General features: G+C 40.8%; 2 protein-coding genes across 9 annotated transcripts; one reads left to right on the top strand and one right to left on the bottom strand.

Moving 5' to 3' along the window:
* Window positions 1-294: 294 nt before the first annotated feature.
* On the bottom strand, window positions 295-88,787 carry sclt1 (sodium channel and clathrin linker 1). Of its 3 annotated transcripts, XM_063046663.1 has the most exons (23): window positions 88,648-88,787; window positions 83,033-83,140; window positions 82,678-82,772; window positions 79,232-79,299; window positions 78,641-78,693; window positions 78,041-78,113; window positions 77,891-77,946; window positions 77,022-77,157; window positions 75,775-75,897; window positions 75,509-75,574; window positions 68,461-68,531; window positions 66,603-66,693; window positions 58,989-59,080; window positions 46,914-47,091; window positions 36,180-36,278; window positions 34,153-34,224; window positions 32,627-32,701; window positions 27,872-28,017; window positions 23,285-23,477; window positions 19,239-19,435; window positions 17,904-17,982; window positions 14,413-14,508; window positions 295-1,465 (listed from the first exon to the last, which is right to left on the bottom strand). In XM_063046663.1, the coding sequence occupies exons 3-23, from the start codon at window positions 82,712-82,714 to the stop codon at window positions 1,394-1,396; spliced, it is 2,073 nt and encodes a 690-aa protein (XP_062902733.1). In that variant the 5' UTR covers window positions 82,715-82,772; window positions 83,033-83,140; window positions 88,648-88,787; the 3' UTR covers window positions 295-1,393. The 3 variants fall into 3 exon arrangements, with proteins under 3 accessions (XP_062902733.1, XP_062902734.1, XP_062902735.1); XM_063046664.1 differs by lacking the exon at window positions 17,904-17,982; XM_063046665.1 differs by lacking the exons at window positions 295-1,465; window positions 17,904-17,982 and having other exon boundaries at window positions 14,413-14,512.
* On the top strand, window positions 88,652-139,623 carry c4h4orf33 (chromosome 4 C4orf33 homolog). 6 transcript variants are annotated; one of them, XR_010017741.1, is made up of 8 exons: window positions 114,294-114,417; window positions 115,102-115,282; window positions 120,483-120,543; window positions 122,998-123,049; window positions 131,720-131,919; window positions 133,946-134,050; window positions 138,322-138,413; window positions 139,194-139,623. XR_010017741.1 is itself a non-coding variant. In XM_063046670.1 (7 exons), coding segments are annotated over exons 2-7 (600 nt in total). In that variant the 5' UTR covers window positions 88,652-88,714; the 3' UTR covers window positions 139,195-139,623. The 6 variants fall into 6 exon arrangements, 4 of the variants coding, with proteins under 4 accessions (XP_062902740.1, XP_062902738.1, XP_062902739.1 ...); XM_063046670.1 differs by lacking the exons at window positions 114,294-114,417; window positions 138,322-138,413 and adding an exon at window positions 88,652-88,714; XM_063046668.1 differs by lacking the exons at window positions 114,294-114,417; window positions 138,322-138,413 and adding an exon at window positions 88,873-89,006.
* Window positions 139,624-243,793: the final 104,170 nt, after the last annotated feature.

The following is a 243,793-nucleotide window of genomic DNA, read 5'->3' as shown; positions in this document are numbered from 1 at the left end:
AATTGCACTAATTACTTTCCAAGGGTCTACAACTAAAAATACAATTTGTTCCTGATCTCAAAGGTTTAAACAATGTCCTTTTATGGTGGGATTGTTGGGGGGAGGGGTTTGGCTGGAAAAATAGAACCAAAAAGGAAACCGTGCTGCACACAACCACCTGGCTGCTTTTTACAAAGCATTGACTTAAATTCATGGGACAAACATAGCAGTAGGCAACATTTCTATTTTCAGATATTTCAACTTGAGAATTACAATACAATTGTAAATGGTTCTAGTTTGACAGGTTCAGGACTGGCCATTAACAACTTGTCCAGTATTTTTTAAAACTATCTTTCAAATTTTTATATCATTACAGTTCTTAAAAACAAACTATACTTTCATTTGCAAATTGTTTCAATTGGGAGCCCATAGAGTAATAATGAAGAAAAACTGCATCATTTTAACCTGCAGACATTCTATTTAATTGTCATGGCCAACAATAGCATAAGCCAAGATGTTTGTGATAAAATACAAATGTTTGTAGAAATATTGATTTATTCTGTATAGCAGCATATACATATGAGAGAGGGAAAAAAAAAGGGAAATGGGCCAAGATAGGCCTTCCAAAACAACACAGGAAAGTGAGCATTTGCAAGTATCTTCTCCCAAAAAAAAATATTCAATATTGTGAATGTATTCCACTGTTGGAAAAAAAAATCTTCAGTTCCCAGGGAAGTCATTCAGCCCATGCTGTCCAAAAATGAATTATTTAGGGTAATTCCAGTTTTCAGCTTTTGATCCACAGCCTTGAGTTGCATTCTTGGTGGTCATCCAGATTCTTAGTTAAGAGTTTTCGGTCTCCACTACCTTTTCTAATGACTACTTATTTCAATTGGATGTGAAATATTTCCACACCACCTGTCCAACCTTTCCACAAATTCACAGGAATTGAGTCAGTAACTTTGAATTTTACTTTGTAGTTTTGGAAAAGGGTGAATTAGAATTTCTAGATGATCACATTATACGGAGTTGAAACCTCAATTTCTTTTAAAGCTTTAAGAAAAAATGTGACAATTCTGAAGGATTAACAAGTCACTACTTGTCTCAAGTCAAGTCACACATGTTCTTGTGACTTGTAATAAACACCTAACCAAACTGCAACACTGGCAGAACCCCATTAGATTTTGCAATTTTATGAACTTTAAAAAAAAATCCATCTGTAAATTAGATAGAAAGACCAGTTCATTTAACAATGTCAATTCATATTAACAGCTTTGATCAAGATTTTATGTAAATATCTTACAACATTTAAATTCAGTTAATGGCTTGGAATGCAGACCTGGATTTTTGGTTGTTTCCACAACTGACATTATTGCACAGGTTGAAAGTCTAATTGTTTTGGAAGAGGAAGTATTCAGTGATCTAAAATGCTCTCCAGATCAAAGAGTGTGTCAGCTTTTCTTCTTTGTGATGTGACTGTGCTGAGCTGTTGTAAAACAAAATTCAAAGTCATAATCATTCTATGAGCTATTCACAATCACCAGAGAGACAGAAGGAGTTTTACTGAGGTTCTGCCAAGATAATCTTGTTTGATTGTCATTCACTATACATGAATACAGCCAAATGAAACAGTTACTCTGCGGCCAAAGTACAAACACAGTACCAAGAGTCTCACACAGCACAATCTTGTACATGTTTGCTATCTTATCAGCAAAATGCAGTCACTCAAAAATATAGTCCAAGATCCAATACTCACTATAAATTTAATCCAAATTTGATTAAAAATGTTGAATTCTGGGTGAGGTATGAATTACTTTTTGACGATGAGGCAGAATTGACAGAGTGGCACTATAGAACCCTTGTAAAACAAAACATCAGGGAGTTTTCCCTTGATCCTCGTCATCTAATACACTAAGCTACATTTACTACAAAGAGGAGGATGGCCATTGTTGGAGATCAAAGATCATTGATATTTCTTGGAACAGCTTCATAAATTCAAATAATTATAGCCATTTTATCAATTAACTTCTTTCTAATTATAAGTAGAATTGTCCACTGAAAGACTGCACAGTAATCCATTTCAATGCTATTCCCTCATCTGTTGTAATGGAATTTTTTCTTCCCACAATGTTCAGTAGCACTACCAGTACTAAACTACCAATATTCTGGGGATTATCAGCAAACCACAAGCTTAATTGGAACAGATATAAAAGTGCTGGAGCTACCAGCATAGAGAAGTCTCTTTGTTATTAACCACTTTAAACATACGGTTCCCTCCACTACCAATGAACTCTGGCTACATTATGTATCATTTACAGGATGTACTGTACCTGCCTGGTCCTGGATAATGTAACATTACACAGCAAGAGGGTCAACACATTTGCACTGAGAGAAGCTACATTTCAAGAATACTTTTTGTATTTGTTGAGATTCTCTAGATTTGTATTATAATATATTCAGTAATTATCACAATCATTATGTAAATAAAACTGCAAATTGTTGCTAAATGCCAGTAGACCTTAGCTGTTGTCGTGAGCTGGAAAATGTAACTTCATATCAAGATGTTTAAGTTCTATGCTACTCACCCAAGGAACAGAAATATGGATCAGTAAGCAGGGCCTTGGAGAGCTCTGGCTGCGGCTAGTACTAGTGACATTAGACATGGAATTTAGGGAATAGCACAAGAGGAACAAGTCTGGATTCTACGGACAATGGGACAGTTCAAGTACAGGTGGTATTTGCGGAGGATGGGTAGGTTGCCTTTCAACACAGAAGGGACCAAAAGTCTTATTCAAAACATTGTTTTTTGTGATATTAATGCACATCATCTTATTTGAATTTGTAATACAATTACATTGTGCTTCAAAGCTTTAAATTAATGGTCCTTTAATGACAAACACAAAGTGAGTAATAAAATAACTTAAGAATTGACCATTAGGTTGTGAATTTATAAAAGTTCAAATGATTCCTTGAAGTATAAAACATTAATGGTTATTCGCAATATGTAACTTATTGAAACAACAGTTAATAAATTATTGTCTTACAACTCTATTAAAATCAACCAATTATAGCCAAGATACAATTGTTATGGAATCAGTAATGGCAATTTTAAATTGAACAATTTAGTATGGAATCAATTAAATTTTACCCAAATCTATTAATTGGATTGAAATTTGCAGCCTGCATTCATATACAATTAGTCTATCTATTTTAAAATGAAGATAAACATACTTAGATTATGTGACATGTTATAGAACTCCTCTGGTAGCTTTCATGATCCAGTGCTCAGTCATTTGATGAACAGCTATAATTACTGAATTGCTGGATGTGGCAAATTTAATGGCTATTTTAAATTCATTCCCATCATGTGGGCATCATTGATAAATGCTACATTTGATGTCCATTCTGAATTACCCTCAAGTTCAGTGGCTTGCTGGACTGCTTTAGACAGTAGTTAAGAATCAACCACTACATTATTTACTTTCATATTTTTTTTATTGTAAACGCTGATTTCCTTCCCTATATGACACAATGCACTGGGTGCACTTTTACAATAATGTATTCATTATTTTGGTCACTATTATTGATTGCAGCTTTATATTTCAAAAATAGTAGTATTTGTTAACAAAAGAAAGCATATAGTATAGTCCATGCGGTTCTGCTACAATGCAATAGTTACGTTCCTTGGTAACCCCATGTCATAGAAAGTCATGTTATAGCACAACTAGCTGCAGTTGTCTTTAAAGCAGAGGTTTACACAGGTTCTCCCAATCATGATCAAACTATAACCAATGGTGACTGTAATACAGTGTTCCCTAATTAAATCACATTATAACTGATTGGTGTTATGGAAAGGGGTTTCAGCACAACTACTTCCATTTACTTAAATTAATGGTTTGCGATTTAGTTATCACCACACTCAGTGGCCACTTTATTACAAATATCTAATCAGCCAATCATGTGGCTGCAATTCAATGCACAAAAGCATGTAGACATGATAAACAGGTTCAGTTGCTGCTCAGGCCAAACATCAGGGTGCAGAAGAAATGTGCTCCAATTGAGTATGACTGTGGAAAGGGGTCAGACAGGCTGGTTTGCGCATCTTATAAAATGCTGATCTCCTGGGATAATCATGCACAACGGTCTCTGGAGTTCACAACAAATGGCACAAAGAACAAAAACATCCTTTGAGTGGGAATTTTGTGTGTGAAAGAGGTCAGAGGAGAATGGCCAGACTGGTTCAAGATGACAGGAAGGTGATAATAACTCAAATGACCACACATTACAACAGTGGTGCAGAAGAGCATCTCTGAAAGCACAACATGTCCAACCTTGAAGTGGATGGGCTATTGAAGCAGATGACCACAAACACACCTCCTGTACCCAATGAAGTGGCCACTAAACGTATACTGCCAAAAATATAGTCTAAAATTCAGGGGTTCCTAACCTGGGTCCATGGACCCCTCCGTTATAGTTGGAGTCTATCACATACAAAAGGCTGGGAACCCTTGGTCTAAATAGTGCAAGGTTGAATGGAATCTTCGTATCTAATTTTTAAACATTGGAAAGGAAATTGTTCTCAACTATCACTGCTATTACTAAACAGATACATTCCTTTATTCTTATTCCTTTTTTGTTTGTTCTTTTTCATTAATATAATAAATCAGTTATAATTTATGAGTTTAAAATCAGTTCTTCCTCCCAATCCAGACTATTAGCATTGAAATATAGTCAGGTACCAATGTACAAGGAAAAGTGCACCAGTTAATTGACCATTAGAAACCAGAGTTGATATTTCTCCCCTTATTTCTATGTAACCCTGAAATTTATTCCTTCTCATCTGCTCATCAACATCTACTTGATTATTTTTGTTACTTTCACCACTTAGCTACACAAAATGGTAGGTGGCAAAGGTAGTACAGGGCTACGGTAGGAAACTTTTGTCACATGGTGTGAGCAGAATTATCTGCAGCTTAATGTGAAAAAGACTAAGGAGCTGGTGGTAGACCTGAGGAGAGCTAAGGTACCGGTGACCCCTGTTTCCATCCAGGGGGTCAGTGTGGACATGGTGGAGGATTACAAATACCTGGGGATACGAATTGACAATAAACTGGACTGGTCAAAGAACACTGAGGCTGTCTACAAGAAGGGTCAGAGCCGTCTCTATTTCCTGAGGAGACTGAGGTCCTTTAACATCTGCCGGACGATGCTGAGGATGTTCTACGAGTCTGTGGTGGCCAGTGCTATCATGTTTGCTGTTGTGTGCTGGGGCAGCAGGCTGAGAGTAGCAGACACCAACAGAATCAACAAACTCATTCGTAAGGCCAGTGATGTTCTGGGGATGGAACTGGACTCTCTGACGGTGATGTCTGAAAAGAGGACGCTGTCCAAGTTGCTTGCCATCTTGGACAATGTCTCCCATCCACTACAAAATGTACTGGGTGGGCACAGGAGTACATTCAGCCAGAGACTCATTCCACCGAGATGCAACACAGAGCATCATAGGAAGTCATTCCTGCCTGTGGCCATCAAACTTTACAACTCCTCCCTTGGAGGGTCAGACACCCTGAGCCAATAGGCTGGTCCTGGACTTATTTCCTGGCGTAATTTACATATTACTGTTTAACTATTTACGGTTTTATTACTATTTATTATTTATGGTGCAACTGTAACAAAAACCAATTTCCCCCAGGATCAATAAAGTATGACTATGACTATATCATGGAATATGGAATCAAACAGAAACATGTTTATGGGGAGAAAAGACAAAGTCCACAGATAGCACCGCAGACTGGAATTGAAGCCAAGTCACTGGAGATGTGAAGCAGCAGCACTAACTGCTGTACCACCATACTGTCCTAAGGGAAACTTCTTCAGACTGTGATTAAAAACTTGTTTAAACAATTCATTTTTCCCCTTCCTTTTGAAATGATCAGGTAAAGTTCCTACAAGGATCAAACTTAAATAATTAGGCAATATATAACACCCCCCCCCCCACTACTACAGACAATAATGTCCTGTCCAACCATTTTTCTAATGCAAAACAAGCATAGAGTAACAAGGCTAAAATTCATATTTTAACTATACCAAGGGAATAAAGTACTAGATTATGTGACATTATAGATGAAAGCTGGGCCTAACATAGGGTATTAAATATTATATCTATTCACATCCATATATAAGTATAAAATGGGTGCCATGTTAGCATTGGTTCTTTTGCCACCTGCCTTCATCTTACATCCTCGACATGTTGTCCCTTGCAGCTGAAACAACTTTTTCTCTGTCTATATTCTTAAAGATTTTAAGTATGTTAGATCTCCTCCCAGCTACCTTTGTGGCAAAAACAATCACAGGAATGAGCATCATTAGAATCATTCTGGTAGATTTCTTCCACACATTTTCCAAAGCCATTACGCCGTTCCTAAAATGTGCTTGATACTGATGACAATATTATGGATGAGTCAGTGTTTTAAGTGTTTATCTTAATTTGTCTGTTGTACCCCTTGCCTCCACAATTAGATTCTACATTTTGTTTTAAAAGTACAAACGTTTGTAATTTCGCTTTATCCTGTTCACAAACCTGCAGAATATTTCTTGTATTTTATTTTATATTTGCTGTCAGATTTTCATGTGTGGTCTTGCCTCAAAACATTGGCAATTTCTTTCCCATCACAGATGCTACTGAGTTCCTCCAGCAGATGATTTACTCCAGATTTCAGCATCTGCAGTGTGTTGTCTTTGGTTAATCTTCAGGGCAGGGGTTCCTAACCTTTTATGCCATGGACCACTACCATTAACCAAGGACTCTGTGAGCCCCAGGTTGTGAATGCCTGCTTTAAGAAATCCAGCACTACGATAGTTTTCCAACTGTCACCTGCTCATTCTCCTAATCTGCCCAAGTCCTTCTGCAGACTCCTGCTTCCTCAACACTACCTGTCCCTTCACCTATCTTTCGCAAATCTATCACATCCACAAACTTAGTTACAAAGCCATCAATTCCATCATCCAGATCTTTAAAATAAACTGTGAAAAATAGTGGACCCAACACCAACCCATTTGGAACACAACTAGTCACTGGTAGTCAACCAGAAAAGGCCCCATTTATTCCCATTCTTTGCCTCTGTCAGTCAGCTAATTTTTTGTGCATGTTAGTATGTTTCCTGTAACACCATGAACTCTTGTGTAGCAGCCTCATGTGTGGCACCTTATCAAATGCCTTCTGAAAATCTAAGTAATCATTTCTCTATCCTGCTTGTTATTTCCTGAAAGAATTCTAAAAGGTTAATCAGGCAAGATTTCCCCTTAAGGAAACCATGGTGATTTTGGCCTATTTTATTGTGTGTCTCTAAGTAACCCAAAACCACATCCTAAATGATGGACTCTAACCACATAAGTTAACTGGCCGATAATTTTCAGTTGTTTGCTTCCCTCCCTTCTTGAAGAGTAGAGTGACATTTGCAATTCTCCAGCCCTAAAGATTCTTTAAAGATCATTACTAATGCCTCCACAATCTCTTCATCTATCTTTTTCTGAACCCCGGGGTGTATTCCATCTGTCCATGTGACTGATCTGTCTTCAGATCTTTTAGCTTCCTAGGAATCTTAGTAATAGTGACTACACTCACTTCTGCACCCTAACACTCAAATGTCTGGTAAACTCTGGTGTCTTTCACAGTAAAGATTGGCACAAAATACTTAATCAGTTTGTTCGCCATTTCTTTGTTCCCCATTACTACCTCTCCATTGTCATCTTCCAACAGTCTAGAACATAGAAATCAATAGCACATTACAGGCCCTTTAGTCCACAATGTTGTTCTGACCATGTAACCTACTCTAGAAACAGGAAAACAGAAGGCTATGCAGTAGGGAAATTCTAGGCTAAGCTCTCTATACCTATCTAAGACCCTATTGTATCCACCTCTATAACCATCACTGGCAGTGGATTTTACACAACCACCACTATGTTAAAAACTTACCTCTGACATTCCCCCGTACCTGCTTCCAAGCACCTTAAAACTATGCCCCTTCGTGTTAGCCATTTCAGTCCGGGGAAAAAGCCTCTGGCCATCCACACGGTCAATGCCTCTAATCATCTTATACACTTCTATCAGGTCATCTCTCATCCTCTGTCACTCCAAGGAGAAAAGGTCAAATTCACGCAACCTATTCTCATAAGGCATGCTCTCTAATCCAGGCAACATCCTTGTAAATCTCCTCTGCACTCTCTCAATGGTATCCACATCCTTCCTGTAGTAAGGTGACCAGAACTGAGCAGAGTCCGGAGCACTTTTGCTTTACTTTCACTCATTATATATCTGGGAAATAAAAACTTTGGTATCTTTTTAAAGTTAGCCACCTTCATATTTCATCTTTTCTCTCATGATTGTTTCTTTAGTTGTTGCTGTTTTTTTTAAAGCATACCAATCCTATAACTTCTCACTAATTTTGCTATAGTGTATGCCTTATTTATGCTGTCTTTGAATTGCCTCATCTTCCCTTTGGAATGCTTCTTTCTTGGGATGAACTGATCCTGTGCTTTCCAAATTACTCCTAAAAACCTCCAGACATTGTTTCTCTGTTGTCATTCGGGCTAGTATCCCCTTTCCATCAACTTTGGCCAGCTCCTTTCTCACACCTCTATGTTTCCCCTTACTCAATGGTAATACTGATACATCCAATTTTAGCTTCTCCCTCTCAAACTGCAAGGTGAATTCTATCATATTATGATCACTGCTCCAAAGTGTTTGTTTACTTTAAACTCCCTCATCAAATCTGATTCATTGCACAACCCCAAAACCAAAACTGCCTTTTCCCTAGTGGGCTCAACTACAAGCTTCTCTGAAAATTTATCTCATAGGCATGCTACAAATTATTTCTCTTGGGATCTGGCATTGACCTGATTTTCCTAATTTACATAAGAAAACCCCCATGACCATCATAACATTACACTTTTTACATGTCCTTTTTAACTCCCTTTGTAATTAGTACTTCATGTCCTGGCTACTGTTTGGAGACCTGTATACAACTCCCATCAGGGTCTTTTTATCTTTGCAATTCCTTAAATCTTTGGTCAAGGTGGAACTCTTTAATTTTAACATTCTGTCGTGTGGAGGATGTGTCTTATTCTGCCTGTCATGTTTGGTTAGTTTAGAAACTGCAGATGCTTCTCCCATTGGTTAGCTGCCTGGTGTCTGGTTTCAAATATCCTGGATATACAGAAGAGCACCTGTGAGAGGTTCTCACTCTCTTCCTTTGTGTAAGGCAAGAGGTGCACATGACCATTGAGAAGATATGCACACTTTTAGCTAAGTATGTTGACTATTCAGCTTTGTAGTTTCTGTAACTTCAGGAACTTGAATGTTTGGTCAAATTTTTACTGTTTGTAAATAAATGATTAATATATTTATTCGCAGTCACTGTTTTCTGTCTCACTCACCAGACCCGTGAACCTGATTCAATATTACATTTTGGCGCAGTGAGTAAGCAGCATCTGGTCTTTTGAACAGAAATGTATTTCTTTAAAAGGTTATTTGTAAGAGTGGATCCTCTGTTTGAGAGATGCAGAGTGCCAGAGTGGACTGATAATAGTGAGGGCTTTGGAAGTCTCTATAACCTACTGATAGGTATTGGAATGCCAGTAGATTGGTCAGACCAGTTAGATTTTGCCAGTGTTGAAATAGGACACCACATTGTCTCCATACTTAGATTGTTGGGTTTTCCCAGGATAAAGGATAGCCAGCGGAATGCTTTCTGGCTGTTTGCAGCCATTGTAAGACATCAGTATAAAACAACAGCAAGTCCCAAGAATGAATTTTACAATCTGTCAGTGCTGTATTATTCTGAGAGAATCGCTATTGATGCCTCAGGATAGGGCTGCTAAGTTGAGAGATAAGAATATAGACATAGCACGCCAGTTAATGAAGCTACAGCACTTAGATGCTGGTTGGCAGCCCAACCCTTTTAAGGTTTGAGCCACGATGAGGCAGGGCGATGATCCTACTGTGGGGCTGGTGGATGGGGAGGCCTGGCTAGATAATGAAAATGAGGGAGAGAAGGGAGCATGGACCCTTTGGTTTATCCCTCAAAATGAATGCCCTCTCCCCAGTGTACCTGAAACAGTATGGGCCAACATGGGGGGGCACTGGCCTACGGCTTCTTCCTCTCAGGAGGGGGAGGGAGAGGATCAGAAATGGATGGTACAATGGATACCTTTGAGACGAGAGAGGTCAGGGAGTTCTCCACTATGAAATTAGTGAGTTTAAGGGATAGGTACAGATGAAAGTCTGGGCAGTCTTTGGCTGAATGGTTATTGAGGATATGGGATGAGGGCAGGTACCGGAGTGAGCCTATCTAACACAGAGATGGGTACTTTAGGAAGCCTATCGTCCCAATATGTGATCAATAATGCTCTGAGAATGCTGCTTGCTTCCTCTGAGCATAATGCATCACTACAGGTTCGTATAATAGCTGCGGTTAAAGTTAAGTATAATTCTCTTACCGAATGGAATTTAAAATTCCAAGTAGAATGGAGCACAGTGGGGGGGGGGGTACTAGTTCTATACCAACAAACACGAGGAAATCTGCAGATGTGTGAAACCTGAGTGTGACTTCATCTTGACAGTAGAGGAGGCCGTATACAGACATATCAGAATGGGAATGGGACATGGAATCAAAATGTGTGGCCACTGACACTCAGGTTGGAGGAACGACACCTTATATTCTGTCTGGGTAGCCTCCAACCTGATGGCATGAACATTGACTTCTCTAACTTCCATTAATGCCCCACCTCCCCTTTGTACCCCATCTGTTATTTATCTTTTATTATATATATTTTTTCTCTCTCTCCTTTTTCTCCCTCTGTCCTTCTCACTATACTCCCTGCCCATCCTCCGGGCTTCCTCCCTCTCCCTTTCTTTCTCCCTAGGCCTCCTGTCCGTCCCATTATCCTCTCATATCCCTTTTGCCAATCAACTTTCCAGCTCTTAGCTCCATCCCTTCCCCCCCTCCTGTCTTCTATCATTTCAGATCTCCCCCTCCCCATCCCACTTTCAACGTTCTACACCGGTTGGCTTATTGTAGAATTATACCACGATAGTGTAGCCCACCAGAGGATATTGAATTAACTTCAGGAATGATAGGACACATGGTTTCCATGGTGGTTTTTCCCAATAAAAGAGGCAGTGTTGTCTTTAATAGCAGCAGCTGTTGGTCATCCTAAAGTACAGTGAATCAATTATTACAAGGTTTGGAGTATGTAAAAGATGATGCACATAGAAGTACACAAGTTGGATAACTAGACAAAGAGTGGGGGATCCTGGATATCCTGTAAATAATTTTTTTTATATATATTGGTTAATGCCAGGAGCAGGTAAATGAGGTTCCCACCCCCACCCTCCATGCAATGTGGAGGAATAACTGTCCAGGGTAGCAAAAGAGGGAGACTGTTGAAGGGAGAGCGTTATTGTTCAAGCCCTCTACAGACAAGGGCTCTTTTTGTCCTCTGCCAGATTCCTCGCATTCCAGTCAGGACTTCCTACAAAGGGCCATGGTTAATGCAGGGGGATCTGGGGGGGGGGGGGTGTGGTGGTGTTTAACAACTCATTGTTGTAGGGAGAGTGTCATCCATCTTCCCTGTAAATAGAGTGTGAATGATTTGAATGCGAAAATGTGAGGTGTGGCCACACGCATCAGTTTGCGTGAAAGAGAAAAAAGACTTCGTCTTTAAGAGACTGTCAATGTGTTGGTCCCTTCCCAGTTGCTTTTTCCTAATCAGTTGTTCTCTGATAAGTGTGCTTTCTCAGTGAGAAATTAATTGTTTTAAACTTTATTTCCATACCAAGTTTTAATGAAGAGGACTACAACCTGGGCTTTGTGTTCTGAATCTGCTATTTTGTTTCTTGAGTTTGTTTAGTCTCTTACTTTGTTTCTTGTTTTTTAAATCTGTTACACATTTACTGTGTCTTAATCTTTTACTTTGTTATGTGTTTCCCCATGCAACTGGTTTTAGGGATGATTTATTTCATATCGGCCATATGAAATTTAAGTTTCGGGGTAGAAACTTGGGCAACTTTATTCCATCTTTGCGATGCCCACATTTGGGGAGCAATTCTAGTAGTTCTGTTGTTTATGTGTTTTCTGAATATCCAGTGACTAATCATGAGTGAGTGCATTTGTATTTCCTTGCATTACAAAATGGCTAAGTGGTGGCTGTTGACTTGTGATGGGAGATCCTGTGATACATTCCTGGGGATGGCACTTGAATTTGCACACTGGACCAACGGGTCAGATTACTGAATTTGTACGAGGACTCCTTACTACTCCACAGAAGGGATGCCACTGATACTGATCCCCTTGACGACAGAAAAGACTGCTGGGGGGAATTATCTGGCTTCTTGGCTTTTGGCATTCTGTTTTGGGGGGACTGGGAGGGATAGTCTACTCCAGCCAACCTCAACCCCAAGTATGGTTCTTGAGCCTTAATAACACTGGTGGAGCGAGTGCTTTAAGGGCTGTTATTTCCCTACATATCATTTGTTGAATTGAAAGGTCCTGACTCTTAGTGATTTCCCCACAGAGTGTTGGCGTAGGTGGTACGTTGAGTACATGTACAAGGTGCAAGGTGGATGGCAAGTGTGAGCAGGAACAGTATATTGGAACAGCTGTGTCTATGCCAAATAGTGCTGTGAAGGTGGGTTCTTGTTGGGTGCTGAATGGCACTTACTGGACTTGCCGTTCCTAAGCCTACCCATGGTTCCCACAGGGTGGTGCAGTTGACATATCATGCTGTTTATATGCCACCCCAGTCCTCTCGGAAGAGCACCTTGTCCTTGCTGGTTGGTAAGAGGGCTATTATAAAGGAAGGAAGATTTTGAATGATAGCCTTTCTCAGCATGGTATAGCCAGACAGTGCTGGGAACTGATTTCGATGGCCTTAGATTACCTGCTCACCAAGGAAAGTTGCACTTAGTCAAGAATGCTGCACTTACATTCCTGATAGGTCAGGTAACATCACTTACTTGGTTGATCACATCTGAGAGTCAGTGTATAAGATTATGTGGAAGGACCAGCTCATTAGCTATTACACACCAGGATGGTGCTGGTGGCCTTTTGGGGCACAGGAAGGTTGGTGGATTATTGTAGTATACTGGGAGGTGTTTATTGGGTTTAGAGTACTGGGTATTGTACTCTTGGGTTTTATAAGTGACTCTGGGAGTTTGTGAGAGTCAAACTTGTTTGAGGGTAGGATTATCCCATTCACAGCTTTCGAGGGGTGGAGTGTCCTGTGCAGCGCGCAGCTTATTCTGCCTCTCAAAACTTGCTTTGTTGTGATTAGTTAGTTTAGAAACTGCAGCTGCTTTTCCTCAATGGTTAGCTGCCTGATGTCCGGTTTCAAATATCTTGGATATATAGAAGAGCACCTGTGGGAGGTTCTCACTCTCTTCCTTTGAGGCAAGAGGTGCACATGACCATTGGGAAGATGTGCTCTGTGCATGCTTTTAGCTATGTATATTTGTTGAATATTCCGCTTTGTAGTTTCTATAACTTGGAGAACATGAATGTTGGGTCGAATTTTTACTGTTTTTGTAAATATATGATTAATATATTTATTCGCAGTCAGTGATTTCTGTCTCACTTGCTAGACCCATGAATCTGATTCAACGTTACACTTTCTCTGCTATGGGAATGCATTAACATCATAGCTGAAATACTATTACTAATGACCTCCCATTGTTCAATTGCAGTTTTCCCAGGCAAGCTTTGACCCAGCCATATCTGTTTCATCCTATTCAAAGTGGTCTTCCTTCAATTGACGATTTTTACTTTGGAGTGCTCCATTTCATTTTCCATTGATATGATATTTTGATCACTATTTTCTAGATGTTCCCCATTGATCTTTGCTTCACCTGGCCTTGCTCATTTCTGAGGACCAACCTCAGCATCGCTAAGTCCTTCATTAGGCCAGAAACACACTGCACTAAACACAGTTAAGGTCTTCCATCTCTTTGCTTTAATATCATTTCCAAATCAGACTACATAGATGTTTCTAATGAATTTTCAAATTCTCACTACAGCTTTTGCACATCACTGAAATTCTCCTGCAAACATACACATCAATATCTTTCCTATTAAGTGGCAGTTTACAATCGGTATAATTGTATGTCCATTGTTTCTTAAAACTAAGAGGTAATTTACATCATTGATTATTCCATGACATTCACTCTCCCTTTTCCACTGCAATATTCTCTTTAATCACTTATGAGGTGTACACAAGAAATTTGTGAGATCATTTGAAATCAAACATCAAGCTTATAGTGCGCATTATTTTATAGCTCGACTCTGTACTTAACGGCACAAAAAGAAAGACATCCTTCACTTCAAAGTTAAAATAATCATACAGTTGTTAAGCAGCTTGTCTGACTATGCATCCATTTACCTTTTGGGAGGCTGTAGCTGCTCTGTGCTCTGAGTGAGTCAGCCGCCTTTGAAGTCTGTTAATTTTTTCCTGATTTTCCGACAGCTGTTTCTCATACTACCTCAAATAAAAAATGGAAATATGTAAAAGACGAATTCATAGAAAAGACATGAACTTTTCTGATATTCTGGATTTAACATTTTCATACATTAAAACAAATTTGTGGTTAATCTAAGGTTATTCTGTGTCAAAAATAAATGGAAAACATAATTGATCCCAGCAACACACATCAAAGTTGCTGGTGAACGCAGCAGGCCAGGCAGCATCTCTAGGAAGAGGTACAGTCGACGTTTCAGGCCGAGACCCTTCGTCAGGACTAACTGAAGGAAGAGTTAGTAAGAGATTTGAAAGTGCGAGGGGGAGGGGGAGATACAAAATGATAGGAGAAGACAGGAGGGGGAGAGATGGAGCCAAGAGCTGGGCAGGTGATTGGCAAAGGGGATACGAGAGAATCATGGGACAGGAGGTCTGGGGAGAAAGACAAGGGGGGGTGACCCAGAGGATGGGCAAGAGGTATATTCAGAGGGACAGAGAGAGAAAAAGGAGAGTGAGAGAAAGAATGTGTGTATAAAAATAAATAACGGATGGGGTATGAGGGGGAGGTGGGGCATTAGCGGAAGTTAGAGAAGTCGATGTTCATGCCATCAGGTTGGAGGCTGTGAGTCGGCTGGGGTGATATACTGCGTCCGGTGCTCCGATGTGGCCTTCTATACATTGGCGAGACCCGACGCAGACTGGGAGACCGCTTTGCTGAACATCTTCGCTCTGTCCGCCAGAGAAAGCAGGATCTCCCAGTGGCCACACATTTTAATTCCACATCCCATTCCCATTCTAACATGTCTATCCACGGCCTCCTCTACTGTAAAGATGAAGCCACACTCAGGTTGGAGGAACAACACCTTATATTCCGTCTGGGTAGCCTCCAACCTGATGGCATGAACATCGACTTCTCTAACTTCCGCTAAGGCCCCACCTCCCCCTCGTACCCCATCTGTTACTTATTTTTATACACACATTCTTTCTCTCACTCTCCTTTTTCTCCCTCTGTCCCTCTGAATATACCCCCCGCCCATCCTCTGGGTCCCCCCCCCCACCTCCTTGTCTTTCTTCCCGGACCTCCTGTCCCATGATCCTTTCATATCCCCTTTGCCAATCACCTGCCCAGCTCTTGGCTCCATCCCTCCCCCTCCTGACTTCTCCTATCATTTTGGATCTCTCCCTCCCCCTCCAACTTTCAAATCTCTTACTAACTCTTCCTTCAGTTAGTCCTCACGAAGGGTCTCGGCCTTAAACGTCGACTGTACCTCTTCCTAGAGATGCTGCCTGGCCTGCTGCGTTCACCAGCAACTTTGATGTGTGTTGCTTGAAACTCCAGCATCTGCAGAATTCCTGTTGATTGATCCCAGCAAGAAATTATTATAGAAAAACATAGTAGTCCAGAAATGATATGTCAAAGTACCCTTCATTATTTTAGTGTTAAAAAAACAGCAACTAGTGGTGAAAGAAAAGGATGAGTGTGGAGTTCCAATATAAGTTATTGGATGATTTTTTTCTACACTATCATTAGCAATGTTGGAACTCAATATATCTGCTCCTCAAGACTGTTAATAAAATTTAATGAAATTCATGTTTATTGCTTTAATACCAATAAAACAAGCCATGGCCATTTTGAGCCAATGATTCACATCATATAGTTTTTTTTTTAAAACGGTAAGGATTTATTTCCACATGTGCCACAGTGCCCTGGTGGTTCAGAAATGGAATTAAATTATTATTTTTTAAAGAGTTGGCTAATTTATTTTTTCTCTCCTATCTCCCCCACCCCTTTTCTCTCCCTCAGTCTCATCCCATTATTGTCTCTATCTATTTATTGTTCTTTCCTCTCAATGATTCAGGAGGGAGGGTATTTGTTCTAATTTTACTTGACCCATCACGTCATCAATTTTGTGTCCTACAGCTGAATGAAAAAATTAATCCATACCTAATAGTGAGATAAAAGATTCAATTCTTGACAATTACTGTAAGGTTCACTACTCCAAAACTTTGGGCTAACGTATTTTCTATAGAGAAAGATCATTAACTTTTTCACGTGGTGCTATACTCAGTAATTCCCTTCCATTCATCATTACGTTCCATGTCGGATGACATGGGCGATTACGGCCTTTGACCACGATTGTTCTCGGCAAATTTTTCTACAAAAGTCATTTGCTATTACCTTCTTTTGGCAGTGTCTTTACCAAACAGGTGACCCTAGCCACTTTCAATACTCTTCAGAGATGAAGTGGTTGAATAATCAAGGATTTGTGATGTGTACCAGTGGCTCATGACCATCCACCATCCACTCCCATGGCTTCATGCAAACCTTAATCCGGGGGGTGGGGGGGCACTAAGCAGATGTATACCTTGTCTGAGGGTGACTTGCAGGCAAGGGGAGGGAAGGAGTGCCTTACATCTCTTATGGTAGAAACGCATCTCCACCCTGCCACTCTTGGATTAGAATTGTAATATGATTTCTCAGAAACAGATGAACTGATGGCAAGTGTATAAATTTAAATGATGTTCAGCAAATATAATTATGTACCAAGCAAAACTAAAATTTGAAGTTCTAATTACAGGCTGGAAGTACTCCTAAAACAATCTTTTAACTTTCCCAGCTCATATATTTATTTATCCTTTCCATCTGTCAGAATAGCAAAATTAGCATTCCCACCCAAAACTATGAGAATTTATTGGAATTTTGAAAATGATTCCAAATAACGACAACTGGAGTTAAAATTCCATCAAAACAATCAACATTTTCTATCATTTGAAGGGGAATATAAAGACTGCATATTTTGAGTCAAAAATTTGTTATAAATTATTCAGTGTTGATCCACTAGGTTTAAGAATTAACTGAAAAATATCCACTCTTCTGCACAAGGAGATGGATTGATTTAAAAACTCTCAGCAGATTTGGAGACACAAGTTGCTTAAAGTCAAAGTCATACCATGTGAAAATGTTTAAATCCCAAATTATACCAGCAGGTTCATATTTAAGTATCAAAGCATTATAGACATCAGACTAGTGAACTATCAATCACGTAATCTCTACCATGTGTATAGATAATTTGAAAATTACAGCTTTATTTTCAGATGTTTTCAACTGTGAACAATCAGTATTAATTGTCTTCTGCTTCAATTTGCAAATACTACTACTACTAATAATAATAATAAGTATTATGATACAAAAGGACAATTCACATGGCAACATGTAAACATTTATTGATGCAGGCTTTAATTGTTCCTAGGTTTTTCAATTAAATCTTATTCAAAAATACTAAAGCTTTCATATTCAGAAGATATTAAACTACGTGGGTACCAGATTGGAAAAAATGCTAATTTCCAACTCTTAAAGTAGAATGCAAGATAAATCTGTTCCGGACTAGGATTATGACCGAGATCAACTATCTCACCTCTGCCATTTTCTCATGCATGACATCTAGCTGGGAACCCAAATCTTGGGAATGCTGTTTCTGTCGACTAAGTTCAGTCCTGTCAGCAAAGTGGAAGAAAGAATGAAGTACTTAATTTGGGATTTACTTACCTCAGAAGTTAATATTCCCAACATGAGCAGACTACAATTTAGGGTTGAGATGAATATTGCCTCAGTACTTCAAAAGAGTTGAATATAATCAGACAAAAGAAATATGGAATGCTGAATTTCAGCATATGCAATTCATCAACAAAATTTGGATTTACTTTATTTTACCCAAGATTAGAGGCCACCAGTTTTCTGAGAATGTAAAACTCAAGAGAGGTGTTCAAATATTTTTTGAACAGTTTCATACAGTAATGGAAATTATGTTTTCCAATACAGTCCCATTGTAAAAATTCAATGATTTCTAAACTCAATGCAGGCTCAATTTAGGAGAGTATTTGGAGAAAGAAACATGTGTGTGAGTTCTACTTAGAGGCAAAATCTGAGCTGGTAGTTACTCAAATTCACATTTGGTAAATCCTTTGACTGCATGCAACAAAATCTCTCAGAGGCTGGCAGGGGCCAGTTGTTGTGCAACATTATGGTCATACACTAAGCAAAATCATAATTGGACTTGGTTACAAAATAATTAATATTATTGAGTTCAAACAATGCAAAAGATCATTCGTAAGCTTTTAGAAAAAACACAATGGAAAGACATGTTAGTAAAGTGGGTAGATAGCAAATCTAGTTCAAAGCAATATGCAGAAAATTTGGGAAAGGAAAATCAGAATGAACTGAAAAATAAAATTGTACAATCAGAAAGACATGATTTTTTTGTATAAAAGTGAAAGTGTTGATGCCAAGGCTACTTTACAAATGATTTAAAGTTTTGTATGTAAGGGGATAGCACTTAGGTAAACAAGAAAACAGAATCATAGAAATATTATAGCAGAGGAGACAGCTATTATTGGCATCAAACCCATCTTGTTTCATGTAATCAGTTACATGTGGTAACTTAAAACTCAAATGAATTTTGCCCTTTGTAAAATTTTCATAAACTGAGTTAAAGTGATGTATCAGCTGGTCTAGCAGCATTGCTGGGATGAAAGGAATCATCAGCGATCCCCAAAAGTCAACATTTCTTTTCCTCCCACAGATGCTGCTGGACCTGCTGAGTTCTCTTGCAGACTGCTTGTTGCCCCAAGTTCTTGCAGTCTCTTGCATCTCTCTTTATGGTAACACGTCCAGTTTTAACATCATTAAAGTAAACTAATTTGTACCCTCTCCTCTTAATCCTTAAAGACCTAACACAGTAGAATTTACTCACTTCAGATTGTTTTGTTTAACTTCAAAGGCTTCAGTTAGTTTCCTCGCTTCATCTCTCCACCGACTTGTTGCTTTCTGCTGCGCTGCTAATAAGCGTTTCAGTTCAGTGTTTGAATTCCGATTAGTCTCCTCTAGTTCCTGTAGCTGAATTTCAAATCCACGTTCCTTCACAGAGCATTCATGTTCTAAAGTTGCTACCTACATGAAACAAAACTTGTGGAGTGTCAAAAAGCTTTGAACAAATTCATTTTGTATGTTGATACATTTTAAAATTTTAAAGGTCTAAGGGTAAGTGTAGGTACATGGGAGAATTGGGAGAATATGTGACAGGCAAAAACTGGCTGACAAGTGGGATTGCTTTGTGAGCCAACACAGGTTCTACAGACAAGTCTCTGAGTTGAATTGGACAAAAGCTCTATATTTTCCATATTTCTTTGTTATAAAGAAATAAGGAAAATATAGAGCTTTTGCCCAATTCAACTCAGAGACTGGATTTCACACTAACAGCAATTTGTCATACCATGATCACATCTGTGTATTCAAAAATATTTCAATCAAGACCAACAGCAAAGAATTTAGACAGGCTCTCAATGATGGGTGGCAAGCAGATGGAATATTAATTACTGGTGAAAATTTTGGCAAACATAAATTTGCTATACACCTTAGCCATTCAAGATTCTTTCTCCCTCTCCACCACCACATTACTGGTACACAGGCAGAAACTAAACTTCATCTCATCTCTTTTTTTTAAATGAAAGATGTTAGCTGATTGTATAAAGAAACAAAAGATGCATGAATTATTAAATAATTTGCAAGCTTACAAGCACATAAAAATGCATATGCCTATTTGAATATATGGTAAAGACTTTTCAATTTTGTGTTCTTCTGCCTTAATTATGTTATTCTATGATATCCGTTATTCTAATACAAATGTGGCTCCCCCCCCATTTTTTCTTTTATGTAAGCAACTCTATACATTAGCCCAGTTGAAGCTTCCCAAGTTTAGATATTTCTAGACTAATCTGTGTGCCTTTAGTACTTCAAAATAGAGTGCCTATAAAAAGTATTCACCCTCAGAAGTTTTCATGTTTATCGTTTTACAACATTGAACCATAGTGGATTTAATTCGGCTTTGTTGACACAGATCAACAGAAAAAGACTTTTTGGGTCAAAGTGAAAACAGATCTTTACAAAGTGATCTAAATTAATTACAAATATAAAACACAAAATAATTGATTGCACAAGTATTCACCCTCTTCAAGTCAGTATTTAGTAGATGTACCTTAGGCAGCAATTATAGCCTTGAGTTTGTGAGGATAAGTCTCTATCAGCTTTGCACATCTGGACACTTCAATTTTTCCTCATTCTAACTTACAAAACTGCTCAAGCTCTGTCAGATTGTATGGTGAACTGCCCTTTCCAAGTTTGGCCACAACATTCTCAATTGGATTGAGATCTGAACTCTGACTTAGCCACTCCAGGTCATTAACTTCTTTGTTTCTAAGCCATTCCTGCGTAGCTCTGGCTTTACACTTGGAGTCTTGCTGGAAAACAAACCTCCCAAATTGCAGTTCTCTTGCAGACTTTCTTCCAGGATTTCCCTGTATTTTGGTGCATTCATTTTACCCTCTATTTTCACAAGCCTCCCAGGGCCCGCTGTAGTGAAGCAACCCCAAAGCATGATGCAGCTACCACCATGCTTCACGATACAGATGGTGTGTTTTAGATGATGTGCAGTATTTGGCTTACACCATGCACAGCGTTCAGTCCGATGGCCAATAAGCTCAATTTTGGTTTCATTAGACCATAGAACCTTCTTCAGCTGACTTCAGTGTCTCCCACATGCCTTCCGGAAAATTCTAGCTGAGATTCCATGTGAGTTTTTTTTCCCCAACAGTGGCTCTCTCTTTGCCATTCTTCCATAAAGCTGTGACTGGTGAATCACCTGGTCAACAGTTGTTGTATGTGCAGTCTCTCCCATCTCAGCCACTGAAGCTTGTAACTCCTCCAGAGTTGTCATAGGTCTCTTGGTGGCCTCCCTCATTAGTTCCCTTCTTGCATGGTCACTCAGTTTTTGAACACAGCCTGCTCTAGGCAGATTTACAGCAGTGCCATGTTCCTTCCATTTCTTGATGATCGACTTAACTGTACTCCAAGGGATATTCAATGACTTGAAAATTTTCTTGTATTGATCTCCTGACCTGTACTTTCAATAACCTTTTCGTGGAGTTGCTTGGAGTGTTCTTGTGTCTTCATGGTGTAGTTTTCGCCAAGATACTGACTCACCAGTAGTTGGATTTTCCAGATACAGGTGTATTTTTACTATAATCAGTTGAAACATCTTGACTGTACACAGGTCTCCAAAAACAGATCTCTACCTAACTATTACGTGACTTCTAAAACCAATTAGCTGCACTGATCAAAAAGGTGCAACAGCGCCTTTATTTCCTGCGGAGCATGAAGAAAACTCACCTCTGTCCCAGGATACTGACGGACTTTTACCACTGTACCATTGAGAGCATACTCACCAACTGCATCTCAGTGTGGTATGGCAATTGTCCCATATCGGACCGCAAAGCACTCCAGCGTGTGGTGAAAACTGTCCAGCGGATTATCGGCACCCAATTGCCCACCATTGAGAACATCTACTATAAACACTGCCTGGGCAGGGTGAAAAGCATTATCAGGGATGCATCTCACCCTAAGCATGGAGTTTTTACTCTGCTCCCATCCGGTAGGCACTACAGGAGCCTCCACTCCCGCACCAGCAGGCACAGGAAGAGCTTCTTCCCTGAGGTTGTGACACTGCTGAACCTCTCATCACAGAGCTAAGCAGTATTGCATTCGTATTGTACTGTGTCAGTACTTTTATATTTGTGTGCTGTAACACTTCTTTATTCGCAGTTATTTTGTAAATAACACCATTCTTTGCATTTCTGGTCAGATGCTAAATGCATTTCATTGGCTTTGTATCCGTACTCAGAACAATGACAATAAAGCTGAATCTAATCTAATCTAGTGATGATTTGGTGTGTCATTTTAAAAGAGGGTGAATATTTAAGCAATCAATTATTTTGAGTTTTATATTTGTAATAATTTAGATCACTTTGTAGAGATCTGTTTTTACTTTGACACAAAAAGTCTTTTTCTGTTGATCTGTGTCAAAAGCCAAATTAAATCCACTGTGATTTAATGTTGTAAAACAATAAAACATGAAGACTTCCGGGGTGTGGGGGGGGGGTGCGGTGAACAATTTTTATAGGCACTGTAGTTCACTTTCAAATGAAGAATGCTCCAAAGAGCATCCTCCATTTTCAATTCTCCCCTATTATTAATACACCAGCTAATTTCCATGGAACACAATTTTAGTTATGTACATTGGTTTCGATTTGAACAATTCAAAACTCAGCTTCGTGTCCAGCTTACACCCATGTCCTTGAATCTTGATGATCTTGGAATGGTTATCTAATTTTGTTTACATGGTGCAATGGTATTTTCTACCATTCACTGGTCTGGTATCCCAAGGTCATGATCCAATCAAATTTCTGATCAACGATCAAATCATGGAAGCTGAGAAATTTTAAATTCCGGTAATTAAATAAAATCCAGATTAAAAAAAAACATTAATCTTTGTGACAGTAGCTATGAAATTACTGGATAAATGCCCATGAGAGAATGAAGTCTATCACTTTTAGCTGGCTGGTCTATTCTATACACAACTCCCCATTTATCAATATAGTTGACACAGCCTTAGAGTAGGGGTAATTAAATGTCAGGATTACTTGGTATATCTAAACCTAAAGGAATTCAAGTCAGATTTCCTTACCCCGATGTTCAAAGCATGTGGTTGTTCAGCTAAGAACTGAGCAATAGGGAGATCATCATCTCCAGCTCGTCTCTAACACTTGGTCAATCAACATTTCATCTAATTTGCTACATTGTACTAAAATACAAGTCCTATACATTTTCCCCAATATCTAGTGAAGGATCTACATATAGATTTGACCCTTCACCACCTAAAACATTTTTTGTGTCCTTTTCACTTACCTGTTTTTTCGCTTTCCTTTGAATGTCCAGACTAACTTTCTTCAATTCTTCCATTTCTTTACGAAGTTGCTCATTTTCTCTCTGCAGCCTCAACCGTTCTTCACTGACTGTATCACAATCTCCACGAATATTTTCCAGACTGCTCTGCAGTTTCTGGGCCATTTCTTTGCAGCGAAACATCTCTTCCTCATGACTATAAAGTGAGCACAACTAGGTAGAATATTCTTTTCATCTCACTGAGGCACGACAGTAATTTTTCATTTACTGTTCCAACTGTAATAGCCTATCTCATCCGAACAATTTGGCTTTAGTCTATATCATTTAGCAGGCTGTGTACTTTACTTGAAAACTAGCTATGACATTGGAGAAACCACTTACAATTCTGGCATTTTGTACATGTAACAACTACCTAGAGTGGAAGTCGGTTTCTAAATGTTATTGAAGATTTTCTGAAATATTCAATCTTGCATAGAGCATGTAACCATGACGACAAATTTCAAAACAATTAAGTCAACTAAGAACAAGTGCAAACACACATGAAATGCTGGAACTCAGCAAATCGGGCAGCATACATGGAAATGAATAAACAGGTGACGTTTCTGGCCAAGCCCCCTTAACAGGAATGGAAGGAGAAAGATGGCAGAATAATGTGGGGGGTAGGGGAAGGAGGACAAGCTAGAAAGTGATAGGTGAAAACGGGGTGGGGGGGGGAAAATAAATGAAGGAAGTTGGCAGGTGATAAGACTTTATAAAAATAGTCGCAGACAAGTGTGTCCACACAAAATCATTCAGAGTCTTCCTCAACCAGAACTTGTGGATGAACCATTAGATCCTCAATCTGCTGAGGGCAAGATCAGAGGCATTCAAGTCTGGCGACCATTAAAGTTACAAGAGGTCCAGGTACGATCTCTTGAAAGCCATCTCACGGGTGAAGTGACGATTCCCGACTGAACTTGAATCAATGAAGGATACTCGACAGCTGCAGCAGGGCTTGAATGCTATCAACTCTTACAAAGTGAAATCAAGAGACATAGGTGACAACAAGGCTTTGCTTCCAGGTGAGCTCAGTAGTTTCTATGCTCGCTTTGACTGTCAAACAACGGAGGGTGGAGCTTAGGATGTTGGCTTCTAAAGGCAACTCCTTTGCTTGCATCTTCAGAAACAGCTCTATTTCTATCTTTAATATCTTTATTTTTCCTTTTCAGGGTTCTTTTGAAGACCCTGACCTGGAGTTACAGACTGATTTTGGTTCTTTGCAGGAATGGGACCTGCTCTCAGGGCCTCATGACTGGTTGCTTTTTGATATGCCAAGGATGCGGCCTGAAAGACTAGCGCGCCTTTAGGGTGCCTGATTTTTGTGGCTCTGGAGGCGGGCGGATTCGAGGTCGGTGCTGTCACACAAAACTGGTGCATTGTGGGAGTACACGGAAAATTGAAAGCAGCGAGCTGGCTGCATGCCCAGAGACCTGAGATCTTTGAGCAGAGTTCGGAAAAAGTAATGTAACAGACTTTTAACACCATAAGTTAGCGAGTTATTTTGCTATGTCTCCCCTCTCACTGTGAAATGAGGACACCACTTTTTCCCTTATTAGGGAGAGAGAGAGCCTGTGGTATGTCGAATTACCGGGTGAACAAGTAGTCTTTGTGTACTGCAAGTCTGTGTCTTTACTGATGCTTTGCTGCACACTTGAGCGCTCAGTGGAGGGTGCAGATGCTTTTTTGCTGGAAGGGGGGTCATTGCTTTGCTGCTGTTTATGCGTGGGTGGGGGAGCTGAGGGGGCTTCGGGGTTCTAACATTTAACTGTCATTCATTCTTTGGGGCACTCCTCTGTTTTCATAGATGTTTGCAAAGTAAAAGAATTTCAGGATGTATATTGTATACATTTCTCTGGCATTAAATGTACCTACCCTATTGAAAACATACAGGAACCATCACAAACTCCCACAGCCTGCAATGAATCTGTGATTTCAGTCTCTAAGGCTGACATGAGAGCATCCTTCAGGAGGGTGAACCAATGAAAACATCAGGTCCAGTTGGAATACCTGGCTAAGTACTGAAGAACTGTGCTCATCAACTGGCTGCAGTACTTACTGAGATCTTTAACCCCTCGATTGGCAGTCTAAGGCATCCACCTGCTTCAAGCAAGCCTCAATTTTACTGGTTCCTCAGAAGAACATGGTAACCTGTTTCAAATACTATCATCCAGTAGCATTTACATCCATGGTGATGAAATGTTTTATCAACAACCTCTCAAAACACATCAACTCCTGTCTGAGAAGTAAGTTGGACCTTCTGGCACAACAGGTCCACAGCAGATGCCCTTTCATTGGTTTTTCACTCAACAAGATGAATGCCTTAACCACTTGGCCATGTGCCTAGAACATAAGACTGAAACTGAAAATCTGCCATAACAACAACCTCTTAATGTCAGGATGAGCAAGGAGCTGATTATTGAGTACAGGAGGAGGAAACTGGAGGTCCAGGAGCCAGACCTCATCAGGGGATCAGAGGTGGAGAAGATCAGCAACTTTGAATTCCTCAGTGTTATCAATTCCAGAGGACCTGTACTGGGCCCAGCACACAAGCACATCAGCAACTCTACTTCCTTCGCAGTTTGAGAAGAGTTGGCATGACATCTAAAACTTCTGACAAACTTCTATAGACGTGTGGTGGAGAGTATATTGAGTGGTTGCATCACAGCCCGGCATGGAAACACCAATACCTTTCAATGAAAAATCCTACAAGTAGTGGATACGGTCCAGTCAATTTCGGGTAAACCCCCACCCCCTCCCCACCATCGAGCACATATACATGGAATGTTGTGGCAGGAAAGCAGCATCTATCATCAGGACTCTCCCACTACCAAGTCATGCCCTCTTCCAACTGTTGCCATCAGGAAGGTGGTACAGGAGCCTCAGGGCTCATATGACCAGGTATAGGAACAGTAATTGCTTCTCAACCAGTAGATGACCCTAACAAATTTGCAGGTGAAATGCTCCTTACTTGGAAAGAAAGTTCGGGGCCCTGATTAGAGGTGAGGGAGGATGTAAATGGACTGGTGTAGCACTTCTGCCAGATGGAGGAGGTTGGTGGTGGAGGGGAATTGATCAGGTAAACTGTCAAGAATGTAGTGGAGAGCTTTAATGCCTTCATGGTAGGGGATAGAAGCATATGGGGACTGGACATCCCTGGTGAAAAAGGTGGCAATCAGGGCCAGAGAATTGAAAGTTGTTGAGGAGATTGAGAAGATGTAAAGTATCGTAGACATAGGTGGGACTGAACCAAGGGGAATAAAATGGAGTCAAGGTATGTGGACATGTGTTCAGTGGGGCAAGAGCAGGCAGAAACAATGCGCCATTCCAACTAAACACGCTATGAATATCAATTCAAATAGCTCAATACTATACAGGCACTGTGACAAAATAAAGAAAACCAAAAATACAAGTGCTGGAAATTTGAAATAAAAATAAATAAATTTGAACATGTTGTAAATACATAGCTGGTCAGGCAGCACCTACAGAAGGAGAAACAGTGGAAATGTTTCAGATTGAAGACACTTCATTAGAACTCTTTGCCACTCTAACAATCAGCTTTCAACCTGAAATATTACCAATTATTTCTCTTTTCAATTAAGCATGATATGTTGCATGCTTCAAACATTTTGTTTTTATAATTGGATGGATGGCAGGGAGAGATGTTAAAATCTTGTTTAGCTTTGCTATTTATTAGGGAGCTATAACAAGCCTGACATTGGATGGTGACATGAGTAACAAGTGCATTTAAAATAGAACGGAATATATTAAATAAATGAAATCAAACTCAAAGAGGAAGAAACTCTTGTTTAGGTAAATTGTATCCATACATTTAAAAATAATTAGGAAAACATCACTACACCTAATTATTATCTATTTCAAAAAGGCAAAATGTCAGGGAACTGGTGGATATTCCTTCTCCTGAACTGATTTTCTCCCTCACCCTTTCCATTCTCATTCATCTAATTCCACTTACATTTCATTCAGATGTAATGATATCAGATCTTCATCACACTCTCTCAACCTGTACCACCACTGTGTTGCTCAGTCCACCCTACCACAGGTATTTTCGTTTTTCTTTCCTTTCCTTCCCCTCTCTGTAATTTAAAGCATTTTTAGGTCTTTTTAGTTCTGATCTACAGACAATCTAAAATAGTTAGATTATCTCTTTCTCCAAATCTCTGGCATTTTCTGTTCTAATTTCATTATTTCCAGCATCAGCATTGTGTTAATTTCTTCTGGCCTCTATATGGAAAGGCAGGTTTAGGTAATGGTTCTAAGATATTCTCAATTATGTCATGATGAGGCACGAGAATAACTAAATCCAAGCAAGTCCTTGTTATCCAAGGCTGCTTATGCCATAGCAGCTTTAACAGGGCATTGACAAAGATTAAAAAGCTCTCAGAAATGCTGCTGGGATATTCTCATGCAATGCCAATTCACTGTTAATGCTACCACTTTACATTTTGAAATTGGTAAACAAATATCACAGACTTGAGGAACACAATGCTGGAAGACAAGAAAACAAAACAAACACTGTAACATAGTCCTTACTTCATCTCAAGTTTTCTAATTTTATTTTGAGCTGCTTGTAGACTAATCTGGAGGTAATCTTTTGAACGTTCTGCATTCAAACATCGTTGGTGTAGTTCATCAATTTTTCTGCGATCTTCTTCATTGTTGGCACCATTTCGATATATCTGAAACAGAGCTTTTGACGTTAGAGTTTCAATCAGCTGTTAAACAGGATTTTAAAAGAGAGAGAGAAGACTCAAAATGAATATGTTAAGTGGTTAAGATAAAAAGGTGTTTAAATGTCAGTACTGATTGTCAATTACTTGGGCATAATCATTATTTAAGAAAACTATTCAGTTATATTTCAGATACATTCAACATTCTATAAGAGAAAGCTAAAAACAGCAAATAAGCATCTGCATTCAGAGAATGAAAGTTACTAGGCCAGATTTTGCTGAAATGCTACATTGAATCTTCTGTCTGCATACAGAATGCACATCTTGCGTACAGCCTTCCTGGACACACTGAACTCTCACTTCCAAAACTCTACTTAACATTTTGACAGGCAGCAAGTATCCTACGTCTTGGCAGCTGCAAAAACTGTCTTTAAGTATACCCAAGTAACTCATGGCATTGAGATCAATTAGAAATATGGTAATTATTACACATTATATAAACAAATAACATTTATCTTCCAAGTTAACCAGCCTTCTAATTTACATTGTATTACAATTCCTTATCTGTCACTAGGTCAGTGTCTTGGAATTTTCCTACTTAACCCTCTTGAAGGAACTCAGAAGCACTCCAACCCCTTTCACAGAAAGCAGCCATAAACATAGCTCTGCCAACATTGACCACATCACCCACCCACAAAACAAATAACTACAGGGTAGGCTTTGTTTAAAGAATTCTTACTTCTGAATGTTCTGGTTTTTAGTCATTCTTGTATGACTTGCTGGTTTTAATTTCTCAGCATGTAACTCTAAACTACAATAATTTAATTTTCTGATATCTTAGAATCAATTTATAAAATAACAAAAGTGCTTTTCATTCACTCTTTAGCACACTCCAACCATGAAAATTCCATAGGTTATATTTATACTCTATATATGTAAGAACTTAACGATGTCCATGGCAAGTTTAATGCATTCTCTATTAATTCCTGAGCATCCAAAAATATGGGCTTTTGACTAGCTTTAAACAAACTTACATGACTTCATTGGAAATTTGCTTGAAAGAAATTGGATGTGGTACTTTCTATTTATACAGTACATGAATAAATTCTAACTAGATGGGTGAAAACAAGAAATTAAAATTGTGGATACAGCACATTAAGTCTGAGAAGGTAGCACAAAACTAGTCTGTAGTCATTCAAATATAAAAGCTGATACATGGACACTCTGTTCCTTGCTTTTTTAAAGTTTTAAATGTTGGCATTATTGGTAAAATAAATAACAATGAAGACTTTCATAGCTTCTGAAGCCTAGCAGCACACTTATACTTTATATTCTGTAGAAGACAAGAGAACTGATTTTTAAGATGTAATGTTGTGCAACTTATGAGAGAAAAAACACCCAACTTATTTATTGTCATTCCATTTCTTACAATTACCACACTAATTATTCAAGCCTCAAGTGTTTTACTGCTTAAGTCAAATTTTCATGCTCACAGTTTACAAAACAAGATCAGTCAAGCAGGTGGGCAGCATAGAAGAATGCTAAGGGACAAAAAGAATTGGCAAAGGTATTTTGTATGAAAATGCAGAACTAAAGAGATTAAAGGCTAACTGTAAGAAATCTCATAGTAATTATGGCACATGCTGATCAAGCTGTGGCCGGCAGCCAGACATCTTAAAACAAGAGCTAGAAATCCATAAAATAATAGTTTAAAGAGTCATGGTCTTCACTCAAAACTGTAAGACAATCACTGATACTGAATTGTTTTACTATTTTTTTTAAAAGAGTGTCACTTGGCCTGATGTTGCTTACTCTCTGGTTCTCTGCCCAAGTGTCAATGTGCCTCACCAATCACTGGTATTTTTTTCTACCTCCAGTCCATTCACAATATGTAACACAACAGATTGAAAGCAATTGGCCCGAAATGTTGGCTTTATTTTGCTCTCCATAGTTCCATAGAGACTGCCTGACCCATCATTGCTAGCGTTTTCTGTTTCATCTCAAATATCTGAACTATTTACCTGATCTTATCCAAATGGGAGAAATATAACAATGTCAGTTAAAATAGTTAGACCAGGTATCCAGAGGCTTCGCTCATTACAGCCGGGGACTTTAACCAGGCCAACCTCAGAAAGGCGCTGCCAAAGTTATACCAACATGTCTCCTGCCCCACTAGAGGCCCGAATATACTTGACCACTGCTACACAGCAGTCAAGGATGCCTACCGTTCCGTCCCACGACCTCACTTCCGAAAACCGGACCATCAGGCCGTACTCCTCCTAGCTTACAAACAGAAAATGAAGCGGGAGGTCACGGTGTCAAAAGTAGTGTCGCGTTGGACGGAGGAAACGGATGAGGTCCTCCGTGACTGCTTTGAATCGGTGGACTGGTTAGTATTCAAGGACTCGGCAGCTAACCTCGATGAGTATGCCTCAGCTGTCACAGACTTTATTTGGAAATGCAGGGAGGACTGTGTGTCTCACAAGACGATCCGGATATTCCCTAACTGGAAACCTTGGATGAATTATGAGGTCAAGTCCCTTTTAAAGGCTAGAGCTGTGGCTTTTAGGTCCAGGGATAGCAGTCGCTACACGGAATCCAGGCGTGAACTCCGGAAAGCCATTAAGGGCGCCAAGAGGCAATATCGAGCCAAGTTGGAAGCCCAGGCTAACCAAAGGGATGCCAGTAGACTATGGCAGGGTCTAAATGAGATCATTGGGCACAAAGAAAAGGCTGGGAATATCAATAACTGTGGCGCCTCTCTTCCTGATGAACTTAATGTATTCTACGCAAGATTCGAACAGAACAGGAGCGTCCTGCTCCCTCCGGATGAACTGGACCTGGTGGCATCGAGATTCATTGTCACCGAGCAGGGCGTGAGAAGGGTCCCTGAAGATTAATCCAAGGAAGGCGACCAGCCCAGATGGCATCCCGGAAGGGGTTCTCCGGGCCTGTGCAAGCGAGCTAGCTGGAGTGTTTGCTGACATCTTCAACTGCTCCTTGCTTCAGTCTAAGATCCCCTCGTGTTTTAAGAAGGCAATGATAATCCCAGTGCTGAAGAAGAGCAAAGTGGCATGCCTGAATGACTATCGACCTGTGGCTCTGACATCAATTGCTATGAGGTGCTTCGAGAGATTGGTTATGGCACACATCAACCACAGCCTACCGGTCAACCTCGATGCTTTGCAATTCACCTACCGGAGCAACAGGTCAATGGCAGATGCCATCTCTTTGGCCCTACATTCCTCCTTAGAACACCTGGAGAATAAAGACACATACGTAAGGCTCCTTTTCATTGACTACAGCTCTGCCTTTAATACCATCATTCCAAATAAACTGATTCCTAAGCTCCGGAACCTGGGCCTTAGCACTCAGATCTGCAGCTGGATTTTCAACTTCCTCACAGACAGGACCCAGGCTGTAAAAATAGGGGACAAGCTCTCCTCTACAATCACTCTGAGCACCGGTGCCCCACTTGGCTGTGTACTCAGCCCCCTGCTGTACTCACTGTAAACCCATGATTGTGTAGCCAAGCTTCCATCAAACTCATGGGGGTTTGCTGATGACACAACAATTGTAGGCCGTATCTCGGGTAATGATGAGTTTGAGTACAGAGAGGAAATTAAGAACCTGGTGGCATGGTGCAAAGACAATAACCTATCCCTCAACATCAGCAAGACGAAGGAATTGGTTGTTGACTTCAGAAGGAGTAGCGGACTGCACGACCCCATTTACATCAGTGGTGCGCAAGTGAAACAGGTCAAAAGCTTTAAGTTCCTCAGGGTCAATGTCACAAATGACCTGACTTGGTCCAACCAAACAGAGTTCACGGCCAAGAAGACCCACCAGCGCCTTTACTTCCTGAGAAAACGAAAGGTATTTGGCCTGTCCTCTAAAACCCTCACTAATTTTTATAGATGCACCGTAGAAAGCATTCTTCTAGGGTGCATCTCAACCTGGTATGGAAGTTGTCCGGTCCAAGACCGAAAGAAGCTGCAGAAGATTGTGAACACGGCGCAGCACATCACACAAACCAATCTTCTGTCCGTGGACTCACTTTACATCACACGCTGTCGGAGCAGTGCTGCTAGGATAATTAAGGACACAACCCACCCAGCCAACACACTTTTCATCCCTCTTCCCTCTGGGAAAAGGTTCAGGAGCTTGAAGACTCGTAGGGCCAGATTTGAGAACAGCTTCTTTCCAACTGTGATAAGATTGCTGAACGGATCCTGACCCAGATCTGGGCCGTACCCTCCAAATATCCGGACCTGCCTCTCGGTTTTTTTACTTTCCATTTTTCTATTTTCTATTTATGATTTCTGATTTAAATTTTTAATATTTACTAATTTTTACTATTTTTAATATTTAATATTTGTAATCCAGGGAGTGGGAAGCGCAGAATCAAATATCGCTGTGATGATTGTACGTTCTAGTACCAATTGTTTGGCGACAATAAAGTATAAAGTAGAAGTGATATTCAAAGTGTGCAGGACTTGCAATTTCTATTGTAACTAAGTATCATACAATGCAGAAAGAAAATTAGGTTGGAGAGGAAAGCAATGGATGTTTGCACAAGTTAAGAATTTATTCAATAAAACTGTCATTTTTTTTTTACCTTTTCAAGTTCTTCTTCTACAGCTCGCTTCTCTCTTCTGGCTCGTTCAATCTGACCTTGTTTATCTTCACAATTCTATCAGACGGATGCATATCATAAAAGTTGGTAAAGAATTTAAACCTACCATTTTAGAGAAGCTTCAGATGCTGAAAAACTAAAATAAACATAGAAAATGTTGGAAATTTTTGATAGGTCGGGCAGCATCTACGGAGAGATGAACAGAATTAACTTTTTCAGTTGATAAACCAAAGAGTTCTAATAAAAGGTCATCAACCCAAAAACTCGGTTCTTTTCTTCTGGTTAACCAACTGAATATTTCCAGCATTTTCTGCTTTTATTTCAGAAGAGTGTCTGTTTGTGATAGTGATTCATTTTAATTGAGGCATCTCCATATCATTCAACACCAAAAGCAATAAAGGCTTTTGCAATGTGTATTTATTTTGTCTGCACTGGTCATTCGTAGTGTTTAACATTAACAATTTCTCAAATTAAGCGATATATAACATTGACAAATAAACCTCAGTGATTGGAATGTCTAACCATGTTTTTAAAAAAGGCTTGAACTTGATAATTGGCTAAAAAGTTATTTTGTATTTATTTTCATTAAAGTACTAAATAGTTTCCTATAATAAAATCGGAAAAGCAGTTTGAAATAGTCCAAGTGCTGCCTCGTAGATTGCGCAACTCTTAAAGATATAGTTTTATTTCCCAAGCACAATGTACCTTGACATACTAAAAACAAGTACATATTGAACTAAGTCTCCAAATACTCTCTGCAGTGGATACAAAATATACTAAAAGTTATTGCCAAAGATCAGGAGTATCCTGATGCAGGGTTCTGATCTGAAAAAAAATGATAATCCCTCTCCTCCCACAGATGCTGCTTGATCTGCTGAATTTCTCCAGCATTGGCAATCTGTCACAAGGGACACTACCTCACTGAATATTTATCCCTTCAATAACACCATTAAATCAACAATATTAAAACAGACTACCTGATCATTACCACATTATTTGATGTGGGAGCTTGCTGTGTACAAACTGGCTGCTGACTTAGCTATTTTACAACAATAAGTACATTTCATTTGCTATGAATTCATTTCTGATGTACTAAAATGGACAGGAATATTGCTTGGAAAATAAGGGTTTAATTTTGGAAATTATCTCTCAGTGACTCTGTAGTTGCTTACCTATCTGCATAAGCATTAATAAACTTGTATGTATTTATATTCAAAACATCACCTCCATTTAGGCAAATTTGCCCCAAGTTTTCATTTATACCTTTCTTAATAGTGAACTTATCTATTTGTGTTTTTAATGACCAACAGGCTATACTTCATCCTGTGTACTTCAATGCAACTTGCCTTTGCCCTCATTATGAATCCACATTTGCTTTCAACTTCAACTGAAGAACATTTATGAATAAGATAAATAAGCAAGTATTTCAATTCTGGATCATGTTCAGCTGCCTTCACCACATTTTACTGTTATAAAGTTGACACGTTCAGTTTGGATGTCACACTTACTATTTGCATATCAGATAATTCCTCAGTTAAACGAGAAATCCTTAGATTACTTTGTTTCCTGACACTTTCAACCTGCAACAAAAACAAAATTGAGAATGTTATTGCATATTCTTTGTACATTTTACTTCAATGTAAGTTTTAAAAAATGGTTTGGTTCATTTTAAAGCACCTACAACAAATATATTAAACAATACAGTCTGTCCCAGGGCAATGAGTAGGTTCCATTTTAACTCCAGAAATATACAAAACCTACTATTCCTCCACAATATTATAATGAATACATCAAAAGCACATGAGACTGATAAGAAAGAACAACTACTAAAAGTGGGGAGAGAAAACTAGTTCTACCATTTGCAGGAATGAATGCATGTATGCATGTTGTACTTTTAAATTCAATAATATAGGAACTCATTCATATTAGAGATGTATATTACTTATGCATTCTTAACTGAGGGATGGTTTGTAGATCACTTCCCAATACACTACTCTACAAAAATGTCATTTGCTTTGAATTCAAATTAAATAAAGTTCAAGTTTATTGTCATCTGCTTGTACATGTATACAGCCAAACAAAATATTCCTCCAGACCACAGTGCACCCACACATGTATCACACAACACATAAACCAAAACATACTATAAATAAGTTAAAATATAAATCAAAATGCATTTAGTAAAGCGTAGCTCAGGTAAAGAGTAAACAGCTCACTGTCCTAGTGAGGAGACCTCAGTGGCAGCAGTGTATTCATTAGTTTCACAGCCTGAGGGAAGAAGCTGTTACCCAGTCTGGCAGTCCGAGTCCTGATGCTTCTGTACCTCTTTCGTAACTGTAGTGTGTCAAAGAGATTGTGGCATAAGTGGTAGGGATCCTCAACAATGCTCTGGTCCCTTCGTCTGCAATGCTCCTGGTAAATGTCACAAATAGGGGGTAGGGAGATCCCTATGAAACACTCGGTGGTTTTTTTCACTATCCTCTGTCTACAGGGTCAACGTCAATTAAATTAGAACTATTAGTTCATGGATAATAGCGTAATATGGCAATTATTACCAAATTTTAAAATTAATATCCACAACGTGCAGGACCCTTGCATGTCCAACAAAGTGAAATTACGCTGAAGAACCATGCTAACTCATAAATGTTTTAAAAAAATGTTTTTAAGTTTTCTAACTGAATTTTGACAAATAATATATACTCCAGCATTAAAGAAAGCAATAGGATTGTTCTGAAAATGGCTCATTTCCTCTTTTAAAACTAACTGATCTGTAGCAGTGTCAGCCAATTAATGAGCCAATTTCATGCTCTTCATTGCAATTAGATTCAATTGAGTGTTGGTCATCAGTCTTTACCTAACTAATTACACACAAGGCATACCTGTATAGTTTCAATTGACTCTTGGTTACAGTTCTTAGATACTCAGAGTGGATCAGTCGACTAAATTTGAAATGATTGTTGTACCATAAGAAACAGACCTTGCTCACTGACTAAGTGACTGCTGATCAGGCTGATTAATGCTCTGTTCATTTGCCTCCTCATAGATCTGGGCATAATCAAAACAAGTTAGCCATTCAGACATGGTGTGGTCAGTTTTGTAGAACTGGAATTGCTTTCGACAAAGGAAATTCTGAACCAGTAACATACAAATAAAATACAGATCTGCCAAAGTTAATAGTTTATGGGATAAATTCAAAAGGTTTGAATTTCCTCATCTTAAGGAATCATTCCTTTGATTTCACTCACAACTGAACAGAAATTTTGTGGACATTCAAAGCTTTGATTTTTCTCTCAGTCAGACTGATTATCCATGGTTATTCTCAATGTCTTCCAACATGATTAAACAAACTTTTGACAATGCTTTGAAGCTGCAAGACTTAAAGTAATAGCAAACTGAAACCTTAAGTTACCGAAGTGCTTATATGTTTTATATTTTCTACTTGTTTTAAATTATTGATACCATATTGAACATTAAGTTAGGGCCATGTGTTCAACCATCAGAATTAAATAAATGTAGAAAAATCATCTGACTTAACCTCCTTTCTGATTTGAGCAGCAGCTTCTTGAACAAGCTGAACCATGGCTTCTTTCACTTTTACCACTTCTTCATCCTTTTGTTTTTCACGTAGTAATATCTGAATGGTTTGCAAAAATTTGAAAATAAATGAGTATCTTGGTGATTTTGTTTCTTTTATTTTTTACCATTTGTATTTTAATTTCACACGTCATATTTAAGGAGCAGTTATATCTAATAAGATGACCCCAAAGTGAGTGATCAACAAACTTATCCCAAAGTGTAATTCAAAATGAACAAAGACTTATAGATATGAAATATCTTCCACCTTCAAAGAATGGGGATTCTTTCTACAATTGATGCTGCCCTCACCCACATCTCCTCCATTTCCCAGACACTGGTCCTCACTCCATCTTCCCACAGCTGTAACAAGGGTAGAGTTCCCCTTGTCCTTACCTACCACCATATGAGCCTCTGCATCTAGCGCCTCACTCTCTGTAACTGTTGCTACGTTCAATGGGATCATACTACTAAACAGATCTCACCCTGATCCCACTACCACTCTCCACGGGAATCACCATCTCCGTGACTCATTTCTCCTGCCTCACTAATCTCCCTCCTAACACTTATCTCTTCAAGTGGTACACATACTGCACCTCCTCCTTCAATAGCATTCAGGGCTCCAAACAATTCTTCCAGGTAAGGAACACTTCATCTGCAAGTCTATCGGTGTTACGTGCTGTATTTGGTGTTCCCGGTGTAGCCTTCTCTATATCAATGAAAATTGGCATAGATTAGGGGACCACTTTGTTGAGCACCTTCACTCCATCACAACAGGCAGAATTTCCTACTCTAATATTTTAGTCCACGGCCTTCTCTACTGCCACAATGAGGGAGGAGAAACACCTCATGTTTTGTTTTTGTGTAGCCTCCAACCTGATGGCATAAGCATTCATTTTGCCAACTTCCTGCAATTTCACCCTCCTCCTCTCTTTTCCCATTCCTTACTCTGGCCCCTTCTTTCCCCTTCTCTGCTCCTCAACTCCCTCTGGTGCCTTTCCTTCCCTTTCTCTCATGGTCCATTCTCCTTTCCACTCAGATGCCTTCTTCTTCAGACCTTTACCTTTCCTAAAAGCTTCCATCTTCTCACTTCATCCCTTTCTCCCATCCACATTCCCACTCACCTGGTTTCACCTACTACCTGGCAAGCTTATATTCCTTCCCCTCCCCCAACAACTTCTTCTGGCTTCTTCCTTTCCTGTCCTGATGAGGGGTCTTGGCCTGAAATGTCAACTGTTTATTTCTCTCCATAGATACTGCCTGACCTGTTGAGTTTTTTGTGTGTTACTCTGGATTTCTAGCATCTGCAACATGCTTAAAGCTTAAAGAAATGATAGAAATGTAGCACATAACAAAAATACAGTAGTCCTTATTAGCTACCTGCACCTATTCAACTTAAAAATAGCTAATTATATCATTATTGAACATTGTTGAAGCATGTTGTAGCATCTTGTTGCAATCAACCAGGAAATCAAGCAGGTAAAACCTATGGCAGTTCATCAGTGGTGCGCAGTCAACTTATGGACAGAGTTATTCAAGCTGAACTCAATGAGATAACATATCTACTGTAAAACTCTAAAAATGTGTAGCAAATTCAAGTGAGAGATCAAGATAAATTTACCCCAAAATCAATCTATTTGTAGACATGTCAGTATGATATCAGCTCTGATTACAGAGCTTTTGAAGCTACTAGGTGGCTGTCAGTACATCTAAAGTATGGTTAAAAGAGTATTAATAAATCTAGTAATTAATTTAAAAAACTACGCTCAAGGAAGTATAATAATTTTTCTCATCAATGATATATACTTAAATATTAGTAAAATATGTACTAAATGCATGACTTCTATTGCCTACCATTACTCTGGGATGAATTACTCCTTCATCTATCAATGTTTTGATACAAATGGTCACCCCATCCTTACCATTTTCTAGCTGGGTAAGCCTGCCTTCACTCCTTTCCTTACCCATTTTCCAAGTCATCTCCAAAATACTTTTGCATTGTAGTTGTTTAAGGGCCCATTTGTGACTCCCTGCAACTATCTCATTCAAAGACTGCACTTCCATTACTACGACAAAAAAAAAGTACTTCCATGTATTCACTGATAACACTCACCTGTATTTCAATATCTTCTGAATCATTCTTCCTCTCCACTGCCTCAATGATCATGCTGCTTGTTCAGAAGCTGAAACGTCCCCCAATTAAATACTTGAACTTGAGCGTAGTCCCCACAAACTGTGTGCCATAAACATTTCTCTCTCTTGCTGTATTCTTAGTGAAATACAAGATCTGCCAAACATTCACCAGCTATATCATCTACATCAGCCCACCACTTCAACGATCCTCTGCCAGCCTTAGTTCATCTCTTATTGAAACCATCCTGCAAGCAAAATACAACTGGATGGAACCAGTGCACCCCTGCCTACCTTTTTACATGGTGCCCCAGCTAGTGTGGGCTGGTCTTACTCAACCTGCATAAAGTCTCTTCCACGTTTCCCCACTCCTGTATTCATTAAAATACATAGTCATACAGAATTGATTCAACAAATTTAAACAAAACCTCAAATCCTTACTGGCTGCATCACTGTCTGGTATGCACAGGATCAAAGTAAGTTGCAGACAGTTGTAAATTTCATCAGCTCCATCATGGGTACCAGCTTCTGTAATATCCAAGACATCTTCAAGAAGCAGTGCCTCAGGAAGGTGGATTAAAGTCTGTCACGAGCCTCGTGGCCCATCTGACCAGTGCTTACGCCGGCTTCCGTGGCATGAAGCGACTGAGAGTATGAGACTCCCCACCCCACTGGATAGGACGCCAGTCTATCGCGAGGTTAACCCCCAGCATTTTTGCCAGTACCCATTCTCGGCTGGGTAGACTGGAGTATTGTGTAGTTAAGTGCCTTGCTCAAGAACTCGCTGCCTCGGCCGAGGCTCGAACCCACGACCTTCAGATCGCTAGTCCAACGCCCTAACCACTTGGCCACGCACCACACTCAGGAAGGTGGCGTCCACCATTAAGGACCTCCCACCACCCAGGACATGCCCTCTTCTCATTGTTACCATCAGGAGGGAGCAACAGAAACCTGAAGGCACACAGTCAGAGATTCAGGAACACCTTCTTCTCCTCTGCCATCCAATTTCTAAATGGACATTGAACCCATGAACACTATTTCACTACTTTTTAAAAAAAAATTATTTGGCCTCTTCTTTACTGTTGCATTTCTTACTCTGCCATTCTGGTTACACTTTCAGACATCCAATTCCAAAAATGGGGAAATATCTGTCCAAAACTATCTACCTCTACTTTCAACGCTCCTTAAAACATACATTTGACTGTACTGCCTTAATTTCATATGGAAAGTATTAAGCTTTATTATACTCTTATCTAGAAATATCTAGATACGTTTTTAAACTGCATGAAATATAGAAAACATATAAAAAATGTTACCATCTTTGTGATATTGTTTGTCCAACAGTTAAGAACATAGAACAGTACATCACAATACAGGCCTTCAGCCAATGATGTGCTGACTTTTTAATCTACGCTAAGATCAATCTCCCCTCACACATAGCCCTCCATTTTTCTTTCATCCATGTGCCCATCTAAAAGGTGCTGCAACTTTTCAAAGGCCTCCTAAAAAACAAAGTACACAATATCCATTGTCTATGCTTTGTCTACCCTGCTTACTTCTTCAAACAATTCCAATAGATTTGTCAGGTAAGAGATTCCCTTAGGGAAACCATGCTGACGTTGGCTTATTTTATCATGTACCTTCAAGTACCCTGAGACCTCATCCTTAACAATCGACTCCAACATCTTCCAAAACATGGAGGTTAGGCCAACTGGCTTAAAACTTCCTTTCTGCCTCCTCCGTTCTTGAAAAGTGGGGTGACATTTGGAACGTTCCATTCCTCTGGAACCATGCCAGAATCCAGTGATTTTAGAAACCACAATCTCTTTACATGCTTCTTTCAGAACCTTGGGTGTAGTCCGTCTGGTCCAGATAACTTATCTACCTTGAGATGTTTTAGCTTCCCTAATAATAGCAATTGCACTCATCTCTGCCACCCGACACGCTCAAATTTCTGACTTACTGCTCATATCTTGCAGTGAGGATGGATGTAAAAATACTTTAGTTTGTCCACCATTTGTTTGTCCCCATTCTATGTCTATGTCTCTTCAGAATCATTTTCCAATGGTCCGATATCTACTCTTGCCTCTCTTTTATTCTTAATATATCTGAAAAAAAATGTATAGTCTTTGACATTATTGCCTAGCTTACCTTCATATATCATCTTTTTCCTCCTTATGGCTCTTTTTGTTCCATAGAAACCATAGGAAAAACTACAGCACAGAAACAGGCCTTTTGGCCCTTCTTGGCTGTACCGAACCATTTTCTGCCTAGTCCCACTGACCTGCACACGAACCATATTCCTCCATACATCTCCCATCCATGTATCTGTCCAATTTATTCTTAAATGTTAAAAAAGAACCCGCATTTACCACCTCGTCTGGCAGCTCATTCCATACTCCCACCACTCTCTGTGTGAAGCCCCCCCCCAATGTTCCTTTTAAACTTTTCCCCCCTCACTCTTAACCCATGTCCTCTGTTTTTTTCTCCCCTTGCCTCAGTGGAAAAAGCCTGCTTGCATTCACTCTATCTATACCCATATAATGTTATATACCTCTATCAAATCTCCCCTCATTCTTCTACGCTCCAGGGAATAAAGTCCTAACCTATTCAACCTTTCTCTGTAACTGAGTTTCTCAAGTCCCGGGAACATCCTTGTAAACCTTCTCTGCACTCTTCAAAACCTTATTAATATCCTTCCTGTAATTTAGTGACCAAAACTGAACACAATACTCCAGATTCGGCCTCACCAATGCCTTATACAACCTCATCATAACATTCCAGCTCTTAATACTTTGATTAATAAAGTCAATGTACCAAAAGCTCTCTTTACAACCCTATCTATCTGTGACGACACTTTTAGGGAATTTTGTATCTGTATTCCCAGATCCCTCTGTTCCACTGCACTCCTCAGTGCCTTACCATTTACCCTGTATGTTCTACCTTGGTTTGTCCTTCCAAAGTGCAATACCTCACACTTGTCAGTATTAAACGCCATCTGCCATTTTTCAGCCCATTTTTCCAGCTGGTCCAAGTCCCTCTGCAGGCTTTGAAAACCTTCCTCACTGTCTACTACACCTCCAATCTTTGTATCAACAGCAAATTTGCTGATCCAATTTACCACATTATCATCGAGATCATTGATATAGATGACAAATAACAATGGACCCAGCACTGATCCCTGTGGCACACCACGAGTCAAAGGCCTCCACTCTGACAAGCAATTCTCTACTACCACTCTTTGGCTTCTTCCACTGAGCCAATGTCTAATCCAATTTACCACCTCTCCATGTATACCTAGTGACTGAATTTTCCTAACTAACCTCCCATGCGGGACCTTGTCAAAGGCCTTACTGAAATCCATGTGGACAACATCCACTGCCTTCCCTTCATCCACTTTCCTGGTAGCCTCCTCGAAAAACTCCAATAGATTGGTCAAACATGACCTACCACGCACAAACTCGTGTTGACTCTCCCTAATAAGTCCCTGCCTATCCAAATGCTTGTAGATTCTCTCTCTTAGTACTCCCTCCAATAACTTACCCACTAGTCTCCTTCAAGGTCCGAGGGAACACCCTGTCAGGTCCTGGGGATTTATCCACTTTAATTTTCCTCAGGATAGCAAGCACCTCCTCCTTTTCAATCTGTACAGTTTCCATGATCTCACTACTTGTTTCCCTTAATTCCATAGACTTCATGCCAGTTTCCTTAGTAAATACAGATGCAAAAAACCCATTTAAGATCTCCCCCATTTCTTTCGGTTCCGCACATAGCCAACCACTCTGATCTTCAAAAGGACCAATTTTATCCCTTACAATCCTTTTACTCTTAATATACCTGTAAAAGCTCTTTGGATATCCTTCACTTTGTTCCCTTTTGTTGGTTTTTACAAACTTAATTTTTGTTCTATTATATGCCCTCCTTTGCTTTTATGTTGTTTTTGACTTCCCTTTTCAGCCACGGTTGCATTATCCTGCCTTTAAAATACTATTTCTTCTTTGGGAAATATCTATCCTGCGTCTTCCCAATCTCTCCCAGAAGCTCCAGCCATTGCTGTTCTGTCATCATCCCTGCTTGCGTCCTATTCCAATCAACCAATGCCTCTTTCATGGCTCCATAATTCCCTTTACTCCACTGTTATAATGATAGATCTGACTTTAGCTTTTACCTCTGAAATTGCAGGGACATATTATATTATGATCACTGTCTTCTAAGGGATCCTTTAACTTTAGCTCCCTAAGCAAATCAGGTGCATTATATAATACCCAATCCAGTAATGCCTTTCCCTTAGTAGGTTCAACCACAAGCTGCTCTGAAAAGCCATCTCATAAGCATTCTACAAATTCACTCTCTTGGGATCCAGCAGCAATCTAATTTTCCCAATCTGCCTGTATATTGAAATCCCCCATGTCAATTACAATATTTCCCTTTTGACATTTGTTTTCTATCTCCCATTGTAAATTGTAGCCCACGTCCTGGCTACTATTCGGAGGACTCTAACAACATCCACCAGGGTCTTTTTACCCACCAGGATTCTACATCTTTTAGACCATAAGACCATAAGACAAAGGAGCAGAAGTAGGCCATTCGGCCCATCGAGTCTGCTCTGCCATTTTATCATGAGCTGATCCATTTTCTCCTATTTAGTCCCACTCCCCCACCTTCTCACCATAACCTTTGATGCCCTGGCTACTCAGATACCTATCAATCTCTGCCTTAAATACACCCAATGACTTGGCCTCCACTGCTGCCCGTGGCAACAAATTCCACAGATTCACCACCCTCTGACCAAAAAAATTTCTTCGCATTTCTGTTCTGAAAGGGCGCCCTTCAATCCTTAAGTCATGCCCTCTCGTACTAGACTCCTCCATCATGGGAAACAACTTTGCCACATCCACTCTGTTCATGCCTTTTAACATTCGAAATGTTTCTATGAGGTCTCCCCTCATTCTTCTAAACTCCAAGGAATACAGTCCAAGAGCGGACAAACGTTCCTCATATGTTAACCCTCTCATTCCCGGAATCATTCTAGTGAATCTTCTCTGTACCCTCTCCAAAATCAGCACATCCTTTCTTAAATAAGGAGACCAAAACTGCCCACAGTACTCCAAGTGAGGTCTCACCAGCGCCTTATAGAGCCTCAACATCACATCCCTGCTCCTATACTCTACTCCTCTAGAAATGAATGACAACATTGCATTTGCCTTCTTCACTACTGACTCAACCTGGAGGTTAACTTTAAGGGTATCCTGTACGACGACTCCCAAGTCCCGTTGCATCTCAGAACTTTGAATTCTTTCCCCATTTAAATAATTGTCTGCCCATTTATTTTTTCTGCCAAAGTGCATAACCATACACTTTCCAACATTGTACTTCATTTGCCACTTCTTTGCCCATTCTTCCAATCTATCCAAGTCTCTCTGCAGACTCTCCATTTCCTCAGCACTACCGGCCCCTCCACCTATCTTCGTATCGTCGGCAAACTTAGCCACAAAGCCATCTATTCCATAATCTAAATCGTTGATGTACAATGTAAAAAGAAGCAGCCCCAACACTGATCCCTGCGGAACACCACTGCTAACCGGCAGCCAACCAGAATAGGATCCCTTTATTCCCACTCTCTGTTTCCTGCCAATCAGCCAACGCTCTATCCACGTATGTAACTTTCCCGTAATTCCATGGGTTCTTATCTTGTTAAGTAGCCTCATGTGTGGCACCTTGTCAAAGGCCTTCTGAAAATCTAAATATACAACATCCACTGCATCTCCCTTGTCTAGCCTACGTGTAATTTCCTCAAAAAATTGTAATAGGTTTGTCAGGCAGGATTTTCCTTTAAGGAATCCGTGCTGAGTTCTGCTTAATTTTAATTCCATGTCACCTCTTTCTAAGGATTTGCATACCTGCCTGTCTTCTCAATACAAAGTGTATCCTTGGACGTTAAGCTCTCAACTATGATCTTCTTTTAACCACGACTCAGTGACGCCCACGTCATACCTGCCAATTTCTAACTGCACGACAAGAAAATCTACCTTATTCTGTGTACTGCAAACATTCAGATATAATACCTTCAGTCCTGTATTTGACACCCTTCTCAATTTTGTGGCTATGTTCCATTGCAACTCATCTCACTGACTGCAATTTTGCCCCATCATCTGCCTGTCCTTGACAGCCTCATTGCACGTTGCATCTATCTTCCTACCAATTGCCCATCCTTAGCCGGTTCACTCTAATTCCCATGCCACTGCCAAGTTAGTTTAAAACTTCCCCAAAAGCTCTAGCAAACCTGCCCACAAGGATATTGGTCCTTCTTGTGTTCAGATGTAATTTGTCCATTTTGTACAGGTCATATCATCCCCAGAAGAAATGCTAATGATCCAGAAATCTAAAGCCCTATCTCCTGCACCAGTTCCTCAGGCATACATTAATCTTCCAATGCATCCTACTCTAACCCTCACTGGCATCTGGCACATGCAGCAATCCAGTAATTAATAGTCTGGAAGCCCTGCTTCTCAGCTTTCTACCCAACTCCCTAAATTTTCTTTTCTGGACCTCCTCCCTTTTTCTACCTATGCCACTGGTGCAAATATGTATCAAGAGTTCTGGCTGCTCACCCTCCTCTTTAGAATGCCGTGGACCCGATCCGAGACATTCCTGACCCTGGCTCCTTGGAGGCAACATACCATTCAGTAGAATGTGTTCAAAGATTCGGGAAAAATTATCAAAATAAGTATATGTCACCAAATACTCCCCTGAGATTCATTTTCATTCAGGCATTCAGTAAAACAAATAAATACTATAGAATCAATGAAAAACTACACATAAAGACTGCTGAGCAACACGTGCAAAAGACAAACTGAGCTAATAGAAAATAGTAATAATATAATTAAAATAAATAAGTAAACAAATAATACTGAGAACATGCATTGTAGAGTTCTTGAAAGTGAATCCACAGGTTACGGTCAGTGATCAGTTCAGTATTGTGGTAAGTAAAGTTATCCACTCTGATTCAGGAGCCTATTGGTTGAAGGGTAATAACTGTTTCTGAACCTGGTGGCCTGGGACCAAGGACCCAAGGCTCCTGCTCCTGCTTCCTGATGAAAGCTGAAGAATAGATGCAGGGGGCTGGGTTTCAAATTTGTGGATCATTGGGATCTTTTCTGAGGAAGGGAGTAGATACACCTGAACTTGAGGGGGACCAATATCCTTGAGGGCAGGTGTGCTAATGCTGGAAAGGGTTTAAACCAGGGGGTTGGGAGCCAGAGTGATAGGACAGAGGATGGAACAGTAGATGCAGCATGCAATGAAATACTAAGGAAGAATAGGCACTGGATCGAGCTTAATTACAGTTAGTTGAAATTTATCTATTTTAACGCAAGCAGTATCAGGAGCAAGGTTGATGAACTTAGAACATGACGTTGTGGCTATTACGGACACTTGATTGTCACAAGGGGACATATTCTGCTGTATGTTCTGCGGTTTAGATGTTTGAAGGAGGATAGGGAAGGAGGTAAAAGAGGTTTCGGAGTGGCATTGCTAATCAGGAACAGCATCACAGTCGCAGAGAGGAGGACATTGTGGAGGATTTGTAAACTGATACAACGTGGGAGAAAGTCAGAAACAGGAAAGGAGATATCCCTCTATTGGGAGTATTCCCTAAACCCCCTTCCTCCAATAGCAACAGAGACACTGATGAGCAGATTGAGATACAGATTTTGGTTTAAGATTTAAGTTGATCTTAAATGATTGAAAATTTAATGGAAGGATATCTGAAAATGTTATGATTAGCTCCTTCCATCAATTTTGTAATCCTTCCTGACTCCATTTTGTTTATTAGTTGTAGTCGTAAAAGGAGCCAATTCTATGGTAAACCTGGCATCCTCTCCATGGTCAAATACTGCTTCTAAACCATCTAAATCTGCAAATTCTGCAGAATTAGAAAATACTGTATTTTCCAATAATGCAGAAAATGTACAATTTCTAACAGCTAATTGCTCCAATAATGCTCCAACATTATTGACATCTTTATTGCTCCAATTTCTCTTGCCATCCTCCCTTTTGCCCATAAGATTCAGCACTTCCAAATGTTTTATGCTTATGTCCTATCCTACACATCCTCTTCCTCATCATTCCTGTTCCTTTTAACATTGGTCGGTCAGTCAATTAACAATTTTAAATTCACATCCTTTTGTTTAATTTTCTCCAAGTCATCAGCCACTTTCTTTGTAGCAACTCTCAAATTCCAATCCAGAGCACTCAAGAATCTTCAGTGGAGAACGGTCTTTCAGAGTTCAACATTTCAAAATTTCTTCTCTCTATTCAACATCTTTATTCTCCTTTGCCTTTTTAAAAAAGTTTTGTCTACATTTTTATAAGTCACATTCGATATTTTTCCAATGTTTTGAAAAAAATAACTTCAAATACATTAAAATTGTATTGAAAGCCCCATCAAGTTACTTAAAATTCTGTGTACTTAATTCTTAATTCCATTAAGCTTTCAAAGATACAAAATAACTTCCCCTTTAGCATTTTTATGGGCCTTAGGACAAAGCCTGCTGTGAAATCTTACCTGATCTTTCTTCAAGTTTGCTTCTTCAAGGAGTTGCATGCTTTCTCGAACCTTGGCCACTGCCACATATTTCTCATTTTCTGCCTGAGTATATTTTTCCCTAAGTTCACGAACTTGCACCTCAAAACTAATTTTCTCCTTTTTCAACTGCTCTGAGGCTTGTACGGCTGCCCGCAATCTACAAACACAGTATTAAAATAGATTATACAGTGCAAGGATCATGTGCTTGGCTGCTCAGTTGAAAAACTCTCGGTGGCTAGTTTATAGGTACAGCAGTGGAAGGAACTCAGTGTTGCCTTAGACCGTAAGACATAGAAGCAGAATTAGGCCATTTGGCCTATTGAGTCTGCTCTGCTATTCAATCATAACTGATCCTTTCTTTGGTCCCCTCCTCGGCCCCATTCTCCGGCCTTCTCCCCGAAACCTTTGATGCCATGGCCAATTAAGAACCTATTAAGCTCTGCTTTAAATAGCCTAACGACCTGGCTTCCACAGCTGCCTGTGGCAACAAATTCCATAAATTCACAACCCTCTAGCGAAAGAAATTTCTGTTTTAAATGGACACTCCTCTAGCCTGAGGGTATGCCCTCTTGTCCAAGACTTCCCCCCCCCACCATGAGAAACATCCTTTCCCCATCTACTAGGTCTAGGCCTTTCAAAATTCGAAAGGTTTCAATGAGAACCCCCCCCCACCCTCCTTCTAAATTCCAGCGAGTAAGGGCCCAGAGGCATCAAACATTCCTCATATGATAACCCTTTTATTCCCGGAATCATCCTTTTGAACTCCTCTGAACCCTCTCCAATGCCAGCACATCTTTTCTTAGATAAGGAGCCCAAAACAGTCACAATACTCAAGGTGACGCCTCACATCCCTGCTCTTGTATTCTACCTCTTGAAAGGAATGCTAACATTCCATCTGCCTTCCTCACCACCAACTCAACCTGCAAGTTAACCTTTAAAGTGCTCTGGACAAGGACTCCCAAGTCCCTTTGCATCGCAGATTTTTTGACTTTCCCCCCGTTTAGAAATAGTCTCACATTTATTTCTTCTAACAAAGTGCATAAACATGCATTTCCCAACATTGTATTTTGTTTGCCACTTTCTTACCAAGTCTCCTAATCTGTCCAAGTCCTTCTGCAGCCTTCCTGTTTCCTCAATACTACCTGCCCCGCCACCAATCTTTGTATCATCTGTAAACTTGGCAACAAGGCCATCAATTCCACCATCTAAATCACTGATATACAGCATAAAAGGAAGCAGTCCCAACAGTGACCCCTGTGGAACACCACTCGTCACTGGCAGCCAATCAGAAAAGGTCCCTCTTACCCATCAGCCAATGCTCTGCTATGCTAATAATTTTCCTGTAATACCATGGACTCTTAACTTAATAAGAAAAGTTAAGAAAGACAACAGAATCAACGGAGCAGAAAGCTCAAGAAGGGATCATACAGTATGGCCAAGTGAAATAAGAATTGATATGAAAGGTGAGGGGAGTAACGAATTAAAAGTATTATATATGAATGCACAAAGTATAAGAAATAAAGTAGATGAGCTTGAGGCACAGCTGGAAATTGGGAAGTATGATGTTGTGGGAATAACAGAGACATGGCTTCAAGTGGACAGGGCCTGGCAAATGAATATTCAAGGCTTTACGTCTTATCGAAAGGACAGACTGATGGGCAGAGGGGGTGGGGTGGCTTTGTTGGTGAGGAATGATATTCAGTCCCTTGCGAGGGGGGGATATAGAATCAGGAGACGTAGAGTCAGTATGGATAGAACTGAGAAATTCTAAGGGTGGAAAGACCCTAATGGGAGTTATCTACAGGCCCCCAAACAGTAGTCTGGATGTAGGGTACAAGTTGAATCAGGAGTTAAAATTGGCATGTAGCAAAGGTAATACTACAGTTGTTATGGGGGATTTCAACATGCAGGTAGACTGGAAGAATCAGGTTGGTACTGGACCCCAAGAAAGGGAGTTTGTGGAGTGCCTCCGAGATGGATTCTTAGAACAGCTTGTACTGGAGCCTACCAGAAAGAAGGCAATTCTAGATTTAGTGTTGTGCAATGAACTGGATTTGATCAGGGACCTCGAGTTAAAGGAGCTGTTAGGAGGTAGTGACCATAATATGATAAGTTTTAATCTACAATTTGAAAGGGAGAAGGGAAACTCGGAAGTGTCAGTATTACAGTTGAACGAAGGGAACAATGGCGCTATGAGGGAGGAGCTGGCCAAAGTTCAATGAAACAATACCCTAGCAGGGATGACAGTGGAACAACAATGGCAGGTATTTCTGGGAATAATGCAGAAGGTGCAGGATCACTTCATTCCAAAGAGGAAGAAAGATCCTAAGGGGAGTAAGGGGAGGCTGTGGCTGACAAGGGAAGTAAAGGACAGTATAAAGATAAAAGAGAAGAAGTATAACATCGCAAAGATGAGTGGGAAGCTGGAGGACTGGAAAAATTTTAAAGAGCAACAGAAGAACTAAAAAGGCAATACGCGGAAAAAAATGAGGGAAGGTAAACTAGCCAAGAATATAAAGGAGGATAGTGAAAGCTTCTTTAGGTATGTGAAAAAGACAAAAATAGTTAAGACCAAAATTGGGCCCTTGAAGACAGAAAAGGGTGAATTTATTATGGGGAACATGGAAATGGCAGATGAGTTGAACAGGTACTTCAGATCTGTCTTCACTAGGGAAGACACAAACAATCTCCCAGATATAATAGTGGCCAAAGGACCTAGGGTAATGGATGAACTGAAGGAAATTTATATTAGGCAGGAAATAGTGTCAGATGGACTGTTGGGTCTGAGGGCTGATAAGTCCCTGGGACCTGATGGTCTGCATCCCAGGGTACTTAAGGAGTTGGCTTTAGAAATCATGGACGCATTGGTAATCATTTTCCAATGTTCTATAGATTCAGGATCAGTTCCTGTGGATTGGAGGGTGGCTAATATTGTCCCACTTTTCAAGAAAGGAGAGAGAGAGAAAACAAGGAATTATAGACTGGTTAGCCTGACATCAGTGGTGAGAAAGATGCTGGAATCAATTATAAAAGATGAAATTACGACACATTTGGATGGCAGTAACAGGATAGGTCCGAGTCAGCATGGATTTATGAAGGAGAAATCGTGCTTGACTAATCTTCTGGAATTATTTTTTGAGGATGTAACTATGAAAATGGACAAGGGAGGGCCAGTGGATGTAGTGTACCTGGACTTTCAGAAAGCCTTTGATAAAGTCCCACATAGGAGATTAGTGGGCAAAATTAGGGGACATGGTATTGGGGACAGAGTACTGACATGGATTGAAAATTGGCTGGCTGACAGGAAACGAAGAGTGGCGATTAACGGGTTCCTTTCGGAATGGCGGGCGGTGACCAGTGGGGTACCGCAGGGTTCACTGCTGGGACCGCAGCTGTTTACAATATACATTAATGATTTAGATGAAGGGATTAAAAGTAACATTAGCAAATTTGCAAATGACACAAAGCTGGGTGGCAGTGTGAAATGTGAGGAGGATGTTATGAAAATGCAGGGTGACTTGGACAGGCTGGGTGAGTGGGCGGATGCATGGCAGATGCAGTTTAATATGGATAAATGTGAGGTTATCCACTTTGTTGGCAAGAACAGGAAGGCAGATTATTATCTAAATGGAGTCAAGTTAGGAAAAGGGTAAGTGCAACGAGATCTAGGTGTTCTTGTACATTAATCACTGAAAGCAAGCATGCAGGTACAGCAGGTAGTGAAGAAAGCTGATGGCATGCTGGCCTTCATAATAAGGGGAATTGAGTATAGGAGCAAAGAGGTCCTTCTGCAGTTGTACAGGGCCCTGGTGAGACCACAACTGGAGTATTGTGTGCAGTTTTGGTCTCCAAATTTGAGGAAGGACATTCTTGCTATTGAGGGAGTGCAGCATAGGTTTATGAGGTTAATTCCCGGGACGGCGGGACTGTCATATGTTGAAAGATTGGAGCGACTGGGCTTGTATACACTGGAATTTAGAAGGATGAGAGAGGATCTGATTGAAACATATAAGATTATTAAGGGATTGGACACGCTGGAGGCAGGAAGCATGTTCCTGCTGATGGGTGAGTCTAGAACCAGAGACCACAGTTTAAGAATAAGGGGTAGGCCATTTAGAACGGAATTGAGGAAAAACTTTTTCACCCAGAGAGTGGTGGATATGTGGAATGCTCTGCCTCAGAAGGCAGTGGAGGCCAAGTCTCTGAATGTTTTCAAGAAAGAGATGGATAGAGCTCTTAAAGATAGTGGAATCAAAGATTATGGGGATAACACAGAAACTGGATACTGATTGTGGATGATCAGCCATGATCACAGTGAATGGCAGTGCTGGCTCAAAGGGCCGAATGGCCTACTCCTGCACCTATTGTCTATAAGCAGCCTCATGTGTGGCACATTATCAAAGGCCTTTAATCCAAATATACAAGATCTACTGTATTCCTTTTATCTACTGTATTCCTTTTATTATTACTCATAATCTCCTCAAAGAATTGTCAGGCAAGATTTTCCCTCAAGAAACTAATGCTGATTTTGTCCCATCTTGTCCAGTGTCACCAAGTACTCCATAACCTCATCCTTAACAATTGACTCCAACATCTTCCCAATCACTGAGCTCAGGCTAATTGGTCTATTATTTCCTTTCTGCTGCCTCCCTCCTTTCTTAGAGTGGAGTTACATTTACAATTTTCCAGTTCTCCAAACCATAACGGAGTCCAATGATTCTTGAAAGATCATTACTAATACCTCCACAATCTCTACTGCTACCTGTTTCAGAACCCTAGGGTGCAGTTCATCTCGACTGGGTGACTTAAGTATTTTTAGATTTTTCAGCTTTTTGAGCACCCTCTCCCTTGTAATAGTAACTGCACTCACTTCTGTTCCCTCACAACCTTCAACACAAGGCACACTGCTGGTATCTTCCAGTGAAGACTGATGCAAAATACTCATTTAGTTCATCTGCCATCTCCTTCTCCCCTGTTATTATTTCTCCAGCCTCATTTTCTAGAGGCCCTATATCCACCCTCATCTTTATATATACTTGAGAAAGCTTTTTTCATCCACCTTGATATTGTTTGCAAGCTTGCTTTCATATTTCATCTTTTTCCTAATGATTTTTAGTTACTTTCTGTGGGTTTCTAAAAGCTTCCCACTAATTTTTATCTTTATCTTCCCACTAATTTTTTGCTTTGTTGTATGCACCCTCATTTGCTTCTACTGCTGTAGCTGATCCACTTGAAGGTCCAAAATGTTTTACGTTCCAGAGATGCTCTTTGGCACACCACTGTTGTAATGCATGGTTATTTGAGTTACTGTCACCTTCCTGTCAGCTTGAACCAGCCTGGCCATTCTCCTCTGACCTCTTCTCATTAACAAAGCATTTTCACTCACAGAAGTGCTGCTCAATAGATTTTTTTTTTGTTTTTTTGCTCCATTCTCTACAGACTGTTTTGCGTAAAAATCCCAGGAGACCAGTAATTTCTGAGCTACTCAACCACACTGTCTGGCACCAGCAATCATTCCACAGTCAAAGCCATTCAGATTATATTTCTTCCGCATTCTGATATTTGGACTGACCAGCAACTGAATCTCTTGACCATGTCTGCATGTTTTATGCAATGAGTTGCTGCCACACGATTGGCTGCTTAGATATTTGCATTAATGAAGTAAGTGGCCATGTTGGTTTATACTGGAGCACGGACACACACACAACGCCCCAAATATTTTTGATCATTCAGTTATCTATTTGAATTGAATCTACCCATCGTGGTTACATAACCTTTCATGTCCTGGCCCATCACAAAAATCTATGAGCCTCCATTCTAAAATTTCCAAGTGATCTCACCTCAACAGGTGACAGTGAGTTTCAGATTTCTATTATTTTGTACAAACTATTGCTTCTTGGCATTTCTTTAGTACATTTTGAAATAATAACCCCACAGACAATAATTGCTCCATTTTATTTTGAGCAGCTTAGTTATTTCAGCTTCTGTACCACAAGTAAATACAAAGCTTGTTAATAAAACCTGTTTTTTGCTCCCTTACTGTTAACTCCAGTATCACTTTGGTAAATCAGTACTACACACTCCCTTTGCCAAGCTAGTCATTCAGGATAATCATATGTGGAACTAAAGGCAATCTTTGCTTTAGCAATTCTCAGGTATGCACAGCTATAATTTCTGCCATTTATATTCCAGCTTTTTGCAGTTAAAAGCAACGTCTACATTAACCCCTTAAAAAATATCTATTGGCACTAAGTGATATCTTTATTTGGATTGCTATATTTCGTGTAGGGAAAATAGATAACAAATTAATTTTTGCAGGCCACTTTTCTGTAGAAATCCACCATAGAAAAACTCATGTAAACTCTGTTTCATTAACAGAACTATTCATGTTGTGTTATGCACTTCCCTCTTCTCAAACTCAATTTACACTAATGGATTGCAGTAATTCATCTAACACTTCACTTTTAGCCTCATGGTTATACAATCAACAGACAATCTTTCTTGTAAATGGTATAACCAACAGTCTTAATTGGCTTTGATATCTGCTACCACTTTATCCGATTATTTTCAAAAGCAATTCATTAGTTTTGTAGCACTTTGGGATTGTTGAGAGCAACAAATGTACTCTCCCTCTTTTAATGTGTTTTTTAAAAAAATGGATTCCAATCTTGCTCTCTTAATGTCAATGATAGTCAAAGAGCCTATCTATTCTCACTTTTCTGGCTAACACATGAATACTAACTGTTTCAAAAGTTATGTAGATAGTTGGATTAGGAGATAGCATTACCTACAGATTCATGTAAATTTCATGCATCTTTAGTAAATCTGTAAACAAGCAATAAAATGGCATTCAACAATAATGTCTATCCATTAAGTGTATTATTTCTGAGGGATTAATTCTCCTACACAATGCTCCATTTTATTCTCTGCTCCTTTGATACACTCAGTGGCCACTTTAATTGGTACACCCATACATCTGCTCATTTATGCAGATATCTACTGCAATCAGCCAATTGTGTAGCAAAAAATGTATAAAAGCATGGAGATATGGTCGAGAGTTTCAGTTGTTATTGAGATCAAACATCAGAAAGGAGAAAGAAATGTGATCCAAATTACACTGACTGCAGAATGATTGTTGATGCCAGATAAAATGGCTTAAGTACCTTAGAATAAGCAATAAATATTGAGAACATGAGATGAAGAGTCCTTGAAAATGAGTCCATAGATTGTGGGAATAGTTCAGTGATGGGGCAAGTGAAATTGAATGAAGTTACCTCAATCATCAGGCTCTTGAAGCAGTGGGGATAACTTCAATTCAATTTCACTTGCCCCATCACTAAACTGTAGCCACAACCTATGGACTCAACTTTCAAAGACTCTTCATCTCATGTTCTCAATATTTATTGCTTATTTATTATATTCTTTAGTATTTGAATCGTTTGTTGACTGTTGCACATTTGTTGGCTGTCCACCCTGTTGGATGCAGTCTTTTATTGATTCTATTATGGTTCTTGGATTTACTGAGTATGCCTGTAAGAATATGAATCTCAGGGCTGTACATGGGTGACAAGCAAGTACTTTTCTTAAATAAATTTACTTTGAACTTTGAAACTGCTGATTTCCTGGGATTTCATGCACAAAAATTTGCAGAGAATGGTACTCAAAATGGAAAGAAAATCCAGTGAACAGCAATTCTGTGAAAAAGCCTCATTAATGAAGTCAGAGAAGAATGGCCAGATTGTTTCAAGCTGACAGGAAGGAGACAGTAACTGAAACGGCCATGCATTACAATAGTGGTGTGCAGAAGAGCATCTCTGAATGTTAAACATGTCGAACCTTGAAGTGGAATGGCTACATCAGCAGAAGACCACGAACATACACTCAGTGACCACTTTATTAGATTCTTCCTGTACCTAATGTTTTCACTAATGATAATAGTCCCATTAATTCTGGTTATCTGTTGTCAAAATTTCTAATTTCAACTATTAAAAACATCAATTTAAAATACATAAGTTATGTGCAAGAATGGACAATGTTATTTTTATTGCAAGTGTACAAGATCAACTTTTATTGACTTTTTACTGTCATAAATTTGCTCTCAAAAATTCTGAAATACAACCCTACCGCTTTTAATTACTGTGAGGCTAAAATATTATAAAATAAATTAAGCCCAATCATCTGGCTTCTAAATTAGCAGCAGTAAAATTAAGTAATTGAACAATTTCCCTTTCCTTACATTTTTTATGCTTTGAGGAAACAGTGAAGAAACAGCATAGCCAATTTAGTTCAGCAATTCATTTTATCAGAATGGAAAATTATTTTCATTCAGATTTCTGCTATCTTTAAACCACGAGTTTTCTTTCATCAAGGATATGCATTGTCCTACCAAGGAATGCTCCTCGAAATTTACAACTTTAAATACAAATTTAATAATTAGAAATCTTATCAATTGTGCATTTTTTCTATGTCATAAGTCACTCAACTTTCAGAATCCTGACCACACTCCTGGATACAGGACAGGAAATTCAGATCTTCATTAAATTTATTAAATTCAATTACATAACATTAATGCTAACCAACTGAAAACTAATTTTCCATCAAATGAAACCTGGTGTTTGCAGTTTGCCAAAAAATAATTACCATCATTGGGCACTTCCTGAAAAACTAGGTTTTAATACCACAGTTCCTACGAAGATCCTTTCTTCATTCCCCCCACGAGCAGCCAGTGACTAAGCAATTCCCATGGAAAGCCCAATCACTAAACACCACCCACAAACCCAATCATAATACCACTCTCAACCCTCTGAACTTCTTGCATACCCCAGTTTTGCCTTCCACCCAATCCCAGTCACCTTGTAGTCCTGATTCACCTTTTCCTCCTGCCCCTACCTGTAATCTGGCTTCATACTTCAACCTCAAACTCTGCTCCTCAGATATGTGACTCCCAAGCCCCACCAACTGCCCAAATTCTTGATCATGTCATACAAGGCAGTGGTGATAAACCCAATTTTGATTATCACTCCAGAGACTCAATATCATTGCAATCTTCATGGGAAGCAAAAATTTATAATCTTTGCCTCTCACAAAAATCTTGTGCTCATATCTAATTTCCTAAGATACAGAATGTTATTAATTAAACGTTAATAAATTTGAAGGCAACAGATATTTTAAAATTTCTGTTCAGTATACAATTACTACCAAGATTTCTGAATTACAAGCCCTTCTGAAGGAGTTGTATGAAAATTATTACACCTGACAGATAATTCACTGATCATTAAAATGTAAAATTGCCCAACAGTTCAATAATATCAAAGGATTGGAACTCCAACATGGCTATAATTAAGTTTATGCGTTATTTAGTTTCTTTTATACCTACATTTCTACAATGAAGTTAGAGCATTGTATACAATTCCAGAATAATCCTGGGTAATGTGGTTTTTCCAGTAGAAGAGAAGGCAGTAAGAGTTTCTGTGCTAGTCTCAGCTAACTATAATGGGAAACACAAGCAATGTGGATGAACCAGGAAGTACGTCGTCTGCTGAAGGCTGGATCTATAGCATTCAAGTCTGGCAACCCAGGTCTGCACCAGAAAACCAGGTACAATTTGTGGGGGGCTATTTCAAGGGCGAAGAGACAATTTCGAGTGAGGTTGGAGACGACATCAGATGTACAACAACTCTGGCAGGGTTTGCAAGACATTATTTCCTACAAAGTGAAACCCAATAGCATGAATGGAAGTGATGCTTCACTACTAGGTGAACTCAATGCCTTCTATGCCTGCCTTGAAAGGGAGAATATAACTACAGCTATGAAGATCCCTGCTGCACCTGGTGACCCTGTGATCTCTGTCTCAGAGGCTGGTGTTAGGCTGTCTTTAAAGAGAGTGAACCCTCGCAAGGCAGAAAGTCCTGATGGAGTACCTGGTAAGGCTCTGAAAACTTGTGCCAATCAACTGGCGGAAGTATTCAAGGACATTTTCAACCTCTCACTACTACAGGCGGAAGTTCCCACTTGCTTCAAAAAGGCAACAATTATACCAGTACCTAAGAAGAATAGTGTGAGCTAACTTAATGACTATCGCCCGGTAGCACTCACATCTACAGTGATGAAATGCTATGAGAGGTTGGTCATGACTAGACTGAACTCCTGCCTCAGCAAGGACCTGGACCCACTGCAATTTGCCAATCGCCACAATAGGTCAACGGCAAGCGCAATCTCAATGGTTCTTCACACGGCCTAGGATTACCTGGACAATACTAACACCTATGACAGGATGCTGTTCATTGACTATAGCTCAGTATTTAACGCTATCATTCCCACAATCCTGATTGAAAATTTACAGAACCTGGGACTCTGTACCTCCCTCTGCAATTGGATCCTCAACTTCCTAACCAGAAGACCACAATCTGTGCAGATTGGTGATAACTTCTCCTCGCTGACAATCAAGATTCAAGATTCAAAAAACTTTATTGTCATTCTAACCGTACATCAGCTCTGCAGGGCAAAATGAGACAGCGTTTCTCAGGAGCAGTGCAATCATAACATAACAAATGCAACACTAAATAATAAACATAACAATAAGTAGTAAAACACAACAGCCACATGTCAGTTAAAATCAAGTTATAAGTGTCCAGTGCAAGTTAAAAGTGTCCAAAGCAGAGTCAGGTAGAGCAGCTATTTAGCAGTGTGACTGCCTGTGGGAGGAAGCCCTTTAGTAGCCTTGTGGTTTTAGTTTTGATGCTCCTGTAACGTTTGCCTGATGGCAGAACAATGGCAGAACAATAAACAGTTCATGGAGAGGGTGAGAGGGGTCTTTAATGATGAACCATGTCTTCTGGAGGCATCGACTCTGAAAGAGGCCTTGGACAGTAGTATGTAGTTAAGATGTTAGTGATCAACACTGGTGCACCACAGGGATGTGTGCTTAGCCTACTGCTCTACTCTCTATATACCCATGACTGTGTGGCTAGGCATAGCTCACATGCATTTATAAATTTTCTGATGATAAAGCCATTGTTGATAGAATCTCAGATGGAGACGAGAGGGTGTACAAGAGCGAGATATGCCAAATAGTGAAGTGGTGTCGCAGCAACAACCTGGCACTCAACGTCAGTAAGACGAAGGAGCTGATTGTGGACTTCAGGAAGGGCAAGATGAAGGAATACGTACCAATCCTTAAAGAGGGATCATAAGTGGAGAGAGTGAGCAGTTTCAAGTTCCTAAGTGTCAAGATCTCTGAGGACCTAACCTGGTCCTAACATATCAATGCAGTTACAAAAAAGGCAAGACAGCAACTATACTTCATTAGGAGTTTGAAGAGATTTGGTATTTCAACAAATACACTCAAGAACTTCTATAGATGTACCATGGAGAGCATTCTGACAGGCTGCATCACTGTCTGGTATGGGGGGTGCTACTGCACAGGACCGAAAGAAGCTACAGAGGGTTGTAAATTTAGTCATCTCCATCTTGGGTACCAGCCTACAAAGTATCAGGACATCTTCAAGAGCGGTGTCTCAGAAAGGCACCGTCCATTACTAAGGACCTCCAGCATCCAGGGCATGTCCACTGTTACCATTAGGTAGGAGGTACAGAAGCCTGAAGGCATACACTCAGCGATTCAGGAACAGCTTCTTTCCCTCCGCCATCCGATTCCTAAATGTACATTGAACAGTGAACAACAACCTCACTTTTTAAATAAAAATTAATTGTTTTTTGCATGATTTTTAATCTATTCAATATACATATACTGTAATTGATTTACTTATTTATTATTATTTCCTTCTTCTTCTATATTATGTATTGCATTGAACTGCTGCTGCTAAGTTAATAAATTTCACAACATATGCCGGTGATAACAAACCTGATTCTGAATTCTGATTCTATTAGTTTATAATTTGGAGACAGGTGCTGGTTGAGAGCTGATACTATGCTGGGTATAAAAATAAATATGTAATTCTTGTTAAAACTTGTATGTGTAAAGAAGGTCAGTATAAAATACAAGTAAGAATCCAATATCATAGAACATTCTAATTTTATAGGGTTTTATAATACCTTGTTTCACACTGGGTTATGGCAGATTGTAACTGCTGCAATCGTTTGTCTGATGCTTCTTCTCTCCCCAATGCAGCTGCAGCATTCTGGTCCTGCAGGTATTGACAAAAACCACATGGTTCCAAGATAAGCAAGTTATTCTTAAACCAACATTTGTTTCTACAGAAACATGCCTGTCAATGATAACAATCCTGACATTCATTGCAGGTAAAAAAAAATTAACAAGTTTTTGGGTACTGCTGCCACCCAAAAAGTTTCAACCAAACTTGTATCCAAAAATATATTTCAGTTCCCAAGAAGTGTATTTGGGAATCCCAAAAATATATTTCAGTTCATCTTCCATCAGCTGTCCATGCAGCTACAATTTTGCTTCCTAGTGGTAATGAATAGTTGATAGACAAAGAACTGGAATGTATTTTTCAGGACCACAATTTTCAACAAATAAAATTCAAGTCTCACAAGCAAATCTGCATAGGTTAGAAAAAAATTAGCTTATGGCAAAGTATGAATATGAACTGGAATTGGTTTATTATTGTCACACGTACCAAGATACAATGAAAAGCTTGTCTTGCATATTGTTCATACAGATTAATTCATTGCATCGAGGTTACACAAGGTAATGTAAGAGAACAAAATAAAGAGAAAGTGCAGTTTGATAATAAGATCATAGCAAGGTAGATGGTGAAGCCAAAGTGTCTCCAAAGTTCATACAGAGGAACCATTCAATAGGCTTACAACAGTGGGGTAGAAGCCTCAAGATTTCAAGCTTTTGTACCTTCTGCTTGATGGGAACTGACAGAAGAGACAATGTCTAGGGTGGATTGTGCATTACTGTTAAAAGCCAAGCTAGAAACCTGACAGAAACAAATTAATTATTTTGCACAGTATTTGACTCAGTTCAAAGGTCATCAACCTGAAAACATAATCACTTGTTTCCATAAATGCTGCTTGCCTTGCTGAGTATTTCTCCCACTGTTTATCATTCCGGATTTCCAGCAGTGCAGTATTGTACTTTTGGATAAACGAACCAGAACTATATTTCTTACAACAGTACTGAACTGCATTTATACATATTTGAGTGAATGAGAAACCATGACTAAATCAGCTTATTGCTATATGGTGAAAATTCTTGCAGGTGTTATCTTTGATGTACGATAACATTTCTGATAAATAGAAATTGTGCATTTTAGTCCTAGAAAAGGAGCATATCTGTTAAAATTCAGCTTAGAAAGTAATTATACCATTTATGATATATTTACTTTCTTTTCTGTCACCTATTTCCACAATTCCTTCATCTTGCCAGTATCAGACTTAATGGGCAGCAGCTTTGTTCCCCCCTCTATAGCAACAATTTGCTGAAGGAGCTCAGTTGGTCTCCTTCTGAGTTCCTCCAGCAGTGTTTTCTCTGCTCTATATAACACATCTGAAGTCTTGTATCTTTTTCCCGTGACCATTCTTCACAGGAAAATCTAGAAAGTGTGTCCAAAAGGTTATTCAATCCGATAAAGCATTATCCTGCTCCTATTGCCAACTCTGTGAGTTATTCATGAAAACTTCCAACATACATAACAACCATAACCAAAGCTTTTAAATCATTTGCATAAATAATTACAGCAGGTACAGCTGGAATGCAAGTACAGCAGGCAGTGAAAAAAGCTAATGGCATGTTGGCCTTCATAACAAGGGGAATTGAGTATAAGAGCAAAGAGGTCCTTCTGCAGCTGTACAGGGCCCTGGTGAGACTACACCTGGAGTACTGTGTGCAGTTTTGGTCTCCAAATTTGAGGAAGGACATTCTCGCTATTGAGGGAGTGCAGCGTAGGTTCACAAGGTTAATTCCTGGGATGGCGGGACTGTCATATGTCGAAAGATTGGAGCGACTGGGCTTGTATACACTGGAATTTAGAAGGCTGACAGGGGATCTTATTGAAACATATAAGATTATTAAGGGACACACATCAAAGTTGCTGGTGAACGCAGCAGGCCAGGCAGCATCTGTAGGAAGAGGTGCAGTCAATGTTTCAGGCTGAGACCCTTTGTCAGGACTAACTGAAGGAAGAGTGAGTAAGGGATTTGAAAGTTGGAGGGGGAGGGGGAGATCCAAAATGATAGGAGAAGACAGGAGGGGGAGGGATAGAGTCAAGAGCTGGACAGGTGATAGGCAAAAGGGATACGAGAGGATCATGGGACAGGAGGTCCGGGAAGAAAGACAACGAGGGGTGGGGGGGGGGGACCCAGAGGATGGGCAAGGGGTATATTCAGAGGGACAGAGGGAGAAAAAGGAGAGTGAGAGAAAGAATGTGTGTATAAAAATAAGTAACAGATGGGGTACGGGGGGAGGGGGGCCTTAGCGGAAGTTAGAGAAGTCGATGTTCATGTCATCAGGTTGGAGGCAACCCAGACGGAATATAAGGTGTTGTTCCTCCAACCTGAGTGTGGCTTCATCTTTACAGTAGAGGAGGCCCCCCTCCCCCTCGTACCCCATCTGTTACTTATTTTTATACACACATTCTTTCTCTCACTCTCCTTTTTCTCCCTCTGAATATACCCCTTGCCCATCCTCTGGGTCACCCCCCCCCCCTTGTCTTTCTTCCCGGACCTCCTGTCCCATGATCCTCTCGTATCCCTTTTGCCAATCACCTGTCCAGCTCTCGGCTCCATCCCTCCCCCTCCTGTCTTCTCCTATCATTTTGGATCTCCCCCTCCCCCTCCAACTTTCAAATCCCTTACTCACTCTTGCTTCAGTTAGTCCTGACGAAGGGTCTCGGCCTGAAACATCAACTGCACATCTTCCTACAGATGCTGCCTGGCCCGCTGCGTTCACCAGCAACTTTGATGTGTGTTGCTTGAATTTCCAGCATCTGCAGAATTCCTGTTGTTTAAGATTAAGGGATTGGACACGCTGCAGGCAGGAAGCATGTTCCCGCTGATGGGTGAGTCCAGAACCAGAGGCCACAGTTTAAGGATTAGGGGTAGGCCATTTAGAACGGAGTTGAGGAAAAACTTTTTCACCCAGAGAGTGGTGGATATATGGAATGCTCTGCCCCAGAAGGCTGTGGAGGCCAAGTCTCTGGATGCTTTCAAAAAAGATGGATAGAGCTCTTAAAGATAGTGGAATCAAAGATTATGGGGATAAGGCAGAAACTGGATACTGATTGTGGATGATCAGCCATGATCACAGTGAATGGCAGTGCTGGCTCAAACGGCCGAATGGCCTACTCCTGCACCTATTGTCTAATTACATAACGTTTAACATGTTTCTGTGCACAAACCATTTTATCAGAGACAGATAATACAGCTTAAGACACTGAATGACATTGCCAGCCACATCCTTCACACCAGCAGATCCTCAGCACATCCCACTCTGATCTCCAGATAAAAATGGAAGATGTCATACTTGTGTCTTGCAATCAATAGCCAGGTTCTTTAACACAATCAACAGGGGGTGCAACTTCCACAGTCCTAGTTTCTGATTCACTTCTCCATACATTAATCAAATAGAGATCTGCATAAAACAAAGTGCTGGAGAAATTCAATGGGTGAGTGAATAGCATCTTGGGGCGGGGGTCGAGGGTAAGTAATTGTCAATGTTTTAGGTCAAAACCCTGCATTAAGATGCATCAAATGATCTTGGATTCTTGAAAGATGGTGGATTCTATTGGATTGTTCCTCAAATAGACTGTCAAAGTCATTTGACATCTTCAGCAGAAGTTTAAAACAAGTACAAGACCTTGCTTAACTGATGGTAAGATGGGGCTGTTATGTCAGATCCTGCATGCAAAGTCAGTTTTTACATCATCATGTGCTGCTCTCAAATGGCTGTTCTTAGATAAGACTGTCATCCAACTTTATTTGAATGTACATTTCCCACATAGGTTTCAAGAGATGCAACATGCGTAGATCATCCTGAACAGTTGAATCACACAATAGTCTGTGCCTTACTAGATTCCTTCTTCTCCAGCCCTTCGTCTTATCCACTTACCAGTTCCCAGCTTCTTACTTCATTTCCCCCCTCACCCACCCACCTGGCTTTTCCTACTACCTACCCCAACTCTTTCTGTGCTACATTAATGACTATAGCTGCTTCATGTCCTCATACTGAGCTTATCAATTTCAACAACTTTGCCTCCAACTTCCACCCTGCTCTTAAGTTCACTTGGTCCATTTCTGAAACTCCTTTCCCCTTTCTAAATCTATGCCTTCATCACTGGAGATAAACTGCCTACCAACAGCTTTTATAAACCCACCGATTCCTACGGGCATCTTGACTCTACCTCTTCCCACTCTGTGTTCTGTGAAAATGCCAGTCCCTCCGATCCTGCCGCATCTGCCCCCAAAATGACGCTTTCCTTTCTACTTTTTTTCACCCGCATTACCTCCATTTCCCAGACATCCATTCTCCCCCCGCCCCCCCCCCCAATTTCCCACGGCCTTAACAGAGATCGAGTTCCACTTGTCCTCACAATAGAATGAAGCAAGACAATAGAATCAATGAAAAACAAAGATTGACAAGCAACCAATGTGCATAATAAGACAAAGTGGGCAAATGTGAAAACAAAAACAAAAAGTAATAGCCAAGTAAATAAATAATAAGAGCACGAGTTGTAGAGTCCTTGGGAGTGAGTTCACAGGTTGTGTCCAGTGATCAGTTCAGTGTTGAGGTGAGAGAAGTTATCCACATTAGCTCAGGAGCCTAATGGTTAAAGGTTAATAACTGCTCCTGAACATGGTGGTACAGGACTCAAGGCCTCTGTACCTCTGTCCTGATGGTAGCTGGGAGAAAAGAGCATATATAGTAGGGTTCTTGATGATCGATGTTGTTTTCTTGCAGCAGCATTCTTTGTAGATGTGCTCAGTGGTAGGGGGGGATTTTCCTGTGATTGACTGGACTGGACTGTAGTTACCATTTTTTGTAGGCTTTTCCATTCTTGTACTTGGGTTTCATCACAGTCTGGCGTGTAAACACCAGTCAGGATACCCTCCACTGTGTATCTATAGAAATTTGTGAAAGCTTTATATGACATGCCAAATCTGTACAAACTTCTAAGAAAATAGAGGTGCTACTGTGCCTTCTTTAAAATGAAATGGCACTTGCGTGCTGGACCCAGGACAAATCCTCTGATATGGTAACACTGAGGAATTAACTTACTGATTCTCTGCATCCTGATCCAGTAATAAGTACTGACTCATGGACTCCCTGATTTCTTACTCCTGTAGTTGGTTTGGCTTGTTGACATTGAGTGAGGGGTTGTTGTTTTGGCACCCTCAACCAAATTTTCAATCTCCCACCTTATATATATATAAAAATGAGTACAGCAGGGAGATAAGCATATAGCCTTGTGGTGCGCCTCTGCTGATAATTGTGGAGATATTGTTGCCAGTCCATACTGATTGGGTCCGCAAGTGAGGAAACTGATGATCCAGTTGCACAAGAAGGTAATGAGCTTACTGAATAGTTTTGAAGGGATGAATCCTGATGTATGCATCTTCACTGCCCAGATGTTCCAGAGCTGAATGAAGAATCAGTGAAATAGCATCTGCTGTTGACCTGTTGTGATGGTAGGGAAAATGGAGCGGATCCGAGTCACTCTTTAGGCAGGAGTTAATGTTTCATGGCCAACCTCTCAAAGCACTTCCCAAAGTGGATGCAAGTGCTACTGGACAAAGTCACTGAGGCAGGTCACCACATTCTTCTTAGGCACCAGTATAATTGAAGCCTGCTTGAAGCAGGTGGGTACCTCAGACTGCCGAAGGTTAAAGATATTAGTGAACACTCCAGCCAGTTGATCAGCACAGGTCTTCAGTACTTGGCCAGCTATACCATCTGGGCCAGATGATTTCCATGGGTTCACCCTCCTAAAGAATACTCTCATGTTGGCCTCAGAGACTAAAAATCACAGGATTGTTGGGATCTGTGGGAGCTCATGAATGTGCCTTTGTAATTTGTCAGTCAACATGAGCATAAAAGAGATTAAGCTCCTCTGGGAGTGAAACTTTTTTAACACACATGTTGCCTGGTCTTGTATTGCAGGAGGTGATAACATTCAAACCCTGCCACAGCTGTCGAACATCCTTCTGTTTTTAAAGTTTGGTCTGGAATTGCCACGTCACATGTGAGATGGAATTCATATCAGGATCCGTAGACCTGAACACCACCGATCTGGCCCTGTGATTACAGATTGAGTTTATCCGAGGCGTCTGGTTGGGGAAAACTCTGAATAATTTTGTGGGTACACACTAGTCTACGAATGTTTTTATAAGGTCTGTGACAACCATGGCATATAGATTCAGGTCCTCTGATGAATCCTCAACATGGCCCAGTCACCAACTCAAAGTAATTCCTGTAACTGCTCCTTGGCCTTGCGTGACCCTCTCTTGCTGTCCTTAACTATGGTGCCTTGTTTTTCAGCCTCAGCCTGTATGCAGGTAGGAAGAGGACAGGCAGATGATCAAATTTCCCAAAATAAATTCTAGGGATGGAATGGTTGGGTACTCTGGTCATACAGGTGATATACTGATGGTAATTGGGTAGTGATTTCTTCCAGCAAACTTGACTGAAGTCCTCAGCAAGGGCATGCAAGGCATCAGAATAGGTTGGTTCCTGTATATTAATCAGGGCATTCAATACATGTAAACTGCAGTCAGGATCATGGTAGAGAACTCTCTTGGCAAGTGGAAAGGTTGGCACTTAATTATTAGATGTTCCTGGTCTGCCGTGTCTGGGGTGAGCCATGTCTCATTGAAAGAGAGAACACCGCAATCCTCAATTCCCTATTCCCTCTGATACAGCAATATTGCCCTAAAGTCCTCCATCTTGTTTTCTTGTGATGGCACATTGGCCAGGAGGATGCTTTAATCTAGCTTGAAGTCTGCCTTTGTCCACTTCAAGGTGCCATTCTTGTATTCCTGAGAGTTCAAGACACATTGTGAAGTAAACATCAACTACTATGAGAATATTAACAATTCAGTGAAATATATCTTCCAATCTGTGCAAAACCAGCTGGCTTTCCAATGCAAGTAGCTGTCTATGATTAAATATTGCTAAGCAACACACTGAAACTTGGTGCAGTCACCGCACAGACTCACTGGGAAGAAGTTTTGGCCCTGCCACCACTGCATGCTCAAGGACTGGAACCCATGTGGAAAAACTTTGGCCTTTTTGATCATAGAAGAATATAAAAGAACTGATATTGTACTGAGGTAACATAAATATGACTAGAATATTCTGTTGACTTTCACTGCACAGAACATACAAATGCACTGTATCATATATGTGCAAATTTTATGAACAGATAAATCTCTGAATTCCAAAATGGTGATACAGTATATTTATTCCCCGATAATACCATGAACACGGTCCCATTCCGCTGCATCAGGCAGTTACATAAGGGATTGCTGATTTACTAATGCTGATGAATTCTCTTTTCTAATTAAAATCAGTATCAGAGTGCTGCCCAAAAACAAAAATTCTGGTTCTTCAATGAAAATAATACAGGATCAACACAGGTTTAAATGAAATGGCATTTGTTTCCCTGCATCATATCTGATCACAATTTCCCTTACACAAAGACAACCTTCAGTTAAAATGGACCATACAGTCATTTTGGTACTTGCATTTCTCTGCATGTCCTCTTGCATGCTTTGCATCATTTTATTCATTTCCTCCATTTTCAAGTTTGCCATTCGCAATTCTATCTTTGCTTTCCTGTACAAAAAAACAAACACTCTGTACAATTATTTTGTGTAAGGAAACAGATTAACTTAATTAACCATCAGCTTGGCTTAGTTGGAATCGCTAGGCCATGGGTTCAAACCCCACGTAATGCATACCAAAGCTGACATTCACTAAGGTATGAGGGATATTGATTTTGCATCTCCTTAACAGGAAGTAAAACCAAGCATCATCTCTGTTCAGGCAGTTATAAATGTTCTCTATAAAGATCCATCCTTCAATTGTACAAAAAAAATCTGGACCAGGTTTCAGTTGCATTTAACATTTCACTCTTAATATTGAGTGCTGTATGTGCTCATAAATGCTTATAATACTACATACAATCTTTGCAAACTCTTATTTTTGGAAAATTAATTATTTAATCAAAATTGATATGGCAGCAAGAGGAAATGTCTTGAACCACTTGTGCTAACAGCACAAAACAGTAGAGGATTTCTGGTTCTGAAATCTACTGATGTCAACAGAAATGAATTTAATAAAAGTATAGCAGTTTTACTACCACACTGAACATGTCGGAGAACCAAGATATATCTCATAATTGTTCCAGTTCTTGAATGCCTTATTTCAGTTTTTAAATCAAAACCATTGACAAAAAATAGCTATAGTAAACTGCTCTTCTGAAAAGGAATACATGTCAGAAGCAGCTTTTAATAGCAAACAGTCGTTGACATATTCTGACTGCTTGCGTGTGTCAAGTAGTGGCGAGGATCAGAGAGCAGTAGTGATTAGTTGAAGGTTGGGTGGTGGAGTAATTAAGAATGTAAAGTGTAAATATGGCAATCTGTGGGCCCCAAGCTGACCTCATGAGCTAATGTAGAAGCCACAGTACTGGAGTGGAAGGAGAACATTCTCGATCACATGGGACTGCCCGAGGAGGAGGGAGGAGAGGGGATTTCATCTACTTGTCAACTGACTTAGATTGGTTTATCAAATAATGAAATAAATCGGTATTTCCATATCTAAAATAGTGTAAATCGTTGTCTGAAAATCTAAACCTAAACTCTAAAAGATGCATGTAGTCATTTTGAAATCCTTGGAAGGTGTTGCAAAAATGGAAACTTACTCAGCAGGACACACAAAAATGAAAGGAGAAAAATATATTGGCCAAAACTTGTAATGAACTGGAGACAATCCCACACCAAATAGCCAGCAATTCCAGGTGCCACCAAAATTAAGATTCCCACACAAGGTTGAATTCCTAAACTTCTGGGCTGTTTTTTTTTACTGGTGATCATCCTGTTGTGCTCTGATATTCATGGTGGGGAAACTGACCTGATACACCCACACCAAGTGCAGGAACAATATTGAATTGAGAGGAACATTTATGAAAGAGCAAGGTAAACTAGGAAATTAACATTTTCTTTTAAGTTGAGTTTAATTTCATGAAAATAAAAACTGAAGGTGTTATTTACCTGTTGTAACAAAAACAAAAAATGTTAAAAATACTCAGGCAGTATCTGTGAAAAGAGAATCACACACCATTGCAGGACTACCTGTCATTAGAGTGTAATTACACATACACGCAGGGGCCTCTTTATTTTACACTTATACACCTGCTGGTTAATGCAAATATCTAATCAGTTAATCATGATGCAGCGATTTTATGCACACACTGTCAAGAGGTTCAGTTGTTGATCAGACCAGACATCAGAATGGGGAAGAAATGTGATCTAAGTGACAGTGTTTTCTGAATGTGAAGGAAGGCATGGTTCATCATGAGATCATTTAAAATATACATACCTCAGTTCTCTGTGGTTTTGTTCCAGTTCTAAATTCTGATCTGTCACTGTTTTAATAAGCTCCTGATTAGTCTGTTTAAAGAACAAAATGGTTTGCTCTTTTAGAATAATTGTTTCTAGGCACAGCAACCATTCATTAGAGCCAAGCTGAAATAAGAACAGAACTCAAGATGTGCTTTTAGCATGTTCATAATATTGAAAGATTCTTATTTCAAACTATATGCATTGTCATAGTCACTAGCCAACAATATGTCATCTTTATTCAACGTGAATAATATTGGTCTTAACTATTTGGGAGCAGCCATTGTTGGAGTGGACAGTGTTAGAGTAGTCAAGGTTTCGCTCAACAGGCTTAGGTGAGAAAAAGTGCAAGCTGGAACTTAAGCTTGAGAATATAGAGATATAACAAGTGTAGGCAGGATGGTAGTTCAGGCAGTGAAATGCACTTCTTGTGAGATGCAGGATCTCAGGGTAACTAATGGTCTCCTTGAAGACCACATCTGCAGGACGTGCACCCAACTTCAGCGCCTAACTGACAATGAGAGCTGGGGTAGTAGGGCCACCGAGAAGCCTGAAAACCTCATAGATGAGACCTTTACTAAGTGGTCTTAATCAAAATGCAGGCTTCAGACAGTAGATGGGTGACCACCAGGAAAAGTGAAGTGAGGGGAAGTAGTAGTCAGTGCAGGGTTCCTCTGGGGCCATTCCCTTCAGTAAACAAGTACACTCCTTTGGATACTGTGGGGAAATGACCTATCAGGGCACAGCAGCAGCAGCTGAATCAGTGGCATTGTGGCTGGCACGGAGGCTCAGCAAGGAAGGGTAAAGTCAGGCAGAGCAATAGTGATTGATGATTGATAATTTGGCGACAGTTAGCAGATTCCATAGCTGTGAAAGAGAAACCAGGATGGTGTACTGCCACCCAGATGCTAGGGTCCAAGTGGTCTTAAGAGCAGCTGCAGAAGATTCTCAAGAGCAAGGGTGAGCAGCAGGTCATGGTGCACATTAATAACAAAGGCAGTTGGAAATAACTTAAGTGCTTTGTTTGCTGTTCATACCAGAGCCATTATTACCAAATGGACTGACTGTTCATTTATCTTGGTGTAGGTTGGATGCACATGTTGCACACAAAAACAATAACTGTTGAAAATTCAATTCACTAAGATAAATGAACAGTTAGTCCATTTTGCAATAATGGCTCTGGTATGAACAGTAAACAAGACGCTTATTCTATCCCAATTTCCAAAAACATGCATGTTAAGATTAGCTGTGTTGATGTCAGAAGTGTGGCGACACTTGCACATCCTTGGACTATGTTGGTCTTTGATACGAATGACTCATTTCACCATTTTTCAATGTACATGTGACAAATAAATCTAATCTTGTAAGAATTCAGGCATAGGAAACTGAGGAGTTAATATACTACCGAAAATATAGGGGTGAAATGCAATGGTAATTGATATGTTAAGATATATGCAGAACTCTGGCCAAACACGTGTTCATGGAAGGTTGAAGATGGGAGGCAAACCAGGACACCATTGCAGAGATTGCTTGGTGCCCAGAAAAGCATGGATGAGAAACAGATAGCCAGAATCAACCAATGGTTGATGGAGAAGACATCTAGGTGATGGAGAAGACATGGGTTCCACATGTTATCAAGCATTTGATGACGTGACAAGCCTGATTTAGTCTGAAACGGACTTCAATAGGGGAAGTAATGTCTAGATACTAAATCTAGACCAAAAACAACGCCAGGCTTCTAAATAGAAAAAATACTGTTAGAGGAAGTAGATGGGTATAAACAATACATTTTCAAATATTTTTGATATCAATTAAATCCATTAAAATTATTAGGAAGTGAAATATACTAAAAAAAAATCAAAAAAGTTTTGATAAAATAAGAACTTGTAAATATTTTTTAAAAAATTAAAATATTTAAGTAAAAATTGTTAATTAAAATGGAATATCTTTCTTATCCAAAGCCTTACAATCCTCAAAATCAAGTGGTCAGAAGCCTAGGTTTAACTGGGTACATCAGCCAGAATTTTCCCCATTTAAAACAGAATACAGAATTCAACAGGGAGTCAACTAATAAATCTGACATTATAAATCTATAGTCAAATGTATGCATATCCTGAACTTTCTTCCAAATCAAAGGGTATATGCTGACATCTTCCTTTGAAACAAACAGGCAGAAAAACTAGAGAAAGATGTATGCTCAAGGCCAGGGCAAAGGACTGATTCTCCGGGTGCTCTGGTTTTCTACCACGTCTTAAAGATGCGCTACTAGTTTAATTAGCTATATATTATCGCATAATGTAGTTAAATGGCAAACAATCAATGTGGAGTTGGTAAGTATATGAGACAGAGCTGCAGCGAAATAAGGGGAATGAAATGAATACCTTGCTGTTAGAAGCAGAGATGTATTTCATGGCCCAAATCAGATAGTCTGACATCAGTGGTGGGGAAGGTGCTGGAATCAATTATAAAAGATGAAATAGCGCCATATTTGGATAGCAGTAGCAGGATAGGTCCGAGTCAGCATGGATTTACGAAGGGGAAATCATGCTTGACTAATCTCCTGGAATTTTTTGAGAATGTAACTATGAAAATGGACATGGGAAAGCCAGTGGATGTAGTGTACCTGGACTTTCAGAAAGCCTTTGATAAGGTCCCACATAGGAGGTTAGTGGGCAAAATTAGAGCACATGGTTTTGGGGGTAGGGTACTGACATGGATAGAAAATTGGTTGGCAGACAGGAAACAAAGAGTAGGGATTAATGGGTCCTTTTCAGAATGGCAGGCAGTGACTAGTGGGGTACCGCAAGGCTCGGTGCTGGGACTGCAGCTATTGACAATATATATTAGTGATTTAGATGAAGGGATTAAAAGTAACATTAGCAAATTTGTAGATGACACAAAGCTGGGTGGCAGTGTGAAATGTGAGGAGGATGTTATGAGAATGCAGGGTGACTTGGACAGGTTGGGTGAGTGAGCAGATGCATGGCAGATGCAGTTTAATGTGGATAAATGTGAGGTTATCCACTTTGGTGGCAAAAACAGGAAGGCAGATTACTATCTGAATGGTGTCAAGTTAGGAAAAGGGGAAGTACAACAAGATCTAGGTGTCCTTGTTCATCAGTCACTGAAAGTAAGCATGCAGGTACAGCAGGCAGTGAAGAAAGCTAATGGCATGTTGGCCTTCATAACAAGGGGAGTTGAGTACAGGAGCAAAGAGGTCCTTCTGCAGTTGTACAGGGCCCTGGTGAGACCACACCTGGAGTATTGTGTACAGTTTTGGTCTCCAAATTTGAGGAAGGACATTCTAACTATTGAGGGAGTGCAGCGTAGGTTCACGAGGTTAATTCCTGGGATGGCACGACTGTCATATGTTGAAAGATTGGAGCAACTGGGCTTGTATACACTGGAATTTAGAAGGATGAAAGGGGATTTGATTGAAACATACAAACCCCCATTTCCAGAAAAGTTGGGAGATTTCCCAAAATGCAATAAAAACAAAAATCTGTGATATGTTAATTCACGTGAACCTTTATTTAACTGACAAAAGTACAAAGAAAAGATTTTCAATAGTTTTACTGACCAACGTAATTGTATTTTGTAAACATACACAAATTTAGAATTTGATGGCTGCAACACACTCAACAAAAGTTGGGACATTGGCATGTTTACCATTGTGTTACATCACCTTTCCTTTTAATAACACTTTTTAATCGTTTTAGAGCTGAGGATACTAATTGCAGTAGATTTGCACTTGGAAATTTTTAATCGTTTTGTCCATTCTTGCTTGATATAAGACTTCAGCTGCTCAACAGTCCGTGGTCTCTGTTGTTTGATTCTCTTCTTCATGATGCGCCATACATTTTCAATAGGAGATAGATCTGGACTGGCAGCAGGCGAGTCAAGCACATGCTCTCTGTGTCTACAAAGCCATGCTGTTGTAGCCCGTGCAGAATGTGGTCTGGCATTGTCCTGCTGAAATAAGCATGGACGTCCCGGGAAGAGACGTCACCTTGATGGCAACATATGTTTCTCTAAAATCCTAATATATGCCTCAGAGTCAATGGTATCTTCACATACATGCAACTCACCCATGCCGTGGGCACTGATGCACCCCCATACCATCACAGATGCTGGCTTTTGCACCTTTCGCTGATAACAATCTGGATGGTCGTTTTCATCTTTGGCACGGAGAACTCGACGCCCGTTTTTTCCGAAAACTAGCTGAAATGTGGACTCATATGACCACAGCACACGGCTCTACAGTCTTTCGGTCCATCTGAGATGAGCTCGGGCCCAGAGAACTCGCCGGCGTTTCTGCATAGAGTTGATGTATGGCTTCCTCCTTGCGTAATACAGTTTCAAGTTGCATTTCTGGATGCAGTGACGGACTGTGTTGAGTGACAATGGTTTTCCGAAGTACTCCCGAGCCCAGGTGGCTATAATTGTCATACTAGCATGACGGTTTCTTAGGCAGTGCCGCCTGAGGGCTCGAAGATCACGCGCATTCAACAGTGGTTTCTGACCTTGCCCTTTACGCACTGAGATGTCTCTGAATTCTCTGAATCTTTTCACAATATAATGTACTGTAGATGTTGAAAGACCTAAGTTCTCCGCAATCTAGCGTTGAGAAATGTTCCTTTTGAACTGACTAACAATTCTCTCATGAATTTTGACACAAAGGGGTGAGCCACGACCCATCCTTGCTTGCAAAGACTGAGCCTTTGATGGATACTACTTTTATACCCAGTCATGATACCTCACCTGCTACCAATTAGCCTGCTTAATGTGGAGTCTTCCAAACCGGTGTTACTTGAATATTCTGTGCACTTTTCAATCTTATTTTAACTCTGTCCCAACTTTTGTTGAGTGTGTTGCAGCCATCAAATTCTAAATTTGTGTAAGTTGGTCAGTAAAACTATTGAAAATCTTTTCTTTGTACTTTTGTCAGTTAAATAAAGGTTCACATGAATTAACATATCACAGGTTTTTGTTTTTATTGCATTTAGGAAAATATCCCAACTTTTCTGGAAATGGGGTTTGTATAAGATTATTAAGGGATTGGACACGCTAGAGGCAGGAAACATTCCCGATGTTGAGGGAGTTCAGAACTAGAGGCCACAATTTAAGCATAAGGGGTAGACCATTTAGAACAGAGTTGAGGAAAAGCTTTTTCACACAGAGAGTTGTGGTTCTGTGGAATGCTCTGCCTCAGAAGGCAGCGGAGGCCAATTCTCTGGATTCTTTCAATAAAGAGTTAGATAGAGCTCTTAAAGATAGCAGAGTCAAGGCATATGGGGAGAAGGCAGGAAAAGGGTACTGATTGTGGATGATCAGCCATGACCACAGTGAATGACAGTGCTGGCTCGAAGGGCTGAATGGCCTACTCCTGCACCTATTGTCTATAAATGGCCTCCTTCTGCGACGCAAGTAATCAGTAGAGGGAAAAAGCAGCTAATAATCATCTTTGAACTTCAGGATGAGCCTGAAGAGCTAGGCAGTTTTGGACAGGAGTCCAACATTCTCAAAGCCGATCATGTCTACCCTAGGGGAGCAATCGCATTGATCCCATTCTCCCTCCATTTCCCTGTACCTCAGCAACTTATGCTCATTCACATACAGTATGATCAACTTTCTTCTGTGCAGAAAAGGCATAATTTACATTAGACAATAAGGCTAACAGGATTTCTTTAAGACTAGGAGGAAACCCATGCAATCATGGTGAGAACATGCAAACTCTGCACAAACAGCACCCCAGATCAGGATTGAAACTGCACACTGGAGCTGTAATGTAATGTATATAATGATTATCTTTACTGTCAAATAAAGCAGCAAATGTTTTTATTAATAACCCAAGAACAGTGGATTGACTCCAGCTGTGTGGTTGCAAGAACACGTGGCAATGGATGATACGTTTTGAAATCCTCACTGATCTGGTGTACTTGGATAGTAAATGGTTGTGCCAGTTGGCATTGGCTTCCCTCTGCTTACAATTTCTCTTCTGTCATTTATGAGTGAACACTGGATATTCAGTGATAGCAACAGTACAATACAGTAACATAAGAAATTCTGCAGATGCTGGAAACACAAAGCAAAATACACAAAATGCTACAGGAACTCAGCAGGTCAGGCAGCAACCATGGAAATGAACAAGCAGTTGACGTTTCAGGCCAAGACCGTTCTTCAGGACTAAAAATGAAGGGGAAGATGCCAGAATAAAAAGGGAGGAGGAGGGGCTCAAAGGGGAGGTGATAGGCAGGTGAGAAGAGTAAAATGCTGTACGTAGTTTAGTGCTTCCATTGTTTTCAGTGATGAATTTGGTATAAATTAATTATAGGAGCAGACTTGCTGTTGAAATGAGTGCTTAACACATAGCTTGCAAAACAAACAAATACTAACTGGATATAAAATGTCTGTCATTGTTAGTGCAGGAACAAAAGTCTCACTGAAATACATTTATTTCCCTTGATCTTTTATGAAGATGTAAAGCCTATAGTTTCACATTTCTTATAAGGTACAAGAATATTTCTTATAAGATACAATACTTAGAATGGTTATTTTTTAAATTGTCTTTTTAAAAGATAATCAATATTAACAATTTTAACCATTTTTTCTATAATGCTCCATTTAAATAACTTATTCTTTTATAAACAGTAATTGGCTGGACTCATCCTTTTATTTTCTTAAAAAAACTATAATTCATTAATCACTGATAATCTCTGCTCAGAATACCATGGTAACTAAAAAAAAATGTTCTATTGTTTTATCAGGTCAGAAGCAAAAATATATACATTTCAAGTTTTCATCATCAAAGGCAATTACTTTAGCACAGGGCCAAGAAGAAAACTTGAGAAAAATGACAGGCACAAAATCTTTTAAACTGATAATGAGAGAAACTGACCATCAAGTTCTCAGAATATAATCCATCAGTAAACATATATTATAACATGAACACTGCATGAAATTATTTTCAGAAGAGTTCATTATGTGAAACAGGCTGCATTGGATATTCCCATTTGTGTTTGGCTTACCATTTTCAATTTTTGATTAGTCATTTTAAGCTGCTGAGCTAGTTGTTGAAAGTGAGCCAACTGCTCCTGGAATAGAAATACCAAAAGTTATGCTCTTGCATGTGCTTCTCAGAAGAAAAAAAATTATTCATTTGTTAATAAGTACTTAAAATTAATGTTTTTAGACTTTAATTTTTTTAAATGAAGAATCTCATTCTGCATGTTTCATCAGAAATAAAAAAATCATTTAACTCTTATGAAATATCAAAACGTTAAGGATATCGTACAGTCTCTTGTTGTTGGCTGAAGACATGATTCTCTGCTGCTGTGATGCGATCATGGTACATCTGCTGCATTTGGTCTAATTCTTGTGAAACTGATTGATGTAACTCCAAGGCTAGCTCTTTTTCCTAAAATACAAGAGAAGTCTGTGATGAAAGTGATTTTTTTTATTACAAGTATATCTAGAATGGCAATTATGTCCTGTACAGTCACTTTATCTAATATGCATCATTTAGATCCAATCTTATATCACAACCCTTTAGCTAATTTGTTAATTTCACTGCTGATCATTTATACACAGCTATGTTGTGATTTTTGAAAATGAGCTCTAACTCCACACACTCTTCAAAAAAGGTAATATAAGCTACTAAAAGTTATAAAATATGAACAAATAGTTTGATGTGGAGAAGCACAAAGAGTACAATATAACTTCTGACAATATTAATCTCATTTGCTGTTTTCAGTTTCTAATTAGATACAAGTGAATGGTTATGTTTTGCTACATAACAGTGACAATACTAAGGCTAGCTAGGGACAAGTCAGTGAGGCCAGCATCAGTGGTGGAAAAATTACTAGAAGGGATTCTAAGGGACAAGGTACGGATTGATATGGGATTGTCAGCATGGCTTTGTGCGTGGGACATCATGTCCCACAAATAAGATTTGAATTTTCGTTTTTTGAAGAAAGATAGAGGATTGATGAAGGCAGAGCAGTAGATGCTGCCTACATGGCTTTCAGTAGGGCACTGGATAAGATGAGGCATGGTAGGTGAATCCAGAAAATTAGATCACCGAGGTCCAGGGTGAACTAACCAAATGGATACAAAACTGGCTTGGTAGAAGCTGGTAGAGGACAGTAGTGTGGGGTTGTTTTTCAGATTGGAAACCTGTGGCAAGTGGTGTCCACAAGGATCAGTGCCTAATGTCTTCTTCACCATCCTACCTAACTGTAAAACTACTTTCAGGAAAGATATACATGTATTCCTCAGATTCCTCTGTGTCACTCCATGGAAGCCCTCAAATTATTGTAAAAATGCAACTTTTTAAAATCAGAGTTCTGTGTGGCCATTTAGATTAGATTAGATTTCAACCTAATGGTATGATTACTTAATTAGTCTTCACGGCAGTAACTCTAGTTTCCAGGAGATTATATCTGAAGGCTACATTACACACTTTTGTCAGATTAACTTATCAAAATTATCATGATTTTTTGAAAAATTAAGTAATCTGCCACATTGTTGATCATTGCTTACCTTATTGGCAAGCTGTAACTGTTTCTTCAGACTTTGCACCACTTCTCCTTCTGTAAAGTCAACATCACCAATGCCTGCACCAGCAGGTAGAGATTCTAACTGTTTTTCAATGGTGTCCTGTAATTCTGCATGCAGTCTAGAGCAAAGACAATTAAATGGGCAAATTATAAGGTATTGCAGTCTTAATTATTTCTTTAAATCTGAAATGTTTTTCATTAGTCAATTTGTTAGCAAGACTGAATTTAGAAAAAATAATTAAAGGGCTCTGTTCAGCCATTCACTACAATAATGTACTGAAAGATTCGGGTAAAATGAAGTCATTGAAAACGAAATAATTGAACAGTCCTAAATTCAGCCTACAATTTACATTGAGTCAGTGGACAAGTGGCTCAACAGAGAATGAGAAAATGGTATCAGCCTTTGAACAAAGTCAGAATATGAACAAAGCTATTAAGTACATTTGCAAACATCAGCAGCATGATTGAGATGTCCTTAACTATTACATAGATCCTGACACTTTGTCAAAACTGACAACTCCAATCAAAATATGTTTAATGGCAGAATGATGGCTGACTGCATGCCAGCACTTCCAAGGAACCAAATGGGGACTAAGCTGCGGTGTTCAGTATTTGAAGAAAAGAACGGCAAATGAAAACAAAAGACCTGCTAGCCCAGCCAGGTTTGTTGAAATCTGTGCCCTGGGGTTGAAAGTATTACACTTTATCTACCCTTGAAAAAGAAGCAAATCTGTAACACCAAGGAAATTTTACAACACCTTTAAAAAAGTTTTTTGTTTTAATCTGCTCTAATTCAGATTATAGTCATTTTACTTTGCAATAATTCTAAACTGAAAAGCAGTATAATCTCACCTTTCATTTTCTTTTACGACAACTTCAAGCTTTAATTTCATCTCATTCATATGAATCTAATGTTAAAATTTAAAAGAAAATTCATTGCTGGAAAGTGGATGCATAAATTTTAAGGCATTAAATAACTTTTAAAGCAAAGGTGAAGATTACCTGGTGACAATTCAACTGCTGATTCATTTGTTGCAACTGTTTATCATATTCTGCTACAAGAGGTGCCAAAAGGCTATCAGAGAAAAAGGAATAAAATAAAATTAGATTAAAAAATATGCTTAAAAACTAACAAATTCAAATGATACAAATCATGAAGCTTTAACAGCTGTTTTATTAAATGGAGATTATGAGAAATGTACTGAATTATTAGCAGTTATCAAATCTTTAATACAACTTTCGCCCCCTTCATTTAAAAGCTGTGTTCTCCTTATATGTATATCTTTTCTGCATCATGAACAACTCCTGAACAGGTTTTGACAGCTAAGCACTGGAAATGATCATATTATTCAATTAACTTTAGAGAGTACCTAGAACTTCACATTTTTAATTCTGTGATCATTTCGGGCTAATGATGCAACCACCTCAATCACTCAATATTTATCATTAATAAATCTAATTTTTAATATTTAAAAATATCCAAATGTTTTAAAAATACATAAAAGAAACTGCAGTTTAATGAAAATGCTTGCAATACAACAAAATCATATGCAGATAAATAAAATGAACTTAACCAACAGAATTTAGCGAAGTGGCCTTTACCATTTGTCCACGAGCCAAGGTGCTGGAGGATCATGCTCTTCTAATTGGCTGACCTAATTCAACAAAGAAAATACTACTAATATGTAACCTAATCAAAGCTTGTATAGCGAGACTTCCACAGAGGACTCAACAAGTCCCCGAATTTATCTAGAGCATAATTGAAAACTATTTCCTACTGAACATGTGGATTTAAACTCATCGATACAGCATGTCAATACAACCTCTTTTTTCGCACTAAATCCAAACCAACCATCAACAACCCATTTACACTAATCCAAAACTAATCTCAAAGTCACAGGGAGAATGAGCAAATTTCATACAAAAAGCACCAAAGTTCAGGATTGAACCCAAGTTGTTGGAGCTGTGAAACAGCATTTCTAACTGTGCTTAAGCTAAGCCTTAGCTTGCTGATTTCACAAATACTGAGTTCTGAAGGTTGAATACAACGCACTTGAACCTATAACTTGCAAATTGAACGATGAGATGAATCTTCTAAAGCCATTACAGATAAAGAGATTTAACATTCTGTCAGACTGTATGATTCAGCTATAACAAAAAAAATGGAAAATATAATAATGAAAGAAACTATACCTCATTAATAGCAGAACTGGGCAGCTGCATTGCTTGGTACTGAGCCAGCACAGCATTTAACCGCTGCACTACAAGAGACAAAATTTGAACACAAAACATTAAAAATACCTTATTTTCTAATGTTCTGAAAAAAAAGCATATTCCTTTTGAAAACCAGAGAAAATGCTAAATACAGGCCATAGTTACAAATCAATATGGATTTTTTTCCTTTAAACATTGTGAAAATAATTGGTCGTCTAGAGGTAGAAAAGACATTTCAGTCTGTGAAGATGGGAAATAGAACCTAGGAAATTTAACTACAAGTTCCGATTAATTGGGCTATTGGTTAATCAGGGCAAATGTTTATTTGGAACAACTTTCAAAGATCAAAACATATTAAGGAAATTTCTGAATTTGTTTACTTGGGACACTCTGCTGCTTAATTGGGGCAGGAAACTTGCTGAACAGGTTCTAACTCGTTCCAGTTGCATAGTCTTGTGTGGCTGTTAGACACGACACCGTGCTTCCGGCAAAAATATTTAACTAGCATCAGTCGCGGGTGTTTGTGCTCAAAAAGCATGATTTTTGTCACTGATAGTTGTCGAGAAATAAGCACAAGACAATTCCGAATAGTTTTGCGGTTTCAATCATTCAGTTTAGCTTCACTCTTTTTAAACCTTTTTAACTATTCAGCTAATAGACTCTTCAGCTAATTGAGGCAGCCACTTAATTGGGCCAAAATGTACTGATCCTGATGAGTTCCAATTAACTGGAAAAGACTGTATATACTAATATATCCAACAGCAAATTCAGAAAAAAAACTTAATTGCCTACAGAGATGCGAATATGGAATGCTGCCATAGGAGTAGGTACATAAGAAATAGGAGCAGGAGTAGGCCATCTGGCCCATTGAGCCTGCTCCGCCATTCAAAAGGATCATGGTTGATCTGACCATGGACTCATCTCCACCTACCTGCCTCTTCCCTATAACCTTCAATTCCCCTACTATGCAAAATCTACCCAAATTTGTCGTAAGATTATTTACTGAGGTAGCCTCCACTGCTTCATTGGGCAGAGAATTCCACAGATTCACCACTGTTTGGGAAAAGCAGTTTCTCCTCATCTCTGTACTCAGAACAGCTTAAGTACATTCAAGAGGAACAAAGATAAGAACATGAGAAAGGAATAAAAGGGTTGGTGGAGAGATGAGACGAAGAATCAGATGGATCATAAACTAACAAAGTTTTGTTGAGTCATATGGCTTTCTTCTGTGCAGTTTTATAGAACACAACAACTTTTGTTGTCAATTACAATACTCATCTATCAGTATCCATTTACCATCTTCAACCGCAGCAATTTCACAGTCACACTAGCTTTGTTTCAGCAATATTCCCTGGGTGAGAGAAGAAGCAAAGCCTGTGCTCCTCATGTTTAAGTCTGTATGAGCAGCAAGACATTATAAATCAATTTACATAATCTGCACTCAGATTTCTTCATGAACTTAGATATGCACCACCCACTGGTTCATCTTATCCATCAGAGAGGTATGCCTATGAAAATAATTTATAGGAAACTTCCAAGTAATTACAAAAGCTGCCAAAAATATCTCTGGACAGCAATTTTGTTTATAAATCCATCTTCTTGAACTGTTTCAATCCTTCAGGTGAAGCTACTCCTACAATACTATCAAATAGGAAGTTCCAAGATAGTAGTCTAATTAGGACAGAACATGATATTTCCAAACAAATCTGCTGCGTGACTTGAGGGAACTTTTATTGTGATGCTCTTACTCTTCTGCAGCCCTGATCCTCACTGTTAGAAACTGTATGCTTGAGAGATGTCTGAGAAGTCCAGGCAAGTAATAGCTATACTTTTTCCAGATGGACACACTGGAAAAATTGATTAAAATTAATCAATTAAGACATACTAATTAAATGAACTGCATTGTCCTGGATGGCATTGAGCTTCTTGAATGCTTTTACAGCTACATTCATCCAGATAATTAAAAAGCATACTATCCTGCTCCTGACTCATGCCTTGTAGGTGATAGAAAGATTGTGGTCTCAGAAGATATTCATCCAGTGATGTTCACAACACCCTTGAGTTAAAGGTATGGATATCGCTTTCTACACAATATTTACATGCAGCTTGGAGCAGGATGACATAACAAATATGAGTATGCTAAAGCTGCTATACAGTCGACCCTCCGTATCCATGGGGGTTTGGTTCTGGGACCCCCCCCGTGGATACCAAGTTCCACGGATGCTCAAGTCCCATATATAAAATGGCGTAGTATTTGCATATAATCTACGCACATCCTCCTGTATACTTTAAATCATCTCTAGATTACTTATAACACCTAATACAATGTAAATGCTTTGTAAATAGTTGTTGTACCGTATTGTTTAGGGAATAATGACAAGAAAAAAAAGTCTGTACATGTTCAGTACAGACGCAACCATCGTAGCTCTTCCGCAAACCCCTAGCAGCGAGAGTGGCGAGAAACGAAAATAGCGTTCAGCATTTGTTTTGCAGCGAGCCGTTATAGAGGCAGCGTGCACCCCGAGCAGCAAGAGTGGCAAAAAGCGAAAATAGCATTCAGTGTTTGTTTTGCTCTGAGCAAAACAAGCACTCAGCATCAAGCTGCCATAGCTCTGATCTGCGTGAGATTTTTGCTACGATTGACAGTGCTACAATGATTGCAGAAAAGTATGACTTTAATTTTGAAAGGGCACGTAAGTTTAGGGCGGGTTTTCAGGATGTTTTGAGTGCTTACAAAGAACTGTATGATAGAAAAATGCATGAACCTTCCAGTGCGCTTGCTGTTTTCCTGATTCTGGTAAGTGAAACAACACTGTACATACATTATTTCTACTTTATATAGGCTGTGTATTTATCATATCATTCATGCTTTTACTATATGTTAGTGTTATTTTAAGTTTTGTGTGTTATTTGGTATGATTTGGTAGGTTATTTTTTGGGTCTGGGAACGCTCAAAAAATTTTCCCATATAAATTAATGGTAATTGCTTCTTTGCTTTACGCCATTGTGGCTTACGAAAGGTTTCATAGGAATGCTCTACTTTCGGATAGCGGGAGGAACATGTACAATGGAAATGCTATGTAAATAGTTGTTACACTGTATTGTTTAGGGAATAATTAGAAAGAGAGAGAACTTCCTGGTTTTTTTTGATCCCGATCCGCGGTTGGTTGAATCCACGGATACGGAGGGCCGACTGTACATTCTAACAGCATTGTGCAACATGACTTGAAATTCTGCTGCATTATTAGATACTTAAAACAGATAAATAGGCTGCAATTTATTACAAGCCTTTACGTAGTTATACATCAGATAAAAGGTAATAAATCATCAGATAAAAGGTAATAAATATTACATTTTACCTGATGAATGACTACATAAACATTACCTGAAGTAAGTATTAAACTATTGTTCTGAACACCATTTACCTTGATCTCTCAGAAAGTCTACTTCAGGAGTATTCATGTTCTTGAGTTTGTATATTTCAAAAAAAAATACAACCGGGGATGCCTCCAACTAAGGGCTGAAAAAGATATCAAATTCTAAATAGAAAATAATAGTAAGCTGTAAGTTAACCTCATTTTCAAAAAGCATCAAACAAAAGCAAGGTAGTCATGCCAGAGAATGCTAGTAGTCAGTTATATTCTCACAAATTTATATGTCCATTCATATTTATTCAATTTTCCTTTTTAAAACAATTATTAATTCTGCATCCATTACCTTATCAGTAACTCATCCCAAATCCTAACCACTCATTTGACACACACACAAAAAAAAACTCACCTGTGAAGCTATAAACCTTGTACGTGTCTTCTGGTTATGAAGTTTCAACAATAAGAAACACTTCTTCCTGAGTCCAGCTTCTACATTCAGTTATATTTGACTATGACACTATAAAAATTAGTTTCAAAGGGGAAAAAAAAATCAATCACATTTTATATGCTGTTGTCCTCATCAATTATTTCTTTTAAATCATTAGTTCAGTTGTGACTACACACTGTACTCAGTTTGAAAAATTAACATAGACTAAATACAGCAACATCATTATGTGCTTAATGAGACATTTTTTTTCCTTGTGTATTTTTCATTCCAATGGTCCACAGCTCCCCCCAATGGAAATGCGGTGCAATCAAAGTCTTCCAAATGTCAAACCTTAACAGAACCACTCATGGTTTAAGAATGTCACACACACACACACACACACACACACACACACCCCACCATGGCAACAAGACTAACACACTTACAATAGGTTGAAGTTCAAAACTTCTGAGATTTTTTTAAAACTTGACTAAATTTGGGAGGTGGGGTGGTGATACGTCTCTACCAAAGGAGGTATAAGGTGCTCCTTCCCTCTGCTAGCTAGCAGGTCACCTTGGACAAGGTCTAACACCAGCTAAGTCTCCCCCCCTCCCCCCCCCACCGATTAAGGTCACATGAAGCCATAGGAGCATGTGGTCCATATCACAAATGCTGGTTAAGTGACCACTGATGCCACACAGACAATCTCTGAAGAGCACTGATAAAGGCTGGGAGTCACCCATCTCGTAAAGACACTGCCCAGAAGAAGACAATGGCAAACCACTTCTGTAGAAATTTTTGCCAAAAACTATCATGGTCCTGGAAAGAACGTGATCGCCTGCGTCATACAACATGGCACATAATGATAGAACATTCCTAAAGCTTATATCGATTGAAATGGAAGTACTATGAGCTGCTGGATAATAAACACCAAAAAGTTATGACTCTGTTAGATCAAATAACATGGGATAGAAAGGGGTTAGAGTTACAATGGTAGAATTTTTGGAAGCAGGCTAAAGTGTAGGATCCCCAAAAGCTGGTAATTTGTGTTACTCTTAGTGCCACCTCCTAGTGAGTATAAAAACACTAGATAAAAGGCTGCCTGGAGAAAGCTTCAAGGACTAGTTCTGAAACAAAAGGAACTTGGGCAACCTGTGCAGTTTCTATCAGAAGAGAACTGAGACTATTATCCTTGTGGGAAGTCCCTAATTACAACATGGCATTATGATCTCATGCCAACAATGGAGACCCAATTCGAACAAAAGGACAGAAGTGGAAGCATTTGGCAAGGAGAAAAAGGGAAAAACAAAAGGTGGCAATAATGATCAAAAATCATGTTTAGGCACAGAAAATGAAGTTTTAAATAGGAAATGAGAAAAGTGTCCGAGGAGAGAATAGAATCCTAACTTAGTACTTGTTTACAATCAAGGAGTGAAAAGAAGTTGTGGTTGTGGCTTTTAAGAAACAAATCATCATTATTCAAAGGGAGGGAAAGAAATTACTGAGGTACTAAATGAGTATTTTGCTGTCAATATTTCACTAAATGTAGAGAAAGTGAACAGATATTTGGTTAAAAGATTGCTGAAAAGGCTGGTAGTGCTCGGAATAGAAAGTCACCCTCTTCCACAGTTGCATGCTTACTAAGCTACTGAGAAAAGTAAAAATGGATATTACAGGAAGGTCAGTTGCAATTTTCAATCCTCTCCAGAATAGAAAAAAAACTAGAGTTGTTACTATTGCTCAGTCATCCAATTAAAAATGGTTGGCAGCCTTAGATTATATAAATATTGGACAAAATTGTTATTTGGAAACATTGGATTAATGAATCCTGCTTGGATTTCTCAAAGACTGCATCCGATGAGCCTAATTGAGTTTTAACCGAGTCCCAATGAAAATGTATTAATCAAGGTGGTATGGTTGATGCTTGAATCGACTTAAATATTTGATAAAGGATCATGGATTTAAATTTTGCTTAAAAAAAAGTACATGATTTGAAGTAGCAGTGACAGAGGCGACAAAACAAATGGTAGACACAAGGTGTGTAAATCAAAAACCAGAAAAAGGTGGAAACATGCCAGCAGGTCACGAAACATCTGTAGAAAGAGAGATGAAATTAACATTAATTCAGTTTCTTTTTCCCTCAGGCGCTATCTGACCCGAGTGCTTTTATCACTTCATTTTTTTTAAATTTCAGATTTCCAATATCTGCCATTTTTGATTTTTATTCTGGTGCTGGTTACTCATTCCTCACCAAACTAGAGGAAAAGTAGAGCAAGAATCTTTACAGTTAGACATCAAAACCATAGCTCTTTTCAAAGAATTAGAATTTATTTCATTTCTTACATCTCACAACATGAGGAAGCAAAAATATTTATGTCACGCTCTATCGTAATTTACAAGCAATAAGGAACGGAAATGTGGGGTCTAGGACTTGGCCACTTAACTACGATTTAAAATTATACAGATAGCCTAAAATTTGGAAATTTGTAGCCATATTCAGAGCTTAAAGAGTACTACAAATAGTCACTAAGAAAAAGTACACAGAATCTGAGTCAACTTATCAAGGTAGATATTAATACAGGGGCAGTAATTGAGCACTGTCAAAGTGCGATTTAGCTTTTGTTCAATGAGGACAATACATGAAGTGGGCAGAACAAAACATTTCCAATACATCTAGTATTTCCTGATGAAACCTAACCACTTGTTTTTGTTGCTGTGGATTTTTTTTTAAAACGTCGCTATGACTCAAAGCAAACACTATGATGTACTACTTACTTCACACATCCAACCCAACCGATCAGCTTAGTGGTCTAAATGAAGCGATGACGGAGACACGGTAATTTAAGAAAAACATCATAGCAACTATTTGTACTTTCATTCACCCAGTAAGAGCAAAACAAACAAGTACCAACCAGATCTCAAAATATCTTATTTTTCAACATATTTTGAAGTAGAATCTTAAAAGGTAAGGTTTCAATAATTAAGCTTGTACACTGGAAAATATTTTTGTCATGAAGACTAAAAATATTTCAACATTTTATTCAAGGATACAGTACAGAACAGGCCCTTCCAGCCTAATAAGCGGCACAGCTCAGCTCAGCAACCCACCTATTGAACACTAGCCTCATCACAGGACAACTAATAATGACCTAGTAACCGGATAGTCCTTGGACTGTAGACAGGAATCTGAGCACTTGGTGGAAACCCATGCACACATGTGAAGAACGTACAAACTTCTTACAGAGGATATTACCATTGAGTGCTCCGAGCTGTTAACCACTTAATGCTAAATGCTGCATTACCTTGGCACCTCAACATATTACAGACATCCCACCCTGCAAAAACTCACTTCAGGGAAGTAACACCATCAACCCCGCCGCCCTGGCAACCCCATATTCCCTCCCCCTCCCCCGGTCAACCTCCAATGGTGTATGTATATAGGACATTTGATTCTGAAACTACACACCAATTTATCGGCAGTCTCAATGCTAATAGCTAAATACTAATGCAAATAGCTTTTCTATTTCTTTTGCAAACTTTCCTTGTACTGTGATGTGGCTTGCCTGGCAGATTTGAGCATTTTGCCAGAAGTCTCAGCCTCATAGCTGTCTGTGTCAATGAATTTGTTAATTTTGCAAGACATTAGATTCACTGTTACCATTGGTAATAGCAAGGCATTGGTAAGGCCAAATTTGGAGTATCGTGTACAGTTCTGGTCACCGAGTTATAGGAAAAATATCAATAAAATTGAGAGAGTACAGAGGAGATTTACTAAAATGTTGCCTGGGTTTCATCTCCTAAGTTACAGAGAGAGGTTGAACAAGTTAGGTCTTTATTCTTTGGAGCGTAGAAGGTTGAGGGGGGACTTGATAGAGGTGTTTAAAATTATGAGGGGGATTGATAGAGTTGACGTGGATAGGCTTTTTCCATTGAGAATGAGGGAGATTCAAACAAGAGGACATGAGTTGAGAGTTAAAGGGCAAAAGTTTAGGGGTAACATGAGGGGGAACTTCTTTACTCAGAGTGGTAGCTGTGTGGAACAAGCTTCCAGCAGAAGTAGTTGAGGCAGGTTCGATGTTGTCGTTTAAAGTTAAATTGGATAGATACATGGACAGGAAAGGAATGGAGGGTTATGGGTCGAGTGCAGGTTGGTAGGACTAGGTGAGAGTAAGAGTTCGGCACGGACTACAAGGGCCGAGATGGCCTGTTTCCATGCTGTAATTGTTATATGGTTATTATATTATGTTATCATGGAGTTTTTTTTATTCTATTACAACTTTAAGCAAGTCTACAGGGAGTTTGGCCTCATTACGTAGGACATCAATAGAGTAGCTCCTGAGCAGCTAGCCAGGTAGTTTAAATAATGTTAGCTATGCTAATGAACGAATGACACCTGGTAAACTCAGCTCAACGTGTCCCTTACAGTCATTTAACCCACCATGGGCAATGGAAAAGTCATTGTTACAAACAGTGCAGTGAGCAACACTGTCATTATTTTTGACCCCTATTGGGCAGGGGTACACTTTAGTGTAGTCTGGGGTAAAGTATGTTTTATAGTTTCTTTTTTTGGAACACTCTGCCAATGCTGCTGCAAGACACTAAACTGAACTGACAGACAATGAAAGACAGAGAGAGGTCGACTGTAAAGCCCACCCACAGAGAAAACTGATAGGTCTACTTAGCACAAAGAGAGACCAATCAGGATGCTCTCACTGTCACTCTCTCGCTATGTCTGTCACACGCTTTCTCTCTGTCCGTCTCTCTCTCTCTCCCTTTCGCTCGCTCTCAAAAAAAATTGACTTCCAGGATATTGTATATAATTTGCGGACGTCAGGGAGCCGCTATCAATATGCGGGAGACTCCCGGAACTTCCGGGAGAGGTGGAATGTCTGATATTAGCAAATAGAATGGAAACTTATAATAGAAGCTGAAAACAAAGCAGAAAAGCACCAAAGATACATATTAACCAGCATTCTGAAAACAAAGATCTATATCTATATATCTTTAATCATAACTGAAAGTTAAGTGTGCATTTTATTATATATTATCTTCACAAAATATTTATCTTTCCCAGTAGTTTTTATATGCAGTTTAGGTTCTCTCAACTACAAAACATAACATTGGAAGATAGCAGCAAAAGTGGGCAACTTGCTCTCTCTTATCCATTCCACCATTCAATAGCAATAGATTCTCATACCGATCAGCTCCACTTTCCTGCTTGTTCCCCCGAATCTCCTCTCAAAACAGACCCTCTGTTTTGCCAATTTCTGCTTTTAATATCGAAGAAATGTTAAAGCATATTACATATTGTCATGTAAAATTTCAGGTAGAAGTACTTTTTAAGATGCATTTACTTTGTACAATGAGTTTTCAACTTGTTTTCATTGCTACTAACGCCACTTTTAATCCCCTAACATGTTATGGTGCAATTATTCAGAATACGCAGTGAACGGACTTGATTTTGCAGAAGGGACTACTGGGGCAATGCAGGAGGCTGCTGCTTAAGGTGCAGTGTGCATTGAGACATATCCGCGAGTCCGGGGACCCTACGGTCGCCTTGGAAACCGAGCCACGCACGCGAAAAAAAGGACACCGACCTGCGGGCGGGCCCCGGTCCTCGGGACCCCCGAATGCCACCCGGCCCAGGGACGACGCACTGCACCGGTAAACCCAGGCGTCAGCCGTATAACCACGCACACTGTGCGCGATGCTGCCGACAGTATCACGTCGTACCGACCCGCCCGCAATAAACGGCGGTGGCTGTAGAAGATTTAAAAAACCGCCGTACTGCCCAAGGCTGCTACCGCTTTAAACCATCCGGAGGAGGAACACAAAACTCAAACTACGGTTCCGGGGACAGACCTTTGCGTTTGTTCGCCGTTTTTGTTTCAGTTGGGTTTGATATTTCATTTTTACAAGACGCAATTCTAAGTTTCGAAGACAGATCAGAGCGACTGTAAGTATTTTTAAAAGTTCGTGGACAGATCCTTGCGTGAGCTTTTGGCGCAAAACAACTGGAGGTCAGGCGAGTGCGGAGCCTTTTTCGGGCCCACCGTGACGATTGGCTAAAGAGAGTGATATATGGTTTCTGGCAAAAAGCGCGGATCAGCAACAGAGTCGATGGCCAGAGTGAGGCAGAAACTGCGAGCAGTGCCCCCTTTCCATTCTGGGAAAGATCTTGATCGTCAAGTGCTAAGTACGTGGTGCAAGTGTGCCCTATACCCTGCCATTGGCTGCAGCATTACCTCTGCAGTAAAGTCGAGTCGAGTTTATTGTCAAATGCACTGATATGGAGTGGCACAGTACTTTGAAAACCTTGCAGCATCATCATAAACACGTCGGTACAGACATCATATAGAATATAAATTATACGTAAAATTATTCCATGCAGTGTAATTAAAGATTGCAAATGTAAGACGTTTCCCTGCTGCATCAAGGGATTAGAAAGCTTTGTGTTAGAAATCTCTAAAGGGCGCAATTATCTGTCCATAGTGGTTTCTCTTCTATGGTTGGTTTTGTATGTATGTATATTCAAAGTGTGCATAATCTGGGTTTGCAGAAACCAAATGCCACTTGGCACCAAAGACTTATCTGTGCCCTGTGATGAAGGATGAGTTTGGCCTCATGGTAGGATGTTTGTTGCAGCTGGATCATGCAGTATAGCCTGCCCTCAGTGAAGAGTACCGTATATGCAAAAGTACATAATTTTCTTCTCAATCAGGTATAATGTCTTAAAGGCCCTGACAAAAAAGAGTTGATGTATCTTATTAGATGGTACTCAGAGCAGTCTGTCAAAGTTATTTAACAGAATGTTTAGTCACTAGAAATTTTAAACAAGCATCATGACTCTGCTTCACACACAAAAAATGCTGGTGAATGCAGCAGGCCAGGCAGCATCTATAGGAAGAAGTACAGTCGACGTTTCGGGCCAAGACCCGTCGTCAGTCCTTATCCTTTTTTACTATCTCCTCCTCAACCCTAGTTCCCAGCCTCCTCCCCGTAACCTTTGATGCCATGTCCAATCAAGAACCTAACAATTTCTGCCTTAAATACACCCAAAGACCTGGCCTCCACAGCTGCATGTGGCAACAAATTCCACAAATTCACCACCCTTTGGCTAAAGAAATTTCTCCGCATCTCTGTTTAGAAAGGGCGCCCCTCTGTCCTGAGGCTGCGCCCTCTTGTCCTAGACTCTCCCACCATGGGAAACATCCTTTCCACATTTACTCTGTCTAGGCCTTTCAACATTTGAAAGGTTTCAATGAGATCCCCCCTCATCCTTCTAAATTCCAGCGAGTACAGACCTGGAGCCATAAAACATTCCTTGTATGATAACCCTTTCATTCCTGGAATCATCCTTGTGAATCTCCTCTGCACCCTCTCCAATGCCAGCACATCTTTTCTAAGATGAGGGGCCCAAAACTCTTCACAGTACTCAGGGTGAGGTCTCACCAGTGCCTTATAGACCTCAGCATAACATCCTTGCTTTTGTATTCTAGACGTTGAAGGGAAATTGAAAATCTGGCTGAGTAGTACCACAACAATAACCTCTTGCTTTATGTCATCAAGACCAAGGAGCTGATTGCTATATTGACTTCAGCAGAAGGAAACTAGAGGTCCATATGTTGACCTTTCGTCAATGGATTGTTGACCATTCAATGGACCTAGGTTAGGAAATTCATTATGCAACTCATAATTAACCAAAGCTCGCACTTTATTGTCTCTGCACAAAAAAACAACGTAACTATGTTGACCCCGGGCAAACAACTTAAAACATGAATTCTACTGTTCCCTTTGTACTAATACTCACTCAGACCACTTTTCCAATTGATCACACTGGAACAGGGTATCTCCATTGGCCAGACCTGCCTTCTTCTTCCAGCCCCTGGTGTGGGGTTCTTCCTTGTGATAGTGATTCTCCGGAGTTATCGCTGATAGTGCAATCAAAGTGTTCACTTTTATATTCATTCCTTATCAATTCACATGTAGCATTCCAGTGTCATTAGATACACATTACCTGGTTGACACTTACCAGCTTTTTATTGGCTCTGGTTCAGGGCTACAGCCCACGTTGTTCAATGGTTTCTGCGCCCCCCCCCCCAGCCCAGTCACTGACTCTAACAAGATTACAGACAAGAGAAAATCCGCAGATGCTGGAAATCCAAGAAACACACACAAAATACGGGGGAGGGGGGCAACTTAGCAGGCCAGGCAGCATCAACGGAAAAGAGTACAGTCAACATTTCAGGCCGAGACACTTCAGCAGGACTGGAGAAAAAAAAATGATGAGGAGTTGAGTTAAAAGGTGGGGGAGGGGAGGGAGAAACACGAGGTGATAGGTGAAACTCGCAGGGGGAGAGGTGTAGTAAAAAGCTAGGAAGTTGTTTGGTGAAAGAGATACAGGGCTGGAGAAGGGGGAGGGGGAATCTAATAGGAGAGGACAGAAGGCCATGGAAGAAAGAAAAGAGGGGAGGAGCACCAGAGGGAGGCAATGAGCAGGCAAGGAGAGAAGGAAGTTGGAGAAATTAATGTTCATGCCGACAGGTTGCAGGTTACCCAGTTGGAATATAAAGTTCCTCCAACCTGAGTGTGGGCTCATTGCAGCAGTACAGGAGGCCATGGATAGACATATGGGAATGGGAAGTGGAATTAAACTGGGTGGCCACTGGGAGATCCTGCTTTTTCTGGCAGATGGAGCGTAACTGCTCAGGGAAGCGGTCTCCCAATCTACCTTGGGTTTCACCGATACACAGGAGGCCACACCAAGAGCACCGATCACAGTGTGTGACCCCAACAAGATTACTGATTGCTTCTTCAGTAGTTCTGTCACTTTACACAATGAATAGCTACCTGTCTGAGAATGGTCTCAGATCTATCAGGTCATTACTTGAAGCTGCTTGTGTCCACAGTTCTTAGATTATCCCAGAGCAAGAATCAGTTCTGTGTCCACAAGATGGGGGACGGTGGGGGGGGGGAACTGCAAGGACAGTCTCACAAAATGGGCGTCTGCATCCTGCTGTCCTTGACCCATTTGAGTTTGACGCTTTCTTCCATATTTCAAATCTGCCATGGCCAACATCTTCCCCCTTTTGATTCACAGAAATTCCTGGGGATCACACTACTGTTTATATGCCTGAGTCAATATAGCACAAAAGGAATACCAGCATTCATTACCACACCAGTGAATATGGATAAAGATACAAAAATATTATCAGTACAAAAAGTATGAAGAAACATGATAAAAATAATATCCAATTTCGTACCATATATCAGGGTATTTGACAGCAATCAATAACACTTAAATACAACATCATGGTACGAAGACAAAATCACAAAAAAGAGATTTAGAATGCCAAATGCAAAAAACACATGAGTTATTAAAGTTGCCATAATAAAACAGTGGAAAATACATTGGATAACCATTAGAACAAAGAGCAAAACAATAATAACATGTGAAGTAATGCACATGCAAGGATGTACATTAATGTTTAAACCCCAGTTCCAAACTTCACTCCAAAGGGGATGGATGCTGCAAAACATAATTAGCTAAACCCACATGATCTTTAATAGACTTGGATAATTCATCACATTGTTTAGTAATAGCTTAATTATATTCCACTCTGGTGTAAAATAAAAGATAGGAGGAAGAGCAGTAGGTACATATCTGAGTAAGTCCTCAGCAGTATCATTGATAATATATCTATCTCCAGTTGGATAGATGGTTTTACAAAAGGTTTGGGTTGTACTTGCCCAGTCAAAACCTAAGTCCTTCAAAACATTAAAAATCAAAACTTGCAACTTAAAGATCCTTTCCTGCAATGAATGCTTGAAGTAGCAATGTTGTGAGTATCATTTACCAGGCAAATTTTAGGAATATCCTATTATTGACATGTAAAATAAATAGAGAATAATCATAAGAAATAAGCCCACAGTCTGTTAATCCATTCTTAATTAAATCCTCTAGATGAACCCAATATTCTCCTTTTAGTTTCCAAGACAAATTCACTCCCTTTGTAGATCTGAACCTCATCAGACAACAAAGCATGAGCAATGGTTGGCACTGCAGTGGTTAAGGTATCAGTTGTTGTCACTCACACCATGAAATAATGTATATATAGAAAATCTTAGAGCTTCAGAACCACTGGGATTGAGTTACCTGGGGCACATGATAATCCATAATCTTGTTTCTGACTTGTGTCCACATCAACAGCACTGTTACATTCAAAATAAAGTTGTCCTTTTTTTCTGAAGCGGGACCCAAAAAGAAAACATGACTTCCTACTGTTAAACTAGCATTCCCATCTTTTCCCCAAATTACCATTATTCAACCATAAATATCAACAGAGATCGGTCTCAGTTCCTTTAAGCAACCTTGTCTCAGTCCATCACAAATACATTTATAGTACATGCAGCATTCAATAGAGCCTTCATCCATGATGAGGCCACTCATCAGGAGTATTCCAACACCAATCATTTCTGAACAGCACCGTGTTTGAATTACCTCTGTGTTGTATCCATTGATAGATTGCTCCCTTGCCTCGTTCATAACACCTGTACAGACTGCTGTCAATGAGAAATCATTGACAACTTAATCACAACATGGTCCCAAAATATTGACTTGTATCACAGCGTTGGAATGTGAGGTTCTTCTTCGTTACCACCTTTACTGAGAGCTGAGACAATCTAAAAAAAATCATGTTCCCAATTGTGACATTGCGATTTTTCAAAGGCATTGTTTCCATCCCTTGGTATAATTCATTGTGGCTGCTGCTATACAATATGTCTGTCTCACCACTGCCTATTGTAAGAAAAACTGATTATTCACAGACTAAGTAGACAATGAAGAAACTTCATAAGTACTGATGACACAATTTGTAAGTTTTGTCTCATGACACAAGTTTTGTCCACATTGTGAACCTTTTCACTCTACTTGCCCCCTGTTCAATGTTCTGTGTACAGTTAATAACAGTAAAATATCCTTTGGAAAAGACTTGGCTGTAACCACCCCAATAGATACATCTTGAGTGAATCACTGCTTCACTCACATATACATAAGTGTTATCCCACAGAACTGTAATCTTACCATCCTGTACATGTGAGGAACCCACTGCAACAAAAATGAGTTTACTTTGTGTCTTTGTTCTTGGGTATTGGTTCCTGATTGTCTTCCACTTCTCCCTTATTATTCTAATGCAAATGGTCCTTTGGATCATTTGCTATCAAATGGTAACCCTCCAGTACAATGAAGATTACTTGCAAGGAAGGTGGAAACTTTAATAACCTTTCCAACTACATGCTAACCCTGCAGTGCCAAGCATGACTAAGACACTTAAATTCGAACAGCTAGCAGTAGCCAGATAAATGTGTGCTTTAAGATGGTGAAAGAATTAATGCTGAAATGCTGTTTGGACCAATCCAATATTTAAATTGAACTTCCATTTGCAATACAAAATACTGAGACTTCAAAAATATTTTTGAAGGAATCTGAAACTGAAAATCAATATGTCAAAAGTCTTGAATAATATATTTTATGTTCTGTAAAATAAAGCAGTATTGTTAGTAAAACAACTTTTAGGATTGCTCTCCGAATACTCCAATTTTCCCAAAATTGTCAATTTCAAGTTCCCAATCTAACTGTCCACTAATGAGCAATTTCCCTGAATGCCTATTTCTCTTTGAAATGTGGGCATCTTATATTCGGAATGGAGATGCACAAATTTCCATCTCAATCTAGATTACAGATAGCCAGTATGGAATCTGGGTTCTCCTAAAATCAATTTCACGGAAAACAAAGAAACACAAACCGAGAGCACTGACGACAAAATACAAGAATTCGTGCTTGTACCTTCTGCAAGTATCTGTAAAACTCAGTACAGTTGATTCCCACCATGAAAAACTTTTACATATTTTCCAAAGAACAAAGGAGAAGGGAAAAAAACTGCTTGGTGGGGGCCCTGACGCATTAACACATTGATATAACCTCTTAAAACAGTTTTTGCACTATCAGACACACATTCCCTAAAGTGAACTCACATATGACCACATTTCACACAATTAAGCATACAAACCACTCACACTTTAAACCATTCCAGAAATTCTTTTGTTCCTAAGGGTTAAACAGTTGCCAAAATATTCAGTAACAATCCAACCAAACCGAGGAAATTTGTTACTCCAAGACTTTAAAACTGAGACGCTGTAAGCTATTCATCATGCACAAGTAAACAAGATTCAACAACTTTAGAGCATGAAAAACACACACTAACCACAATTCCAGCATGTTTGGACCTTTCTATAACTCCCATCCCTAATCTGTGTTAGGATTCAGATTGAATGAACTGTTCGTTGTACAGAGCTGTGCATAATGACCCACATTACCAGAGCTGAAACAGCAGATTGGAGTACAATACTGAGATGGTTTTCCCCATCAATGGCTTCCCTGATTGGTGAAAGTGCACTCCAGTGCTGTGTTACTTTGCTCCTACAATCTCTTTCTTGGCTTCTACCCTGACCTACATTTCCCCACATGATATCCTGTGTATTTTCTCGAAAGGAAAACATTTTAGATTGCTCTGGAGTATTCCTAAAGATAAAATATACTTCCCGCATTTCCTTCTCCCATGCTGTAATTATTTTCCTCAGTACCCATGCCTCGGTATGTGTAGGGCCACTGGGATCAAACAGTTCCAACACTCTCCTGCTCTCCTTAGTACTTTGCGATACCAAGGTCCTCAGCCAGTTATTGTTCATCGTTGGGCCAAATTTCACCTATCCCATGTAGGACCATAAACACTCAAGAAAATCTTGTCACAAATGCAGAGGGGGCTGTTCTTTCCACTCTCTGCACTTATGCAAAGCCTCCACTGGGTCACCTCGATTAGCCCCTTTAGCTTATAATATAGCCTCCTGCAAATCACCTGGCCTTGTGCTGTTCCTCCCGCAGGGCTGAGTGTAACATAGAAACATAGAAAACCTACAGCACAATACAGGCCCTTCAGCCCACAAAGTTGTGCTGAATATGTCCTTACCTTAGAAATTGCCTGGGGTTATCCATAGCCCTCTATTTTTCTGAGCTCCATGTACCTGTCCAGGAGTCCCTTAAAAGACCCTATCGTATCTGCCTCCACCACCGTCGCCGGCAGCCCATTCCACACACTCACCACTCTCTGAATAAAAAACTTACCCCAGCATCTCTGTACCTACTTCCAAGCACCTTAAAACTGTACCCTCTCTTGCTAGCCATTTCAGCCCTGGGAAAAAGCCTCTGACTATCCACACAATCAATGCCTCTCATCATCTTATACACCTCTATCAGGTCACCTCTTATCCTCTGTCGCTCCAAGGAAAAAAGGCCGAGTTAACACAACCTATTCTCATAAGGCATGCTCCCCAATCCAGGCAACATCCTTGTAAATCTCCTCTGCACCCTTTCTATGGTTTCCACATCCTTCCTGTAGCGAGGCGACCAGAACTGAGCACAGTTCTCCAAGTGGGGTCTGACCAGGGTTCAATATAGCTGCAACATTACCTCTTGGCTCCTAAACTCAATCCCATGGTTGAGGAAGGCCAATGCACCGTATGCTTTGTTAACCACAGAGTCACCTCCACACTGAAGATAAACACAGAAGTGTTAACTTCCATTGCTCTGCTTCATCTAAACTGTGTATGGATGAATGTGCACCTACAAAGACATACTGTACATTCCCAGACCAAAAGCCGTGGATGAACCAGGAGGTACATCATCTGCTGAAGGCTAGATCTGTGGCATTCATGTCTGGCAACCTGGGCCTGTACCAGAAAACCAGGTATGATTTGCAGAGGGCTACTTCAAGAGCGAAAAGACAATTTTGAACAAGGTTGGAGACAACATCAGATGCACGGCAACTCTGGCAGGGTTTGCAAGACATTACTTTGTACAAAGCGAAACCCAATAGCATGAATGGCAGAGATGCTTCACTATCAGATGAACTCAACGCCTTTTATGCCCACTTTGAAAGGGAGACTACAACTACAGCTGTGAAGATTCCTGCTGCACCTGATGACCCTGTGATCTCTGTCTCAGAGGCCAATGTTAGGCTGTCTTTAAAGAGAGTGAACCCTTGCAAGGTGAAAGGTCCCGATGGAGTATCTGGTAAGGCTCTGAAAACCTGTGCTAACCAAATAGCAGGAGTATTCAAGGACATTTTCAACCTCTCACTGCTACGGGCGTAAGTTCCCACTTGCTTCAAAAAGGCAACAGTGCCTAAAGAGAATAATGTGGGCTGCGTTATTGACTATCACCTGGTAGCACTCACATCGACAGTGATGAAATGCTTTCAGAGGTTGGTCATGACCAGACTGAACTCCTGCCTCGGCTAGCTTCTGAACCCATTGCAATTTGCCTATCACCACAATAGGTTAATGGCAGACGCAATCTCAATGGCTCTCCACATGGCTTTAGACCAACTGGACAACACAATCACCTATGTTAGGATGCTGTTCATCGACTATAGCTCAGCATATAATACCATCATTCCCACAATCCTGATTGAGAAGTTGCAGAACCTGGGCCTCTGTACCTCCCTCTGCAATTGGATCCTCGACTTCCTAACCGGAAGACCACAATCTGTGTGGATTGGTGATAACATATCCTCCTCGCTGACGATCAACATGGGTGCACCTCAGGGGTGCCCACTGCGCTACTCTCTATACACACATAACTATGTGGCAGGCATAGCTAAAATACTATCTATAAATTGTCTGACAATACAACCATTGTTGGTAGAGCCGCAGGTGGTGACGAGAGGGCGTACAGGAGTGAGGTATGCCAACTGGTGGAATGGTGCTGCAGTAAGACGAAAGAGCTGATTGTGGACTTCAGGTAGGGTAAGATGAAGAAACACATACCATTCCTCATAAAGGGATCAAAAGTGGAGAGAGTGAGCAGCTTCAAGTTCCTGAGTGTCAAAATCTCTGAGGATCAAACCTGGTCCCAACATATTGATGTAGTTATAAAGAAGGAAAGACAATGGCTATACTTCATTGGGAGTTTGAAGAGATTTGGCATGTCAACAAATACACTCAAAAACTTCTATAGATGTACTGTGGAGAGCATTCTGACAGGCTAAATCACTGTCTGGTATGGGTGACATGATTGGGTGTTGTGTAGTGAACCAGAATTGATTAGAGAGCTTAAGGTAAAAGAACTCTTAGGAGAAATTATAATATGATCAAATATTTCCTGAAATTTGAGAACGAGAAGCTAAAGTCGGTTGTATCAGTATTACAGTGGAGTAAAGGAGATTACAGAAGCATGGAGTTGGCCAGAGTTGATTGGAAGAGAACACTGGCAGGGATGATGATGAGCAGCAATGGCTGGAATTTATGGAAGCAATTTGGAAGGCACAGCATTTATATGTATCCTAAAGGAAAGATGACACAATGGTGGTTGACACGAGAAATCAAAACCAACATTAAAGCCAAAGAGAGGGCATATAATAGAGCAAAAAATTAGTGGGATGTTAGAGGACTGGGAAGCTTTTAAAAACTATTAGAAGACAAATAATGAAGTCATTAATTAAAGATGGAATAGGAAAGCAAACTAGTCAATAATATTAAAAAATATACCAAATGTTTCTTCAGATGTATAAAGTGTAAAAGAGAGGCGAAAGTGGACGTCTGACTGTTGGAAAAAAGTGCTGGGGAGGTAGTAATGGGGGACAATGAAATGATGGATGAACTGAATAAGTATTTTGCATCAGTCATCATGGTGGAAGACATCAGCAGTATAGTGGAAGTTCCAGGTGTCGGGGTCATGAAGTGTGTGAAGTTACCATTACAAGAGAGAAGGTTCTTGGGAATCTGAAAGGTCTGAAGGTAGATAAGTCAAATGGACCAGATGGTGTACACCCCAGATTTCTGAAGGAGGTGGCTGAAAAGATGGTAGAGGCATTAGTAATGAAGTTTCAAGAATCACTAGAATCTGGAATGGTTCCAGAAAACTGGAAAATTGCAAATGTCACTCCTCTCTTCAAGAACAGAGAGAGAGAGAGAGACAGAAGAAAGGATGTTGGTGTCAATTATTAGGGTTCTTGGAGACACATGAAAAAATAGGCAGTAGTCAACATGGTTTCCTCAAGGGAAAATCTTGCCTGACAAATCTGATGGAATTCTTTGAAGAAAAGCAGGAATAACTGGTTTTCTGGCTGGCTGCCCATGACTAGTGGTGATCCACAGGGGTGTGTGTTGGGACTGATTCTTTTTAGATTATATGTCAATACTTTAGATGATGGAATTGAAGGCTTTATTGCTAAGTTTGCAGACGGTACGAAGGTAGGTGGAAGGGCAGGGTGAGGGGCAAAGGGACTTGAGAGTCCTTGTGCACGATTCCCTAAAGGTTAATTTGCAGGTTGAGTCTGTGATGAGGAAGGCAAATACAATGTTAGTATTTATTTCAAGAAGACTAGAATATAAAAGCAAGGATGTAATGTTGAGACTTTGTAAAGAACTGGTGAGGCCACACTTGAAGTACTGTGAGCAGTTTTGGGCCTCCTTACAAAGGATGTGCTGAAACTGGAGAGTGTTCAAAGGAGTGTCATATGAAGAATGTTTGATGGCTCTGGGCCGGTATTGGCTGGAATTCAGAAGAATGAGGGGTGGCCTCATTGAGACCTATCAAATGGTGAAGGCCTCGAAAGAGCAGGTTTCCCATGTTGGGAGAGTCTAAAACCCGAGGACACAGCCTCGGAATAGAATGAGGAGAGATTTCTTTAGCTAGACAGTGGTGAATTTGTGGAATTTTTTGCCACAGGCAGCTGTGGAGGCCAAGTCTTTATGTATATTTAAGTCAGAGGTTGATAGATTCTTGATTGGTCAGGGCATGATGGAAGAAGACAGGAGATTGGGGGTGACAAGAAAATTGGATTAGTCATGATGAAATGGGAGAGCAGACTCAATGGGCCAAATGGTCTAATTCTGTTCCTTTATTTAATGGTTTTATAGTCTAAGATGGGGGGAGGGGAACTGCAAAGACAGTCTCACATTATGAGTATCTGCATTCCACTGTCTTTGTCCTGTTCGAGTTCGACATTTTCTTCCATATTTCAAATCCGCCATGGCCAACACATGAGCCGTTCGTTATAGGGTGACAGAGGTGGAGTGGGTCAGCAACTTTAAATTCCTCACTGTTATTAATTCAGAGTACCTTTCCTGGGCCCATCTTGCAAGTACAATAACGAAGAAAAGCGTGGCAGTGCGTCCACTTCCTTAGGAGTTTGTGAAGATTCAGCATGACATCTAAAACTTTGCTAAACTTCTATAGATATGTAGTAGAGAGAATATTGACTGGCTGCATCATAGCCTGGTATGCAAACTCCAATGCCCTTGAATGGAGAATTCTATCAAAAGGTAGTGGATATGACCCATTCCGTAATGAATAAAGCACTCCCCACCATTGAACACATCTACATGAAACGCTGTTGTAGGAAAGCAGCATTCATCATCAGGGTCCCCTACTACCCAGGCCATGCTCTCTTCTTGCTGTTGTCATCAAGAAGAAGGTGCAGGAGCCTCAGGACTCACACCACCAGATTCAGGAACAGTTATTACCCTTCAACCATCGTGCTCTTGAACCAAAGGGGATAACTTCACTTGCCCTTTCACTGAGCGTTTTATGAACTCACTGTCATGGACACTTCATTTCATGTCCTCAATATTTATTGCTTATTTATTTATAATTAATTTTTTTTGTATTTGCATTGTCTGTTGTCTATTGCACACTGGTTGTCCACCCTTTTGAGTGTGGTCTTTCATTGATTCTATAATGGTTATTGGATTTATTGAGTATGCTTGCGAGAAAACAAATCTCAAGGTTGTATGTGGTGACACATATATACTTTGATGATAAACTTACTTTGAACTTCGAAGTTTCAACCCAAACAGCTTGTTAATAGCGGATGATACACAAGAGACTGCAGATGCTGGAATCTGTATCAGCAAACAATATGCTGGAGGAATTCAGCAAGTCAGACTGTGGAGGAATTTGAGCAATTGCCTATTAGGACAAGACCCTTCATCAGCACAGGTGAAATTAAATTAGCAGTTTCAGATTTGGATTCATTTATTTATTTCATGTACATCAAAATATAAAGTAAAATGTGTTAATTGTGCGAACAACTAACGCAACCAATGGATATGCTGCAGGCAGCTTGCAAGTGTTGCACCACTTTCTGGCACAAAAGAGCATGCCCACAATATTCAGAAGATTAACACAAGCATCAAAACAAATAACAGCAAAACAAGCCCCTTTCTTCTCTCTCACCACCCACCTACTCACACGCAGGGACAAGCCTCCAACCCCATGACAGGCTGTCTCCAGGTCTCCAATCTCCAGACGCTGGCCCAGATGAGCAGACATCAGGCTTCCAATTTCCAGACACTCTGTCTCAGGCGCTTCAACCAACAGGCCTTGATCTTTGGACTTGCCAAATTTGGTCTTCAACCTTTGGTATCGATCCCAGAGCTTACCAATCATGTGACTTTGAACTCCAGCCCTCTTGTTTCTTGCCCACATAGACCTTTGACCTTGGGAGTTGGCAACTTGGGGGATTTTGATGACAGGGATCACTGGTCTTTGTTCCCAGAGCTTGCCAGTCTGAACTGACGTCTATACCAGGGGATCACTGGCCTTTGACTTGGGAGTAATCCACCACCAACTCTTGCACCTGAATCTTCATTTACTGCACCTGACCTCTAACTCCCTCTCTACTCTGTCCCTAAACCCTAACTCAACCCCTAACTCCTCGTGCTGTTCCCAAAACCATCACTATGAGCTTAAAAAACAACTAAGTATGAGCCCTAACCTCAATGGACATTGCAACTTGGCACCATCTTGAACAGAAATTTACTTTTCATTCAAAAATGTATTTGGAAAGTAGATGTTGTACTATAAAGCAAATTTTTGCCGCTTAGGATATTTCTTTAAGATCTAATCTGAATACATAATTCTGACCAAGAAATGGCCCCAGCTGTGTCTGTCTTTTCGTTGACCATGTGGAACAAGCCTTCACTGGTAATTCTCCCCAACCCTTTGGACGCCGCATTGACAAGTGCATTGGTGCTGCTCCATGCACCCATGCTGAGCTCATCAATTTTATCAGCTTTGCCTCCAAATTCCACCGTCTCTTAAGTTCACTTGGTCCATTTCTGATACCGCTCTCCCCTTTCTCAATCTCCCTGTCTCTATCTCTGGAGACAAATTGTTTACCAATATCTTTCATAAAACTACTGACTCTCACACCTATCTTGACTATACTTCTTCCCACCTTTTCACCTGTAAAAATGCCATTCCCTGTTCTTAGTTCCTTTGTCTCCACCACATCTGTTCTCAGGATGAGGTTTTCCTTTCCAGAACATTAGAGATGTCCTCCACCTTCATTGAACAGCATTTCCCTTCCTCCACCATTAATATTGCTCTCACCCACATCTCCTCCATTTCCTGGACATCTGCCTTCACCCCATCTTCCTCCAACTTTAATAGGGATAGAGTCCTTTTTGCCCTTGCCAATCATGTCATTATCTACAACTTGCACCGTTTTTAACGAGAGCCTACCACCAATCACTTCCTTACCTCCCCTCCCATTCTCAGCCTTCCACAGGGAGTGCACTCTCTGTGATTCCCTTATCCATTTGATCATCCCTACTAATCGGGGAAGGCCCCGAGTCCTTGGCTTTGCTTGTTGCTCAGTGGCCGGGGTGGGGTTGAAGCGCTCGGCAGAGGATGGTGCTCGGAGAGGCTGTGTCGGAGGGGCTGGTCGGAGGCTCGAAGTTTTCGGATGGACTCAGAATCCGCTGCAGTCGGGTGCTTTCAATGGTGCTGCATCGGCAAGTTGGCGGCGCTTGCAGGTTCATGGCAGGGAGAGTTTCTCCCTTCTGCCGCCTGCGTGAGATGATGAGTCTATCGGGACTTTGAGACTTTTTTTTACCGTGCCCATGGTCTGCTCTTTATCAAATTATGGTATTGCTTTGCGCTGTTGTAACTATATGTTATAATTGTGTGGTTTTGTCAGTTTTAGTCTTGGTTTGTCCTGTGTTTTCTTGTGATATCATTCTGGAGGAACATTCTATCATTTTTTAATGCATGCATTTCTAAATGACAATAAACGAGGACTGAGTGTCCTCATAATCTAATCTAATCTCCCTGACACTTACCCCTGCAAGCAGAAGTGTCACACCTGCCCATTCACCTCTTCTTTCACCTCCATTCAGAGCCCCAAACAGTCTTTCCAAGTGAGGCAACACTTCACCTGCAACTTTTGGGGTTGTCTCCTGCATCTGGTGCTCCTGATGCAGTCTGCTCTACATTGAGCAGACCTAATGTAAATTAGAGGACCCCTTATCAAGCACCTTTTCTGGCCAACCATTTCAACTTCAATCCCCATTCCCGTTCTGACACATCAATCTATGGCCTCCTATTTTGTCACAATGAGGCCGCTCTCAGGTTGGAGGAGCAACACCTCATTTTCTGTCTGGGTAGCCTCCAACCTGATGTTTTCTGTGGAGTGGATGTTTCCTACAGTTAGGGATTCTAGGACCAGAGGACTCAGCTTCAGAATAGATGGATGCCGATTTAGAATTGAGATGATAAGGTATTTCTTTAGCCAGAGGCTAGTGAACCTGTGGAATTCATTGCCACGGACATCTGTGTAGGCCAAGCCATTTGATATATTTAAATCAGAGGATAATAGGTTCTCGATTAGTCAGAGTGTCAAAGATTACGGAAAGAAAGCAGGAAAATGGAGTTGAGAAGGATTATAAATCAGCCATGTTAGAATGGCAGAGCAGACTTGATGGGCTGAATAGTCTAGTCTTTTTCTGCTTTTAGGGCTTATGGTCTGATGGTATGAACATCAATTTGTTTAACTTTTCGTAACTTTTCCTACTCCCTGTTCCCTCTTCTTCCATTCTGACTTCCCCACTTACCTCTTCTCTTCTCACCTGCCTATCACCTTCTCCTGGGGCCTCTCCTCCTTCCCTTTATCCCATGGTCCACTCTCTTCTCCTATCAGATTCTTTCTTCTTCAGCCCTTTACCCTTTCCACCTATCACCCTCCTACTTCTCACTTCATTCCCCTCGCTCATCCACCTGTCATCTATCTAGCTACTGCTTCCCCTCTCCCAAATTCTTATTCTGGTTTCTTACTCTTTCTTTTCCAGTCTTGATGAAGGGTTTCAGCCTGAAATATCGACTGTTCATTCCTTTCCATAGATGCTACCTGATCTGCTGAGTTCTTCCAGCATCCTGAGTGTGTTGCTCAACTTTTAGCACATTATTTAAATTTGAATAACACAAAGTTCAAAGTAAATTTATTATCAAGGTACATATATGTCACCAAATAAAACTCTGAGTTTCATTGTCTTGAAGGCATACTCAATAAATCCATCGAATATGGATCTGTGTTGTCATTGGAGAGAGTCCAGAGGAGGTTCATGAGGATGATTCTGGGAATGAAGGGGTTAACATGATGAGCGTTTGGCAGCTTTGGGCCTGTACTCACTGGAATTTAGAAGAATGCAGGCATCTCATTGAAACCTACGGAATGTTGAAAGGACTAGACAGGGTGGATGTGGAGAGGATGTTTCCTACGGTGGGGGTATCCAGAACCAGAGGGCATAGCCTCAAGATTGAGGGATGATCCTTTAGAACAAAGGTAAGGAGGATTTTCTTTAGCCAGAGAGTAGTAAATCTGTGGAATGCTGTGCCACAGACTGGGGTGGAGGCCAAGTCCGTGGGTATATTTAAGGCAGAAGTTGATTGTTTCCTGGTCAGTCAGGGCTTCAAAGGATATGGCGAGAAAGCAGGTGTATGGAGTTGAGTGGGATCTGACGTTAGACATGATGGAATGGCAGAGCAGACTCGATGGGCTGAATGGCCTAATTTTGCTCCTATGTCTTCTGGACTCACGGTCTAATAATAACATTAACAGAATCAATGAAAGACCAGAACAACCTGGGCACTCAACCAGTGCAAAAAGGACAACACACAGCACAGTGCAAGTACAAAAATAAAGAAGAAATAATAATAAATAAATAAATAAGTGAGAACATGAGATAAAGAGTCCTTGAAAGTGAGTCCATAGGTTATAGGTATATTTCAATGATGGATCAAGTGAAATTGAATGAAGTTATCCTCTTTGGTTTAAGAGCTGAGGGGTGATAACTGTTCCTGAACCTGGTGGTGTGAGTCCTGAAGCTCTTGTACCTCTTTCTTGATGGCAGCAGCGAGAAGAAAGCATGTCTTGGGTGGTGGGGGTCCCAGATGATGGATGTTGCTTTCCTACAAAATATTTCATGTAGATGTGCTCAATGGTGAGGAGACCTTTACCAGTGATGAACTGAGCCATATCCACTACTTGTTATAGGATTTTCCATTCAAGGGCATTGGTGTTTCCATACCAGGCTGTGATGCAGCCAGTCAATATACTCTGTTATGCTAAATCTTAACGAACTCCTAAAGAAGTAGAGGTGCTGGCATACTTCCTTCAGAATTGTACTTACTTGCTGGGCCCAGGTCAGGTCTCTGAAATAATAACACTGAAGAACTTTAAGTTACTGACCCTCTCTGCCTCTGATCCTCTGATGAGGACTGGCTAATGGACACTAAAACATCTGCAGATGCTGGAAATCCAAAGCAACACACAAGATGCTGGAGGAACTCAGCAGGCCAGGCAGCATCTATGGGAAAGAGTAAACAGTCGACGTTTCTGGCTGAGACTCTTCATCTTTATAGTCGTTTCCATTGATGCAGTTTGGCCTGCTGAATTCCTCCAGCATTTTGTGTGTGTTGCTTTGGTTCATGAACCTCTGGTTTCCTCCTCCTGAAGTCAATAATCTTGCTGACATTGAGTAAATTGTTGTTGTTATGGCACCACTCAGTCAGATTTTCAATCTCCTCCCTATATGCTGATTTCTCACCACAACAACAGCGGTGTCATCAGCAAACTTGAATATGGCCTTGGGGCTGTGGTTAGCTACACAGTCATAAGTGTAAGGTGGGTAGAGCAGGGGGTAAGCACACAACCTTGTGGTGCACCTGTGCGATAGAGATCATGGAGGAGATGACGCTGACAATCCGCACTGACTGGAGTCTGCAAGTGAGGAAACTGAAGATCCAATTGCACAAGAAGGTATTGAGACTAAGGTCTTGGAGTTTATAGATTAGTTTTGTGTGGATGTTGGTAATAATCTTAAATAAAATATGTGCTTATTTATATAATGTATCCATGTTGACTAGGAATGAGTATGTACATTATTAGTTCAATGACTAAGGAACTTTATCCGAAATTCACACTCTATCTACTAGAATTTACTAGACAGGAGATAAAATGTGTAAACAGATCAATGTATGAAGTCTTTCACATCATTTTCTAATGCAGTGTAAGGGTGAAATTAATGATAGTTGCACTGCTTTTTTTGATTAATAGGAAATTTAGTTACATAAAGTTACTACAGTTGACCTTCACTATTCTGACTTCTGTAATCCGGTTCCTTGGATAATCCGGCACTCCTCAGGTCCCAATGGTGCCGGATTAATGAAGGTCGACCTGTATTTATTGAAGTTTTGGATTAGCTCTTGAAGGTGAAAAAATGAATGCATATGGAAATGAGCAAAGGAGAGGGACCAATTGGACTGTTCTTTTGCAGTTTATGAAGTGTTATTCATGGTTGCTTTTTCTTGGTGCTCTCTTAGTTAAGTGACCAGTCATTACAACCACAAAGTTTATTTTGTATTCGATAATTGAGAAACAATAAAATGATGATGTGGTATATTCATTTTGTGAATTTTACATTTTTAGATTTTGATCACAGCAAAAAATTAAGTTTAATGTGTAAAATTACAATTAAAAATATACACCATCCAATGGCTGAATTTTAACAGGCCAGGATTAAATATTTGAATCTACTTGCATTGTGCCCTATTAAAAGTATCAAATATGGTCTTCAATTAAATCCAGGTCTGAGTGCAGGTAGAAGGCAGTGGAACATGATTCTGCTCTTTATGTAGAGCTATAAACACAGCTACCCTGCTGCATGAAAGGATTATTCAAATCGCAAGTGAATTTCATATTTCCAATATCTAAGATAAGGACATGTTCGGCACAGCTTTGTGGGCCAAAGGGCCTGTATTGTGCTGTAGGTTTTCTATGTTTCTATCTATTTTCACCATAGGAACAATAAACTCATCATAATTCTAGGGCATAAACCAGTTCAGAACAAAGCATGATGTTGGAACTAAATTATGTAAATTACCAAACAAAGTACAGATGAATAGCTGAATTCAGATTCTCAAGCTCATTCTTGTTTTGACCTCATTTACCCCATTTCTATATCATACCGTATTCCCTCATTGCTGCCACAGAACAAAGTTCAAAGTTCAAGTTTAATTGTCATTTAGCCATACATGAATACCCATGAATACAGCCAAACCAATAAGTATTTACTCCGGGGTGAATGTGCAAAACACAGTACCAACAGTCACGTATGGCACATATAAGATATCAATAAATTACAGTCACACAAAAAAAATATAGTCCAAGACCCTGAATCCCATGAATGTTACAACAGTCTGCAGTCGAATGCAATACAACTTGCCTTTTGCTGAGTGAACACTGGGTGGCAGCACCGACTCCAGCTTGGGCGCTGCACTCAGCGTCCTTCAGTGGAGCATACTGATTCCAACAGCTCTCTCCTGGACGGCTATAAGCAAGTGACACTGCAGTTTGAAGCCAAGTCCTTGCTACGGCCAAGGTCATACAGCTGTCCCGCTGTCAAACAATAAATCATTGAATAGGTATTGCAACATTCTATATTAACAATGTCCAACAGGGTGTTGTGATCACAAGGAAAGTGATTGAGATGATTACTTGCTGTTAAACTGCACACTGCCTTTGCACACCAACACCTTTGATGTAGGCAGCAGCACAATCCACACCAAGTCCAGACCCTTCAGTTTCTTTGCCATTACGCAACTCACTGATGAGGTAGACCTGCAGTACTTTAAGTTCTTAATGTCCAGCAGGGTCTTGTGATCATAAAAAAAATGCTTATAAAGGACAATAACGCCTTTGGCTGGCGCCGCAGAAGCTGCTGCAATTGACCATGCTGCCATCTTGCCAGAACAAATTTCATAACATATGTCAGTGATAATAAACCTGATTCTGATTCTGATCTTGAATGACTGCTGCATTATCTCTCATTGTTCCAATATCTGAAGCATTTCCAGCCATCAGTGAGGCACAAATGATTCTGATGGTGGATGCCATGAGGATGTTTCTCTGTGTGTGGGAAGCTGAGTTTGAGGATATAGGGTTGACCACTTAGGGCAGAGGTGAAGAATATTTTTTCCCAGTCAGCTGTGAATATTTGGAATTCTCTATCCCGGTGAGCTGCAGTTACTGAGTATTTGAGGCTGAGAGAGATTTTTAGACTACAGAGAAATAGGGCTTCCTCCCCTTCCCCCATCTTTTTTCCTTTTTATTTGGAATTGATGGTTAGATGGACCAGATAAAAAAGAACAAAGCCAAAGATCTGGCTAGTAATTACCTTACTGAATGGAGGTCAACTTTAGATTCAATTCTGGACCTGTTATTAATGCTTTAAATTAATCCTGTGGACACGGTATTACTTTGGATCAATTGATTGGACTGTGTCACTCACCTATTTTCTTAGAAATGCTGGTATCAATGGAACTATCTGAGAAATTGAAAGGCTTCTTAGTTGAAAGTCATAGCAAAATTACTTCCTCTCCCATATAGTCCACACTGCTTAGAGTGGGAATGTCAGTATAAATGTGATTTTCCTGCTGGTTGCAATGACCAGTACAAATATTTTTTTAGCCTGACCTTTTGACTAGTTGATTCCAATTTCTCCCTGCTTTGCAGCTGTATTTAAATTTATTCCAATTGTAATCCTGTGCTATTTAGAGATGATTAGAGGTCTTAAGTACTCAAGAAGTACTCTCACATTACTATGGTAGTATTTGCTTTGCTTGTTTTTGGATTTAGTTCACCTTTAGCTGGGTAAATACCTGTGAGAAGCACACTTGTTTTTAACAGATTTAATGAGCATTTTAAATACTGTAACTTGCAGTTGATGTAGACCTTAATGCCAATTGACTTTGCTTCTTCATTTCTGGATGGTATTAGTAACTACCAGTGTAAACACCAAGACCTGGGCCTCAATACTCCACTGTGCAAATGGATCCTGGATTTCCTCACTTGTAGACCCTAGTCAGTTCGATTGGCAAAAACATCTCCTTCACAATCTCCATAGTCATAATCATAGTCATAGTCATACCTTATTGATCCCGGGGGAAATTGGTTTTCATTACAGTTGCACCATAAATAATTAAATAGTAATAAAACCATAAATAGTTAAATAGTAATATGTAAATTATGCCAGGAAATAAGTCCAGGACCAGCCTATTGGCTCAGGGTGTCTGACCCTCCAAGGGAGGAGTTGTAAAGTTTGATGGCCACAGGCAGGAATGACTTCCTATGACGCTCTGTGTTGCATCTCGGTGGAATGAGTCTCTGGCTGAATGTACTCCTGTGCCCAACCAGTACATTATGTAGTGGATGGGAGACATTGTCCAAGATGGCATGCAACTTGGACGGCATCCTCTTTTCAGACACCACCGTGAGAGAGTCCAGTTCCATCCCCACAACATCACTGGCCTTACGAATGAGTTTGTTGATTCTGTTGGTGTCTGCCATCCTCAGCCTGCTGCCCCAGCACACAACAGCATCACAACAGGAGAACCGCAGGGATGTGTACTAAGACTCCTGCTCTTTTTGCTCGCACCTATGACTGTGTGGCTAAGCACGGCTCCAACACCACATAGAAGTTTGCTGATGACACTACTGTTGAGGGCCATAACAAAGGAGGTGATGAGTCAGCATACAGGAGAGAGATTGAAAACTTGGCCAAGTGGTGTAATAACAACAACCTCACACTCAATGTCAATAAGACCAAAGAACTGATTGTAGACTTCAGGAAAAGGAAGACAATGAGTCAGTAATCATTGGAGGATCAGAGGTGGAGAGGGTCAGTAACTTTAAATTCCTGGATATCACTATCTCAGAGGACCTGTCCTGGACCCATCATATAAATATTATTGCCAAGAAAGCATGACAACACCTCTACTTCCTGCAGAGGTCCGGCATGTCATCAAAAACCTTGGCAAACTTCTATAGATGTGTGGTGGAAAGTGGGCTGACTGGCTGCATTATGGCCTGACATGGAAACATCAATGCCTTTGGTGAAAAATCCTACAAAAGATAGTGGATTTGGCCCAGTACATCATGGGTAAAACCTTCCCACCCATTGAACACATTCAGGCCATGCTCTTTCCTCGCTGCTGTCATCAGGTAGAAGGTACAGCACCACCAGGTTCAAGAACAGTTACCATCAGACTCTTGAACAAAACGGGATAGCTACACTCATTTAAGTACTCTGTTATATTGTTACTTGGTGCTCGTTATTTATTGCTATTTAATTATATCTGCATTTGCACAGATTGTTTACAGTTTACAGTTCCTGCTATTTACAGTTTACAGTTACTGTTCTATAGATTTGCTAGGTATGCTCGCAGAAAAAGAATCGCAGGGTTGTACGTGGTGACATGTATCTATATACTACTAAAACTCTCATGCTCTGTCTGTCTGTTTGTGATCTCCAATCAGCGCAAATGTTGCATTACAGCGGCACTTTTTTGGCTACATCGAATTAAAATGCGCTAACTTACAGAATGTAGGCAAAGTTCAGGGTTATATATTCATATGAAATTGCTCATTCACCAAAACTCAACAGGCTGCCTTTCACCCGAGATCCAATCGGCCATCATGGAAATCGGGATGCGACAGCCCAGTGCATGCGCATGGCCAGCCTCAGCAGTGACACCTACCGGAGCAAAAGGGCAGGGCAGCTCTATTTTGAGGACACAAAATACTCTGCAGATGCTGGGGTCAAAGCAACACTCACAACATGCTGGAGGAACTCAGCAGGGAGGGCAACATCCGTGGAAAAGAACAGTCAACGTTTCGGGCCGGAACCCTTCGTCAGGACTGAAGAGGGAGGGGGCAGAGGCCTTATAAAGAAGGTGGGGGGAGGGTGGGAAGGAGAAGGCTGGTAGGTTCCTGGTGAAAAACCAGTAAGGGGAAAGATAAAGGGGTGGGGGAGGGGAAGTAGGGAGGGGATAGACAGGAAAGGTGAAGAAGGAATAGGGGAAAGCACAATGGGTAGTAGAAGGAGGCAGAACCATGAGGGAGGTATTAGGCAGCTGAGGAAGGGGGCAGAGTGAAACTGGGATGGGGGAAGGGAGGGGGAGGGATTTCGAGGGGTCACATTCTGCTAATCATCATCAGCATGTGCAGGATTGGGACAGATCTAACTACCTCCCACCAATAAGAGATAATTAAATCTTATTGTAATGAGGTACTTCGAGGCACCCATGAAACCCTTTGCTACAGTCAAAGGACAGCGGTGACTATATCACTTCCATTTAGGAGACCACCAACCACATCATCAAGAATAATCAGCATCCTTTGGTGTTAGTGCTTCGTATCTTCTATCCTGCATTAGGGTAAAAAAAAATGGTCAGCCTAATTATGCTGTGTGGAAAGGGGAGGGGGTCATTATGGTCAAGGGATGATGCCAAACGTCATCGGGAAGTGGCAAGGAGAGAGAGAGAGAACAAGAATCGGATGAGGCCAGGGTCGCACGACTCCAGGATCAAAGAGTCAGAACCAAAAAGATGAGCAAAGAAGAGACAGAGGAGGAGAGGCATGCACTTCTCCAGGATCAGCGACAAACAACAAACAGCAGAAGAGCTGAAGTGACGGGGGATAAGAGGGCTGCACATCTCCAGGATAACAACGAGAGGCACAAGGGTGGCAGATAAACCAGAAATGATGCCATCAAAAGTGTCCTTCGTTAAATGAGGAGCAGCTATATTTCCTTTGTTACGCGTTGTTCTTCTTTAATAACGTGAGGTTTTCTACTTTCGTTTCCAAAGCGAAGCGATACCAGTAGCATTCAGGAAAATGTAATGTTCATTCTGGTCATATCAGACTGCACTACCCTTCTCTCAAAGGGTGCCCCGACGGGTCACCCCATTGTCTAGTGTACTCTGATAATAAATTTTATTTTGAACCTTGAACTTTAAACATAGGTGCTTTAATTGGTGAGGATATTTATAGGAATTAGAATCAGGTTTAATTCATTGTTTCAGCTGTTCATGGTATTTCTCTGCACAATTGAAAGCCATATTTGGCTTGTCACAGATTAATATAGCAGACTAATCTGCTATATACCATTTAATATTTTAAAGAAAATGGAAGCAAATTGCTCCTCAGGCTCGTAATTCAGAATTAGTCAATATAAAGTAATTTTAGCTACCTATTGTATTCGTGGATTATCTCAGATGAATTCAGTTGAAACAGATAATTGTAATTTAAACTGAGAGTTTGGGCTTGTGGTTCTTTGCTTCATGTTCAGTTGCCAACTTTTATGGCTCAGAGACCAGGGTTAAAGATAATAGCCCTATTTTTCTTTCCAGGATAATAATAATGGTTATGAAAATGTCAGCATTATTTTCATTCCCCCATGAAGCTACAACTTTGTGATTTTGCTGAAATTCAGAAACGTGATATAACTGAGTCACACCAGGAGGCTGTGGCCTGACTATAGACTTTCATGAAGTTTGTCAGAGGGAAGTTTTGCCTAATTAGCCTACAAATGCCAAATTGACTGGAGAATATTGTATGGGGTATCAGGAGGGCAAAGGGGGTTATTGAATGGATGTGATTAACAAATTAAGCCTCATGTTAGGGTTTGCTGATTTTAAGAGAGTTTGGACCATTATTAACTTACTTTAAGTCTTTGAAAGATAATAAAAATTATCAAACTGGCATTTAGTTTATACAAAGGCATTTAAAAATTCTAATAGTTAAGTAGACTGGGAGGTATGGTTACATATTCTTGAGCTGTTTTCAGAAACATTCAAATGCCAAGTATTATCATTTGTCGTTGCACAGAGCAGATACTATGAATGATAAATTAAAAAATAATTAATAACTTAGTTTTGTGATGTCACAGTCTTCAGCCTATGTAACTCTTGCCCTTTGTAATGTATGGTTTTCTACGTGAAATACTAACTGATATCTATTTAAGAATGATGCCTGATCTGAGTAATAATAATACTGAAGTACATCAAGCTGATGTACTGCTGCTGCAGAGCAACAAATTCAACAACATATACTGCTAATGTTAAACCTGATTCTCATTCTGAGTGATTGCTGTTTCCAGTTCAGCATTCTTCAAAGATTTATGATTTTGACATTTTTGGCCAGCTAAGTCCTGGGTCAAGACTACCAAATTCCCCTGCACTATCCCAAAACTGGATTTAGTAGAAAGCTAAAAAATAATAAGCGTGACAGTCTTATTCCCGTGATAATATGCTTTCACACAGTATTTACATTTGACCTGTGCTCTGCACTGGCTGAACAGATTTTACTTTCACATTGTACTTTTGATTGTGTGGCTCCAATGCATATTTAAGTTTGTTGACAATACTACTGTTGTTGGCTGAATCAAAAGCGGTAAGGAATTGGCATATAGGATGGAGATTGAAAATCTTGATTAGTGGTGCCACAACAACTCTCACTCAACATCAGCAAAGCCAAGGAGCTGATTATCGACTACAGGAGGAAGGTGGTCCATTCGTCAGTCTGCAATAGAGAATGGCAGGGGGGAGGATCAATAGCTATAAATTCATTGGTGTAAACATATCAGAGGATCTATCCTGGGACCAGCACATAAATGTCATCACAAAGAAGCAACAATACCCCTTCTACATTCTTAGACTCAACATGTTACCAAAATACTTAAAACTAATTTCTATTGATGCAATGTTTACCATCCCAGGTTTATATCACATATTTAAAAAACTGATATTATTGAACATAGGGCAGTATAGCACAGGAACAGGCCCTTCAACCCATAATGTCATTCGACATAATGGCATGGTGAGCTACTTCTGGCTGGACAAGATCTATACCGTATTTAGGCATTTCCTGCATAGTCATATGTCTTAAACACCACTAACGTATCTGCTGCCACCACTCCTCCCCCAACCCATTACAGTCACACACTGCTCTCTTAGTAAAATCAACTTGCTCTGCACATATCCTTTAAACTTTCCCTCAGTTACCTTAACTGGATCTTCTCTACTACTTGATATTTCGACCCAGCGAAAAAGATTCTGAGCGTCTACCTATGCCTCTAATAATTTTACAAACTTCTGTTAGGTATCTCCTCAGCCTCCAATGCACCAGGTAGGTCAACCTAAGTTGTCCAGTCTCTTCTTGTAGCTCAAGGGAGCATCCTTGAAAATCTCTTCAGCAGTTTTTCCAAAGCTTCCATATCCTTCTCATAATGGGGTGACTAGAATTGCACACAATACTTTGAGTCTAACCTAACTGAAGTTTTATATGGCTGTAACAGGGCTTATTGATTCATTCTTAATCCCCTGTCCAATGAAGACAAGTATATCATATGTGACGGACATTGAAAAGTATTCAAAAACTATTAAAAATAAGGAATATTTTCAATAATTTTTAACAAGTCATCCGAGACACAATGATGATACATTTTACTAAATTGAATTCAAGAATGTGTAAATTATTCATATTCAGTTTTTGTTTTAAAGTGCAATTCAAACCAATCACTTAACAAGCCTTTTAAAAATTAACTATATTTTGTTAATTAACAATTAACCATCTTTCTTTTCCATTATTACTGAGATTTTTACTTGTGTTTTAATGATTATGTGATCGTTGTCCTTGACTAAATCACTAGATGGAATGCTCCAATTCGGTTTATCGATTATTATTTTTCACACTGTGCCACATCCTATGATGAAATTGTGTAAGTTATTCATAACATTAATATTTGCTAATTATACTGCAGTACATAATTATCTAAAACTATCCTTTTTTGTTTATTATACTGTTATCCAGATGGAGTTTACAATTACAAAAACATGGGATAGTTCACCAGTCTCTCACAAGGGAGTTGCTCTGTCACTCAAGCCAGATGATGAAGGAATACTAATGGTGGTAGATGCCCCTTTCTTCAATGATCCTCCATCCCCAGCCGGTCCAAGAGGAAAACCTTACAATCAGTTGTGGGATTATGAAGGTAGAGCAAGCACCAGTTTTACCAAAATTTTATATATGAAAACCAAGTATCAGCCTTTTTTTGATCAGGAAATGCTAACTATTTTTGCACCAAATTTTAGTTCTATTTTTAATTTTTTCCATTACAACTTTTTCAGTTTTTATTTTCAAATAAGTAGTTTTATTATCCTTATGTTGTTAAGAGACAAAATAAGATCAGATACTGAACACTGTGTCAGTATGCACTGCTGTTGATCTCGTGACTCTGGAGAATAGCAGATAAGCTACTGTGTTTGTAGTTGCACATTCCAAATTAGATTAGCAAGAGTGTGCTCTACAGTACTGATGCTGCGGTAGCATAGTGGTTAGTGCAACGCCGTTACCATTCAGGGCGTCGGAGTTTGGAGCTCAATCCTGGCGGGCTCGGTAAAGCGTCTCTGTACGTCCTCCTATGGAATCTGTGGGTTTTCTCTGGATACTCCAGTTTCCTTCCACAGTCCATGCAAAAAGATGCAACAGGTAGATTAATTGGTCGTATCTTTTTGGCTGTATCTTTAATTAAATAAACAAACAAACAAATAAACAAACAAACAAACAAGCAAGCAAGCAAGCTAGGAACGTACTGGAAGTCAACTGGCAGTATGCCACATCTATGGAAAAGAGTACAGTCGATGTTTCGGGCCGAAACCCTTCAGCAGGACTGGAGAAAAAAAGCTGTGGAGTAGATTTAAAACGTCGGGGGTGAGGAGAGAGAACCACAAGGTGATAGGAAAAATCTGGAGGGGAAGAGATGAGGTAAAGAGCTGAAAGTTGGTTGGTGAGAGAGACAGAAGGCCATGGAAGAAAGAAAAGGGGGGAGGAGCACCAGAGGGAGGCGATGGGGCTGGCAAGGAGATAAGGTGAGAGAGGGAAAAGGGAATGGGAAATGGTGAAGCAGGGGGCATGGGGGGCATTACCGTAAGTGAGAGAAATCGATGCCCGAAACATCAACTGTACTCTTTTCAGTCGACGCTGCCTGGCCTGCTGAGTTGCGCCCGCATTTTGTGCATGTTGCTTGGATTTCCAGCATCAGTAGATTTTTCCTTGTTTGTTGTTAGAAATCCATTGCATATGGAACTCATTACTTACCATTGAACTTGGAATTGGTAATCATAAAAATATATTTTTAAGCTTATTGCTGCAGATAATTCTGCAGAAACCTCTGGCATTGGTAAATAGTATCATAAGATGGAACAGAATGCTGTAGAGACCTAAAGTTCTAATTCATATTGTAGAATTATTGATGGAAATACTTCCTAGAAGCAACACTGTTGTCTTTGGCAAGTTTACATTAAATGTGGTAATAAGTCTGTTTATTCCTCCAAATTTACATGCACAATAAACTTTTATCAAAATGTCTGAATTTGCGATTAAGGCAATCAAACATAATAATTCAGTGAGGCACATTTTCTGAAGAATATTTTTAGATGCAAATGGCACTATCATTTATGAGCATCATTATCAGGGTTCTCTGCCAGATTCTGGTAGAGTTAGAATGGAGAACTTGGAATAGTACAGCACAGTACAGTCTGTTTAGCCCATGATGTTGTGCTGACCTTTTAACCTAATCCAAGATCAATCTAACCCTTCCCTCCTACAGAGCACTCCATTTTTCTTTCATCCATGTGCCCATCTAAGAGCTCCTTAAATGTTGCTAATGTTTCTGCCTTTATCACCAATACCAGCAGTGCATTCCATGCATTCCGTACCACTCTTTTAAAAAAATCTGCCACTGACATTTTCCTGATACTTCCTTCCAATCACCTTAACATATGTTCTCTCATGTTAGCCATTGCCACCCTGGGAAAAAGGCACTGCCTGCCCACTTTATTTGTGTCTCTTATCATCTTATACAACTCAATCCAAGGTACCTCTCATCCTCCTTCGCTCCAAAGAGAAAAGTCCTAGCTTGCTTAACTTTTCCTTATGTCATGTTTTCTAATTCAGACAGCATCCTGGTAAATCTCACAAAATACTGGAGGAACTCTGCAGGCCACATCGATGGAAAAGAGTAAACAGTCAACATTTCGGGTTGAGATCCTTCATTGGGACTAGGAAAAAGAGATGAGAAGTCAGAGTCAGAAGGTGGGGGGAGCGGAGGAAGAAGTACAAGGTCGTAGTTGATAGGTGAAACTGGGAGAAGGTGAGGGGTGAAGATAAGAGCTGGGAAGTTGATTGATGAAAGAGATAAAGGGCTAGAGAAGGCAGAATCTGATAGGTGAGGGCAGAAAGCCATTGAAGAAAGGGAAGCAGGAGGAGCACCAGAGGGAGGCGATGGGCAGGTAAGGAGATAAAGTGAGAGAGGAAAGTGGGAATGGGCAATGGTGATGGAGATGGGGTAATTGCTGGAAGTTAGAGAAATCAATGTTCATGATATCAGGTTGGAGGCTACACAGATGGAATATAAAGTGGTGTTTCTCCAACCTGAATATGACCTCATCGCGGCAGTAGAGGAGGCCATGGACTGACGTATCGGAATGGGAAGTAGAATTGAAATGGGTAGCCAGCGGGAGATCCTGCTTTTTCTGGTGGACGGAGCGTAGGTGCTCAGCAAAATGTTCTCCCAGTCTACGTTGTGTGTCACTGATATACAAGAGGCCGCACTGGGAGCACCGAATACAGTAGATGACTCTGACAGACTCACAAGTGAAGTGCCATCCCACCTGGAAGGACTGTTTGGGGCTGTGAATGGTAGTAAGGGAGGAGATGTAGGGGCAGGTATGGTACTTGTATTCCATGGCCTTCTGTCCTCTCTTATGAGATTCCGCCTTCTCCAGCCTTTTATCTCTTTCACCAATTGTCTCCCTAGCTTTTTACTTCCCCCGCCCTCAGTTTCATCTATCACCTACTAGCTTGTACTTCTTCCTCCACTCCCCTCAACTTCTTACTCTGACTTCTCATCTCTTTTTTTCCAGTCCTGATGAAGGGTCTCAGCCTGAAATATCGGCTATTTACTCTTTTCCTTAGATGCTGCCTGGCCTGCTGAGTTCCTCAAGCATTTTGTGTGTATTACTTTGATTTCTAGCATCTGCAGATTTTCTCTTGTTTGTGATCCTGGTAAATCTCCTTTGTACCCTCACTAAGGCTTCCGCATCCTTGAGGAAGCCACAACTGAACGCAATACTCCAGAGTTTTGTAGAGCTGCAACATTACCTTGCGGCTCTTGAACTCAATCCCTGATTAATGAAGATCCACAGAGCAATCGTGGCAGCTTTCAGAGGCTTTGGGCTTTGGTCCCACGATCCCTCTGATCCTCCACACTGTGACGAATCTCGTCATTAACCTTGTACTTTGCCTTCAAGTTTGACCTTCCAAAGTGTATCACTTCACACTTCAACAAATTGAGCTCTCAGCCCAGCACTGCATTCTATCAATGTCCCTATGATAACGTTTAATTATTTATGCCAACCTGTTTTAGTTATTAATTTTAAAAAGTAACTTCATTGATATTCACTATCAATCAACCTCAGGGAGTAAACAAGCATGGAATCTATTCTGTTCAATTTGTTATTTGTTTAAGAAATGTTATATTTAAAAGAAAAAATGTTCCTTATTTATTTCTGTCTTGTTATTACTTTCTAATCTTATTTATTTTTGTTCATATTTTTCACCCTCATTATCCCTGATATTTATTTAGATCCCATATTCTTGTTATTATTGGCAGAAATTTTGAGTTGAAGGGGACAGATAAAAGTTTAAGTCGTGAGCTCCGTGAACTAAAGCAAATTTTGGACCTTGGTCTATAATCTTGAAGCTAGAGGAGACTATGGTCTTGGGTGCTGGCTGAACCTCCTGCATATTAAGCAACACACATAAAAGTTGCTGGTGAACGCAGCAGGCCAGGCAGCATCTCTAGGAAGAGGTGCAGTCGACGTTTCAGGCCGAGACCCTTCGTTAGGACTAACTGAAGGAAGAGTGAGTAAGGGATTTGAAAGTTGGAGGGGGAGGGGGAGATCCAAAATGATAGGAGAAGACAGGAGGGGGAGGGATGGAGCCAAGAGCTGGACAGGTGATAGGCAAAAGGGATACGAGAGGATCATGGGACAGGAGGTCCGGGAAGAAAGACAAGGAGGTGGGGGGGGGACCCAGAGGATGGGCAAGGGGTATATTCAGAGGGACAGAGGGAGAAAAAGGAGAGTGAGAGAAAGAATGTGTGTATAAAAATAAGTAACAGATGGGGTACGAGGGGGAGGTGGGGCATTAGCAGAAGTTAGAGAAGTCGATGTTCATGCCATCAGGTTGGAGGCTACCCAGATGGAAGATAAGGTGTTGTTCCTCCAACCTGAGTGTGGCTTCATCTTTACAGTAGAGGAGGCCGTGGATAGACATGTCAGAATGGGAATGGGATGTGGAATTAAAATGTGTGGCCACTGGGAGATCCTGCTTTCTCTGGCGGACAGAGCGTAGATGTTCAGCAAAGCGGTCTCCCAGTCTGCGTCGGGTCTCACCAATATATAAAAGGTCACATCGGGAGCACCGGATGCAGTACATCACCCCAGCGGCCTCTTATATATTGGCGACATTTCACCTGTGAGTAGGCCACAAAAGATGAAGCCACACTCAGGTTGGAGGAACAACACCTTATCTTCCGTCTGGGTAGCCTCCAACCTGATGGCATGAACATCGACTTCTCTAACTTCCGCTAATGCCCCCCCTCCCCCTCGTACCCCATCTGTTACTTATTTTTATACACACATTCTTTCTCTCACTCTCCTTTTTCTCCCTCTGTCTCTCTGAATATACCGCTTGCCCATCCTCTGGGTCCCCCCCCCCGTCTTTCTTCCCAGACCTCCCGTCCCATGATCCTCTCGTATCCCTTTTGCCAATCAACTGTCCAGCTCTTGGCTCCATCCCTCCCCCTCCTGTCTTCTCCTATCATTTTGGATCTCCCCCTCCAACTTTCAAATCCCTTACTCACTCTTCCTTCAGTTAGTCCTGACGAAGGGTCTCGGCCTGAAACGTCGACTGCACCTCTTCCTATAGATGCTGCCTGGCCTGCTGCGTTCACCAGCAACTTTTATGTGTGTTGCTTGAATTTCCAGCATCTGCAGAATTCTTGTCGTTCTCCTGCATATTAATACTGGTCTGGTGTCAAAACTTTATTCAGTAACATAAACAGTTATATAATGTTTTGAAAATTGCTTTCTTCAGCCTTAGCTTTTAAATTTTTCTGTGTTTGACAGTTGTGGAAGCATTTTTCTTGAATAGCTGCAAAGAACTGTATCTTGAAGTGGAACTCTGTCCGTGAGTATCAATATTTTTCTGTTCATACTTGAATGCTGTGGATTGTTTAGAATCTCCGTATTATAATCTATGCAAGCCTAGAAATTTACCTGTGTTGCACTGGGGAAAAAAATGACATCGCCTAGGTGAAAATTATATTGATGGGGCATTAAGGAATTTTATTCATGTTTCCAGGAGCATTAATGCTGATCATTCACATCTGGTCTTTTTGGTGCAATATTTTCCATTTCTATAGTATTATTGTCCTGCTGGGTAAACTGCTATCAGCAGCAGTACTGTGCTCATTGGTGTCTCCAGTGTGATACTTAACCACAACGGACTACAAAATAACTGTTTGCTGCTCACTCACAGAAGAATCAGCTTTTCCTAATGTTGAAGATTCCACTGCAGTGTAGTTTAAATGGCCAGTTACACATTTGATGTACTAATAGACGGCACATCGCAAAACTCTGTTTAAAAGGAACCTTGGGAAAAATGACCGAAATCTGAATCAGCTGGCAAAATTAAATGGCCTGAATTGTTAGGAGAAATTCTGTAATTAGAATGTGATTCTATCTTCAGCAGATGAGCAGTAATAAAAAAAACAGAGTAAGAACACATGGCAAAAGAGATAACACTCAACACTTTATCCTGCCATGCAAGCTACCCTTCCATAGTCTTTGTTCGCATCTATGACACCTATGGGAGAGGGGCCAAATTCAGACTAGCTATGATTTTAGCGAATAACAGAGCTTGAGGGGTCAAATAACTTACTCTTGCTCCTATTGCTTTTCTGTTCTTTCTTAAATATTCCACTTACTTCAACTAAAGAATGTTTATACAGTATGCCTAACTCTCTTATTCTTGTTCGGCGATCCCAGGAAATTAGACTCAGAGATTATGTCGTACTTTTATCATGCCACACTTTTGCATGTTGAGATTACATTTTCTGTGAAAAATAAACATGAACAAAAATGTGAAATTTAAAGTTTTGTTATTCTGGGTTCCTCATGTGTACCACATAACTGTCTGTGTACCATTTACAATATTTTGATTTATGTTTGAGTTGCCTGTGTGGTTTACAGAATCAGAATCAGAGTCAAGTTTATTATCACTGACATCCAGTATGTCATGAACTTTGCTGTTTTGTGTCAATAGTTCAATGCAAGACATAAAAAATTACTTTTAAGTTACAATTTTAAAACATAAAATCAATTAAAGGTGCAAAAAAGGAAGGACATGGGTTCATTGAGTGTTCAGATAGTCTGATGATGGAGGAGAAGAAGCTACTTCTAAAACATTGAGTGTGCATTTTTAAGTTCCCTGATGCTAGAAGTGAGAAGAGGGCATGTCCCGGATGGTGAGGGCTGGTAGTGAGGCACCACCTTTTGAAATGTCCTCGAAGGTGGGGAGGTTTGTTCTCATGATGGTAGCTACAAGAACAGGTCAGAGACTGGGTATTCCACTGCAAGTGACTCACCTCCTTTCCACTATCTACATGGTACAGGTTCAGGAGTGTAATGGAATATCCTCCACTTTCCTGGATGAATGCAGCTTCAAGATGCTCAGCATAGTGCAAGACAAAACAGCCCTCATGATTGGCCCTCCATACGCTGACCGTAGTACTCATTTTCTCCACGTAGGTTACAGTATCATTTACAGAATGTACTGGTTGATACCCTTTTGCTGGCATCTTCCAACCTGTGCCACGAAGAAGGAGAAGGTCAGCTGGCACATGGGAACACCTCCAAAGCTCGTGCATTCCAACTTGGAAATATATTGCCATTTCTTTGTCCTCACAAGGTTTAAATCCTGAAATATCCTACCCATCAATACTCCAGAGTCTCTTCACCAGAAGAATGCATCAATTCAAAAAGCAGCTCAGCATCTCATTCTCAAAGGCAATAAATCCCTGTTTTGACCGTGATGCCAAAAGTGAATAAATGGAAAAAAAATAGTATGATCCCTTTCACAGCTTCCCAAGCCAGGAATCCTCATTTGATCTAATTGCAAGCTGCTCCACAATCCCGTAACTGACCGCCAGCAGCCGATGCTCATCTGACATTCCCCATCCCCAACTCGCTAGATATAGTTCTATTCTCAGACTTAGGTAATTGTTTTTTTGCACTTTGCACTGCTATGGTCTAAGGACATCAATCAGTTTCCAAACTATGTGTCTACACCCATGATCACTGGTGTGCCTTGTCATGATTGTTTAAGCTATCTCCTCTGCACATGGTATTTTTCTACCTTCTACTGTTCACTTACCTTCATTAATGTCAATCTAGGCAGCTATACATGTAAGAAATCTGTCTGGATCTTTTTCTCTAACAAATTTTTTTCCCTCTTAATTTGATTGATCGAGAATTCAAAAGTAACTTATTTTTCTTTTAAGCTATACAGTGTAATTCATATTTCTTTCCTCGGCTAACTTAATTTCAGTCTTAAATGTTTACCCTTTTTTGATATTGCTAGACATGGACAACACTTAGTACTATTACTTGCTGGCAAGAGAAAAGCATGGAAGGTAAGCAATTACATGAAAATAATACAACAATGATTTTGACTATTCAAAGTAGATCTTAGCAAAACAAATCACAAATTTAATTTATTTTACTCCATAATGCTTCTGGTGTCCTAAATTTCCAACATGATTTTGGTAAGTTTTCAGTGGAGCATTCAAAGGTAAAGTATAAGTACTAATTGACACATCATCTGACTTAACACTCTGGTTCCAATTCTTCTGCCAACAAAGTTGAAACTGTCCCCAGCAGCTCTAGTAAAACTGCTTGCAGGGGCGTTGTCCCTCTCAAGTTCAGGTTTAACCCATCTCTTTTGTATAGGCCATGCCTTCCCCAAAAGAGATGTAAAATTCTGAAATAAAAATACAATATTTTGTGGAGAAAGTCATGGAATTAATGTTTAAGCTTGATGACCATTTTGAATTTCTTATCATGCTAACTTCCAAACGGATTTTTTTTTCTCTTAAAACTGAGGATTCCCTTGGCTTATATTTGACAGGTATTTCAACTACTGTATGTCCATTCAGTATCCTGTACTTTTGCTCTTCCTGTTTTCATTTCCTTTGCAGTTGGGCAGTAGAAATGAGAATGCTGTACCAGTCTCCATATTCACTGGTCTGCTTCTGTCATTTCTGACACCTGCAACAATATCCTACCATCTAACACAGCTTTGCTATCTCTATCTACCATCCAAAGTGACAGGTTTCTTTGTGACCACATCTCTGTCACAGACACCACACCACCTTCCCATACCATCACAGGAAATGCAGCACATGCCCCTTCACTTGCTTTCTTCTTACAGCCCGCAGTCCCAAATTCTGCTTCCTTAAAAAGCAATGAATAACTTGTACATGTTTCTATTTAGTATAACGTAGTCATTGCTCAAATGTGATCTCTGTGATTGGGATTCAAATTGTAAATTAGGTGAGCACTATAGATCACATCTGTTCATGCAGAAGTCTGTTCCAAGTTTGTAGTGGCCAGTTGTTTTAATTTACTGCCTGACTTCCGCTATAGGTTGTTTACCAAAGTTTGCACCCTGTTTCAGTGTTCAATGAGGAAGTGAGAAATAGAACCCCGTCCTTCAGTTATGGAATTTGTAGTTGTGTAGTATAATACTGAATTCAACAGTTTCGTGATTCTTCTATTTTTCACCTTCTGTAGTTCCATCTCTACTTTTCCTATAATTGTCTCATTTTGTCTCAGACCATTCCTCTTCCCGTATATTCATTACTTCTGTCATTTATTCATTAATTTTGTCATTTACTTTGTTTTTCTTTACATAGACTTTGTTTATTTCCTTTTTCTCTATGCCTATATTGTAAAAATAACACTCCTAATATTTTACTGAACAATATTAATGTGAAACTTTTGCTTTTAAAAGACACATTGCTAGAAATTCACATGTTCTTTGTACTAGAATAACTAAAATAGTTCTGCACCTAATTGTCAATAGCATCACATAAAAGTGAGGCTTTGAACATCTTTTTTTAGTAGAAATTCAAATAAACTTATTTGAAATGGATGCATTTTCTTATGTTATATCCTGTTCACAACTGTTGGTCCTTCATGTCAAGTCAAGTTTATTGTCATTTAACTATATATATAGATATAGATAGATATAGCAGTGTGTGTATATATATATATATGTGTGTGTGTGTGTGTATGTATATATATATATATATAAAAACACACTGTCAAACAAGAGAATGTTTCTCCGGACCAGGGTGTAAAGCATAGTAGTACTATATACATAACACACACATAACACACAATAACTTAGGAAAGTTTGAATAAAATCTACAAATGAATTACAGATAAATAAACAAAGTAAAGTGCATAGATTAAATATTGTAGGGTACAGAACAAATTGACCGGTGACACAATGAATGCTATGCAGCAGGGTGTTCAGAAGCCCAATGGCCTTAGGGAAGAAACTGTTTTCCATTCTGACCATTCCTGTCTAAATGCATTGGGGTCTCCTGCCTGATGGTAGCAAGTCAAAAAGGATGCTGGCTGGATGGCTAGGATCCTTAATAGTATAAAGGGCCCTGTGTACACAGGTCTCTGATAAACGTCCCCGATGGATGGTAGGGAGACCCCTATGATCCTCTCAGCCACTCTCACAGTCCTTTGTAGGCACTTCCAGTCTGATGCTCTGCTCCTCCCATGCCAAGTGAAGATGCAGCTTGTCAGAATGCTCTCAATGGTGGTCCTGTAAAACAGTCAAGATTGGGGGGGGGCCTCACTTGCCTTTATCTCCTTAGGAAGTGGAGGTGCTGCTGGGCTTCTTTATTCAGGGAGATTACATTGAGGGACCAGTTGAGGTCATCTATGATGCGAACTCCAGGAACTTGGTGCTTTTATAGTAACCCTCCCTACAGAGGAGCCATATATGTGCAAAGGGTGATAGTTCATCTGCACTTTCCTAAAGTCCACAATAGTTTTCTTGGTCTTCTCCACACTTAGGTTGACTTAGTGTGACTTCCGACTTAGGTTGTTGTTCTCACACCAGTCCACCAGCTACTCCACTTTCTCTCTGTACTCCGACGCAACATCGTTGTCCTTGTGTCATCCGCAAACTTGATGACACGGTTTGAGCTGAATCCTGTGACACAGTCATGTGTTAGCAGTGTGAACAGCAGTGGACCGAGCACACAGCCCGGGGCTGTCCCAGTGCTCGGCGTAATATGACTAGAGACGTTGTTGCCCACACGGAATGACTGTTGCTTTTCCATTAAGAAATCCAGGATCCAGTTACATAGAGACGTGTTGAGACCCAGCGAGGAGAGTTTCCCCACCAGTTTCTGAGGCATGATGGTGCTAAACACCAAAGTGAAGTCTATACACAGCAGCCAAGCATATGAGACCTCATTTTCCAGGTGGGACAGGACAGAGTGGAGGGCAAAGGCTATGGCTTCATCAGTGGATTGATTCGAGCAAACTGGAAAGGTCCAATGCAGCTGGGAGAAAGACTTTCATGGGCTCCATGACCAACCGCTCAAATCATTTCATATTGGTTGATCTTAATGCCACAGGATGATAGTCCTGTGACAGGTAACTGTCACCTTCTTTGGCACTGGAATGATGATTGCTGCCTTGAAACTGGTTGGACAATGGATTGCTCCAGAGATATGTTGAATATATCTGTCAGTTTCCCAGTCAACAGGACTGCACAGTCTTTCAGAACCTGACCTGGTATATTGGCCCCACAACTTTGTGTAGGTTGATTCTAGCCCGGGTCTTCCTCACCTCAGCTTCAGCCAGATAGAGTGTCTGCTCCCCTGGCAGGAGAGATGCCTTCCTCAACAGCACTTTGTTCTGTGCACTTCCAGGTTGTTCTGGTGCTGGTGCAGCAGACTCCAGCCCTACAATGTGCGCTGTTTGGCAGAGTGTGAGAGAAAGATTTGGTCTATAGCGTTCTTTTGTTCCGTTTTAAATTCTGGACGCAGATGCTTGTATAACTTGTGTTTGTTCATCTTACAGGGGCTACAAAGGAATTTTTTTCTGGCCTGTCCCTTGTTTTGGGCGACTGGTTTTCTTGCCTTTGCATAAGCAGTTCGCTAGCACTAGGTTAAAAGAGACACTTAGTGTGTTTTTGATGAAAAAACAAGCTAATAATTAGATGGTGGTGAAATTGTTATAGGCTTAACAAGGGGGAGCCAGGAGTCGCTTCGTGGTAGAGTGTACTGACAGGGAAAGCGAATCGATCAAGGACTACAAATCTAGAAAGTCTGAGGAAAGTCCAAACACGTGTTAGGCATTAGGTGCTATCTGGTACATAGGGAGCAAAGTAGGAATAGTAGTATGAATAGTAGTTTATCTTTAAGAATTTAAATAAATAAAACCAATTAATCTTCAGTACTTCAGTAGTTCTTTCCCCCTAAAAGTATAATAATGCAGCCTCTACAATATCACTCGCCTTAATGGTCAGATTCACAGAAACTTGCTCCCCTAGTGAGTTCATATGCGAGAAATATCAGCTAATCCAGCACCTCGGGAACAAGGTGGCAGAACTTGAGGAGGAGGTAGATGACCTGCAATATTGCAGAGAATTGGCAGATGTGCTCCAGATGTCCGTCAAGGAGATAGCGTGCATCCTAAGAGAGCCACTGGTTGAGGCTCCAGACCAAAAAGAGACAGATGGGGGACCGTGGGAAGGAAGCTCAGGGCAAGAGGTGCATGCTGTACAGGGGCCTCAACCCCAGAGTTGGAATTGTCCAACTGTTTTGAACATCTAGCGATGCTCAATGATGACCATGTGGTGGTAGGTAGGACAGACGAGCCCCACTGGACCTTCTTCAATCCTAAACCTAAATTCCATATGAAGGAAGTAGTGATAGTAAGGGATTCAGTTATGGGGCTGTGGGGTGAGAATCTGGTGTGAACTGACATGGAGTCTTGTATGGTCTGTTGCCTACCAAGAGCACAAGCACAAGCTTATCTACTCCCTGTACGAGTAGATAAGCTCCTGGCTAGAGCTGGGGTGGATCCAGCAGTCATTGTTCACATCGGAATGAATGACATAGGTAAAGGCTCGCTGTGAGTTCTGCAAGACAAATTTAAAGAGTTAAGTGGGAAGCTTAGGAACAGAACTGTCAAGGTGGTCTTCTCGGATGTTCTGCCTGTGTCATGTGCCAGTCCAGGTAAAATGGAGGAGATTAGAAGATATAATCCATGTCTCAGATCATGGTATAGATTAAAGCGACATAGGTTTACGGGACATCGGGGCACCTTTTGGGGCAGATAGAAGCTGTACCACCAGGTTGCATTTGAACTGGAGGATAACTCTTGTACTGAAAAGGTGTATGCTTCGGTTAGCTGAGGGAATTGGTGGGGTAGCGAACTTTGAACAAGCCAGGCTCAACAACTGTTTAAACACCTTAGTGGAGAATAATATATTAGGACATAAACCGATTATAGGCTTCAAAAATGGAAACATCAGTAATACACTAAGGATGGCCTGTATAACTCCAAGTATTAAGAATAAAATAAACTAGCTGGAATTGTATATAAGTACATATAAGTATGATCTGATAGCAATAACTGAAACCTGGCTGATCTCAAAGGATGGAGATGAATATGGTATTAAACAAACACACACAAAATGCTGGAGGAACTCAGCAGGCCATTTATGGAAAAAAGTACAGTCGACATTTCAGGCCGAGACCATTTGGCAGTATTAAAGGACATACTTAAGAAAGATAAGCAAGATCGTAAGGGTGGAGGAGTAGCCATACACATAACTTAAACATGAGGCTGTTTATGATAGGAAATGAATTGAGTCTTAGTGAAGATATCTGGGTGAGAAATGAGAGCTGTAAAAACAAATGAATAACATTGGATGTAATGCTGATAGTGATTCAAATGAACAACTCTATCAGAATATTAAAAAAAGCAAGTTCTATGGGTGATGTTATAGTTGGGGGTGACTTTAATTTCCCAACTATCGAGTGGGAGAATCCAGTTACTAATAGATTACAGGAACGTAAATTCATTGAGTTATTGAATGATTGTTTTTTGACCCAGTATGTTAATGCACCAACAAAAAGGGAGGCCTGTCATGATCTGATATTCTATAACAATTAGGATAGAACTATGTGTATGGAAGTTGTTGAGCACTTAGGAACAAGTGATTGTACCATTGTTAGTCTCAAAGTTTTTTGAACAAGTACTTCAGTAAAAATCAAAGCCATTAGGTTGAATTCTGAAAGGCAAAGTTTGTGCAGATGAGGCAAAGACTTCATTCAGAAGGTAAGCTGGGAGGAAATACTTGATGTTGAGTCAGTTGAGGAACAATGGGGTCGATTTAAAGAGGTAATACATGAGTGCAGGTAATGTTCATACCCAAGGTTCGGAAATGCAGTAAAAACAATAGATCAACTATATGGACAATAAAGAAATTCTTAAAAATACGTATACGTACATAAAAAATACATAAAGATTATTGGGGAAAAGACAGCTATATAAGGAATATAGAAAAAATTTTAATGATGTTAACCTTAGACCATAAGACCAGAAGATATAGGAGCAGAATTGGGCCATTTGGCCCATCGAATCTGCTCTGCCATTCAATCATGGCTGATCCTTTTTTTCCCTCCTTAGGGCATATGAAAATATGACAGCTATAGTCAAGAGGGAAATTCAGATTGCCAAAAGGCAGGTTGAGAAGGATATTGCTGATAATGCTAAAATTGACCCTAAGAGATTTTTGGAATACTTTAGTAGTAAAACAAAAGTCAAGGAGGAAGTTAAGTGTCTTAGAAATAATATGCAGGGATGGACATAGTGGATACTCGTAACTCCTATTTTGCTATTCACCGCGAAGATATAGAGAAGGTTAAGGTTGTTTTAAGTGACCTAGAGAGCTTAAAAAATACTTTGGTTGTGCTTTAGCTGAAAAGGCTGAAAGTTAATAAATCTCCAGGGCCAGCCAAAATATATCCAAGAGTACTTAGAGAGAACTGTGATTATATATTCAAACCCCTAACATGTATTTTTCAAAAGTCATTGAAGACTGGTAAAATCAATATGGACTGCAAATGGGCTAATGTTTCTCAGTATATATGAAGGGTGACCGCACTGACCCTGGTAACTATAGACCATTAAGCTTAAAGTGTATCACAGGCAAGATAATGGAAGCAATAATAAAGAATGAAATGGAAAAGCAACTGATAAGAGCAAGCATGTTAGCAGAAAGCCAGCATGGCTTCAAAAGAGGAAATTATGTTTACGTATATGTTGGAGTTCTATGAAGAGGCAACTAAAATTTATGATAACAATAGAACGGTTGATATCTTTTACTTGGACTTCCAGAAGGCTTTTCATAAGGTACCCCATGAGTGGTTAATAATCAAGCTACGAGAGGTAGGGATTCAGGATAAGGTGTGTGAATGGGTGCAGAATTGGCTCAAAAACAGAAAACAACGAGTTTATGGTGAGAGGATAATTTTTACACCAAGAAGATATGAAAGTAGGATTCCACAGGGATCAGTTTTGGGGCAGCTGCTGTTTTTAATTTACATTAATAATTTGGATAACCACATAACAAATAAATGAGTGAAGTTTTGCTAATGACACAAAATTAAGGGGACGGGCTGATAACATTCAGGCAGCAAAATCAATACAGTTAGATTTAAACAGAATCCAGATGTAGGCAGATAAATGGCAGATGAAATTTAATGTAAATAAATGTAAAGTATTACATATAGGAAGTAGAAATATTAGATATAAATATGCAATGGGGGTGGGTCTAGAGTTAGAAGCTGTACTGTAGAGAAGGATTTGGGTGTCCTGGTAGACGCATCACTATCAACATCTAGACAATGCATGGAAGTGATTAGGAAGGCTAATAGAATGTTGGGCTACAGTATATAATGCGCTCAGTGGAGTCCAAGTCAAGAGATGTTCTCCTTAAGTTGTGTAATGTGCTTCTGAGGCCACACCTTGCAACCGTGTACAATTTTGGTCTCCATATGATGTGAGGGGTGTGAAAGCACTGGAGAGAGTCCAGAGAAGGGTGATGAGACTCATTACAGGTCTGCAGGGTGTGAGGTATGAAGAAAAATTGAAAGAATTAAATCATTTTAGCTTATGTAGACCTAGAATGAGAGGAGACATGGTAGAAGTATTCAAAATCATCAAGGGTGTGTGTAAAATGGATGCCAGCTGTTACTTCAGAATTAATCCATCATTAAGGACATGTGGTCATAGGTGGAGACTGGTTCAAGGGAGATTTCAGACTCACATCAGGAAGCATTTCTTTACACAATGGATTGTGGAACAAACTACCTAGTTGTGTAGTTGAGAGTAGGACCTTAGAGACTTTCCAATCTAAACTTGATAGTTATTTTAGCATACTATGTGAATGGTAATTTGGTGAGCTTTGTTGGGCTGAATGGCCTGTTCGTGTCAAAGACCTTCTAATGTTCTAATGTTTTAATCAAACCAGGCATAAAAGACATTTAGCCTGTCAGCGAGTAAGGTGTCCTGGTCACTAATTGGCAGGGTAGACTTATAGTCTGTAATCCTCTGAATTCCCTGTCACATGTGCCCCGTGTCTCTGGTATCGCAGAAATGGTTGTACATCCTCTGAGAATGCTCCTGTTTTGCCTTCCTGATAGAGCAGGAAAGCACAGTTCTTGCTCCCCTAAGAGCTGTCACATCCCCTTGATATAAAGGCAGCATCATGATCCCTCAACTGTGCACAGACCTCTGCAGTAAGCATGGCTTTTGATTTGCCTTCACAAAAATGTGTTTTCCGATGGTAACATCCTCAGTACACTTCTCTATGTAGCTGCTCATAGAATCCGCATATTCCTGGATGTTAACGTGGTTGCCATAGGTAGCAGCCTCCCTGAACATTCTCTACGTTGTGTTTTCAAAGCAGTCCTGCAATGCTGAAATTACTCCCTCAGACCAGGTTTTTACCACCTTTAGAACTGGTTTGACTCATTTGGCAAGTGGTTTGTATGCTGGAATTAGCACAACTGATAAGTGTTCTGAGAGCTCAATGTAGCAATGTAGCTATTATTATTTATCTAGACTTTAAATTTTCTTGTTTACATGATTGTGTTTGGAAGATTCAATTGTTCAGAATACAGTTGTGTCAGCTTTCAAAAATTAGGCTAAAATTCAAATGTATGAAGTTGTTAACTGTTTTCTCTTCACATTAGAAAGAACTGGATTTAAAATATGTCTCTACAATTCATGATCAAAATTGGGAAGGCAAAGCACTTATTCCTTGGAGTTTTTTTCCTGATGGAGTTAACAAGTTTAATGCCTATGCGATTCATGGCTCTGGTGATAAAAGAGTTTATGAGGCTCTGTATCCCATACCTAAGGAGCAGGTAAACGAGGGACAACAGCCTAACTTGTGAGTATAAGTGTTTGCTGTTTATTGTTTTCTATCATTACTATCTAAGTACATAATAAAATTACAGACCTAATACTGAGAATGCACAAGTTGCCATGGAACACACATTTGACCTTTACAGTGATCAAATGTATTATAACGCATTTTAATGCAGTTTTTCCCTTTAATATGTTGAGATGTGATCCTGTTATTTAATAAATAATGTACAACCCAAGCTAGTGGATAATTGGCCCTGCTATGTACTGTAATAGTGTTTTTAAACACACTTCATTAGCTTCACACAAAATGTCATGTTTTCATCCTTCTCAATTAATTGTACTTTTCATTTACATTTCCTCAGGCAAAATCATTTCAATATCATATAAAACTATGCTTTGCCTTTTACATTTGTATCTCTCTGTATATATTACAGCTTTTTTCTGTGATCTTTTTAAAGCAAAGAACTTCTGTGCAAGGTTGTGTAAACCCTGCCTGTGAAGTCCATGCAAGTAAATGTTGATGGTGCTGATCCTCAAACAGATGGGATGCTGTGGAGTACTATCTGATTATTTTCCACTCCTCCCTGATATTTTGTGAGTCTGTACCTTTGGTGCTAACTGCTTGGGGCAAGATTAAAGATGACTTTGAGAAAGACTTCTTTTGCTTTCAAATCCCTGTTAATAGCTTGTTATAAAGTAACAGTTGGAGTAGTTGCACTTGTCAACCAAATTGGGAAAAATGAATGGTATGGGGACATCTTCAGAAGTTTCTGAAAATATCTTAAACTTAGATTAATAGGGAAAGACAATTGAATAAAAGCCTTGTTAAAAAAAATAAGTATCACAGTAAAATAGTTATGGTGAACATTTAACAAGAATTTTTAACAAAAGGACCAAATAAACTATATCACCTGTAAAAGAGATACTTGAATTTCAAGTTATTACTTGATAAAATATCATAGTAAGTTCCAGATTTATCTTCTGCATTTTGTTTGTTGCGTAGCTTAATGGTGCATATTTATATATATTTTAAAATTTTATTCAATATTATACTACAAATATAATAAAGCCTTGAAATAACTTAAAATCTTTGAAATTTTGAATATTGAAACTGATTGTGGAGTTAGTTTTAAAATTTGCTAATATGAATTGCATACACAAAAAAACAAGTTTAGGGTTAAGGTATTAAATTATTTACTAGGTTTATATATTGCCTTTTGACTTTGGAATGGTAATTTAGAAAGTAATATTAATGGAATAAATTTGCTTGCAATTCCTGAAATAAACAAACCTTTAAGTCACCAATACAGAACATTATACTAATAATCTTACTAGTTGGGAAGCTAAACCCATTTCTCATTTTGTTAATCGTGTTTGTAATGAAAAAAATCTATGAGCCTAACTTGCTACTAAAGTGTTAAATTCCGAGGATATGGTGATAACACTGAAAGTGGTTCTATTTACTGGGCGATCATTTTTCATTACAAAGACAGTATTGTGAGCTCTTCTTCTGAATTGTAGTGCACTGACACATGTTAAGCAGGAATATTTCTATGGAGTATAATGATGGGCAGAGAAGAACAGGTAGTATTTATGGCTATGCGGCCACTCATGTCTCTCTTATTTGTATTATTTCATGTAAGGCTAAATGTAAAAGTCCCATCCTTATCTCTGGTGAAAATTTACAATGGCTGGCAGGAAGCCCAAATGCCAATTGGAACCAAATCTACCTCCACAATTCTTTCTGTTCCATTTAATTTACAACTGGGAATTATAATCTTAAATTGGGATGCTTAAACCCCTTTAATTATTTTCATTTGATAAACACTTTTACTTGTAAATATGCTGAGATCTTGTCAAAAAGTCTGGAAAATTGTTGTAACTTTGCGAAATGCAATGGACCACTCCCATGCATTCTCTCTTTACAAAACTTCGTAAATACTTAATTTCAGTCCCCCCCATGTGCTTAATTGCATTTTTAACCATATTAAGTTAATTGACATTTTTATGTAATATGTCTTTAATATTGATGTGGTTTTCTGTTTCAGTCATCGCTTGGAATACTTTGAGGATTTCAGCTTGAGCTCAGTTATGGGAGGTGAATGGAAGCAGCCTAGGTCTGATCTATGGAAGCATGCTGATGGGACTTCATGGTTAGCTTACTTCGATTGTTGTTATTGTCTTATGGTATACTGTACCTGTCTGAGACTCGTTTCTTTCTTCAGCTGAACATTTTTTCATTGAGATTTCAAGTGTGCTATTTAAAAATTGACAATATATTTGGTCTAGGATTGTATTACAACTGATCTGAACTTGTACAAACTTCTTGTACTTCAGTTTTACAGTTAGGAACTCTATAAAGTTAATTTATATTGATCTTGTAAAATATCAAATCCGAGATGGAAGTAGGTTAATATCTTGTTCTTGACTAGGTTAATACACAATTTTTACAGCACACTTTAAACAATTTTAGATTCCACATCTAAGCACAAGAATGAAAAAACATATCAGCATGTGAAATGAATGAATTATCTTCAGGGAAACATGTCTGTTTCATAAATTAGTCCTGACAGTTAACACAAAGCATAGAAGAGCATTGTGGGATTGTTTCGTATTCTCAAGTTCAATTTCAAGTTGCCATTCAACTATACATCGAAACCCATGAATACAACCAAATGAACAGATTTCATCCTGGGCTGGGCCAAGATACAAAGCATAGTACCAACACAGCATGAGGCACATATAACACAGATAATTACGATAGCTGTCAACTTACAGTCACAAAAAATAACAATATAGCCCAAGTCCCTGAGTGTCATGTCCTGTAAATTAATGGTTCGTGAGATGTTGTTGGCAAGAGCAAGCCTGCAGCAGTCTGATCAGTATGTGTTAGTGCAGCCACAGACGAGCGCTATCCTGTTTGTCTTCCACTGAGTGAATACTGGAGGGCAGCACCAGTGGGAGGGGTCATACCCTAACTCACACCGCCTCCAGCGTCTCTTCCCCTTGGCCTTAGCAACAGGCCACCCTGCAGCATGAGGGTCTGGTCTGCACAACAACCAGTTCAGCCACAGTCAGTCTCACCAATGTACCAGTAAACTGGGCTTACAGTATCTGCATTACCAATATCCAAAAGAGTCTTGCAATCACCAGAAAAACGTTCAAGATAATCATCTGCACTGTTATTTAGACTGTGCACTGCCTCCAATGCCTTCCTGCAGCAGGCGCAACATAGCCAGCAAAAAATCCAGCTCCTCTGCTAATGAGCAACACCCTGGTGGGGTAGAACTGCAGTACTTCATGTTCTTAATATCCAGCAATGTCTTGCAATCATAAAAAGGCATAAAGGACGAACAATTACAGCTTTGTCTGGGTGAGAGAGGCCACTGCAACCGAGCATGCTGCCATCTAACGGGAAGTACTGGTAGAGGATTTAATGGAATGGGCAAAGCAGTTAATCCACATGGTTCTGTACTTCCAAAGAGAATTATTGTTTCTGATATCTTCAAGAAATTAGCTTTATTTGTGGTTCGCAAACACGAGGAATTCTGCAGATGCTGGAAATTCAAGCAACACACATCAAAGTTGCTGGTGAACGCAGCAGGCCAGGCAGCATCTCTAGGAAGAGGTACTGTCGACGTTTCGGGCCGAGACTCTTCGTCAGGACTAACTGAAGGAAGAGCCAGTAAGAGATTTGAAAATGGGAGGGGGAGGGGGAGATCCAAAATGATAGGAGAAGGCAGGAGGGGGAGGGATGGAGCCAAGAGCTGGACAGTTGATTGGGCCTCCTGTCCCATGATCCTCTCATATCCCTTTTGCCAATCACCTGTCCAGCTCTTGGTTCCATCCCTCCCCCTCCTGCCTTCTCCTATCATTTTGGATCTCCCCCTCCCCCTCCCACTTTCAAATCTCTTACTGGCTCTTCCTTCAGTTAGTCCTGACAAAGAGTCTCGGCCCGAAACGTCGACTGTACCTCTTCCTAGAGATGCTGCCTGGCCTGCTGCGTTCACCAGCAACTTTGATGTGTATTGCTTTATTTGTGGTTGACAGTTCTGAACAGCTATATTAAAGTGAATGTACATTATATTCTGCTTCCAAGCATAACTCTGAAAACATAACAGAATGGAAAATTGGTTTATGGTGTCATATGCACCGACGTTCAGTGAAAGACCTGCTTGCATACTGTCCGTACAGATCAAATCATTATAAGTGCATTGAGATAGTACAAGGAAAAACAGTCACAGAATACAAAATAAAGTGTTGCAGTTGCAGAGAAAGTGCAGTACAGATAGACATTAATGTCATAAGGAGGTAGATTGTGAAGTCAAGAGCCCATCTTATTGCACTAAGGAACCCTTATAATTGCAGATAGCAGCTGTTCTTCAGCCTGATTTTAAGTGCTTTCAGGCTTCGTATTTTCTATACAATGGAAGCATGGAGAAGAGAGAATATCTGAGGTGTGTGAGTTCTTTGATTATGCTATCTGCTTTACTGAGGTAGAAATAAATTTAATCAGAGCCCATTCAGAAGAGGTTGGCTTCCATGATGTGCTGAGCTGTATCCACAACTTTCTGCACTTCCTTGCTGTCACAGGCAAAGCAGTTGCTTCACCAAGCCATGGTGGATCAATAGAAATTGGTGAGGGTCAAAAGGGACATACCAAATATCTTTAGCCTCGGAAGAAGTAGAAGCACTGGGACGCACTTGGCCGTAGCATCAATGTGATTGAATGAAGACAGGATGTCGGTGGTATTCACTCCTTGGAACCTTTAACTCACAACCAAATGTACAGCTGCTAGCACAGGTTGTCATAAACCCCAGGCTCCATCCAGTGAGCTGCCCTCTGTCTCATAGATCCTGTTGAGAAGTGTTAAGTTATCTACCACTGGAAGTGTCCTCAAAATGGTGCAATCAGCAATTTTTCTAGTAAACAGGATAAACTCTGTGGGAGTCACCAACCACTGCAATCTATACGACAGGACTTTAATTAAATGATGAACAGCATGTGGAAAAAACCTGTAGTAGGGTGGCACTGTGGCATAGCAGTTATACATCGCTTTACAGCGGCCTAGATCACTGATCAAGATTCAGTTCCCACTGTTGTCTGTAAGGAGTTTGTACATTCTTCCTGTGACTGTGTGGGTTTTCTCTGAGTGCTCCAGTTTCCTCCCACATTCCAAAGATGTATGTTTAGGGTTAGTTGGCGCCGGAAGCATAGCAACACTTGCAAGCTATCCAGCAGAATCCTTGCTAATTTGATTTGATGCAAACAATGCGTTTCACTGTATGCTTTGATGTACATGTGACAAATAAAGCTAATTTATCTCCCATACCACATTATTAGAACCTGACAATTGAACAGTGTGGGAAGTGGTCCAAGTACAGCTCTAGCTGATGACTGATGGCTTACAGGTATAGTTAAACATTCCAAGTCATTTTATCCACATTCTGCTGGCTTATGGTTCTCTGAACTTCTTACGTATTTAATTGTGAATATTTAAAATTGTATGGCTGCAAGTCTTTTATAATAGGATTGTACCTATCAAGAATGTGCTATGCAGTGGAGGAAGAGAATAAATAACTGAAAAAATTGACTCTACAGTCATGCATGAAGTCCCAGTCACAAGACTCCCTCAAAAGTAAAGAAGCTTGAGGAAAATACATAATAAAAATTGTTAAGGTGGTTTTCATCTGGAATTGAGATGAAATTTTAACTCTGCAGTTCCCAACAGCAACTGTCTGTGGAGTTTGCAGTTGTCATGTCACCACTAACCATTGGGAAATGATCCTGCTAGTGAAGGACATGACCAGTGCAAAAATACTTGCCATAAGTTTACCAAAAATGAAGTGGAGTGAAAATAGTTAAGAAAACATCTGCAAAAGGATCCTTTTTTTTTTGCAGAAGCACTTGGCACCCTGAAAACACGGGACACTACAAAAGACAAACATCTGGAGGAATTCAATGAGTCAGGCAGCTGTATGGAAGTAGGGGGATGGATGGTGTTTCATTTCAAGACCTTGCATCAAGATAGTAGGGGTTTGACCTGATGTCTCAACTATCCCTCTACCTCCACAGACGCTACCTGACCAACTGAGTTTCTCCAGCAGTTTGCTTTTTTTAAACTTATCATCATACTTCATACTTCCACCAGCCATGATTTCTCTTCCTTTCATTTGAGAAGTGTGTGATTTATTGTAAGCAGTTGAAGTTCTCACAAACTAGAATCTGAAAACCTCAGTCAAATCATGATGGAATTTTTTAATTTGAGCTGTTATGGAAGTGTAAGTTGGTAGTGGTGTATAATAATTGGCTGAAATTCGGTTTTGCATTAATTGGGTGCAGGTTTGGGATTTTTTTCTTCCAACTCAGATTCTTTGATGTATACCTTGTAAGAAATACATCAATGTCATGGTTTCTTCCCAGATTCCAAAGGAATGTGCTTGGAAAATTGGCTTCTGTGAGCTGCTACACGGTGGGGTGGCAAAAAGAATGAAAAAGACATTTTGCCAGGAAAAGTAAGTTGCACATTTATGGGGAAGTAAGGAGAGGAGAAACGAGACTAATGGAGATTACTGTACTGGTGGCCCACATGGATGCAGTGGGCTGAATTGCTCTAATAAGTAAATATTTCACACCAACCCTAAACTGAACCTTCAGTACCATTCCAATGTGGGTCAATAAAGGTTTGAATAATAAAACAACAAATGCTGGAGGAACATAGCAGACCATACAGCATCTATACAGAGGAATAAAGAGTCGATATTTCAGGCTGAGGCTCTTCGTCAGGACTCAAGATTTCCAACATCTGTAGAATTTCTTGTGTTTGAACAATAGAACCTTTTTTATAAACCAGGTCTTAAAGTGTAAATCATATTCTTTAAATCCTATCTTAAATTATGCACTTATATTCCTCTGTTTTGCCTTTTGTTTCCAAATTTGTTCTAATGTTACTTCCAATGAATTTGCAATGTCTCCTTTTTAATCACTTGTGGCAACCTTTGTTGGCGGCTGCACATTGAGTTGAGAGATTCAAGTTCCTAGGAAAGAACACCACCAGTAGCCTAGCCTGGTGATGCCATGGCCAAGAAAGCTCACCAGTGCCTCTACTTTCTCATGAGGCTAAATAACTTTGGCATGCCCCCCCCCCCCCGACCCTCAGCAATTTCTATTCTCCTTTTGCCTTGCTTTTCCCTAGTCTGGTTTTGTACTCACGTAATGTTGTTGGTGCTAAGATCTTCCTATTCATGTGAAAGGACATCCATCTGAAGTGTTAATCTATTTTTCTCTCTCCTCAGATGTTGCCTGAATCATTGGATTCTTCCAGAATTTTCTTGTCTTAATTCAAATGATCAGAAAGTACATTATTTTGATATTGCAATATATCCACTAGCACTTACATTTGTAAATGTAAAATTCTGAATATTAAGACACACTCATATTTGGAGTATTATTGTACAGAAAATTAATTGTTTCGGTTGACAAATTCAATATAGCATTTAATAGAAATTGTTAATAAAGAAGGACCACAGAATAATGAATCACTTCAATATCATCTTGCATTGTGATAAGACAGATGAATTGCTAACATGTTTACTGCAAATTGGCTTTGAATGTGAGAGAGATTATTAAAAATAAAATCCTTAATAACATAAAAGTGACATTTTAACGGACTTCTGTGCAAAATGTATACATTATTGTAGCAATTTCCCAGTATCATGGACTTAAAAAAGAATGTATGTAACACATGAAGCCAATAAATAGTGTCATTTAAAGTTTGAAATTGAGATTTTCAAACAAATCAAATAAACCAAAAAATTGCAACACAACATTTAATATCTAATAATGAACAGTACAAAATACAGCAAGTAAATAAATTTGCTGGTGAACGCAGCAGGCCAAGCAGCATCTATAGGAAGAGGCGCAGTCGACGTTTCAGGCCGAGACCCCTCGTCAGGAACGAAGGGTCTCGGCCTGAAACGTCGACTGCGCCTCTTCCTATAGATGCTGCTTGGCCTGCTGCGTTCACCAGCAACTTTGATGTGTGTTGCTTGAATTTCCAGCATCTGCAGAATTCCTGTTGTTTGCAAGTAAATAAATTATAGACTTTTACCAGTCTCCAACCCACTTTCCCAGCAGGTTCCACAGAAGAAAAGATCCTCGCAAAATTACCCATTACATGGGTTTGCAATATTGCACAGGCAAGTTTAGGTACAGAGTGTTGACAGGAGCTGATGATTAGAAGGGGCTCCTTAGGATTCGAGTTCCAGATCTTGATGGTAGCATTGCAGAACTGTAAGGAAGAGAATCACTTGCTTCTCACCACTGTGGTCACCAGATTAATTTGAGATTTTCTTTTCACACTTTTATCCTCAGTTAAGAAGCATAAAATTGCAGAGAATGCTCAGGTTCCACCAAATGAGTGAAAAACAGAATGAATCAATGACAAGTAAAAAAGATAATAAGAAGAATAGGATGATAATAATCCTGGGAGTTTTCAACTAGCTGCAGTGAACTGTCAAGATGAAGCAGGGGGAAGAGAATGGAGGCTTTATAGTGCGTTTCAGGACCATTTTCTAACCCAAGTGTAAGAAAGGCTAAAATTGAATTCAAAAGGGGATGTTTGCAATATATATATGGAAAATGATGAAAAAAATTAAAAGATACAAAAAAGTAAATATAATTAATTTTGTAAACCAAAAAGAAAATATAATATTAAATTATGATGGATTGAAAAAAGAAGGCTGCATATAAAGGTATTTGTCCCAGGAACAGGGGTGAAGTTTGGGTATTTCCTGTCAATGAAAGCTACTGGCTGCATTGTTAAGGCCTAGACTGAATCTGTATGGAATGTGTATCTTGCTCTCTTCCATTCATTCCATTCTCATGTAGAATATTTTTAGCTTTTATTGAGAAAAGTTGCTATAGTTTTTGTTGTATTGTTTCCTTCACGGTTTAAACAGACTATTTTCTGAGTGAACTAACTTTGCTGTGAACATGAATATAGAGCACAATTTGTTGACTGACAAACTGTTGCCTACAGATATACTTTGATAAAAATAGTAAAGTTTTCTACATATGCTGCATATGCATAATGAAGTTTTAGAATGAGATATGACTACTAAAGATGAACTCAGGTGAGCGTGCAACATGAATCCTGATTGATTAATTTTCCTTTTATACTGAAAAATTACAGAGTGTGCACGACATTAAAAGCACGTAGACACAAAATGCTGGAGGAACTCTGCAGGCCAGGCAGCATCTATGGAAAAGAGTACAGTCGACGCTTCAAGCCGATACCCTTCAGCATGACTCGGCTTGAAAAGTCAAATGTACTCTTTTCCATAGATGCTGCCTGGCCTGCTGAGTTCCTCCAGCATTCTTGGATTTCCTGAATCTGCAGATTTTCTCTTGTTTGTGAAAATCATGTAGAATTTCCTTTTATGTGGTGTTGCAGAAGAGAGATGAATCAGATCATGAAGGGTGGATAACAGGCTGGCTATGAAATGAGAATAAAAACAACTGTAGAAACTGGGAACCTAAAATAAAAACATTCAACAGATCAGGAATCATCCGTAGAAACAGAAACAGGACAATGATTATGAGGACACGCAGTCCCCTTTTATTGCCATTTAGTAATGCACGCATTAAGAAATGATAAAATGTTTTTCCAGAATGATATCACGAAAACACATGACAAACCGACTTAAAAACTAACAAAAACCACATAATTATAACATATAGTTACAACAGTGCAAAGCAATACCGTAATTTGATAAGAACAGACCATGGCACAGTAAAAGTCTCAAAGACTAATGTTTTGAATCAAAAGCTCTCTGTCAGAGTGGTAGAAAGCAATGATCACCCCTCCCCTCATCGGCAAAATAAAAGCATCAGTACCCACCACCGAGCACTCAAGGTGAACAAAGCAACAGCAAAGACGCAAACTTGCAGTACTCCAAAGACTGCTTGTTCACCTGGTATTTGACGTACCACAGTCTCGCTCTCTCTCTCTCTGTCCCTAATAAGGGAGAAAGAGGTGTCTCTGTTTCACAGCAAGAGGGGAGACATAACAAACAACTCACTGGTTTATGATGTTAAAAGTCAGTTGCATCGCTTTTTCCAAGCTCTGTGCCCAAAGATCTTGGGTCTCTGGGCACACAATCTTATATGTTCTATCTCCCACGACACACTGATCTCCTGTCCGGACATGGACCTCGGATCCCCCTGTCTCCAGAGCCATGAAATCTCAAACCTCCGAAGGTGAGCAAAGCTCTTAGGCCGCTCCCTTGGCGTGTCAAATAATGGCCAGTCATGAAACCCTGAGAGTGGGTCTCGTTCCCGCAAAGAACCATAGTCAGTGTACAACTCCAGGTTAGGGTCTTCAAAAGAACCCTGAAAGGGAAAAAGAGATATTAAAAATGGAAATAGAGCTGTTTCCGAAGATGTAAGCAAAAGAATCGCTGTTAGGCGCCATTGTCTCCTAAACTGATCTTTCAAGAACCTGCATGTTTCCAGCATTTTATGTATGTGAGCAAACCAGGAATAAAAGTTAAGGGTAATGACCAAATTGGTTAAAGATGAGAAGGAATCACAGGAATTAGTGCTAACACTGTGGTTTATGACTTGCATTAATAATTTAGACATAGAAACCATGGTTATATGTGGTGTGGTATATTTTGGTGAGAAGAGTAAGTATGTCAGGTGGAAATGAAGAATCTGAGTAGAGGAATAAAGTGCTCTAGGAACGATAAAACAGATCACTTTGAGTACAAAAGCCAAAATAAAGACAAAATAAAAATTAGAACCTAGAACAGTACAGCACAGGAACAAGCCCTTTGGTCCACAATGTTGTGCTGAACTAATTAAATTAGCAATCAAATGCCCAACTAAACTAATCCCTTCTGCCTACAAGTTCACATCACTTCATTCTTTGCACTTTAGTGTGCATTTCTGAGAGCTTCTTGAACACCATCCCTGGCAGTGTATTCAAGACACCTACTACACTCTGTGTAATAAAAACTTGCCCAACAGCGCCTTTGAACTTCCGAAGGAAGAATATTGTGCTGCTAAGTAGAGGAATACTGGTGTGGAGTATGAAGCAGCAGGTTGCGGTGAATGGCATGTTGCAAACAGATATTACAGATAACACCGGACAACAATTTTTTTCAAAAGTGTTTCTTCAGAATTTTGTTTTGTTTATGATAGACCATTTGAAGCTGAACACAATTACAATTTCAGACTATTTGTATCATGTGGGAATTTGGAGAAACAAGAAATTAGCTTTTATTGAATGTAAAGTGTTTAATTGTATAATGGTGCTGACGATTTGCTAAAGTTGTTTTGTTGACGATTTTCAACTGTACTCAGCGACTGAGGCTTCTTGCTTAAATGTCCAACAATAATCAGCCAGTATTGATGGATTCCAGCTGCCCTGCTGCCATTTCTTGATGACTGCAATGTCCTGCTCTTTTGCCATGCTCGTCACTGATAGTGCCAAGACTTGCAGGGAAATAGTCTAAATGGCAATGGAGAAAATGAATCCTTAATAACATGCTGAGGGGGATGACCTACCTGGGCAAGGCAGCAGCAGCCAGACCAATAGCACTGTGGTCAGCTTTGAGCCTCAGAAGGGTAGGGTGAAGCCAGGTGGAGCAATAGTCATAGGGGACTCGATAGTTAGGGGGACAGATATGCGATCCTGCTGCAGCAAAAGAGACGCCAGGATAGTGTGTTGCCTCTTGGGTGCTAGGGTTCAGGATGTCTCTGAGTATTTGCAGAATATTCTTGACGGAGAGGGTGAGCAGCCAGAGGTTGTGGTACATATTGGTACCAATGACATAGGCAGGAGAGGGGTAGAGATCCTGTGCAGTAAGTTTAGGGAGTTTAGGAAGGGGGCTGAAGAGCAGGATCTCCGAGGTGGTCATCTCCGGGTGCCACGAGCTAGTGAAGGTCAGAACCGGAAGATAACACAGCTGAAAGAGTGGCTGAGGTGATGGTGCAGGGGGCAGGGTATCAAGTTCATGGATTATTGGAACTTTGTCTGGTGAAGGCATGACCTGTACAAGTGGGGCAGGTTGTACCTGAACTGGACGGAAACTAATATCCTGGGAGGAAGGTTTGCTAATGCTATTGGGGAGGGTTTAAACTAGATTTGCAGGGGGGTGGGAACTGAAGTGCAGAAGCAGAGGATAGGGCAGTTGGTACACAAGTGGAGACAGCTTGTAGGGAGTTTGTGAAGAAGGATAGGCAGATGATAGAGCAAAGACGCACTCAGCCAGATGGTTCGAGATGTGTCTATTTTAATGCAAAGAGTATTATAAACAACGCAGATGAACTTAGAGTGTGGATCAATACATGGCACTATGATGCTGTGGCCTTTGCAGAGACTTGAATGTCTCAGGGACAGAAAAGGCTGCTGAGTGTGTTGGACTTTAGATCTTTCAAAAAAGAGAGGGAGGGAGGCAAAAGAGGTGGGGGCATGGCATTGCAAATGAAGGACAGTATCATGGTTGCAGAAAAGGAAGAAGTCATGGAGAGATTGTCTACTGAATCAGTGTGGGTGGAAGTCAGAAACAGGAAGGGGCAATAACTCGACTGGGTGTTTTTTATAGAGCCCACAGTAGTAACAGAGACATTGAGGAGCAGATAGGGAGGCAAATTCTGGAACGGTGCAATAATAATAGGGTTGTTGTGATGGGTGATTTTAACTTTCCTAATATTAACTGGCATCTCCTTAGAGCAAGGATTTTAGATGGGGTGGAGTTTGTTAGATGTTTTCAAGAAGGTTTCCTGACACAATATGTAGATAAGCCAACTACAGGAGAGGCTGTACTTGTCTGCTGTTGGGGAATGAACCTGGTCAGGTGTCAAATCTCTCAGTGGGAGAGCATTTTGGAGGTAGTACCCACAACTCTATTTCCTTTACCATAGTGTTGGAGAAGGATAAGAGCAGACAATTTGAGAAAAACATTTAATTGGGGTAGGAGGAAATATGATGCTGCAAGGCAGAAACTTGGGAGCAGATTTTCTCAGGGAAATGCAGGATAGAAATGTGGTAAAGATTTAGGGAATACTTGCATGGTGTTCTGCATAGGTATGTTCCACTGAGGCTGGGAAAGGATGGTAGGGTAAAAGAACCATGGTGTACAAAGGATGTAGAAAATCTAGTTAGGAAGAAGAGAAAAGCTTAGGAAAGATTCAAGAAGCTAGGTACTGACAGAGTTATAGAAAATTTCAAGGTTGCTAGGAAGGAGCTTAATAATGAAATTAGGAGAGATAGAAGGGGCCGTAGAAGGACTTGCTAAGCAGGATTAAGGAAAACCCCAAGACATTCTACAAGTATGTGAAGAGCAAGAGGAAGAGCTGTGTAAGAATAGTACCAATCAGGTGTGATAGTGGAAACATGTGCATATAGAGGGAAGTACTTAATGAATACTTTTCTTCAGTATTCACCGGGGAAAAGGACCTTGGCAATTGTGGGGATGACTTATAATGGACTGAAACACTTGAGCATATAGACATTAAGAAAGAGGATGTACTGTAGCTTTTGAAAAGCTTTAAGTAGATAATTCCAGGTCCAGATGAGATATACCCCAGGCTACTGTGGGAGGTGAGGGGGGAGATTGCCAAGCCTTTGGCGATGATCTTTTCATCATCAAAATGCGATGGTAGAAGTACCAGAGGACTGGAGGGTTGCCAATGTTGTTCCCTTGTCCAAGAAAATGAGTAGAGATAACCCAGGAAATTATAGACCAGTGAATCTTACTTCAGTGATGGGCAAGTTGTTGGAGAAGATCCTGAGAGGCAGGATTTATGAGCGTTTGGAGAGACATAATCTGATTAGAGATAGTCAGCTTGGCTTTGTCAAGGGGAGTATGCCAGCAGGAAGAGGAAGCTCAGGATTTTATGTGGTAACATGTCTGTACTCTGATAGTAAATTTTACTTTGAACTTTCAACTTAAATGAATTTGAGTTACAACTAATCTGAATGAAGCAGGAACACACCTATTTCGGCAAAAGATCTTTAGCAATTGTCAAAGCAATTAATGACCAGCAGAATTGTCTGCAGAATGTAAATCAATGAGAATTAATGCTCCAAGGAGGATAAAATGATCCAAATGAAGAATCTCTGGCATCGACACTAAAATTAATAGTAAAGACAGCCTAGGAGGTCAGCCAGTTCTGTGTGTGCTTAGACTATTAGACCATAAGACATAGGAGTTGAATTAGGCCATTCAGCCCATTGCATGTGCTCCACCATTCGATCATGACTTATTTATTTCCCTTCTCAACCCCATTCTCCTGCCTTCTCCCCAAAATATTCGACACCCTTACTCATCAAGAACCTATTAACCTCCACTTTTAATATACTCTATGACTTGGCCTCTACAGCCATCTGTGTCAATGAATTCCATAGATTTACCACCCACTGACTCAAGAAATTGTTCTTCAACTCTGTTTTAAAATAGTGTCCTTGTATTCTGAGGCTGTGCTCTTTGGTCCTACACTCTCCCACCATTAGAAACATCCTCTCCATGTCCAGTGTGTCTAGACCTTCCAATATTTGGTGGGATTCAATGAGATCCTCTTCCTCCATTCTTCTAAATTCCAGAGCCATGAGATACTCCTCATACACTAACCTTTTTATTGCTAGGATCATTCTCATAAACCTCCTCTAAACCCTCTCCAATGCCAGCTTAGCCAAAGGGCCCAAACCTGCTCACAATACTTTAACTGCCTTGTAAAACCTGAGCTTTACATCCTTGCTTTTATACTTTATTGTCGCCAAACAATTCATGCTAGAACGTACAATCACCACAGTGATATTTGATTCTGCGCTTCCTGCTCCCTGGATATATTATATTCTATATTCTAATTATATTTATATTCTAATCCTCTGGAAAGAATGCTGACATTGCATTTATCTTCCTTTTTACCGACTCAACCTGCAAGTTAACCTTTAGGGCAATCTTGCACTAGGACTTGCAAGTCCCTTTTCACCTTTGATTTCTGAATTTTCACCTCATTTATAAAAGTCATTATTCCTTCTACCAGAGTGTGGGACCATTCACTTCCCTACACTGTATTCGATCTACCACTCTTTGCCTATTTTCCTAATCTGTCCAGGTCTTTCTGCAGACTCCCTGCTTCCTCAACTCTACCTGCCCCTCAACCTAGTTTAGTATCATCCACAAACTTGGCCACAAAGCCATCAATTTCATCATCCACATCATGAACATATAACGCAAAAAGTAGTGAACCCAACACCAGCCCCTGTGGCACACCACCTGTGACCAACAGCCAACTACAAAACACTCCCTTTATTCCCACTCTTTGTCTTCTGCCAATCTACTTATTTTCTTTTTCCTTCCTCTGTCATGGGCTGGTATTTCAGTGTGCTTGGACTGGAGCAGGATAAGATGGCAAATTTATCAGCTACACAAATAACAGGGAAATTCCCAGATCTTCAACTTGACAGTACTTGTAAAAAATAGTTATAAAGCTTAAAATAAGAGACTTTGGCACGCAGTTTTCACTGAAATGAATGTCCACGGCTATTTGGTGGATAGAAAGACTGCTAAGTTAAATGAAATCCTTTTGACCTCTTATATCCACCCACCAAAAGCATGAATCCTACCTTTAGAAGGTTGTGGTTTGTATAGTCACTGATAATGGTGGGATTGGTTGTCGAAAATAATGTCACTGCATTGACGAGGGCAATAAGCTTGGTAAATAGGTCTAGTAAGCTGACCTATTCATAGAAACTATGTAACTGTTTTGTCTCTGCATTGAACAATTTCTGCATTTCTATCCCCAGTCTATGGCTGTCTCTGCCAACAGATCTTCATTACCCCAGCCCCAGACTTGGTCCTAAACATTGTATTTTCTTTCAAGGCTTTTCCTATGAGTGATTATCCTCGTAGTTGAATCCCAGCTGACCCACAGCTGCAATGAAATCAATGTACTTCTGTGTCAATAAGGCCATACTCTGATTGGATATGAACCAAAACCTAGCCCATAACTCAGCCCACTGCACTGAATTCTGTCAATATCACAATAAGGAAAACACTATTTCATTGAATTTATTTCTCCAAGATGGCTACCATCCTGGAATTGTGTGTAATGTGGGACAACCCTTCTCTAAATCTGCCACAAATTACCAGTTGTTCTTTGATTATGATAGCATTTTAATGAGTTTTTAATGGGATTTCTAAGGAGAATTCCAGAATGTTATTAATCAACAATTGCAAGCAACAGCAAGGAACCTCCTGAGATTGTATTTTTCTGTTCTAATTGTATTTTCAGTGGTTACAATGATATAATTCACTTCAATATTTTGCATTGACAGTGCTTCATTTGAATTACATATCCACTGTGGGAGACATCTCTGAATGTTCAAAGAACCGTTGTCACAAAGTAACTCACACAAATAGTCTAAAAGCGTTTGAAGACAGAGAGCCTGATACCCAGCATTAATGTGTTCAGGGCTATCTCTGAGAACGCAAATGTCCTGAGTACACAATAAGCTATTGATTGCCCGTACTGCACCTGTGACCATGTTTGTTATGCTAAGTGACAACATCAGTCTGGTCTGCCAGCTTGAACACGTCATAACGGTGCAAATAACTTAACCCATTTGCAGGCCAATGCAGGACAATTAACACAACTGCATTGTCAAATTACTGCTTGCAATTTATAATCCACATTAAGAACTGAAGACAGGTTCTTGTCTGAATTAATATGTGATTATATTCAGACAACTACAGAATACTCCCTAACCATACAGTCGACAAATAAGGTGAAAGGGCCATTGCAAGGTGGACTGAGAGATCTAGAGTTTGTCTTTATCTTGCATGAGGTCTGTTCAAGAATCTTATAGCAGCAGAATAGTAGTTGTCCTTGAGACCGGTGGTGCACGTTCTCAAGTTTTTGTCTCTTCTGTCCAATAAAAAGGGAAAAAGAAAGAATGATCAGGAGGAACTCAGCAGGTTAGACAGCACTGGTGAGGGAAAGGAATTGTCAATATTTTGAAACATGACCTGTTCCTCCAACAGGTCATTTGTTTCTCCAGATTCCATCCCTTGTGTCTGTAGCTTATACTGCTAAACAAGCACAACAAAGCTCATACTTTGCATCAGCAGAGGATCAGTAAACTGTGCTCATCAATCAATCAATTTATTTTATTACAGTTTGATAGAGTATAAATTTGAAAGCCCTTGAAAAATAGAATGGATCTTACAAATTTTACTTTGTACTTTTTAGAAGAATGACGGCAGGGCACCAAATATGAACTCAAATATATGATTTGTATATTCCTCCAAACCCTTAAACACTAGTATTGCAAACTTCATACCCACATCTCATAACTTTGTCAAGGTCTGGTCTGTTGACTACTCATTTTCTTTTAATTTCCTTTTCCCTGTGTTTTTTCCGGGCTCCTTGGTTAAGGCAACCTTATTCTCATCTGAACCGGCAGCATAAAAACTCTGGCTTACATCTTCTCAGGGCTGGACCGTCCCCTCAGCCAGTGCGGCAATGCACATTCCGGGCCACCAAGAATAGTGGATTCCAAGTTGCTTCAGTGCCTGGGGTTGCTTAGGAAATTCTGTCTCTTCGTGTCCAGCTAAGAGATTGCCGGCTGTTTGCCGCTACTCCAAGTCAAGATACGAATTGTCTGTCGTTGTTTGGGTTTCTCGTTTTGTGTCCAGCTAAGTATTGCCAGCCATTTGCTGCTTCATGTGCTACTCCGTATCAAGGTAAGAATTATCTACCATTGTTTGGTTTTGTTGTTTCATGTCCAGTTAAGTATTGCCGGCCGTTTCCCTCTTGATGCTACTTCAAGGTGCTACTTCATGTCAAGATAAGAATTGCCTGCTGTTTGTCTGTGCTACTCTGTGTCGAAATAAGGATTGCCAGCCATTTGCCTTTCTAGTTACTGCTCCATGACAAGAGGAGTGCTGCCTGCCACCTGTCTCCAGTTAGAAGTCCAGCTCCACCAATGCCCGGAATCAAGAAGAGTGTGGCCTGCCTACTGCTCCTGTATCCACCCACGCTGTTTGCCTGTGTTTACTCGGTCTCTCGACCGCTGAGTGTTCTATATTCTAAGTTCCGTTCCTGCGCCAGTTGCCTGTGTTAATTTCCCCCCCTGTTAATAGGAGCAGGGCATTCCACCCTCTGTTCTTTCCCAGACACGCTCATCCCCTGGTCCACATCTCTGCCCTGTCTAAGTCCCGCCACTAAATGCCAGAGTCTTACTGTAGTGACCCGGGTTCGAACCCCAGTCCAGATTTGCTCACTCCTTGGCTCTCCTCCGCCTACTCCTCACTCCCCGGCCTTCCTTGTGACTATTAATAAACACACTTCTGTTAATGCTACCTATGTGTCGGTGCCCTACGTTTGGGTCTGCCACATTCGCTCATTGTAACACACTTATGTGCACTATTTAACATATTAGGCAAACAGGCTACATGACACACGGGCACTCTTCTCATTCTCTTGCAGGTCAAATTGACAGACAAAACAAGGCAGCAGGAGTGAATCAGAAAGGGAGTGGTACAGCTGCATATTGTAATCACCTTAAGGAGACAGTGCTGATGCACATTGCTAAGCCCTTCACCTTAAAACCACCAAAGATAATTAATTTATCTTATCCCCATCCTCCTTTTCATATTCCACCTGCTCCACAATGCACACCTTTCTGCTGTGTAGCTGCAGGTATTGTAAGTATCCACCCAGTTTTCTCCCCACACAACTTTTGCCTTGTCACATGTCATTATTTCAGACACTGACACTTGTAATTTACAGGTCAGCTGAGCATGCCTGTGCATGGGGGGTAAATAATATGTAGTCTATTGGAAGGACAGGAAGCAAAGGTAATAAACTCACAATGGTCAATGCCAGATCTGAATTCAGTTGTGGAGACTTTGATTGATGTTCATAATGTGATAGGTGCATTCTGAAGCTTGCCTGAGTTCATCATTCAGCATGAAAGAGTCTGGGACAAATTTGGCAAAGAGCTTTGAACAAAGCTTGGAGCCCATCCATTCAGTTATGGCTGTAGTGCCAATTCCAGTCACTACTCACTTATGGCTACAGCATTTGTTGGCCAAGTTGCAACTTCTGTTGCAGAATGAGTAGCAGCGATCAGTATGAATACTAGGAGAAGTTCTGACTGCTGGTTTGGAAGGTAGCTTAAATTCCAGCTTTCCCAGGCAATACCATCTATTTTTCAGAACTATAAAGGGACTCTGTAGTTTGCAAGGTCATCCCTCAATCAACACTGAAACCTTCTCCCCTTCTCATGGCTTCTCCCTGTGGAAATGAATGTGTACAATAGTTCATTCTGTAAGGAAAGAAAACTGTAAAGTACATGCATTCAGAAAAGATTTATCAAAAATAATTTTAATCCTTTTTTAAACACATTCCTGAAAGCTGCTTTCCTATAATAAATGTAGTTTATCATTTTAAGGATGGTAGATGACATAAGCAATTATATAACAACCTCTGATGTGAGAAATATAATCTATTTATTTTCCAGGTGAAATCAAAATGCTCTTATCACTGTTTTCATGGCTGTTAATACACCTCTTTCTAAAGCATTTTGTTGAAGACCGGAACTCATGACTCATTTCAAGAATCTATAAATCATTTTGTAACAATGCAACTACTGTTTTAGAATAGATAATACTTCTGGTTTAAACTAATGTAAACAACTCATTACATAATTATTCAAATGTCTTTAAAATATAATTCGAATGGTCAGGATACCAATTAGTCATGATTTTACATATCAAAATAAAAAGGTTAATTTGCTGCATGTCTCTTCGTGATGCTTATCATGTTTTACAATCACAGTTAACAATGGTGTCGCAAGTTTCACCGGGGAACATTTTTTAACTTGAGTTAAGTCATCCGCTATGTCAATATGAACATGTATGAGATCACCTCAAGAAAATTTCATTCACGTCTCTGCTTTAATCGGAGGTTCCCACCTGCTGTAAGAAGATCACTATCACCCCGATACCTAAGAAAAACGAAGTAACACGTCTTAATGACTGCTGCCTGGTGCTTTGACTGCCACCATCATGAAGTACTTTGAGTGGCTGATGATGGACTGCATTAACTCCAGCCTCCCAGACAGCTTTGACCCACTGTAATTCACCTACCACTGAAACAGGTCTCCCTGGCCCTACTCTCATCTCTGGAGCATCTAGACAGTAAGATGGTAGACTATTGTTTATTGACTGTACCTTGTTGCCTTGGTGAAGTCAAGGTCCCCCAGATTTTCTCTCTTCTTTCCCCTCCCATTGGAGAGAAAATTAAAAAAAAAGCCTGATCGCATGTACCACCAGGGTGCTTCTATCACACCGTTAAAGGACCACTGAACAGTTCTCTAATATGACACGAAGGACTCGTCACCTCTCGATCTACCTCACCATGGCCTTGCACCTTACTGCACTTTATGTAATGTAACATTTTATTCTGCATTCTGTTATTTTTAACTCCTCAACGTACTACCTCAACGCACCTTTGTAAAGAATTGATCTGTATGAACGGTATGCAAGACAAGTTTTTCCGCTGTGCCTCAGTACACTTGACAATAATAAATCAATTTACCAATGTCTTCCTTACTCTTGGTAATCTCCTGGCTAATATTTGTGTATTGTTTAACACATAAAATTATTTAGGATAGAAACAGAGGCAACTGTAAAAGTGGATTTTAAGCTCTGATAACACAACCAGCTGCATCCATCATCACGTATTTTATATAGCTGGATCTAAATGCAGATAAAGTATCATTTTTCATTGGGATTCACGTTTCTGATCAGTTTGTCTCTTCCTTATTAAAGTAAATTAAAGTGATTTATATGAAATAAATGGCAAATGACCTCTTATATTTTATTGCACTCCAGGATTATGCCATCTCCGTCTCCGCAATTATCCAGTGTTTTAACATATAGTTCGTATTCACAACCTTTTTTTCACTAAAAGTTCTTACAGTATCTTTTTTATCCATAGAGTGCGCAATCAAATTCTGATTAGTTTATTGACATCTACACCAGAGAACAACGAACTTTATGATCTGCGCACGGAAATGTGCTTTAAAGCGTTCGGACTGTCAAATGTTTGGTGATCCACAGTTTGCCCCTGGTGTTTTAGTCACATTCCATGAAGTGGCAGCACTCCGTGACTTTAGAGCAGGGAGATCGGGGAGGGATAGAAGTGATGAAAATAATTCAATACGCAGTGGAGAGTGGTGCTGAAAACACAGAACTTAGAGAGGTCTCTGGAACTATCAATCAAAATAATTACTCCGCCTCTCCCCTACCCTCAGGTCTTTGGAACTGGCTGCGTGGAGGAGAGGATAAGAGTTAGAAAGGAAGAGGGAAATGCTCCCCCTCTTCTCCTCAAGGGTATACCCGATGCCAAGGCACAGCGAAGCCGCAGGGTTCAACAATTTTCTTCCTGGCAAAGTCGTTTTTTAAATTTTCTTTTGAACAATGTTCGGTTTCTTCGCAATGTTTTCATTCAGTCAAGAAAGGACGATCTCGCAAGGTCCGTTTGTGAAGTGTTGGGCAGATAACCACATCTGTAAGTGCAAGAGTGGCGTGTGATTTTAATACATTGTTATCCTCAATATGTAAATATACAGTAGTAATCTATTTGCAAAAACACAATTAGGAGACGAAGTGAAATTTCCATGAAGTGTTTCAGTGAATGTGACTGTATTTAAGAGGAATACAACATTAATGGATACTGTTTGTGTGTGTGTGTGTGTGTGTGTGTGTGTGTGTGGGGGGGGGGTGTTGATCTGATTGTTACTGCGATATGTATCCTCGGTGTGAAGTGCTAGACCTGCAAGACTTTCTTACAACCTCTGCCCTATCTCGGCCTGGAGACACTGCAACTGTCAGTCAAGACTCCAACGCAGCAATCAAAGCTAGCGCATAGACAACACAGAACAATTATATATAATTGGGAACCTGTAAGGTGTTTGAAACTATTGCCCCTTAATGTGTCAAAATTCAAGATGGGAATTATTTGCATGATATTCTACTGACGACGTTTTTGTACTATTTATGAACATGTTTGCAGCAAGTGCCAGATTTTCCATCACTTCTGGAGTAAATTTAAAAAACAGTTCAAATCAAAACTGTATATTCACGAATTATATTCTGGACTTTGAGTGTCTTTCTGTAGTTCTGCTGAGACCAATGGAAGTACTTGATAAATAGCTCTTAGAATTTTTGTAGTTAAATAGCTCACCTTATCACTGGAAAATCCTGTACTTGCTAAGTATGTTGTTAGATTTTTTAAAATGAGAGTTGTTGAGGTTTTTGTGTAATTGAGACAATAGCAATCTTTTTTTAATCCATAATTGGCCCTGGGCAAATTTGGTGCTGATGCAGTTTGATGAATTTGGTGCAGTTTCATGTTAAAGACTGAGGAACAGTAAACAAGAGGTATTAGTACCATGGGAAGCAGCATATTTGGTTCTATTAATCCAGTTGGGGAATTCCTTCATTGGAAAGAGCCTCTGAGGAAGAGTGATCTTAGAAAAGAGTTAAGGGATGAATTAATTATATATGAAACGAGGGTCATGAGTCTATCAAAGAATATTACATTAGTGTGAAGGATTAGATTGCTGAAACACAATGGAAAGAATAGATGATTGTAATCTATGAAAATTACTTAAAACCCACAATCTGTTGAAATAATACTTGCTGGTAGGAATAATAATGCTACAGCAAAAGTAATGCAACTGTTGCTACAAAGAAGAGTTGAAGGTAGTATTATATAAAGGAAATAAATTATACTTTAAAAAGTGATTTGTTTTTGTTTTTTAACCAATGAAGAACCAAGAAAACTTCCTTGATCTGATAAAGCTTTGTGCTAGCAATCATAGGCAACTTACAAAATATACATTTTATTTTAAGACTGCTATGTATGGCTTTTAGACATGCATATAGGCCAGTGGTGAATAATAATAATAATCCAAAATGTCCCAGAACTAAAAATCATGAAATCCTTTTGTATGATATTAATGTATGAATATTTTTATGTACAGTATTGTGATTTTTAAAAATTTACTATTTGAAGTGAAACTTTATTCACACAAATTTGCTGCATACAGAATTTTACAATGCTTCATAATTTGATACATTCTGCAAGGGATTTAAAATCAACGTTTACAGTACATATGAAGTATTAACTTTTAAACTATATGGAAAAGTGTTCAAATAAAAATAAAAGTAACAATGTACAAAGTAGTTATATCTCCAGATTAATTTTGTATTACTTACTACTGTAATGATCAGATACTGTAAGTATTCAGCAGAAGTATATAACCATTGTACAATGATGGCTGAAGCATAATAAATCTGCTATTCCTTCCAATAATTTCCTGTTGAGGTGAATATCCTTTGTTTCAACTATTTGATTTTTTCCATTTTATACTTGAGGTTTCCAGTTTACGATCTGTCATGCTTTTAGGCAGAAGTCTGCTCTGTTGATGGCTGGGTTCAGAATAACTAAACTAATTTGACATTTTCTCAGCAACATTTTCTCTGGAATCATATCAGGCATTAAAAGGACAATGTCCAAAGGCAATGCCCAACTTATTTTGTTTAGAAAATTTTATAGAGTTGTTTTTCTCTTTTTAAAATGATATCAGTTTGAGTGGAATAAGAGAACTAGAAGCTTTGAAATTTCCTAGAACCGTGTGTCACTGTACTTGTACTGCAGGCTGTCTGCCTCTCTACGCAGGACATAGCTTGAATAGAAGGTCCCGTTTGGAAGTCTTTTGCTATTCATGTAAATGATGTAGCCAGCCCAATGTGGCTGGCTGAGAGTGACAAGGGCCTCAATGCTAGGGGCTGTTGAGCTTAGTGAAAACATTGAGATTAATTTGCCTATCCTTTCATTAAATGTGGAAGATTTTTTAGAGATACTATACGTGTTTTACGGTGGCTTGAGATGCCTGTTGTTGGCAATCCGGATCTCAGAAGTATACAGAAGGGTGATGATTACTGGTGTCCAGCAGTTGGCAATCCAGATCTCAGAAAGGTGACAATTGCTGTTGTCTGGCAGTCAGCAAGTTTTGTGTCAGGTCTGATGGTCTTAATCTTCACATACCCTTTTCACCAGTTAACCAAAGGCTGTGCTGGTGCATTGAAGGCAGTGGTGAATTTCATCATTGATGTCTGCCTTCATCAGTGGTTGGCTACCAGAATTTGGGAAGTGGTCGAAGATTTGCAGTCTTGCTGTGAAAATTTGTTGCTGGAGGTGGTGTATTCCACAGAGGCAATTTGCCAGAGGACTTTAGCATTCCAGGTGTTGAGCTGAAGGACCACGCTCACGTATGATTCCATAAATGCTTCCATATGTTGCAATGGGTGGCTGAGAAAGCGGACCCAAGTGCAGGACACAGGCACGGAGACTTGACATGGAGACTTGACACAGAGACGGACTTAGACTTGACTTGGACTCGGAGCCAGGAATTAGACTTGACTGGAACACAGAGCCTGGACTTGGACTTGACTGGAACACAGAGCCTGGACTTAGACTGGGACATGAAGAGACAGAACTCCTAACTTGGAATAGCGGCAAACGGCTGGACCTAATCAGCTGGAAACGAGACGACTAAACCAAACAATAACAGACAATACGTATCTTGACAAGGAGAAGCTCATGAAGTGGCAAACAGCCGGCAATCCTTGACTGGACTCGGAGCCTTGACTTGGACTGGGACTCAGAGCCTTCAAAACAAAACAACGACAGACCACTCGCATCCTGGCTCGGAGCGGCGGCAAAACGGCCGGCAGCACTCAACTGGACACAAGACGACAAAAACAAACAACAGACTATACGAATCTTGACACAGAGAAGCTCATGAAGACGGTCCCTTGTTCTTGGCGGCTCGGAACATTCATCGCTGCCCCAGCTATGGTGACGGACCAGCCCTGAGTAGCTGTAAGCCGGGGTTTTTACCCTGCTGGTTCTGATGAAGATCAGGTGCCCTAATCAAGGAGCCCAGTGGAACACAGGGAAAAGGAAATTAACTGAAATGAGTAATTAATGGACCAGACCATGACACCATAAACATGTTTTGGAATGACATCTGAGTGTGCGCAAGCTCAGGTGACAACACAGGTTTAAGTGACCTTAGTTCTGAACCGTAGTTGCTGTAGGTGAACAGTTTCTGAATAAAGTTTGAAAGTTAGCTTCAGTTCCACCGGTGTTTTAGAGGTGTGGTACATCACTGAAAATGACTGAGAAAGCTGTTAGAACAATGACATTCTACATTGATCTTCAGTGTATTTGGTTCTAATAAAGACCATTTAGTTAGTATCATAAATGTGTTCAATGCTTTCTTGAATAAGAATATGTTGTGAAAGTTATTGCTTTGTGGCACCAGTATTCTGCAAGACATCAAAATCTGGTTTAATATCATGGGCATGTGTCATGAAGTTTGTTGTTTTGCAGTAGAGTACATTGCAATACATAATAATTTAAAAAACTAAAAATAACAATGAAAAAAATATATAAAATATATTGTATGTCCTGATATAAAAATACTATAAGTTACAATTAAAAACTAAAATAAATAAATTGAGTTGAGATTCTAAATTGGAGAAAATCCAATTTTGATGGTATCAGAAAGGATCTGGCAAGTGTGAATTTGGGATAGGTCACTTTCAGGCAAAGGTGCATTTGCTAAGTGGGAAGCCTTCGAAAGTGAAATTTTAAGAGTACAGAGTTCCAGACAGAATAAAAGGCAAAGATAATGGGTTTTGGTAACCTTGGTTTTCAAGAGATATTGAGGCCCTGATTAAGAAAAAGAAGGAGATACATAGCAGGTATAGGCAGTAAAGAACAAAGGAGGTACTTGAGGAATATAAGAAATGAAAGAGAACACTTAAGAAGGAAATCATAAGGGCTAAAAGAAGGCATGAGGTTGCTCTAGTAGACAAGGCAAATGAGAAACCCAAGGGCATCTATAGGTATACGAGCAAAAGTATTGCTTGGGACAAAATTGGTCCGCTTTAAGATCAGAGTGGTCATCTACAAATGGAGCCAAAAGAGATAGGGGAAATGGATTTTTTGGATCTGTATTTACTCGGGAGATGGGCACAGAGTCTATAAAAGTGAGGGAAAACAGTAGTGATATCATGGACCATATACAGATTACAAAAGAAGAGTGTTTGCTGTCTTGAGGCAAATTAAGGTGGATAAAACCCCAGAGCCTGAGAAGTTGTTCCCTTGAACCCTGTGGGAGGCTAATGCAGAAATTGCAAGGGCGCTAGCAGAGATGCTTAAAACATCCTTAGCAACGTGTGAAGTGCCAGAGGATTGGAGGATAGTTAGTATCCTTTCCGTAAAGAAAGGTTTTAAAAATAAGACAGGAAATTATAGGCCAGTGAGCCTGACATTAGTGAGTTATTAGAAGGTATTCTAAGGAACCTGATACATAAATATTTGGATGGAAAAGGACTCATTAGGGATAATCAACAAGGCTTTGTGCGGGATAGACTGCATTGAACCAATCTTTGATAGTTTTTCAAAGAAGTTACCAGGAAAGTCACTGACATTATCAATGCCTGTGTGGATGAGTGTTTGCCTTTGAGAACATACCGGACATATCCAAACCAAAAGCCGCGGATTTGCAGTATGCTGAAGGCTAGACCAGTGATCCAGAACTGTATAAGAAGTCCAAGTACAACCTACGGAAGACTATTTTAAGAGTGAAGAATAATTCTGATTGAAGTTAGAGATGGATTTGGATGCACATCAGCTCTGGCAGTGTTCGCAGACAATTACTTCCTACAAGGAGAAACGTAACATTATGAAGGGGTATGATGCTTCACTCCCAGATGAGCTCAACACTTTTTAAGCACACTTTGAAAGGGAGAATAAAACGATACCTGTGTGAATCCCTGCATCATATTATGACCCTGTGATCTCTGTTTCAGAGGCCGACATGAGAACAACTTTCATGAGGGTGAACTCTCACAAGGCGTCAGGCCCTGATGGTGTAATTGGTAGGGCACTGAAAACCTGTGCTAACAAACTGGCGGGAGTGTTCAAGGACATCTTCAATCTCCTTCTGCTGCAGTTGCAGTTTCCCACCTGCTTAAAAAGAGTGACAATCATACCGATGCCCAAGAAGAGCAGGGTGGGCTGCCTCATTGGCCATTGTCCATTTGTACTCACATCTACTGTGATGAGGTGCTTTGAGAGGTTGGTCATGGCCAGAATCAACTCCTAAGGAAAGACCTGGACGCACTGCAATTTGCCTATCGCCACAACAGATCTACAGAGGATGCAATCTCACTGGTTCTCCACTCGGCCTTGGATCACCTACACCAGTGGTCCCCACCCTCCGAGCCGCAGACTGGTACATTGCTGCGAAGAATGCAGTGGTGCAATGGTACTCGGGACGCACCCAGCACAACTTTAAGAAAAAAAAGCCGAAATAAACAAGCTAATTAATTAGGTGCCGCCCGGCACTTAAATGCCGGCCCAGATCAGAGGTGACGCAATCGGCATTCGCCTCTGATTGGGGCCGATATTTACGTGCCGGGTGGCACCTAATTAATTAGCTTGTTTATTTCGGCTTTTTTCTTAAAGATGTGCTGGGTGCGCCCCGGCTACTGCTGCACCCCTGCATTCTTCGCAGCAATGTATCGGTCCGCGGCCCGGAGGGTGGGGACCACTGACCTGGACAATAGCAATACTTACATCAGGCTGCTGTTTATTAACTATAGTTCAGCGTTCAGCACAATCATACCATCAGTTCTAATCACGCTCAAAATCCTGGGACTCTGTACCTCTCTCTGCAACTAGATTCTTGACTCCCTCACCAGGAGACCACAATCAGTGCAGATTAGAAATGACATCTCCTCCTCACTGACAATCAATACTGGCGCACATCAAGGACTGTGCCTAGTGCACTGCTCTAATCTCTCTACACCAATAACTGTGTGGCTTGGCACAGCTCTGATGCCATGCATAAATTTGCCATGGACACAGCTATTCATGGCACAATTTCAGAAGGTAACGAAAAGGTGTACAGGAGTGAGATAGATCAGCCGGTCGAGTGGTGTCACAACAACAACCTTGCTCTCAGTAAGACCAACGAATTGATTGTGGACTTCAGAAAGAGGAAGTCGAGGGATGACAATGAGGGAACAGCAGTGGAAATGGTGAGCAGTTTCAACTTTTTGAGTGTCAGCATCTCTGAGGATATTGATGCAATTACAAAGAAGACAGGACAATGGCTATATTTCATGGGGAGTTTGTGGAAACTTCATATGTCACCAAAGTCTTTTGCAAATTTCTACAGATATACCACAGAGAACATTCTAACTGGTTGTATCTGATATGGAGGGGCTCTCACAGGATTGGAGGAAGCTACAGAAAGTTTGTAAACTCAGCCAGCTCCATTCTGGGGACTGGCTTCCCCAGTATCCAGGACACCTTCAATTGGTGATGCTTCAGAAAGGCAGCACCCATCATTAAGGACTCATATCAGCCAGGACTTGCCCTCTTCCCATTGGTACCATAAAGGAAAAGGTATAGGAGCCTGAACACACACACACTCAGCCTCTCAGGAACTGCTTCTTCTCCTCTGCCATCAGATCTCTGAATGGACAATGAATCCATGCACTCAACCTCACTTTTTTTTGCTCTATTTTTGCACAACTTTATTAATTATATATGTAACTTCTTGTAATTTGTAGTTTTTAAAGTTATCTATTGCAATGTACTGCTGTCTCAAAACAACCAATTTTCATAATATATGCCAGTGATGTTAAATTTGATTCTGATTCCGAAGTTGATGAAGGCAAGGCAGTGAATGTTACCTACAAGAACTTTAACCAGGCCTTTAACAAGGTCGAAATGGGAGGTTGGTCAAGAAGGTTCAGTCACCTAGCATTCAGGATGAGGTAATAAATTGGATCAGACACTGGCTTTGTGGGACTAGCCAGAGAGTGGTAGAAGATGGTTGCTTTTCTGACTGGTGGCCTGTGACAAGTGGTATGCTACAGGTATTAGTGCTGGGTCTGTTGTTGTTTGTCAGCTATATCAATGATCTGGATGATTATATCAGCAAATTTGCAGATGACACTATCTAGAAGATTGTCATTGAACATAAAGTATATTTCTGACACAAGTTAAAAAGTAAGCAGTGTAATGCTACTGTTGCTTGATAAGTGATGAGACCTGGGTGGTGGAAGGGAGTTCAGTAGTCTCACAGCTTGGGTGAAGAAGCTCCTTCTCATCATAACAGTCAAAGATTTAAAGGTCCAATTTAATGTCAGAGAAATGTATACAATATACATCCTGAAATGCTTTTTCTTTGTAAATATCCAGGAAAACAGAGAAGTGCCCCAAAGAATGAACAACAGCCAAATGTGAGAACCCCAAAGTCCCCCCCAGCTCCACCCCCCCCGCGCGCAAGCGGCAGCTTGCAACAATCCACCCTCCCCCCAGCAAAAAAAAGCAAGCATTGCACTCGAGCGTGAGCAAAGCAATGGCAAAGACACAGACTTGCAGTTACCCCAAAGACTTCTCTCTCTCCCTAATATGGGGGAAGGAGGTTCTCCATTTTCCCAGCGAGTGGGGAGACATAACAAACAACTCTCTGGTTTACGATGTTAAAAGTCCATTTCATCGCTTTTTTTCGCACTCTGTGCTTGAAGATCGCAAAGATCTTGGGTCTTCAGGCACACAGCAAAACATTTTCCGACTCCCCCGGTGACACACGGGTCTCCTGCCGTGACATTGACCCTCGATCCACCCGTCTCCAGAGCCCTGAGATCTTGGGCTTCCAAATACGAGTTGGACTCACAGGCCTAACCCTTGCTATAGTACCTCTAGCCTGATGGTTGGGGTGGGATGGGAGGGATCCTTGACAATGCTAAGGGCCCTGTGTATACAGCGCTCCTGATAAATATCATGGAGGGGTAAATGAGAGACCCCAATGATCCTCTCAGCAGTCATTACAATCCTTTGTAGGGTCTTGCTATCAGATGCCTTGCAATTCCCCTACCAGATGATGATACAGCTGGTCAGGACACTCTCAATGGCGCTTCTCTAAATATTGGTTAGAATGGGATGGTGCTGGAGAGCCTCGCTCACCGTAATCTCCTCAGGAAGTGGAGATGCTGCGGTTCATTCTTGACTAAAAAGGTCCTATTGAGGGACCAGGTGAGATCACCCATTATCTGCATTCCTAGAAACTTGCTCTACTAACCCTCGCTATGGAAGAGCTGTTTATGTGCAGTGAGGAGTGGTCAGCATCCACCTTCAGCTCTTTAGTCCTGTTCACGTTGGGACTCAAGCAGTTGTGTTTGCACCATTCTGCAAGCTGAACCTCCTCCCTGGATGCCCTCTTATTGTTATTGCTGATGAGGTTAACAACAGTTGTGCAATCAGAAAACTTGATAATTTGTTTTGAGCTGGATCTAAAAGTACACTCATACATCAGTAATGTGAACAGCAGTGGGCTGAGAACACTGCCTTGAGGGACTCCAGTGCTCAGCGTGATGGAATTAGAGATGTTGCTGCCAATATGAGCTGACTGTGGTCCTCTGTCAAGAAGTGCAAGATCCAGTTAGATTATGAAGACACACAGTCCTCTTTTATTGTCATTTAGTAATGCATGCATTAAGAAATGATACAATAGTTCCTCCGGTGAGATATCACAAAACACAGGACAGACCAAGACTGAAAAAAACTAACAAAACCACATAATTATAACATATAGTTACAACAGTGCAACAATACCACAACTTGATGAAGAAGTCCATGAGCACAGTAAAAAGTTCAAAGTCTCTCAAATGTCCCACATCTCACACAGACAGGAGAAGGAAGAAAAACTCTCCTTGCCATGCCCGACCACAGTCCGACTCTGAGTCATCGGAAAACTTCGAGCCTCCGATCAGCTCTCCGATACCGAGTACTGAACGCCATCTCTATCCGAATGATTTGACCTCAATCTCGGTCGCCAACAGCAGGCAAAGCCGGGGATTTGAGGCCTTCCCTCCGGAAGATTCCCGATCGCACAGTAACAACAGCAGTGAACTGGCGTTTCAGAAATTTCTCCAGATGCTCCTCTGTGCTTTCATGTCTGTCTCCATCAAATCAGAATTGTCCACGGCCCCTATTTAATGGATACAATATCATTTTTCACCGGAGGGCTGCGCACGCGCGGCGCGCTTCTCTCTCTCCTCCCGCCGAGGAATTGAGATCCATCGAGGACAGTTTACCCACCAGCTTCTACTAAACACCAAGCTGCATCCTGGCGTATGAGGTGCATTCTCCAGGTGGGACATGATGGAGTGGAGCGCAGAGGCTATGACGTTGTCAGTGGACAGATTTGAGCAATAAGTGAACTCCAGAAGGTCCAATGTAGGAGGAAGATGAAACTGTGGAAGAGTCGGCAGTTTCTTACAATAAAGTTGGCAATTTCTTGCAATATTTTTATTAGCCATTGTTTAATCCACAGAACTGGAGTGGAAGCAAGTTATCCTCAATCCCAAAGGGAATGGCTAAGAAGAACACTATAAATCATCCTGAACCGTCCAGTGACTTTCCTTGTACAGACATTTGCTAGAAAGTCAACTACTTGGCACAGTGGCTCAAAGCAGACACCAAGCAATTCAGAGAGAGACTTGTAATTGGAAGGTAAGTGTCTTATCTGTTGAGAAGTCAATAAAAATGATAACCTTAAGTAAGCAGTATGCCAACAATGCACTAGTTTCCAGTGGTGTGTATCCTAAGTACTGAAAATTCATCTCAATCTCAGGTGAAATGTAACTGAAGGACTTTGAATTTATGAGGAACTCACCACATTGGATCAATGCCAAAACTAGTGGCTAGGATTAGCAAACAGAGATATTCCCATAAATTCAAGAGGTAAGTTGAAAGCAAATGACAAGAGTACCTTCCTTTTCACACCATATGCCAGTGATCGGCACTGAAAAAATACATTGATTTGACTAAGGTAGCCAAGGTAAGCATTTTCTCATCTCTCCTAAGACGTTTAGAATTTTTTTTCAAAGGATGGAAGCAGTTCAAAAAAATTAAAAATGATTTCTTTAAAATAGTATTTTTCACATTCTAACATAAAACATATGTGACATCAAGGTTTTGCTCCCAGATGAGCTCAATGCCTTTTATGCCCCTTTTGACCAATAAATCATGAACTCCAACAGCCCCCCACAACCTGTGGTTTCATTCTCTGAGGCTGACGTGAGATCATCCTTCAGAAGTGTGAACCCATGGAAATCATCTGGCCCAGATGGTATACCTGCCCAGGTACTGAAGACTTGGCCGATCAACTGGCTGGAGTGTTTACCATTATCTTTAACCTCTCACTTTGGCAGTCTCAGGTACCCAGGTGCTTCGAGCAAGCTTCACTTATACTGGTGCCCAAGAAGAACATGGTAATCTGCCTCGAAGGCTATCATCTAGTAACACTTGCATCCACTGTGATGAAGTGGTTTGAAATGTTGGTCATGAAGCATATCAATTCCTGTCTGAGGAGTGGCTTGAATCTGCACCAATTTGCTGACTGCCACAACTGGTCAAGAATGAGATGCATACATTAGAATGCTCTTCGTTAACTACAGCTCAGTATTCAGCACTATTATCTCCGCAAAAATAATCAAATACCTCCAGGACCTAGCCCCCGATACATCCTTGTTTAACTGGACCTCGATTTCCTCAGTTGCAGACCTCAGTCAGCACAGACTGGCAACAACATCTCCTCCACAATCACCTTCTGTACAGGTGCCTTACAAGGCTGCTTCTTAGCTTCTGGCTCTACATGTTTATACTTATGGCTGTGAGGCTAAGTACAGCTCCAATGCCACAGTTAAGTTGGCTACGACACCACTTGTTGGCTGAATCAAATGTGGTGATGAATCGGTATTTAGGAAGGTGATTGAAATTCTGGTTGAATGGTGTCACAACAACCGCCTCTCACTCAACAACAACAAAACCAAAGATCAGATTGTTGACTTACAGGAGGATTGTGAGCCAGTCCTCATTCTGGGATTGGAAGCCGAGAGGGTTGGTAACTTTAAATTTCTTGGTGCAATCATTTCAGAATATCTGTTTTGGAACCAGCACATAAGTGCCATTTCAAAGAAGGCATGGCAGCATCTCCATTCTCTTCGAAGTTTGCACAGGTTCAGCATCTCCTCTGAAGCCTTGGCAGACTGCTTAGTGGAGAGTGCATCTGTAGTTGAAGTTTGAACTGTCAAACTTGAAGTTTGTCAGGGTTTCTCGGCTGGTTGAATCATAGCCTGGTAGGGAAACACCATTGCCCAAGAATGGAAAACCTACAAAAATTGGTGAATAGCCCAGTCCACCACAGGCAAAGCCCTCCTTATTATTCAGCATTTCTACAAGGAGAGCTGCCTGAAGAAAGCAGCATCCATTATCAAGAACCCCACCACCTGGGCCAAGCTATCTTCTCACTGCTGCCATTGGGAAGGAGGTGCAAGAGCTTTAGGTCCCACACCACCAGGTTCTGGAACTGTTATTACCCTTCAACCATCAGGCTCCTGAACCAGCATGGATAACTTCACTGACCTCAACTCTGAACTGGTTACACAACCAATGGATTCTCTTTCAAAGATTCTACAACTCACCTATGGAACAGAGCAAACAGTCAACATCAATCCTAACATGAGGAATTCTGCAGATGCCGGAAATTCAAGCAACACACAACAAAGTTGCTGGTGAACGCAGCAGGCCAGGCAGCATCTCTAGGAAGAGGTACAGTCGAAGCTTCAGGCTGAGACCCTTCATCAGGACTAACTGAAGGAAGAGCTAATAAGAGATTTGAAAGTGGGAGGGGGAGGGGGAGATCTGAAATGATAGGAGAAGACAGGAGGGGGAGGAATAGAGCCAAGGGCTGGACAGGTGATTGGCAAAAGGGATATGAGAGGATCATGGGACAGGAGGCCCAGGGAGAAGGAAAAGGGGGAGGGGGGGGAAAACCCAGAGGATGGGCAAGGGGTATAGTGAGAAGGACAGAGGGAGAAAAACGAGAGAGAGAAAGAATGTATGTATATAAATAAATAACAGATGGGGTACAAGGGGGAGGTGGGGCATTAACGGAAGTTAGAGAAGTCAATGTTCATGCCATCAGGTTGGAGGCTACCCAGACGGAATATAAGGTGTTGTTCCTCCAACCTGAGTGTGGCTTCATCTTTACAGCAGAGGAGGCTGTGGATAGACATATCAGAATGGGAATGGGATGTGGAATTAAAATATGCGGCCACTGGGAGATCCTGCTTTCTCTGGCAGACAGACACCTGCGTTCTGTTTGCCAGAGAAAGCAGGATCTCCCAGTGGCCGCATATTTTAATTCCACATCCCATTCCCATTCTGAAATGTCTATCCACTGCCTCCTCTACTGTAAAGATGAAGCCATACTCAGGTTGGAGGAAGAACACCTTATATTCCGTCTGAGTAGCCTTCAACCTGATGGCATGAACATTGACTTCCGCTAATGCCCCACCTCCCCCTCATACCCCATCCGTTATTTATTTATATACACACATTCTTTCTCTCTCCTTTTTCTCCCTCTGTCCCTCTCACTATACCCCTTGCCCATCCTCTGGGTTTTTTCCCCCTCCCCCTTTTCCTTCTCCCTTGGCCTCCCGTCCCATGATCCTCCCATATCCCTTTTGCCAATCACCTGTCCAGCCATTGGCTCCATTCCCCCCCCCCCCGTCTTCTCCTATCATTTTGGATCTCCCCCTCCCCCTCCCACTTTCAAATCTCTTACTAGATCTTCCTTCAGTTAGTCCTGCTGAAGGGTCCCGGCCTGAAACGTTGACTGTACCTCTTCCTAGAGATGCTGCCTGGCCTGCTGCGCTCACCAGCAACTTTGATGTGTGTAACATCAATCCTAATGTAGGGTCTCGGCTCAAAACATCAACTAATTACTCTTTTCCATTGATGTTGCTTGTCCTGCTAAGTTCCTCCAGCATTTTGTGTGTGTTGCATTGGATTTCCAGCGTCTGCAGATTTTAGAAACATAGAAAACCTACAGCACAATACAGGCCCTTTGGCCCACAATGCTGTGTCGAACATGTACTTACATTTTCAGCACTTTTTCTCGTGCTTGTTCTACAACTCATGTTGCTATCTATAAATTAATTAATTAATCAATCTATTTATTTATTTTCTATTTGCACAGATTGTCTTCTTTTGCACGTTGGTTGGTTGTCAGTATTTTGTGTGTAGATTTTCATTGATTTTATTGTATTTCTTTACTCAACTGTATATACCTGCAAGTGAATGAATCTCAAGGTAGTAAATGCTAACACATACAGTACGTACTTTGATAATAAAATTACTTTGAACTTTGAACTTCCCTTTCAGAAATCCAAAGATATTTTATATCTGTGTTAGAGTGTCCTGTATATAGCTAATGCACCAGCAAATTTGTTTGAATCAAACTTCCACAAGAAGTAACATGACAAATAGTGGATTTTAGTAGTATGGATTGAGGTATGAATATCTGAAATCACTTTCATAATGTTCTTCCTGCGAGTGCTTTGTGATTGTTACATCCACTTGAGAGAGCAGATGGGCCTTTGGTTCTATGTCATATCTAAAAGGTATCAACTGTGACAGAGTAAAATTATTTTAGACTTCAAGTTATAGTCTCTGACTCACTTCCAACTGGTGCTGTCACAGCTGATACTTGATTGCTAGATCTTTATTTAGTTATTTTTGACTTACAAATGGCCTATTCAATTTCAAGTCTTCCTTCATAAAAATTTTGTGTGAATCTTAAGTAGAACATAAAACAGTACGTCACAGAAACAGGTCTTCAGCTGACTATTTCTGCACCTCTGTTTCTGTCTTGATAGATGCTGTCTGGTCTCCTAGATATTTCCAGCATTTAACATTTTGTTAAATGTGTTATGTTTTTGTAACTTCAAAGCATTAAACTCACTCAAAGGAAAGATACAGAAGTCCAAAATGTGATTTTAACTTTGTCTTTTACCTTAAGCAAGGCGCCCACATATCACATTGTAGCGTGATGAAGTAAGCTATTCACATATTTATACATATAACATGTAATGAATTATTTAAATAAACAAGAATGTTTAAAAAGCAACATATTTACAAGATTGCTCAAATATTACTGAAATATTAAATACACAATAAAATGTGTTTCACAAATAAATATTGGAAGTCATTTCAGTAGAAATAAAAGCGGGAAATGCTAGGAAATACTCAGCAATTCAGGCAGTATCTGTGGAACTGAAAACATAATGTTTAACGTTTTCATTTTGAGGGCCTTCCAGCAGATATTCCCAATGTGAACGTTCCTTGGGTTTTCAGATGTACCAGTACCTCCAGCATTTTGTGTGTCTAACAAGTGCAGACTTTTGTCTTTTATCTATTGCTTTGAAAATTTGACACAGTAAACAAAGGAGTATCAATGAAACCCATCTTAGAATTAAAATAGTTCCATCTTCTTTTAGCAAGGTAATGCTATTCAGTGGATAGTGTGGCTAGATTAAATAACAAGGAGTGGTGAAATTGTTTTCCAGCATCAGTTGTGTTTGATTTAATCCACTACTTTTGGAGAATTACACAACCTTATTAGAATGAAGATAAAATCCTTTGTTCCTTTTTTAAATCTGACTGTCGTTCTAATGGCCTTAATGGACAGATTTCTTCTACCAATGAAATGTTAACCTTAAGCTTCCTAAACTGACTGTAGGTTATATGTTACTTAAGTATGGGCTCCTGGATGAGCTTAATTGGGTAATTTATTTTTCATGATGCTCTGATCAGCCAGAAAATTGAGTAGTCTATTGAGGGTTGTTTGTTTTAGCTAGGACAGTAGCAATGGTTTGTTGCAATGACTCTACAGGAAAACTGATATTTGGCTATAAATTTCAATTATAATCACACAACAAACAAGTTATTTGATCAAAACAAAGCAAACCGATTAGTCTCTGCATCCTTGGCTAAGGAGCAGTGTAATTCTCAAGTGTTCTAATTTATGCTCTCCATCCAATAGCTAATCCTAAGAATGAACTTAATATTGATGAGTAATATGCAATATTCCAGTACAGTAGCATTTGATCTGCCTTCAAATTTTCCCAATACTGTCCTGAAATTAGCTGTTAAATGCATTTTCCTCATATTAGCTCTTCTTATGGGAAACACTTGCACCTTTGTGTTGTCTGTATGGTTGAGACTCAAAGCATGAGATAAATTGCTATATTGTATTGGGACTCACTTGAGTACCAACATATTATTTCTCCTTTACTTTTAGTGTAAGCAGAGATAACAGTTATGAGCAATGGGACATTTTATATAAATATACAAGTTAGTCTGCAAGTGTAATGGCTAGTTATACTTCAGTCTTCTGAAAATTTTACTTCTGCATATTATCTTGCAGTATAATGGTATTAGTTGTTCCACTGGGGATGCGGATTGCTTTGATGTTCAATTCAAAATGTAAAATTGGTTAATGTTATCAAAACTGTGTGATTTAAAGACAAGTCAGTGATAAGAGGGCTTTTATAAAAATATACACTCAGTGACTACTTTATTAGGCACACCAGCAACTCAAACTTGACCATGCAGATATGGTCAAGAGATTCAGTTGTTGTTCAGAACAAATATCAAAATAGGGAAGAAATGTGTTCAAAGTGACTTTGCCTATACAATGATTGCTTGAGTATCTCAGAAACAGCTGACCTCCTGGGATTTTCACACACAATGGTCTGTGGAGATGGCATGAGAATCAAAAAACATTCATTTAGCTGCAGTTCAGTGGGCAAAACTGCCTTGTTAATGAAAAAGGTCCGAGGTGAATGCCAGATTGGTTCAAGCTGACAAATAGATGACGATAACTCAAATAAGCACGCATTACAACATTGGTGTGCAGAAGAGAATCTCTGAACAGACATGTCAAATCTTGAACTGGATGGGCTACAGCAACAGAAGACCACACTGGGTTCCAATGAGTGTAGATCCTTATTTTTCATAATGTCTGCTCCTTAGTGGAAGTACTGTGCCATTTGGCTACATAATTCACTGTCCATTATATATATAACCTTCCGGAATGTATGAATAAGGTGAGCCATTTACAGATTGTGGCTTACTTTGGCACTCAGCTTGATCATAGCCAATCTGAAACCGAATTTGCCCTTATGTAACTTACAACCTTCAAGCTTTTCAAAAGATCTAGGTTTTATCTTTAAGATTACATGCCCAGTTGTCGATATCAGGAAATGTAGAGGAGGTTTAACCCAAAAGCAGAGTAGCGGAAACGATTCAGCAGGTTCTGAAAGTGCTGACTCAGGTGGGTTGAGAGGTTCATGAACAATGGTCTTGAGGGAGGACACGTGGAAAGCAGGTGTGTTCTTGAGGGACAGTGACAGGTGCAGATCATAAGTGACTGCATTGATGGTCGAAAATGCAGTGCATTTCAGTGGGAAATCCTCATATTTGTTGAAAATGGTGAATTTATTATTCCAGTTAGCAGCGGCCCAGGTCAGAGCTCACCCAGTCAAGAGAGAGATGAGGAGCGAAATCTTGGCTCAATCTGTAGAATACAGAAATGGCTGGAGCTCGACGTGTAAGAAGCACTGGGACAGGAAGTTGCAGCCTTTGGTTGGTTGGGGTTCTGTTGAAGTGTTTGGGCACTGGAGCCCAGGGCTCAGAGGGAGGAGGTTGATTGGTAGGGGTTGCTTTATCGAGATGGAGAGTTGGTTGAGAATGGCGAGCAGCTGGTCAATGGTTTCTGCTTCTGGATTGTGTGGTCAGCTCTTTGGACAACTCCCTTTAGACAAGCAAACTCTGCTGGGTCACTCATCCTGTCAGGAAATGTAGGGGAGGCTTGACCCAAAAGCAGAGCAGCAGAGATGATGCAACGATGAATGGTGACTTTAATAATATACTGCAAAATAACTGGCCTTGAGGGGCCACAAAACAAGACAGAACAGATAGTAAATGCAACAGGCACCAAGGTAGCCCAAGGCAACGAGCAACTGGTTGAGGCTTGCTGGTTCGATAAGTGAACAAGGACTGTGAATGAGATTAAATAGGCTGCACATGATGAGTTAGGACTGAATGGCAGGTGACTTCTATGAGCTGTGTGGAGTCTGGAGGTGCCTGCCTGTGCAGGCCTGATAGTTGACTCTGTAACCAATGGAAGGAGAGTTCTCTATCTACCAAATAAAAATGGAATATGCTGGAGATGTCTAGCATATCTGGTGGTATTTATGGTGTGACAAACACAGTTAGCATATCGAGTCACCAATCTTTCATCAGCATTTTCTATTTGGATTTCAGATTTTTGGCTTCTGACGTAGTGTACATGTTCACTTTTGGAGCACTGCTCTTGGATCTCTGACTACTCTTGAAGAGTTCAAACAAATTATCAGTTAATTTTAAAAACAATGCAAAACAAAGAGGAGCCTGGAATGAATAAGGATTACAGTAAAGAATGCAATTTCAGCTATTCAGTTCACATTCATCTGATGTATTTTCTGGAATCTAACATTTGTTCTTCCGCAAAGAGAAGTCTTCACCATACATGAAATTTCACTGGACATAATTACTGCACTCAGTAGGCTGTTGAACTCAGCCTGTATGAGTTCTTGGACTAAAACTCATAACATCCAGATGAGCTATTAATATTGTAACCAAACATTTGGTTTTAAATTCAGTTCCTCTAACTTTAGCTCTGTTGACGGAAGAATAATTGCCATTGTACATCTGTAGATCTTTGGTTGTCATGAAAACATGAGCTAAGACTTGGCAACATCAGCTTGGATTAGGTTGAACAGAAAGGACTGAAGGAGATAAAGACAAAAACGACTGCAGGACAGTGGGTTAAACAGCATCTGTGGAGGCAAAAGATATAAGTCAATGTTCCATGTTGAAATCTTGCGCTAATCTTCCTTTCTATCTGATAGCATGAACATATTTGCCATTGTCTTCCAGATGCAATAGCTACCCGATTGAAATAAAGAGAGCAAATAATGAAAGACTTAAGGGAAAGTTAAAATATTTAACACAGATCGTTGTTTCGGTGTGTTTACTGGTGAAGCAGGTCTTTATTATGGTATATTTTACAGCACACTCACTGAAATAAGTAGGAAGCTATCTATAATCACACAATAAAGTTATGTTCTATGGTATTCAAACAGACTCAGCTCAGTTTAAAAGCAGTACTTTTTAACTGTGCCTTCACTTTAAAAAAAATTAGCACCTTACGTGGCTGCCCTCAAGCCTGGAAGTTGCTTTTACTCACTGATAACCTTTCAACACAGTTCAATCTTTCCAAGTGCTTTTCTTCTGAAAGACGCATCTAGCAGGGAGCCATTTCAAATCCTTTTGGCAAGGTTTCACATGATGTAAAAATCTTCGCAAAAGTGTTGGAGGGAGTAGTTCTCCAGCAGAGTTGGAGGCAGGGTAGAGGGTGGGCAGGCATGGAGAGCCATGAGTGTGGTGGTGAATACAGAACAAATCTCACCCACATATATAAAGATAAAACCTTAACTGCCAGCTAAGAGCATAACCAGTGACTCAGACAACTGTAAAAGCTCTCAAAAGCCTGTATATTTCTGACATACAAAATCAAGCATAAAGTATGAACAATAAACTAACAAAAAGTAAATATTTAAAAAAAATCAAAACAAGATTATAAAAAGTCTTAACATACTTAAAAATAGTTAAAATATCCCAAACTATTTCGAAACAAAGTTTTAAAGAATTTCTAAACTAATATTGAGAAACCCTCATCACATCCAGTCCCTTCCATTGAAATTATCAAAGAAGTAAATGCTTTGCAAACTGTTTGCTTTAAGGAATGGCAGTAACTTTACACTCCCTGATGAGGAATCAGAGTGGATTTGGGAGAATGCCTGTGCACAGTTGTTTGAGGTTTCTGTGGTTTTTGGAAGTCTCAAAGTTCAATGGATAAAATGTCTACATTTATTCAGCTAAAGGCTAACAGTTTTCCTCAGCAACTGGGTCAATATTGCTGCTTTTATGTGCAAGAATGACAGGGGGTAAATTTTCAAATTCATGGCCTGGGCAAGGTGGTAACATACATACCATTGAAAACATCAATTTCAATTTGCACATTAGGTGAACCTAACAATATCTGTGCAATTACTGTCACGTATCACTGCTTAAATAGTAAAGCTGAAAAGTGCCCTGCCCCAGTGTACTTCCATTCATACACTCTCTGTCAACTCAGTTATTTCAGCAAGCAGATATTAGTGCTGTTTCATATGATAATGGATGAACAATAGTAATTAAAATTCTAAGTGGTGTATTGAATTTGGACTTCATTAGAAGACTTGTCAAGTAAGGAGAGATCTGCTTTGCTGTAAAGAAAATGTTTTGTCTGGAGAGGCCAAGGAACAAATTAAATCACTGAGTAAAATGCCACCTTTTTATGTATTAGTACACTTTTTAAATTTTTCAGGTTGAATGAAAATGATAGACAATACTTTCAAAGAGGCACAATGTGGACAATGAGCTTGGAAAAATCATGAAATGTTCAGGTTCTGGATGTGCTGCTCTTACAGTGTGACTGACCATATGCTCCATGAAATTAAAATCAACAGAACAATGAGAAATTATAGACAATATGTATTGCTAGGAATTCCCTCAATAAAAGGGTACGTAACATGTGAGAGACATGAATCTTCTTGGGCAAGATAGCAGGTATGTCAGTAGAAATCCCATGAAGATATTGTCAAGGACTTTAATGGAATTCTTAAAGAATTCTTGGAAATGTCCTCTTTTCTATTGGCCACAAACATGCCTGCTGACTGTTTATGAAGCTCAACTGTATACAAAAGCTTCTAGAAATTTAGGGAATGCTTCTTCCCCTAAGCTGTTATATGAAAAGCAAATTTTATAATATAATAGTAGTACAATATTATGATATAAAAATAGAAAGCTTCAGAAATTTGCGAAATATTAGTTTTATCATTTGATTGATTACTATTACAATATAATGTGGCACAATCATTTTTAACAATAAAATTAAGGCTGCCAAGATTATAACAATTGAACATGAATATCATATGAAATACAGAGAAAGGTAATTGTGAGTTAATTAATGTGTTAATGCCACTGTAAAACAATAATAGAATACTCATACTTTGAAACAGTGTGACACAAGTTAAACATTTTTTGCCAGAATTGGAACAGAGAAAAATGGAGTTTGTTTTAAGTTCGGAGAAGATAAGCCAGGGATGGAAAGGAATAGGGTCAGTCCAAGATTTTTTCCAGGATAAGTTGTCAAGGTCATCCAGTCAATGGAATAATGGTTACAGTTAGAGCTAATTCAACAAAAGTGTTGAATGAAGGAAGTTAGAGGGTGGAGACATGGGTATGTGGAATAAGCTGCTAGGGGGAGTGGTAAATGCAGCTACAATTTTGACATTTAAAATCCACTGGGACAGGCACATGAATAGGAAAGTTTGAGGGATACGGGCCACATTAACTAGGTCGTCAGCTTGGCCAGCACAGATGAGTTGCCTGTTTCCTTGCTGTATAACTTTATGACTTATTCTAAGTGCCAAATGCAGGGCTATCCGACCTGTGTAGCAAGATAAACTGTACTAATGGAGCAAGAGAAATGAGCCAATATCAAATGGAAAGAAAATTAGTGATGTGAAGTTGCAGAGCTCAATATTGAGCCTGGAAGGCTGCAACGTGTTCCTGCTGTAGGATCAGTACTATATTGTGTCCTGCACGTAACTTGGGGCTGTCAGTACACATTTTGTTACTATCAGATCTTTGCCCATCCAATCAGTATTGAATGCATTTAGTTACAAAATGAAATACTTTCCGGTGTTTTACCAGATACTTATGAAATCAGCTTAAGATTCAGCTGGCACTTGTCCATCACTGGCTGAACCATTGAGGATTGAAGACAGACAGTATGACCTCTCTCCAAACTTTTTGCTTTGGAGCTAAGTATAAACATGGAACCTATCAAATTGAACATTCTACATACTAGGCAAAGAATTGCTAGCAAGTATTAAACCTCTTCCAGGCTTTATTATTTTCTAAGACATGGCCATAAATCATTTGAATGATGAGTTACTATTCTTCATGTTGTAAAAATGTTGCCCTTGGAAATATTTCATTATGTAAATGGTGACACAACAGCAGTATATAAATGAAGTAATTTGACAAAAAAATCATCAATTCTGTTTAAGGCCTGATAAAATTAATAACATATATTTCAATTGAAATATTTCAATGCTACATTCTTTCTCGGATGCTACCTGGAATTTGGTAAATGAAAAGATCAATTTCATGTCATTTGCAGCCATAGTGAAGAGCAGGGCAGAAACTGCAAGTAGATGGATATTAAACAAGGGTGTATTTGTTCAAGAATCATGCCAGCTGTGTCATGGATTTCTTTTTTTTTTCACTTTCTAATTCTGATGAAAGTTAAATCATGTTTAACAAATTTGCTCAAATCTTTGCGGATGTGATGGCAAGTTGGTGGAGAGGAAACTGTAGATGTAGTGTACTTAGATTTCCAAAAAAGGGTTTGATAAGATGCCGTAAAGGGGTCTGGTACACAAATTAGAAGGCCAAGGCATTGGGGGAGGTGTGTTGGAATGGACTGAAAATTGGCTGCATCATAGAGAACAGCTATTTGGAATAAATGGGACTTTTTCCAGACTGGAAGGTGGTAACTAGCGAAGTACCACAGGGATCAATGCTTGACCATCATTGTTCACTATTTATACTAATGACCTGGAAGAAGGAACAGTATGTAAGGTTTTCTAATTTGCTGACAATATGAAAATAGGGGAACCACATGTTGTGATTCTGCAATGAGATATAGATAAATTGAATGAGTGGGCAAAAGACTGGCAAGTGGAGATTTATGTGGGCAAGAATGAGGTTAGACACTTAAGTAAGAGAACTCAAAAGGCAGATCAATATATAAATGAAGAAAGGCTGCAAATAAGTTAAGCACAGGGGATCTAGGTGTTTAGGCATATAAATCACTAAAATATAGCAGGTGGGTCAAATAAGAAGGCAAGTGATATTTTGGCATTCATTACAAAGGGATTGGATTTAAAAAATAGGGAGGTCTCATTGTAATTGTACAGGGTATTGGTGAGTGAAATAGTGTACGTGGTTTTGACTCCCTTTACTTAAACATAGTAAAGTATAGCGCTGTGTGCATACATCTATTGATGCTTCTGGACACATCTTCAGTGATGTTCCTGGAATCATCGGGTGTTACGGGTCTTTCAACATCATACAACCTCCTCCAGGTGACCCAGCTGGGGCTGATCAGACCCCAGCTTGTGTCCAGATGGCCAGCTACTTATGACTCCATGGCTCCCCTCTTTTGAACCACAGCCATCTTGAGGCCCTCTCTGCCGCATCGGTGGTACTGTGGATGGCTCTCCTCTTCCTCTCTCCCTCGATGCCCAAAATGCTGAAGGCTCTATCTAAAGAATGGGCTACGAATCCCCTACAACCAACCTCCACTGGGAGACACCTCACTCTCCATCCAGCCTGCTGACAGTTGCTGACCAGTCCTGCGTACTTGGAGAGCTTCCTTTCAAAGGCCTCTTCCAAGCTATCTTCCCATGGGATTGTCAGCTCCAGCAGCACCACTTGCTTAGTCGACTCAGACACTAGGACAATGTCTGGTTGCAGGGTGGTGGCTGCGATATGGTTGGGGAACTTCAGCTGCCCTTCGAGGTCCACCAACGGCTGCCAGTCCCTTGCAGAGATCAGAATGCCTGCAGATGTTCTTTTGGCAGGTATTGGCTGCTCCCCAGCTCTGACAAAGGCAATGGTCTGCTTGGAGGGTCGGGACCGCTTTGCCCACTCAACTCCTGCGCTGATGGCTTCAGCGATGGTCTTCAGGACCTGATCATGCCTCCACCTGTACCGTCCCTCACCAAGTGCCCTTGTGCAGCTGCTGAGGATGTGCTCCAGGGTTCCTCGCTTGGAGTACAGTGGGCACGCAGATGGCTCTGCCTTGCCCCATGTGTGCAGGTTTGATGAGCTTGGAAGCACATCGTAGACTGCCTGGATGAGAAATTGGATGCGGTGTGGTTCGGCTTTCCAAAGATCAGCCCAGGTCACTTTCCTCTCAACCGCATTCTCCCATCTTGTCCAAGCTCCCTGTTGCTTCATTCCCACCGCCTTGCAGGCTCTCATCTCCTCCACTACTGCTCTCACCTCCTCCTGAACTAGACGACGCCTTTCCTTCCCTCTGGTGTCCATTTGGGGAGTTGGAAATGATCCTAGCCCAGCTTCGCCTCGTGTGACCACTCCCACCAGCCTCCTGTGACGCAGCCGCGCCTCTGCCTCCTGAACAGCTTCCTCTGCCCTCCACTTCCTGCCAGTACTTACTTGGATCCCTGCTCTAGCCACCTTCGGGTCACTTGAGTCCCTATACTGTAGCACTTCTCTGGCTCTTGTTACCTTGAATTCTTCCTCCAAGGATTTGAACGGCAGTTGCAGTTTGTTGTGGTGTCCATAGAGTGCGAAGCTGCTCAGGCTCTTTGGCAGCCCCAGCCATCTCCTGAGGTGGTTGCTAACCCTCCTCTCTAAGGTTTCGACTGTCGAGATCGGAACTGCATAGATGAGGAGGGGCCACAGGATTCTGGGAAGAATGCCATGCTGATACACCCAGGCTTTCAAACTTCCCAGGTAGGCCAGACATGTCCACAGATTTCAGCCAGCCATCCAACTCGGTGCAGGTTGCCTGAATGGATGTTGTGTCCCTTAAAGAGCTGTCAAAAACTTTGCCTAAGCTCTTGACTGGCTTTTCTGTGATGGTTGGGATGGCTGTGCCTGCGATGCTGAACCGGAACTTGTTCTCCACCTTCCCTTTCCTCAGCACCATCAATCTTGATTTGACAGGTTTGAAACGCATCCGGGCCCACTCCACCAGCTTTTCGAGCCCTTGCAGAATCCTCCGGCAGCCTGGGACTGATTCTGTGGTGACTGTGAGGTCATCCATGAAAGCCCTGATAGGTGGTTGCCATTGAGCAGAATTCATTCTGGGCCCTCTGCACTCTGGTTCAGCAGACTTAGTGAGCATGTTCATGGCTAGGGAGAACAGTGTCACTGAGATAGTGCACCCTGTGATGATGCTGATCTCCACCTTGTGCCAGGTTGATCTAATTGCTCCTGAAGAGACCCTCATCCTGAAGTTGCTGTAATAATCAGCGATAAGGTCTCTGATTCTGCTGGGGACGTGATATTTGGTCAGTGTGAGCTGCACCAGCTTGTGTGGAATGGAGCCATATGCATTTGCCAGGTCGAGCCACAACACTGACAGGTTGCCCTTGTTCTCTCTGGCCTCCCTGATGAGATCTGTCACCACACCGTTGTGCTCCAGACAACCCAGCATCCCTGAAATGCCACCCTTCTGGAATGATGTATCAATATAGGTGTTCTTTGCTAGGTAGGTGCACAGCAGGTTAGAAACTGCACTGAAGAAGATCTTTGCCTCGACACACAGCAGGGAGATGATGCGAAACTGATCTATCTGGGTGGCATTTTCCTCCTTCGGGATCCACACCCCTTCAGCCACTCTCCACTGTTCTGGGATCTTCCCCCTTCTCCAGAAGATTCTCAGGATCTTCCACAGACGCAGCAGGAGTTTGGGGCAGTTCTTGTACACTTTGTACGAGGCGTTGCTTGGTCCTGGAGCCGAGCTTGCCCTTGCTTTGCGGACGACCTCTCTGACTTCCTTTAGTTGCAGCTCTGACATGTCAAACTGCACATCCGGTTCAGGTGGGTCTATTAGGATGTCGCACTCTCCCAACTCCTGCTCTCTTTCAGGATCATTATATATCTTCTTCAGATGTTGGTCTACGTCTTCCTGCGAACAGGCCAGTTTCCCACTGCGCTTCTCCCCCAGCAACTCCTTGGTGAACTTGAAGGGGTTGGCGATAAAGGCAGCACGTTTTCGGGCCCTTTCACGATGCCGCCTCCCATACCACTCTGCCCGGCAGAGGACCCTGATCTTCTTTCGTAGTATGCACATCAGCTGGGCCAAGCCAATGCGCTCCTCTTCTCCTGCCTCCTTGTATTGGGACTTCAGCGCTTTCATTTCCTGCCTGATGTTGTGGATCCCCAATGCTCTTTGGTTCTTCAAGGAAGATATTTTGGAGCCTTCCTTCTCCACTTCTCCGAACCGTTCAGCTGCGATACTGACAATAATTGTTGTCATGGCTTGCAGCTTCCTATCAACCCCTCCCTTCGCCGTTGCCTCCAGAATTTGGTTAACATCTTCATCAATCTGCTTCCACAGTGAAGTCATGTTAGCTGCAGGCCAGTTGATCCGCCTCCTGTTAGACTTCATGATCAAGGGATTAGTTTGCAACACTTGGAGGTTCTGGGCACTATGGGGTGACTCTGGGCCTGGCCCCTCCTTCGTCTCACCACGTTGGACACCTGCACGTTGTGCTGCTCCTACTCCCGCCAAACACTTCATCCTCGCTTGGTGGATCTGCAAGCCGTGATTGTTCTTGCAGATTTTGCCACATGCACACTGCTTCCTCATCGTCGTTTGTTCATTGCCTGGGTCTGATGTCATTGTGTCCATCCGACTGGGGTATATAGTAACATTGGAGGCAGTAGAAAGGGGATTCACCATGCAAACTCGAGGGTGAGAGGACTGTTCTAGCAAGATAAACTAAATAGTTTGAGCCTGTATTCCTTGGAGTATAGAAGAACATCATGTGAACCTTCTTCAAATGTGTAAGATCGAAACGGGGCTTGACACAGTATCTGTTGAGATCGTTTCATGAGTGGAGAGTCTCAGACAAGGAGACATTACTACAAGGTAAGGAGCTAGTCACTTGAAACTGGATTACATAGAAAACTCTTGCAGAAGTTAGCAAATCTCTAGCATTCTCTTTCTCAGCAGATGATGAAAACTGGATCATTAGAAGTATTTAAAGCGAAGGTCTTAGATATTTGATAGATTGAGGAATAGGGAGGCATGGAGAGGTGACCCCGAAAAGAAGCAGAGGCCAGCATACATCAGCTGTGATTATGTTCAATTGTGAAGCAAGCTTGAGGAGCCTCATGGTCGATTCCTACTCTTAATTTTCTTGTACTTTTTGCCAGAGCAGGGGTCAAATTGATGAAAATTTGTTTCAAAAGGATTTCCATACATTTCTTAAAAGGGAAGGATAATTTTCTGGTAAATATTGGTACTCTCAAGGCTTCTGAAGGAATTACATTGACTGCATTCTGTTTGATGAAAATATCCTAAGATTTGTTCCAAATATCGAACTATTTGAGATTCCAGCCTTCCTTTTTCTGAATGGTCCCAGGGAGGTACACATTTCCCAAATAAAGTTCACCCAAATCTTCCTTTAAACCTCAGGAGGAAAATCAAAATGAGGGAGAGGAAAAACTTTGTAAAAGATGGAAAGGCTCCACCATTCACCTAACTACTAGATCATTACGCAAACATGAGGAAATCTGCAGATGCTGGAAATTCAAGCAACACACACAAAAAATGCTAGTGAACGCAGCAGGCCAGGCAGCATCTATAGGAAGAGGTACAGTTGACGTTTCGGGCTGAGACCCTTCGTCAGGACTAGTTCATTAGCTAGTTAATTTGACAGCTTTGCTCTGATATATTAAGCATCTTCTCAACAATCTATGATACAGGTCATTGAGAAGCAGCCTTAAGCACATTATTCAAACGCAGCTGAATGACATATGGAGAGGAGTTGCAGGTGGCAGCATTGGAATGACAATGCTACATAGTTACACTTTGGGTTACATTCCTTGGATTAAAACATTCTCAATTGGGAACAATAGATCTGCCTACAATGCCACTTTTCATTCCATAAGTTATCTCTGTGAGCATTTAACACCAAAACATTAATAACCGATATTACATCTAAAATTTTGTCATGAAAGGATAATGCATTATTCAGAGTTTTCAAGATGACTTACAGTAATGGAAAGTAGAAGTAATATATTTTGCAATACAAAGGAGCTTTATGTGTAACTAACAAAATTCTTCTTAGTGCAAAAAAAATAAATAACTGCAAATTAACATAATATTTCTAAGAAAAGTCATTGTAACATTGCTTTAATAGCTAGAACAGCATTATAATTTGATTTTTGATGTGGTTGAGTAATACACAGAAGATGAACTCTGTTAAGTTCTCTTGTGTTTTCTCATTGTGCACTGGAATTTTTTTCAATCTCTTCTGTGTGAAGCTAGTACATTGAAATGTTGACAAGACTAATTTTTGCAACCAGGGAAGTCACCGTGAGTTAGAGTGCGAGCTTGTATTTGTTGCAAGAATGAAAAATGGGTCGAGAAGGTCAACTAATGAATGAAACTTGAACAGAGACAAGTACCTTGCCAAAATTACATCTTTTAAGCAGAGAATTACAATCATAGTTGAACACAATTTATTGTAAATTTTATTTCATAATTCCTTCTGCATATCCTTTAGAATGCTGTAAATAGAACATAGAACAGTACTGCATAGGAATAGGCCCTTTAACCTACAATGTTGTGAGGAAATAATTAAATTATTTCTGTTTACACAGATTCTATATCTTCCTGCTTATTCACGGGCCTATCTAAGAACTTCTTGAACACCTATAAGACCGTAAGACCATAAGACAAAGGAGCAAAGGTCGGCCATTCGGCCCATCGAGTCTGCTCCGCCATTTTATCATGAGCTGATCCATTCTCCCATTTAGTCCCACTCCCCTGCCTTCTCACCATAACCTTTGATGCCCTGGCTACTCAGATACCTATCAATCTCTGCCTTAAATACACCCAACTTGGCCTCCACTGCTGCCCGTGGCAACAAATTCCATAGATTCACCACCCTCTGACTAAAAAAATTTCTTCGCATTTCTGTTCTGAATGGGCGCCCTTCAATCCTTAAGTCATGCCCTCTCGTACTAGACTCCCCCATCATGAAAAATGACTTTGCCACATCCACTCTGTCCATGCCCTTCAACATTTGAAATGTTTCTATGAGGTCTCCCCTCATTCTTCGAAACTCCAAGGAATACAGTCCAAGAGCGGACAAACGTTCCTCATATGTTAACCCTCTCATTCCCGGAATCATTCTAGTGAATCTTCTCTGTACCCTCTCCAACGTCAGCACATCCTTTCTTAAATAAGGAGACCAAAATTGCCCACAGTACTCCAAGTGAGGTCTCACCAGCACTTTATAGAGCCTCAACGTCACATCCCTGCTCCTGTACTCTATTCCTCTAGAAATGAATGCCAACATTGCATTCACCTTCTTCACTACTGACTCAACCTGGAGGTTAACTTTAAGGGTATCCTGTACGAGGACTCCCAAGTCCCGTTGCATCTCCGAACTTTGAATTCTTTCCCCATTTAAATAATAGTCTGCCTGTTTATTTTTTCTGCTAAAGTGCATAACCATACACTTTCCAACATTGTACTTCATTTGCCACTTCTCTGCCCATTCTTCCAATCTATCCAAGTCTCTCTGCAGACTCTCCGTTTCCTCAGCACTACCGGCTCCTCCACCTATCTTCATATCGTCAGCAAACTTAGCCACAAAGCCATCTATTCCATAATCCAAATTGTTGATGTACAATGTAAAAAGAAGCGGCCCCAGCACGGACCCCTGTGGAACACCACTGGTAACCGGCAGCCAACCAGAATAGGATCCCTTTATTCCCACTCTCTGTTTCCTGCCAATCAGCCAACGCTCTATCCACGTATGTAACTTTCCAGTAATTCCATGGGCTCTTATCTTGTTAAGTAGCCTCATGTGTGGCACCTTGTCAAAGGCCTTCTGAAAATCCAAATACACAACATCCACTGAATCTCCCTTGTCTAGCCTACTGGTAATTTCCTCAAAAAGTTGTAAAAGGTTTGTCAGGCAGGATTTTCCTTTAAGGAATCCATGCTGAGTTCTGTCTATCTTGTCATATGCCTCCAGGTACTCTGTAACCTCATCCTTGACAATCGACTCCAACAACTTCCCAATCACCCATGTCAAACTAACAGGTCTATAATTTCCTTTTTGCTTCCTTGCCCCCTTCTTAAATAGCGGAGTGACATTTGCAATCTTCCAGTCCTCCGGAACCATGCCAGAATCTATCGACTTTTGAAAGATCATCGCTAATGCCTCCGCAATCTCCACAGCTACTTCCTTCAGAACGCGTGGGGGCATTCCATCTGGTCTGGGTGATTTAACTACCTTTAGACTATTCAGCTTCCTGAGTACTTTCTCTGTCGTAATTGTGACTGCGCACACTTCTCTTCCCTGCCACCCTTAAGTGTCCAGTATACTGCTGATGTCTTCCTCAGTGAAGGCTGATGCAAAATACTCGTTCAGTTCCTCTGCCATCTCCTTATCTCCCATTACAATTTCTCCAGTATCATTTTCTATCGGTCCTATATCTACTCTCACCTGTCTTTTACTCTTTATATACTTGAAAAAGCTTTTAGTATCCTCTTTGATATTATTTGCCAGCTTCCTTTCATAGTTAATCTTTTCCCTCTTAATGACCTTCTTGGTTTCCTTTTGTAAGGTTTTTAAAAACTTCCCAATCCTCTGTCTTCCCACTAATTTTTGCTTCCTTGTATGCCCTCTCCTTTGCTTTAACTTTGGCTTTGACTTCTCTTGTCAACCACGATTGCATCCTTTTTCCACTCGAAAATTTCTTCTTTTTTGGAATATACCTGTCTTGCACCTTCCTCACTTCTCGCATAAACTCCAGCCACTGCTGCTCTGCCGTCTTCCCCACCAGTGTCCCTTTCCAGTCAACTTTGGCCAGTTCCTCTCTCACACCACTGTAATTTCCTTTACTCCACTGAAATACCGACACATCAGATTTCGGCTTCTCTTTTTCAAATTTCACAGTGAACTCAATCATGTTATGATCAGTGTCTCCTAAGGGTTCCTTCACCTCAATCTCTCTAATCACCTCCGGTTCATTACACAATACCCAATTCAGTACAGCCGATCCCCTAGTGGGCTCAACAACAAGCTGTTCTAAAAAGCCATCTCGCAGACATTCTACAAATTCTCTCTCTTGAGATCCAGTGCCGACCTGATTTTCCCAATCCACTCGCATGTTAAAATCCCCCACAATTATCATAACACTGCCCTTCTGACAAGCCTTTTCTATTTCCAGCTGTAATTTGTAGTCCACATCCCTGCAGCTGTTTGGAGGCCTATAAATAACTGCCATCAGGGTCCTTTTACCCCTGCTATTTCATAGCTCAACCCATAAAGTTTCTGCACCTTCCGATCCTATATCACCTCTTTCTTATGATTTAATATCATTTCTTACCAATAAAGCCACGCTGCCCCCTCTGCCTACCTTCCTATCCTTCCGATACACCGTGTATCCTTGGACATCCAGCTCCCAGAGACATGCATCCTTTAGCCAGGTCTCAGTGATGGCCACAATATCATACCTGCCAATCTGTAGCTGTATGACAAGATCATCCACCTTATTCCTTATGCTGCGTGCATTTAAGTATAACACCTTAAGACCAGTATTTCATACTTTTCACTTTGATTTCACTGCAACTTTATTGCACTGCAACTCATCCCAATGGCTACAAATTTGCTCCATCACTTGCCTGTCTTTCCTGACGTCTTTACTGCTCACTATCTTAGATTTATTTCTGTTTTCCCCTTCCTCCGCTCTGTTATTCCGGTTCCCATCCCCCTGCCAAATTAGTTTAAACACTCCCTAACAGCTCTATTAAACCTTCCCACCAGGATATTGGTCCCCTTCGGGTTCAGGTTTAACCTGTCCTTTTTGAACAGGTGATACTTCCCCCAGAAGAGATCCCAATTATCCAAGAATCTGAAACCTTGCCCCCTACACCAGTCTCTCAGCCAGGCATTCATCTGCCTGATCCTACTATTCTTGCCCTCGCTAGCACTTGGCACAGGTAGCAATCCCGATATTACTACATTGGAGGTCCTGCTTCTCAGCTTCCTTCCTAACTCCCGGAAATCTCTCTTCAGGACCTCCTCCTTTGTCCTATGTATGTCATTGGTACCAACATGTACCAAGACAACTGGCTGCTCACCCTCCCCCTTCAGAATATTTAGGACCCGATCCGAGACATCCCGTACCCTGGCACCTGGGAGGCAACACACCATGCGGGTATCTCTATCAGGCTCACAGAATCTCCTGTCTGTTCCCCTGACTATGGAATCCCCAATGACTACCGCATTTCTCTTCTCCCTCCTTCTCTCCTGCACAACAGTGCCAGGCTCAGTGCCAGAGACCCGGTCACCGTGGGCGTCCCCTGTCAGGTTATCCCCCTCAACAGCATCCAGAACAAGATATTTGTTGCTGAGGGGGACAGCCACAGGTGTGCTCTCCACTATCCGGGCATTTCCCTTCCCTCTCTTGACAGTGACCCAGTTTTCTGACCCCTGTAGGCTAGGGATGACTACCTCCCTGTAGCTCCTGTCTATCACCTCTTCACTTTACCTAATAAGCAGTAGGTCATCAAGCTGCAGCTCCAGATCCCTAACACGGTCTCTGAGGAGCTGCATCTCGGTGCACCTGGCGCAGATGTGGCCATCGGAGGCTGGAGGTCTCCCAGGATTCCCACATCTGACACCCTGAACAAAGCACTAACCCTGCAGGCATGCTATCTAATTCTACAGGAATGGAACAGGAAAAATAAGTCTACTCACCCACTTACCTCGCCAAACAAACGAACTTTTTAAACCGTTAGCTCGTACCATTAGCTGTGTGAGACCTGCTGTTGCTGTCTGTCTGGGCCGATTAGCGAAACGGGTTGGCGGGGGGAGAAAAAAAGAGTTGGTGCTTCGCTCTCGCCTCTTCCCGTTTACCACCGAAGCCCGTTGAAACCAAAGCCCTACACTCTGCTCCCACTCACTCCGCTGCCCGCTGTATAGGGTGGTCTCCTTTTTAAACTCTCTGCATTGTCCTGTTACATCACGCGCCTGCACAGTCTCGTCCTTTTTGCACTCGAAGAAGTTTAAAAAAAAACTGCCTTCCTTCAGAATTCAGCTCCCACGACGCTCCCACCTCTGTTTGTTTCAATCATCACTCTTGCTACATGTTGTAGGTACCCACCGCAATCTGTGTAAAAATGTATCCAGCTCGTCTCCTTTGAATTTACCCCATCTAGCATCAAATGCATAGCCTCTGGATTTAGATATTTCAACCCTGGGAAAAAGATACAGGCTGCCTTTCTATGCCTCTCATAATCTTATAAACCCCTAACAGGTCTCTCTTCAACCTCTGCTGCTCCAGAGAAAACAACCAAGTTTGTCCAACCTTTCCTTATAGCACATGCCCTCTATTCCAGACATTATTCTGGTAAGTCTCTTCTGCATCTTTACCAAAGTCTCCATATCCTTCTTATAATGGGGTGACCAGAAATGAATGCAATACTCCAGATGAGGCCTAACTCGACTTTTATAAATCTGCAATATAATTTTCAGAATCTTGAACTCCCTTCCTTGACTAATAAAAGTAAGCATGGCATATGCCTTCATTACTACCCTATTAACCTGTGTAGCCACTTTCAGGGCACTATGGTTTTGGACTCCATGATCCCTTTGCACATCAACACTGTTAAGGGTCTTGCCTTTCACAGTGTCCTGACCTTTGACATTTGGTATACTGAAGTGCAACACTTCACATTTGGCAGGATTAAACTCTATCTGCCATTTCTCTGTCCACATCTGCAAAGGATGGATATCCATTATAAGCTTGTACAATTTTCTACAGTATTCACAACACCACCAATCTTTGCATCATCCACAGACTTACTAACCCACAAAATCTATGTTTCATCCAGGTCATTTATATAGTGTATATATCACAAGAGCAGAGGTTCAGGTCCATTTCCCTGCAGTACACCATCAGTCACAGATCTCCAGCCAGAATAAGTGTCATTGATCACTACCTTCTGTCTCCTATGGGCAAGCCAGTTTGGAATTAGGGGTTGTGGACAATTCTGATTCGATAGAGACAGACGTGGAAGCCCAGAGGAACACCTGAAGAAATTTCTGAAATGCCGGTTTGCTGCCACTGTTACTGCGCGATCAAGAATCTTCCGGAGGGAAAGCCCCCAAATCCCTGGATTTGCCTGCTGCTGGCGACCGAGGCTGAAGTCGAACCGTTCGGACAGAGATGGCGCTCGGTTCTCGGTGTCGGAGGCTCGAAGTTTTCAGATGACTCAGAGTCGGACTGTGGTCGGGCATGGCAGGGAGAGTTTTCTTCCTTCTCCTGTCTGTGTGCGATGTAGGACATTCGAGAGACTTTGAACTTTTTTTACAGTGCCATGGCCTGTTCTTCATCAAGTTATGGTATTGTTGCACTGTTGTAACTATATGTTATAATTATGTGGTTTTTGTTAGTTTTTCAGACTTGGTCTGTACTGTCTTTCTGTGATATCACACCGGAGGAATATTATATCATTTCTTAATGCCTGCATTACTAAATGACAATAAAAGAGAACTGCGTGTCCTCATAATCTAATCTAATCTTAATCTTAATCTTTTGGATGAGTTTCCTTGAAAACCTTGTCAAACACTTTTACTCCACTCACCTCAACTCTGAACTGATTCCACTAGCTATGGACTCACTTTCAAGGACTGTACAATTCATGTTCTCAGTATTATTTATTTATTATTATCATCTTTTGTTTGTATTTGCACAAATTGTCTTCATTTGCACCTTGGTTGTTTTCCAGTTTAGTTTTCCATTGATTCCACTATATTTCTTTGTACTACTGCGAATGCTTGCAAGAAAGTGAATGTCAGGGTAGTATATGGTGACATATACAGTATGTACTTTGATCATAAATGTACCTTAATCTTTGAACTTTGAAAATCCATGCACTTTGAACTTTGAACAACATCCATAGCTCTACCTTCAGTCACCTTTGGTAACTTGTCCAAAAGCTCAATCAAGCTAGTAAGGTATGACTTGCCCCACTAAAAGCCATGCTGACTGTCCCTAATTATGCAATGATCATAAATCCTATCACTAACAATCCTCTCCTGTAACCTTCCTACCACTGACATGAAATTTCCTGGTCTGTAGTTTACACATTTCCCTAATCTGCCTGCATATCTGTTCCAAAATGTCCCAGTAGCTACTGGGGAATCTGTAGGGTAATCCTACCAGAATGATTGTCATTTTTTAAATTCTACCCATATAGACTCAGTGGATGAGCCCTCCATTAAGTTGCCTCTGACTGCAGCAGTAATATTGTAATGCTTTCCACACTCTCCTAGTCAATAAATATATTTCTTCATAGTATGTACTGAGCTCTCACATCAAAAGACCTGTCACATGGTTTGTGCTACCTTTCCCATTTTGCCTTTGAATAAATGAGATATTGACTTTTCTAGCCCAAATTTCCTTTCATAAAATATTGTGGTGTTATAAACCATATCAACATTTTTGATTTAAACAAAACCAAACTGACTCATTTTTTAACATTTAGTCATTGAACTGCAGTAGATTTTTCAAAGCAGTCACTGTGTGTTTATATTCATGTTTCTTCATGGCCTAGGAAGAAACCATTTGGGTCACTGAATCTATGCCGGCTCATACAGAAATTCCATTCCCGCACTAATTTTCCCTGTAACTTATTTTCCTCACACTCCCATTAACTGCTCTCAGGTGCTACACACCTGGGACAATTCACAGTGACCAGTAATCCCTGCAGTAATAGGAAGAGGATGCAAACTCCATGTAGATGGCATTGCTGGTCAATATTGAACATGGACCACTGGAGCAGTGAAGCAGCAGCTCTATTAACAGTGCCGCTGCACCATCCTATTGGCAGTGGAAGGAGTGAACATTCAAGGCAGTGGATGAGAAACTGGGCAAAATGGGCTTTTTAAAATCATGGATAGTGATGATTCCATGAAATAAATGGATCAGCATTCACAAGGACACGAAGCAATTATTCCATCATAGTCCTGCATCTACCTTATAGATGCTGGTAAGGCTTTTGGAAACCATGAGAGTGTATCTTCCTCTTTTGCTGGTCTAAGGGCTTTCTCCCAATGGTATTCAACAAGAAGGAGCATAATTTCAATGTCTATGGGAGAATGGTCAGTGACGAGATATTTCAGGAAAGGAGGTAGAGTAAAAGTAAGGCATGCCAAACCAGTTAATCATTGGAAAGTACTGGAAATCCATTATTAAGCAAGTGGGTATAGAACGCTTAGAAAATCATATTTTGATCTGGTTTGTTTTTATGAAAAAGAAATTATTTTTGCAAGCATAGCAGAAGTTTCTTTGACAATGTAACTCTCAAATTAAATATGTTGAACCAGAGTGTTGTGCATATGAATTTTCAAAAAATGTTTTTGAAAATGTGCTAAATAAAATGGCAGTTGGCAACTCTGCAGGGCTATGAGCCTAGCTCACTGCTGAATCACGACCGCGCTGCCAGATTCAGCTCAAACTGCATCATCTAGTCGCTGATGACACAACAGTGGTCGGGTCATCGGCAACAATGATGGATCAGCATTCAGAGAGGAGGTAGAGAGGCTTGTCAAATGGTGTGAAAACAATAACTTGAGAGTTTCAATATAGACAAGACAAAAGAGATGATTGTGGACTTCAGCAAGGTGCAGGTTGACCACTCTCCATTGTACATCAGTGACTCTGCTGTGGAGAGAGTGAAGGCACAAAGTTCCCTGTTGTGCACATAACAGATGATCTAACCTGGACCCACAACACCTCCTCACTACACTCTCTGAGGAGATGAAGTGTGAAAGGCTCCCCACCCCCATTCTAATGACTTTTGACAGGAGCACCATCGAGAGTGTCCTGTCTGGCTGCATCATTGTGTGGTTTAGGAGCTGCAAGGCATTGGACCGCAAGACCCTACTGGTGTCTTCTTCTCCGATACTTGTGACTTTTACTGGGAGCATTGCAGATGAAGGGCCCAAAGCATTGTTGAGGATCCCTACCACCCATCCCACAATCTTTTTGACCCACTACCGTCAGGAAGGAGATACAGGAGCATCAGGACTAAGTCTGCCAGGCTGGGTAACAGCTTCTTTCCACAGGCTATGAGAGTAACGCATACACTGCTGCCACCAAGGTCTCGTCACTAGGACAGTGAGCTGTTTACTATTTACTGTTTACCTGTGATGCACATTTCACATGCATTTTGAATTATATATTATGAACTTACAGTATCTGTGGCAACATTTAGTTTTATATATTGTGTGTGCTATATGTATTGCGGGTGCACCGCAATCCAGAGGAACGTTGTTTCATTTGGTTGATATTTACAGCTTGATCTTGAACTTATTTATTATTGTCTCGTGTACTGGCATACATTTTATTTTTCAGTCTGCATGCTATCCAGGTAGCAGTACAAAAGGCAAACAAGAAGTAGAGGGCGGAATGTAGTATTAGAGCTACAGAGAAAGTGCAGTGCAGATAGACAAATAAAGTGCAAGGGCCAAGATGAGATATGTAGTTTGAGAGTTCATCTTAATGGTTAGAGAGATCATTGTGCGAAAGAAGGGTGCTTGAGGGTGGGGTAATATGTACAGTATATTAACATATGGAGCATGAGTCATTTTTAATTAACATGCTTGTGGGGAGGAGTCCCACAGCAATGAGTATTGGAGTCTATAGCAATTGAAGGTTCAGTGCTGTGACTTGCTGAGGATAGAATGAGAGATTAATGGATTATTTACTTGCATTAGTAATTAGGAATTTTCCATATAAGTACTTGATTTGCTATTGTAATTTTTAATTGAGCTTAATGTCAACATTGAGGTCTCAGTACAGAAGCAGATCCTTTGGCCCACCATTAAAAGACTTTTCAATAGGTATATGGATAGGAAAAGTTCAGATGGAAATGGGCCAACACAGGTAAATGGGATGAGTTTAGATTAGATTAGATTATGAGGACACTCAGTCCTCGGTTATTGTCATTTAGAAATGCATGCATTAAAAAAATGTTACAACGTTCCTCCAGTATGATATCACAGAAACACAGGACAGACCAAGACTAAAACTGACAAAAACCACATAATTATAACATATAGTTACAACAGTGCAAAGCAATACCGTAATTTGATAAGAGCAGACCATGGGCACGGTAATAAAAAATATCTCAAAGTCCCGATAGCCCCAACATCTCACGCAGATGGTAGAAGGGAGAAACTCTCCCTGCCATGAGCCTCCAGCGCTGCAAACTTGCCAATGCAGCATCCTGGAAGCACCTGACCACAGTCCGACTCTTGTCCGTCCGAAAACTTCAAGCCTCCGACCAGCCCTCCGGCAGCGAGCACCATCTCTGCCGAGTGCTTTGATTCCGCCCCGGCTGCCGAGCAATAAGCAAAGCCGAGGACTCGGGGCCTTCCCCTCCGGAGATTTCAGATCACACAGTAGCAGTGGCAGCGAAAAAGGAATTTCAGAAGTTTCACCAGATGTTCCTCCATGCTCTCACATCTGCCTTCATCAAATCAGAATTGTGCACGACATCCTACTTGACAAATAACAGATATTCATCACCGGAGTGGCTGCGCTTAGATGAATATATTGTTCAACATGGGTAAGTTGGGCTATTTTTTGTGCGGCATATCCATGCCAAATGTCATGTATCTATCCAAATTAATTCCAAGACATTCTTCCCAACCTTATACTTTGTTTTTTTTCCCCCTACTCTGATAGGAATGAAGATAACCAGGAGGGGTGATGGCAGTGTTTAGGATGATGGCTGGAAAGTGTGCTTCCATTGGGATGACTGCATTCCATTGCTTGATGATCTGAGAGGTACTGGTCCCATATTATAATTTCTCCAGATTTAGTAAGGGGGACCTTGTAGAGTTGACTTGGTTGCATATGCTTCTATTGGGACCATTACCTAGATGATGTCAGATAGTCTGTTTGGTTTTATTATGGTTGTTTTTGTAAAGCTGTTTGATGGAATTAATTAGCTTGAGGGGAATTAATAGCCAACCTAATTCCTTTGAATCTGGAGACATGAAGGCACACAAATCTCATTTGTAAAGTAGATATATTTTTATTACAAAAAATGATAGCATCAGGCATCACTGTTGACATCATCTTTTAATTCCAGATTTATTCAATTAAATTAATTAAAATCTCCCAGCAATAGTGGTGAGATTTCACTTCATATTTCCACATCACTTGTTCTTTCCTCTCAAATGCTAATCCATTTGTAGAACTGATTTGCTGCCATATTTAGCAGTTAGGAAAGTGTACAATTCTTTTCTGAACCCTCAGTGATATCTTCTATACAGTGGGACCGGTGTATTCCCTATTGTGATATTTTGACATGCTTTTTGCCTTATATTGTCATCCAGACTGATATCCGTTCTGCTACATCAGTGTTTGCCAGAATGGGTTCACAGTCGATTTACACTGCAGTCAATTATTCAGACATGGCATTGAACCATTTCACACAGAAACTGCTGGTAAAAAATTAACAAATTCTTTAATGATGTTACCAGCTCGTTGGCACATTTGTTGCTTGAAAGCCATTAAAGAGTATTTATTGCAGGTGCGCTGTCAATGCAATTTTCTCACAACTCTAAATTGTAGCACATTCTTAGGAACAGCTAATTTGAAAACCACTTCCAATTTTGTTGTTTTAGATCATATTTAAAATGAAACGTTGGCATTTTTCCATTTTGCTTCAGATAAAAGAGAAATATTTAGCCCCAGGATGTTTGGAATTTAATAGGTTTGTTGGCTTTAGTCCCTTTAGCTAAGAAAGCAATGGTAATAAGTTTTCTTTAAAGCTATTTTCAATGTCATCAATTTTACAAAACAATTGATTAATTTCACATTCCTTCTATATTCAGGCCTAGAATTAATGATCTTCAATATCTACATTCATATCTTCATCTTAGCATACATAATAGGAGCAGGCGTCCACTCTTTGTTCTTTAAAGCCTGGTCTGCTGTTTAATAGTATTATGGCTAATCTGATTCTAACCTCAACTGTGCAGTTTTGTCCACTTGTGATAACCTTTCGCCCTTTCACTTAAGTACCTATCTACCTCTGCCTTAATATTGAAGAATTTGTAAATTATTCAACCATCGTTTGAAAAAGAGAGTTCCAAACTTTCATAACTGAGAGAAAAAAATGCCTCTTCTCTCTCGCAGATGAATGCTCCCCTAGTTTTTAACAATCACCCACATTCTCTCATAAGTGAAAACATTCTCTCTGTGTATACCTTGTCAAGACCTCTCAAGATTTTTTTATGTTTCCATCAATTTCCTTCTCAATCACCTTAACCTCTGCAGATACAAGTTTAATTTGTCCTACTTATCCTCCTGTGTGATCTACTTATTTCTTATATCACTTTGGTTAACCTTTTCTGAACAGGTTCTAATGCATTCAACATCCATTCTTAAATAAGCAGACCAAAACACTGTAAATTACTTCCACCAATTTGTGTCACAATTTTTGCATCTTTCTGCTGTTTGTGCTCATTGTTGTATTAATTAGTGTATATATTATTGCCATGTACACTGTTTACTTTATGAGCTTCAGGTGAACAAGGAATTTCTTTGCAACCTGTGTCTATGATAATATCTAATCTCCAATTGAGTTAGTTGATGCATCCTGTAACCTTACAAGTTTTGGGTGAAAAAGACTGTTCCATTCTAGTGTAAATGTTTGACTGGAATGGCACAACACTTAACTATTTCTTATTCCTGTGGTCCACATTAATTGATCCATTCAGTTTGATTTTTTAAATCATTAAATAAAAGAAAATGTGATTTTTAATCTTCGCTGGAGCTGCAGATGTGTTTAATTTTGGAAACAGGATGTAATGGATTCCAATTAATTGTGCCATTGGTTAATCGGGGTAGCCGCTTATTTGGGCTCCCTTTGTTTATTCGGGACCCTATACTACTTGATTGGGATAGGAGACTGTTCCCAAACAGTTTCTAACTAGCTTCAGTCACGTGCACTTGTATGGCTGTTAGACACTAAACCATGCTTAGAGCAAACAGTTTTTTAACAGCATCAGTTGGATGTGTTTGTGCTCAAAAAGTCATGATTTTTGTCACTGATACTAGTTGGCAAGAAATAAACAGTAAGACAATTCAGAACTGTTTTGCTCACTGAGGTTTCAAGCATTCAGGCTTGGAGATGCCAGAAACAACTGCAACTGGAAATAAAATGATTTCTGTATTTCAATGTTCTGCAGCATTCGTGACTCCTCAGATAGTGAAGCAGTTCATACCCAAATGCAGCAAGAGCTGAACAATATCCAGGATTGGCCTGACAGGTGGCAAGTAATGTTCGAGCCATGCAAGTGCCAGGCAATGACCATCTCCAACAAGAGAGGCTCTAACCAACATACCTTGGCATTCAGTGGCATCAACATCACTGAATCCCCTACTATCAACATGCTGGGGGTTACCATTGACAGGAAACTGAACTGGTCTAGCTATATAAACACCGTGGCTACCACAGCAGGTCAAAGGCTGAGAATCATGTGCCATGTAATTCACCGCCTGACTCTGCAAGCCTTGTCCACCATCTACAAGGCTCAGGCCAGGAGCATAATGGAATATGCACCACATGCCTGGATGGGTGCATCTCCATTAGCACTCAAGAAGTTTGACACCATCCAGTGCGAGGCAGCCCACTTGCTTGGTACCCCTTCCACAAGCATCCTATCCCTCCACCATTGACAAGCAGTATAAGCAGTGTTTACTATCTACAAGATGCACTGCAACAACGCACTGAAGTTCCTATGGCATCACATTCCAGATCCACGACCACTACCATCTAGGAGGATGAGAACAGGGGAGACCTGGAAACACCATCACTTGGAAACCCCCTTCCAAGTCACTCACCATCCTGACTTGGCCATTCCTTCATTGTCGCTGGGTCAGGATCATGGAATTCCCTCCCTAACAGCACTGTGGGTGTACCTACACCTCAGGGACTGCAGCAGTTCAAGAAGGCAGCTCATTGCCACCTTCTCAGGGGCAACTAGGAATGGGCAATAAATGTTGGGAACACCCACACCCTGTAAATGAATAAATAAAAAAAAACAAGTTAGGAACGGCAAAGAATTTGTAGGTATCAACATTCATCTTGAAAGTTACAATGAAAGTGGTGCACATCACGCGCAGCCTCTCATGCTCTCAGAAAACATCCTACACAGAACGAAAGTTTACCAACATCTCTACTTTCTGAGGAGGCTAAAGAGAGCTAGAATTTGCATATCCATACCATTGTCATTCTACAGGTGCGCAGTGGAGAGCATCCTGACAAATTGTATCACTGTTTGCTACAGACACAGCACTGCAGCGGACCGGAAGTCTCTACAGCCAGTAGTCAAAATTGCCCAATGCATCACTGGCACCAGCCTATCCACCTTCAAGGACATATATGCAGAAGGGTGCCAGAAAAAGGGCCAGTAACATTATGAAGGATCCCACCCATCCTGCTCATGGATTGTTTGTCTCACTCCAATGAGGGAGAATCACCAATCACCAGATTTAAAAACAGCTATTTCCCCCAAGCAGTAAGGCTGATCAACACCTCCTCCCACTAACCCCACCACTATTTTATTATTTCCTGTCAGTTACCTTATGTGCAGTTTAGTGTCACTTTATGAACATACAATCGATCTAGGTATATAAACTATCCTATATATTTATTGAGCTTTTTTCTTTATTATTATTGTGTTATTTATCTTTTGTGGGTTTTTTTTTGTGCTGCATCTGCTGCGGAGGAACAATTATTTCATTTTCCTTTACACCTGTTTATAGGAAATGACATGAAACAATCTTGAATCTTGAATCAAAAATATTGAATCTTGAAATGAAGATTTTGAGGATGCAATCTTCAAAAGCATTGTATGAAGGCAGTTCATTATCTGCACTAGGTACCTGTACTGATTTTGTTCATTTACAGACAATCAAAATAACGTGGAGGCTTAAAATGGATGAATCCCTCCATTGATAACTATTAGGATCTAACATACAGTTTCATAGTACTGCAGTAGTATTGGCAGTGTTCTACTTGGTTGTGCATTTCATTTAAATACATAAGTTGTTACTCAGTTAGACATAATTTGTCTTTTTTATACCTTTTTAACTACTTCTTTGAAACTTTGACTAATTGGGGCATCCTCTTAATTTGGCCAAAATGTGCTGGTAACAATTAACCAGAATCCTCTGTGCTGTAAGTAGTTTGGAGTTTGATTCGTCAAGGTAAATGTAGACTGAATTAGATATAAAGGATGCCTTACAACCAATATTTTGCTTGTTCTATAATGAGTGAATAAAAGCACAAAATTATAGAAAACATTTTAAGTACCTATCATCTATGGCACTTAATGTTTGAAACAAACCTAAAATATAACCTTTGCAGTTCTGATTAATTTTACCAAAAAGTAAACATTAGGAAAATTGTGTATTGGTTCAGTAGAACTTACTAATCTTCTTTGACAGATTGGGGATCTGGATTGCCTTGATTGGGGAGCATGCCTTATGGAAACAGGTTGAGTGAACTCGGCCTTTTCTCCTTGGAGCGACGGAGGATGAGAGGTGACCTGACAAAGTTGTATAAAATGCTGAGAGGCATTGATTATGTGGATAGTCAGAGGCTTTTTCCCAGGGCTGAAATGGCTGCCACAAGAGGGCACAGGTTTAAGGTGCCTGGGAGTAGATACAGAGGAGATGTCAGGGGTAAATTCTTTACGCAGAGAGTGGTGAATGTGTGGAATGGGCAGCCAGCAACGGTGGTGGAGGCAGATACGATAGGGTCTTTTAAGAGACTTTTGGATAGGTACATGGAGCTTAGAAAAATAGAGGTAACCCTAGTAATTTCTAAGGTAGGGACATTTTCGGCACAACTCTGTGGGCCGAAGGGCCTGTATTGTGCTGTAGGTTTTCTATGTTTCTATGTTTCTATGACAGTATCCCCTTCAAAAACAAAACTAAAAAATGATATTGATTCAGATGATAATAATTTGACTCCAGGGCGGCCTTTGAGCCTTAATTAGGGAAATACAGTATATTAAAATACCAGGATGATTTTGACAGAAGTAATACAGTATGTTGAAATACCAGGACAATTTTGACAGAAGTGAGAGGCATGCTAGAGTTGCTTTTCCCACATTTATTGTGATACTCTTTGTGTTGCCTTCAATTATTATGTGTTGTCTCAAAACTAATCAATAAGTTTCAAAAGCTTGGCCTCAATACTTCCTTGTGCATTTGGATCTCCGATTTCCTCACTTGCAGACCCCAGTCAGTTCAGATTGGCAACAACATCTCCCCTACAATCTCCATCTGCACAGGCGCACCACAGGCTGTGTGCTTATCTTCCAGCTCGACTCACTTTACACTTATGACTGTGTGGCCAAGCACAGCTCCAATGCCATATTCAAGTTTGCTGATGACACTAATGTCGTAGGCTGAATCAAAAGTGGTAGCAAATCAGCATAAAGGAAGGAGATTAAAAATCTGTTTGAATGGTGCCACAACAACAGCAACCCCTTACTCAGTGTCAGCAAGATGAAGGAGCTGATTATAGACTTCAGGAGGAGGAAACCAGAGGTCCATGAGCCAGTCCTCATCAGGGGATCAAAGGTGGAGAGGGTCAGCAACTTTAAATTCTTTAGTGTTATCGTTTCAGAGGACCTGTCCTGGGTGCCTCTACTTTCTTAGGAGTCTGCAAAGATTCAGCATTACATCTAAAACGTTGATGTACTTTTATAGATGTATGGTGTAGAGTATATTGACTGGCTGTATCATGGCCTGGTATGGAAACACCAATGCCCTTGAATGTAAATTCTACAAAAATTAGTGGATATGACCCAGTCCATCACAGGTAAAACCCTCCCCACCGTTGAGCACATCTACACAAACTGTTGTCACAAGAAAGCGACTTCCATCATCAGGGACACCCACCACCCAGGTCATGCTCTCTTCTCACTGCTGCCATCAGGAAGAAGGTACAGGGGGCTGAGGACTCACACCACCAGGTTCAGGAACAGTTATTACACCTCAACCAAAGAGTATAATTTGAACCAAAGAACATAACACTGGTCCTGGACTTATTTTCCATCTGGCATAGTTTGCACTTTGTTGTTCGATTGTTTGTGGTTTTGTATTGCTATACTTATGCTCTATTCTTGGTTGGTGCGGCTGTAACGAAACCCAATTTCCCTCGGGATCAATAAAGTATGTCTATCTATCTATCTATCTATCTATCTAACATCACTTGTCCCATCACTGACATGTTCCCACGACCTATGGACTCACTTTCAAGGACTCTCCATCTCATGTTCTTGAAATTTATGGCATATCTATTTATTTATTTATTATTATCATTATTCTTCTTTTCTTTCTTCTTGTATTTGCAGTTTGTTGTCTTTTGCAGAGTAGCTGTTTGTCCATCCCGTTAGGTGCAGTCTTTCATTGATTCCATTATGGTTATTGGATTTATTGAGTGAGTCAACAAAATATGAATCTCAGAGTTGTATATGGTGACATATAGGTACTTTGTTAATAAATTACTTTGAACTTTTATTAAAATATTCTTCTTTCAACCTCCTAGATCTTGAAAATAAGCTCTGTCCTCTGTGTGAAGAATCTCACTCTCCTTATTTTTGCTCTACAATTGAAGTATGTAACCTGAAGTTACACTTTATTGCCCTCTTCTATATCCTTTGCAAAGAAAGATGGTCCCCATAGTAAACTGAATGAAACTTTATACATTTCTCCAGATAGTGCTAAACCAGTGCCCTCTGCAGGTTCATTGAAGCTTTAGGGAATTAAATGATAGAGATTACTGAGTTTGCAAAGATCATTGAGGTAACAATAGAAAACCATTTAAGTTGGAAAGGTGGACAGGAGAGCAGTTAGCAAGCAGGATCCCAAATGAGACTTCATCAGGTCAAAAGCTTTTAATTGTATTATAAGGATGTGGAAACTCAGGCACAGCCAGAATCAAAATCAGGTAAATTCCATTGAAGGCATTAATAAAGCAAAATACCTTCATAGCGTCTTGCCACATTTAAAAAAAAATCAGATTTATTTTATTAAGTATTAAAAACCTTCAAAATTTTAGGCCATGAAGGTAACTTAAAAAATGACAATGTAGAAGTGGAAACAAATATGACATTCCAGGATATTAAGTGTCTGGGAAAGTAAAAGTGAACAAAAATGCTAAATGTGCTATCATCTCTGATGCCAGGGATGTTTAGGAGTCAAAGATACCTATTCATTATGGTAGATTAAATGGACACTAGAAACATAGATGAGTTAAAGTGAGACAAATATGGTGCCATATTCCAAAATGGAGTTTTGAACAGAACTACAGTCATTACTTCTAACCCATGTAAAATAATTGAATCAATTATCAGATGCAGGCAGAAGGATCACCATGCTGTAATGAGGTAATTATCTATTATCTTCTGAAATTGAAATAGACTGTATGATATTCTTTGACACCCACCTTAAATGCCTAGTCCAATACCAAATTAACCCTTTGTTTAGCCTTCCAAACATGAGTGAGATAGCTTTAATTCAAGACAAAATAGCCAAACATAACTCATTACAAATTCCTTATCAAAGGCAAAAAATAATCCAAGATGTCAGAATTGAGTTTGACTATTTGACAGTTTGAAAAATAAAGCATACTCTTCTCAGCAAAGATTCGAGGTGTTAATTTAACCAAACAGCACTGATTGAGAGATTAACATTTTAACTTTTGGCATACACCTGAAGTCCCATGAAAGAAAATTGTTCCCAGACCAGCACTGGATTATTATGTCCTTACAGGGTGAAAACGGTATTTTTGATAGGCCAATTTGTCTGTTCTGCTGTGTATTGAGCAACACACACACATACACACACACACACACACACACACACACACACACAATTTTGGAGAAGCTCAGCAAATCAGGCAGCATTCATGAAGAGGAATAAACAGTTAACATTACACTCAGGGACCCTTCATAAGTGCTACATCTGCCTATTAACCTCCTCCCTCACCTCCATTCAGGGCCCTAAACTACCCTTTCAGGTGAGGCAACACTTCACCTGCAAATTTGCTGGGGGTATTCTATTGTGTCTGGTGCTCCTGATGTAACCTCCTCTACACTAGTGAAACCCATCGTAAAATGGGATACTGCTTCATCAAGCACCTTTGCTCCATCTGCCAAAAGGGGAACTTCCTGGTAGTCAAAGATTTTAATTCCAATTCCCATTCCTGTTCCAAAATATCAGTCCATGGCCTCCTCTTGTGACACGACGAGGAACAGCACCTTACATTCCATCTAGGTAACCTCCAAATTGATGGCCTGAACTATTGTTTGTTCATTTCCATGGATGCTACCTAATCTGCTGAGTTCCTCCAGCATTTTGTGTGTATTGCTTTGAATTTCCACTATCTACAGAATTTCTCATGTTTTCGACCCTTGCTAGATGCTGTCTGATTGCTGAGTTATTCCAGCATTTTGTGCATGTGTGTCTGCTCTTATAATGCAATTTCTTTTTTATGCCACTTGGTGCCCTCAGCAAGCTGTACCATTGGCATATTCTGTCTGAAAATAGAAAATTGCACTTAAACATTTGAATTTACTGGAGAGTTCCAAATAACTTGATGACTTAAATTAGATCCTCATTTTTGATAGCAGATATGTGCCACAGCCACTCAGCTCCAGTGACCCTTGTTCAATCCTCACTTCCAGTGCTGTCTGTGTGAAGTTTGCATATGACCATGTTGGTTTCTGTTAGGTGGACAGTAATGTAGACTTAACAGACTGCAGTGTTGCTTCAAAGTTCAAAGATCAAGGCGGCCTCAGTTGGAGGAGGCCTTTTCTCTAAGATCTTTGAGTTTACACACAGATGATTGGAGTCAATATATACTAAACTCAAAATAATACAAGTGAAGTGAATTTATCATCTTTCTCAATGAACAGTATGGGGTGAGACCAATGGACAGTAGTCTCATTTGGATAGTATTAGTGGTAATTATTCATTGTTTTGTAGCTGACTGATGTGTCTGATAGAAAGCCTTCTGAACATTGAAACTTTAACATATAGCAGTGAAACTGGTCTGCTCCGTATAACAACCTTTCAGTCTGTTCTGCTTAGAAGATTAGCCCCAGGCTATAACTATTGCTGTTAGCATCTGTTGGAGCTGCCTAACCTGCAACTAAATAGTGAGAAATGGCAATAGAGTGAGGGGAGAAAGGCAGCCTGATAGAGTATGTGAAGTGTGGATAGGGCCATAAACTCTAAGTGTTTGACATATCACAGTTGAGTAACTTTTGCTACTTAATATCACTCTAAAGACAATTGCCCCCTCAGGCACTTATAAAATTAAGCATATATCTTATGCTTGTAACTGACTTGTGGGCAAGGGATGTGAAAATATTGAGAACCATTCATCTCCCTCTGTAGATAAACACTCTAACGGCTCTTCAGCTGTTACAGCGGTCATATTAATTATCTTGGACAAAATTAAACAATTTCCTCTTAAATTAAATGCATCTTTTTATGCTTTGGTTTTTCAGCTATAGTTCTTAACAGGTTCTCAGAAGAAAGTTTATTACATAGTTATGACTGAATATTACATGACAGGTGTGGGAGTCTTTGAGAAAGCTATTGATATTTAACTGAAATGTGAAAATGCAGCCTCCACCATTCATTTCTTACAGTCACTTCTCAAAACCTTTAATTTATGACCTGACTAACGTCATCCTCTACATTCAGAATCAGGTTTATTATCACCGACGTAAGTCATGAAATGTGTTGTTTATTGGCAGTGTTACAGTGAAAGACATAACCTGGTATGGAAGTTGTCCTGTCCAAGACCAGAAGAAGCTTCAGAAGATCGTGAACACAGCCCAGCACATCACACAAACTAATCTTCCATCCTTGGACTCACTTTACACCGCACGCTGTCAGAGCAGTGCTGCCAGGATAATCAAGGACACGACCCACCCAGCCAACACACTTTTTGTCCCTCTTCCCTCTGGGAGAAGGTTCAGGAGCTTGAAGACTCATGCGGCCAGATTTGGGAACAGCTTCTTTCCAACTGTGATAAGACTGCTGAACGGATCCTGACCCAGATCTGGGCCGTACCCTCCAAATATCCGGACCTGCCTCTCGTTTTTTTTTGCACTACCTTACTTTCCCTTTTCTATTTTCTATTTATGATTTATAATTTAAATTTTTAATATTTACTATTGATTTGTAATCCAGGGAGCACGAAGAGCAGAATCAAATATCGCTGTGATGATTGTACGTTCTAGTGTCAATTGTTTGGCCATAATAAAGTATAAAGAATAAAGTATAAATTACTATAGATTACAATTAGTAGATAAATAGTGCAAAAGAGTAGCCATGAAGTAGTGTTCGTGTGTTTATGGACCATTCAGAAATCTGATGAAGGTAGGGCTGAAACTGTCCCTAAAACACTGAGTGAGTGTCTTCAGGCTCCTAACCTCCTCCCTGATGGTAGTAATGAGAAGATGGCACATCCCAACTGAATCCTTAATGACGGTTGCTGCCTTCTTGAGACACTGCATTTTGAAGGTGGCCTTAATGGTGGAGAAGACTGTGCCCATGATGGAGCCTGTTGAATCCACAATCCTCTGCAGCCTCTTTCATCTTGTGCATTGGAGCATCCATACCAGGCAGTGATGCAAGGAGTCGGAATACTCTCCGCTAACCATCTTTAGAAACTTGCTTGTGTGCATTTTCCCAATTTCCATTTCCTGCGGTCTACAGTGAATTCCTCAGTCATGCTGGTGTTGAGTGCAATGTTTCTGTTGCAACAACACAGTACCAGCCTATATGACTCAGTCCTGTATGCCTCCAAATCACCATCTGGGGTTCTGCCACCAACGGTGATGTCATCGGGTTATCTTGGTATCTGTTAGGTTTTCGTGGTATTTTACAGTTGAAAGTTTTTCAATGTACTTCCCCATTGATCACAACAAGTTTAAGTGAAGGTTGCAGAAAAAATAGATGATGAGAAGATATCTCCCCTCATGAGGGACCTAGAAATGGGGAGAGAAGTTTTAGCATTAAAGATCTCTTTCATATAGAGATGGCTGTAGATTTTTTGGATGTTTGAATATTTAGGGATTTGAAGGAAAAGAGGTTTGAAGAGGAAGTAGAGCTAAGGAAAGGCTATGATCTTATTAAATGGTGGAGCAAGCATGAACAGCTGCATGGCCTACTCCTGCTTCTATTTCCTACGTGCTCTTGCAGCAAGAGTCAAAATGCCCTGCAGCAATTTATCTCAGGTCATTGTGCATAGCATATTTAATGGCTGAGCAGGTGATTCTGTTTCTAAGACTTGAAGTTATTATTAGAATTTTTGTCCCAGAGAACGGTGGAGGGTGACTGATTGAATGTTTTCAAACTTAAAATAGGGCTACAGTCTAAAAGCAAACCAAATACCTGAAGATACTAGAAATATGAAATAGGTGCAGAACTCTGGAACATGCTGGAAGTAATTAGCAGAACAGGTTACTTCTTTGGAGAGGGAAATGGAGTTAATATTTCAGATTGATGATCTTTTATTGAAACTGGAGAAGAGGGAAAACTAGTGTGCTTTAAATTGTGGAACTGTTAGAGTGGATTTCTTTTTGGGTAGATGATTTGTTAACACTTAAATGACTTTGGCCACCAGACTTCTATTTGAACTGTTTGACAAAGGACTGTGGATTGAGTCCACCACAATGAGCTTCCTAAAAGGTGTAAATACCAGATGCTTCTGGTGTCTGATGCTGTAGTTTTGAAGGCAGTATCACCTATACATTATAAATATTAATTGTATGAATTGTCTTCTATGTTAGCACGGGAAATGCCAAATAAATGTATTGTAGACTTAACTTACATTCCTAAAGGCTGTAGATACCAACCCAGACATGTTGGCGCCAGGAGGAAAGGATGGTGTGAGATTTTGTATGTAGCTTCAATAGGAAGCATTATCTATGCATTGTCTGTAACTTTTTAAGTAGCGATTGCCTTTGTGTTTAGCATATAAATATCGAGCCCACATTTAGCTAGCAGACCTTTCTGCGGAAAGCGTCTCCGTGCGTAAGATGCTTGCTGTACCTTGTTGTGTCGAATAAAGAATCTACCAGTGACTCTGTCTCTCCGGTAATTTCATCCACGTTACAACAGAACAAAGGAGTGGAGAGAACAAGAGTGTGTATGATAAGTGGAGAGCAAAGGAATTCAGGGGAGACAAATATTGTTGGTGGTAAGTGCTTGCTAATCACAGCTGATATGTGTAGATTGAGTAATGAGTTTACACCACTTTCTTTAAAATAGCACAGATAGCATTTGTCTTTTTTATTTTTCAACCTGTCACAGCCTTCCTCTTGTCCTTCACACCTTACCTTCTCTTGAGGCTACACATCCCAAGTTGCACAATGTCTTCTATCAGTGGTTGGATAACATGAATTAACACAGGGCTATGAACCTGAAGTGTTAACTCTAGTTTGCCTTCCACAGATGCTGCCTGACCTGTTCAATGTTTCCAGCTTTCTCTCCTTTTTCAGTATTAGGCAATATAATTGGACAGAGCAATAGTGTGAGCAGTAATTTCCTCTTTAATTAATTTTCTGTCTTGTTAAGTAGTCTTTACCATTATTGCTGGTCACCCAGTACTGTCTGTTACCACTATGGATAACCGAGATGCTGGTCATTGTAGCATACCATACTTTGCATTTGTGTAGAGACTTTATTCATTTTGAGATAAGACCATAAGACAGGAGCAAAATTAGGCCATCTGGCCCATTGAGTCTGCTCCGCCATTCAATCATAGCTGATTTTTTAAAATCTCCTCCTCAACCCCAGTTCCCAGCCTTCCCCCCATAACCTTTGATGCCATGTCCAATCAAGAACCTATCAATCTCTGCTTTAAATGTGTCCAACAACCTGGCCCCCACAGCTGCATGTGGCAACAAATTCCACAAATTCACCACCCTTTGGCTAAAGAAATTTCTCTGCTTCTCTGTTTTGAAAGGGCGCCCCTCTATCCTGAGGCTGTGCCCTCTTGTCCTAGTCTCTCCCACCATGAGAAACATCCTTTCCACATCTATTCTGTCCAGACTTTCAACATTTGAAAGGTTTCAATGAGATTCCCCTCTCAGCCTTCCAAATTCCAGCAAGTACAGACCCAGAGCCAGCAAACGTTCCTTGTATGATAACCCTTTCATTCCTGGAATCATCCTTGTGAACCTCCTCTGGACCTGGGCAGTACTGGAAAGATCGAATTTGGTGCCACCCTATCTAATTGCCCTTGAGAAAGTAGCAGTGAGACTCCTTCTTGAACCATTGCAGTCCCTCTGGTGAAGGTACTCCCAAAGTTCAAGTTAGAATTTATTGTAATTGGATTGTACATGCAGTACTGTGTAAAAGTCGTAGGCACATTTTTGTAGCTAAGTTGTCGAAGACTTTTGCACTGTACTGTATTTGTCAAAGTAGAGTTGAGAGTGTGTTTATAAATCTGGCAGGAGCAAAGGATGTCGGGAGTGGTGAGAGCAGAGCGCTGTGGGAGGGGTGTGCGACAGGTGGCAGAGAAGGAGAGCCAAGGGTGGGGTTGCAGACACACCCAACCCTAAGGCACGAGGCAAGGACATTTGATTCCAAACAATTGGTTTATTGATCATCACAGAATGTCTCTCTGGTGGTTCCCTCTCCCTTCCCCTTTTCCCAACCATGATTTCCCTCTCCCTGCCCCCTTCCCACTCTCAGTTCACCATAGAGATCCGTATCAGAATCAGAATTATCATCACTCACATATGTCATGAAATTCATTTATTTATGCAGCAGTACCGTGCAATACATATAATTACTACAGTACTGTGCAAAAGTCTCAGGCACCATAGCTACAAGTATGCATGAATCGCAAAAGCTTGGTTTGCAGATTCAGCAGGCTATCAAGAAGGCAAATGGGATATTAGCCTTCATTGCTAGAAGAATTAAATTTAAGAGCAGGGAGGTTATACTGCAACTGTACAGGATACTAGTGAGGCCACATCTGAAATACCGCATGTAGTTCTGGTCTCCTTACTTGAGGAAGGATATACTTGCTTTGGAGGTGGTACAGAGGCGGTTCACCAGGTTGATTCCGGAGATGAACGGGCTAGGCTATGAGAGAGATTGAGTTGCTTAGGACTGTACTTGCTGGAATTCAGAAGGATCAGAGGAGATGTTACAGAAACATATAAAATTATGAAAGGGATACATAAGATAGAGGTAGGTTGGTTGTTTCCACTGGTAGGTGAGACTAGAACTAGGGGACTTAGTCTCAAGATTCGGGGGAGTAAATTTAGGACGGATATGAGGAAGATCTGCTTTTCCCAAAGAATGGTGAATCTGTGGAACTCTCTGTCCAATAAAGCAGTGGAGGCTACTTCAGTAGGTATAGTTAAGACAAGGTTGGATAGATTTTTGCAAAGTAGGGGAATTAAGGGTTATGGGGAAAAGACAGGTTGATGGAGAAGAGTGCATGGCCAGATCAGCCATGATCTTATTGGATGGCCTACTCCTGCTCCTATTTATTATGTTCTCATGTAAGGTTCTTATATACAAATAAACAAAGCAATGATCCTCTGGATCGTGGAGCACCCACAAAACGTATATCACGGGAGGGTTTAAACTAATTTGCAAGGGGGATGGGACCCGGAGCGATAGAGCAGTGAAAGAAATGCATGGAGTAAAGCCAGATCTAACATATAGAGAGGCTTTGAGGAAAGAGAAGCAGAATAAACGGTGTAAAGGTAGTAAGGCAGAGGGCTGCAGTGTGTGTACCTCAATGCAAGAAGCATCAGGAACAAAGGTGATGAACTGAGAGCTTGGATACATACATGGAATTATGATGTAGTGGCCATTACAGAGACTTGGCTGGTACCAGGGCAGGAATGGATTCTCAATATTCCTGGATTTCAGTGCTTTAAAATGGAAAGACAGGAGGGAAAAAGGGGAGGAAAGGTGGCATTACTGGTCAGGGATACTATTACAGCTGCAGAAAAGGGAAGTAATGTAGCAGGACCCTCTTTTGAGTTGGTGTGGGTGGAAGTCAGGAACAGGACGGGAGCAGTTACTCTATTGGGGGTATTCTATAGGCCCCCTGGTAGCAGCAAAGATACAGAGGAGCAGATTGGGAGGCAGATTTTGGAAAGGTGCAAAAATAACAGGGTTGTCATCATGGGTGACTTTAACTTCCCTAATATTGATTGGCACCTGATTAGTTCCAAGGGTTTAGATGGGGCAGAGTTTGTTAAGTATGTCCAGGATGGATTCCTGTCACAGTATGCGGACAGGCCGACCGGGGAAATGCCATACTAGATCTAGTACTAGGTAATGAACCGGGTCAGGTCACAGATCTCTCAGTGGGTGAGCATCTGGGGGACAGTGACCACCGCTCCCTGGCCTTTAGCATTATCACGGAAAAGGATAGAATCGAAGAGGACAGGAACATTTTTAATTGGGGAAGGGAAATTATGAGGCTATAAGGCTAGAACTTGTGGGTATGAATTGGGATGATGTTTTTGCAGGGAAATGTACTATGGACATGTGGTCAATGTTTAGAGATCTCTTGCAGGATGTTAGGGATAAATTTGTCCTGGTGAGGAAGATAAAGAATGGTAGGGTGAAGGAACTATGGGTGACAAGTGAGGTGGAAAATCTAGTCAGGTGGAAGAAGGCAGCATACATGAGGTTTAGGAAGCAAGGATCAGATGGGTCTATTGAGGAATATAGGGAAGGAAGAAAGGAGCTTAAGAAGAGGCTGAGAAGAGCAAGAAGGGGGCATGAGAAGGCCTTGGTGAGTAGGGTAAAGGACAACCCCAAGACATTCTTCAATTATGTGAAGAACAAAAGGATGACAGCAGTGAAGGTAGGACCGATTAGAGATAAAGGTGGGAAGACATGCCTGGAGGTTGTGGAAGTGAGCGAGGTCCTAAGTGAATACTTTTCTTTGGTATTTACCGATGAGAGGGAACTTGATGATGGTGAGGACAATATGAGTGAGGTTGATATTCTGGAGCATGTTGATATTAAAGGAGAAGAGGTTTTGAAGTTGTTAACATACATTAGGATGGATAAGTCCTCGGGGCCTGACGGAATATTCCCCAGGCTGCTCCATGAGGCGAGGGAAGAGATTGCTGAGCCTCTGGCTAGGATCTTTATGTCCTCGTTGTCCACGGGAATGGTACCGGAGGATTGGAGGGAGGCAAATGTTGTCCCCTTGTTCAAAAAAGGTAGTAGGGATAGTCCGGGTAATCATAGACCATTGAGCCTTACGTCTGTGGTGGGAAAGCTGTTGGAAAAGATTCTTACATATAGGATCTATGGACATTTAGAGAATCATGGTCTGATCAGGGACAGTCAGCATGGCTTTGTGAAGGGCAGACCGTGTCTAACAAGCCTGATAGAGTTCTTTGAGGAGGTGACCAGGCATGTAGATAAGGGTAGTGCAGTGGATGTGATCTATATGGATTTTAGTAAGGCATTTGACAAGGTTCCACATGGTAGGCTTATTCAGAAAGTCAGAAGGCATGGGATCCAGGGAAGTTTGGCCAGGTGGATTCAGAATTGGCTTGCCTGCAGAAGGCAGAGGGTGGTGGTGGAGGGAGTACATTCAGATTGGAGGATTGTGACTAGTGGTGTCCCACAAGGATCTGTTCTGGGACCTCTACTTTTCGTGATTTTTATTAACGATCTGGATGTGGGGGTAGGAGGGTGGGTTGGCAAGTTTGCAGATGACACAAAGGTTGGTGGTGTTGTAGATAGTGTAGAGGATTGTCGAAGATTGCAGAGAGACATTGATAGGATGCAGAAGTGGGTTGAGAAGTGGCAGATGGAGTTCAACCCAGAGAAGTGTGAGGTGGTACACTTTGGAAGGACAAACTCCAAGGCAGAGTACAAAGTAAATGGCAGGATACTTGGTAGTGTGGAGGAGCAGAGGAATCTCGGGGTATATGTCCACAAATCCCTGAAAGTTGCCTCACAGGTAGATAGGGTAGTTAAGAAAGCTTATGGGGTGTTAGCTTTCATAAGTCGAGGGATAGAGTTTAAGAGTCATGATGTAATGATGCTGTCACAGTGGTGGGGCATTGGGAGCAAGGGTGGACCCAAATACAAGACTCATCTTGTGAGGTTACTTAGATTTAGTTTATTGTTCGATACCAGGAGAGCAAGGCAGGAGCAGGAATAGCGACCTGGACAAGGACTCAGGACTACGACTAGGCTGGGACGAGGGGTCTGGGCTAGGACTCGGAATTGGATCCCAGAGCTAGAGGAGACATGAAGAGGCTAGGGTATGGACTCTGAGCCAGAGACTGGGGAAGGACCCAGTACCTGGGTCTTGCCTCTGGCTCGGACCCCAGAACTAGGCAAGGACATGACATGAGCTAGGGAGAGGAGGAACATGAGAACACAGAGTCTCGGTCTCGGGAGAGCAGGTACATGGAACCATGGACACATACACAGAACATAGAGTCGGGACTCCTCCTTGGGTACAGGACATAGGGCTGGGAATCACACACAGAACAGAGAGCTGGGACCCCTCCTTGGGCACAGGACATAGGGCCGGGACTCATGATCCCCCGCGGGGCAACGGCAAGACGGCCTGACTTACCCCATGGAGGTGAGGACAAGACGAGACAAGACATGACCCCCCGCAGGGCAACGGCAAGATGGTCAGACTTACCCCACGGAGGCGAGGACAAGGCAGGACAAATACCAAAGAACAACACAGTTCCTATCTAGCTCCAGCGATAGAACTAGACCGAGGTGCAGGCGAGGGCTACAGACGAGGGCTAGAGGCGAGAGGGGCTGAGAAGGGATTCAGACAGGGGGGTAGGACAGGAATCACAGACCGCCAAGGCCAGGACTTGACTAGGTACTCGGATGCCGCCAGGGCCAGGACTTGACTTGGTACTTGAATGCCGCTAGGGCCAGGACTTGGACGTGGTACTTGGATGCTGCCAGAGCCAGGACGTGGTACTTGGAACCTCCGAGTAGTGGCGAGCTCTAGACTCGGCCCAGGAACAGTAGACAGCGGCTCCTGATTCTCTCCGGCGGGTTAACTGACGGACCCACCTTGATGAGGAAACTTTGCAGGCTCGCTTCGGTGAGGTAACTGGACAGGGTTGCTCCGGTGAGGAAGGGCGAATTACTGGCACTCGCTTCGGCAGAGACTAGGCTTGCTCCGGCCAGATGACATCGGCGCGTCGTACCTTGGATGACTTTGCAGACACTCCCGCCCCAAATGGCTGAAAGCCAGAGACTATAAACTACTGGTTCAGCCGAGCGTTAATCGCCTCTAATCACCAAAGCCGAGGGACACGGGTAAACAGGAAACCAAAGGGAAACAGGGAGTCAACGGTCCGGATCGTAACATAAACAAAGTAAGTTTAAAGGGACCCCAATCCGGACCATGACAGATGCAGATCTATAAAACTCTGGTTAGGCCACACTTGGAGTACTGTGTCCAGTTCTGGTCACCTCACTATAGGAAGGATGTGGAAGCATTGGAAAGGGTACAGAGGAGATTTACCAGGATGCTGCCTGGTTTAGAGAGTATGCATTATGATCAAAGATTAAGGCAGCTAGGGCTTCACTCTTTGGAGAAAAGGGGGATGAGAGAGACATGATAGATGTGTACAAGATAATAAGAGGAATAGATAGAGTGGATAGCCAGCGCCTCTTCCCCAGGGCACCACTGCTCAATACAAGAGGACATGGCTTTAAGGTAAGGGGTGGGAAGTTCAAGGGGGATATTAGAGGAAGGTTTTTTACTCAGAGAGTGGTTGGTGCGTGGAATGCACTGCCTGAGTCAGTGGTGGAGGCAGATACACTAGTGAAGTTTAAGAGACTACTAGACAGGTATACGGAGGAATTTAAGGTGGAGGGTTATATGAGAGGCAGGGTTGAGGGTCGGCACAACATTGTGGGCCGAAGGGCCTGTAATATGCTGTACTATTCTCTGTTCTACGTTCTATTATCACTTATGGTACATAAACCGAAATATTACCATAAGTAAGTTAATAAAATATAATTCAAAATTCATGTAATGTGCAGAACAGCCAAACAGCAAACAGTACTGTAAACTGTAAACAGCTTGCTGTGCTGGTGACGAGATCTTGGAGATCTTGAAGGATCCTTAGCAATGATTCAGGACCTTTGTCTGCAATGTCCCAATAAATGTCACAAATAGGGAGTAGGGAGATCCCAATGATCCTCTTGGCAGTTTTTTACTATCCTCTGTAGGGTCATGTGGTCTGATGCTTTGCAGCTTCTGTAACACACAATGATGCAGTCCGAGAGGACACTTTTAATAGTGCTCCTGTAGAAAGTTGCTAGAATTACACATCTCAATCGACTCAGAAAGTGTAGATGCTGCTGTGCCTTCTTAACTAGTGAGGAGGTGTTGTGGGTCCAGGTTAGATCGTCTATTATGTGCACACCAAGGAACTTTGTGCTCTTCACTTTCTTCACAGCAGAGTCATGGGAAGGCTGAAGTTCTCACACTGGTGACTGGCTGCTAGCTGTACGCGTGCCTCCTGTTACTTTCATAAAGTCATGGAGAGATACTGCCTCGAAGCAGGTTTCCGCACCCCTCCCCCCGCAACAAGTCCACGTCAATAATCAACTATCCACTTAAGCCTACTTAATCCTTTTTTAATTCTCCCTGCATACTCATACAGGCTAATATTTCACAGCCTAAATATAATTATTTATTTTCCCCAAGGAACATTGTTTTGGTGAATACTATTGTTAAAAAATATTCAAATCAGCCTAAGAACTAAGTTCAGACAAGGAAATCAAGTATGCACTTGAGGTTTAAAACTGTTGGGCTGAAGGAAGTGGTGTTGTGCTTATTATTCTGCGTAGGAGCAAATGCAACATGGATAAAGTTGGAAAATTGGAAAACTAATGCTGATATGTGTCAGGAATTAGCTCACTCCTTTTTTTAATGCTGTAATTCATTTATCTGTCTACAATTACTGAAATCAGATATACAGTGGTTGACTCGATGTCAGCCTTTCTGGGTGTGGACAATGAGGTTGTGAATTTGTGACTGAGGTTCCTCTGTGCTGATCTTTCACACTTCAATAAGGATGCCATCTGCTCCCAAGACCTTGATGTTTTTCAGTTAGCATTTCAACTTCTTGTCTATCAGGGGTGGCGCTGAAACTGGAGGGAAGAGTTTGTTGTGTGATGGAATTAAGGGTACTCCTGTCAAGGACAGAATCATGGTTGGTGATTACATCTCACTTTCAACAAGCTTCCTGCTGGAGTGCAGCTGACCCACAAGACCTGTGGAAAACTGTTCAACTTAAATAACAGAATGAAAGTCATTCCAACTTTGGTAATTGAGCTGCAGTACACAGATGACATTGTATTTGTGTAAGTGTAGAGCACAGAGGAAATGCACTGTGGCCTGATCAGCATCCAAAGAAGAACAAAAACTCATGATTTGTGTAGGTATTTAAAGTTCTGAAAGTTTTTATACATCTCAGGAAAAAATATCATGTTCATTTAAATAGAAAACATTCTGAGAAAACTATTAACCAACAGCTTTAAACATTTGGAAGTAACATTTTTTCTTTTCAGGAATTTTTTTCTGATTCAATTCTATTCAGGAATAATCCAGTCTGTTCTCTGTTTGTCCATCACTGTCTGGTTTAGATCAGCTACCAAACAGGACAAGAACAGACTTCAAAGAACTGTCAGGGCTGCGGAAAGGATTATTGGTCTGAAGCTGCCCTCGATCCAGGACTTATACGCATCTGGAGTCAGGAAGTGAGCAAGCAGCATCATTGTAGACCCATCACACCCTGGACATCACCTGCTCCAACTCCTTCCTTCTGGTAGGCGCTTTAGATCACTGTATGCCAGGGCAAATAGGTACAAGAACAGTTTCTTTCCGTATGCCATCAGTCTTATGAACACTTGAATTTTAGTCTATTATAAACCAAGTCCACCTGTACGTACACAGGTATACCTCATTGTATATAGTTCACGATTATTTGCACTATTGTTTTATTTGCTCTTTGATTCTGTACAGCGAGAGCTCAGGGAAATCGGCATCAAATTCCCTGTATGTGTCCACTTGGCGATAACAAAGGATTCTGATTCTGAACTTTACATTTCGGTGTCTCTCATTGATAGGCCACTAACTTTTGATTTGCCAAAAACCTGATATGAAAGACGGATTGTGTGTTGAATAAATGAATGAATGGATGAAATAATTAATTAAGAACATGAGCATATGTAATTTGGTGCGGTCCATCCACTATTGGTAATTTAGACTCAAGAAGCAATGATGCCTTCTCATTTTCATGATTTTAATCACTCTTTCACTTTCTGTGCCTTTACCCATTTTGGTCTAACTATTAGAATCTCATTTGGAAAATTGCCTACCTTTCAGTTGTTCCCCTGAGGCTGCTAAAAATACATCTCTTTGTGCAAACTTTTGATAATTTGACCTAATATTTCATCGGTTGTTGACTTCAGAAGGAGTAGCGGACCGCACAACCCAATTTACATCGATGGTGCGCAAGTGGAACAGGTCAAAAGCTTTAAGTTCCTTGGGGTCAATATCACAAATGACCAGACTTGGTCCAACCAAGCAGAGTCCACTGCCAAGAAGGCCCACCAGTGCCTTTACTTCCTGAGAAAGCTAAAGAAATTTGGCCTGTCCCCTAAAACCCTCACTAATTTTTGTAGATGCACTGTAGAAAGTATTCCTCTAGGGTGGATCACAACCTGGTATGGAAGTTGTCCTGTTCAAGATCGGAAGAAGCTGCAGAAGATCGTAAACACAGTGCAGCACATCACACAAACCAATCTTCCGTCCTTGGACTCACTTTACACCGCACACTGTGGGAGAAGTGCTGCCGGAATAATCAAGGACACGACCCACCCAGCCAACACACTTTTCATCCCTCTTCCCTCGGGGAGAAGGCTCAGGAGCTTGAAGACTCGTACGGCCAGATTGGGGAACAGCTTCTTTCCAACTGTGATAAGACTGCTGAACGGATCCTGACCCGGATCTGGGCCATACCCTCCAAATATCCGGACCTGCCTCTCAGTTTTTTTTGCACTACCTTACTTTCCCTTTTCTATTTTCCATTTATGATTTATAAATTTTTATGATTTTTAAAATTTACTATCGATTTGTAATCCAGGGAGCGTGAAGCGCAGGATCAAATATCGCTGTGATGATTGTATGCTCTAGTATCAATTGTTTGGCGACAATAAAGTAAATTATTATTGTGTGGCAGATTTTGTTTCATTGTAGTCCTGAGAATTAAACTTCCTTTATTTCACCATTTCCCACCAGAAAATACATGGTACCATATTTCAGATTGAAGATGCATGCTTCCAACATTTTTACTGTTTATTTAATAGCTCCAATGCTTTTAAAACAAAAAAGTATAGATCTAGAGCATTACAATTTCATTATGAGTGAGATGTAACTGATGAGGGAAATAAGGACTTAAAGCCTATTTCTGCAACTTTTGAGGTCCCTGATTAGTAATATCAAAACTAGTCTATCTGAAGCCAGCTACCATTAACAGGAAGTAGTACATGTGCTCCCCAGGTGTCTTGAGAAGATGAGAAATTCAGCAGCAAAACTGAAAGGAAGACATGTAGGAACAGATGAGACATAAGAATCGGGAACAAAAGGCCCTTGAGATACACTAAACTAAACCTCTTCGTAAATACAGAAGTCTCCTTGAATTCATTCTACTTTCAAATGAAGGTGAGTTTATTGGCAGCTGACTAAGTTCCCTAAGTTTGAAGAATCATAGAATCCGATTGACACTGAGGGAACTGAAGGAAACTGTTGAGCCCATTCAAATCCATGCTGGATTCTTAAAGAGCAACCCAGTTAGTTCCCTTCTGTAGCCCTGAAAATAATTTTCCTTCCATCATATTTCACTTGATAAAGAAGTGAGCCATTCAGCCCATTGAGTCTATGCTTGCTTTCAGTGGAAATCCCATCAATTCCAATCTCCCACTTATTTCCTACAACCTGTTCTCTTGCACATACTCAAGAATTGATCCCCTCCCCTGATTATCCTGCAAACGCACGTGTACTGTAGCTGATTAACTTACCAGTTGGTACGTTTAGTGGGGGGGGGGAGAGTGGGGGAAGCGAAATATTCAAGGAGAAGACAAGCAAACCACACAGATAGCATCTGGGCTCAGGTTTGAACCTGGGTCTCTGGAGCTAAGAGGCAGCTCTAACCACTGTGTCATCATGCAAGGCTGAATGGCACCATTGGCAGTGCAATCTAACTCACAACGTCTAAAAACAGATCTCTCTTGATTTTTACATCTTTTCTTTTGCTGAGGTGATGGGAGATGGATGTTTTGTGGGAGATAGCTAATTTAGTGAAAAGGGGGATCTATATCCCTAGTTTAAAGATTTATGGAAACCTGTTGCAACTGGTGCAGCCTTACCAGTGAAATTAGTTTAAAAGGCATGCTGAAAAAGTAGCTTGAAATGTCACGGAAGCAAAAGGCTGCTGGTAGATCAACCAGCAGTCAAGATACGTCAGCCTCGAAGACAGATACAAGGGTTTTTTCATAAATAAATGATATAAATTTTGGGACTGTTTACTGAATGCCCCACCCATCCCTATTGACTGCATTTGGTGGACAGATTCTCCATTGCACCTACTTACCCTGTTCAGATCCTTAAAGCCAAACTTGCCGATCAAGAACATCCTAGATCTGATTGACAGATTCTTGCATGAACAAGTTCCAACCACAAACCTATTGGGGGGGGGGGGAGTTTTGGCAAATTATTGTCACCGTTCAAGATTTTCCACCTACCTGTTGTACCACCGAGCTTTTAAAATGTTTTGACATTCATAACCTATTAAAATAAAGTACATTTAAAAATATATTGTTAAAGATTGTTGCCTTGCAGTGGAACTATCTCCATTGAAATGAAAGTATTTATGAATCCTTTGATGGGTTGAAGTAGGTGTCTCTGCTTAAGTGCTGGGGAAGTTAAATTAGTGTTCTGTCAAAGGACTCACTGTGTGCAGAGTTTGCTTTCAATTCCCTGGCTGTAACCATTCTTAAACATTTTTATTTTGGGATTTTGTATCCTCTATACAGTATTTGAATCTGTATGCACTGAGACTAGCGGGTAGATGTTTACTTGTAACTTCCATGAGATACCTTACATTTTAAATTCCAAATGCATGTATTATTTGCTTGTTTGAAAATTTGACTTGGATTAATATTTTTTTCCAGACAGTTATAATATTCAAAGTAAGTTAAAAATAATGGCCTAAAAAAACTGATAATCAGAAGAAACTCATATTTGCCTTTTCTCAACATCGGTATAATACAGGAGTGGGGAAAGTTCCAAGTTCCTGGGTGCGCAGTTTCAAATTCCTGGGTCTCAAAATCTCTGAGGATCCAACCTGGTCCCAACATATTGATGCAGTTATAAAGAAGGCAAGACAGCAGCTATTCTTTGTTAGGAGTTTGAAGAGATTTGGTATGTCAACAAATACACTCAAAAACTTCTATAGATGTGCTGTGGAGAGCATTCTGACAGGCTGCATCACTGTTTGGTATGGGTGGGTTGGGGGGGAGGGTTACTGTGCAGGATCATAAGAAATTGCAGAGGGTTGTAAATTCAGTTGGCTCCATTTTGGGTACTAGCTTACAAAGTACCCAGGATATCTTCAAGGAGTGGTGTCTCAGAAAGGCAGTATCCATTATGAAGGACCTCTAGCACCCAGGGCATGCCCTTTTCTCACTGTTACCATCAGGCAGGAGGTACAGAAGCCGGAAGGCACACATTCAGCAATTCAGGAACAGCTTTTTCCCCTCTGCCATCTAATTCCTAAATAGACATTGAACCCTTGGACATTACCTCACTTTTTTTAATATACAGTATTTCTGTTTTTTTTCACTATTTTTAATCTATTCAATATATGTATACTGAATTTGATTTATTTATTTATTTATTTATTTATTAATTATTATTATTATTTTATTTTTCTCTCTTCTATATTATGTATTGCATTGAACTGCTGCTGCTAAGTTAACAAATTTCACGTCACACACCGGTGATAATAACCTGATTCTGATTCTGAAGACATTTAAATGCAATATCAAGGATCAATTCAAAGCTGATGTGTTTTTATTTTTCAGAGCATTGTATTTCTTATATGATTCGTACTTGTCTGAGTACATTTGATGTCTGAGATGAAGGGTCCTGATCAGAAACATTGGCATCGTGTTTTCCAAATTTTCCCGGTTCTGATGACAGACCATCAGCTTGAAACATCAAATGTTACACAGATTGTTGAATACTGCCAACATTTTCTGTTTTATTTTAGATTTTCAGCATCTGCATTTATTTTAACCTCTTTAGATATCTCTCTCTCTCTCTCTCTCTCACACACACCCTCCTTTAACACTTGCTTTCATTCTTCTTCAATTATTTCATTCTTTCATTTATTCCTTTCAAGCAAATGTGATTTCTGATGATTATAAAAGTAGAATCAAAGCCTTTAAGTCTTCCTTTCATCTAAGCACATTCAAAGCAAGGATCTGTGTTGAATTTCTGCCGGGGTGAAGGACCCTTTTCTAAGTGTATAATAACCCATACTAAAATTCCAAAGCAACAGCTTGACACAGTGTAACTGCAGGTAGCTACAAGCTTTCTCAAAAATGTCTCTCATTCTTGTTAATAAACTGAGAACAAATTCAATCCCTTTACCATCCACATTCTAAAAAATAATTTGTATTTTAAGCTGCTGACCCTTAGCTCTTTCACTTCATTCTTCCTTGCTGTGATCTACTTTTGGCTAGGGTCCTAATAGGCCTCTGTTATCTCTGACACCATTTCCTGAAGCAAGTGTTTTAGCATACTAACAATTAAGATGTGACTAGTTATATTGCTTGTTTATTATATCACCTGGGTTTGCACCTTTACTAATTTCAAATAGGAGTTGAATTCATTAAACTAATCACCTTTTTCCGGTAGATATTGACTGAGTTGTACACTACACTGTCCTGTTGCTTTTCTTGATGGTTTTCTACACCACACTTTTTCATGGGTAGATTTTTAGTATTTTATTTTAATATTTGACTTAAAGACAAATAGATTCAGATTTATTTATCATATGTATATTGAAACATACAGTGAAATGTGTTGTTTTGCATTAACAACCAACACACCCAAGGATGTGCCAGGTGCAGCCCACAAGTATCATCACACATTCCAGTGCGCCAATGCCAGCATAACATACCTACAATGTTCAGCAGAACAACACTAGCAAAAGCAGCCTCTTTTCTGCCCTTCCACCCACCTACCCTTCACATACACAGACAGACCTACAATCCTCGGACAGGTTACATCTGGGCCTCCAGTCCTTTGACCTGGACTCTCAGATTTTCAGACATTGGGTCTCCAGCTGTCAGCTTTTGGCCAGCACTCGCAGACTCACAGACACTGGGCTTCTGACGTAGCCATCCCAGGATATTCATCTTTTGGGCCTCTACCCGTGGACTCACCGATTTTGATCTTCTTTGGGCTTCTACCCCCAGGCTCACTGAGCTCTGGACTTTGACCTTCAGCTTTGCCCTCTGGACTTTGCCAGCCTCTGGGTATCAATCCTAGAACTCCATGATTGTCACTTTGACCTCAGACCTTGACCTGGGGATCAGTCAATCATGTGTTTGATCGTCAGTCCTCGACTTCTGGACTTGCATGGACCTCTGACCAGGTCACCTGGGTTGATCACTGGCCTTCATGACTTCCGACCGTACAACATTCTGATCCAGAACCTGGGGATCTGGGGATGGCTGACCTGGGAATTGCTGGTCTCCTCAGAACCTGCTGACTTGTCCTCCAGGATTGCTGACCTTTGACCGCCGATTCTGAACACTGATTCCTGCCCTAACTACTTTTAACTCCCCTGACCTCTAACTCACTCATTCTGTCTCTAACCCCTAACTCCTTGTGCTGTCCGAAAAACCATCACTGTGAACCTAAACGACAGCTAAATTTGAGTCACACGTTAATGGAGATCATCAATAGCTCGGCATCATCTTGATCTGATCACTGGCTCCTGCCCCTGACTCTTTATTTATCACCCCTGTCCTCTAACTCTCCCTGTCCCTAAATTCTGACTCCTAACTCACCACACTGTCCCAAAAACATTGCTAAGACCATAAAGAACAACTAGATCTGAGCCACAACATTGATGGATGTCACAGCTTGGCACTATCTTGACAGGGGCCAGATCTATTTTCAAAGAAAATATGTATTCTTGGAAACAAACTTCATCAATCATACAATTTTGGCTCAATACTTTTATGCAGTTCTAATAAAAATATTGCGACTGCATGCAACTTTCAATACACAATAACTCTTTTGTTTGATGAGTCTTATAAGTGGTAATAGAAGTGATAATTTTCTGATACTACACCAAGTTACTTCATGTTGGTCATGAGGGACATAGTAAACCATAAGCCAACCCTTAGGTTAGATAATTAAGTGCTTTGCATTTTGGAATTTCTGGCAGGTTCTCTCAGTCAGTCAGTGACATTTTGCCAGTCACATTGCAAAGTGAGAAAATATTCCCATTGATTTTGAATAAAGAGTTTTGTAAGGATCGGCACTAAGAAATGCTGTTGGAGCACAACACATTTAACAGCCCCATCAGCACTTAGATCTTAAAACAATGACGTGACTTTCTAGCAATGTCAATGGAAGAAAGCCCCATAAATTGATATTCAACACTGCACATAAAGTGCTTATTACTAGCTAAAGTGAGGGATGACCTGAGGGACAGCAATAACCACAATGCCCTCCAAAATGATTGCTTGGAGACATTTCCACTGCAGCTGGTAGCTTTTACCTGCTAATTATACATTATATAATGCTGAGGTCAAAATTTAACTCTGCAAATGTAAATTTGCAGAACTGTAGGTAAACATGAAATTATAATGCAAAATATCAATTATCTAAACTCTGTCAAATTTACATATTATGCCTTATTATTTCATGCACAACAATAGGGAGAGCTTTAAAATATTTTAAGATCTATTCTGAGGTATCTCATATAGTATATTAGTTAAGTCAAATTCTGGTGCAAAGGCATCCCTAAGTGAGAAAGATAGAGATGGCCATTGAGGTCAATTTATCTGCAACGCTGAAGGAACTGGTTCTATTTAACAATACTTGATTCATTAGACATGATCCACCTGCCTAATAAAATATCCTGTTGATCCCAATCTTGAAAATTGGCACGGCATCCAGAGAATTTTGGAAAGGGGAATTCCAATTTCCAACACTCTTAACGTGCAAAACAAAAGCTGCTTCTTAAGCAACATACACCAAAGTTGCTGGTGAACACAGCAGGCCAGGCAGCATCTCTAGGAAGAGGTACAGTCGACGTTTCGGGCCAAGATCCTTCGTCAGGACTAACTGAAGGAAGAGCTAGTAAGAGATTTGAAAGTGTGAGGGGGAGGGGGAGATCCAAAATGATAGGAGAAGACAGGAGGGGGAGGGATGGAGCCAAGAGCTGGACAGGTGATTGGCAAAAGGGATAGGAGAGGATCATGGGACAGGAGGCCCAGGGAGAAGGAAAAGGGGGAGAGTGGAAAAACCCAGAGGATGGGCAAGGGGTATAGTCAGAGGGACAGAGGGAGAAAAAGGAGAGAGAGAGAAAGAATGTGTGTATATAAATAAATAACAGATGGGGTACGAGGGGGAGGTGGGGCATTAGCGGAAGTTAGAGAAGTCAATGTTCATGCCATCAGGTTGGAGGCTACCCAGGCGGAATATAAGGTGTTGTTCCCCCAACCTGAGTGTGGCTTTATCTTTACAGTAGAGGAGGCCGTGGATAGACATATCAGAATGGGAATGGGATGTGGAATTAAAATGTGTGGCCACTGGGAGATCCTGCTTTCTCTGGCGGACAGAGCGTAGATGTTCAGCAAAATGATCTCCCAGTCTGCGTCAGGTCTCGCCATTATATAGAAGGCCACATCAGGAGCCCCGGACGCAGTATATCACCCCAGCCGACTCACAGGTGAAGTGTCGCCTCACCTGAAAGGACTGTCTGAGGCCCTGAATGGTGGTAAGGGAGGAAGTGTAAGGGCATGTGTAGCACTTATCCTTGTAAGCGGAACAAGTGCTACACATCCCGGCCCTATGTCCTGTTCCCGAGGAAGGGTGCCGGCTCTGTGTTCTGTGTATGAGTCCCAGCCCTACGACCTCTTCCCAAGGAGGGGTCCCGGCTCTGTGTTCCATGTCCCTGCGTTCCTGTCTCTCCCTCGACCAAGGCTCCGCGTTCCTATCTCTCCCTCGACCAAGGCTAGGCTTCTGGCTTTGTGTTCCGAGGTTCCTGTTTCCCAAGGCCACATTATGTCTTCGCCTAGTTCCAGAGTCCAAGACCTAGTCAAGACCCAGGTTCTGGGTCCTTGTCCAGTCTCTGGCTCGGAGTCCAAACACGAGCCTCGTCATGTCCTCGCCTCGAGGAACCCAAGCCACATCCAGTCTTGTAGCCACGTCATGTCCTTGCCTAAATTTGGGGTCCGAGCCCGAGTCAAGACCCAGGTTTCAGGTCCTTGTCCAGTCTCTGGCTCAGAGTCCTTGTCCAGGTTCCAAGTTCCTAGTTCCTCGTCCAGGTCCCGCTTTCCTAGTTATGTCCTAGCCCAAGTCTGTGTTCATGTCCCAGCTGCTAGTCTGCATCCAGTCACGTCCCTAACTCTAGTCCTGTCCTGTTCCTAGTACTTCAGTGTCTGTGTCTTGCATTTAGGTCCGCCACCAATCCCTCCTTATGACACGTAGTTTGCTTTGAAGTTTGACTGAGATTCACTTGCAGTGGCTCACCAACCAAACCAGCATAAATGAGCTTGCTGATATTGTGAAAAGTAATACAGGGACATTTAGAACCGAAGCTATTGTTGATTATAGAACACTTTAGGTTTCATAAGTGGAATAAAAAAAATGGGGAGTCCATTTCAGTGCAGTGGCTAAATTGAAGAGATTTTCTGAGCATTGTCAGTTTGGTAATGGACTTAATGATGCACTGAGAGGTCATTTAGTTTGTGTAATCTTACAAGAAAGCATTTAAAAAATGACTCCTAATTGAAGCACAACTTACAATTAAAAGAGCAGCTTTCAATAGGAACTGCAAACAGATGCAATCGAGTTGCAGTCAGGAATGAAGGTGAGTGTGAACAAAAATGCAAACTCTAAACAGAAACTGGCCTTGCCAAACAAATTGTGTTACTGTTGTGGCAATGGCTCACAGTCACCAAACAAGAGCAGGATTAAAGGCGAAACTCTCTGAAAATGCGACAAAGTAGGACACCACATACTGTACAGAGTTTGTCGGGTAGAAAAACATAAATGGATTGCACAGGGAAGAGATAAAGTTAAAAAAAGTCAAGTTACAGTTTCAAAAGGAGCTCTAATCTGCATACTTTTTATGTAAAATCTGATAATGATGAGAGTAATGCTCGACTGGGTAGCCTTAAGATTTAGAATGTGAAAGCTAACAAAAGGCAAGCAATCTGGCTTACACCAGAAGCAAATGGCAAATTAATTAAAATGGAATTGGACACTGTTTCGGCTGTTTCAATCATTCCACGAAATGAGTTTGAGAAGCATTTCAAAGATACTAATCCGGAGCCTACTGATAACCAACTAAGAACTTATACTGGAAAGAAGATAACTTCTGAAGGAATGATGAAATACAACAACCAACAAGCTATGTTGTGCTTGTATGTGGTAATACAGGAGGACCGGAATTATGGGGACATGACTGGCTGAGACAACTGCAACTTGACTGGAGATCCATCCACTATTTGCATGTCACATCCCATAAATTAAAGCCATATGAAAGTGAATTTAGTAAGGTACTGGGTGATGCCACAATTCTCTTCATGCTGTACACCGTGAACTGCTCCCCAACAAAGGGCAAACAGATGTTGGTGCAAACCTCTGTGCCTCTGATTGGAAAGCAAATTGGACCAAAGAAGGATCATGCTGCTCAGAGGAAGTGTGAAAGTGACAAAAGCAGTGGTCCGACTACAGCAGTTTTCATAGGCATTGTATCTCAGAAAGCTTCTGAAATCTTAATCTCGCAAACACAAGGAATTCTGCAGATGCTGGAAATGTTAATCTAGCAGTTATCGGAGAAGAGTGTATTTATTCACTTGGCCTCTGCTAGAGCAGTTAACCCTTGCTTGGCAAAGCCTCTGAGCCCGAGGCTGCCGGGAGTGGAGGCCAACACCGGGAACCATCTGGGCTCTGCCCTGCTGCCTACTGCAGCGCAGGGGCTGGCTTTTCAGTCTGTTAGAGCGATTTTTGGGTTTAGCACATCTGGCAAATGACTTCAGCCACCAATCTTGAAATCTGAATGTAGATTGTAGATTTCATTTAAAATGCAGCTCTGAACAATAGGTTCCTAAACGTCTTGAATCACAGACCAGACAATGCAGATCAAAATTCACTTAGTTGTCTGTGGTGTGGGTGCATATCAAGAGGTGTGAAGTTTGTGTGTAGTTTCAAAGAAAGCATAGTGGATGCATTTGAAATATGGAATTGTCCTTTAATGTTTAGCACATAAAATATCGGACAGCAAGGGTCAGCCAGACTGAAAGCATCTCAATATGATGCCTGCTGTATCTTGTTTTATCAAATGAAGAGGCTGCTTCATATCTACCGGTACCTTTCTGTGACCCATTGTGTGGCCAGCGATCTTAGCAGTCTATGTGGGTGCGTATTTTTAAGATTAGCACTTACACTTGGATCTCTTTGGGTTGGTGATACATAGGAACGCAATGTATCACAAACACAGAGAGCTAAACTGGTAGATATAAAAGTGGTGTGTGCGTTTGTGTGCGTGTTTATGAGAGATGAAGTGTTGTGTGTTAGTTTGGTAAGACAGAGTCACCAGTTGTGAAGGGTAATTACTGAAGGTGAGGGATGCCAGTGTATACTCGTTTGGGAGCTGCATTTTAGAATACACGTTTTGCGAGTGTGATGCAAAGGAATACAGTAGGCATCATGAGTTCAGCGCTCAAAAGTGGCAGATTGAGGAGTACATTCTCGGTGCTTTTAATTATGCACTGTTTCACTGCTACCTATCATTTATATTTTGCATAGTGTGGGAATTAGAGTGGAAGTATTTCAGGGAGAGGTTTTACCCAGATATATCTGTCAGAATGGCACCTGTTGAGGTCAGGCAATGTCAGGTCGAGAACCCTGATGATCCAAGCCAGCCCTTGACTCTGATTACAGCCATTCATAAGCCTTTCCCCCCCGTGGAGAAACAGAGCATTTTGTCAGAGTAGCCCTCACTTAAAGTCACATGTGGGAATTTGGAATTCTGGCGCAAGCTCAAAGAAATGGTTGAAATTCACCGGGTGCACCCTGAAGGTATGCATGTGTTGGTAAAAGCGAAGTGCCTGAGGAATATATGGGACAGTATGGCCCAGGGACTGTGGTATGGTACATGTGTAACTACTGGGAGTGCCAGCAATGAAGAAAAATATTGCTCTTTTAAAGGGGAAGTGAGGTAGCAACTGGGGGGGAAGGTGGAAATAGAAATCCTAAGGGAAGCAGGGGCTGTTACAGATTCAAGAAAAGGAGACGTAATATGGGCAAGCCAGGTCAACAAACGTGTACAACCAAAAGAGTACACAACATAGCCAGTGTAGCCGCAGCCACAGTGAAATTTGAGCAGGAAGAAGAACACCTCTGGAAAGGGAAGCAGAGGAAATTTTCATAGATGGGTCTCAGAGGTACATAGACAGGAAGCCATGGACTGTGTGGGCCATGCTGAAGGAAAAAGGTGAAGATTTAGCTTCAGAAGCACTTCCAGGGGGTTGTTCAGCTCAGATGGTGGAATTGGAGGCCCTGAACGAAGCACTAGGCTACAGCAAAGGCAGACGAGCAAATATATATACAGACAGCTGTTATGCCTTTGGGGTGGTGCATGATCATCTGATGGCATGGACATGACGAGGATTTGTAACTTTGACAGGAGCAGGTATTCAGCACAGGCACCTAATACAACAACTGCTGGAAGCAGTGAGTCTGCCAGCAGAGGTGGGCGGAGAGAGTACAGAGCCGAAAACAAATGAGTGGGCTGATATCACTGCGAAGAAGGCAGCAGAGGAACAAAAGGCAATTGAAATTGCAAGTGTGCAGGAAGAAACAACTGAAGCCAGTTTGGTAAAACTATATGAAGAGATGGAGGCAGGAGAGAAGGAAAAATGGTAGAGAAAGGAAGCAAATGAGGGACCAGATGGGAGCTGGTCCCACAGGGAGGAAGGAGTCATGGTGGCCCACCATGTATTAGGCAGATACTACTGTCTGTCTGTCTAGGTACCATATCTGATGTGGACTTTTGGTGACCCTGGTTTTCCATATAGATCTATCTTTCGTTTTTTGGATGACTTCCATTTCCTCGATGTGTAGCCACCTGGCTATGCTTTTGATGTAATAAGCCGAGGTCTTCCTCTGGGTTTACTTCCCTCAATCTTTCCAGAGAGTATGAGTTTTTCTAGTTCATCTTTCCGCATGATGTGTTCGAGGAATCTGAGTTGTCTTTCTCTTATTGTTGGTATGAGTGATCGAACTGCCTGGGCTCTTCTGAGAACTTCTTTATTTGATGAGTGTGTGGTCCATGACATTTTTAACATTCTCCTGTAGAACCATAATTCGGCTGTTTCTAGTCTCTTTTCCATTGCTGGAGAAATGGTCCAGCATTCACTTCCATAAGCCAGGATAGAATAAATGTAGCACTCACTCACTCACTTCTCCTACTATTCTGATGGATGCTGTCTGGTCCCAGTATAAGTTTTTTTAAGAAACGTATATCTTTCCCATCTATGTCATGATCTTGAAGCATTTCCAGAAGGTCTTTCTGTCTGACAGTGTCAAAAGCTTTTGTATAGTCAATGAAACATAGGTAGATGCCTTTTTCTACCTGGATGGCTTGTTCACAGATCATCCGTAGCATGAAAATTGCATTTCTGGTTCCAGTGTTCTCCACAAAGCCGCATTGTTCTTTACTGATTTCTGGTTTTATACAGCGTCTTGCTCTCATCATGATTACTCTGAGAATAATTTTTGCCATGTGGCTCATCAGGCTTATTGTACGATGTAACTCACATTCTGTTGCTCCCTCTTTCTTTGGAAGTGTGATGAACACTGATTTACTTAAATCATCAGGTATTTCCCCATGATCATAGATTTCATTTGCTGTTTCTGTTATTTTCTCTATTCCAAAATCTTCTAAGGCCAGTATCATTTCAACAGCGATGTTGTCTGGACCAGTTGCTCTGTTATGTTTTGTTTTATTTACGGCTGCTCGAATTTCTGATTTTAGAATGCTAGATCCTTCAAGATTCTTCTTTATGTTTGGTTTTTCTCCTCTTTGGTCTTCAAAAAGTTCTTTTATATATTCTGTCCATCTGTTTAGGATTTCCTCTTTGTTCATAATTAAGCTGCCATCTTTTGCCTTGATGCATCCACTTGCTGAGCAAGGTAATTTCCCCGTTAGTTCTTTAATCTTATTGTGCATCAACTTTGTTCCAGGGTTATGGGTTTGTAGCATTTCTATCTCTGAGCATTTCTCATTTAGCCATCTGTCTTTAGCTTCTTAGCATTTTTTTTATTGTCTTATCAAGTTGTTTGTATTCTTTGCTGTCTCTTAGGTTGATGGTCTGTTTTTGTTGCGTCAATTGTATTATATCTTCAGTTATCCATTTCTTCTTACTTTTCCGTTCTTTTCGTAGGATGGTTTCTTTTGCAGCTACAACCATGGATTCCTTCAGTATGTCCCAGGAAGATTTGCCTCCTTCATCCTGCAGCAATTGAAAACGTTTTTCACTTTGATTGTGTATTCTGTTTTCAGATAAGGGTTGTTTTGTACTATTTGTTTTGATACTACTTCAGTTATAAAATGGGGTGATGCTTCAAGGAAGGCAGAGCATGATCACAACCCTCCAGCAGGACTGGTGGTGGCCAGGGGTGGGCAGGGATGTTGAAAAATTCTGCCACCATTGTATCATTTGCGTCCAGCACAACCCTAGTAAAGGCAGAAAGCTACAGCTGGCAAACCAGCCATGGCCAAGGGGACCCTGGGAAAACATCTAGATGGATTGACCCAATAAGGGACAACACTGCCAGCACCGCTGTATGGATTCTGGTTTAGGAAACCCTCCCAAGGACGGGAGACCAGTCTAGGTGGACTCGGATAAGGGAGCACATTTCACAGGGAAACTGATGAAGGAAATGTGCCACATGCTGGGTTTCAGCTCCTACAAATTATTGGTGGGGCAAGCACTGTGACTCCCTTATGGGGTGATTACGGGTTGCAGTGAGCCATGAGCTTACAGGGATAGAATGACACAGTATGTGAAAGACCTCTGTAACCAAACTTCAAGTGTTGAACAACCGAGCAAAACAACATCAGCACAGCTGATCAGACAGAGCCGGAGCTAAAGTAGATAGTACTCCCACAGCTGGGTAACCGAGTTATAGTGAGGGTGCTACCTGAAAAGGCAGAGTTTGCTCCCAGATCAATAGGCCCACAGATGGTCTTTTTAACAAGTGACACTTGTGTCTGTGTGCAAACTCTGTGAAGCAGCCAGTGGAAACACTGGACTCAGGTTAAACCGTACAGCATCAGGCTCCCTGGCCCTCTCATCGATGTACAGGAAGCGGTCGGGGTGGTCTCCATTTGAATTACTGCAACCTTCTTGTTGCCCCCACAGAGTGGGGATCAAATGTACCCTGTAACCATGTAATTACAGAGAACCTAAGAGATGAACACCAGCCAGCCACACCAGACCTGACCTCAGCTGACCCACAGCAAACGTGAAGGCAGAAGACACACAAAGCATGACATAAACCCGTGAATCATGCTGAAGTGTAATGGTAATGGTACTCTGTAATGAAGGCTGGTTGCTGAAGGTAGTTGAATAGCATAGAATAGAAAAGATATTGGGGAAAATAGATGGGGAGGGATTTAAGTTAAAGTGGAGACAGCAGGTTCCACAACTTTGATAGCATGGATGACTGAAGAAGGTTGCACACGGGATCTGAAGGCAGTCACCTCCAGCCTGAATGGGGAGTGAATATAAATGAGCTGAGCCCTTTCAGCAGTTGGGTCAGTGATCGACTGGACAGCTCAGAAGGGGTGTCACCAGGGAGAGGCCCTTGCAGTAATTCAGATGGAGACCAGCCCAACCCGTTCCTGTACATTGATGAGAGGGCCTGTGAGCCTGATGCTGGAATGAGAGAGTTTTAGATACTAGGGAAGGAAGGGACGAAGACGAGGAATGTGGTTAAGCTGCAATCGGCCTGCAGGGGAACAGCCAATAGGCACATGAACAAAGCTGCATTTCTAAACACTGTTGTTCAAATTTCTGGAACAATCTCTCTGCTTAGCATTTTGTTGGTAGCGATTAGGGATGATAGAGCAGATATAGATGCACATAGAATAATTAGGAAGAATTCCAAAGCAGAGCATTTCTGCTGCCCAATTTGAGTAGATCCTCATTAAGACTGGGCTTTCCTGGTACAAACTTATTTTTGTCTAGGAGATTCAAGAGGAAGGACTTTTAGAGCAATTTTTGGGTTTAGCACATCTGGCAAATGACTTCAGCCACTAATCTTTAAATCTGAATATAGATTGTAGTTTTAATTTAAAATGCAGATCTGAACAACAGGTTCCTAAAAGTCTTGGTTCACAGATCAGACAATACTGATTAAGCAATACACACAAAATGCTGGAGGAACTCAACAGGCCAAGCAGCATCCATGGAAAAGAGTAAACAGTTGACGTTTCAGGCTGTGACCCTTCATCTCAGCCTGAAACAGCGACTGTATTCTTTTTTCCATAGATGCTGCCTGGCCTGTTGAGTTCCTCCAGCACTTTGTGTGTGTTGCTTGGATTTCCAGCATCTGCAGACTTTCTCTTGTTTGCAGTGCTGATTAAAATTTATTTGGATGTCTGTGACATGGGTGCAAATCAGGAGGTTTGAAGTGTGTGTCATTTCATAAAAAAGCATTGTGGATGCATTATAAATATGGAATTGTCCTTTGACGTTTAGCACATAAAATATTGGGGTAGTGTGGGCCAGCCAGACTTTCCACCAAAAGTGTCTCAATATGATGCCTTCTGTATCTTGTTTTATCAGATAAAGAGACTGCTTCATATCCACCAGTACCTTTCTTCAGTGACTTAATTCATGCAACAACAGGGTCCCAGTGGTGGCAGACTGGTAGGGTCTTGGGCTGGACCCCTTGCGCTTATGCTACATTTGCACACCAAAACCTCTGGATGAGAGGGACAAGAACAAGAAGTCATGCAGGCTTGGACATCGCCCAAGTTAACAAGGTCCGTGCCACTGGTTGCGGAACCAGGACGATCTGGTGATAAATTGAATTTTGGTCAATTTAACTGAGAATTTTTATTGGTTAATCACATGCTCCTTTTTTCACAGTAGAGGCCAAAAAAACAGGGTAAATTGTAAGGCATGCAAAACTAAAAATTCAAAAACCGATATGTCAACAGTTCAAAAGTATTCATCCTCCTTTGCTCAGTACTGAGTTGAACTACCTTTCACAGCTAAGTCAGTAGTCTTTTTGGGTAAGACTCTATTAGCTCTGCACAACGTGATGGAGCAAGATTTGTCCATTTCTCCTTTCAAAATTGCTCAAGCTGTACCAGGTTAGTTGGGGAGTGATGGCGGACTGCAACCATGAGGTCTTGTCAGATATGATTGATCGGGTTAAGGTCAGGAATTTTCTTCATTTGAGGCTACTCCGTGTTGCTCTGGCAGTGTGCTTTGGGTTACTCTTCTGTTTGAAAGATATACTTCCTCTCTAGTTTAAGATTTCTGGCGGAGACTAGTAGACTTTTATCCAGGATATCTCTGTGTATTTGGCTGCATTCATCTTCCCATCAACTCTGACCAGGGTTCCAGTCCCTGCTGCAGAAAAGCACCCCCATAGCATGACACTATCTCCACCATACTTTACAGCAAGGATGGCTGATGCATAGTATTAGATTTACACCACATGTACCACTTAGTGTTGAGGCCAAGAATTCCACTTTAGTCTCATTTGACCACAAGACCTTCTACATCTTTACAGTATCTTCTAAATGACAGGCAAAGATATGCTTTTTTAAAGCTAAGGTTTCTTTCTTACCATTCTTCCATAAATACCTTTTTTGTGCAAGGCCATAGAAATTTCACAGGTTTTAGAATTTTTCTTTTGATTTGACATGATGCAAACAATGTTTTGTGGATTAGCTCAAAGAGATTCTACTTCAATGTATTTTAAACAAGGGAAAATCTGCAGATTCTGGAGATCCAAGTGACACACACAAAATGCTAGAGGAACTCAGCAGGCCAGGCAGCATCTATGGAAAAGAATACAGTCAACATTTCAGGCCGAGACCCTTCATCGGACTGGAGCAAAAGAGATGAGGAGTGGGTGGAGCAGTGGGGTGAAGTAAAGAGCTGGGAATTTGATTGGTGAAAGAGATACAGGGCTGGAGAAGGGGGAATCTGGTAAGAGAAGACAGAAAACCATAAAAGAAAGGGAAGTGGGAATGGGGAATGGTGAAGAAGAGAGGAAGCAATTACCAGAAGTTTGAGAAATCAGTGCTCATGCCATCTGGTTGGATGCTATCTCGATGGAATATAAAGAGTTGTTTCTTCAACCAGACTGTGGCTCATCACGACAATAGAGGAGGCCATGGACGGACATGACGGAATGTGAATGGGCAGTGGAATTAAAATTGGTGGCTACCGGGAAATCCCATTTCTTCTGGCGGATGGAGCATTGGTGCTCGGTGAAGTGGTCTCCTGATCTACGTTGGGTCTTACCAATATACAGGAGGCCACGTCGGGAGCATTGGATACAGTAGATTACCCCAATAGACTCACAGGTGAAGTGCTGCCTCACCTGGAAGGACTCTTTGGGGCCTTGAATGGTAGTGAGGGAGGAGGTGTAGGGGCAAGTGTAGCATTTGTTCTGCTTGCAAGGATGTGCCAGAAGGGAGATCGGCGGGGAGGGACAAATAGATAAGGGAGTCACATAGGAAGCGATCCCTGTGGAAAGCAGAAAGTAGGGGGAAGGGAATGATGTGCCTGACGGTGGGGTTCCTTTGGAGATGGCGGAAGTTCTGGAGAATTATGTGCTGGACAAGGAAGCTGGTGGGTGGTAGGTGAGGACAAGAGAAACCCTATCCCTGGTGGGGTGGCAGGAGGGTGGGGTGAGAGCAAGCATGCGCGAAATGGAAGAGATGTGGTTGAGAGCAGTATTGATGGTGGAAGAAGGGTATCCCCTTACTTTGAAGAAGGAAGGTATCTCCTTCATTCTGGAATGAAACGTCTCATCTTGAGAGCAGTTGCGGTGGAGATGGAGGAATTGAGAGAAGGTGATGACATTTTTACAAGTAACAGGGTGGGAAGATGTATAGTCTAGGTTGCTGTGAGTGTCAGTGGGTTTATAATAGACATCAGTAGATAAGCTGTCTCTAGAGATAGAGACCTAGAGATAGAGACAGAGAGATGGAGAAAGGAGAGTGAGGAGTCTGAAATGGACCAGGTAAATTTGAGGGCAGGGTGGAAGTTGGAGGCAAAGTTGATGAAGTTGATGAGCTCTGCATGAGTGTAGGAAGCAGCACCAAAGCAGTCATTGTTGTAGTGTAGGAAAAGTGAAGAACGGTCACCAATGTAGCTTGGAATATAGACTGCTCCACTTGGGACCCAAGCGAGTGCCATGGCTACACCTTTTCTTTGAAGGAAGTGAGAGGAGTCAAAGGAGAAATTATGGAGAGAATAAATGTATTTAATACACACACACACACATACATGAGATACATATGTAGTGTCTTGAAAATGTGCGTGTATGTATGGATGTATGTGAGTGTGTGTGTATATATATAAAACTAGAAAAACTAGAGAGCATATGACAAGATAGGCAGAACTCAGCATGGATTCCTTAAAGGAAAATCCTGCCTGACTACCCTATTACAATTTTTGGAGGAAATTCCAAGTAGGCTAGACAAGGGAGATGCAGTGGATGTTATATATTTGGATTTTCAGAAGGCCTTTGACAAGGTGCCACACATGAGGCTACTTAACAAGATAAGAGCCCATGGAATTACGGGAAAGTTACATACGTGGATAGAGTGTTGGCTGATTGGCAGGAAACAGAGAGTGGGAATAAAGGGATCCTATTCTGGTTGGCTGCCGGTTACCAGTGGTGTTCCACAGGGGTCCGTGTTGGGGCTGCTTCTTTTTACATTGTACATCAACAATTTGGATTATGGAATAGATGGCTTTGTGGCTAAGTTTGTTGACGATACGAAGATAGGTGGAGGGGCCGGGAGTGCTGAGGAAACAGAGAGTCTGCAGAGAGACTTGAATAGATTGGAAGAATGGGCAAAGAAGTGGCAAATGAAATACAGTGTTGGAAAGTGTATGGTTATGCACTTGGGCAGAAAAAATAAACAGGTGGACTATTATTTAAGTGGAGAAAGAATTCAAAGTTCTGAGATGCAACAGGACTTGCGAGTCCTCGTACAGGATACCCTTAAGGTTAACCTCCAGGTTGAGTCGGTGGTGAAGAAGGCGAATGCAATGTTAGCTTTCATTTCGAGAGGAATAGAGTATAGGAGCAGGGATGTGATGTTGAGGTTCTATAAGGTGCTGGTGAGACCTCACTTGGAGTACTGTGGGCAGTTTTGGTCTCCTTATTTAAAAAAAGGATGTGCTGATGTTGGAGAGGGTACAGAGAAGATTCACTAGAATGATTCCGGGAATGAGAGGGTTAACATATGAGGAGTGTTTATCCGCTCTTGGACTGTATTCCTTGGAGTTTAGAAGAATGAGGGGAGACCTCATAGAAACATTTTGAATGTTGAAAGGCATAGACAGAGTGGATGTGGCAAAGTTGTTTCCCATGATGAGGGATTCTAGTACGAGAGGGCATGACTTAAGGATTGAAGGACACCCATTCAGAACAGAAATGCGAAGAAATTTTTTTAGCCAGAAGGTGGTGAATCTATGGAATTTATTGCCACAGGCAGTGGTGGAGGCCAAGTCATTGGGTGTATTTAAGGCAGAGATTGATAGGTATCTGAGTAGCCAGGGCATCAAAGGTTGTGGTGAGAAGGCGGGAGAGTGGGACTAAATGAGAGAATGGATCAGCTCATGATAAAATGGCAGAGCAGACTCGAAGGGCCGAATGGCCGACTTCTGCTCCTTTGTCTTATGGTCTTGTGGTCTTATGGTAATACCTTACATATTCGAGTTGAGAGTTGAGATGCATTCTATATTGAGTTGGAGTTTATAGTTATGCAGGGAGGAATGTCGTATATTTAATATCTCATTAATAATTGAGTAATATTGTAAATATATTGTTTGATTAAGCATTCTTTGTTTAAATAATTCATTATGGGTTATATGTAAAAGTATACCAATGGCATAAGTCATTATAACACTACAGCATATGCGCGCACACCACTAAAGTAAAAGTGAAGTATACATGTTTATCCCCAGCTCCATGATTTTCTTTATGTTTTGGAATTATAAAACAGAACATAATTGGAAGTCTGGGATTGAAGCCCTTTAGCTGGAACCCCGAGTCTGTGAATCTCCGCGAGTCTGCTAGGAAAGTTGAAGTCCAAAGTCTGCGAGCCCAAGTCCGAGTCTGCTGGAGGCTGGAAGCCAAGGAAGACTGCCTGTCTTGGGGTAGGAGGACTGCGTATGTGTGAGGGTGGAACAGTGCTTGTTTTGCTGTTGTTGTTTTGTTGCTTGTTTTCTGCTGAGAGTTTTGGGCATGCTATATGGGTGTCAGTATGTGTGGCGACACTTGTAGGGCTGCTTTCAGCACACCCTTGGGTATGTTGATTATTAACACAAACAATGTATTTCATCAGGTGAGGTTTTTCTAGGTGAGGCAACGCTTCACCTGCAAATCTGCTGTGGTTGTCTACTGTGTCCAGTGCTCCCAATGCAGCCTCGTCTGCATTGGTGAGACCCATTGTAAATTGGGAACTGCTTTGTTGAGCACCTCTGCTCCATCCGCCACAAGCAGAACTTTGCCGTGGCCAAATGTTTTAATTCCAATTCCCATTCCCATTCAGACATGTCAGTCCGTGACCTCCACTTGAGCCAAGATGAGGCCACCTTCAGGGTGGAAGAGCAACACCTTTCTGGATAATCTCCAACCTGATGGCATGAATGTCAATTTCTCCTTTCAGTAATTTTTTTCCTCCATCTCTCCTCTTGTTCTATTCCCCACTCTGGCCTTTTACCTCTTCTCTCCTACCTATTATTTCCCTCTGGAGCCCTTCCTCCTTCCTATTCTCCTACAGTCCTCTCTCCTCTCCAATCAGGTCCCTTCCTCTACACCTTTCCCACCCACCTGACTTCACCTTTCACCTTCCAGCTAGCCTCTTTCCTCTCTCATCACCTTTTTATTCTGGCGTCTTCCCTCTTCCTTTTCAGTCCTGAAGAAGGGTTTCAGCCTAAAATGTCAATTATTTATTAATTTCCGTAGATGCTACCTGACCTGCTGAGTTCCTCCAGCATTTTGTGTGTGTTACAATGCATTTCACTGATGTTTTAATGTATAAATAAACCTGAATTTTGAATCTGAATCGTAAATCCCTACTGCCTGAACTAGTCCATAACTGTCCATTCTCTGCATATTTATAGGCCTATTTAAGAGTCTCTTAAATGTTTCTATAGATTAGATTATATTATGAGGACACACAGTCCTCTTTTATTGTTATTTAGTAATGCATGCATTAAGAAATGATACAATATTCCTCCGGTGTGATATCACAGAAACACAGGACAGACCAAGACTGAAAATCTAACAAAAACCACATAATTATAACATATAGTTACAACAGTGCAGCAATACCATAACTTGATGAAGAACAGGCCATGGCACAGTAAAAAGTTCAAAGTCTCTCGAAAGTCCCACAGCTCACGCAGATGGGAGAAGGAAGAAAACTCTCCCTGCCATGCCCGACCACAGTCCGACCCTAGTATCTGTCTCCAATACCACTCCTCCATCTGTCCATTCTGGGAACCCACTACACTCTATGTAAAGGAAATTTGCACTGCACACCTCCTTTGATCTTATCCCTTCTCAACCTGAATATGTCCTCTCTTGTACTTGACATTTGACCCTGGGAAAAGATACAAGTTGTCTACTCTCTCTATGCCTATCACCATTTTATAAACTTTTATCAGGTCTCCCTGCAGCCTCCACCATTCCAGAGAAAACAACTCCAGTTTGTCCAATCTCTCCTTGTAGCATGTACCCTTTAATCAAGGCAGCATCCTGGTAAACCTCTCCTGCACCATCTCCAAAACCTACACACATCTTCCCTATAATGCGGTGACCAGAAATGAATGCAGTACTCTAGCTGATTCCTAACCAGATTTTTATATATCTGCAACTTAACTTCCTGACCCTTGAACCCCATGCCTCAGCTTGTGTGTCCACTTTTAGGAAGCTATATTCTTTAACCCCAGGATCCCTCTGAAAATCATGCTGTTGTAAGAATCCTTCCATTAGCCATATACTCTCCCTTTTCATTTGACCTCCCAAAGTGCAACACCTCACATTGTTCCAGCTTAAACTGCATTTGCCATTTCTCTGCCCATTTCTGTGTCTGAAACACATATATTCTGCCGTATACTTTGTCTATTTTCAAAACTCTCCAAGATGCCATCAACCTTTCTATCATCTGCAAATGTGGGGTTAATGCACCCATCCATGCTTTCATCTAGGTAATTTACATCTGCGATGGGGGACCTTGTCGATGTACCTGGAGCATTGTTACAGTACCCATTTATTAGTAAATTGTTCTTTGTTCCACCATTGCTACTGAATAATACAATCAGCTCTCAACCTTCTTCTTCCTGAAGAAGGAACAGTAATGAATACTGGAGAGACACAGAACCAGAACGAATATAGTGATGATTGATGATATAAACATTTGATACATAAAATAAGAACAGTGTGTTTAAAACATTCCCAATGGGTACAGGGTGTGTTGGGGAGAATCTCCCTCTTTTTTTTTATCAGACAGAACTTTTCTTTCCATCATTCTGCCCTGTTCAGCTGCTCCTTGCAGTATTATTTTCAGGAGTTCTTGTTTGAGCACATCTTCTTTCCCTCCTCATTTTACTTCCCACTGATTATTCACACCCTCTGTGGAAAAATTATCAAAGTAAGTGAGAGGTGTGGAGGGCAAAGCTTCTTGTAAATAGTGCTGTTGCAATAGCATTTTTGTTAACCTTGCTATTGCAAAGAGTATGTCCCATTCCCTTGAACGGAATGCCACTACTTTATCTTTTGATACATTTCTCATAGTTGTGACAACTTCGGAAAGTATGTGGGACTTTATAAAATTAATCATGAAAATAAATGTGTTACTATGCTAGAAATGCAGAGGAACGTCAAATATTACAGCAAATCACATTTGTTTTCTGTTAGAGATAAGACTGTATATTAAATGTTAAATTTCCCAGTCTACGGTCATTGATTGGATTTCATCAACGTCTTTCATGATATGGGATTACTTTTAAAATTGTTATTATCTTTAGCAACTTTTTGCAGCTTACTTTCTAATACTTTTCCTTTAACCATGCTGACACAGTAAGAGTGCTGGTTGTGAAGAAGTTATTAAGTGGGATGGTTGATTTAGTATTAGTTTTGATATATTTCCCAAGTAAGTGATTGTATCAGTTCAACTGAGTAAATTCATTCTTCACTGGACCTTCTACATTTCCATTCCTCACTCAGCATTCTCCGCACTTACAGATAACTGCAGTGTTACTTTCCTTGCACTCTGTCAAATGCTATTATTTCACTACATACAAAAATAACTATTAATATTATTTGTACCAATAAAATTATTGAAATGTCTAGGAAAAAATTAAAAAGAAGAGCAAACACCTAAAATATACAAATGAACTCAAAACAATCTTCATGTACTACATTAACCGTAATCCCTCATGGAAATTTCCCTATGTCGTTCAAAAACTGCGAAGCTTGACGCAATAGCACAGCAACGCGTGCTACTGCCTCATAGCTCCAATGACCTGGGTTCAGTTCTGATTTCCATCCATTTACCAATTTCTGTGGTGTTTGCATGTTCTCTCTGTGAGAGGATTTTTGCAGGGTGCTTCTGTTTTCTCCCAAATCCCAAAGCTGTGTTGTTTGGTGGATTACTTAGTTGCTGTAGCTTACAGCTATTTCAGGAGAATGATAGGAGAAACTAGGGCAATTTGGCAAGTACATGAGAAAGAATAGATTGTAGGGAAATTAGTGGGAGAATAGGCCGATAGGATTGCTCTGAGAGTTGGCAGAATAACCCCCTTTTCTGTCATAAGAAAAACGAAGGATGTAAGAAATGTTGTTTGAGTTCTTCTCTCTGGTAAATATGAGGGAATTAAAGCAACTTTCCATTCTGTCACTGAAATTCAGCATCTGAGTCTCTTTAAATGTCGGTGAACATCTGTCAGCAAGTTGGGATTTTCATTAGCAGTGTGCACGGATGGAATGGAACTGCTGATTTTTGCCATCAAATATGAAATATACTTTTTCAAAAAATCTTTGATAAAGTGACATGCTGAAGGCTTTTGAGAATGGTTTAGTCTTGTTGGACTGACGTGCAGATTTTGGTTTAGATAAGTTTTTTTCACATAAGAGAGAGTATTTAATTAGATAGTTACAGAAAGCAAAAGGAAAAAAAAAACCGCTAAATCAGGTGTTAATATAAGGAGAGTGATTAATGATGCCTCAGGTCTAAGTCTAAGATTGCACTTTAATACCAAGGCAGTTATGTTGTGAGATCAGTGTAAGTGTGACGACTATATTGAAGTACAGTCAGATGAAAGGAATGGTTTCATTCTGTACAAAATAAGCCCAGCCATTCCAAACTGGTTAATTTCATTTCTGTAAAAAAGGTTATCTTTATTCCATTACATTTAATTTGCTACGGGCTGTTACAACATGATTAACATATGAATGAGTTCACATAAGTCTATCTATGTAGCAAAGAGTCAGTTGATAACCTGTGACATAGGACATTCCTATAGGCAAATTCAGTAATGATGATTGGTGCACATTAAACCATTCCTGGGCCAAGGTACAGTTTGATTTATATTTCGAGATATCTCATGGGCTCTGAGTTAATGGATAGGCTCTCTACCACCATCATTCGGATCATTGAGAAAGATAGTGAGCAACCAAGGGCCTAACACCAGCTCAAGTGGAATTGTGCTCATAAAATAAATCTGGCATTGAAATGATTGAGTGACCCCGGACAAGGAAATACACTACAAAGTGGACCTTCCTGTTCAATATGTTGCTTACCATGGTAACTTTAACATTTTTATGCTGCTGCTGCGTTATTTATGATTTTGAATTTAATGCAAGCTGTTGGTTTGTGATTTCTGCTACAGGAATTAAACAGTCAGATTTAATGATTGAACTTGGAGAATTGGCTCACAGAATCCGATCTGAAACAGTGCGGGTGAAAAGGAAGCTATTGTTCACATTATTCAGATGAGCAGCTTCAGTCTGGCTGTTGCCTAATGTGAAGACAGTGGCAATCAACTTCTCCTTTTGGTTGCGTCTTGTTGATATATGACTGACATTATCTCGGAGGAAGTGTTTATAAACTGGCGATTTTCCCACCTGAAAGATATTTTGAAGCATAGAAAGTACTTATAAATTGGAGATTTTCCTAGCTGAAGGATATTTTGAAGCAAGATGAAATCAGTGGCATGGATGCCTTATACTTTGCTGTAAAATGGAAGTTGGAGGGTGCTTCTAATTTGTTGTTTTTACATTTCTTTAGAAGATCACTGCAAATATTGGATCTGTTACTTGTTGCCACTCCCTCAAAGTCTGTCACCTATTTAAATGGAAACAATGCCAACATTACTGAGTTTTAAAAATCCAGGATGAACCTTATAGCCAACCATACATACTTGTGTAAGTCCTCCCCAGGTTATGGTAGGTTTCTGTTCCTGTGATTTGTTCATGACCTGGACAATTCTCAAATCTACAACTCCTCTGCAGCCATCTCTATGATTCACTCAGATCAAATTACATCATGTTTCTTGCAGATGATAAAAATGACACTGCAAGGACGATACTTTACCATGGTAAAGGTATTTCTTTAATTGGGTCCTGTTAGTCTCCTTTTTGCTGAAATGAATAAAAATTGCCATAATCACTACCAATAACTCAGGAATTACACTCTCTGCTTGCTTTATTATTTAGTCTGTCCTATACCCATCCGGGGGGTGGGGAGTCTCGTACTCAGTCGCTTCACGCCACAGAAACCGACATAAGAATCAGCCTGATGGGCCACAAGGCTTGGGACAGACTTTAACTTTAATTATTACCTTTAGTAGGGACTGCTTGAAATCAAACGAATGTGCAAATTCAACGGCATGCTTTTACATCATCATTGATTTCCAAATTAAGCAGAATTACAACATATTCGTTTTGAAAATTTTGATATTTTAATTTTAATTAAACTATTTTTGGACTCCATGCATCTTAAAGCAAAATTCCTTTCTATGCTCTTACTCATAGCTGTGAAGAATGATAAAACCACTAATGCTATGTACAGAAACAGTCAGCTTGGAAATCTGGCTGATTTACTTTAAGAAGTGCTGCTACCCAACTGCCAGGGTTAAAGAACAGGATAATGGGACCATGATACAATGTCATTGACATTAATGGAAATATGCTTTGTCGAGTCAGCACATAACAATTGATAAATGTTTCCATTGTGAGACATCTGTTGAAATAAAGAGCTTGGGGATTCAGATGAATGAATCTGGTAGGTTAAAGTGCAATGGCTAATGGTAGTTGGGTTCGATTTATTACTGGCATAATCCCTTGTAAAGTATTTTCTTTATTGAGTGGAGTAAGGATGAGTAGTAAATATGGAACTCTATTGTGGAATGGAATGACTTAGGCTGTTTCTAATGACCAAGCCTTTAAGAAAGAGAAGAAGAGGTTAGTTAAATTATAAATCTTATATTTGATTCCAAACATGAAAACATGATGCACTTCTAATATTTTTTTTTGTTTTTAGTGCGTTTACTACCAGGCCATCAAGTACACTTAGACTGCACAGTTTATAAATTTAAGAAAAGCAAATACACTCACAGGAAATAAAACTATTGTGTCAGCTGCAGTGATTAAATCCACAGATGCAGATGCCAGAAGTGTAAACATATCTTACTTTTCTAGTCCTTTGGGTTGACTGTTGTCGAAATGATATGCCTTTGGAAGACAGTTAAATATCTGATTGCATTAGACACAGAATGCTCATTATTGAAGTGATTAGGAAATTTATGTTCAACAAGTCAACAGATTCCAAGCTTGATTGAGTGCAGTTGTCAGTAACTAAGACATAAAGAACCACAATGAATAAGAATGTTAGTTAAATATATCTTCATTCTGTGTATGGGCTTCTGAGAGCAGCAGAATCCTCAAGTTGTTTATGTCAGGCCAATACAAGTAGGCACTTCCCATTCTCCACCCTGCTGACAGGACCCACCTGTCACTCATCTCCGACTCATCACCTGTATCCTACCTAAACCTAGCTCTCACCTCCACTCCTTCTTCATCCATCGAACCAGCCAACTTCAACCAGTTGTTCCCTAGCCTTTAGTTTTCTTGCTGTCTTCTTTTGTTGAGTATCTGTTTGCTTTTCTTTTGTGACCTTTAGTAGCTTGCTAATTTGCAGTTTATTATTAAAGTGTTGCTCAATGCTAAAATGCCTCTGCTGCTGTACGTTTGGGTCAGGCCTCCGCTGCAGTTCCTGGCAGGATGGGTGAAACAGCGATTGACCCAGCAGAGTTATGCTCACCTAAAGGAAGTTAACGGTCAACTGGGGTACATGATCCAGAAGCAGCAGGGAACTGTCGACCATCTACTTGCCACTCCCAAGCAACTCTCTGTCTCAATACAGGAACCCCACTCAACTTCCTACCTCGGAGCCCCAGATCCAAAGTACCCAAGCACTTTGAAAGATCCCCAAACTGATGCTGAAGCCTACTGTCCCAGTGAGTCTCACACTTTGAACTCCAGCTCTCTCTGTGTTCTACAGACCGATCGAAGATTGACTTTGTCATCTCATGACTGGGTGGGCTCTGACTTGGACCACCTCTGACTTGAACAATAAAACCCTCATTTGCAAGAATTAAAAAGAATTCACCACTGAGCTGCACTGGGTTTTCGACTATCCAGGAAGTGGAAATGGAGCAATGGACTGGATACTTCATTTGCATCAAAGCTCATGCTTAGAGCTGGATTGCACTGCGGAATTCAGAACCTTCGTGGCAAAGTGCGGCTGGAATGCAGCTCTTAAAAGATGAGCTGTCTACCCAGGACCTCAAAAGTATCATCACTGTGGCCCTCTGTATTGATGAGTGTATTTTGGAAGGACCTTCAGATCAGCAGCCTGAATCCCAGTTCTGTTCCAGGCTTCAGGACCCTCATTGGCAATGCCCCCAGAACCCAAGCAGTTTGGGGGAGTTCTCCTAACCCCCACTCCACAAGAGTATAAGTGTTGATGGAGGAACAACTTGTGTATTTACTGTGGAGCAGCCAATCTCCCACACATCAAGTGCCCATTGTGTCCAGGAAATTGCACCACCAGGTAGAGACAGGGGCCTTCTATCTGGTAAGCTCCTCCCAGCTCCTCATTCCAACACTGTAACCCAACTCACACTCTCTGTCCTCCACCAAATTTCTGACAGCTCTATGCACGCAAGAGGCTTTTGTGGACTTTGGCACAACAGCCAATTTTCTGGACCAGACACTCTGCAGGTTGGACGCCCTACTGAGTCTTATCTCTCACCCTTTCGGCATCATGGCCATTGACGGATGTACCTTGGGATCTGGGAAGGTCAGAGTGCACACACAGCCTGAGCACATGAGTATTGGAGATCACCACAAGTACATCCAATTCCTTCTTCTTGACTCACCCAACACTCCTCTCATCTTGGGTTACCTCTGGCTCTTCACTCTTCACCTGGTCATCCAGTTCACTGCTGAGTAGAGGACTCATCTGCGCAACCACCCATCTGAAAACTTGGCTGACTTGGCCCTGCAAATCCCTGGAGATAGAGGAAGTACTTGCCTTAACCAAGCTCCCACATGATTACCATGACTTAGCCATCGCCTTGAGCAAAAGGGAAGCCAGCTCACTGTCACTATACAAGCCACGTGCTTGTGTGATTGATTTCTGGGCACCACTTGTCCCCAGAGTCACTTGTTCTTCCTCTTCCCTCCTGTGACTCAAGCCATAAATGACTACATTGCCTAAGCTTAACAGCACGCCTTCGTTTGACCATCCCAGAATCCAGCTGATGCACGATCCTTCTTTGTCACAAAGAAAGATGGGGAGGGGTGTTCTCCGTCCATAACTGGCTACCATGGGCTCAACAGAGTCACCATTAAAAACCGCTACTGTCTCCTTGATAGAAGACGCATTTCAAACACTTCACAAGGCCCAGATCTTCATCCAACTGGATCTGCAGAGCGCATGCAACCTACACATCTGCCGAGGGATGAGTGGAAGACGGCATTCATAACAGCCACTGGTCACTATGGATATAGAACATAGAACATAGAATAGTACAGCACACACAGGCCCTTCGGCCCACAATGTTGTGCCGACCCTCAAATCCTGCCTCCCATATAAACCCCCACCTTAAATTCCTCCATATACCTGTCTGACTTGATACTTGATACCTTTCTGACTTTCCATTGCTCCAGCTGTTTTCCAAACCTGCATTCATGAGATCCCCTGAGACATGCTACACAGTGGTCATCTACCTTAGTGACATCCTCATCTTCTCCAAGGACCTCCAATGCCATGTCTGTTATGTCCGTTCAGTCCTTCATCTCCTTAAAAATCAACTGTACTGCAAATTAGAGAAATGTCAGTTTCACACCCTAGACATTTCCTGGGTTGCATCCCTTCGCCCCAAGGCATAAACATGGACCCAGAGGAGGTGCTCACTGTCATCTGAATGGCCCTGACCATGCTCCCTCAACCAGCTTCATAGCTTCTAGGCATTCTCCAACCCCTGCAGCTGTTTTATCAGGATCTACAGCCATGTCGCTGCTCCTCTCACCAAATCACCTTCCTCATGGATAACCTGGTCTACTGCCGAGGACCACACTTCTGAGGAGCTCGAGACGCCTCATCGCTACTTGTGTTCTGCACCGTCCAATCTCCTCCGGACCTTTAGTGGTTGAGGTGAACGCATCTGATGTGGGTGTCAGGGCCATCTCTCCCAATGAAGACCAGATAGGAATACACACCCTGTGCCTTCTTCTGCAAGATCAACTCTGCAAAGCACTGTTAGTGGAGTAGAGGGAGGAAGCTACTCACTAATAAAGGGGCCTTGGAGGAATGGAGATTTTGGGTGATGGGAAACACAGAGCCCTTCCTGATTGAGACTGACCTTCAGAACCTCATATCTATTTAACAGACCCGCCAACTCAACCCATGTCAGGCTCACTGGGCTCCTTTCTTTGAGCAATTCAGCCTCACTATTTCCTACTGAACCAGCTCCATGAACTCTAAGGTGGACACCCTGTCATGACAATTTGACCCAGCTGAATTGGAGATCACCATCATTCCATTCCCGCAGATCCTCACCTCAGTTATCTGGGATCTTGAGAACCAGATCCTCCAAACCCCCCGGCAGGTGCATGCTCTGGCTGACATGCCTGACAACCACA

Source organism: Mobula hypostoma, chromosome 4 (assembly GCF_963921235.1).
Source record: "Mobula hypostoma chromosome 4, sMobHyp1.1, whole genome shotgun sequence".
NCBI lineage: Eukaryota > Metazoa > Chordata > Chondrichthyes > Myliobatiformes > Myliobatidae > Mobula > Mobula hypostoma.
The sequence above is the reverse complement of the archived record's forward strand: the minus strand, read 5'-3'. Positions and strand labels throughout refer to the sequence as shown.

Coding starts and splice junctions, on each gene's coding strand:
- c4h4orf33 (XM_063046666.1), top strand. Junction 123,050..131,719: donor GCAAGAGAAAAGCATGGAAG/GTAAGCAATTAC, acceptor TCTTCACATTAG/AAAGAACTGGATTTAAAATA. Junction 131,920..133,945: donor GAGGGACAACAGCCTAACTT/GTGAGTATAAGT, acceptor TTTCTGTTTCAG/TCATCGCTTGGAATACTTTG.
- sclt1 (XM_063046663.1), bottom strand. CDS start 82,714: ATGAATACTCCTGAAGTAGACTTTCTGAGAGATCAAG. Junction 79,300..82,677: donor AGACTTTCTGAGAGATCAAG/GTAAATGGTGTT, acceptor TGTCTCTTGTAG/TGCAGCGGTTAAATGCTGTG. Junction 32,702..34,152: donor AATTATCTGATATGCAAATA/GTAAGTGTGACA, acceptor TCCGTCTGATAG/AATTGTGAAGATAAACAAGG.